The following is a 230723-nucleotide window of genomic DNA, read 5'->3' as shown; positions in this document are numbered from 1 at the left end:
GAATTTAAAGGACTATAACATAGTAAATTTTTATCAAAATAGCTCGGGCCATTTTTTAGAAAATCCATTTTTCCGTTATTTTATGGGAAAATAACATAATTTTCAATAACTTTTGAACCGTAATTTTTACAGAAATGGGATTTGTACCATTTTGTTCAGAATATAAAGAACTATAACATACTAAATTTTTATCAAAATACTTCGGGCCATTTTTGAGAAAATTCGATTTTTCCGGTTTTTATGGGGTTTTATGGGAAAATCCCCATTAAAAATCAAAATTTCTAAAAAATGAAAAAACTACCAAAATGGTAAGAACCATAACATACTATGTTAAATCAAAGCCGAATTTATTTCGATAATCCTATTTTTCGTTATTTCATGGGGTTTTTATGTGAAAATAACATAATTTACAATAACTTTTGAACCGTAATTTTTACAGAAATGGGATTTGTACCATTTTGTTCAGAATTTAAAGGGCTACAACATACTTAATTTTTATCAAAATAGTTCGGGCCATTTTTGAGAAAATTCGATTTTTTCCGGTTTTTTATTGAAAAATCCCCATTAAAATTCAAAATTTCAAAAAAATAAAAAAACACCTGGAGATACAATGGATTAGAACCTACATACCAAATTTCATCGAAATCGTATTTACTTAATATTCTAATCGATTTAAAAAGGTTTTGAAATATAAGCTACACTACATTATAATTGGCATTACTCTACATCTCAGGAAAGAAAACATTCAATTCTCTATCAGCTGTGCTGTCTCGCTGTCTGATTTCGATTTGGATTTGTTTTGTTTGTTCAGTTCAGTTTGTTCAGTAATTAGTAGTTGTCAAAAATAGTCATACCAAACAACGAAACCATAACCATTATGTCTTTTACAGTATTGTATTTTTGAATGTTTGTTTGTGAAATGTATATGGAGACGTTAGGGCTACGTAAAAATGTTGTAATCTTAGTGAACTGAAAATTTTGAATAAACTTGCACAACTGTTGTTCTTAGTCAAGCTGTAATCTATCAACTATGATGCAAGCAAACAGCTACAAGTTGGCTTGTCTTGGTTATGCAAGATGCAATTTCTTGGGGGGAATTAAAAGTGGCATTTCTGCCTACCAGAACAATAACATCAAAAAGTATGATTCTCTTCTTGCAAGTTTCAAGACCATTTCGTTTTGCCAAAGCTGTTTCAAGAATAATATATTTCCTTCATTGTTGCAACATTATTTCAAAAACTCACCTAGATACAAGGTAAAGGTATTTAGTGTAGGTATATCATTTAATGTTTAAAGTATGGTACGGTTTAGAAATGGGAAGTTCGGATCACCTTACTTATCTAGATCAGTCGGTCTCAATCGCTGTCATGACCCTTTTGAAGTGACCGTTCAACTGACCAGGTACACCAAAGCCTGTTGTTTCATTTTGTTCGTTAGATGACCTACCAGGTTAGTTTGGATTATTCTGACAGATTCCGTTATTGAGCTGTTTAATAAATTAACTTAGTTATGAAAATTATAAAAAATACATTTCAAACTACCAAAAATACACAGTTTATTGTTATGTCTACTAACTAAATAAAAACCTTTCTTTAAACCTTGATATACGACTCTACCGGTTAAATCGATTATCGATTAGGCCTACCCACCGTTTATGAATTTTAGCGATATTATATAATTTGGCTGTTGTATTTAATTTAAAATTGCGGAGACTATGAATATGGCTGCAACGTAGGATGCCCGTTATGTTGTGGACTGAGGTTTAAACGTTAACAGAACTAAGTTACGCCATTGGGTCTTTTAAGTCCGTCTGATCCGGGCGACTCGTTTACTTGGATCATTCATTTAGCAGCAATCCTAGGTAATGTACTCATTAAATCTAATAGGGCTTATGTAGTTTTTGGGGAATAAGTAGGCTATATCTTGTTTATGAAAATTACAGATTGATTGAAATTCCCTCAGTCTGCAGAATTGCTGCGGCAGGCGTATTTAAACCTCTACACAATGGCCATGATAAAAATTGGGCATTTCCATGTTTTAAGGGTAAAAGTAAAAAAAAAATGTTTAATTTCAAAACTCCAAAACTCTTGTTCCTATTAGGCCTAGCTGGTTTTACTGCTTCGCAAACTCATTCAAGTTTATTCCACCCCATACCTTCAAGTGAAATTTCATCAAAATCGAACCAAAATCACTCAAGTTATCTTGTTCACGGACAAGTGTACATCTATATACAGTAATTTTTTTAACGGGGATATCTAAATGAAAAAGTAAATCGGTCCGGGGTCTAGGTCTAACCGTGCCACCTACGGTAATAGTTAGGCTACTGCCCCTTATGGAAATTGACTAAAAATGAGAGCTCTTTACCCACTCTTGGTACTACCATCAAACCAGAAGTCGCCTTGAACGTGGCTTTTTTTTCTTCTCATCAAAAATTAAAACTTTACACCAAAAAGCTAACATATGCAGGTATTAAAGGACAAAAGAGGAAACAAGAATTGTTAGTTTAAAGCGGAAACTGAAAAATATATAATAAGTAGACCAGTTTACTTCTTAGAAGATTTATTTTACTTGCTGCCACATGTCAACAACAAAAAGATAATCAGCTCTTGCTCATTTAGAATAGTCTTCTGTTCAAAATTACAAAATAGGCCTAAATCCTAGTTTGTGTTATTTAATACTTTACTGTTCTGTATCATGTTTCTTAGATACTGTCTTAGATGCCTTCATGACACCATTGTATAAAGATTTTACAATTATTGATTGACTTAATATTTCAGTCAGCAGCTGAGAAGAACTTTAAAAAGGAGTATCTAGCAGCTGTTGGAGTACTCCAGCGATCTGGATTGATGAAACAGTTTGATAAGCCTTGCTTTAACTGTCCCCGCGGACTGCACACATCAGCAAGTAGATCACAGAATAAACCACCGAATAGTGATGGAAAAAAACCCGATGACGATGACAATAAAAAGTTATCTTCATTATTTGCAAAGGCATTATTATGGATGCTTAGCGGCTACATGTTCTTAGCACTTTTATCACTTGTATTCCCATCAAGTAATCAACCCGAGGTAAAGATTTACTAATGTTTAAATAGCCTAAGTAAAATATTACAATCTGCAAGATGTGATTTAGAAAGTAAAGTATATTACCGTACTTGCGAGTTACATTCCCATGAGGCTATCCCGATTTTTAGTTGAGTTTATGTTTTTTAATTTCACTCATTCATTTTCACTTGTCAGCCCAAGTGATAATCAACGAATAAAAATTATATATTTCCTTAGCTATTTATTAAATTTAATATATTTGTTATGACCACACACACTTAGATGGACTGAATGTCAACACACACACAAAATAGTCCTAGAATGGAAAGAGATGTTTTGTGGATCTATGTTACTAAGACCAGCTGTTTCTTTTCCAGGATCACTTATTACAACTCGATGACTAAGCTTATTTCAATATTCAGGGTCATCAAATGACACAGATTGACACTATTGTAATTCTTAACGAATTAACAATAAAGAATATTGTATTGTATTGTATGACACCATTTTTCACAATTGAAAAAACAAAATTTGTCAAAGTAAGGTTGACGTTCTTGATAATGCCACATGTTTGTCCTGGATTATCTTATTTAAATTGGTTATTTTCTTTATCTGTTCTTGTAGCAAATAATCAGATATGTATCCTGGAACGAGTTTGTTCATCACATGTTGGGTAAAGGAGAAGTAGAACAAATCATAGTACGGCCTGACATTGACATGGTTACGATTATATTGTGTGATGGAGCCGTCATCAAAGGAAGAAAAGTAAGTAGGCCTAATGATCAGTGAACCATTTATCCTAATATGTAAGTAAACTCAGTAAGAAAACTTCACTATTTTGAAAAAAATATACCTTAGGATTCATATAATTTTGTTCATGAAAATGTGTCAATACATAAAAATTTCCATTCATTCACATAAATTGTAGGTATGCATTTTAGCGAATTTCCCTATAGGGAAGTAGCTATTACCGTAGGTCTCATGGTAAGACTTAGGCCCGGGACCGATTTCCTTTTTCATTTTGGTGTCCCCAGAGGCCAAAAACACAATTCGTTCAAATTGTTATATGTAGGTACCTATTAACATACTCATTATTAACATAATATGGATTAACCATACTCATACCTATTTTGGACCACTTCACCTCCCACAAAAAAAAAACCAATTAGGCCTATTCCAGTGATTCTTTTTTGCAACTATTTTATTTGCAAATGACTATTTTTGTGGGGTTTTAATACTCATACCTAGTTTGGACCACTTCACCTCCCACAAAAAAAAAATCCAATAATTCCAGTGATTCTTTTTTATAAAATCCCACTAAAATAGTCATTTGCAAATAAAATAGTAAATACCCCCAAATAGTAAATATTGTTTAACAAGCTAAGTATGGATTAACCATACTCCCTCAGTAGATTCGTCATCCTTTTGGATCAGCTGAAGACAATTTTATTGTTAGTTCCATCCGCTGCTGCTAGGATTGTGTATTTCTTTGCAATTTGGTGCACAGCTAGGCTGAGAAACTGCGATATATCATCTATCGGTTTAAATTTTGATATAAAAGGCGATTATAATTTGGTTTGATTTATCCCTTCTAAATTTTTAGCTGATGTAGCCATTGAATTGAGTTATGCTCTTTTATGTTTTTATCGGTGTTTAACCCTAGGACTGCCCTGACCTGATTTATTCTAAAATGCTCGGTGCCCTGGCAATTTTGCACAGGTTTTTTTTTAACAGTTCGCAGTGCTTAAGTACTGTTGATAACCTAGTCATATTTATACTTGTTTTGTTCAGAAAAGAAAGGTGATTTAGGCCCGAACTGGATTTTAAAAAAATGATCGAAAAATCCTTAGATCTGGAGGCATCTAAAGTAAATTCAAGAAGTATTTCCATCAAAAACCAGAATGATTGTTCAAATGAAGTCAATTACATTTCCAAATCAAACAAAATTCAAATAGAAGATTCAACAAATTCAAAGATTCAAGATTCAATTCCTTCAAATACATGCAAATTAAAAGGTTTAGGAATAGAAGACTTGTGCCTCCGATGTGGCAGGAACAATCACATAGCTTCAACGTTTCGTACAAATTATAATGACCTCAAATGTTTAAGTCCTGTAACCGTAAAGGTCATGTACAAAAGGTGTGAATAAAGACTCTTCTTAAAAAAAAAAAAAAATACCTAGAAATCAAACCTAGTTAAATGTATCCGTGTTACACATCCAACCTTCTTGATTAATTTTATCAATTAAAAAAGTCGGATTTCTTGACATAAATACATCGGAAAGTCAATCCATTACTCAAAAGTATTTCATTAACATCTTGTTAGAAGGGAAAACTCAAAAATTCAAAGTTGATTCTTGAGCTGGACTAACATTAAGTTACTCCCTGAAAAATATTTTCAAGAACTCCATTTGAAAGTTTTTGTAGGCCTATATACCACTTGAAAATTCCATATTCGGCAAAACATATGTAGTGGGTTATAAAACACTATATTTAAACTGCAAGACGAGGTATGTGATAGTTTAGTTTTACAATATGCATTAAAATCATGCATAAATATTAATGTTAATAAGTACTTATGAACAGTCCTTATTGTTTAATTTGTACATTTTTTATTAGAATAGTAGCCAACATCACAGATACTGACAAGAAGTTATTCTTGCAGATTGACCACAGGACATTTCACATGAACATTGTTGACATGAAGAAGTTTGAAGAGAAGCTGCGAGAGGCAGAAGAGCGACTGGGAGTGGGCCAAGAGGGGAGAGTGCCTGTGATCTACGAGAGAGGAACCGACACGGCTGGCAAACTGCTGGTATCACTCATCCTGGCAGCCATCTTGTTATCAGTCCTCAACAGATCTCGCGCGATGAAAGGCGGTCCTATGTCCTTAGATTATTTTGTAAGTATATTTTGGGCTTTTGATTCTACGTTATGTTTTTATTTACAAAAAAAAAATTATTTTTGATCCTGGTAGACAAGAGACAATTTTCTTAGTTTAACGTTCATAAAGAACAGTACATACAATAAGCGCTAGTCTAGATATAAACTTCCGCCGGTCGTGTCATTGTATCTAGTCATGCTTGTTTTTAATGTTTCGATGTTTTGTGATTATGTGTGAACTGTGACGACCTTCTCAAGAAGCGACAATGTCCTTGAAAAGCCTGATGATGGCTCCAGTGTTGAGCCGAAACTAGTTGCTACCGCAACCATTTGGATAACAAAAAATACAGGTATTAAAACCACTTATATTAAAACAAATCACTTTTGTTTCAGTCGCAGTTGGGAAGAGCCAAATTCACGCTAGTGGATCCTATCGCTGGTCAAGGCAAAGGTGTTCGTTTTGCTGATGTGGCAGGCTTAAGTGAAGCGAAGATTGAGGTGATGGAGTTCGTAGATTACCTAAAAAGACCTGAGTTTTACAGGAATCTAGGAGCAAAGGTAAGCTTTGTGTCCATTCAAATAAAGATATTAATAATTGATAGTCCATAAAAATGATGTATAGGCCTACATCAATCAAGCATTATAATCAAAATAAAATAACTTTATTTGAGAAATCTATATTTATAAAAGAGGAAGTTTGTATATATATATTTGAAAGTTATAAGCTCGGACACCTGTGGACCGATTGCCACGAAACGTGGTACATACGTGTAGAATTTCATGGAATAGGTTTATACACCATCAATTTCGTGATCCGTCCAATTGGCTCCGCCCCAGTGGCTCTGGAGTTTATCCATGTTAACCTTATGAGTACTTATATTTAAATGGAATTAAAGAATCTTAACAGCTTTTTCAACTAAACAATTTGATTCTGTAATGTTCAATAGCATTAAAAAGTTAATAGGTTTACCAACAGGTTATAGCACTATTATTTTTTTTTTATTTATGACAATCCAGCTAATTTGTACCAAGTAGAAAATAAAAGCTGTGATAAGATGGATTTTTTACAGTTATGTTTATGTAGCCAGTTAATACTAATAGTAAATTAATAAAAGTCTACCTACATACAGCAGATCTAGGGAACATAATAATTGTTCTATTTAGCGTTCTCAAGCTGCTTGGAACCAAAATTGTCTCATCCGCATTTTGATCCCGTTGCAAGGCAAGGGTATAGCGGCTAGCATTTTATATAAAAATAAAAACATGAAATTTATAATGAATTATTTTAATTGAATAATTACAAGTCTGTACTCGATTGTTTAGTATTTATTTACTTAACCTCAATGCTATTGATAAACTTCTTATTTCAAAAAAATACATAGGGAAACTATCATAGACAGAAAACAACAACTTCATTTGGTTATGTTGAAATAATTTTCTTGCACATGGTTCTAATTACTTTCTGACAGGTTTTCCAGGTTTAAATGAAATAATTGTTAGCTCACATTTCTTTTAGTTGAAAGTTAAGATTTATTTATTCCTAATTAATTAGAAAAAACTGAATAAAGCTGAATTTTTTTTTAGCCAACAAACTTATAAGGTTTCAGAACACCAATAAAACCTATTAACCAATACATCAATAAATCCTTGTCCAAAAAAATTCAGATAAACAAAAATGTTACTAGCCCAGTTCTTGATAGCTCTAAAAACTGGGTGCTAAGTGTACCAGGTGAGAGGGGGAATACTAATCAAAATAATAAAATACACTGTACGAACAAACCTCTAGAAATGGAGTGTGGAAAGTGAAATTTAATTAGATTATAAATTATCTTTATACCACGCTGACACACCAGGGTGCGTATTTTAAGGTGAAGATGAGTGATGAATGAGTGTTGAATAAATTAAATGACAACTTTGTTACTAAAATCAGCTGGTCAGCCCAACAGCTTCAAATTAAAGGACAGCTGGGTCCAGTTTCTAAGAGTGAGAACTATAAAAAAATCGTCAATGCAAACAAATCGTGCGTTCAGCTCAATGCGGTTGTTGGATTGCTAGGTAAGGTCGGATAATTTTTAAACAGACCTCGTATACAGGGTGTTTCCAAATTGTCTGGACATATTTTGTGGACCTTGGTCTAAGACAGACATAAAACACCGTATAGGTTTGGGTCTAAAATGCCTAGATTTCTGTCTGTTGGTCTGTTTTTGATAAAAAAAAAATTATTTTATATCTTGGGCATCTATCAAGATGGAAATTTCAAAATTGAATAAATGTGTAGTATAGAAGGTAAACAAATCTTAAAAAATGCCGTTCCAATATCTCAAGCCTTTTTTACAAGTTTTTTTTTTACAATCGTGATGGAAAATGTCCGCATTAAGCCTTTGAACAACATTAACTTACCATCACCAACAATGAACTTCAAACAAAGAATCTCAAGCCGTTTCAATATGGAGGTGATTTAAAATCTTTATTTCATGAAAACCGTAAATATTAAGAAAATTATTTTTAGGCTATAATCAAAAAGATAGAGAATTTAAACCTAAATCGGCTCAACCAAGCAACCAGTTTTTCCCCAAATTCTTACATTCTGTATAATAGTAAAATTAGTAAATAATGAACCTAACTTGAGTAAGAGCAGTATGGTAGTCCTATTAAATTGTGTAACCGAATGTAGAAAAAAAAACTCATAACCCAGTTGTTTGTAAGTAGATTTTAACAAGCAAGGTCTCATTTGATTTGGTTTTAAGTTCTCTATCTTTTTGATCCTAAAAAAACTGTCTTAATTTTTACGGTTTTCATGAAATTTGGTATTAAAGGTTTTAAATCGCCGCCATATTGAAATGGCTTGAGATATTAGAATTTCATTTGTGAGGCTCTTTTTACCGTTTAAACTACACATTTATACAAATTTTTAAATTTCTATCTTGAAAAATGCGCAAGATATAAAATAATTTAAAAAAATCACAAACACACTAACAGACAGAAATCTAGGCATTTTAGACACATACTTATAAGGCGTTTTATGTTTATCTTAGCCCAAAGAACAAGTCCACATAATATGTCCAGACAATTTTGAAACACCCTGTATGTTATGAAAAAATTTGACTAAAAAACCCAGAAGGCAGTTAGTAGACCACTACTGTATTGGACTGCTAGAGTAGGAGACACGTGTGAGTGGAACATCTGGAGGCAAAGTGTCTGTTGCAGATTACCATGTAAGGTACCTTGAGTCATATCTGTGTGTGTAATTACAGTGGAACCTTGATAAGAAGACCCTCGATAACTAGCCGCCCTTGATAACAATTGTCATTTTTCAAATCCCCTTAAAATTATTTTACCCTTAATCACATGTTATTACATACCTCAATAAGAAGTCAACCTTGATAACAAGTCTTATTTTACAATCACCATGAGAGTCTTGTTATCAAGGTTCTACTGTAGTATCAATTGCATCGGAGTTTTATGTTTGAACCAAGTAACTAAATTATAGAACATTTGGCATTCCAGGTACCAAGGGGAGCGTTGCTGCTAGGTCCCCCCGGCTGTGGAAAGACGTTGCTCGCAAAGGCTGTGGCTACTGAGTCCAATGTTCCCTTTCTCTCCATGAACGGCTCGGAGTTCATAGAAATGATTGGTGGATTGGGAGCAGCCAGAGTCAGGTGATAGATTGTTCCTGTTGAAATATTCTCCAGTAAGGAATACCTAGGTCTTTCTGCCACAAAGACCACACTTTTTTAATATTTATAATCCTTTTATGAAATAAATACCTTTGTATATCTCCAGATATAACCATAAGCAAGCAATCTATAGTAGAATTAATAATAATTTTGTGTTCCTTGTAGCAGTAATAAACTTAAGTACTTATTTAGTTAGCGCCACTCATCCTACACTCATCTCCATTCATACTTGGCTTTAAATACCTACCTACCTATGGTCACCATTTCAGTTTAAAGTATTATAAAGTATTGCTCAATTTCTTACTGACTGTATTTCTAAGTGTAAATAATTTACTTTGTAAATGTTCTGCAAGAGGGTTGCTTTTTACTGTGAATGTTGGACATATAAAATTGGTAAATGTTTTAAACCCCTAAAATAAACTGAGAGATAAAAAAAAATCTGATCAACCCCTTCCTTTTAAGTATTAACATAACATCTGTATCACTTTGTTGCAGGGATTTGTTCAAAGAGGGACGGAAGCGGTCGCCATGTATCATCTACATAGACGAGATAGATGCTATTGGCCGCAGACGTAGTGGTGGAGGACAGTGGGATGGGGGTACAGGGGAAGGGGAGCAGACCCTCAACCAGCTGTTGGTGGAGATGGATGGAATGGCGTCCAAGGAGGGTGTTATCGTACTGGCCAGCACTAACAGAGCAGATGTGCTGGACAAGGTAATACGATAGAGACTTTTCGTTACCATTGGCGCAATCCATTAAAAAAGCAGATATGAACACATAACTAAAGTAACTAATGAGATTGACTTTTGAACACTAGACTAGACATCCCATCTATAGGGACCAGCTGGAGTACATTTTAAATTGAAAGAGAACGTAGTTGTATAACTCGATCACAGAGTTAGCTACAGTTTCTAATTCTTTTTTCTAGGCTATATTATTTTTGTTATGGGGATTAGAAACATAATTCAATATAATATAATTAAGCTACTACACTATACTAATACTATACTAATGTACCTAATATATTAAGCTAATTAAAATTGATGCAATTGTTTGTAGTGGATTGAATAAATGAAAAGCACTACTGCTCTAAAAAACTTGAGTTTATTGAATTGTTAAAATATGAAAGCTAAACAAACATGAATTAGTGGTATAACTTTGTTGAATTTGTTGAGTGTACTTTGATGAATGTGAATGAATAAATAAAAATTAACCGCCTGGACAATGCATTGCTGTGTGCTGTAGCACAAATACTCGACTGTCCTGGATGGTAGAGAGTTGGGACTAGGCAAAAGAGTGGCTTTTTAGACCCCCCCCTCCCCCCCCCACTTGTCAATCAAAGTGGTGGTAAAGACAAAAATTTGAAACCCTATTGTCGCCGAAACAATAATTATATGTAGTGATAAATTATATAATAATATTATTGCAGGCCTTACTGCGTCCTGGCAGGTTTGATCGTCACATTCTGATTGATCTGCCGACACTGGAAGAACGCAGACAAATATTTGAAACTCATCTGAAAGGAATAACTTTGGAACACAAGCCCAGCAAGTATTCACACAGGATGGCGTATCTTACTCCTGGCTTCAGTGGTAAACTATAAATACTGACAAATAACAATTAAAAGTATACGAGGTGTTAGCCCGTCCTACGTACGGGAGTAGTCAGTTAAAACTGTGTAGGCCTATAATTCAGAACAGCTAGTTTACACGTATAAAGACAAATTTTATTGCAGCCTACAGTAGAAAGAGTAATTATCAATTGAGAAGTGTATAGGCCTAGTCAACGATACCACCTTCCATAGCATACCTGCCTCTTCCATAATTATTATCAGCAAAATACAATTACTATACACAATTTCCAGTAGGTCTGAATAGAAACGACCTAAAATAAAACGATAATATCCAATAAAATTCACAGTACACATAATTTAACTTTGGTGTCCTAACATCAAAACTAATCGTCACACCTATCCTTTATATCAATTTCACTGCATTAATTGCTAAATAAATAAGTGTAAACAAAGAAAAGTAAAAACAACAACAGTTTGTTTTGAAACAGCTGTTTGGTTCAAATAACATTCATTTGAAAAAAAGAACTGGTCACATGTAGCAGGAATATAAAAAGTAAACACGCTAGTAAAGCTAATGACGTAATAGTCAATGTTTATTATCCATACCGTTATCAGTTCTATCCTTGATAATTACCCACCCTCATTGAATAAACGTACATCGTAATTTCCCATATTAGTTAATTTAAACTACAATATATTCATAGTTGAAATAAAAGTGATATTTTCACGTTTGGGGGCGCTGATATAGGCACCCCCAAACGAAACGTAACCACAACTGAACACGATTTCATAAAAGGATGGTTTGTCTAATTGCAGTATCCTAGGTCAATGTTGACGTTGTGTTCAATCTGTCATCCATCTGTTTATCTTTGTATAAAACCATGCTGAGGTTGTGGTGGTAATTTAAAATCGTGATTCCTGATTATTCTTGATCTTCTTTTTATGACATAAATATTTCCGGGCCTAATCCAAACAAAGTTAAAGCAGACAAACACAAACATTAATTGTAAACATAAAGCTACCATTAAGAATTAATACATGCAAACACTGTTATTTTTTCAATCTTTCCTTGAAAATTGGAGCAGTAATATAATTTGCATTTATCCTTTTTTATTAAGACTCGTGTACAGAGCCTCGATTTGTACTGTGGTTTAATTAATTTTGGTTAAAACTGTGGTTTAAACTGTGGTCTAATTATCTCTACTAATCTTACTTATTTCCTATAATCAATGACAAAATAAGAGTAAATAAAATAACCTCATAGTTCCATAGTTTATATTTAACCAGCTGATAGTTAAAACAAATTATATTACTCTAAAACAAATCGAAGATTACAAAGATTGCTTTAAAAAAATAATTTGAACATCATAGTATTTTACTATGTATAATTTAATTAATCTGTCATCCTCTTACAGAAGAATTGAACGTATCAATGATTTGCATTACACATAGTATTATAAATAAGTCAACCCTAAGTATGTCTTTACATTTTTATCCAAATGCTGAATTTGTGACACAAAAGCTGAATGTTTACAGCTGTTATGTTAAGCAAATTATTTTATGCCAAAAGCTAGTTTAGAATCTTAGCGTCGGCTGCTAGACTTTTTAAAAATTAAAACTTAATTTCTTAAAATCTGGAACCATAAACTAAATTTATGGCTTCGACATTCCCTAGTTCTCAAAATTATCTTTCTTTCAACACAAAAATCATGAAAATCCGTCGAGTGGTTGATTCAGAATCGTGAAATAAAAAAACACAGTTTCGTTTTAATATTATAGATTTTAAGGGGAACCATAGACAATAGACAATAGACAAATAATCTTTATTTACACATTCATTAAGAAATAGTAGTAGCGTCAATTTACAATTTTTTCTAAATGTTTGGTTGAGGTGTTGTTTAGTCAAAGACCTGTTGATGGTATTCTTCTAAGGAATAGAAAGGTCGATTAATGAGCCATTGATGCAAAGCTGGTTTGAGGGCATCTTCTGACTTGCTTCTTAGATCTGGAGGTAGCCTGTTGTAGATTTTCATTCCTGCGTATGAAGGTTTCTTTTCAAACTGTGCCGTGCGATGTTGTGGAAGGTTGTACTGCATGGTGTTTCTCAGGTTGTGTTGGTGCATTTCGCCACGCCTTGTAGGGTTATTTCTTACTGCAAATAACACAACTTCCTGGATGTAGAGTGCTACAAGGGTAAGTACTTTGAGTGACCTGAATGCTTCCCTGCAGCTGTCGAGTCTGTGGAGTCCTGCAGTTATTCTGACTGCCTTTTTTTGTTTTCTGAGAACTCTTTGCATGTTAGTGGCAGAGGTTCCACCCCATGCTACAAGTCCATATCTCATATGCGACTCGAAAAGTGCAAAGTATGCTACTTTTGTTGTCATGTCATCTGTTGCATTTTTTATATGTTTAAGAGCATAGATGGTTGAACTTAATTTTTTACATATATTGTCCACATGAGGGGTCCAGGTTAAATTCTTGTCGAGTGTGATGCCCAAAAACTTAGCTTCATCTTCCACTTCTACATCTGGGAGTCGTGGCACTTCTTGAGATTTACGGCCAAAAGCTATTTGAGTTGTTTTAGACGTGTTTACTGCGAGATCATTGTTATAGCAGTATTGGTAGGCCATACTGAGTGACACATAGGATTTTACTTCTAGATTTTCAGCTAGTGGTTCATTAAACACTAAGGTTGTGTCATCAGCATACATAAGAGTAAGGCAGGCGTCTCCTATTTGTTGCGGCAAATCGTTGGTAAAAAGAATAAACAGTACCGGACCCATAACTGAACCTTGGGGAACTCCTCGATTTATTGGTTGAAAATTTGATCTTGTTTTTCTTATTAGGCTGTTATCTCTGTGCCTTAGTTCTACAAACTGACTCCTGTCTGTAAGGTAGCTTTGAAACCATTCTCTTACTATCCCTGATACCCCCAGGGAATCCAGCTTTTTAATGATTAGCTGGTGGTCAAGGCAGTCAAATGCCTTACTGAAATCAAGAAAGATTCCTGTTGTTAGATTTCCTTCATCTAGGCTGTCAATCAGGGACTCAACCATCTGAATTATTGCTGTTGTTGTGGATTTCCCTTTTGTAAATCCATGTTGAAGGTTGTTTAGTAGGTTGTGATTTGTGCAGTGGTCTAAAAGTCTTTTTAAAACAACTTTTTCGTATATTTTGGAGAAGGTGGAAACGAGGGAAATTGGTCTGTAGTTGCTTGCTTCTAATGTGCTACCTTTTTTAAATTTCGGGTATACTTTAGTTATTTTAAGTAGTGAAGGAAAGATGCCTTGTTTTAGGGACTTATTTATCAAATCAGCCAATGGTAGTGCTAGTTCATTGCAGCAATGCTTAAGTATTTTTGACGAGATTTCATCAATTCCAGACGAGTTTTTTGCTTTAAGTTTGTTTATAATCATTTTAACTTCCTTCTCGTCTGTGCTTTGAAAGGAGGAAAACAGTGGACCTGTTTGAGTTACGTCAGGAGTTTGAGCTGTGGTCTTTAGGTGTTTTTGTTTCTCTACTGTTTTTTCTCCTACTTGTGTAAAAAATGTATTCAAATGCTCTGCAACATGGGTCACATTACTTATGAGTTGGCCATCTACTTGAAGGGTTATTTCATTTAGGGATGTTTCCTTTTTGGACCACACTGTGTTTATTGTTTCCCAGATAGCTTTAGATTTATTTTCAGCTTTCATCAACTGGTCAGAGTTAACCTTTTTCCGCATCATTTTCAAGTACAGGTCATAGTTCTTTTTTTTTCAATAGAAACCCTTCTGTCATCTGGATTTCCCGTCACCTCAAACTTTCTTAGAGCTTTAAGAAATTCGGCTTTAAGTCTCACTGCTTCTGGGTCCATGGAGAATTTTAGTTTATGTTTTCTTTGTATTTTTATCTTCTTTTGGGGGCAGGCTGCATCCATAGCTACTCTCACTATGTTACTAAAAGTTTTAAAAGCTTCTTCGGCATTGTTTATTGAGGTAACACTAAGCCAGTTTTCTTGACTGAGAAGATACTTGAGGTCTTGCAGGTTTTTATTTTTTAGACAGCGTCCAATTTGGGCAGGATAACTTGAGTTGATGTGTGAGTTGAAGTTTACAGTACAGAGTTGAGCAGTATGATCCGAAAGTCCTGCATTGATGATTTCTGGAGTGAGTTGGTTTGTGTCCATATTTGTACATATCCAGTCAATGGAGGTTTGTGTTAGATTTGTTATTCTCGTAGGTGGAAGCTGTAGTCTCTGGATGTTGTGCATAGCAAGAGTTTCATTTAAGATAATGTGTTTCCTGTTTGGGTTACACAAATCAACGTTAATATCTCCCATGATGATAAGAGGGGAATTTTCAATTTTTGTTTCCTCAATTAGTTCTGTAAAGGTGTTTAATGATTCCTCAAGGTCTCCGTTTGGGGGTCTGAAGGTTCCCAGTACAAACAGATTTGAGTTCTTGAATTTTATTTTTATAAGAGCTGCTTCAAATAACAGTTCTTTACAGTACTTGGAAACATCTATGGCTACTGTGCTGCTATCAAGGCTTTCTTTTACAAGAATGCAAACACCTCCTTTTCTGTGTTCTATTCTACTATAGTGAGCCTTGAGGCAGAATCCAGTAGCTATGACGGTGCTACTTATTGTCTCAGGTTTCAGTCCATGTTCTGTCAGAATTACTATGTCAGGTTTGGTTTCTTCTAAAAGGTGCTGTAGTCTATTTATTTTATTTGAGACTTCCTGTGTATTTTGGTGCAGCAGGATGAGTTTGGAGTTTACATCCTGACTCGATTGTCTAAAAAACAGTCAGGTTGCGTTTCTCTTGTCTCTGCTGATTTTTGCAGTTTTCTTAAAGTAAAATCAGGCTGCGTTGGAATAATCTGAGAAGGTGAGGAAAAAACAAAGTTATTATCCTGTAGCGATGCAGCCTCCCTTTTTACTAAATATCCATAATGCTTCTTCATATGTTCTGAATAAAATCCTATATTTTTTACAAAGAAATCATTGTAATCCTCGTCTTTGCTCTTTGGCTTAGCATTTAGGGGTGGAAGTTTATTTTTATTTTTAGTCTCTTTCAGGCTTTCTTGAGCTTTTACTGTTTGTGACACTTGTGACAGTTTTTGTGGCGGGGTTTGGCTGGTTCCCCCTGTTGATACTTGTTCCGTTGAGGTCTCAGATGACAGTTTTTTCGTAGGAGTTTGTCTGACTCTCCCTGTTGCAGTTTCTGTTGGCAGTTTTTTAGTAGGAGTTTGTCTGACTCTCCCTGTTGTAGTCTCGGTTGGCAGTTTTTTAGTAGGAGTTTGTCTGACTCTCCCTGTTGTAGTCTCGGTTGGCAGTTTTTAGTAGGAGTTTGTCTCACTCTCCCTGTTGTAGTCTCGGTTGGCAGTTTTTTAGTAGGAGTTTGTCTGACTCTCCCTGTTGTAGTCTCGGTTGGCAGTTTTTTAGTAGGAGTTTGTCTGACTCTCCCGGTTGTTGTTTCAGTTTGCAGTTTTTTCGTTGGAGTTTGTCTGGCTCTCCACGTTGTGTTTTTGAAGGTTTTGCTGGTTATTTCTCGGCAGTCAGTAGCAAGTTTGTGATTTGTTTGTTCTAGGTATTTAGCATTTTGCAGGGATACGCTGAATATGTTAGTTCTGTTATGATTTCTTTGAGCCCTTTTATTTTTTAATGAACTTGGTGTTGGAATGGAAGGATTTGTATGAGTTGTCGGAGAAATGGTGTTAGAAATCTCTTTGTTCATCTGCATTTTCAGGGTGTTAATGACGTGTTCCATTTGATTTTGTTTCATTTTAATTTGAGCAAGTTCAGCTAAGAGGAAAGGACTGTGACCAGCTATACATTGATGGGTCTGGGCTACAGCAGGCTTTGTACTAACCAGATTTTCCTCTTTTTCATCCAGCTTAACTTCATTGTGTTTTTGTGTCAGATCTTTTATGTTCTGTTTAAGTTGTTGAGTTTCTTGTTCATATTTTTTTAATGTGTCTTCTTTTTCCTTGTCCAATTCTTCAAAGGTGTGTTCTAAGTCTCTGCGAAGCATCTTCTCATTGTCGAGCTGTTTTTCAAGATTATTGATGGTTTCCACTAACGAGTTGTTTTTCATTAACAATCTTTCATTTTGGTCTAATAGTGTGTCTATTTTTTCTTCCCAAGCTGCTGCTTCATTTCCATTTTTTATTTTTGTTACTTGAAAAGACAGTTTGGCATTTTCGAGACTCAGCTTGTGTACATCCTCTCTAAGTTTATTGTTTTCTTCAAGGAGAGCATTTCCAACCTCCGCTGCTAGGTTAAGAGAACTTTCCAAATCATTCTCTTCTGTATCAAAATTCTGTACAATGTTTTGAAAATCGTCCATGGTAAGATTTAAATTGTTTAACATAGGTTCGGGCTTGTTAATTGAGGTATGACTTTGAGTGATGCAGCTAAGCAAGGTGTCGTCTGAGGTTTGACTTTCAGAGCAATGCTTATCATCAGTTTTGCTTGATTTCCTTGCAAAAGCGATTTCTGCTTCTTTTAAAGCTGCATTAAAATATTTATTTTTGAAATTGTCTTGTTTAGGTTTACCATATATTGCTTTGTTTTCTGAGTAAAGACATACATCACTTTCCTTTATTTTAGCTGTTTTATTATCTCCAAAAAAAGAAACAGTATACTGTGGTTGTCTATCATTTTTCTTTGGAACAGTCTCCTTTATTTCTGCAGGCCAGAAACAGTAGCCTTTTATCTTTGCAAAAACTAAATCACCTGCTCAATCACCATAACAGCTGATAAAAGAATACAATATTGATCTTGGACATAGTGATTTGATATCCCTTTTAGTCCTCAAGGCACTATCTTTGACTATTAGACATTCCAATCCCATGTTAAAGTTGTCGCCAAGTTTTTAGTCAAATTTGTCTTAGTTGATGTGAGCCACCTACAGATTGCGATGATCTTAATTACTGATTTCTGTCAAATACACTATGGTTTTTACCAAGTAAAACTGATAGAACGACTTATTATGAGCTAAGCAACTGTTATGAACCATCAACTATCTCAGTAACAACAAATAAGGTAGAAAATAGAATTTTAGACCCTAGAGCATTCTGTGACTGGCTCACACAACTATATTCTTTTTTAGTAAAACATTGGCGAAAGCTGATCCATATAGATGGGATTTCTTCGCACTATGTTACTTGTATTTCAGATTTAGAGAATTCAGTAGCTTTTTGGTGGATCATTGGGCTTTTGAAAAATGGTACTAACTTAGTCAGTAACCAAGCTAAAAAGACATCTCACTCAATTCTTTGTGTTCAATGAATTCATTATTCAGCTCAAAATTGTAACACATACCTATCACGTCTTCATAAAGTAAAAGTGGTTAGTCAAAATGGAATTGATAAAAAAATAAACATTCTTTTAAGAGTCATAACGTGATTCTAAAACATATATATATATATTTTTTGTCCTAGGACGCTAGGCACAAGCCCGGAATTGTTTTTCACATTACTTCAGGCTAGACCTAGGGGTTGCGGCATTATCACATGGATAAAATCCATTGGTGATTTGGCAGGATTTGAACCTGGGACCTCTGGGACCGAAGTTGCACGCTCTAACCACTAGACTAGCTCGCTCCCCTAAAACATATATTACAAAGCTCTTATGGAAAATTGTCACTAACTCAAAAGCTACGCAATTTAAAGTATTTTACAGAAGTATTTTCATTATAGGTGCAGACATTGCTAACGTGTGCAATGAAGCAGCACTCCATGCAGCTAGGTCCAAACAGAAGTCTGTTACTGGAGCAGACCTTGAGTACGCAGTGGAGAGAGTGGTGGGGGGCACAGAGAAACGCAGCCATGCAATGACACCAGCTGAGAAAAAGTTTGTTATTCCATATTTTGTTTAAGTAAAGTATAAGATAGGCATACTATTTACTTTTATCATATCATCATATTTTATTATATACTAGGATTGCTTTCGTAGCAGTGAAAGCCAGTTAAGCTGAGCGATTACGTTTCATGGTTTCTAATAAAGCAATAAATTAAAACAATGTTTTTAGAAATAATACAACAACAGTTTTTGAGAAGTTAAATTAATGAAATAGTTGTATTATATCTATAAACATTGTTTTAATTTATTTCATCCAAGGTAGCCTATGCTTTACGTGGCCTATTCTAGGGTTAAGAACCAAAACAGCTTGAAAGTGGTTTTACCGCCAACAAATGCTACTGAAACCCGCAATGAAGTATGATGAGAATTTTTAAACAATCATTCTAATGTACTACTCCAATGCCGTCATTCAACAACCCGATTGTTCGAATAGAAGTTGAAATGTCAAACATTATGTTGATTAAAATGCAGGTATTTAAGAGCTGTGTTAAAATGTTTTTATTTTAGCTAATTAACTTATAAAATAAAATTTTTATTCAATCCGAGCAAAGCTTGGTCTCCTGGTACAGCCACTTGACTGCAAGTGATATTAAAGACAATGAGTTTTATATTTCTGATTTTTCTGGTCACATTAAAACTATTTCCAACATGGTAGTTTCTGATTTGTCTTGGCTTTTTTACTTAGGAATCTCATCTCTGAAGATAAGGCCGGCTAAACTTCTATTCAACGACATTCCGGCTTTGATGCAGAGTGCCATTTTCACAGCAACTTTACTTCAGCACAGTTGATGCAACAAGTGAGCAGTAAGTCCGTCAACTGTGTGGAAGTTAAGTCACCCTGAAGATGGCACTTATTTGAAATTATCTTCACCGAAACACCACGAACCTACAACTAACTAGTTGTCTTTTATATTTAGTGTACATTTTTAAGCTATCAGAATGGGTTGAAATTAGTTTGAGTTTAACATTGTCAATAAATAAATAATGTCAAGTATATAATGTTATTGCTGCAGAGTTGTTGCCTACCATGAGTCGGGTCATGCTGTGGTTGGCTGGATGTTGCCCACTACTGATGCATTGTTGAAAGTCACCATCGTGCCTCGCACCAACATGGCTCTAGGGTTTGCCCAGTACACGCCCAAGGACCAGAAACTCTTCTCTAAGGAAGAGGTAAGGGTATGATTTTGAGCTATGGAATTGTAAGCGAGTCTTATTACCCCAAAACTATACCAAAAACCAATACCTTAAACCAGATATGATTGGTTGGTTGATTTACCATTCTGACCCAGTCAGTCAGTCATTTCGTACAGTAGAACCTCTGGTGTTATCAAAATTAGTCCTAATACAAAACAACATACCTGTATGTTCACATTCAGCTTCAAATACTTACCCAAGTTTGTGTCACTTTTTCATGATAGTTGGTTGTTGATATGGGGAAAGTAGTTTGCATGCCACTGTATCATATTCATAAATCAATATTTTGGTCTTTGTACAAATAAAAAATAAAAACATTAACATAAAATAATTTTACGAAACAATTATAATTTGTTGTTGTTAATGATCTATTTGACGTGACCATAAGTTGTGAAAACAACGATGACTTGTGATGTCAACAGTGTTGTTTGAAGACAAGATGGATTAAATAATCAGAGAAACTCGTATTGAGCGCATTATTAGACCTTGACCTTGACATTAAATTCTCGTAAAAATTCATTAACTAAAAAATGACTGAATATTGTGAACAGGTCTTAAAAATATGAAGCCTAATAAAAGAAAAAAATACATTTTTCAGACGACAGAAAACCCAATTTTTATTCAATTCATTAGGGTTGCTGTGTCAGTCACTAATTTATGTTTTCAACTTTTGTAGATTTTCGAACGAATGTGTATGGCCTTAGGAGGCAGGGTAGCAGAGTCGCTAACCTTCAACAAGATCACAACTGGAGCTCAGAATGATCTTCAAAAAGTTAGCCAGATGGCATACGCCATGGTGAGTTAATCTCTACACTTATGATTGATTATTGTTTGGAACAAGTTTTATAAAGCTTTTTTAAGAATGTTTTAAACAAAGAGATAAATAAGATGGTGATGTTACATAAGCTGAGCTAAGCAAATTTCTGTAATCTATAAGCTTAAATTAGTTTTGAAGCTATATATTTATGAGTATAGTTTTTAAGTCCATTACATAAAGCCAAAACTAACTTTGTTTTGCATTTTTAATGTGACCAATAAAAGTTTTTTTTATTGTGGGTTTAAAGCTACTGGTACTAAGTGTTTTGTGTCAACAGCGAGAACGGTATTTTCTCACATTTTTTGTAATAGTTCAATCTCTGGTCTTGTTACTATCTAACGGTAACCTCTGTCTTGTTGGATTGTCAATCATGAAAAATTATATTTGGATTCTGCTCAGGATTGAACCAGCAATCTTTGTACTTCAGTACGATAACTACTCTCGCATATCCCGAAAATTGAAAAAAGTGTGCTGCAAACATAATTAGACTTTCCTGGTAGAAACTCTATCTAAGAGTGTTAAGAAGATAACTGGTTATTCATACAAGATCTTCATAAAACATCTATAATCACACTCAAGCTCATATATTTGAAGTTAAATTCTTTGAATATGACCAGGCAATCTTCCAATGAAGCTTTTAAATTCCACTTAATTAGCTGACATGAATCAAAAGATGGATTAAGTCACTATTGGTATAATTTTGTTCTATAAACCTTCATACTCATTTTTGATCAATATCTGCCTGAACATGTTTTTAAACCAACTAATGAAACTGTTGTTTTTAGGTGAGACAGTACGGCATGAGCAACACGACAGGACTTGTGTCATTTGATGATGATAAGGGAAGCATTAAACCATACAGCAAAAGGATGGCTGCCATGTTTGATGACGAGGCGAGGAAAATTGTTGCCAAAGCTTACAAACATACAGAAACAGTTCTCAAGGAGAATAAGGACAAACTGGAGTTGGTATGTGGATTTTTTCCTAATTCAAAGTAAATATTGAGGAATCTTTTTAGAAGTTGGTGGTGGTTGTAGGGGGTTATTTTAAGATCATACAATAAGTGTGTTATAACAATTAATAATTGAACTTAGAACACAAATAATTTGTTGGCTTGACGTTAAAAATTTGATCATAGCAATATAATTAGTTAGAATTTGTTTCTATGATCTAATATTAAATCAACTGATTTAAAGTTAAACTAGTGTCCCTGTTGCTCGAATCCGAGCAATTGCTAAGTACTACAGGCGTTATTTTAAAACGAATTTCAACCAAGTCAGCAAATGATTGTAGCAAACTGTTAAATTAGCAAACTTATTGACTGTTTAACATACTCATCTTCTCACTCTTGATTTCTGACAACAGCTGGAGTTTTATAACAATTTTTGTTTCCAATGTTAATCTTATGGAGAAATACGAAACTTTAAAGGGCTCCAGGGCCTCACTCTCTCATTATTTCCCTAAAAAGAAAGTTTCCTGCACAACTTCACGTTACGCTCTTTCCAATGACACCAAAAACATGACAATCGGTTCAGTAGTTTCGAAGGAGTAATTGTCACAAAAAATCTGCTTGCGTATTAAATAAGTACTAGTGTCCCTGTTGCTCGAATTCGAGCAATTGCTAAGTATTACAGGCGTTTATTAAAATGAATTTCAACCAAGTTAGCAAGTTTGTAGCAAACTGTTAAATTAGCAAACTTTATTGACTGTTTACAATTAACACATGCTCTTCTTACTTTTGATTTCTGACAACAGCTGGAGTTTCATAACAATTTTTGTTTCCAATGTTAATCTTATGGAGAAATACGAAACTTTAAAGGGCTCCATGGCCTCACTCTCTCATTATTTCCCTAAAAAGAAAGTTTCCTGCACAACTTCACGTTACGCTCTTTCCAATGACACCAAAAACATGACAATCGGTTCAGTAGTTTCGGAGGAGTAATTGTCACAAAAAATCTGCTTGCCTATTAAATAAGTATAGATATATAATAGCATCTAAGCAACACAAGTAAAAACTAATAGAACACTAAGTGTAAAATGAATAAAGAGCTTACAAGCTCCATTTCAAGGATTAATAGGCTAGTAGTGATGTGTAAAAAAAAAAAAATTCCGCTGTTGCACTAATTTATATTGGAGAGTACTGTATAGGCAATGTTTACATTTACACATTTGTTATCATACCAAAACGGCACACGGAAGATTTCTCAGGTGCCGTTTGACGTCACTAACTGCTGACGTTACTTTGAGGGAACGCCAATACCGCAACGATACAGTTTCGAGCCATCGGCCTCAGTGGTGTAGTGGATAGCATGGCGGGCTGGTAATCCGAATGTACCGGGTTCGATTCCGGCTGCTAGCACTAACTTTTTGTGAACAATTTTTTTCATATCAGCAAGTTTGGTTGGTTTGGTTAGGTTATGACAGTTTAATTTTATAATTAAAAAATTGAATTTTAGGCATTTATAATTTTATTTTATGAACAAAACTATTTTTTAGGTTAGTAAACCTTCATTAGATTTTTCCATTATCAGCACGTTTGGTTAGTTTGGTTAGGTTATGACAGTTTAATTTAATAATAGAAAATAAAATTGTCTGTTTCTTCAGACCCAGCAGTTAGTGACGTCAAACGGCACCTGAGAAATCTTCCGTGTGCCCCACCGGTTATTATACTGTCATTACCATGGCAATAGAAATGCCAATGTACGTTTTGTTTACACACACCAACGCCGCCGCAGACTTGTCAAATCTTGAAACCAAAATCTTTAAATTTTATGTTTTTTGTTACACTAGCCTATTAATCCTTGAAATGGAGCTTGTTAGCTCTTTATGCATCAGAAATGTATACCTAACATTATAGACAAATCATAAGCAATAGGTGTAAAAGACCACTATATGTCTCACACAACTAAGCCCTTAAATGACGTGTTATAGCTGGCAGAGACGCTGTTGAAGAAGGAGACTTTGAACTACCCAGAGGTAGAAGAGCTGATAGGTGCACCGCCGCACGGGGTCAAGAACCTGATGGACCCTGCTGACTACGAGGCCTCCATACAACACGCTGCAGGCAGCAACCCTGCACCTCAGGAGCCACCTCAGACATCTGCACAGTAGCTAGACTAGTGGCTTTGTAAATTAGTGTAATTTCTTGTTAATAAACTAATTGCTATTTTACTTCCGTTTTCATTGAAGGAGCCATAGAATACGTACTTGTATACTGTAGAGCATTGGCTATCACAAAGTGGGGGGGGGGGGATTATAAAATGATGTGCTTGAATGAGCGATTTAAAGCTATTTTAAGACATACAAAATTAAAATGACCGAGCTTAATGTGTACAAGCTTCCCAGTGTAATTCAAGGTTCAATAAATGTTTTAAAAATATACATGCAATCCCACAATGTGAAGCTTTTGGTTTATTGGGACTCGTGGAATTTAATTAACATGTGGCAAAAATACAACACATTTAGTTGACTCTCGCATCAAGGTTTTCCCTATTCCCCAAGCATTATTGATTTGCGAAAATACCCTTTCAACTGGTGCCGATGTGCTTGGCAAACAGAAAATGTATTCCAAAATGAGACCAAAAATTTGAACCACAACTTATTTTATCGAAGAAGTGTTTGAGAACTTGCATCAAACACGACTGCATTATATCTGCCCAGTAAGCAGCATTTAACCTACACAAAATGAAAATACACTACCCAACTAAAGTTGCCCGTCGCCGTCACTCATTGCCACTGATCATGAAGATTTGGCCTCCAGAATTGGTTCTCAGTGTTCTCATGTTGGTTTGTTATATTTTTAAATATGATATCAGGTCCTATGGTTAATAAGAAAATATGAATACTATTTGAATATTGAAAGCTTTCAAATTGGCTACGGTAATAATTGAGTTGCATTACTGTAATTACAAATTCCTACATTTAACTCAGATAAATTATTCAACTACCTTTCAAGCTTTGACTATTGATACAACATCTTTATTCTTGTATTATCATCTTGATACTCTTCTTTATCGAATAGTTGATGCTTTCAAGTTTTCAATCATCTGGGTCTAGGTTAAAATGAATGACAACATTAAATGTGGAAGAATGAAATGAGAAGAAGAATGCGGCTGAACGCCAGCATCGAACACAGCCATATATGCCTGTAAGCGTCTGACGTCTGCCGATCTTCCCTACTTTTCACAATGTACAAAAAAAAAGTCAGACTAAAACGATCCAGAGTTTTATGTTAGGAGTTTGTATTCATTCCTACCATTCGCCACAAGTTTAGCCTAAGATTGCAATGAATTTGGTTAACAATTTGCAATACAAATTATTGAAGTTCCAATTTAATAGATAATAGTTTAAATTATTTGTAAATTAAGGTTTTGGGACCGCTCTTGGCCGTGGGTTCAAATCTTGCAAATCACCAATGAATTTGACCTAAGTAAAAAATCTGCAATCATCTAGGCCTTGAAATAATGTGTAAAATGACTCCAGGCTAGAGCCTAATGTCCTGGGATGTGAAACAAAACAAAAAAGTAATATTTTTATTTTTACAATTTTTTTTATAATTTGTGATAATGGCTTTAAAACAGAAGTTAGTTATTTAAATGGAAGTGTGGGAAGATTTGGCAACAGAGGAACAATATTTATTAGTCATACGATTTTTAACGTGTTGAAAATAGTTTAGTGTTAACCGTTCTTGCTGCTACGATAATCAGGACTAATGTACAACTCAACATTTTTATTTTTGTAGTTCATAACATAACCAAATATAAAAAAAAAATCTTCCATAATAATTTGATAATCACCGTTACCAATTTCATGAAAGATAGAACAATGACGTCATGAAAAAGTTCAGTTAGTGAGCTCCGAATTATTTATCTACAGTAATATAAGGATTTCTTCTTGAAGATATAGATATTTTTCTGAATCTGTTTGTTTCAATAATATAGCAAACTAGTCGTATTATGATTTTCCTATAATATGGGAACTGAATTTCCTGAACTGAATTTTATGTTTTGCTTCTGTATTATTATTTATTTGACCTTTCTGTGGATGGTTGTTTGGGAAATCGAGACTCAGACAGAAATAAATAATTCAAATGTAAAATATACTCTCATCAAGGAAGGTTAAGAACTATACACAAAAAAACTAATAATTCTTATATGGAAATATATTTATAAAATAATTACAACTAGATTACATAACAACACAAAATTAATATCTTAATTAACAACTTCCATAAAAATATTAATTGTTTTACAACTATACAAATGAATCAGATGGCAATCTACCAGCGAGAAATATGTTTTAGTTTCATCAGCAACTAAACTAACATTTTGTGCTTGTTGAAAAAAAAAAAAACTGTTTTTGGTGGAGGGATTAGGTCTTGATAAATAAATGTAAAATACATATTACTGGCAATATTAAGGAAATCATTATGTTACTTTTCAAATAAAATAAATGAGGTCATGCTTTTCTGCAATTATGTCTCATTGCAGACGAGACACAATGGACTAGGTTTTAAGGATTATTGGTTAGATAACATGCTTATCAGAATGGAATACGAGTCCACCCTGGTACTAGAATAACAACAAAATTACCATGTAGCCGACATACAGATTAGATTATGTCAGTGTCACTGGCAGCATTTCCAACCCATGAAAGTATGAGTTCCTGGTTTAAAATTGACAGTATAATATTATATTGTGTATAGTGTAAAGTTTTGGTTTTTCTAGTGCCAGGGTAACTGTTCCCCAATCAAATAAGTCTGATACCAAAAAATTATTGTTTTTTTTTTAAGTTTTGTTAAGTTTTTCCAACGTTAATATGTAATAATGACCACTTAACTTTCATTCAATTTTTATCGTTATAGAAGAGAGAATATTAATACTAGGCCTACTTTAAAATTTTCATCGAGCAATTTCAAATTCAATAATTTTAATTTAGCAATAAAAAAAATTATGCTCTCAATAAAAACTGATTGGTTTAGTTATTGAATGCCAGTTAAGAATGATTCGTCTCTTGCAAGACGAATGGGCGAAAGTACATAGCATGTTTATATACTTGCACCCCTTTGTTTTGCAAGTGTCAAATTATTACCTCATGGCTTAGAGTAAAATTACAATCAAAATTTAAAGACGTATACTCCAATTTTAAAGCGATTATCAACAAGCACAACTATTAAATTTTTAATAAACACAAATCAACAAAACAACACCAAACAATAATAGGAACAAATCAGATTAACGAGTAAGAATTGCTTATTAAATTAATATAGATACATGAATATTAACACAAACCAAATAAAACTAAATACCAAACTATGTTTTTCCTGAAACTTGGCAGTACTGTCTTGTATAAAAGAGGTCAAAAAGGGCCAAAGTGGACACCATGAGGTCAAATCTGAGGTAACAGGTCACTACTGGAATTGTTACAGCACAACATTGCAAAGCTTATGACATTTTCCTGCCTCAAATCAGGAAAACTTGAGATTCAATATTCCTAAATTCTGACACCAATATGTGGATTTAGTTACAATGTAAAGTAGTTTATGATAAGCATTCATGTGAAGGATGGCTTAGTTGTATTTCTACAGAGGGAATAATTACCATTGTAAAGGAAGTTTTCTGCTTTCTATCATAATTTTTATTTTGCAACTTTTTTAGCCTTGAAATTTTTCAGCCCAAATGGGCATCTGCCTGCATTTCAAGCAAGAAAAGCAGTGACGAAACAAGCTGGTACAGTAGGCTACACCGGGACACGGACCAATGACATTGCTGCATTGGTTTCACAGCCCATCGCCACTGACTCAACAACTTGTACAAGTTTTGTAAAAATAAGATCTGAAAGATATTCTATTTGTGTATTACCTTACTGTTAGTAGATTCCCTAAGAAATAACTGGAAAATGTCACAAACTTTATGCAAATGTTTGATGGCTACATAAAAAAGGATGGGAATATGTGCATCTTATTTACAAAAGATTCCAAACTTGTATTACAAGCAAACTAGTATGTACATCTTTAACCTTGGTACTCAATCATTGAGCAAAAGTATATTGGTACAGGCCGAATTCAACTGATTAAACCAAAATATCTGACTACACTACATATATATGCATAAAAGACAAATCATTTATTTGTACATAACTACTCATACAACAGCCAGCTGCATACATCGAAAGCTCATTTTCTGCTGCGCTGAGGATCTCTTAACCTTTTTCTAGACCTCCTACATAAAATAGATATATATCTAAGAGTTTATAATAGTAAAATATAAGATTTAAAAATATAGTAATATTATTACTAAAATAATCACCTTAAGTACAAAATACAACACCAGAGAGGAAAAATCTTACTTAAATAAACCTAAGTTCAACTCAAAAGTTCTTTTTGTTATTGTTAATCTTAAGACAAGGTGATTAAATAACAGTTAAATTGTAAAATAAAATTAAATTACAAATTTAAAACTTACAGGGTCTTCTGTATAACAAGGTACTGGCGATAAAACAAAAAAAATTGTTCCTGAACAAATTTTCTTAGGGCTAACATTAATGAGTATTTTTAGAGTCCACCAAGTTTTCTACCTTATTACTCCTTCTTACTGACTTAATATGATCTGGTAAAGCCTTCATAAGGTGCTAACAACAGAAAGAAAACAAGCTTATCACGAATCTGGATTTTTACAAAACATTCACAGCAATCATTATGAAAAGGCTATAGTATGAATTTTGTGAATACATTTCCATTGGCAAACAGTTAACGTCTAAGGCACAATCTTTGCTTACTTCACTCCAAAAGTAGAAATTTAATCTCGTCTCACTTTATCAATAATCCCCTCTTTTAAAGTTTTTCTAAACTAAACTATGTAATCCCTCTATGTATATAGGCATACCACATTCTAGTCAATATAGAACGATTCCAACTTAAAGTATGATAACAATTTTACTTTTCTTTAACTGTTATATTATTACCAGCAAAGTTCTTGGCTAGTGGTGGATAAATCCAACAATCTCTAATCTTTATTTTGATTTAGCATCTCAAACCACATTTTTTTTTAATCTATGACAATGAATAGAACTATACATTCCCTTACCATGTTAAAGTGGTTGCCTGTTTTAGAATGAAAATGAACTTAGTTAATTGAGCCATCAACAGAGTGCAATGATGTAAACGATAGACTGTAAAAATTAAATATCCCCAATATTTACTTTATTTTTAATCAAAACCTAAAACTAAATTGATTTTCTCTATCGTTAATACCAGAATCAGTCAACCTCACTGAACCAGACTTTGATTGATAAATTATCACGAAACTTACCGTTACTTTTTGTTTTAACACATTTCGCACCTTACTGGAATGAATTGAATTTTAAATATAACAGTATAGTATGGTTTTTAGTAGCTGAGTGTGAAACAGTTTTTAACACTAAATGCCACAATCTGTTCTGTTATCTTTACTCGTATTAGACATTTCAGCTTTGGAATTTAACCTTTTTTCCAAGCAACAACACAAGTATTATCAGACAAATAATATCAGGAAAATATCCTAAAGATAGAAAATGTATTTATACTTTTACCAAGCTGTAAATGGATTTGTAAACGCTTGTCAAAAAATTGCATTAAGTCAATATTTGTTTTGTAAAAGTCAACCCAAATGCGCCACATCAATGCGAGTGAAAAATCAAATTTAATCTTAGTTTATGTATTATGATAATCATAATTTTATGCACCTACACTAACTTTTTCCACAAAACTTAAACTTTTTTAGATTAAAGCCACAGTAACAAGAGGCCGCAACAGCTAGTTTAACATAAAACATACCTAAGCTGCATAACGTTTCATATAAGTTAATATTCCACAACAAATTTAGAGGGGATTTTCACTTCTTTCATAACAAAGCCCAAACTTAAGGCTTACAATTAATCACACTTTGTCATTTTACATAAACACTCAACACAAACATTTCTAAGTTTTTCTACTGTCAAAATAAAATTTTCTTGTAAACCATGAAAGTATTCAACATAAACTCTTTAGACAGAAAAGCTCAAAAGAAAAGTTTTCCCATGTACAGAAACTTTTTAAGTTTACGAATCAAACTCTTAAAAAGACAATTTATATCAATTTTAAAACAAATATTAATAGCTAGTAACATAAAATTAAAGCTATCTGAACGTATTGAAATGTAACAAATAAATACATTGAAAATTATTAATATCTGAATAGTTTAACATATCCATAAGAATTGAACAGATTTCAAAACACTTTCCAAACATAGTTTACCGTCTAATTTTTTCATTAATATCGACGACATTTAAATCAACATTACATAGAGAAAATACATCAGATAAAACTTACCACAATTTTAAGAAAAACAAAGAAAACAAATAACCAGAATTACCAGTTTAGACTTCTGCAAGTTAACCCTTAGAATACTAGGAAACACGTCAGAATATTTCAAAATCGATCTCAACAGTCAATAATGTGATGTATCATAACTTACTGTTAATACTAGAAACTACTATATTATAAAAGTTTAAAAATAATCACATGTATAAATTAAGAAAATCTAACCGTGTCTATTGCTTGTTTCGTTGCACCAAAGTAAATATCGTCTGTAACTAAGAAGTGGCTCTAAACAAAACTAGTCTGTTGACTGTACAGCTGCGGTATTTACATCTTGAGGTCCTCAGAGGCACCGAGGTTCGCCAGAGTTTTCTTTATCCTGAGTGCCGTGAGTCGTGCGGCCGCGTTGTGGTACCAACACTCCTTCATCACTTTGGACATCACCACCAACGCCTGCAATCACCAGTCACCACACACTATTCAGCCAGAGTTAAGTACAATATGTTTATACTAATAAATCACTATTCAGCTAAAATAACAGGCAATATTATTGTATGAATGTAACAGAAGTACGTTTGAATGTAATCTAACACCTTCGCATTCTTGTAAGCATAAATGATGAATTATTGATGGTCACTGTTAAAATAAAGTAAATAACTACTTTATTAGCACTTAACGTGTTGATATTCTTATTATGAATGTAATAAAATAAAATACATCTTCCAAACCCATTTCAATATATCCAAACTTGTACTGTAAACATTTTCGAGATGGTAAATGATGCTACGATGGCGACTGATTGTGGCTAGTCAAACAGGTCATCATCAGGCCCAAACAGAAACTGAGAGAATCTAAATTACAACATTGCTTACATACTATTGATTGCCAAAACAAATTCTGACAATTCCTGACAAGAGTTGATAAGTTAATTAATTTGACTTTTCCTTAAATTTTTCTCTTGAAATATACAATTTGACCCAAGTATTCGTTACATTTTCTTTTTTACATAACTTGAGGATTTCACAGTTTTAGCATTTTTTCAATCTCCAGTGGCCACTATATTATGATTGTATTCTGTTTATTTCTTTTTAACGCGTTTTTATTAGGGCCTAGCTCACTTTTTGGTTTGAACTACATTAGAACCTCAATAGTTCCACACTTTGTGGAGGGGGTCGAACTATCGAAATTTCGAACTATAGGCAGTAAATGGAGTTTAATATACAGGAAAGTAAAAACACAAGTTTTATATAGAAATCACCCAAATGTATTAAATACTAAAAAGCTTGACAATTTCACTGTTCATCAATTAAAAGTCTCAAGTCAACAATAAATTACAAATATCGGCCGACCAACATTTAATTCACTTGTTACTTTGTTCACACTTTCTCCCATATCAATTTGTTTTAGTGCGTCTAATTTCATGTCCATCGAAACAAAACACCTTTTCTGTTTTTTAACAGTGCAATTAAACTAAAAACTACGTCTTTTCAAAGAATTTAAACTAAAAACGTTCACAAAATAATTGAGTGCCCAATCACCGGCTGCAACTCAAGCAAACTGATTTCACAACGTGGGTGGTGGAGAGGAAGGGAGGGGGAGTCCCGCATAAACAATAGAACTGAAAAGAACTGGTCCCGGTCATTGACCGGCGTACGTGTCAAAACAAAATATCGATCGCTTTAAACGGGTAGCCTCAGCCAGAAGCATCTCAGAGGGCTGGTCAGGAACCGATGAGAACCTATTGCTATATGAGAACCTATATAAGGAGTAGGGGGCATGATGTCACTCTCTTCTCTTGAGGGAACACCACTACCGTAACGATGCAAAGTGAAGCCATCGGTGTTTGTGGGTTAGCGTACTCGACTGATATCCATGAGGTATCCAGATCGAATCCCACCGGTGACATTAACTTTTTGTCAAAGATTTTGCTTAGACTGCAATTACTTCTTAACTGTACATTTTTTGTTAGAATTTGAAGCATTTATAATTTTATTTTATGAATAGAACTATTTTTTTACTTACAGGGTGTCTAGTTTATTTCCATTATAAAATTCAAGACTAATTCCACACTTTTCAAGACTAATTCCAGATTTTTCAAGACTAGTTTTTTCCACAATTAGTGGGTGTTGATACCAAAATGTATCGATTCTTGATTCTTGATACCGATACCAATTTTTAAAGCTTTACCAAATTTTCTAAATAATACTACACCAACTCTTTGTCTTTGTCATAAAGTAGTGTTATGATAATGTGGTGTTTTCAAGTAAAGAAATAATGCAGCAATAAAAAATTCTAACTAGCAAATTTGTTTTTTTTATCATGAAATCTTCCGCGTACCGTGCGTTTAGACATCATCATTGACTGCAGAGGTTACAGAAACGTGATCGTCGTCGTCCGCAACCACGGCAAAATCATGAACATTTCGGATTACATGAATCGTTACAGAAACTTCATAGTCATCTCCCACAGTCACGGAAACGTCATCGTCATCTCCCGCAGTCACGGAAACGTCATCGTCATCTCCCGCGGTCACGGAAACGTCATCGTCATCTTCCGCGGTCACGGAAACGTCATCGTCGTCTCCCGCGGTTACGGAAACTTCATAGTCATCTCCCACGGTCACGGAAACGTCATCGTCATCTCCCACGGTCACGGAAACGTCATCGTCATCTCCCGCGGTCACGGAAACGCCATCGTCATCTTTCGCGGTCACGGAAACGTCATCGTCATCTCCCGCGGTCACGGAAACGTTATCGTCGTCGTCCGCGATCACGGCAAAATCATGAACATTTCCCGCGGCCGTGTAGATATCATCGTCATCTCCCGCGGTCACGGAAACGTCATCGTCGTCGTCCGGGATCGCGGCAAAATCATGAACATTTCCCGCGGCTGTTTAGACATCACCGTCATCCCCCGTGGTCACGGAAACGTTATCGTCGACGTCCGCGATCACGGCAAAATCATGAACATTTCCCGCGGCTGTGTAGACATCATTGTCGTCTCCTGCGGTCACGGAAACTTCATCGTCATCTCCCGCGGTCACGGAAACGTCATCGTCGTCGTCCGCGATCGCGACGAAATCATGAACTTTTCCCGCGGCCGAGCAGATATCGTTGTCGTCTCCCGCGGTCACGGAAAGGTCATCGTCGTCTCCCATGGTTTTGGAAACGTCATCGTCGTCTCCCGTGGTTTCGGAAACGTCATCGTCGTCGTCCACTATCGTGGCAAAATCGTGAACATTTCCCGAGGCCGTGAGGACAATCATCATTGGCTTTCGCGGTTACGTAAACGGAAGACGACGATCGCGGCAAAATCGTAAAATTCCCGACTTTGAAATCAAATTTAAGACTAAATCCCGACTTTTCAAGACCATTTTGAAATTCAATACTTATTCCCGACTTTCCCGACTACTAGACACCCTGTATTAGTAAACCTTCATTTGATTTTTATCTTGTAGCCTATCTTTATAATATCATCAGCAAATGTGGTTTGTTGGGCGAGGTTATGACAGTTTCATTTTATAATAAAAAATTATAAAAATAATTTTATAATTATAAAGTTTATTTTATAATTAAAAAAATAGTTTTATAATTAAACTAAATCGAGGTTAGGGGCTCTCCCACAATCCCCCACTTCTTCGCAGAAGAGGTTTTCATCAGTTCCTGACCAGCGCCCTGAGAAGCTAGTACCTCAGCCCGTGTTGAACTACACCAAGTATCGAACTATCAAAGGTTTACTTTATTTACTATGTAGTTTTGTAATTTTATCATTAACATTTTCACAATACATGTGAAAATTGTACATAAATTAATGGAAGTTTTAATTGAACATTGTATAGGTCCCTTTACATTGTTGGATGCAGGAGCAAGTACCTGACCAATCCTAACCTCGTTCCAAGATAACCTCTTTCAGTTACATTAGGCTACTTGTTACTCACCGGACATGCTTGCCAGCGGTTTGGGATGGACGGCCGCTGACGATCCACACAGACGACTCTACGCATCTCGTCAATCGTGGGATCGGATGGAACAGCGTCAAAAAATGGCAACTGGTACTCATCGTAGATTCCTCCCACATTACACCTCCTTGCTACCTCCCACAAGATGAGGCCTAGAGCGTACACGTCCGCCCTTTTGAACGAATCAAAGTGGCTCATGTTCAATGAATCTTCTAGAACCTGAAACAAATTATGACGTTAAGTTTAAAATTGAAATAACACAACTTGAAAGACATCTTATTTGTCAGATATTTCATTCTTCATGATCTGGTAGAACCTGTTAGGGTTTTAACATTTTACCAAAACTTTACCAGTTATACCGAAACTTTAACTTTTGTCAATTCTGCTTTTATAGCCCATAATACCAATCAAAAGGAATACAATAGGGGAAGCCGGGTAGTAAGAGACAAAATGGGTAGTATGAGAACCACTAATGTGTATCTCTAAATTTAATAGGAGTAAAAGAATAAAAAAAATCAGGCAATTAGTGGTCCAAAAGGTGAATCTGATAATTAATTGAGGTGCTCTATGATTTTTGAAATTTGTGCGAAAAAAAAATCTCTTTTTACCTCCTGACTTCTATTACTTCTATTACTCCAAAATGGATAATAAGCTGTAATTTTCTTATTTGAAAGTATTCTGAAGTTTGTGGGGTATCAAGAGAAACCTCAAAAAAATTTAGACAAGGTTAAAAGGGGAAAATATTAAAAAAATACAATTTTTTAAACAAGTTAGTAAAAAAGGGATATAAAGCTACGCGCCCACTAGAGCGGCACGGCACGGACGGACAGGACAACTGCACATCAGCAGTTTAGGACAGTTTGCGAGCTAAAACTGTAAGTCTAACTTCGACTGAAACTGTGAGACTAGTGGAGGACGGCGGAAGTCCCATGCCACCCACCCGGTTGTTGCGCAGCGTCCGGTCGGTACGGCACCTCGGAGTTCTGTCTCTCAGACTTTTTAACAAACAGCGGAAGCTGCCCTACGTCCGTTGCCAGCCGTCCCACTGTAGTGGGCGCCCTCATATTACATTCAATGTTATTTACTTTTTTAAATTGCCGTACCGGCCACCCATTTGTGTCGTGCCGCCATTGTGTGTGTGTAGCTTAAAAATGTCAAACTTACACGCAAAATCACACAAAAAATGAGGATTTCTTGAATGGGAAGTAAGCCAGAGCATCCAAATATCAGTTTATTTCATATTAAGAAGAAACAAAGTAGACTAACAAAAAAATATAGCAGCTTAACTTACTTTTTTTTCAATAGTTTATATTGAAACAAAAACGGACACTTTGTTACTTGAAGTTCAACTCAGGTGTAATTTTTGCTCACATTATAATAGTGTTTTAATGTTTCTTTGTTGCATATCCACTCCACCAACACTGCATCTCTTGATAGTTTATAGAAATATTATTAGTGGTGTGCAATGCTTCGAAAATGCATACAAATTTTAATTCCATTTGATTCGATGCCTCAAATTGCAATTCGATTCAGCATGCATCAATATCCCGATACATCAATTACGTCACGATGCATCGATTACGTCCCGATGCATATATTAAACTAATTTAGGCCTCTAAAATGAGTTTTAGATAAGGATGTGTTGATTATCGATACCACCTTATTAATAATAGTGGGCTGAAAAAATCAATAATTTTTTTTGAGTTGTATTATATTTTAAAAGTTGCTAAATATTAAGACTGAAACAGGGTAAAAAAAAATAAATATATCGGTCGTTGTCTTCCGGCTGCGCATGTGGCCTAGAGTTTGAACAAAAAATGAAAAACTCATATTTTTACAGAAATTTTTTAATTTCTAATATGTAATATGTGACGTAATTTTCCTGAAGACGAACATGGGGAATTACGCCACCTGTAGGATAAACGAAGTCCCAGGAATCGCACGAGTCGGGTTGCAGGGATTTTCACAGGAGTCAATAGTGATTAGGATAGCCTCAAATTTGATAGCCTCGGTTATCGGAGCTCGCGACGAACGTAGCGGGTTACCAGACACCACGGTTATAATCACCACTCTAGTCAGGGGAGTTTGTGGGGAATCGATGATATTGACTTGACTCTGTGGGCAATAACTACTTAACAATCTACTAGCTTCTTAACTAGACAACTAGTAAACTAAGTAGTTACCACGCTTACCTACGGAGTTAAGGTACAAGAGTTAACCCGAAACAGACAAAGGTTAGCTTAAGATAGGCCTAGCTGAGCCTAATTCCCACAGTCTGAATTACAAAAAAAATAAAAACGAAAAAATAAAACTGCTCCCTGAGCTAAAAACAAAAACAAAAACTAAAACTTCAACCTACTCACGTGGGCAAATTAAGCAAACTTCTGCAATATTAATCAAGCAGAAACCTGTCTGCTGGGGCAAACTTCGGGACGTTAAGGGAACTTTAAAATATTTACCTTCTTAAAAGAAAGTCCTCAAATAAATTTCAAGGCGTAATCGAAACAGTAAGTCACCAGCTACAATGCTTTACTAATTGGTTGGTTAAAATGTTGTAGTTTCGGCAAAGTTTTGCTGAAACAAAACTGACGGAGAAGTATTCGAAAACCTAAGTTGTTTAAGTTTATTACACAACTTACCAAACAAAGCAATAATATCCTAAAACGATTTTACGCGCACACGATGCACCCCAAACTTTAGATTTCAACTTCCATACTTTCAGAGTTTGCGAAACGTATTTTTGAAACGACGAAAACGAACTTCAAAAAGAGTTCACTTCGAATTTCAGCCGGGACAAATCACAGTGAACACTTCACCTACGTCACAAATCGAGAAAAGGTTAAATCACTCGCTGATTGGTCAACGAGTAACAGAAACAGAAAAAAACTGGCAGGCGCATGACAGCTTCAAAAAGCTCTATATCCGTGTAACTACTTAGAAGGTGGCTGTCAGCCACCTTTTTTCTCCCGTAGCCTGTCCAAACATCATCAAACAAACAAACAACCAAACAGACACCAACGTCGATTGCGGTCTTGGAATTTGAGGTTAGGTATGATGTCAGTTTAGTGTCGCGACTAGGCTTCTCCAACAGCTTACATCTAGCGGTTTAAGTTTTGTGGTTTAACCGTTAATTTACCCCCCTACACATTTGGCCCGTTACAAATAGTTGAAAATGTCATCTTCAAGACACTAAGGAATTGATATTTCAATAATATTATTGTATGTGAAGATCTTCTGGCTGTAAATATAGCCAAAAATAAAGTAAAACATCATTTTGTACTAGACTTATTTGAAATATAATTAACGATAAAAAAATGTAATACCGAAAATCTGCTTGTACACATTCATATAGTAACCTATCAAAAACAATGAACGATTTCAGAATTGATCTTCCGGTCGCGCATAGTAATACAAAATAACTTGAGCGCGGTACTACCGGGTCAGTGAACCAGGCAACGTCATGTGATTCCGAAGTTGAAGTTTCCAAAATTTAACATCAGGATGGTGATGATAATGTATCCCTGTGCTCAACAACTGAAATTGACAATTGCAGTGACAGCAACTAAGATTTTTTACCTAAACTTAAAAAAAAGTCCTCTGGTATGTAAATGAGGATTAGACAATAGACAATATTCTTTATTCATCTAAGTACATAGTACAATTAAATAGTGTCAACAATAAATTGTTATTCTAATGATACATTAATATTGATTTATTTAAGAGGGAGGTTAAGAAAGTCATCCAGCGACCGCTACATACGGTGGGCGGGGCTTCACACTAAACACTCACAGTTCATTCAACATTCACAGTAGAGTTGAGTTTTTGTGGTAGTGACGTGTGTCTCTTGTCTGCTCTTCAAAGCTCACACTTCAAAGGGTATTTAAACTACAATGCTGACTTTGCCATGCACTCAGCATAGCAACGCTGGTGGCGCTGCCTACGATTGACAGGCAAAGCTCTCTCAAAACACTTAATGCTTTTTACCACGCGGTTGGCATTCTGGGTTATAGTAGTATGTTTTCTGTGCTTTTAATGAGAAAAAATCAGCTGAGTAGAACAAATATTTAAAATAAAATAAAAACATATGACATGAGTTCATCTGCCTATTCTGTTTACCCTACCATTATAAACACTAATGGTGGGGTAATAAGAGAACTGTTAATAATTATTTTTAAACAAATTAACATGGCTGATTCTTTGTAATCACTGAATCAGATGAAAAACATGTGAATTAATTTTCAAAACAACTCTTTACTTGTAAAAATTATGTAGGGATTTGAGAGGCTTGCCAAACTTAAACTACTAAATCAGACGTAAGCTTTTTTACCTTATATGGTGATGACTAAACATCTATATTTAATATCTTTCAAACTACCAAACTATTATACTACTAGTATACTACTATAATATACTACTATTATAGTATTATATTATACTAAACTAAAATATTTTTTATTACTCTTAATTTTTTTATAATCTTGTTGTCTTACTATCCCATTCTCTTATTGCCATTCTCTTACAGCTCCCCCTACTAATTATTTAAATTACCTCTAGATATTGTACTTCTAAACAATGACTTAAACTTGTTAATTGAAAAATACAAACTATACCACACAGTTGTCAGCCATTACACAGATTATCTGTATACTATTATAAAGAAGAGGTGGTGTCTGTGTGTGTGTGTGTGTGTGTGTGTTTGTATGAGCTAATCTCAAAAACTACTGAACCTATTGGGCTCAAATTGCACACACATGAAGCTACAGTTCCGAGGATACATATAGAACTATTCCCGCATCAATATTGTCCTAGGGCTATGCCCCGTTGGCTTTCAAAAATCGGAGGTGAGAGATTTCAAAGTAAATTTTGATTGATGGTATCCATGACAACAAAGAACAAACCTACAAAGTTTAAAAATGTAAACAAACAGTACTGTCAAATTAATTTTGATTTCACAATTCCATACAGCTGGTTCAAACATTCATTTAAATACTGCATGAATATTTGAACAGAGAGGGTAAGGATCATATTTAAAATAATGATGTCACTATCCTGAATGTAAACATTATTTAACATTACTTAAATGGAGCTGTTAAACCATATGTTAATGTCATTTCATTGTAATAGGATTCTTTCAGTAACATAATTTGTTTATTTTTATAATCTATTATCATTGACAGCTATTATACTGAGTCTGTTATAATATTTGTAATATTTTACAGTGAATATTTCATTGAAAAAGAAATAGGCCTAATTCATGGATAAAGGAAATAATTAAGATTCTACAATAATTGCTGTATCAACCTAGGCCCTTATCCTGAGTTGTATGAGAATTATGTTTTAGATTTATTTTTGTTTAAACAGTAATTTAATATCCCTGCTGCAGCCAACCTATAGACTAGCGAATTTCCATTTGCCTGATTGTCATTTCCCTAAAATATGTTAGAAAACTACACTATTGACAGAGGTTTGAAACTATTGTGATAGCTATTCGTTTACAGTCCAAACCATTAAACAGGTTCTTTTATTATACCTTGAAATATATCATTGGTTTTGTGGTAGCTTAATTAAGTATTCACAGTATGAGTTAACAAACAAGTAGGCTACTAGACCTATTACTATTATCAAGTTAAGTAGGCCAATACAGATCAATTTTGTTTCTAAAATAAATGGTAGGGAGTGAAACCATTTGGCATTTTCAAAGACCCAGCATTAACTCTTTTGCATACCACTGACCCCATTGCAAGGCACGGGTATAGCTGCTAGCGAATACGAATAGCGGTGCTGGTTGCAGTAGCGCCAGTCAAATTTTTAAGTGACTGACGCTACTAATTGGGACCGACGGCATTGATTTTTTTAGTTTCTTAACTTAGATCATGTACATCATGTTTAGATCATGTACTACCACAAAGTCTTCTTTCTACATCAATTGCAATTCCATAATACCCCCGCCGCAGCACACCTGCAGCCTATTTTCAACTAAATCTAATTCAATAAAATTAGGTTTAACGAGTATCTAGCTACAGGGAGGGATACGAAGGGTGATTTTAGGAAAATACTATTAGCTTAGTATAGAATAAATAAATTTGCCAAATTTGATAAAAATATATCCAAAAGGAATTAAAGAATTTTGCCAGCTGTTTCAACTGCACAAGTTAGCTCTATGATATTAAATAGCTTTAACAGGATTTAAGGTTTACCTACAGGGTGCAGCACTATTATTTTTTTGCATTTATGACAACAGCTAATTTGAACCAACTAGCCACAAAAATCTGTGGTACACAATGAGACCTTTACTTTTTTCTATGGTTCAAGGGCAGTGGTAGAACAAAAGAACCAAACTCTCTTAAACCATGTCCTCACCCATAACTGCAATAAGCATTTTATACTTATATGCCAACCCCGTACGAAGGACGGGTACTCTGCTAGTCAATCTATAAATAGTAATTATTATGCAACCATTATGCAAAAAAACTATTAAAATACTATACCAATCAACAGAAGAGAGAAACAGCAACAACCAGATATAAACGGGGAACTATTTGCTATTTACCTCAGGAGCCATGTAACGTTTGGTTCCGACTCTGTTGTTCAAAGGAATGTCGACAGTATCGGTCGTCACATCATGACGAACGGCCAACCCAAGATCTCCAATAGCACAAGTGCCATTCAGTTTGACAAGAATATTCTTCGACTTCAAATCTCGATGTGCTATGGCTGGTTTTCCTGCAAAACCATATGTTTTAATATGAAAAATATCACCTGGTTGTAGCAAACCTGCAGATTAAGCGATCTTCCACTTTGATCCAACGTATAAAATGTCCGACAACAATAATTTATAACAAATTTGAAAATTAGGAATCTACCAAACTGACTGTAAAGACTGTCCTAAATTTTATACTGAACAAACAGGGAAATGAACTTCTTGTCACTTTAAAGAACAGATTCAAGCAATAAAATGAAACAATTAAAACAGTCAAAAATCAATTTATGACTGACCAAACATATTCAATTCAATGATTTATTTTCACATCAACGTTTACAATTAAACCAGCATAAATAACTGTTTATGTTAAAACATGGAGCAGAAAAATTATAATTTAAAAAACCACATAAGAAGAGAGTTTATTTCTTCTCACCCTGCGTCCCCACAATATCCATGTGTAGATGAGCCAGGCCAGTGGCTATGGACAGAGCCATACGTATCATGCCTGGCACATCCACGGTGCTTCTGTTCAGGTAGTCAAACAAAGAACCGTTCTCGTGGTAATCCGTTATCAGCCACAGCTGAGTCCATGTCCCATTATCTAAAATGAAATTTTTGCCATTTAAACAATGAATTTTTCCAAATGATTAACTTACAATAAGCATCCTTTTTGAATTTGAAATGATCCAACAAGTCAACCTTTTACTAAAAATGGTGCATAATAAATTAGGTTATTAACACAACATTCTAACATGAAACAAAAATGTATACACATTTTAGTTATTTGATCACTTTTAATGGGCTATATTTGGGCTACATTTACTAGTATTTCAAAAAGTAAGTTTATTTTATACAAAAAAAGATTCTGATACGATGAAATAAGAACTCTAAAACTCTTGTGTGGAATTAATTGTAACCACAAAAATTTATATTCACGAAATAAAGGTTTTCCTGACAATAGTTTAACATTCAGGTACATGTCGAGCAGTTCCCTTACAAAAAACATTAAAAATGACAATGGCGTGAAATGACACAGACACAAAATTAAGCTAGTATAGTATATTTTACCTTTATTGTCAGCAGCAATAAAACCGAGTATGTTGTCATGTCTCAGCATGACTGTCTGGTAGATCTCAGCCTCACGGAACCAAGATCGTTCCTCGCGTGAAGAGAATATTTTCACTGCAACATTCTCTCCTCGCCATCTTCCTCTCCAAACCTCCCCGAACCTGCCCTTCCCAATGGTCTCAACCAGTTGAATCTGACGAGCAATGCTGCGTTGCACCAGCAATGGTAGACCTGAGAGTATTAATCAAATGCTATTCAATTCAAACATACTCCATTCAGGGATATTGGGGGTTATTTGTATGGTTCACCACATCAGACAAACCCCAAACCATTTCATTATCCAACCAAGTAAGCAGGCAAACATACTAATACACAGTCTCGCTAAATTTGAACCAATTCGGACCGAACCCTGTTTGGATGACCAAATTGTTGACTAGCCGGAAGTGCATTAAAATTGTATCAACCAATTCAAACAATGAATATTTTATGTAAAATTTACACACGTTTTGAGGTCATCAAAATTCACCAACCATTCCGATTATCTCGGTTAACTGGTACATTGCTTTGTGTTTTGTCCCAAACAAAAGGATTATAGGCTACCAATAACTGATGGCGACCATACGAATGTAGGTATTTTAAGCCAAGTATGAATGGAGCGATTACAAGTGCAGATACAAAACATAAACTAATATGTATAGTTAATGTTGTTCAAAGGTTTATTGCAGACATTTTCCATCACGATTGTAAAAAACAATACAAAACGTTTCAACCACAACGCTATTGTTTGTTTGTTGTGTTGTTTGTTTGTTGTTGCGGTTATTGATTGTGTCCGCAATAAACCTTTGAACAACATTAACTCACCATCACCAACAGTGAACTTCAAACAAAGATTGTATAGTTAACTGTTAAGCCTATACATTGACAACGCTGTTAATAAATTCCTAGCCACCATCAAACCTGAAGACTATAAGCTTGTATTCCAAACCTACCTTGGTTGAAGATGTGGTCAGTGATGGTAACAAATTTGTGGGTATAGTGTAGTTTTCTGTTTGTGCCAGAGTGAAGTCTTTCCCAGTAAGCTACTATCACAAAAAAATTCCTTAAATAAATAATTTTGTTTAAACCACACCCTATCTTTACACCCAAAACCCAGCCTACCTGAGCCAGAGCCGCTGGTGGTCATCTCTATCATGTCCCGCAGAGACACGGCGCCCAGTATCGGCTGGTCCGGGCCGTCAGCGTCAGGCGGGTATGGGTAGGTGTCACGCTGCTGCCGATGTTGAGACCACAGGCTCAATCCCAGCATCACAATCAGACACAGCATACAAATGGGGCCGGCAATCATCACGGCCAGCTCCCATGTCCCGTACGACCCTCCGGACATGCTCCAGTCTCGCTCTGTGCAACACTCATTGTAAACAACACGGAATAACAGTTGACACGTGAGTAAAACTTTTATACTGAACAAAATTTAAAAAAATAGGCTATTGAAAAAAACTGTTGGTACCATAAATTGTTCTACTTAACTTGCAATACCGGTAGCCTATATCATAGGCTTAATTCTTTTACAGAAAAAATAATGTGTGCAAAGCGTGAAAACCCTAACTAATGATTAATATGAAGTTAGCAACAATAAATCACCAAATGTTGTTTGTGTAATGTTGCTGTTTTTGACTACCATAAAAAACCATTGTATACTTCTTTGTATCTTAATCCCTTTTATTAGGGTAAAAAAAAACATTTTATTAGTACCGGTAATAAAGAGTTTGTTATTCTTAAAACAATAGTAAATTTAATAGGTCTAAATTAAATTTTATGGATTGGCATTTACACATAAGTGTTATTTATTAGAAACAGTATGAGTATATGAAATAAAATATATTGCAGAAATGTGCCTGTTAAAGTAATCACCATGAAATTCAGTTAAGTTCAAGTTTTTTGTAACTTGTAAGACATATTAACATCTACAAAATAAAAAAATGGAAATAGAAGATCCATCAATATATACATCATATACACTGTTATGAACATATGACGTGAATTGTCACCATATCAACCTGTTATGTTTATTATTCAATGATGTTTACTTTCTGTTCTGACTTAATACAATACAGTTTACTTTTATTTCAACACTCTGTCTTTGTACTATTCAAATATTCCTCTCGAGTCATCTCATACACTATACAGGAATATATATTTGTTATGCGCCGAATAGATTTTGAAACATTGGTTAAAGTATTTCATTGTAAGCACATCGTCTTTCTGATAAGCATTTAAAAATTGTTACACATAATTTAATAGTTAACGGGTCACATTTATGACCTTTAATTACCAAATGGCCACAATATCTTTTTTCAAAAATCTATGCAACTTATTTGATTTGTTTTACAACCTCAAATTAAGCACTTACCGTGAGGTATTTTCTGATGTTTGTTAATCTCAAACCAAAAATTGTTAGTATCTACAAGAAGCAGAATAGGAAAAGGTTTCTAGTTTCTAAAATATTGGCAAGTGTATTAGAAAATCAAAATCTATATAGGCTATTATAAACGTACAGGACTACAGTTGGTTCTAATGTAATTCTGTAAACAGATAGGCGAATGATCCACTGAGCTATTTATTTTCCTAGTTGGGATATGTTTTAATTTGTAAAAAAAAAATTACTTCAGCTTTTTATTTAACTTAAATATAACACAACTAAACCATGAATTTGAATTTATAAAATGTTTTAAGTTTTGAAATAGATATTGAGAATATTCCGAAATTACGGTCTTTTAAAAGAAAATTTGTATCACTACAAATTGAGACTATAAAACTGACGTACTAAGCTAAAAAACGTAGGCCTATGTGTATTGAACATGAAATATGTCTAATAAAAAATATGAGAAAATGACCCTAATGACTAATTTATCAAAAATTATTTTAACTAACCAAAACAAGGAAGAGTAAATAGAGCTCAAAGGAAAACAAGCTGAATGTTCCTCTTTGTTTAGCTAAGAACACTTTACAGCTTGGATAGTAAAACAGTTATTAGAGGCCAAGTTAGTGTTTGCAGTAATTAGTAGATATAAAGATACATATTCAATGTGATCTGCTTTAAACGTAGATTATATTGATTTTACTAGCCTGAAGTAATAAACCATTGAACCTCTCTAAGGTTACAAAAGAGTAAACATTAATTAGACAGACTGAGAAGTTGCATTGCAAGCGCAACAATATAAAAGCTTGATTGCGATATTTAATAACCTTAACCACATTTTAGTGACATTTAGTCAGCTACGACTACACCACCTACCTTGGTGTCTCCGAACATGAAGTGCCGGCTTCAGTTCTTTGTTACACATGTCAGTGTCTTTGCAACACTGAATGACAAACGAGTCGTTATTTTCGTTACTGTAATGACAGAAGAAAGGGTTCTCGGGAGGGTAGATTAGCGATCGTTCCAGGCACCTAGGAGAGCACACACACACACTCAAATTAGGTTAGGTTAGACTACTCACACCCGTTACCTGGCCGGGGGCTTAGCGAAGGACGCACCCCAGAGTTGCAATAGTCGTGCAGACAGCAATCTAACATCACCCTGTCCGACGTTTTCCCGCGATAGTTGCAGAGTTTGTGATACTCCGGCGGGAAAAATTGTTTCTTGTCCAGGCAACCTCGCCTTAGGGCATATCTAACATTCATATTCTATCCCACTTACAAACAGCATCAGACAACAGAAAAACAAAAAAGAAACACAAAACTTTATCACTTCCAACTATTGATTTTGTATCACATGCTTATAATGTAAATTTGCTTTTAAAGAAATCTGTGCATTAACTTAAACTATTGATCTGCAATCACAGGAAGCAATACATAAGAATCATTTTGTGTCCTATTAAATCTAACCACCAATAATAAATTAATTACAGTAAAAGATAAATAACTTTTTAATTAAGAATGAATATTAGCTTATTACTTACTCTAACCAAACAACTGTTTGTCATTTCTTGGTGAATGGAATATTTAATATTTTGACTATTCGAGATTGTCTGTTTATTGTATGAGGGCCTAACAATGATGAAATTTAGACAATGTAATATGTATATCCTTTCACAAAAATGAAACTACAGTGCAACTTGGTTATTATTACGGCCTTGGCCAAAACGCCAACACGGATATAACGTCATTCAAGCCTAAGTCCCGCCAAACTTAAAGTGTAAGCATTGGTAAAATCTCGGATTTATCGTCAAAATAATTTAAACCTCGTATATTACGTCAACAAAATTCCGCTCTTAGCAACAAAGTAACCTTGTGTAAATGGCTTAAATGGGCGATATTTGCAATGTAGTGCATCACAGACGTATTCATTAGTCACGCACCAGTCTATTTTTGGATAATGCCTTGAGCACTTCCCTGTGCAGTCGTCATCGCATCTACCCGCCCCTTCCAACACTGCCACTGTCCCGTTCTGCGGCATCATCCCCCCTCACCACACCACAAGGTCATTGCCCGCTGCATCAACCTGTCCCCCACACCCAACACAGCCATTGTCCCGAATCCATCTCGCACGTAGACAGCTTAGCAGGTGGTTACAGTACCGTTGTCTCTAGGTCAGTGTCACTACATGTCTGGTTTTGCGTCAACAAATAAAAATCTTTGTTCGTGCGTATGGACAGTTTTTGTTTTTAGTTTTAAACAGTGCCGACATTCTTAAACTTAAATTAGGTGTCCGGCAATCATGGCGGGTGTTAAACAAAAGGTTTTGCCGATATAAGAAAAAGCGTGTGGTATAAGAGCGTGTGAAGACGGGCGTAAGATAGCAGACGTATTTCAGGAGTTATAGTTGGACAATTCCACTTTTGGATTAATTTTGAAGGATAAGGACAGAATTTTGAAGGCATTTCAAGAAGATGGGGAGAATGTGAAAAGAATCAGAGGATGTGATCGTAGTGATATTGATGCAGCTCTTCTAAAATGGTTCAAACAATGCAGCAGTTCAAACATCCCCGTGAGTGGTCCACTTTTGAAAGAAAAATCATCGGAGTTTGGACAGATGTTTGGAGTAGATTCTGTTTGCTCAAACGGACGGATTGACCGGTTCAAAGCTAGGCACTCAATTTAATTTGCTAAAATTTGTGATGAGGCTAAATCTGTCGATCCAAGAGTCACTAGTGACTGGTTATCTGAAATATGGCCAGTAGTGCGGCAAAACTACAGAGATGAGGACATTTTCAACGGAGATGAGACAGGACTTCTCTACAAATTGATGCCAGACAAAACCCTCCAGTTTAAAAATGAAAAATGTGTCGGTGGAAAATTGTCAAAACAAAGAGTGACCGCTTATGTTTGTGCGAATATGACTGGTTCAGAAAAAAGGAAACTTTTAGTTTTCGGGATAAGTGCACGACCTAGATGTTTCAAAAATGTAAAAAAAGCTGCCTGTAACTTACACAGCAAACAAGAAAGCATGGATGACCTCTGCCATATTCGAAGAAGAATTAAGGAAGTGGGACGGGGAGCTGTCAAGCATTTTACAGCCGATGGACCAAGGCGTAATCCAAAAATTTAAGTCTCAAAAGCAGCTTAAAAAAAAATATATAATCTGCATGGACACTGCACAACCAGCGAATATAAATTTTGCAGACAACGCTTGGAGGGATGCGACGCCAAGGACAATCTCAAAATGCTTCAGGGAAGCAGGGCTTTCAAGCTGCTGATCCTGAGGACGAAGAAGAAGATGAGTTGCCAATCTCAGAATGGATCAAGCAATTCCAGACTAACCAACTTGATTTTGGGCAAGATCTTGATGGTTATGCATCAGTCGACGACAACGTTGAAACATTCCAAATACTTAGTGACGCAGAAATTGTCAATGAGGTACAAAATTTACAAACATAAGAAAACGCAGAAGAAGACAAAGATGAAGGCGAGGAAGAAGATGGCGACTGTCCGACTACGCAAGAGGCTTTCTAAGCAGCTGACACACTTCGTCGTTTCTTCCGCTTCACGGATGCTTCTGCTACTACACTTGAAACTACCCAGCACCTCCACAAAATGACGGAGAAAATCTACTTGTAAAAATCATTTGTAAGCTTGTATTTTAACTAACCATTTCATATTATGCTTCATTATTCATTTTATTTTATGTAGGCTAGGCCTACTGTACTGTAAAGTATTTCTTGATAAAAAAACCATAACGTTAGCTACTTCATTTTGGCAGTGTATAACTTTTGTACGTTAAATCTAAACAGCCCAACACTTTACTGTAATTTATAAATTCAGTTGTATTTACACCAATAATGCCATTAAAGTATGTTTTTATAAAAAAAACAAACAGAGATTATTATTTCTCCCACGTTATTTAATAATAAGCTTTATGACCCTTTTATAGTGTCACTCTGATATAGCGTCAAAAATTGGGTCTCTTAAATGACGTTAACCCAGTTGCACTGTACCTCTGATGGAAATATTTTTTCACTGATGTATTTAGCCTGGACAACCTGCATATAACTATTTCATTGCTCGACAAAATGTCTTAGTGGATATAAGTTAAATACAGTAGAGCGTCAAAAATCCTGACTAATTGGGACCGTATGTAGTTAAGATTGCCAATTTCTTCACATTTTCAAACATAACCTGGAAATGACAAATAATTAGGCCTACAGTTCTAGGATACAGTGAATGAAATAAAAACAATGGTTTTTGTACATAGGTATTTTTGGTACCTACATTACTGTAATTCGTTTCTTTATAAAATAGGTAACTTAGAGTTTATACACTGGAAATGAACAAAACACTGACTGGCTCGGCAAGTTTACTCATTTCCCCGGCGGGCGCCGACTATTTGGCTCGTGAAATTTTAAAACAGCTGTTGTCACTGTTCTAATTCAATATTTTAAAACCCTCAGGAGCAGTTGGGATTTTTGACGTTCGGGTTTTTGACGCTCTACTGTAGCTTTATATGGATATTTTGGATCGCTTTAAAATCAATTAGGCCGTTTATTCACACACAAATATAGACGTACCTGAAGGCATGCTGAATGACTCCAGTTTCCTTGGCGAGTGAGGTCGAAGTGAAGCAGTAACCGTCCGTCTCACATGTGTGATTGGTCTCAGCCCCACAAATATCACAATGACACAAGAGTGCTAAAACCAATATTAGTGTCAGTTAAGAGAAAAAGGGCTGAAAAAGAGCTATGAGCAGTAGGCTAAACAAGGTTTCTACACTGTCTCCGCATTTTCAATTTTTTCAGGTTAAGCCTAAATTAGATTTTGTTTTGGTAGAAACACAAGGGATTTTGGTTTTTTAACACAACACAAGTCAAACTACAAGATATTCTTTAAATTAAGGTTGAAGGAATATCAAACGACTTTTTGGTGGCTATGTTACTAAAGTGAGATGATAACAACAGGTACCTACCATACAAACAGATTACAAAAGTTTTTTTTTTTACTCAATCAAATTGTAACGGTAAAATTTTGATAGGGGTCATCTTTCTCTATTACTAATCCACGAACGGCTCGAGTGCGTCGGTTAGCCTACATTAAGATGACATCAATGGCGGGTGGTGGTATTAGACATGTCACAGTTCTAGTTCGGGACTTGGCCGCTGCTACCATAAGGATTACATTGAAACTTTGAGGGCCCGTGGGGCGGATTCCTAAGAGATTTGTTTGACGCCATATAGATGTTGGCACTCACCGATATGGTCTTTATCACCATGCAAAATTTGAAAACGATTGCTTCAGCCGTCTAGGAGGAGTTTGCGTATTACAAAATGCATAAGAGTCAACGTATAAGAGCTTCGCTCGCTCCGTTTAATAAATAAATTTTAAAAATCATGAGCAACCGCACTCGCACGTAGCCTATACGTCACGCTAATAGATGGATTAAAGATAGCTAAGATAAAGAGATAAAATGGGAAGAATCACTAGTAGCAGCGTAAAAATCTTATTTTGACTGACAGCAATAAAACAATATAAGATACTGTAAAACAATAAACCATCTGCTTATGTAATAGCGTGTGTATGAAAAACATCTATATATATAATACGTTTTTTGTTAACGCAACTCCTTCCTTATTTATGGACCGATTTAAACTTTAAAGGTGTCAAAAGATTCGTTTTAATATGTAGTTTTGCAATAAGGTTTTAAATTTTTTTAATTCCTACTCTTAAGGGCGTGAGACCCTCTCAAAGGTCGGGTTTTCTCCATAAGAAATACGGTTAATTAAAATCAAATTTAAAAACAAAAAACAGCTGTTTATATAAAAGAAACTCGGAGTAAATATTAATGTTTGTAATATTGAGTAGGCTAAGACCAAGTTAAACAGTTAATCAGTTTTGTTGGAAGAACAGAAAATACCTCAAGTTCAAAGAAGAAATATTGAAAACGGGAGGAGGAAACAATTAATAATAAGATATCTTATGGTTATGAGAAGAGTAGAAAAAGAGAGGTCTGGTCTAACAGATACCCATCCAGATACACATTCACTTGGTGGGATGAATAATATTTGCCAGTTCTGCTATGCAACTTACTTTGGACATGAAAAAATATACGAAGCACATTCATAGTGTTGTCACGATGGTAAAGTAAACTTGTGTAATGTCAGATCAAATGAATGCATGCGAGAAATAAAAAAGAGACCAATAAAAACTTACGTCTTATCAAATCTATTCCTAATAAATTAAAAGAAGATAGGGTGAAGTGGGGTAAGTGTAACCACGTTTTGGCATAGTTCAGCTTTGACCTCAAATTGCCATATTGTTATACAGGATACAGTTCTGAAATTTTTTATGCATAAACTTTGACTAATGGGCTTTAAAACAATATGCATTGTTATTAAAAAATAAAATCTTTTTTGGTAAAAAAAATGACTAAAAATTTTGCGTTTTGTGGTTACACTTGCCCCAGGGTTCGGGGCAAGTGTAACCCCTGCCTGTTAAAAACATATAAAGCATTGAAAAATAGACATGGGGCAAGTGGCCAGATTCCAAATCTTTTGCTGATTCCAAGACTTTTTGACTTATTAAAATATCTTAATTTTTACTCAAGTTACGAACTTTTTCGTGAACCTCTTCTCGCGTTTTGTGAAAAACGCAAAACATGCAAAACGGAAAGATTACTGTTAAAACATAAAAAACACAACATTAATTGGTACTTACATGGTTTTTAATGTTGTTTAACATGTACGTAGAATAAATCTCACAGTAATATTGTTTTTTTATTTACAATTGGGCAAGAAAATCCTAAATTACAAAACGGGGTAAGTTTAACGTAAAAGTTATATAATCCCTTAAGCAGTTCACTCACAAACAATTATGTTTTTCTTCAAACCAACTTAACTCAGTAACAATATGTGTAAAATGTTACCATCTTCTAAATTCCTAATTTTATATTTACAACAAAGTTTTTTTTTCTTTATACTGAATATTATATGAGTTACACCCTGGTTACACTTGCCCCGAATCCAAAAAGCCACTTGCCCCGACTGCGAAATTTCAGGGGTAAGTGTAACCACGCTTGTAAAATCTAAACAATAGGAAATAGCACAGATCTGAAATTATATGCAGATTCTACATGCAAAAATTAGTTTGTAAACCAAAAACTGTCAAATTTACATTAAAAATGTGAGTGTGAAAAATTGTCAAAGTTTGAGGTCGGCACTTGCCGATGGAGTGGAAATGTAAGCCTTTTTTGAACATTCTAAAACTATTACTTGCACATATTTTATATGCATTCTTAAGGCTAAATATAACAAAGGAAGGTCCAAATAACAAGATATGATAGTATTTAGGTCCAAAATTATCTTATTAGTTGAGTGATAAGCCGTGGTTACACTAGCCCCCCGGTTACTCTTACCCCACTTCACCCTAGGTAATTCAATGATCACAAAAGCGGATAAAAGTAATGCTGTTGTAATAATAAACATAAATGATTATTATGAAATAAAACATGTTAAGGTTACAAACCCTCAGGCCCCCGTCTTAAGAGGATTACCAAAGATTCATAAACCTAATGTACCAATAAGGCCCCTTGTCAATTTTAGGTCATCCCCTGCATACAAGATCTCGCAAAAACTAGATAAAATAATCAGGATAGAAATAGTTCTTGAAAATGACTATAGCATAAAAAACACTGTAGACGTCCTAGTTAACAAATTAACAAACATTGAATTAAAAGGGTCATACATGCTTGCATCATTCGATGTCGTTAATTTATACACCAACGTGCCTGTTAGAGAAACAATCCACATCCTAGAAACTAACTTAAATAAAAGTTCTTCTTTGTCGACAGTTGCTAAAAGGGAACTAATCAAATTAACAGAATGCATTTTAAATCAAAATTACTTCACATTCAATGGTCAATTTTACAAACAGAACGAAGGACTAACCATGGGCTGCCCTCTGTCGAGTATTTTATCAGAATTGTTTATGAACCACATAGAGAACAAATGTTTATGGTCAGATTTGAACCGACATAGAGGAAAAATCATACATTACAGCCGTTATGTTGACGATACATTAGTGTTGTTCAATGGAAACCAGAGGCAGATCAACTTACTAGCCAACTATTTGAACGCCGTCCACCGTAACATAACCTTCACACTAGAAACTGAGAACACTTTTTTACTTCCTTCACCTAGTGATGTAAAATACCCGGGTATTTAAAACTCAGGGTAAATACCCTGGGTATTTACCCGGGTAAATACCCAAAATCCATAAATACCCGGGTATTTTGGGTATTTATGAAATCGATTGAAATTAATATAAATTCACCCCTAAATATGTTATTGTTATCATTGCATGAAAAATTAGGATGGTCTATAACACCTTTTACAGTAACTTGAAGCTTTGCTAGTACCTATTATTTAATGATTTAGCACTTTTTTTAAAATAAAACATAAAGTTTTTAAATAAGAATGGGGTTTCGTTTTTTATCAAGACAACACCTCATCAGAGAAATAGTGAACCTAAACCTACTTCTACTGTTATAAAATTATGATAGTTAAAACATTTTATCGTATAAATGGCTTGGAAGGCTAGACAGACCTAAGGCAGAATGAAGTAATTAAACTTTTCTGTGTTACCGCTTAGTTGGAAAAAATAATATATTTGGATAAATCTACTAAAAAAATGTATCTCCTGTTTTTTGGTCTAACTTAAGAGTTTTGAAAGATTGTTTGTGCTATAGATTTAAATGTTTTGTATCACAAGTTTATGAAATTAGTTTTTTTTTTTATTTTGATACCATTGATTCCAACAAAAGATCTAGAACAAAAATATTATTAAATCCTGCAATCCTACAGATTGAATTTTAATTATTTTCTTAAGTTGTTTACACGCCTAGGCCACTACTAGGTTAAATTTTCATGTATTTATAAATAATAATTAGGCTATTACTTTGCAAATTATTTTTCTTCACTTTCAATAAAATAAATTCATCTATCCATCATAGAAATTAAAAAATCATAAGTAGTCAGGACCAGTGCAACCATGCGGCCAGGGTATTTAAATGCCGATTATGCTTTATGCTCAGACCTGGGTATTTATGGCGATTGTACCCAGAAGTAAAATGCTAGTAGTGACCATATGAAATTTTGTTTAACACATTTTATCATCATTTTACTATCCTTACAGGGTGATAATTGCAAAAAAACATCTTAATCTTCTCTAACTTTAATAAAAATTATAAATACCCAGTTTTTGGGTATTTACCCGGGCCTGGGGTAAATTCCCGGGTAAATACCCAATTTATATTTACCTACCCACTGGGTATTTACCCGGCCCACATCACTACCTTCACCTCTTCCTACGTTGCACGGACCTTTTTCCCTCCCTTCCCATAACATTTTAAGATTGCAGAGATACCTTAATCTAATTGTCATAAACAGTTCCCACACTCAAGACTGCTCACCTTTACTACTTCCTTTACGGTACCACTTCCTACGCCTCGGACCTGTTTTCTTCCCTTCCTATAGCATTTTAGAATTGCAGATACCTCAATCTAATCGTCATAAACAGTTCCGACACTCAAGACTGCTCACCTTTACTACTTCCTCCACCACTTCCTATGTCGCGGACCTGTTTCCCTCCCTTCCCATATTATTTTAGGATTGCAGATACCTTAATCTAATCGTCATAAACAGTTCCCACACTCCGGTCTACTCGCCTTACTACTTGCTTCACCACTTTCTATGGCGCGGACCTGTTTCCCTTCCTTCCCTTTGCATTTTAAGATTGCAGATACCTTAATCTAATTGTCATTAACAGTTCCCACACTCCGGCCTGCTCGCCTTTACTACTTCATTTATCACTTCCTACGTCACAGACTCGTTTCCCTCCCTTCCCGTAGCATTTTATGATTGCAAATACCTAAATCTAATCGTCATAAACAGATCCCAAACTCTGGATAGCTCGCCTTTAGCACTTCCTTCACCACTTCCTACGTCGCGGACTTGTTTTCTTCCCTTCCCATAGCATTTTAGGATTGCAGATGATTGTCACAAATAAGTACCATGACAAACAAACATTGAACTTGTATTTAGATAAATTAAATTAATTATTTAAACCATCTGTTTCAAATTAAAAGCAAACTGATGAGTCAAGGTTTATCCACAAATCTAGGGAATTAAAACACATTGTTTTACCATTGACTGAAGATAAAAAGTAAACAGAACACAAGCACATTACATATATAGGGTATGTATATATAAATTCAAACATATTAATATTTAAAAACACCACATAAAAAAACAAATAGGAAGGCACGCGGTTGACGATGGCGAATAATTTAACGCCTTCAATCTGAGAGACACAATAGTTCATACTGTTGGGTCAAACAAACTCACACGATTGTATAGTTTTGGATCAAACGACCCAATCGAATGATCCAAAGTGAAACATACAGTCTATTTCATAAGTTTACACCACAATGTAAAATTGTACTTCTGGTTATGACTGTACTTTTGGACCAAGCGGTCAGCTTTATAACTGGTGGATCAAACGATTTTGGATCGAACAAACGGCTTTTAAACTAGCGGATCAAACGATTTTGTCCGGATCGAACGAACGGCTTTTTAACTGGTTGACCAAACGATTTTGGATCAAACGATCGGCAATAAAAATGGTAGATCAAACGATCATTTGAAGATGGTCCACTTTCTCAAATGACTTTTTGGTCGCGGAGACTTACTGTAGACACCACACCTATATTACCATATACCAACCCTGAAAAACTCGCTTAAACATCGTGACAGGACAGTTTACTATACTAGACACCTAACCAAGATTACTAGACACCACCCCCAGATTAGGCCAACGGTTAGGTTAATCTAGGTAATGGTGTCTAGTAATGGTAATGGTGTCGGGTACACTTCCGTATCTGTTGTCAAAAACAACCGAATAAAAAATTATACAATATTGATTCTAGCCTATTTCATTCTATAGCCTATAGGCTATCGTTTGGAACCTAACTAACCAAACGATATATCGAATGAAACAATCGGTACCTATATCGATCGATATTTTCATTCGGTTGTTTTTGACAACAGGTACGGAAGTCTACCCATGGTGTCTAGTAATCTTGGTGAGGTGTAGCCTATAGTATAGGAAACTGCCCTGTCACGTTCAGGCGTGGTGTCTAGTAATGTACAGTAGGCGTGGTGTCTACATAAGCCTCTGCGACTAAACAGTCATTTAGGAAAGTTGTAGTGTTGATGTCTAAGTTAGGAACAGTTTAAACACGTCTTATAGAAAGTTTTAGGCAAGTTGGCGAAAGTGAATATTTACCTAGGCTAAGAAGTGGAGTAGGCCTAAAAATTAATTGATTAAATGTGTAGGTAGGAATAATAGCCTAACTTCTGGGCATATAGGCTAGGCCTAGGCTGGAACCTTAACCCTTTTTTTAAAAGTAACTTAGGTACCCTATAAGTAAAGCAATTTTGGGTTAGACCTTTCTCAATCAAGATTCATTAATTGAGGTGTGGGTAACTTAACCCTCCGAGTGTCCCTAGTTTTGGCCTTAATGTCTGCCTATTTTTTGTGCATTTGCAAGGTTTTATTAAAACGGATCTGAGAAGCTTGAAAACAATGTTAATTATATTGTTCTATATACCATTTTGTTTGGAAAATCATGGGCTTCAATATTATACATAAAACATAAGGAACATTTGTTTCAAAAAAAATTTTTAGGTAAAAAAAATATATTTTGAAAAATTTTCAAAAAAAATTAAGTTCACGCTCAATGAAATTGTATAAATTATAGGCCTATAAATATTTGAAAATAGCCACTTTGTTCTAAATTTTATGAGGATTACAAATATATAATAATATAAGGAAGTAGATTTGCAAATAAATAAGTTATGGGCAAAAAACAGATTTCAGTACATACTTAGCGTTTAGCTAAGAATGCATCTAGCCTAACCATAGCTAGGAATCTGGCTGATAATTTACATCAATATCACTACCTAGCCTACTTCTTCAGGATCATCAACCAGCCCTTCAAAATCACTTGAATCTTCTCATAATGCACCACGTATATCACTACTTTTGATTTTTAACACTAAAACAATGATAAACGTAATAAAACACATCAGTCATCGGTGCGAGGTTAACCAAGCTGTTTACAAATACGCACGTCAGCTGTCTGCTACAATTATGATCGGCTCGAGAAAAAAAACCGCTTAGAGACAGACCTCCGGAGAAAGCTTAGAATCTGACAAATAAAACGATACCTAACTCGATCCAGTTCAATCCGGTTTTGTCAGTCATAGAGCATCAACACAAAACACTACACAATGTGTGTTATGTGTCGACAAATAACACTCGGAGGGTTAAGTTGGATTCGTCCTAAAGAAGCTTACCATTGCAGATGGGTGTAATTAATAGGCCTGCGGGTCAGCAGTTTACCCTCATTCCAACTTCAACGTTGTGTAAGAAAATGAGCTATTCTCATTACTAACAACTTAGGTGTGGGTGCACCAAGTAGGCCTAGGCTAGGCCTACTTGAGTGTTAAGTTACATTTATTTAGGCTACTAAAGGTTAGTGGCATGTTGGTGGTAGAACTGTTGTTAATCTAGTGAGTAGGCCCTACAAGGTGTCATTCTCTTGCAATAAAATCTAAAGTGATTCCAAGTTAACATTATGTAAACTAAGGCCTACCTTCCACTGCTGATTGAGGATAAAATGCTAGACCTAAACACAACTTGAACACAATAAATAGAAGGGAAGACATTATGTTAGTAAACCGGCTACTAAGTAGCTATTAAAACATATCGTAAAAAAAATTTCACACTACATTCTTTGGGTGTTTAACTTAAAATATACACGCCGTTTGTGTAAAATACTTTATGAATGTTTAGTAAATGAGGTACGGCACTGTCTCACTATCTCGTTTTTCGTCTTCGCCATCATCACATCACATCACGGACGATCACACCTATCCTATCATCACATCTCACTCACTTCACTACTCAGTACTCACTCACTCGACGACGACGACTCGACTCAATCTTTCTTTTCTGATGTAAATCAATTTTCATTCTACTCCACAATCATAGTGTGAGATCCACGGCCGCCTTTAACTACAGGCCGCGCCCTGGTAGAATTGGCAACGTCGCAAGTGGTGTTGTTTAGTGACAGAAGTCCCATAAGATAACATGGCAGACAGGTGACATCAGCTCATTAATTCGCACTTTATTGATTTAAATTTATGAACATAAATTTATTAAAATATTTAAAATAAAACATACAGAATTGAAAACCAAAACAATGTATGAATTGAAAATCTATATCTGTAAATTTAACAGTACATTTTAATATCCCTAAAAAAGGCAGGTCTATTATTAAGGAATGGTACTCTCCGGAACTTGCTAATGCGATCCCTTTACGACGCTCCTGCTTCATGATCACTACAAAGCTGCCATAGATATGGATAGGAAAGACAATTTTTCTCCCTATACTGTAGGGCAAAAAGAGATTACAGTGCTAGTGTAAAAGAAGCCAAAAAACTAAGTATTGTCATAGATAAAATATAAATGTTGAACAAATCAGAAAGTCCCATAACACGTGCAAAGCAGCCTGGGAAATAGTAAATGAACGCCGTAAGCCAAGCCCAGGGCCTAAGATACAGGCATCGCCTGATGAACTGAACAACTATTTTGTTCAGATGGCAGAGAGTTTAATTGCCGATGATGTGGTATCGCATGACATTCTGGTTGCTAAGCTAATATAAGCAAGTATGGAATCAGTGGGATATGGTACTGAAAACACTGGTGGGCTACCTTGAAACCCGGAAGCAAATTGTATTACTTATAGTGGGGCCTCCTCTGAGTTGGTGTACTGCTACACGGAGTGCTACAAGGATCGGTCCTTGGCCCATTACTTTTCACAGTGATGATCAATGACTTATCGCTAAACGGTCACACACTACTGTTTGCAGATGATACCACTCTACTATCTCGAGGGCGAGATCTGCCAGAACTCAAAGCGGAGTCCGAACAACTGCTGATAAGGGCCAAGGAATGGTTTATCTCTAACAAATTGAAGATAAATGAGGACAAGACGCAATCGCTGATATGCACACTCAAAACTAGAAAGGAGGAAGATGAACCTGTAAAGCTGCTTAGTTTTTGGATTGGCTCCTAAGTGCAGCTGGAGTTACCATATTGAAAAGTCTGCGTTAAGCTCTCCAGAGTCTTGTACCTATTAAGAAAACTTAGGTCAATCATAACGCAGCCTTACCTAAAGATTGTGTATCATGCTCTCTTCCACAGCCACATAACGTATGGACTGGTATTGTCGGGACACGCTCCTTCAGCCCATACGATGTACTGCTGCTCCAAAAAATGCACTCAGAATTATAACATGCTGAACTCGGATTATACTGATCATTGCCGGCCTATTTTCAAAGATCAGCAGATACTTACCATCTACAGTCAATACGTTTATGACATATACTCATCCTCCTAAAAGAACGTGAAGGAGAATATTTTAAAAGGGAACATCAGCCAGCACAGCTACAACACAAGAAGAGCACAAGACCTGGATGCCACGCTTTGAGTCGTATCCTAAAATGTTTCCCGCTCTGCAATAAAGGTTTTCAATACTCTGCCAGTTCGAGTGCGTAAATTGGAACTACCGAAATTTAAAAAGTTTGTTCATGGAGCCCTAGTGGATAGGCCATTAGGAGAACTCATTGAGGAGCCTAACCTATTTGTCACGTTCCTAAAAAAATATTGTGAATAAGGCCCTAGGTTAGATTGAGCTGTGTGTGAATTTGTTAGATTACAGTTTTGGTAGGTCTAGGTTTGTTTGAGTGAGGTGTGGAGTGGGCCCATCCTTGAGTTAGTTGGGCTTTTCAATTTTTCATTTGAGTTTAGGTCTAAGTTATTGCCTAAATAAGTCAAATAACTTATCCATTTATAATAGTAGGCCTTCGAATTAATTATCAGTAATCAATTAATGATTAAAATAATCTTCAAGAAAACAAACATTTTGGTGTAAAAATACTCTCTAACATCTACATTATTCAGAAATCAATTTTGCTATTTTAATTTTTCCCTTTTCGTAGGTTACAATGTCCAAGTTGAATTTATTATTTAAATCATCCAAATACATACTTCAAATTGGTAAAGCTGCTAACTACTGTAACCATATCTCAATTCAATGAATGAATAATAGTTACAGCGGAAAGCTGGGAGAAGCTAATACCATTCAGAAGTAACAGTCACCTCGAAAAGTACTCGAGGTAACGAAGAGCAAGAGCTTTCTGCGCATGGGCAAAAGAGGTGCCCGTGCGTACAGAACGTCGAGTAACGAAAACAGGTTATTTCACAAATTTATTGCATTGCATCTTTTTTCCAAAACTTAACTCAGAAAATAATTTAGCAATTTTTAACCTAAATATAAAACTCAATATCTATAAAATTTTTGTAATTATAAAGAGTTAATCAAAACTAAATCTTGGAAATAAAAAATATATTAGCTTGTTTCTTTAATAAAAAAAACTGATTTCAAAATAGGGGAAAATGGTTGTATTTAGTTAGTTAGCATGCAAAATCCCTATTATGGTGACGTCAGTCTGTGAGTGAAAATTAAAAAACGTACGTTTTCAAGAAAAGCACTTTGCAAATTTTTTTCCCCCCTTTTCAAAACTTTTATTATTTTTTTATTTCATTAACATTTTAAGTTTCATAAAATGTCCATGGTAACGCAATATCTTTGGTAGTTTCTTTTTAAAAGAGCGTCTTTAGTGGAAAAACACAAAATCCTGTCACGACCATAACGGACGTTTAAATGAATATTAAAAATAGTTAATATTATTTTTGTAACTATGTTTTGCTATAAACTAATTTACTTTTATGACCATTATACAATAAAAAGGTCACTGAGCTTTTGGTATATTTGGTCTTTCTAGAAAAAAATAAAAAACTCAAAAAATTGAAAAAAAGCCAATAACATTTTTTTAAGTTTGTATAACTCCGAAAAAACTTACCTGAGACCAAAAAAATCGTTATCTTTGTATAGAGGTGTGCTTCTTTTGTGTATAAAACATTGAAATATGACGATATTTTAATTTTTGAAATTTTTATGATAGAAATCATAAACGTGATGGTCAGGGACAAGCGGTACGGTCGTGAATTGTCTGGGATAATCTAAATCTTTCTAAACAATCCTTCAATTATCCTGTTAGTTATAATAAAAATACGTGTTTCAATTGAACTAAACTGTTCAATTTACAATTATATTTAAGTTATTGTCACGACCAAACACACTATAATCCATAAGGCTGGATTGGTCGTGGAAAAACCCGCGATGGTCGTGAAACTTTGGTCGTGAAATTACGTGTTATTTGGCTCTGTTCTGGCGGTAGCCCTGCGCCTCATGTTCGAGGATACAAAGTGGACTTATAGGTTAATCTAGCAATTAAAATATCTTATAAACAAAAATTAACACCATGTCTACTTCATCGAATGACTACGTACGGTCATGGACACACCAAAATTACAAAAAACACAACCTTTCCTTTATTAATCTTGTAATTCCTCCTTTCAACTCGAAACAACCGGCACTACAATCCTGACGTACACCCCGAACTAGTCTCTAAAACCAACTAACTCCATCGACGCCAGGCTTGCCACTGTCGTGCTCCAAAGTTGAATTTTTTTCCCAAATGGTCGTGATGCCAAATCGAGGGACAGACTTATTTTGTCATGGTAGTCAGTTTGTAATGACAATAAAATTATAATATGCTCCTTTTTTGTAAGTTTAATAACCATTGATGACATAAAAATATGGCTTTATATATTTCGGCATGAATAATTAGTCTAAAAACAGCGTGAAAGTTGGAAAATGTACCCTAGGGACACGTCATGGTCGTGAATTTCGAGACTTTAAAAATACGAAAAAAATACCTAGAACCTATTTAAAACCAAATAAATGTGTGTAACATGTTGCCCCCGTCCCAAAAAATATTAAAACACAGAATAATAAAGTACAAATCCAGTATATACAAAGTAATAGGCCAGGGACATGAAAACGTACGTTTTTAAAATTTCACTCCTATAAGACCGTATATTATTTAATGTTCCTAAAATTAGTAGTACAGTATATTAATGTCAAACAATGAAAAACAGTTTTCTAAACCGTAATCAATGATAGTAATGTATTACAATGTACACTGTATTTTGACGTTCGGGGGAAATACATTTGCCATAACGCATATGGTGACGTCTGTGTACCAGACCGAAAATTGCAAATATTCAAAACGTTGGTGTACCAGGCCGCTCACACTTTCGGTGACATCGGTGCAGGGGACTGTTGAAAGGTTCTGCGCACTACCACCTCAAAATTCCACCCCAGCAGCTGAAGCTGAAGGCACACTGAAGGGACTGGAGTGTAATACATAACTCGAGCGGCAGCAAACACAATTTTACGGGGAACTGGTAAACTAAGGCTGAACTTTGCATTGGTTAATGTAAAAAAGGTACCTCTTGTCGGGACAGTAAAATTGGTTCTGATATTTTGTTCTCCTTAAACTTAACTTCGTTGTAGTTCTCTAAATTTCCTCCAGAATGCAGAATTCATTTTTTGGATTAAAATCTGTTTACAAAGTGAATGTTAAAAATGTGACCTCTTGTGGTTCGCTCATTATGGTCAACGAACATTGACCGACAAGAGCTTTTCTCAGGCCCTGGAGAGGCTAACAAAATTATTTATTTCGACCTTTTACAACTTCAAATCAACATTTTAATCGATACTGGCCTGTTGCACGTTGAATGAGGTACTGTATAACAATCAATAAAAAACTGAACTTCGATATTTTTGACCATAATCACTTAAATCAGCCAAACTGAAGATGTTGCATCCTGACAAGAGCTCCCTTTTTGCTTTCCACATCAAGCCACTAAGAGGTTAGCCATCAAAATAATGGTGAATTTCATTATAACCTAACTTTTCACTCATATTGATGTCTGGTTTAAAAATTGCTAATATTTTTTTATCATGATCATGCAAGAACATGATGTTTCGATGTTTGCTAGTTTTGTTCTTATTTTGTTTCTTTGCCATTTTGTTCAGATCAATCAGAATCATTCTTGATGCGGGGCAATTTTTCATGCATTAATTATTAACTGTAGTTTCAAGAGTTAAATATGTCTGGAAAATTAAGTAAATGTAATCAGACAAGTTGAAATTCTCTTAGTCTGCAGGTTTGCTGCGGTGGGGGTGTTACCATTATTTTCCTTTATTTTTAATTGGTTAATGGCCTTAAACAATTACCAAAAATTTTACCGTATCACTTCAATAATATAATGGACAATAACATAATATACTTTCTGTTGATTAAATAAATATAGGATGGAGAGGACACAGCTAACTCACCTGATGAAAGGTTGCAGACGAGTCAAAGAACACATAAAATCACACACATAATATACTTAATATTTTGCCTCTTAGGGGCTTCTTCAGAAGTAGGCCTAGATGGTAGTTACAAAACAACCATTTATTTAATCCAAGCTAAATTTTTTTCCCTAAAAACATAACCTTTCTGTTGATTAAAAAATAGATTATTTTAGAGAAGCTTAGCTGTTCTGAGTTATATTCATTTTTAATCCACTACTTGATTCCCGTCCAACACCTAGTATTTACTGATAAAGGGAACAAGGTATGTAAACACAAGGTATGTGATCAACATGTATATATATTTTTTTTTCTAAATAAATATGTCATGTACATTATTTCATCACTGGCAAATAATCATCAACTAGCAAATTTAACGAAAATAAAATATTTATACAAAAATAATCTACAAAACACCTAAAGTACAACACCATCTAAACACCTGTTTACTACATAACAGAAGACCATGTTATTGGGCCAAATGACTTAGTTTGACAGTTTATCTACCATATTAATAGGCTCAGAAATACCTAAAATTTAAATTTACAAACACTAATGTATCAGTATTTTATATAAAAAAAAAACAAAAAAAAAACAGTTGGCCTACAAATAATCAACCAGTGATAAGAATCTCGTTTCAAAGCTGTAATGTACTATGATTTTACAGCATTATTAATTAGGCTACCAACGGTAGTAAACATATTATTTGCATACTCCAGTCATGCATAATTCTTAAGAAAGTTTTCAATGGACTGTAAATAAGCCATTCCCATCTTTCAAGAAATCGTCTTTTGTTTCCAGATTCCCTATAAAACAAAAATCATAAGGCATTTAATTATTGTTAATCCAAAAATAAAATAACTTTAATATTTTACCTGGATAATGTTGCATAACATTACATCGTTACCAATAAAAATTTCAAGTTTTGAACCAACTTCTAGTAAACAGACGAAGATTAGATGAGATTATAGTATTGAATGTATAAAAAATATAAAATTCAAGAAAATCCAATGCCATAATACTAAATATAGAACATTTCAAGAAAAGCTCAGAAGGAATGTATACAATTTCCAGGAACCCACCGAAGTAAAGCACCGTGAAACACCGTTGAAACAATTACAAATTTTGGTTCAAATACCGTTAATCAAACACCAAAGACAAATTTAATAAAACCTATTCTCCACATTTTAAGTTAGAGAGGGCAGTGATATTTTCCATTAGCAGCTCTGTTTTACCAGTTTTGTTTGATGAAGTTGATGAGGCCGTTAGTGGAAGGGTCGTGAGAATTGACAGTATCTTTGTTTTGTAGCTCGGGCTCGATGGCTTTGGCTAACTGTTTTCCCAGCTCCACCCTGGAAGATAAAACAATTAATTGTAGGCAGCACAGGTAAAAACTTGCCATACAAGTATTGTTTAAGATTGTTTACAGTGATGGTAACATTTTCAAACATAGGTACTGGTAGCCACCAAATTATCAATGACAGAACAGTATATGATTCTCAAGCAGACAATATAAAAATATAGTAAAGTTCTACAAACTTAGCACCCAATAACCTGACAGTCCCTTTCCTGGCAAACTTGTAAAGCATTTTTTGTAATTTCAACAAAACAAATATGCTGGTATTGTTTACAATCATGGCGAACTGTTTAATATACACATAATACACATAAACAGAAAAATAGGTTTACACCGAATATTTCTTCTGCTATCTGGACTTAGCGCTACTTGCAGACATTGAGGGCTGGAATTGTAAGTCAGATATAGCCTAGATGATGGCCAAAGCGCTAGCTAGAATCCAAACCGTCAGTCTGCAATATAAGCTTTAATTTATCAACAAAAGCAAGTCATAGTTTTTTTTAACAAGTTTAATGTTATGATGGTAAAAATGTAGTACATACATTATCTAAGAAAATGAGAACATTTTCTAATTAAGAGAACATTTTCTCAAACTGAACAGCACTGTTCACCCTATGTTGACCGAGTTATAGATGAGTGAACCAAGTGAATGAATCAATGTATCGTGTTTAGCGAAGTCAGAGATTAGTTGTCCGTTTGTGAGTGTGTCACTGTGTTAGGAACATAAAAACTCAAGAACCGTTGCACTAATAGTGTTCAAATTTTGCACACAGGAATAATCTAATAACGAATTACTGACCGACTGAACATTATTCAAATTCCTTATCATAAATAATAACATAACCTCAATTATTATTATTTAATGTTTTAAATACTTTATGATGACCTCCTAGGAGCGACAACACTACTTAACACATTCACTGCGGCTAGGTCCCTGGTGACTCATGGCGTGCCGTGGTGAAAGGCGGCTGCGCCATCAGGGACACAGCGCGAAATGTATTTTTTGCCCAGTCAATGTGGCTCAAGCTCTCGTCAAAGACGGTTGGTACGAGTTAGTATTGTGTATCTAATACCAGTCTATAATTGTGGTGTAGGTTGGTAGTAAATTTCCTCGTAAAATCCCCATCTGGCAAGCATGGAAATCAACTTGTGGTTCCGTCTTTCTCCCTCCAATTGGCAATACAATGGGACAGGCTACCAAGCAGTATTGATATCTGTGGGTGTTTAAGGGAACTACGTCGACTCTCTTCTAATCGCATCACATCACCGTACATTATTTGCTATTCGTCAGACCATAATATTTGAAAGCCAATCTCCCGGTAATTGGGTTCGTTCGACACTGCGCCGCACCGGGACTATACCTGCCATTGATGGGCCTTAGCGAATGTGTTAAGGCTTGACAATGACACCTCGAGTGTCAAAACCGCTCTCCATCCAGACGACAGAGGATTACAGTGGTAACAATAAGGTAACCTCTAGAATATATTTTTATTTGTTATAAATAATATAAATTATATTTTAGAATGGCGTTGTTAAAAATAAATAAAAATTGAAAAATACCTTATACATTCCTCACTACAAAACCAATCCACATCAAAACCAATCTCCCTCATGGTCACGGCCACCTTTAACTCTAGGCCGCACCCTTTGAAGTGGCAATTTGGCAAGTAGTGTTGTTACAGCGGTTTTTCCCCATATAGGGAATAGGCGAATAAGCTATTACCGTAGGTCTCATGGTAATACCTAGACCCGGGACCGATTTACTTTTTTGTTTTGAGATCCCCAGAGGCCAAAAACACCCTCCGTTCAAATTTATATTAATATATGTGTCTGTTAGGATGATAACTTTATACCTACTGAAGCGTTGTTGTATGCCTAACGGTTGCGGAGATAATTAAAAAAACTTTAAACTAAAAAGTCACATATTATTCTTATGGAGAATAAATAAACTGTTGTAGTTTGCTTGTTTATCGATATATTTTGATCAATGTTAGCGATTTTGTTTATGTCAAACTAAGCTATCAACATTTCCATAAAAACACATCTCAATACCTTCCCTGTAGCTGTAGCAGCAAACCTAGGTACTCAATAAAATTAATGTTATTTAAATAGGAAATAAATCTGACAATTTTCCGGGAATATTTTAATAGAAATCCAGCCAGGTACAAAGAAATTCGCTTAGTCTGCAGGTTTGCTGCGGCGAGGGTATTTGTGTATGTTTTAAGAATACGAAAGCTTGCATATTATAAAAAAAATTTCAAAAAAAATTAAGATTGAACTACAAAACTTAATATTTACTTACTGGGCATTAAAATCATTTTAACACATTATTCAGTGATAAGCTATCCCCCTCAGGAGAATGGCCTGCTAAGAGTCAGAAGAAAATCTTAAATGTAAGCATAGATACAAATTAAATAATACGTACAAGAAATTAAATGCCATTTATATTCTAGTAGAATACAATGCCACAAATTTGAACTCAAATGGACAACCGAGTCAAAAATGGCACCTGTTCAAAGATTCATTGAATTTACAATGCTATTATGCACTACCTCCTCGAGGCGCCCACTAGAAGTCGGAAGAAAATCATTATGTACGTAAGCATAGGTCGATATTTTACATCAAATTAAAGGTCATTATAAGTAGATTACAATGCTGCAAATTTGAGCTCAAAAGAACAACTGAGTAAAAAAGGCAGCCGTTCAAAGATTCAAAATGGCAGATTCAATAAATCTTTTAACGGACGCCATTTTTGACTTGGTTGACCAATTGAGTTAAAATTGGCAGCATTGCATTCTATTAGAAAAGGCTTTTGATTTAATGTACATATCAACATATGCTTACTTAAGATTTTCTTCTGACTCCTAGCGTGTCACTATATAATGTTTTAAAATGATTGTAATGCCCAGTAACTTTTTACCAAGTTTTGTAGCTCTATCTTGATTATTTTTAAATACGTCCCTCAACTTTTTTCTCACCCTGTATTTAAAATCAAAAATAAACTACACACAAATGTTTTTGTACAAAATTCTAATTAAATATTTTACCAACAGAGGTTGCGGTTTTTAAGTATTTTAAAATGAAACTAAATCACCAATTAATACACACAACAGAGGTAAAACGTCATGTGCTTTTATAAGTTTTATACTACACTTACCCCCATTGGTCAAATGAGTTGATGTCCCAGATCACTCCCTGAGTGAAGATTTTGTGTTCGTAAAGTACTGAAATAAGCATGAAATCAATTGTTAACATCTTGATGTAGATCAAAGCATGTTAATAATTTTATCATTGAACTTGTGTCCTAAAAATGGTGTCCTTTGTTGAAGCTTTTGTTGAGTGATACAAGAAGTACATTTTGGAATTGTTAAATTTAATGAATGGTAATTAGCTATCTCATTTAGCAGACCTTTTAAAAAAGTGTATGAATCAACTTAGAAATACCTTAGATTCATGGCACATCAATGGCTCTTAACAGACCACAATAAAGATGTTCAGAATTCGTCAATTATTTTATTTAACCGTGGATTATTTGAAGAGATTGATCCTTTTGTATACAGATGTAGATTTTTGGATGACAGAAATTAAAACAATATAAACTATTGTTGTAGATCTCTTGGAATGGACATAACCTTTAAATTAGGCTACTGCCATTGATTAACCGAAAAATAAGTTATCCAAAATGGCTTTGCCACTTAATCGGGGTTTTACTGTAATAAAATAAGACAATCTTGCTTCATAATAATTGCAAGATTTATAACACATTACAAAGCTTAATCTCAAATACAGACGTATAGATTTGCCATCAAGCATCAGCATATATTTATCTATAATCATAATCCCACTTGGCTTATACGTAATCGAAATTTGCTCCCCATGTATTTCTTATGGGAGTTAAATTTGATTTAACTTCAAAGATTTCACATCAAGCATCGGCTTAATTAACCTACTGTATTACTCTACCAAAAAACATAATTTTATTCATTTTCAAATTCTTACGTCAATTTAAGATGTATTTCACCAGTTTTAATTATATAATCCAATATATTTTGGTCTATGAACCTTCAGTGAAATACCGGATTTCATCTAAGCTATTAGTTATTTAAATCAGACGAGTTTCAAGCAAACGCAAGGTGAACAACCAACATAAAAATGATTTTTTATAAGGTTTTTCTATGATTAAAAATCAATAGCTCCAGTATTGTTCATGTTTTTAATATTTTTTTACTCAAAATCAGTCAAGATACTGTATTAATCAATCAAAAATCATAAATTTGATTATTTATTGGATATTATATTTATTTTAATGCTGCAGAGCAGCATGGGTCCTCTAGTGAAATGTTTCATAGTTTTTGTGGTAGAGCAAAACTTATTTCATAAAGACATTTTTCAAAGAACAAAAAGAACCGAAGTTACATAGTATATACAAAACCTAATCACTATATTTGGGAGCAGAAAACATAAACTTACCAATGAGTGCACCTAAAGTGAATGGTGTGACTTTCTTTAATACAATTGAATTGCTCGGCCGATTTCCTTCAAACACCTTATGGGGAAGAATCTTTTCAATGTCACTCTCAGGCATACCAGACTTTTCAAGTTCTGCCCTTGCCTCTGCTGAAGACTTTCCCAGGGCTAAAGCTTCAGTCTGGGCTAAAAAGTTTGCAAGAAGGATCTGAAAAAGAAAGAATAAGGAAATTGCGCTATAAGAATGGTTAGGGCCTATTTTACAATCTCTAAGCCTCATAATGTTCAAGACCAGGGCCGGAACAAGGGGGGGCAGAGGGGGCGGTTGCCCCGGGCGGCAGGGTTGAGGGGTGGCAAATTTCTGGTTGCAGAAAATTTGTTTAATACAGTTTGTAAAAGTTTTTAATGAGCCGAACGTCATAAGGAACGTCAATTAAGTAATTTCAAAACTGCATAACGTAATAAACAAACAATAATTTTACAATAGAAATCAATATAAATTGAAACGGAGTAGAAAACACTGAGAGCCCTAATAGCATAGTTTGTTGTAGTTGCCCTAATAGCACAGCAAAGTTTGTTTACAATTTCAGCTGATCGCCATCCCAGTCAAGGCGCCATGCCGCCCTGCCTCACTGCCGTCATAGACTAAGCAACACAAGTAGACTCCTCATCCCATTGTAAATTTTGAAGCTTGCTTTTTGCGTCTAGTTCATGTACGTCCACACTGATCGCTAGTGTAGACAACATTTTGTTTCTATTATTTTAGGGTTATTTTCATGATTTGTGCTTTACTATTTGGTTGTATAACTAGGAGACCAGTTATTGTTTATGATTACATCGTTTTATTTGGTTAAACCAGGTTTTAAATTACTACAATAACAAGAAACAAATTGTAAACAAAACATAACCTCTATAGTTGGACGTACAGAACTAACAATAAAATTGACTTCAGCTGTTCCATTAGGATGACTAATCTACTAAGGGAGTATGTTTTATCTATGCTGCCGTGCCCCCCCCCCCCTCCCACTCTACATGGGAACGCACCGCTCCCCTTCCACACCACTCGCTATCAGCGCACAGGTTCACGCTTCAAAAGTTCACGTTGTGACTTGTACTGTTTATATCAAAACTACTGCGTCTTTTGTTGCGTTGCGTAGTGCAACTACAGTCCAACCTCAGCATAACGAATCTGAAGGGACCGAACTGAATATTCGTTATATCAAGGATTTCGTTAAAACGAGGTTCGTTATATAGAGGTTAGGTTTGCAGGAATTTCGCTAAGTCGAGGTTCAGAACCAGCGTCGATCAATATAGGTCGGGACTTGACCTCATTAAAATACAGTACAATTAAAGTAGCATGGGCTACAATACTTTACAGTACAGTGTTTACATTGTACAGTAGAACCTAAATTATCCGGCATAATAAAGGGGAGGGATCTTGAATATTGCGCAATCATGACAATGGCATTGACCTTGGTACAGGTTAAAAACTGTAAGTTTAAAATCACAGCTTGTTCTAATCCTCCTAAAACCTAGCCAATCACTGTATTGCGTAGTCATAAATTATGTAAAGAACAAAACAAAACAGTAGAAAGTTTTGTAAGCTACTGCTCGCGATAGGCCGGTGTAGGCTACTTACAGTACAGTACTGATTTATCACAACAGAGGAATGTCAATAATAATCATTAACTATAGCATTGGTGTTGCTAATGCTAGTTGAAACAAATCGTATTGAAAACAATAAATTATTAGATAAGTCATTATAAAAGTGTATAATCATAGCCAACTTAAGGATAGTAAAAATATTCGTAAAAGGAATGTTAAAATAGCGATGTTGTTATTCTTTCTCTTTGGTTTTGTTTTTATATTCTGTCTTAGGTTTTTCTTTATCAAAAAATTGTACAATTCACCATAGTTATCCCATATCGCCCAATCACAGCTTACTACACATTACATCGTCATCAGTCCTCAGTGAATGAAATCAGTTCTCAGTTGCAACATAGTGCGCGCAGAGACAGCAGACAAAGATGTAAAACGGAGCAGGAGCAGACGAATGTTAGCGCAAGCGATGACGTGACCTTTCCATTTCATTTGATAAAGAAACAGATTTCCCCAAAACAATAATTGGGTGGGGGATTTTGTAATATATTGGAATCAGCTGATAATTTGGTTTTATGTTTATTATGAAAATGTAAACAAATAATGTTATATTTTGTTCTATGATTAAATGAGTTTAAGTTAGTTCTTGATTTTATTTCACTGGCGACGATGAGTAAAAAACGAACCCAAAGATGTGAAGATATTGGTTGGAACAATAAAGAAGAGGTGCGAAAGAGAATGGAAAAGTTTTCAATAGAACCCTATGATGAAAAATTGAACTGGGAGGATTATGAAGCTCACTTCCAATTGATGTGCAAGGTAAAGGGATTGGGTGATGACAGTGATGAAACTGAGGAGGCCAGAAGGGATCTTCTTCTAGCATATGTTGGACCTGTACCCCTCAAAAAGGTATCTAATTTCGTTTTACCTAGGCAAATTTATGACATACCAATGACTGAACTGCTTGATACATTTCGGTGTGTTTATAAACCTAGTAAAACAATCTTTGCAGCGAGACTAGACTTTGAAAAATGTGTGAGAGGAAATGATGAGAGTTTTTCAAATTTCGTCTTACGTTTAAAAGAGTTAGCCTCCTACTGTAAATACGACAGGTATTTTGAGGAAAGAGTAAGGGATAGATTTGCTGGTGGCGTTAACTTTCCACAGTTTGAAGTTGAAATCAGGCAAAGGTGGCCAGAAGGCATAAATAAAGATGGTTCACGTTTAACTTTAAATGAGTTGGTAGATTTAGCTGAAGCGATGGATAGAGCTAAGCGGGAAATGAATATTTTAGATGAAGCTATGCCTGTAATTAACAAGGTACATAGCTATGATAAGAAAAATAGATATTCGGCAAAAGAAACCTACAGCCATTCTACAGAAGATTGTAATCAGTGTGGACTAGTACACAGTGGAGAATTTTGTCCAGCTCAAAAGTCTAAGTGTTTTTCATGTGGAAGGCAAGGTCATTTCTCACGACAATGTGGAACCAAAAAGACAAAACAATGTCACTTCTGTGGGAAAATGGGTCATTTTCCGCGACATTGTCGTTCAAAAAAGGCCTATTTGAACCAAATCAACGACACAGACATAAAATCTGAGGAAGAAGAGGTACAGTTAGGAATTTCTGAACTTAAACCTAATAGGAAGATCCCAAGAGCACAAATTAATGTTACCCTAAATGAAGTACCAACAACCATGGAGTTTGATTCAGGAGCTAGAGCATCGATGATTGATGCACCCCTGTGGAAACAAATAGGATCACCAAATTTGAGGGCATGTAAAACAAAATTTGTCGCTTATGGAAACAATACCCTGGATGTTTTAGGAGAGTGTGAAGTTAATGTTAAAGTTGATGGACAGATTAGGAAACTTAAGGCTGCTGTGGTAAATGGAAACGAATCTCCTTTGTTTGGATTACCATGGATGCTTGCCTTCAACATGAAATTACCACCTAGTGTTACGATTCGTAAGTTGGATAACACCAATAAAGATGAAAATGCTTCTACAGTAACCGAAGAGGAAATTAACCAAATTATTTCTGAGTTTAGTGATGTATTTAAGAAAGAATTGGGAACCATTAAAGGATATCAGGCGAAGATACATGTTAAGAGTGACTCAGAGCCTAGGTGTTTTCCTGCTCGCAGAGTGCCTTTTCCACTAAGAAGTAGAGTTGAGCAAGAACTAAACAGACTGGTAAGTGACGGTGTTATAGAAAAGGTAGACCCTTCCAAAACTCCTATCGAATGGGCAACACCAACAGTAAATGTTGAGAAGGAAAATGGCACAATTAGAATATGTGGAGATTTTCGGGTAACCTTAAACCCAAACATTGTTACCCATGCAACACTTTTGCCAACTTTTGAGGAACTGACGAATAAAGTATCTCGAGGGAAGCAATATTCAGTTGTTGACTTGAGAGATGCATATCTCCAAATGGAAGTATCAGAGGAAGACAGAAAATATCTGGTAATATCCACGCACGTTGGATACTATAGATACAAGAGACTACCATTTGGTATAACCTCCAGCCCAGGTATCTTTCAGGAATACATGGAGAAGCTCCTTGAAGGCATACCACAAGTGGGGGTACTTCTAGATGATGTAATCATTACGGGCCGAAACAAAGAAGAACACCTCATGAACTTAAAGGAAGTATTAAAACGAATGAGTAACGCAGGGCTAAAAGCGAAGAAAGAAAAATGTAGATTCATGCAGAATTCAGTCACCTATCTTGGACACATTATCGATGAACAGGGTATCCATCCAACAAAAGAGAAGATCGAAGCAATACAAAAGGCACCTAAACCTACAAATGTCAAACAGCTTAGGTCTTTTTTAGGATCCATAAACTATTATGAAAGGTTTATCCCTAGGTTGCATGCGCTGTGCTCAAGGTTACATCGACTTACTAGCAACAGATCAAAATGGATCTGGACAGAGAAAGAAGATGAAGTATTTACAAAGGTCAAAATGATTCTTTCGGAAGAAGACACAGTTGTTCCATATGATGAATCTAAACCTCTAGTGTTGGTGTGTGATGCGTCCGAAGACGGTCTTGGGAGTGTCTTAATGCACAAGTGTGAAGATGGTCTGGAAAAACCAATCGCGTATGCTAGCAGAACTCTTTCAGATGCTGAGAAAAGATACTCGAATATTGATCGAGAAGCACTTGCAATTTTATTTGCTGTAAGAAAGTTTCACCAATATGTATATGGACGAAGCTTCACACTTGTCACCGATCATAAACCCCTTCAAAGAATATTTGGAGAAAACCGGAATCTTCCAAAGGTAATGAACAATAGGTTAGTGAGATGGGCCCTAGAACTGAATCAGTACAATTTTCAAATCAAGTACAGGAAAGGAGATGAAAACGTTTGTGCTGATGCACTATCCCGTCTTCCCATGAGAATCAGAGAAGAATCTACCGATGTAAGAGACATAAAGTTTTTAAACATGGATAAAGTTGAGACATTGGTGTCCTATAAGGAACTCAAACATAACAGCAGTTTGGACAAGGAGATAAAATTAGTACAAAGTTATGTGCTAAATTCATGGCCAGAGAAGGTACCAGATAACATTAAAACATTTAAACAAAGGAAAGAAGAATTATCAGTTGAAGATGGTGTTTTGATGTGGTTTGGTAGAGTTGTTGTGCCAACAAATATGAGAAAAAAAATCTTGAGAATTTTGCACTGTGGCCATCCTGGAATTTCAGCTATGAGATCAATTACCAGATACTATGTATGGTGGCCTAACATTGACAAAGACGTTGAAATGCATGTTAAGACTTGTGAAGCATGTCAAGAAAACAGAGGAAACATTGAAGAAGTCCCGGTCTATCCATGGAACATTCCTGAAAAAGTGTGGGAAAGAGTTCATTTGGATTTAGCTGGACCAGTTGATGGAGTAATGTGGTTAGTAGGGATTGACGCGCTATCTAAGTGGGCAGAAGTTGAATGTTTAAGAACAACGACTTCAACTGCCATAATTCAAAGATTAAGATCGTGGATGAGCAGGTATGGGATACCATCACAAGTAGTAACTGACAACGGGCCACAGTTTGTCTCTACTGAAATGGAAGCATTTTTCAAGAGACATTCAATTCGACATATAAGAACTACTCCTTATCATCCTAGAAGTAATGGCTTAGTCGAACGTCTAATAGGGACTTTGAAAAGGCGTTACAGAACAACAAAACAAGAAATTAATGATTCTTCATTGGCATTGCAAAATGTGTTGTTCAGTTACAGAAATGCCCCACAAAAAACAACAGGACGAGCCCCTGCAGAGTTGTTTCTAGGTCGAAGAATGCCAACTATGTTGGACAACATGAAACCAAACCTTAGACAACAATTAGATCTGAAAATTTGGAAGGAACAACAAAACCCAACTCAAAAGAAAACCTTAAGAGCATTCAGTGAAGGGGAAGAAGTATGGATGAAAAAAGAGAATAACCCTGGTTGGATAGCAGGAACAATAGTCAAACGCAATGGCTTATACTCTTATGAAGTCATGTGTGGTGGAGTGATAAAAAGAAAACATTCGGATCAACTGCGAAGAAGAGAAGGTGCGGTAGACGATGAGGAGGGAAAAGTGTAATATATTGGAATCAGCTGATAATTTGGTTTTATGTTTATTATGAAAATGTAAACAAATAATGTTATATTTTGTTCTATGATTAAATGAGTTTAAGTTAGTTCTTGATTTTATTTCAGATTTGTTATATCGAGGGAAAGACGTAGACAATTCGTTATGCAGAGGTTAAATTCGCAATGTAGAGGTTCTGACAATGATAAATTTGTTATATTGAGGTGTCTTATTTTAGCCGAAATCACGAAAAATTCATTAAATCAAGGTTGTTGTTATGGTTTGTTCGTTATGTAGAGGTAAAATATACATTGTGTCTTATGGAGAGTTCTAGGGGATTAAACAAAATTCGTTATATCAAGGAATTCGTTATATCTACCTATTCCACTTTATCTATTCCATTTTTGTTTAATTTGTGAGGGATTTTTGTTGTGGGTGAAGGGGGGGGGGAGGGGCGGCAAATTTTAGTTTGCCCCCACTCAAAATTTATCTAGATCCGGCCCTGTTCAAGACCATCGAGGTAAATTGTTAAATATGGCTAAAAATGAATTAAGAAGTCTTTAATGACCATGTATTATAATGCCCAATAAGCAATAAATTGAATAAGACGCAAGTGAATCAAATAGTCTTAAAATGGCTAATTAAACATTTTAGGAAAGTCCAAAGACAATTTAGAGTGTCGAGTGTCACATGATGTACAAAGAACAGTCGTGGCGGACATCGCACAGTATAGAGACAACAGTATTGTGTTTGAAGGGATGTGATTACGATGTTATAGTAGTGGTATTCACCTTGTGATGTATCCCTCCGTCAGTGGGGTTGAGAGAGTTGGCGGGAGCTATGAAGTCACAGGGGATGAGTCGGGTGCCTTGATGAATCAGCTGATAGAATGCATGCTGTCCGTTTGTGCCTGGCTCTCCCCATACAATGGGACCTGTCGAGTACTTCACCTTCTCTCCACTCCTTGTTACATATCTTGGAAAAGACAAATATTATACAAATTACTTTCTTGTAAAAATTATTATTAAATAAGTATTATGTGTACCATTCAACTTACTATAGTCATCAAGTATTTACTAATGTATTATATTACTATAAAAAATGCATGTTTTCAACCGTGTTTCTTAAAACATCTTTTTTTTTACACACTTACTACCGAGCGACTCGAGACTCTACATATAGAGCAGTGTGACGGCTGTTACTGAACTTGTTAACACACTCACTACCGAAAAACTCAAGATTCTACATACAGAGGAGTGTGACAGCCGGTACTGAACCTGTTAACAAATATCATCCCTAAAATATCCAAGATTTCCTTTCTGTACACAAGAAGAACACGGCTGTCTCAAAAATGGAATTGTAAACTGCCTTTTTACGTTTTTTTTTTTTAATTTGTCTTTTATGATACTGATTATCGGTACTCACTTTCCATTTGACTCCATATCACCCTGCTGGAAGTAAGCAGCAAACCTGTGTAGATACTGATCATAGGGCAGCAGTGCATGAGTTTCAGCACCATAGAAGTTGTGGTACCAAATTCCCAGGAGAGCAAGTATTACAGGGGCCTGAAAATATGAATAGCAGTTGCTACTTGTACCATTAGAGTAATAAAGAACATGCAACACATTTAAAAATATAATCAGTAAACATAAATCATAACATTGTAAAAATATGTTCCTGCACCAATTGTTTGAAAGGTTTTTTTTACTTACTAAGTCAAGCTTTTGAATTGTCTTTCATAGCCAATTAATGACTGCATAACCACAGATTGTAAATTAAGATGACAAAACATTAAAATTAAATCTATAATATTAAATTTTAACCTTGCATTTTGCTGTTATTTTTTTAACTTGCTTGTTCAGTAAGGCCTACGTAGGCAACTTGAAATAACTTAACTTAGAAACTAATGCTGTTTATACAAAACAATATGCTTTTAATGCACTGCTATGAAAAGCACAATTACAATAATCACTAATATAAATTCTATGAGTGTTTTTTTTTTTTCATGATTGATACATATGTTTTGACTTACATTCTTATTCAAGGGGGCAGTGAGGAAATGCTGATCCATGTGGTGTGCTCCATCCAACAGTTTCTCAAAGTTTTCAAAGCCTATATTGAGAGAGATGGAGAGGCCGATGGCTGACCACAGAGAGTAGCGGCCGCCCACCCAGTCCCAGAACCCGAACATGTTATTCTCATCGATACCAAACTCAGTCACCTTAGCCTTGTTGGTGGACAAAGCTACAAAGTGTTTGGCTACTGCTTTTTTCTGTAAAACAATGTCATGTCAATAATTGTGTATGGAAAAGCAAAGAGAGATTCATAAGTTGAGTTTAAGAAACGGACCATATGTATTTATTGATTCAATTATTATTAGGCCTACCTTTCAACTAATAAAATACAAGTAACAAAAAAAAATGTTTTTTGTTCTTTGACTCGTCTGCAACCTTTCATCAGGTGAGTTAGCTGTGTCCTCTCCATCCTATATATTTATTTAAGTAACAAAAAAAAAATAACTTTGAAAAATAACAAAGAAATAATTTCAAGTTTCTCGAATAGTTTTCTACCGATAGAAAAAATAAAAATAAAAATGTAACATTCTATTAGTTACATGAGTTTAACACAAATTTTTTTTTAAGTGTTAGTTAATTTCTAACAGATTACTAACGTCGTTAGCGGCCTTTAAGAACCAGCTCTTGGCAGTGTTGGCATTAGTGATGGTCTCCTGGGTGGTGAAAGTCTTGCTGGCGATAATGAAGAGAGTAGTCTCGGGCTTCAGTTTCTTGAGCGTCTCGACAATATGGGTTCCGTCAATGTTGGAGACAAAGTGAACCCTTGGTCCATCTGCATAGTGCTTCAATGCCTCAGTCACCATCAGAGGCCCCTGTCAGTGACAGAAAATTAGGCTAAAAGAAACGTCAGTACAATGAACTACACTTTTTGGTCATATACTGCAGCATTTTAATATTAACTACTCAACTAAAACAAAAAACAAATATACATACTATAATACACTATCTGGGCAATATGAAATCCCAAGTTCATACTGAAATATTATTACATTTAAACACGTCTAAATACCAATAAATATCGGGATACTTATTTCAGTACAATAAACAGGGATGAATTTAAATAAAATAATTATACATTTTTAAATGAACTTTTACTTTTTTTTAACCTTTCGTTTAAGTTTTAAGAGTGAAATATATACAGTTCTCCAGCATGAAGTTTTTGCTCTAGCAATAAAAAAAACTATTTTAGCTCTTTAACTTATAAATATAAGAAAACTGTAATTTTTCTGCAGTGACAAAATTTTCTACCTCCACAATCATCTGTTTGTAAACTTACTATCTATGTTAACACCTTAATTTTAAGTCCCACTGCTTGAGAGTCACTTTATGTTATTGTTAATGTTGAGTAAACATTACTCTGTCGTAGGGTTAAGTGCTTAGAAAGTGCTATTTCTTTGTTTTTCTTCAACTTTAGCCTGAGATCCTAATTGTTATAATTATCTGTTTAAATAATTGAAATGTTCATAATGTATTCATCTAACAATTGTTGGCTGAGTAAAGTAAAATAAACTCAAACCAAAACTTTTATATATTTAAAATTTTTAACTGATACCGCCACTAAGAAATGAAATGAAATGAATAAGTGCTTTATTCAACGATAAGGTAATATGTAGGCCTACATCCAAAAACATAACACTTTGAAACTATGGTTGACACAACTTATACCTTTTAAAATGAATATGAGTCTTCACACAAAAAGAAATTAACATTTTTCTATACAATAAATAAAATAATAATAAAACACAATAGACAACAAAACATAATACAGAATTAGGAAATCAGGTAAAAGTATAACGCCACTAAGAATAGCAACAAGTTGTGTAATTCAATGTATCATTGAATAAAAGTTTCAAAGAAAATGCAACATTATTCGAGTATTAAATTTATTTGTAATTAATTGGGATTGAGACGGTTTGAAAAAAAAATAAGTTTACAGAGGGCCATTCTAAAAAATACAACACAGTTATGGTTTACTTTAGTACTAAATTAGTCATTAAAACTGTAATATACTGAAGTCATGATTACCAAGTCAGAACCACCAATTCCAATGTTGACCACATCTTCAATGGACCTTCCACTGTATCCTTTCCATTTTCCTGATCTCACCTAAAATTGAAATGTTAATAAATAAGGTAAGAATATTTAACATTATAACTGCATTATATCATTTAATAATGTGTATTTCAATGCCATTGTAATTTTTTATGTTCTTGGGATCGGTATAAACCCTGGGCTTGTTACCATGTCAAATACTTTACTTTACATTACACTACTATCTGATATTAATTTTTGTCTATAGCACGATTCATAACTTAGAAATGGTACCAGGATTTGTAATAGCTTGAGATCAACCAAGCTACAAGATTTCTAGCTAAACACTAGAACTAGCTTGTCTTCACAAAAGTGAATTTGTAATGCCATGGAAAGTATCCAATTTAAATAAAAAATAGTAAAACCTCTCTACCCCAGGATACACCAATCTGTCATGGGGAATTCACTCTCTTAAGTTTATAAAAAAAAATGTATTTAGCATTCGGATTGCTGTTTCATAGGTAAAATGTTTCAAAGACCTGCTCAAGGACAGCTAAAACAATCACAATAGGAACGGAAAATTGTCACAATTAGGACTGATACCTATAATTGTCCTTTAGACTCCATTTTAGCAGCCACTTATACCTTCCGCAAAGATTCGTGGCGGCTGAAGGATTAGGACGGTCGGGTGGTGTCCCAGCCCCTAAATTAGCCCTCACTCGGCTGCTCTGGGGTTTGACAATGAGTCACCCACTGGGCTCAATGCATAGTTGGTAAAATGTTTGTATATCACCATAATGTGTATTAAATAACATCATTCTTGTAACCTGCATCAAATAACAAGAATATAGAGCCCAAACACGAAATAATTGTGATGATATGAAGCATACCAAGACACGAAAACTGTCTATTATTTTAAAACCAAAAGTATACTTAATATCGTCGCAATTATTTCTTGTTTGGGCTCAATGTTCTTGCTATTTGACGCAGGTTACAAAACTGGCGTTATTTAATACACTTTATGGTGATATACAAAAATTCTTCCAACTATGCATTGAGCCTAGTGGGTGACTCATGGTCAAAACCCAGAGTAGTCAAGCGAGGGCTAATTTAGGGGCTGGGACACCACCCGATCGTCCTAATCCCTCAGCCGCCACGAATCTTTGCGGAAGGTATAGGGAATAAGCTATTACCATAGTACTCATGGTAAGACCTGGACCCGAGTCCGATTTATTTTTTCGTTTTGAGGTCCCTAGAGGCCAAAAACACCAACCAAATATATATATAATATTTCAAATATGTCTATTAGCACGATAACTCAAGCAAAAATGATTTAATTTTGATGAAATTTTGTATAAACAAGTAAACCTAAATTTATTCAAACAAGTTCGCGAACCAGTATGATCGGACCATAGGAACGGGGTTTTATGGGGTAAAAATTGGTTTTTCTCATTTACAACCCTAAAAAACATCAAATTTATCAATTTCTATCCAAACCATTTTGTAGAGCTTAAAAAAAACAAATAATTTAGTATATTGAACCGTTATCATGCGCCTAATGGTTACGGAGAAAATTCCAAAAAAAATTTAATTTAAAATTCCCATGTTTTTCTTATGGAGAATAAGTAAACTGTTCTTGTTTGCTTGTTTATGAGTATATTTTTTATCACATTTGGAAAATGCTTTTATTTCATAGACGGAAAGTAAATATACGTCTTATAACACTTAAAACTAGGGATGAACGAGATTGGATTTTTAGTTCGAGACGAGACGAGATTTTTTATTTCTCATAAAATTTCGAGACGAGATCGAGACGGGATTTCCCTTCTCATTCACAATGGGAAATGCACGTTCGACATTTTTTTACCTGATTTTGTAACATTGTTAGATGACTGTTTAAATACAAAAATGCAAAACTATGTTACATAATAATAATAGTCAAGAATATTTAATTTTTTTTATTAAAAAACATCAGCATAAAAAAATTTATATTAACTACGCCTAACTTATTAAAAATGCTTGCGATTAGGAAATATGGTGATATGAGTTAGGATAGAGTTAAACTTATCCTAAAATAAAATAAATCATAAAATAAAAACAATATTAATTTGTATTTTGTATTTGTATTTTGTAATTTGTACACTGCTTACACTTTTTTTTTTTTTTAATTCTCGTCTTGAAAAAAATCTTGATCAAAAAGAAATCTCGTCTCGTATAACGAGATTCAAAATTTCCCGAAATTTCGAGACTTGACAATCCCTACTTAAAACATATATTTACGCTTATACTGTTACTCACAAGACGGTAAATATACAAAAGATGGTAAGTGGTTACCACTTACCATCTTTTGTATATTTATATATTTTGTGAGTAACAGTATAAGCGTAAATATATGTTTTAAATGTTATAAGACGTATCTTTATTTACTTTCTGTAAATTTAATAACACGTACAATGCTGATCAAGAAGTTATTTATTTCATACTAAACTATTAACATTGTACAAAAAAACTTGTACCCTCCCTGTTGCAGCAAACCTAGAGTACTCGTCAAACTAATGCTATTTAAATAGGGAATAAATGTGATATTTTTAAGGAGACATCTTATTGTAAATCCAATTAGGCAAATGGAAATTCGCTTAGTCTGCAGGTTTTCTGCGGCGGGGGTGAAATGAAATGAAATGAAATACATTTATTTATCCCAATATATACAGAAAAATACAGATAAATAAAAACAGAGAGCAAGATAACTATAGTAGTACAACTATAATTGTTAATGAATCTGCCATACTTATGGGATAGGCCTACATGGGCAGGTGCCTGTGCGTAGGCCTGGTTGTTATCAGTCTGCGAAATTTTAAGGGCAAAAACTGAATATGAGAGATTTTTTTTTCTTAATTATTTTAAATAAAACTGAAATGCGGTTGAGAATGTCAGCGACGACAACCAATAAAAAAAAAAAACAGTTCAATAAAAAAAGACATTTGGAGGGTGGGGGGGGGGAGGTCGAAGGGTCAAGGATTTTTAGTCAGAGTCAAGTATGGTTTGGTCTAATCAAAGTCTCGGCCTCTTCTTTGGTAATGGAGTGCAGTAAAACAAGAATATGACTCTTGAATTTCTGTAATGAGGGTAAACTAAAAACATGTTGAATATCATATTTTTGAATTAAATTTCGACAGAGGATCTGAGAAACATAAAAGCAGTTGGTAGTTAGAACTGATTTATGTAGCTGAGGAACAGATATTCTAACATTGTGGGAGTATCTTGTGAAGTGCTGATGTGTGACTGCTGTAAGAATCGTGTATTCTATTTGTTAAAGTCCTGACGAGAAAGTGGCTACAACACTAACCTCTTGACTGAATTGCTTCATATGCTGCAACACTGCATTCACATCAGGCATCACATCTTTGCCATCCACCAGGATACTCTTGTTCTTGTCCCGGTTCCTCAGAGCTATGTGAAGCACTGCTCGCTTTTCTGTGAAGTTGATTTTGTCCCCACGGAACATCGCATCTCGTGCTTCTTTCACCTTGCGAGCGTTTGCCTGTAATGTTTGGTACATATTAAACTTTTAGATCATGCATAAACATTTTTAATATAAAATAATCTTTGTCAAAATATGTATCAGTCTAAAAAAAATCAAAGTACCCCGGCTGCAGCAAACCTTCAGTATAAAGAATTTAGATATTGATTGGATTTTAAATCAAATGCTTCCGTAAAAAGGACAGACTTATTCCCTATTTAAATAGCATTAAGTTTACTGCTACTGGAAAGTGTGTTTTTTGGTAAATGTTATAGCTTCCAACCTGCAGCCTTGTATGAAATGGACTACATAAATTTGACAAATTTGAGCAACATACTGTATATCCATATACAAGCAAACCACAACAGTTTACTTTTTCTGCATAAGAATGACAAGGAAATTTGTATTTAATACTTTAAGCCCTAGGCTATTTATTTATCTCTCTGTTAATATATTTTTTGTTGGTTATGTTCTTTTATGTCTATTATCTTACGTATTTCAACACGATATGTCCATATTTAACTTAAATAATACCCGGCAGCAGCAAACTGGCAGACTAAGCGAATTTCCATTTACCTGATTTTCAATCAAATTTATTTAAATAACAGGTTTAACAAGTAACCTAGGTTTGCTGCCACAGGAAGGGTAATAAAGTGTGTTGTTTATTTTAGTAAAATGTTAATAGCTTAGTATAAAATAAAATAAATATGCCAAGTTTGATCAGAATTTATATATATAATACGTGGAGCAGTTTTTTGTTAACGCAACTCCTCCCTTATTTGTGGACCAATTTCAACGTTTAAGGTGTCAAAAGATTCGTCTCAAATTGTAGTTTTGCAATAAGGTTTTAAAATTTAAAAATCCCTAAATACTAAAAATATACTGTTGGAATTTTTACAAATTAGGCCTATTGAAAGGTATCTAAATTCAAATACTGTACTAGTAATCTTGACGCTGTTTGAAGCTGTTTAAATATTTTAATAATTAATTACTTGATAGCTAGGTCCTAATACCTTACTATTAGTTATCCAATACTACTTAACTAACGCTAACATAATCCTGCATTAGTTGTTAGACCGTTCCTCTATATCCATTATTACTTTACTAACGCTAACGTATCCCCGTTAGTTCTAAGCCTGTTCCTATACATCCGTGGCTAGTTATTGTGTAGGCCTAATCTAACATCCTAAGTTCAGGTAGACGAGTCTTTCATCCATTAATAGCGTTACTATTAGTATTACCTAAGTAGAAGCCAAACGCATATTTGACAGGGTTTCTGGTTCCTATTAACCCTTCTGCTAACACCAGCCATGTTGTTGGTTGTTATATATTGCCTATCCTTATTTTGTGATTTATACTATGCTTATTAATGCTTGCTGAGTCGTCTATGCCTAGTTAGTAGTTATATGTAGGTATTAAATTCGTTATAAAGCATGTCCTATTTGATATTTCAGTTGTGTTTAACTATTCAGAAAGCTATTCTAAAATATAATCGAGTTGAATAATATTTCAGTCTTACACGGGTTTGATTTGAATTAAACTTTTTACAAATCAATCAAATAAACTCATTTAACATTCCTTAGCTCCTTGATGCCAACACCTTTTTGTTGGATTGTCAACTCTGTCCTATCTCTCCATTTATTCAGGCCCTTAGCCTAAGAAACTAAATTGAACCTAAATTTAAACTTTTGGCCTACAATTAATAACTTTGAGATCACACTCAGAATAGTCGATAAGGATGAGTGTTTTAAGAACCTAAGAATATTAAAGTGTCTCCTGTGAGAACCTTATCTCTTAGACTCTGAATCAACTATTCTATTATTTTGTTTTCTTATTAAAAGGCATTGGAGCAAAATTTAACTTTAAAGTCTAAAGTAAAGGATTTGTAAAGCTTAAAGAAAACTTGACAGTTATCCTTGTTTACTTAACATAACTAGTTTTCTCCCTCTAAAGAATTTGATCTCGAACTTCAAAATTAGACTTGACCCCTGGAAATCTTACTTAAAGATAAAACCCACGCAACCAGATTGACTATCCTGGTCCTCAACCTAAATATCCTAACCTACTACCCGACAATAGGTTACAAAATCCATTTATAAATAAGCAAACTACAACAGTTTACTTCTCCATAAGAATAACAAAGGAATTTTAAATGTTTGGAATTTTCTCTGTAATCAATAACCGTTAAAAACACTTCAATAGGCCCATATTAAATTATCTGTTTTTTTAAGCTCTTAAAATGGTTTGAAGAGAAATGGGGTAATTTTTAGGTTTTGGGGTAAAAAATGAGACAAGCTAATTATTTTGACCCCATAAAACCCCGTGTCCATGGTTCAATCATGTTGTTTCGCAAACTCATCAAAGTTTTTTTTATCTTGACCTACATCTTCAAGCCAAATTTCATCAAAATTGGACAAAAATTACTCAAGTTATTGCGTTTAATGACATCAAAAAAATCTTTGGCCTCTAGGGACAACAAAATGAAAAGGTACATCAATCCCGGGTCTAGGTCTTACCGTGCCACCTACGGTACTAGCTACTTCGCTATAGGAAAATTCGCTAAAAGTAAAAAAACGAAAATATGTGTTCTCCTATTTTAAAACGTTTTTATTAGCTCACTTTCTTGTCCGGTACAAATTTTGCAATCAATTTTATACTAAGTTCCCGATGAGCTAGAGACTTGAAACTTGAAACAGAGCACTCAAATGGATGACAATGTAATATTATATCATTTAATTTTCATACTTCCCTTGGGCTACGCCCCATGGCCTTGTTTTTATTAGCTCGCTAGTCGCTTTCCTACAAATTTTGATATCAATTTCAAACGAAGTTCCCAATTAGCTAGAGACTTGAAATTTGAAACATAGCTCACAAATGGATGAAAATGCAATATTATATCATTTAATTTTCATATTTCCCTTGGGCTACGCCCCATGGGCTTCCAGATTTTCTATGTTTACATTTGAAAGAATGTAAATATAACAATTAATTTAAGTCAGCTGTAAATACTTAAATTTGACAGTTCGAAGAGCAGAGGTTAAGAGGTACAGATTATGCGGTGGGACACACGGGAGGGACGATGACTAACATAATGTCAGCGTTCGCCGCTAGAACCGCTAAGTTGAAAAATTTAAATTAAGTTAATTTTATAATTTTTAGTTATAAATTTAACTTTTTAATTATAAAATTAAACTGTCATAACCTAACCTAACCAACCAAACTTGCTGATGATATAAAAATATATAAGATAAAAATGAAATGAATGTTTAATTATAATTTTTAATTATAAAATCAATTTTAAAATTTTGTATTATAAAATTAAACTGTCATAACCTAACCTAACCAACCAAACTTGCTGATAATATAAAAAACAGATATAAGATAAAAATCAAATAAAGCAAAATCTTTGACAAAAAGTTAATGTCCTCGACGGATTTCGAACTCGAAACCTCCTGAACACTAGTCCGATGCGCTACCAACTACGCCACGAACGCCGCTGGAATCACATCGTCTCGTTACGGTAATCGTGTTGCCTCAAGAGAAGACATTAGCCACTAGAGATATGACGTCACCACACCTTTAGTCATCGTCCCTCCCGTATGCCCATTCCCAGATTATGCCCCCAAGAGATTCTTTATAAAAACAAACATTTCAAAATAAAGATAAACAATCTGATTGCTGATATAAAGGTGTTTGTTAATATTGTCATTTGTTATTTATTTAGTATTCTATAAAGTAAACAATTATAGTTAGTAGGTTATTATAGTTAGTAGGTAGGCCATAAATTCAATCTAATACATAATTATATGAAAAGAAACTAAAAAAAAACCTTAGATTTCCCACATGCCTCTGTCTTAACCTGATATAGATGCTTGAAATAGATTTAACACCCACACACATTAAAAACTAAAAAGTAGAAAATAATTTATAAATAAAAAACTTTTTTAAAACAAAAGGTTTTTTAAAGCACAAAAAAGTAGAAAATAATTTATAAATATGTAGAGTATAAATACTTGAAGGATTTAAAACGAAAAATGTTGGGTGCATGCAATTGATAATAATACATTAGTTCAATAGATGAAGGTAATTGTAAATTATCTATTGCATGCACCCACGTTTTTAGTTTTAAATCCTACAAGTATTTATACTCTACATATTTATAAATTATTTTCTACTTTTTAGTGTGTTAAAAAACGTTTTGTTTTAAAAACGTTTTTTATTTATAAATTATTTTTTAGTATATTAGTCCTATTAGTATGTTCATCTATACTTATGTAAAAAAAAACAAAGCAAGTGTTGTGTAAAATCCCTATTAAACTCGATTTTAGAGATATTTTTTTTTTTATCCAATCGAGCAGACGAAAATTAGCTTAGTATGCAGGTTTGCTGCAGCAGAGGGAATACTATATTTGTATGAAATGTTTAAGTAGGCAACTGCAGCATGGTAGAACATTTTCTTCACATTTATCTTTTTAAACATTAAATTACTCACTAAATAACCTTTATTTTTATTTTATGGATACAAGGGTTTAACAAAATCCCCCACATTCAAATACATCCAAGACCACAAAATATGATATAAAAATAGTTCAATGGTTATTAAATATAAAGAGTTGATAAAATTATTGTAAAAAAATAGTGTATGGCATTATGAAAAATATCTATGCAAGATACTTTATTTATTTAGATAAATTGAAATAGGCCTATTTGTTGTCTGTAGTTAAAAAATTCAAATTATCTTTTAAAGAAAAACCTCATATATTATAAGTTAAAATTTAACAATGAGTTTTAGTTACTAAGATGTTTGGAGTAAGAATCATTAATACTTATCAGTAATAGCCTTTCCGAGGACAGATTATGCAATTAACAGATAAGTTAGTTTCTTCATTCTAATTGCCTGACCTCAACTGAAAGTGTTTCTTGGCTTGCCTGTTAGCAAATATAAAAACATAATTAGCTTGTTTATAATAAAAATAAATTACTTATGACCATATCTGAAAATTGAGGAATTTTTGTCATAGGTCATATTTATGAAACTGTTATTGAAGAGGTTTTCTTCTAATTGATTTACTATTCATATCAATGGATAGGGCCTACACCATTTAAAGAATATTGCAAAAAAATATGTTTAGAGACACAAGAACAGAGTGAAATCAATATATTAATTTGAAACTGTTTTTCTTTGTCACAGCTAATTTGAGAGAACGGCTGGGCGTAGAAACCCGTAAGAGGTGTCTAAAGAAAGGTTTTGGTCTGTAGATGAGCCATCAAAAGAGAATTTAAATAAATTCCCTTCGGACTCTGCTCCAGTGGCATTTAAAATTCCGTTCCCATGTAATTCTTATAGAGGAAAAACTGAGTTTTTGTTACAGCTAATTTGAGAGAACAGCTGGTTATAGAAACTTGGGGTATCTAAAGAAAGGTCTTGGTCTATAGATGAGCCATCAATTGATGTACACATCTAGCTAGGTTGAACAACACATCTAAACCTCACTACATACTAAACATCTGGAAAACAGTGCCATCTCATCTCATCTCATTTGCATAATTTGTTGCCAACAAAGCCAGACTTGGTTATGGATATTGTTCCGCAAATGTTCAAGATTTGTGGCCAAATTCGTTTGACAGCAACCTCACGGCACAATTTCACAAAAATACGCCAGAAGTTAATCAATTAGCAAATAAGTACATGATGATTAAATACATTGGTTGATGTGGCAAAAAGAAAGAAACAAAATTGTTTAGACCCCATCGAAGTAAGAATGTTACTGCTTTCTGGAGAATCAGATATTTTTTTAAATAAAAAAAAAACAGATTTACTATGCCTCCCGTTTAAAGTTTGGTATTTTTATTACCAAAGATGGTGATTCACTTATACAACCAAAATACAATCTGAATGATTTTCCTAAAGCAGATGGAACCAGTTATTTTAGTACAGTCCAACCTCAGTATAACAAATCTGAAGGGACCGAACTGAATATTCGTTATATCAAGGATTTTGTTAAAACGAGGTTCGTTATATAGAGGTTAGGTTTGCAGGAATTTCGCTAAGTCGAGGTTCAGAACCAGCGTCGGTCAATATAGGTCGGGATATGACCTCATTAAAATACAATTAAAGTAGCATAGGCTACGCTACAATACTTTACAGTACAGTGTTTACATTGTACAGTAGAACTTAAATTATCCGGCAAAATAAAGGGGAGGGATCTTGATTATTGCGCAATCATGACAATGGCATTGACCTTGGTACAAGTTAAAAACTGTAAGTTTAAAATCACAACTTGTTCTAACCCTCCTAAAACCTAGCCAAACACTGTATTGCGTAGTCATAAACCATGTAAAGAACAAAACAAAACGGTAGAAAGTTTTCTAAGCTACTGCTCGTGATAGGCCGGTAGGCTACTCACAGTACAGTACTGATTTATCACAACGGAGAAATGGCAATAATAATCATTAACTATAGCATTGGTGTTGCTAATTGAAACAAATCGAATTGAAAACAATAAATTATTAGATAAGTCATTATAAAAGTGTATAATCATAGCCAACTTAAGGATAATAAAAACACTCGTAAAAGGAATGTTAAGATAACGATGTTGCTATTCTTTCTCTTTGGTTTTGTTTTTATATTCTTTCTTAGTTTTCTCTTTATCCAAAAATTGTAAAATTCACCATAGTTATCCCATATCGCCCAATCACAGCTTACTAAACATTACGTCGTCATCAGTCCTCATTGAATGAAATCAGTTCTCAGTTGCAACATAGCGTGCGCAGCGACAGCAGACAAAGATGTAAAACGGAGCAGACGAATGTTAGCGCAAGCGATGACGTGACCTTTCCATTTCATTTGATAAAGAAACAGATTTTCCCAAAACAATAATTGGGTGGGGGATTTGTTATATCGAGGGAAAGACGTAGACAATTCGTTATGCAGAGGTTAAATTCGCAATGTAGAGGTTCTGACAATGATAAATTCGTTATATTGAGGTGTATTATTTTAGCCGAAATCACAAAAAATTCGTTAAATCAAGGTCGTTGTTATGGTTTGTTCGTTATGTAGAGGTAAAATATACATTGTGTCTTATGGAGAGTTCTGGGGGATTTAAAAAAAATCGTTATATCAAGGAATTCGTTATATCGAGGTTCGTTATATCAAGGTTAGACTGTAATATTGACTCTTTCCGTCAGATGACAGACCAATTATATGAACTCCTTTCTCCATAGTGAAAGGGGCTTTAACATGAACAAAAGTCATGAACAAGAAGCAATTGTAAGACTCCTGAAGAGCCTTTTGGGCAACCTAAAGCCGATGAAAGGACAGAAAATATTGAATTCAACGAATTCATTAACAATGTTTTTTAAGGTACCAATTATCAATTATCAATCATTGAGATGGGGACGCCACCTAGGTGCGTATTTTAACCCAAATATGAGTGAAGGATGAGTGTAGAATGGTGTGTGATGACCTGTGTAGCTTTGTTACTAGGACTAAGATCAGTGGTTATTAGTCAGGATCATTTATTTAAAGCCCAATGATCAGGAACAACTGGGTCCAGTTTTGAACCATCATAAAGCTACTGACTTTTCTCAGGATCGAACCGGCAACCTTTTGATTACTAGGCGAGCACTATAACCACTCAGCTACACAGCCAGTTGACACAATCGTCTTACTCATAATTATGTTTATCCTCCCTTCATTTAACTAAGATTTTAATAACTTCACTCTATCCATCGCAGTTAGCTGAATTTATGTAAAACCTCAGGATTAACCGTCGATTTTGACGGGATTCATCTGGTAGTAATTAAAATAAATAATGTCAATTGCATTGCAAATAACAACAGCAGTACACAAGCATAGATCAAAAACAATATTGCAAAAAAATAATAACAAGACATCAACTTAACCCATTGGCGCCAACTTACGAGCGTTAGGCGGACTTACGAGTGCCGCTTGTGTCACCGCTACGTAGCGCCACTAGTTATTTTATTATTATATTTTCCCCACTTTTGGTTTATTCTTCTTTTTATAATGTTTATAAATATCTTGCTTCTTGTTTTGCGTATTAACTGATTTATTTTGCGAATAGGGAACACGGTTGTGTAGCCATGGAAACCAGATATCTCCCAAAATCAGCTGCGGTAAGGTAAAACAAACATTTTTTAATGTTATTATAACAACTTGTCATTTTTCTTTGTAGGGAATCAATTGAACTTACAATAATCAAGTTTACTTTAAAAAAAAGTGTTAACTTTTTCATTTTTTATTATTTTATTTTTTTTTATTTTAGGCCATACACTTTGATTACCGTTATCCAATTATCACTTTTTTAGTAGATAATTTCAGTGTGCACAAAGTGGTGAAACAATTATTAATTTATTACCTAAGGGTTTCTTTCTCTGTAACAATTAGAGTAAAAGTCTACAAATTGGGTAAAATTAATTGCCGTCAGAGGGTGCTGCAAGCAGCGCATTAATTCCTTCCCCAATGGGTTAATATAGGCCCCACAACAAATTCCTTAGCACACAGTATGTAGTAGGTAGGGAAATGATACTCATCAAAATACAAACTAAAAGTTTAACCATGATGCTTTACACTGTGGATAAAAAAAACATTGCAAGTGAAAATCCAGTTTGCTTAGCCGTATACTAACATTGCTTACATTTTATTTGGATATTTATCAGAAGAAGATCAAGCCAAAAGTATACATAGGTAAGTAACAATATCTTACAATGATTAACAAAGTAAAATTGTATTGATTTTTATTTATTTTAATATAAGACTTTAAAGTTGGTTTAATTATTTAAATTAAATCAGGCCAAAAATGTTCATTTTGTAATTTTGGTAGGCATACATATTTTAAGTTATTTTTCAGGTTGTGGTAGAAGGCCTAATATCCCACAAGAGATCATTAAAATAGTGATAAAGTTATCAAAACCTTAGTCCAGGTATATCAGACCTTGCTAAAAAAGGTCTCCCCCGAGAAAATTAAGGGGGCATGCAACATGATAAATTTATTTATTTGACTATTGGTTACTAGCTATTAGCATACAAACAATGAATAAAAAATGTCTCACCAATTCCAAAAGTTGATTGAAGACTTCATCATTGATTCGGTTCTTAGAATAATCAATCAAAATATCCCCGTCCCCTGTATTAAGTTTCAAACTGAAATGTAAAAAATAACGAAACAGTTAATCTATGAATAGTTATGAAGTTGACATAAAATGTATATATGCCCTAACGTAAAGTTTGTACAATTTTGCTAGAACATCCTCAGAGGAAAAATTGTTTAGCACATTTTGGTTGTTAAAACATAACCAGGAACAATAGTTTGTAAGGAACTATACTATAATTAAAATCGTTCCAAATGTCACTGACAAACAAATAAATGTATAATAAATCAGTGAGGGGTTAGTCCATAAAGTATACATTTACTGCATATACAACAACAGAGGCCTCTTGTAATGTCTCCTTCCAAATTGGTTTCGGGATTTTGTTCCAGATGGAACAGCAGTTTTGTTTTTGGGTTTAGCAGTTTATGAACAAGGAGATCATGGAGATTTAGGTCTGTTTGAAGAGTGGTTCAGAGCCACAGGCACGTCCCGACACTGCAGACCCAGGCAAACTCCAACCAATCTCAAAAACTTCCTTTGAGTGGTCTAGAAAGTTGACTTGTCAGCCAATGTGTTAATGATACAGTGGCGGTTTCAAAGGGGGAGAAGCTGAAGGAGCTCAAAAAAATCCCCCTCTTGGACACTTGAAAAAAAGTCACCAAACGGCTTTAAACATACCAAATTTTGTGGGGGAGGACCCCTAAACTCCCCTTTTTTTCTTAAGGTAGCCCCCCCTGGCATGGGCCTAAAACATGGACACTGGATGAGATCAAACTGGGCAACCATATTCTAGTAGGTGAACAAGAGAGCAGTAGTATACAATGTCCTAAGTGCCAAAGTGCTGCTCAGTCCCCAGGCTGATCGTAAAGGAAGTCCAAAAGCTTGTTGATGTAATTTTTAGTTGTCTAATTACTTACTTACTTTCCGTGTCCGGAAATCAGACTTCGCTTTTCCAAAAATTAGCTACCGAACTGACGTAAATTGACGCAAATCACCTTAAGCCGAACCCTGCTAAGACCCAAGTTTGTGCCTCTCACCTAAACAATAGAGAAGCAGGCCGTGAGTTGAATGAGAGGTGGCGGGGAGACCGTCTTCAGCATTGTTCTACACCCAAATATCTTGGTGTCATACTGGACCTCACACTGACATTTAAGGCGCATTGTATTGCGACAAGGGGTTAAGTCTCAGCGAGGAATAATATCATCAGGAAGCTCACCAGCAGATGCTGGGGTGCTAACCCTAATGTCCTCAGAACCTCAGCTTTAGCGCTCAGTGTGCCGGCTGCGGAGTACGCTGCACCAGTATGGAATGCATCGTCACATGCAAAAAAGGTTGACATTGCAGTCAATGACATGGCTCGGATTGTAACTGGGTGATTGAAACCAACCCCAGTACTTACACAAACTCTATCCTATCATAGGGATCGCCCCTCCATCAATCCGACGTGATGTCGCTGCCGACACAGAAAGGACTAAGCAAGAGACAGACCCTTGTCACCTATTACACGGCCACCAAACTGCAGAGTGACGGCTTCGGTTCAGAAAGAGCTTTTTATCACGGACACAAGTCTTGGATGGATCACTCTCAAGCAATCGGGTGGCAAGGTGGGAGGCCACGTTGACTAAACTAACCCTCTCATACCAGCCAGGGAGGAACTGACTCCTGGTGGAGGCCTGCATTACACGGTGTGGAAGACCCTAAATCGAATCAGGGTCGAGGTACCAAAAGGTACGACAAACATGCAGAAATGAGGTCTCTTACCAGACGAAGAAAGCATCTTGTGTGCGTGTGGTGCTGTTCAAGATCCTGGCCATCTGCTGATCTGTCCACGCCTAGACCAGTCTTGCACATTAGATGATCTTTTACAAGCGAATGACAAAGCCATTTCGGTACAGAAGCTAATTTTTGGAAAAGCAAAGTCTGATTTCCGGACACGGAAAGTAAGTAAGTGGACAACTAAAAATTACATCATATCCTATTGTAGATACAGTAAAGGTATTTAGGACCCAGACCCCAGCTTAAACGTCCTAAAATCACTTTTAAACTATTCTACGACATCAACTACAACTTTATTAAAGAATTTTTTGGCGCCGAAACCTCCGTTTATTATTAATTACAGTAGAACCTTGATAACAAGACTCTCATGGGGATTATAAAATAAGACTTGTTATCAAGGTTGTCTTCTTATTGAGGTTTGCAATAACATGTGATTAGGGGTAAAATAAATTCTGGGGGGTTTAAAAATGACACTTGTTATCAAGGGTGACTTGTTATCGAGGGTCTTCTTATCGAGGTTCCACTGTAAATATATAAACAATAATCCCAACTCACTAGGGGGCCGGTGGGAATTCGGGGTTTTTGGTGGGGGAGATAAAACGTGGTTAATTATGGGGAGAAAAGGGTAATTTGACGGGTAAAAGGGTAATTTATAGGTAATTACTCAGCAAGAATGGGAAATTAGTCTGTATAAATGGGTATCCTTTGCTGCCGACGCCGACGAGCAGAGGCGGCAGAGACAGGAAGACCATCAAAATTGTATTGTACCATAAATAAAAACAATAACAAAGTAAAAATAAAGTTGTTTGTTTATTTTATCCTCAAATCAAATCAAATCAAAATTTCTTTTATTCCGTATAAAATAATTGTTTTTACAAATAATGTATTACAATAGAAGTAAAACTAAATACCTTAAGTTATAGTATACGAAATTAAACCCACATGGGAAAACCCGTCCGTGGGAGTGAGTCGTTTTATATTGCAGCCTAATAAGAAAGAAAAAGAAACTTTGATAGTTATTAAAAAACAAAACAAAAAACTTCTAATTACTGGCATGATTACAAAGCGCTAGCGGAATTTTGGCTAATCGCATAGGAACATAGATAATGATGTCAGATTGACTCGTTGACTTCCCCCTACCATTAACCACCCAAAACGTCCCCCTCCCCCCACACACACACACTCACTAAGACACACTCACGCGCGCACACACAATCACACGCTGTACCAGCTGTCAGCTATTATCTGTATATGGAAACTAATAATCTATTAGCTCCATCCCTACCAATGAGATTGAGCCAGTGAACAATGTTTTTTTTGTACGTTGTAATTGAGTGTCTGTCGAAGTCTCGTAAGTCTAGTGGAAGGATAGAGTAAATGATGTGTGCAACGTAGTGGCAATTAGTTGTAGAAAATGTCTTTGTAAGTCTGGGTAAGCGTATGCCTTGGCCCAGTGCATGTCGAGTATTATGGTCATGTTGTGGACGAACAAAGAGTGACTCGTGGTGTTTGAAAGTAAACATCGAAACTGTTCTGATGAATAGTTGCATTAAATCAAGTACATTCATTTCAGTGAACAGAGCATCCGACGAGTATTGCCTAACCTTGCCAAGTGCCGCTTTTATAATTGCCTTTTGTGTTACAACGAGAGGTTGCAGAATGTTGCTGTAAGCACCACCCCAGGCAATTATCCCCCCCTCAAGCAGCGACTTTACATAAGCAAAATATGCATTTTTAATTTCACCCATTTCAAGAAAATGGTGCAGTTGGCGAAAAGCAAAAATTAGTTTTCTTAACTTTTTGTTTAAATATGACACGTGATCTGCCCATGACAATTTAGAATCAAACACAACTCCAAGATATTTATAATTTTGAACTCGATTTATTACCGGGCAGGTACAACTATTTCTGATTTCATGACCACAAGAATGAATTTTTATTTCGTTGTGAAGTGTGTCACCTCGAGCTCTTAAGGAGATTGGAATAAATTTTGTTTTAGTTACATTGAGCGTTAACACATTCTGATCAAACCATTTTTTAATTTTTGACACGCATCTTTCGGCATTGGCAAAAGCTGAGTCCCAAGTTTCGCCTTGGAATAATAATAAGGTGTCGTCAGCAAAAAGGTAAAACTCACCTTTAATATTTAATTTCACAAGATTGTTAATGTAAATTAAGAATTGGAAAGGCCCTAACGTGCTACCTTGGACCACCCCAAAATCTACATTACCAAGATTTCCATTGATTCCATTAATATTAACAAACTGCTTTCTATAATCAAAATAAGATCGGAACCATTGCAGAGCTACATCTTTAACACCTATCAGTTCTAATTTTTTTTAAAGGAGCGATCTATCTACTGAGTCGAAAGCTTTGGCCAAGTCAAAAAATACCAGAATAACACGCCTGCCTCTACTGATGGCCAAATTTATATCTTTATTAACCTCGAACAATACATCTGTGATATGTTTTTTGATTTTCTAAAACCAAACTGGTGGTGTGTTAAAATATCGTGCTGGTTAAGGTAATGAAAAACTTGATCTTTGATAATTTTTTCTAAAATCTTAGTGAACACACTTAGCAAAGAAATTGGCCTAAAATTTGAGATATTGGTGACGTCCCCAGAATTGAAGAGGGGAATAACCTTGGCAATTTTGTAGGCGTTTGGAGAAAATGCCACTTTGGATACTCTTGTTAGTTATATGTAGCAGTGGTTGTCTAAGTGTCTCCCAGTTGTCTTTGAGTAGTTCAGCTGATACACAATCATACCCTGGAGCTGAGCCTATATATTTCATACAAAAATGGCTTTAAAAATATTTAAACAGGTCAATAAAAAGTAGTGTAACATCTATCACCTGTGTGAATAGATCCTTAAGTTACCTCTAAAAACGTGAAGTTAAGTTTTCAGTCTTCTTTTGTTTGAATATTGATAGGCCTAGTTTTATTTATTCAAGTTCATTAAAAGCGTACACCGATCTTAAGTGAATTTTCACATTCAAAACATCAATAAAACATATAAACAGATCATAACCTATTTCCATGTTTGTTTACATTGAAAATAAAAATATTTTAGAAACGATATATTGAACCGAATCATCGACATTTCTGCAGACATATGTTACGAATACATAGAGAAAACATACTCCTCAAGGAGTATGGAATTAATAAGTTAATTAAATAAACATAGCATATCTATGGAATTAACCAATAATACAAAGTTGTACTCGTATATCGTGTTTACAGTAGTTCATGTTGGTGACACTGGGTGCGCTGGTGTCTACAAAATCTGATTTATTACTAGGGATATTTATTTGTTAGGTAGGCTATTTAGTTTCATGGTTTGTAGTTTACTATTTGGTTGTATATCTGGGTACCGGTAACGAGTTCTCTTATAAAACTGATTTAAGAAATCATACAGCAAGTTTGATTGGTTTGGTTAGCTTAGAACAGTTTCATTTCATAATGAACTATTATTTTTTCCTCTGGAAATCAAGTTTGGTTGGTTAAGAACAGTTTAATTTCATAATCAATAATTATTTTTTCCTCGTGAAATCAAACAGCAAGTTTGGTTGGTTTAGAACAATTTCATTTCATAATGAACCATTATTTTTTCCTCGTGAAATCATACAGCAAGTTTGGTTGGTTTGGTTAGTTTAGAGCAATTTAATTTCATAATCAACAATTATTTTTTTTCTCAACAAGTTAGTGTTCATAAGATCTACATGTTGAAATCTTAACTGCAGTACTTTGCTATTGAAAAAGGGATTTTACGAGAAATACAGAGGGAATTCAGGTTAAATTGAGGGAATTCTAGGGGTAATTGTGGTACGGTGACCTGTCACTGCAACTGCATTTCTATTGTTTGTGGTTTGTGGTGAAACAAATCAATACCTAGATGATGTAATTGTGCAATTTCTGATTGGCAGATGATTTCTTTCGTGTAGTAATCTGATTGGCTGGTGGTTTCGTTGTTAGTTGTTTGTTTAGAACTGTCTCCATGACTCCATGTTGTTAGTTCAAAGTGATGTAGGTAGTGACAAAGGAGGACGTAGGTAGCTCAAATTTGTGATTAATTTTAATTCTGATTGTGTCAGAAAATCGCGAAGAAATATCGAATACAGAATGTTCGGACATTATGTATGTAGAAAACGGGGTTATTCCTGGTGAAATATGTGGATACCTATCAATAGCCTGTGTATTTGTTGGACAAAGTGATTTTAATTTTCATTGTAGGCTAGTTGCTGTTAGGCCTACTGGTTGGCTATCGGCCAACCAAAGACATGGTGCTCTCTGTGCGTGCCGGTTTTGGTTAGCTTTGGGTGAGACAGCAGTAAATTATATGTCAAGTGCATATTCCTTGTACATTTTTCACATCGATGTAGTGAATCCAACATTCTTGAAGTGTGGAATTGTGTAAAATTGGTGTATATTGAGGTTTTGGAGGAACTGTGTTGTTAGGGTCGGTTTGAATAAATTCCAGTCAATAAGTTATTTGAGACTGGAATTGCTTTCCCCCCCCAACTCCAAAACTTCATTTTATACACTTTTTACACAACTTCACACTTCAGAAAGTGTTTTTAGGCTGTGGGTCCTAAATTTTTACCACAGTAAATAATTACCGAATCTTTGACTATTAATACATAGAATCTTAAGTTAGCATACTAGGCCAACCTAAATAAATTCCAATCAGATTCTGAGATGGTTGGGGGAAAAAAGTCCTGAAGAGGTTAAGTTTACTTATAACAAATAATGTGACAAGGTCGGACATAAAACATATGGACATGGTCTTCAAAAATTGGGTTATGTATGTAGACCAGGCCCTAGGCCTTAGTATTCCTACAAAGTCAAGTAAAGGTCACTAATGTTTACATCATCTGAAACATTACTCACCTGAAGGTTTCAAATCTTTTAGGATCGTCTTTTAGCAATTTTTGAATGTTGAGTTTATCTCCACTTCTGTTATAAGTTTCTTGCAACTTCTTCCAGGACGGTTCATCGGTCAACTTAGGCCTCCCTTCCATTTCTCTAACAAATTCTTGCTCTTGCTGCTTTGAATTGACAGCACCAACAGCCTCCTCCTCAAGCTCAAGCTGATTGTTGGAATTGGAGGGGTTTGATTGTGGTAGGGGTACGCTTTCTCTACCAGTACCAGTATCACCGTTCTCACCATTACCAACAGCATTTGTACCCAGGCAGACAACGGCAATATAGAAAATTACCAACGCTAATGACATTTTAATACATATAACAAGAAGTGACTAAAGATGATGTACTGGCGTTTACAAGTAAATGAACTAGAGAAAATGAATATCGGTAACCAAAAGCCTGATGCAGAACAGAACATTGCAATTATCTTAATTATATAATATAATTAAGATAATTGCAAACATATGCACAATCGATCAAAATCACCTGCTATGACACTAGCACGTAAAATGATATTTAGTGATAAAACTTGATATTTGATCGCTGTACATTTGCTATTGATACGCATCTATCAATATTGGTTATTCACTTCGGCCGAAAAATTTAGCGAGTTTCTTGTAGGAAAGATGATTGTGTCACTCTACGCATTTCACCACCTTGTGTGGCATTTGCAGGGGGCCTTCCTTGTTTGTTTTATATGTTAACCCTATACTGCATAATTTTTTCAAATGAGTTAAAAAAATTATTTTTGTAATCCCCATAGGGCAGTTATAACAGGAAAAATAGTCAAAAAAATGTATCTTCAATATTATTCATTATTTTTACATTTTTTTTAATTGGCTCATTTAAGGCGCTTTATGCACTGGCGGTAAAAATGTCTAATTTATTGTTGGTCCAAATATGGCACATGATGCATTTAAATTATCAATGACTAAAAAATCTAGATACAAGGAAATCTGGAAAAATAACACAGATTTGAATTTTTCTTTTATTGAAAACCAAGTAATAACCTAACCTATGGTAAACTTTGCATTATAAATGGCAAAAAGCAAAAAAAATCATGTTTACTCTAATTTGACAACAATACAGTTTTGTAAAAAAGCGCATTGATACTTCTCTAAAACAATGAGTTTCGTCCCTTGTCACATTTACTGGTTATGGAACTTGTAGAAGCAGTTTTTGTCTTTATTGAGGCACAAGGTAAGGTTACACTTGGAACAATTCACATAACTTCTGCTCTCACAGTCAGGTAACTTGCATCTTAGTCTGTTGTTGTTCCAGATTGGCCAATGCCCTGTTTGGTCTTTTCTCACTTCTTTGGGTGGAAGAGCAGAAACATGAGGCTTCTTAGACTTGGTTAGGAGAGCGACATCTAGCTCTGTGCTTGGTCTTCCTCGCTTTGGAGTAATATTTGACCCTAATCTGCACATTGTAATAGCGACAGATTCTCTAAATTCTGCAAGAGGCATTATATTGATATCACCCCTGTCCCTACAGACTCTTTGATATAACAACCAGCTATTGCACATTGTTACATCCAACAAATGGTAGAAAAGTCTAAGGTACCATTTTCTAGTTTTCATTCTAATTTTGTACCTTCCAATAATAGAGTTAATTTTGTCCACTCCTCCCATGTGTTGGTTGTAGGATTTTACAACTTGAGGGCAGTTTACCTTCTGGATGACTTTTTTCTTCTTGCAAAACCTGTCAACTTGCTCTTGTTTACCAATACCTACAAAGGAGGACAGTCAAGTTACAGACTTGTTGTCTTTCCAGACAACACAAGACACTTCAACCTCATCTACTTGAACACAATTTTCAGCTGAGAAACCCCGTTCTTTTTCTTTTAGTTCCGTTTCCGATGGGAGTTTGTTTCCTGGTATTCTGTCCCTTCTGACTGTTCCCAATGCATGTATATTCTTCTTCGCTAGATGCACAATAAGTGGCAGAGAGGTATAAAAATTGTCAAAATATATTTGATGATTTTGTGGTGAAACACATCGAGTTAGACGTACTACCACATTGGCACATGACCCAAGATCAGGCTCACCTGGAAGTCTAAGGGTTTCGTTGTTTTCTTGACCAGTATATATTTCAAAATCATAAGCAAAGCCACTAACTCCACTCAAAACGTAAATCTTGTACCCCCATTTGTGGGTTTTTTTCGGTAGGTACTGCCTAAGATAGTTCTTTGCCTTGGTTGCACACATTTGCTCATCAACACATAGCTTTTGTTCCAGTGCAACCGATTTGAATTTCGATCTCAACTCCTCCACAACAGGTCTCAATTTATAAAGACGATCGTGTCCTGGCTGACCTCTTGGAATAGCTTTGTGATTATCACTGAAGTGAAGTATACTCCTTATGAACTCGAATTTGTTGACTCCCATTGTTTCTATTATAGTTTGGTTTCCAATACTATCTTTCCAGTAGTTACGAACATTCGGTAACCTAACAATTGACATCATTATTAATATTCCTAAAATCTTTTGAAGTTCTAGCAAAGTCACACTCTTATTGGTGTTTGGATCTTGTTGTACTAAATATAAGTTTGATTCTTGCGTAATATTTCTCATAAGAGTATCATTGAAGAAGTATTTAAAAAAAGCATAAGGGGTATCTAGTGTCATGATGTCTTCCGACAACTTTTCATTTTCCTTGTCAAAAGGAATTTTCTTACTTAAGATGCTAGCATGCACCCAAGGTATCTTAGGCTTGTCCTTTTTATTCTTAGTCTTTTGTTTTCCTTTTTTCTTGCTCTTGGTTTTTCCTGTTTTTTTCGCTCTTACTTGTTTTGTCTTTTTTCCAACTGTTTTATATTTTTTTCCTCCAGTTTTACATTTAGATTGTTTTTTTGAAACACCAGAAGTACTAGGCTGAGGGCTTCTTTCAGGTGGCTGAGGGCTTTCAGGTAGTTGTAAGTGTTCAGTTGGCAATGTGCTACTAGACGGTAATACTTCTTCAGGTTCTTCATCACTTGATGATTCTAAAGCCGATGGGTCGGGTCTTGAAAAAAACAGGAAGACAAGGTCCCTTTTTACGACATTCACCATCCTCGTCACTGCTGAGAATGAAATCTGGGTCAGCGTCCACATCATCCAGGTCTATACTGCAATCGGAGAGGGGAATCAATGCCTCTATCTGAGAGTCGGTCAAAATTTCATCCATAATCTGAAAAGAAACATATAAATTAGCTTATGTGTAATAAAACATCTTTAGTAGGCCTATTACTATTTATGAAAAGTTGTCTTTAAAAATTAGCACCGGTAGCCTTAAATTCATAGTGGAACATATATGGCTCAATAAAAAAAAAAATGAAATGAAAAACTTAAATGCACAGTGGTACATATATGGTCCAATCAAAAAAATTATAAGTTACACACTAACTGCATGGTGTTCCATATGTGGACCATTTAAAAATTGGTAATTATCTCCTAGGTAACTAATAAATTTGTAGGTTTAAACATAGTAAAATGTAACTACATACCTTAGGGAACATGAATCAAACATTGGTTTCCATCAGGAATCGATAATCACTCTATTATCAATCTTCAAAACAAGGAAAATTGTGAAACAGTTGTTGGTTATGCCGCCATTTGCAATTTGGGATGAAGAAATACTGTGCTGCAGTCTAGTGGGCATTTTTGAAGGTTATACCAGCTGTTGGATGTACCAGATCAGGGGCCCTATTTTTGAAATGGTTGACTGTTGAGTTGAGTGTCGAGTCATTCTATTTCCAATCGTTTCGTATTTTTGAAACGATTGACGGTGGACTTATACAACCAAAACTACTCAACACCTACCGAGCTGTTGAGTGGCCGGTTGACTGCACTTTCTTCTTCCTCTTTCGGCAAAAATTGCTCTGATTTGAGTCGACGCCATGTTGAAAATGTATTTGTTTACCAATTGTGATTAGAGGTTACGTATTTGTTGACATAGCGCCCTATACTTTAATTTGCTTGTTTTTATGTAGAATCATTTTATTTATAAATTTCCTTCAATAAACTAGGCTATATTTATATTTTTACATTATATTTACATTTGTTTAGGTAACTTAAGCTTATTATTAGTTGTCTACAAAACAACGACTAGGCCCTAGTGCTATGGATTTCTTTCCTCACATTGGATTGAACTACGTATTAGGAGGGGACATTGGCGATGTTGAAATTGAAAATAGAGTGCCAGTTGTTTTTAACAACAGAATTTCGCCATGGGAAGTTCAAGACCGTAAATTTGTCAAAATATTTCGACTATCAAAACCTCTAGCCCGGGAACTGATAACAACCCTCGAACCTCACTTGCTATACCAACTGATATAAGGGTAAGTGAATTCAGTTAGACTATTATTAAACTTAACACTTATGAGTTCTTTAATCAGCCTGATGTTCATGTTGGGCTTTCCCATTTTTTATCTCCTTAGGGCCTAGGTTGTGGTGTTCGGTCACACCCGAAATATTTTCCAGTTGTCATCGAAATGTAAAATTGAAAGTAAATGGTCATTGTGAACTCGTAGGTTTGTAAAGCTGGGTTTTCCTAGGCGCGGAGAAAGGAACCCAGAGAGCGGAAAAGAGATTAACATGGTGTTCTGCTCCGCTTCTAGGAAAACAGGGCTGCACTTAACTTTAGGTCCTACATTCATTCGAATGAAAATATCGAAATATATATAGGTAACCTTACCTAACCAACCAAACAATATATCGAATGAAACACTCAAATAATTGATATTTTCATTCAAATTAGGCCTAGTGTAGGACCTAAAGTAAAGTGCAGCCGAAAACAGTAACATTAAATTACCTAAAGACAAGTGGAGTCAGCTCTTCGGATTCGTCTCTCCGCTCTCCACTTCCGCGCCTAAGAAAACCCCGCTTAACATGCTTTCCAATCATGAACATTATTCAGTCCTTCAGTTAAGTTAGATTGGAGATTCACAAATGCAGAAACTGGCACCAGTGTCCAGTAAAGTCCCCTTACTGGTAATACAATATGGTTGTGCACCTAAATAGGCCCTAGGCCTATTGTGTGGCGTTGAATTCATTATCCACTGGCAGGCTATGTGTTAACTTATACATTTTAGGTTGTGGTATGAGCTTCATAACTGATCCTCCTAGCTAATGTGTTTTGTTTATACGGAACTATTAACTTAGATTCTAACCATCACATCAAAAACAATTACGATGTCTAAATTGTCATTGTAGGTTAAGAACAGAGGAGAAAAGGAGCAAACTTAACATAACCTAGATGATCAGTTTTGAAACTCATAGGCCTACCAAGTAACAAAGAATAAAAGTTTTCGTCTTTAACATTTATAAACAACTTAATATGTTAGCTATAGCCCAAGCTTGTATGGTTGAAGTCTTAACTATAAGAAACTAGAATTAAACAGAACAACTTTAACTTAAGTTTGTTTATTAGTAACTTATGCCTATTATTAAATTAAACAAAATCCAATAAGATAAAAGGTATTACGATTGAATCAAAATAAGGCACTTTGGTATTATACGGCGGCCACCTTTAAACAGTGCGCTGCAGCGGTTATGTTAGGTTGGATTAGGCTATCATAAATATTTATGTAAACTCCTCGTTTTGTTATGAATCGAACGATACCAGATGAGTCATACTTTCTGTTTATGATAACCACCAAACCTAACATACCCGTCACAGCATGCTGTCTTAGGGTGGCCTTCTTACCAAAAGTACCCTAAATATCAAGAAGAGGCTGCACTTTATTATCTGTCCTACACTCATTTGAACGAATATATCAAATAATCTATAGGATATCAATATTTTTCATTCAAATGAGTGTAGTACAACTAAAATGCAGCACAAGAAGAATAAATCATTTCTTGATCTAGATTCAATATTACCTACCGGATATACTGTAGTCCTATTGTGTTACTACCAATAAACCCATATGCTTCCTCAGGTCTTAACGGCACTACAGTTCATGGCATCTGGGAGCTACCAGGAGAGTGTTGGCGCCAACAGGTACCTTGGCCTGTCTCAATCAAGTGTAAGCAAATGTCTCCACTCGGTTTGTGATGCCATTGAGCCTATCTTGGGAAATTACATAAAATTCCCCACTAATGCTCAAGATGTTGAAGCTGTCAAGCTAGGGTTTGTAATGGTTTTATTAATTTTTCCAATTTATACTTGAAGGGTGGGTGTATTTTAATCAATTAGTAATAGCCTACTTTCCATGATCCCTCATTAAAATGTAATGGTACTTTTGTATTATACGGAGGCCACTTATTTTATAGCCCGCTGCGACAGTTAGGTTAGTATGGGTTATCATAAATATGTTTGTAGGACTTTCTTTGTTTTAAGACTTGAACGATACCAGAAGATTCATAAGAAGTTTTTGATAACCCAACCCAACCTAACCGCCGCAGTGGACTGTAAAATAAGTGGCCTCCGTATAATATAGAAGTGGCCTACCAATTTAATTTCTTTTTCATAATGAAGGAAATAATGCGCTGATTAAAAAATATTAACTAATTCATTTTACGCAGAAAGTTTCAAAAACCCCCGAAAAATAAAAAATTAATGATTTTGTAGGCCTATTGCAATATTAATGTTGTATTTACACCAAACCAAAATATGGAAATCTATTTGTTGTGGTATATGACTTGATGTATGACCTAGTTATGTCCAAAATAGTGTAGGAAAGCTGCAATATATTTTTTTAAAGTGGTAATGTGGGTAAACAAATTAAAGTAACTGGTAAGTAATACCTGAATATAAAACACTTCGGGGTTAAAATGTCACATTGTGTACAAGTAAATGAGTAGCCTATAGCAAACTTTTGTGATCAACAATCTTATATTCTTAAGTACCGGTATAGAATAGGGTATAAATCTAATCTTAGAAAACTGACAGTTTTATACAGTCTCACTAATAATTATCTCACAAAATCCTTATATATAATACGTGAAGGCGATTTCTAAGAAACACTACCTACTCCTCCGTTAATAATGGACGGATTTTCACAAATGATGTGTCAAAATGAAGTATTTTTTGTGTAGACACCCCCTTTCATCAATTTCTGCGATAAAGGTCTTCGGGCTTTGCCCCACAGGCCATCAAAATCCCAATGTATTTCTTATGAAGAAAAGATTATGTTTACTTAAACAGACGAATAATGTGTATTAATTACAGCTGTTCATAGTACACATGATACACACAAGGGCTTTCATTTTCAGTTAAGATAACTGGAGTGGAGTGATTGATTAGGCTACATTATCTTTGAGTTGACTCTTTTAAGTAATCAAAAATTATTATGACTGTTAATCGTTTTTGAAATAACACTTGTAATAATTTGCAATTGCTCGAATTCGAGCAACGTTTGCACTAGTATTATCAGTTTATGGAAATCAATATGATTAATTGGAAAATTTATGTAATTTAACGTCACTATCTTAACTGTTTTCAGATTCTGGGAAAAATTTGGGTTTCCAGGCACCGTTGGAGCAATAGATTGCACTCATGTTGCCATTGTTTCTCCCCCAAAACAGGACGCCAACTATCCTGAACATATATTTGTTAACAGGAAAAATTACCACTCGATAAATACCCAGATTGTAAGTAAAAACATTTTAATGAATTTTCCTATAGGGAAGTAGCTATTACCGTATATGGCCCGGTAAGACTTAGGCCCGGGACCGATTTACTTTTTCATGTTGATGTTCCCAGAGGCTAAAAACACCATTCGCTCAAATTTTTATATATGTACACATTTATTTTTAACTTGATTCTCAGTTTAAAATTGTTCACGTTTATAATACACAGTGGAATATTAAATATATTTTATCCTCACTTGTTGTGTTAGGCTTTATCATTTAACTAACTGTGGTTAAGGAAATTCTGCAAAACTAGACCTAATTTCTTCACTATTTTAATACCTGATGTACTTTTTGTAAATGCACTCTTTTTAAAGATACCCTCTCTTTGTTGGTTTAAGTGGGTGAAAGGTGAGGGTAGTGAACTTTAGGAAAATTCCGCACTGTTAATGTAATAGACCATTCAATACATAAAATAAGCCTATTATCCCAAATACCAATTATAGCTTGGTCCAGTTTCCTTCATCTTGCAAATCTCATGATTATGTTGTACTAGGAACCATCGGGTTTTAAAAGAGCCAGCACTCTACTACGGCTCTATTCACTATTCAGACAGTTGTTACAACAAAGTAATTGTGTTTCACTTTTGTTTAGTTAGGAACTTGAATAGGCCTAAATAAGTTTATATTTAAAATTTCTTAAATTTTATCACATTCTAATTCTAAAAAATCTCAATAATAGCACATTTACAATTATTATCAATTAAACAAACTAAGTTATCAAATACCTTACGGCAACGCAAAATTAAATAGAACAAAAAGGTTACCCAGAATGTAACTGTAAATGTTATAAATATACTGTACAGCAGCCTAAACCACAGATTTAATTAAAATATTACCCAAATTTAGTTATTGAAAATTAGGGCTGTACCATACTGAGGCAGAAAACAGCGTAACAAATTTGTGTACAACCTTAGGGGGTGAGGGTATTGAAATTTACATTACAAAATTTGAAAAAAAAAACAATATAATTTTACTGACTCTTATTTACTGTCAATTAAGGTTTCAGACGCAGAAAGGAGGATCCTCTCCATATGGCCGAGATTTCCTGGGAGCACGCACGACTCCTTCATCTGGAGGAATAGTGGCTTAAGAGGCCACCTCCAAAATCTTTACCATAGAGATCAAAGTACTTGGCTCATAGGTATACAAATCAAATATTTTTCTTACTTTAGCCCTACATTAACACGTTCAGTGCGGCATAGCTTCAAACAGGCTCGCTCCAATGGCGGCGAGGCCCGCGCGAGCCTTGGCGCACAACTGAATCGGTGAACACAATTGGCATTCAAATATTTCATTCTGACGAATAAAAAAAGAGCAACGGTGATTGTGCTGCGTTACTCCGAGAGTGGACATAGTTTACTGAAACATCCAAAGGTAGCAGCACTGCCTAGATCCATAGCCAGTGTCTTTGTAATGTGGCTCAAAGAGAGAAAATTGACGGAACCGGAACAAAAGCATTTAAAAATAGGTTTTTACCTTCGTCTACAGCTCAAACTGTTGTAACTTGAGTTATGGACGTTTCGGCATTATAATTCCATCGTCAGACGTGGAACATTCAACTTAAGTAGTCGTCTTAGTCAAAACACATAACACGAACATTTCACAACTAACGATTATACAACGAATAACAGGCCTGTCGCACACTTGTTACTGGTTTACATTGCCGCGATCTTAACTGGATGTCTGTTATTCGTTGTATTTTCGTTAATTGTAAAATGTTGTTCGTGTTTTGACTATGACGACGCTACTTAAGCTGAATGTTCCACGTCTAACGCTGGCATTATAATGCCGAAACGTCCGTAACTCAAGTTACAACAGTTGGAGCTGTAGACGAAGGTAAATAAATACCTATTTTTATTAAATACTATCACAGCTTAGGGATTAAAAATGGATTTTTAAATCAAAGAATTGTCAGAAGGGATTTTACAGCAAATTTTAGTACCAACCTACACCAGAAAAAAGCTTCCATTCTAAGCTACAGGCTAGCAACGATTATAACGTTCCCCGGCAATGGCTGAGTTTACATCAAAGCAAGGTTATTGACATTGGGGAAGGAGGACATTTCCCACCCCGCGCCATCGTTGCCGGTACCGCAGGGCGTAATAGTGTATTATTAAATGTATTGTTTATATTGTTGTTAGATAAGTGCTATGGAAATTGATTTTATTTATAAATCTACAGACTAGTTTAAGTCAGCATGAACCTTGCAGTACTCCGAGATCAATATTCACTGGACAAGAAGGCAAGAGGTAAATTGTTTATCTGCCTGATAGCGGATCATCCTGCCATAACTATTGTGTAATTGTTACAGAATTTTTTTATTATATATGTTATTTAATATGTTTCAGGAAAGTCAACGAAATGTTAGAAATTAAAATTTTGAGCTGTACGTTCCCACAACCAATAACTATTTAATCTACCCCTGATGTTAAGTCCACCCTAACAATCTATTCCTAGCATCAGAATAGAAGCATCACCTGTCTTCCTCACTCTTTTCCTTCCCTCTCTCACCCTATCCTTCTCCTTCTTTGGTTTCAGGAGACAGCGGATATGGGTTGGAGCCCTCTCTGATAAAACCGTTTGAACATACAGAAGAAGGTACACCAGAGTTCCGGTTCAATCAGAGGCACCGGCAAGCGAGGGCCATTGTTGAGTGTTCCATTGGCCTTCTGAAGAATAGATTTCGCTGCCTGCTGAGGGATAGGACGCTCCACTACTATCCACCAACGGCCGCCAAGATCATCAATTGCTGTGCAGCTTTGCACAATTTGTGCCTCAGGGACAATGTTCCACTACTCTTAAATGTAGATGAACGCCTAGTTAATGATGAAGACGTACCAGTGGTTGCCCAAGGCAACAATGCCAATTACAGAAGGGCGTTGATTGTAAGGGACAGAATTGTCAGAAATTATTTCAACTAAATGTCTCTTCCATTTCTTTCTTTGTTATTATTCTATACTTAAATTGTATGCTCTTCTTTCAATTTTTTTTCTTTAGTTATTGTAAAACATCATATTTTTTTCAATTTGAGATTGTTTTGTGTAAGAATTCGTGAGAGGTGAAAGAAATTTTTAAATATAAAAGTTTATGAAAATTAAATTTCTCTAAAATGTATTGTAATATTAATTGTATTTCACGGGCGATGAAAAATGTAACTTATGAATTTTCATAAAATTTAAATTAACAAACAGACTGAGTAAAACACATTTAGAAATGTTTTGTACAAATTGCAATTTTAACCTGATAAACATCAATCACTTCAAAATCCTTCATCGAGTATGACGTTTAAATAACCATCAATCATAGTAAATTCACATAGATGAAAATTTCATAGGAAGTATAAATCAGTTTTTCACATTCTTTCACCCATACATTTTATTTACACTTAATTTAACGTAAAATCTAATAACATTCATAAATAAAGAAACAACAAACTCAACAAAAAAGTACTTAATGCTAACTTTAAAAAATACAAACATTTTAAAACAAACAGTGATAGTGTCCAGAAAATTCAATTGCATTAAATTTAGGGATGGACGAGATTGGATTTTTAGTTCGAGACGAGATCGAGACGGGATTTCCCTTCTCATACACAACGGGAAATGCACGTTCAAAATTTTTACCTGATTTTGTAACATTGTTAGATGACTGTTTAAATACAAAAATAATGATAATAGGCAAGAATATTTACAATCTTTTATTAAAAAACATCAGCATAACATTTTTTTTATTAAACTTAACGCTTAACTTATTAAAAATGCCTACGATTAGGAAACTGATATCAGTTAGGATAGAGTTCAACTTATCCTAAAATAAAATAAATCATAAAATAAAAGCAATATTAGTTTTTATAAAATAGTTACTTGTTTTGACTTTTTATAGTAATAAAACATTCCTCACACTGCTTACACTTAACAAAACTTCTCAAATGTTATTAAAGTAATATTCACTTAATATATCTATACTATTATATAAAAATCTAATGGTGTCTGTATGTGTATTACTAATAGGTGCAAAAACTACTGAACCAACTGGGCTTAAATTATACAAAAATATAGCTACCATACCAAGGACCATTATAGGACTATTCACATTTCAAAACTGACCGTAGGCTTTACCCCTTTGGCTTTAAAAGTTCTGAGGTGAACATTTTAAAAGCAAATATTGATTGGTCTCCATGGCTGTGATGAGAACACTAACAATGTTTGTTTACACTTGCTTTGACATTGAAATGTAAACAAGAAGAACTGCTAAACTGCATATTTCACAATTTAAGACAGCTGATACAAAGAAATTAAATATAATATTTTCCATAACTATGAGGTAGGTTTATTTTCATCTAACCTTTTATCATGGATTATTTACTCTGAAACTATGTCAATGATTATAGAAAAAAATTCTATAACCGTTGCTGTATCAACTCCGGTTCTGCTTTGGATTTTTTAAAGCGTCTAAGTAATGAAAATAATGTTATTGATATGTTTTCATGGAAACAGTATTAAAATTACAAAGTATAGATGTTTTATATGAATTCGGAGGCTACTTTAAATAAATTCTAACTGCTTTACATGTGTTAGATTAACATAACTTGCACATCACATTGTTTTTAGCGAATTTCCCTATAGGGAAGTAGCTATTACCGTAGGTGGCACGGTAAGACTTAGGCCCGGGACCGACTTACTTTTTCATTTTGATGTCCCCAGAGGCCAAAAACACCATTCGTTCAAAATTATATATATGTATATATATATTAATAAATGAAATAAATAATTAAACATTTAGTACCCTTTAAGTTATTAATTTATTGAATAAACTTACATGTTTCTGGCTCTTAGGCCATGATCACAGTTATGAACAAATAGTAAATAAATATAAATGTAAATAATAAATAAGTATCTTTATATAATATAAATAAATATAGATATAGTTTCTTTAAAATTTCAAAAAAACTGTATTGATATAGCACAGCAATATTTCTAAAGTTTATAACAGCTGACTTAGTTTCGCTAATGATTTATTGTGAGTGAAGAAACTGAAGATCGACGGATTTGTGATCCTACTAATATTATAAATGAGAAAGTTTGGATGTATGGATGTATGTTTGTGACAAGTGAACGCGAAAAATACTGGTCGGATTGGGCTGAAATTTGGCATGATGATAGCTCACATTCCCGATTAACATATAGGCATATTCTTATTTCAAAAATCCTTTCGGGCTCCGCCCCAGTGGCTCTGGAGTTTCCCATGTTAACCTTATGAGAAATGGAATATTTGAATCTTAACAGCTGTTTCAACTAAACAAGTTGGTTCTGTTCTATGATGTTCAATAGCATTAAAGTTACAAGGATTACCAACAGGGTGCAGCACTATTATTTCTTTTACATTTTTGACAACAGCTAATTTGCAACCAAAAGGTGAGTGAGCGTAGCGAACGAACTATAACCTGGAGGCGAGTTAGCGTAGCGAACGAGCTAACCTGAAGGTAAGTGAGCGCAGCGAACGAGCTCCAACCTAAAGGTGAGTGAGCGTAGCGAACGAGCTCCAACCTAAAGGTGAGTGAGCGTAGCGAACAAACTTTAACCAGGACGTGATTGAGCCATGCGAACGAGATAATCTTGAAAATTAAGAAGTTAATCGGGGCAAAGCCCGCGGGTTACAGCTAGTTTAATATAAAGAAGAGTGAAATTTAAAAAAAAAATTCATTTAAATTTAATCATTAGTATTTTTGCAACTTCAAAATTAAAATTTAAAATGTCAATAATAAATATAAGGTAAATCTCATATCAGCCAACCCAAGATTTAAAATTAATCAAAACCAAAATGGTGCTATCCACTACTAACCAGATTTAAAAGTCATATAACTTAAACGTTTCTATTAAGGCTATAACAGTTGAATTTTGTTTCTAAAAGCGTTGGCGGATGTGTTATATGCAAGAGATAAAGATTAAAATGTGTCTATTTTGTGTCCTTTTCCCGTTGCAAAGCACGGGTACAACAGTTAGTTTATTATTAAAATAATTAAAGTAATATTTACATTTAAAGAATTAATTAAATAAGAACGCCTTCGCAAAGGAAATGCAACTACAACACGCTCCTGTATTGCGGGTATTGCATTGACTTTCTGCAGGCGTTTTTAATTTTTTTTTTTTTTTTTTAATTCTCGTCTCGATAAAAATCTCGGCCAAAAAGAAATCTCGTCTCGTGTAAAGAGATTTAAAATTTCCCGAAATTTCTAGACTTGACCAAGATAACACGCTACTTGTTAATTAAGATATTATCCTAATTCCTAAGTATTCCTAATTAAATTGTAGCTTTGTTGTATGTGTCGAAGCAGTCTGCCAATCTCCCAATTTGATTGGCGATATTGTTGAGGGCAGAAGCAACGCTTGGTATGTGATTAAGGGCAGAAGCAATGCTCTGCATTGCTTCCGCCTTTTTCTTAGAATTTTCCACCCACTCTCCCACAACCTTCCTCTTTGAGTTTAGATGAGAATCTGAAAAATGAAATAAAAAATACTTAAGTGTCACTTTGAAACTACTTCTTTGTGTTCTATGAACAACAAAACATAATGTTTAAAAAAATATAAACTTTCATCAGCAAAAATAGCAAGAGATTTGGGTATGAGAAAAAATTAAAATCATCCGACTACAAAAAGGTTTTGAACCTGATTGTACCTATGTATGGATGTATTTTTGTGTGGTATGACTTGACTGGTCCTGTTCACGTATGATTTTTATAGCGAATGATCTGAAAACATAAAGAGGGCACACCAAATTTTAAATCAGACAACAATTGCAATTGCTATTTATTGTAACAACACACATTTATAAGATTTTTTATTACCCAAGGTGTGCAATGAATAAAATTATGAACTTATATCATGGTATCCCACTTAAATTTTACCATTTTGATTTTACTTTAGCCGACTTTTACTACTGAAAATAACTTAAAAGTAAAAGAGCTAAAGTAATTTTTTGTAAGATACTTGAAAAACAAAATACAGCTCAGAGAACTTAATGAGATACATCATTAAAATGTCCACACTAGCGCTATGGGCTGGTATTAACTGAAGAGGTGGGTCATTGAGTTATAAAAGATTTACCTCCATCCCTAAGATTAGGTCTTTTTGGCGGGGGAGGGAGGGGGTCATCTTCATAGTCACTCTCTGCATACTGTGGTGCATCTATCTGAAAAGACATTTTTCCATCAAAATTTTGCAAATTTTTGTGCAAAGAGTTTCTCAAGTAAATACAAACAACAACCAAAAAAATTTTGAATAGATTTCATCCAATTCAACAGAAAATGATCAAGAATCAAATCTATTAGACGAGTTAATTATCAAGATAAAAAATTAACTTAAGAAATAGACTGATGGGCTATTTTATTTATTTTTTGTCACATGTAACCTGTTTGTAATCTGTATATTGTTTCATATTTTCATGTAATTGAGTGCTATTGTTACTGATAAATATTAAATACTTTAAATTTTATCAGCTAATTCTTCAAGTTTGCATGTAGTTTTCCTAATGTTTGTATTGTATTAATAAATTGTTTGTTAATTGTCATTTGTTTTAATACAGTTAAAGTATATCAGTTATACAATATTTTACATTACGAATTTATATTATTTATTTTAAGAAGATTTTTCTGTAACGTTTCTTTTTCATTCAAGCTAACTGGACTAATTTTTACGACTGAGATTTCGTTTGAAAGCTTATGATTTAGCACATGGCATAGGGGTAATTTAAACAATTAAGTCCTCTCAACTCCTACCCTATGATTTATTTCTGTAGGACCCTGTCAAATGCTTTCTTTTCAACTGTTTTAAAGTGAATTGCAACAAAACAGCTCCACCATTAGACACATTTTTAATCAGATAAAAAAATAGTCTACAACTGAAAACAGGAGAAAAAACACTTATGAAAATAATATAAAATTGTGCAAAGGTCCTCTAATTTTCATTTATACCAGCTATGCAACTAGCTCAGATTTATTATCTTTTATTTGTTTCAGCTCTAAATAAACTATTAAACAATTTTAAATTTATAAAACAATTCCTTAAAAAAAAAATCACCTTCCTTAGAATAGAATAAGTTACAGCTAAGAAATCATTGGCTTGAAAATACTTTTCACAACTTTAATGAATTCCTTTATAAAAATAACAGTTTTAAAAGAATTTTAAAATTTTTTAAACTTTTATTTGTATTACCCTATTTCATATAAAATAAAAAACTAATTCTCGGGCATGTGTTGTCGATATTGTAATAAATAAATTAAATAGGTAGGGTGTTATGTTTTATGTCTTTTTTAAATACTCAAGAAAAATGTAAAATGAACAAACCTTTGATCATAGGACTTTATTTGGTAAGTTTTATTTTTGCTCTCCTAAGAGCAATTCTTTAGAGACAAAAAGAGTTAACAATATTTATTTATATTCCTTACCCCTATTTCCATTATCCCTCTGATTCCTTCCACAGCAGTTTTACCAAGAAGTGAAAGCACCCTCTCGGTCGCTGGCATCGAGGCTGCAGGCTCTTTGCTAGTCACAGGCATAGCTGTTTGATCTTCATCGTCTTCGGAGGATGATGAAACTGGCCCTCCACCAGTTTTCAAACTATTCTTTCTCATGTTGGCTGCCTTTTTCTTGCTGGCTACTTTTAGATCAGTCCATGTCTGTAAATAATTAACAGGCATCAAACAAGACATATCCAAAATAGTTTAAGTACAGCTTTTAAGAAATTGGCGGGTATTGATCTTGCTAATTAGATTTTCATCATTATTAATAGTATTGAAAGAAAAACTCATAATGAATACTGATCAGGTAAGTTATATTCAAAGTCTAAATGAGTAACTTTCTCTCTGTCAACAGTTGGTTTTGTTGTTAACATTAAAAATTACAAACCTAAAACTAGATGGACTTGGTAGGTACTAAAAGATTTTCTAAGAGAATGTCACATTTTGAGAAAATTCCATTGGACACACAAGAATTCATAGCAGATAATTTATTTTACTTTTAGTCCAGTTACTGCCCTAAAATTAAACACCCCTATCACAGCTAACCTGCAAACAATTTCCATTTACCTGGCTGGATTTTTACTAAAATATTTTCTCAAAATTGTCAGATTGATTTCCAATCCAATCAAGAACTTAAAACATTAGTTTTATTTAGTACTGTACTTAGGTCTGCTTCTACAGGGAAGATATTGAGATGTGGTTTTTTATTGCATTGTTGATAGCTGGTATAGGCTAAATTAAACAAAATAATCACAACAGTTTATTTATTTTCCATAAGAATAACATGGAAATTTTAAATTTGGTTTTTAAGTGACCTATCTCTGAGGAATAGTTGGGCTACTACAATGCAATTTAAAAAATTATTTATTTTTTAAACTCTGCAAAAATGATATGGAGAGAAATTATAAAATTTTTGGTTTTAAGGGTGAAAATGAATTTTTTTACTCCTTAAAACCCCCATAAACTTTGTTCCCATGATCCGATTATGGTGGTTTGCAAACTCGTTTGAATAAAAATAAGTTTATACCAAATTTTATCAAAATCGAATCATTTTTGCTTTAACGGACACATAAGTTAAGTTACTGTATTTGAATTTGAACAAAGAGTGTTTTTGGCCCCTGGGGACCTCAAAATGAGAAAGTAAATTGGTCCCGGATCTAGGTCTTCATGAGACCTGCGGTGATAGGTTATCCTCCATAAGTTATGGGAAATTTGCTAAAAAAAGTAAATTATCGAATATTCACTCAGTAAGTTAAATAACACATTTATAAATTAAAAACAAAATAACTTCTTGTTCGGCATTGTACGTGTTATTACATTTTTGGAAAGTAAATTAAAGAACTAAACATATCTTATAACATTAAAAACATATATTTACGCGTACTATTCACAAGATATAAAAGATGTTAAGTTGAGTCGTGATTGATTTCTATTGGACACTCCAATCATCAGGTCCCAATAGGCGAATGGCATGGTTTTATGTTATTCTAAATTTCCTCCTTTTTTTAATGAAACAAGTAAGTTTAAGTTAAAAATGACTAGATTCAACAGTAGTTGGGAAAGTACCCAGTTGTTTAGGCCCTGCGAATAGTAAAAAACAACTCTGCAGGATTGCCAGGGCGCCGAGCAATTTGGCGTAAATGGGTGCAGGGCAGCCCTAGAGGGTTAATAACTCTGATATGAAAGTTATGTAGGCATAGGGGCCTACCTCTTAAAAATAAGTTTCTGTTAGGAAACACCAAAGTCCATAACCTAGGCCTAACTCATATTCCCCTCACAAACAAATAGGCCTATAACGTATTAACTTAAACTGAGAACGCAAGGTTTCTGGTAGATTTTACTTGTTATAGCCTAAATAATAAATAACTTAAAATGGCACTGTTAAAACAACCTTTAGAAGTTATGAATGGCTTGAGCTTGCCATAGCCTTATTATTAAAACTAGGCATACAATTAAAATTAATGACTGTTAAATAACCTATAACTTAGATAAGCTTTGAATAACTTAGCGTAGCTTAGGCCTTTCATAGCCTATTTTAAAAACTTGGCCTATTCTTAGCCCTTCTTAATAATTAACATAATGGTACTGTTATACCAGTCAAACAGAGGATTTAGGCTGAATAGATTTTGGGCCTTTAAGAACCTATTTTTAGTTGCCATACCCTAAGTTAAGTAGGCCTAAGTTATAACTTAGTGTTTTCTTATACCAAAAGGTTGAACATTAATAACTTAGTAGTAAAATAATTATATGATTTATCTATGGTTATATCTTCTCCTATTATTAGGTTACTTACCCTTTTCCACTGTTTGACTGTTTTGAATGCTCCTCCAAGGCTATTTAGCTTAATGGTGGCCTCTTCCCACTTTTTGTTGGAGACCTCCCTTGTGTAATATGCATCTAGTTGGTTCGTCGCCAACTTCGGATTTTGTTCTAAAAATGCTATAAGGAAATCCCTCTGTCTCTCGGACATTTTCCCACTTTGCGGTTGTTGATACGACATAGTAGTGATTGTGTCGACGATTGATGCTAGCAATGCCGAAACTAAACTTCAAAATCGTTTTGAGCGGTTAGAGGAAACGGAACAGTGTAGAGTTGCCTACTGCACTGTGATTGGTTCAAAATGACGTCATCTGAATTTCGTGCGGTCGTATGCTCTACATTTCCAAAACGAGTCACTCAACTAGTGATTCCCAACTCGCTTCCCAACTGTTGGGTTTCAAAAATACCAAATCCAGTTGTTGGTCGAGTTGAGTGTTGACGATAGACTCAACAGTCAACCATTTCAAAAATAGGGCCCATGGTTTGCCATGCATTAAAGATTGACAAACAATTTTTTAACCAAAAAATATAATAAAGAAATGGTTGGATCATAAATGATCCACGATGCAGTACAGGGTTAAATAATTTAATGATTACATATAATTTAATGTTATGCTAATTGTACTTGAATTTGTGACAGATGATTATTATTATTGTAGTTTATGTTTGTGGTTGTTATGTTGTGAATCATTCTAAAAAGTCAATTAGGCTATACCACCATACAAATTATACAGGCAAATCTCAAATCGTACAAATTACTTATTTTAATGAAATCTATGTGCATTTGAATTATGTATAACATACTTTATACATATAGTTTTACTTTAAAAAAATCAATAATTTTGGGTTTGTAGGTACAGTATGACAGATTTAAAGAACCATTGTTCACTTTTTTGTTCTCTGCCAATTGAGAAGCACAGAATAGTGCCAAACTTATTGCATAATCTGGTTAAATTAACCAAGAAATATGGTCTTAAATTTAATAAGATTTAAAATCATGGACAATAAGACAATAATCTTACTAATATTATAAATCTGAAAGTGTGTGAGTGTGTTTGTGTGTGTGTTGCTCAATCACGCATAAACTACTGGACGGATTGGGCTGAAATTTGGCATGATGATAGCTCACATTCCCGATTCACATTAAAGCATATTCTTATCTCAAAAACCCTTTCGGGCTCCGCCCCAGTGGCTCTGTAGTTCCCCATGTTAATCTTATGATTTTTCATATCCTTATATATAATACGTGAAGGCGATTTCTACGAAACACTACTCCTCCGTTAATAATGGACGGATTTTCACAAACGACGTGTCAAAATAAAGTATTTTTTGTGTAGACGCCCCGTTTCACCAATTCCTGTAATAAAAATCCTCGGGCTTTGCCCCACAGGCCATCAAAGTTGGAGTTTCTCCCTTAAGATTAACATGGGGGAATAATCTAAATATTTAATTGGAAACTTAGTCCCCACTAATGTGAGAGAACGGCTGGGCGTAGAAACTTGGAGAGGTGTCCAAAGAAAGGTCTTGGTCTGTAGATGAGTTATCAAAAGAAAAACGAAGCAAAATCCCTTAGGACTCTGCCCCAGAAGCCTTTAAAGATCCATCCACAGAGCTGTTTACATTTTGGCCATGTGAATAATACTTTTTAATGAAACAGCTGTTCAATTTTAAATTGTATTTCAAACATCACATATTTATTGGGAGTTACCGGTACTGAATTCTACCAAATAAGTATTTGCAATGTTGTTTTCTGATTTCAAAATTTATTTTCTTCTTTATCATGTCATGTTTTGCAATATAACGTTACATTACGGAATCAGTGGAAAATGATTTTATCACAGCAGTTCTTAAACTATTTGTTATTGAACTATCTTATATCTATTAAATTCCATGTTAATGGCCCCTGGATTACTATAAATGACTATAATTGAGCGGAGCGAGCGAAGCGAGCGTAGCTCTTTGGGATCAACTTCAATGCAACAAATAGAGAGACATCACTCAATAACGGCTGAACGCATTTCAGCCAAACTTAACAAAATTACTTAGACTAATAGTGAGATGGTTTTCAAACAAGCAAATTTCAATTAGATAATACTAATGCAATTTAAAACGAACTTAAAATTTCCAATTTTTAACATTAGGCTTATGGGACTAAAGTAGCCATATGACAGTTTTTTGTTTACAAGAAAAATGTAAACAAGAGAATCATAAGGTATTTCTTAACTTTCTAGACTTTTCTTTTAAACGTTTTCAAACCATTCCTATGATTTTAATAAACAAGAAAATGCCGTTAAAACATTTTTTCAAGGCGCGGAATTCACTGAAAATTGAGAAAATATACGGAACTACTTTCTCAATGCGCGGAGCATAAACAAGAAGCGGAGGGATACGGACCGCGGTGACTACTTTCTTGGGAACCTATTTGTGTTGCCAGCTGATTAGAATTTAGAAACAGCCAATGTTAGAAATCAGAATCTAATAAGCGATATATCGAACCGCATCGAAATCGATATTTAATCCGATAATACCTCACAGGTTATATTATGTTGAATTACATCGACGGTGCAGTAAGTTATTACACTTATTAATAAAACGCAGATTGAACACTGATCTAATTTCGGCATGTGGGGAAGGTAGGTCGGGGTTTATGAGTATTCGTGGTTTATGAGTATCAGTGTTTTGAAGTAAGGTTAGATTAGGAAGGTAAAGTGTAGGTTATAGGTAGGTGATCGGGTTGTTTATTTGTGTTGAACCATGTAATTTTTATCTTTTGGAATAGTTGGTTAAACGGGGAAACGATTACAAAAATGCTTGCATTATGGTATTAACAAGCCATCTATGGTATTCTAGCATTGTCTTTATATAAAGTCAATGATTCTAGAAAATTACTACATAAAAACCAAATGAAAAGAACATTTGTATTTGGACCTTTGACCATAGCAAAACTAACATGTAATTTATGAAATGTGAAAAGTTGTATATCATTAAATACAATTCTGTAATATTAATAATTGTTCGGCAAATCCTCATTTTAGTGGCTCTGCTGAAAATGGAATCTGCGTTTTGTGAAACAGTAATTTGGTAACAATTCAGTAATTTCAAATGTTGACAACAGTAGCCTATCCTATATAAATACTGTTATTTGATTGCCAAGCCACGGACTATACATACGTCCGAGTTATTATAATTTTAATCAATAAAACCATAAAACCAACATTAGTACATCTATTGACTTTTTTACATTTAGTTACTTATACAAATATCAAACCACGTTTGTTCCGCTCAACTGGCTTTCACCTCTCTGAAAGCAACCCTAGTATTGTGGTATAATTACCTCGTCAAGTAATCCAAATGATGTGTTAGGCTAAAAACCTACATGTTTCGCCGTTAATACGGTATCGTCAGGGTACAAACACAGTAAGACATTGCTGTCACACGCATACAATAAATAAATAACACGAAACGAATTACGAACATAACATTTAGATAGGCCTATCACGAGACGCGGACGGTCCCGGCGCAGGTAGTAGACTGCAGCGTCAGACTCCTTGCTCATTGTTGTCCACGTTATCAGCAGGACAAAGGCCAGGTGGTCGGTTACTTTGGTTTATTAAAACATTGAAGATGGAGTGTGAACGAAACTGTAGTTTTTCATTGAGGATATGTCCACTTGCGGTGTTGTCATTGTATAATTTGTATATTTCAAATTCCTCAAGCGTGTTTAATTTACTACCTTTTCTACATACATGTAGCACCTCTAGACCGTCAGCAATCCCACTCATATTATGGTTTAGGTCAATCAAATGTTGGGCGAACGCTGAATTCTGTTTGATTGAACGTGGTTTGGGCCTGTGTTCATTGTAACGAGTAACGAACCCACGACCTGTTTGACCTATATATTGGCTTGGACAATCTTGGCATTTAATTTTATAAACACCTGTCATTTCAATTTTCTCTCTTGTTTTTTCAGTCTGTGACAGGGTATTGCGAGTACGATTTGTGGTTTTGAATGTTAATTCTATTCCCTGCCTACGAAGCTCTTTGGATAGGCAATTTTGTAATGTGTGGGAAAATTCAACACAAACGTACTTCTTACGCTCGTCCAATTGTTTGACCTTCCCTTTGTGGTGTTTGGTTATAAGTTTGTCTACAAGCCTGCTGTTGTAGCCGTTAGATGTTTCTATATGTTTAATAATATTGTATTCTTTGTTGTAATTTGTGGGACTTAGAGGGACCGTTAGGAGTCTATGTACCATTGAGTTGAATGCTGCAATTTTTTGTGAGTGTGGGTGGTATGAGGTTGCATGAATGGTCTGGACTGAAAACGTGGGTTTCCTGTAGATTGTATAATCAAAATTATTGTTAATTTTAGTTACAGTTAAATCCAAAAAATTAATTGCGTTGTTCTCTTCCGTTTCCAAGGTGAACTTTAGCCTGGGAGCTATGTTGTTGAGATAATTTAATTGTAGATCTAATTGCCTTTTATTGCCATCAAACAAAACAATGGTGTCATCGACATATCTATTGTATAGGACTATTTTTGAATGATATTTGTTTTTGTTTGATAAAATGTATTCATTTTCGATATGATTTAAATATATGTCAGATAGGATACCAGACAGTGGGGATCCCATGGCTAGACCATCGGTTTGAGAATAAAATTTTCCATTAAATACAAAATAATTTTGTTTCAAGATCTCTTTTAGTAGGTCAATTACCTCAGTTATTGCTTCTGGTAACATATAGTTGATTTGTTGGTTAGGTTTGTTTGTATTAAGTCTATGGTTTTTTCTACGGGTACATTCGTGTACAAGTTCACTATATCAAAAGAGGCAAGCAAGTGGTGGTTTTGTACGTGCCAACCCTTAGTTTTTTCAAATCACTCAACTAGTGATTCCCAACTCACTTCTCAACTGTTGGATTTCAAAAATACCAAATCCTGTTGTTGGTTGAGTTGTGTGTTGACGATTGACTCAACTGACAACCATTTCAAAAATAGGGCCCCATGGAAAAATTACTCTAATATGCTGTAATTAATATATCACATTTTGAAAACTCAGAAAGTTGGCGGAGGAGAAAGATTCGTGAAGAAATCCTTCTGTACACACAGTGTGAATATGGGTATGAAAGCGCAGGTTTTTGTCAAGCACAAATCCCAAGAACTTGACATGTCTTGAGCTCAACATCATTCAAAAGGAAATTGCTGATTTAGAGTTTTACACTCCCTGTAGCAGCAAACCTACTACATAATCCTATACTCTAAAACGAGCAATGTCTGCTTGTATGTATGCTTGCTTGCAAAAAGATCCCGAAAACGGCTCCGACGATTTTCTTCAAATAATCTGGTAAATAGTTTATTTTTGGCCTAAAAACGAGCTTCATGCAGTTAGAACTCCCAACAAAAATCTAATTACGTAGAAAAACGAAACTGAAAGTTACATTTTTTTAACATTAGTCTTATGAGTTGTTAAGTAACCATGTTGGTTGAATTAAATAACAAGGAAAAAGAAAACAAAAGACTTAGAAGTTGTAGCCGTAGCACGTGTTCATAATAAGCCAACTACCCACAATATACTAGCAAATTACAAATACAGTACAAAAGGGAAAGCATCACTTGCTACTATTGAGCAAAGATTATACTGAAGACTACTCGATACATTGTAGGCCTAGTAAAGGCAAGCAGTACGAAGTGTGGGATCTGTTTATGACAATTAGATTAAGGTATTTGCAATCAAAAAATGCTATGGGAAGGGAGGAAAACAGGTCCGTGACATAGGAAGTGATAAAGGAAGTAGTAAAAGCGAGCAGTCTGTAGTGTGGGAACTGATAATGACGATTAGATTATGGTATTTGCAATCCTAAAATGCTATGGGAAGGGAGGAAAACAGGTCCGCGACGTAGGAAGTGGTGAAGGAAGTAGTCAAGGCGAGCTGTCTGGAGTGTGGGAACTGTTTATGACGATTAGATAAGGATATTGGCAATACTAAAATGCTATGGGAAGGGAGGAAAACAGGTCCGTGACGTGGGAAGTGGTGAAGGAAGTAGTCAAGGCGAGTAGTGCGGAGTGTGGGAACTGTTAATGAAGATTAGATTATGGTATTTGCAATCCTAAAATGCTATGGGAAGGTAGGAAAACAGGTCCACGACGTAGGAAGTGGTGAAGGAAGTAGTCAAGGTGAGCTGTCTGGAGTGTGGGAACTGTTTATGACGATTAGATAAGGATATTGGCAATACTAAAATGCTATGGGAAGGGTCGAGGAAAACAGGTCCGCGACGTGGGAAGTGGCGAAGGAAGTAGTCAAGGCGAGCTGTCTGGAGTGTGGGAACTGTTTATGACGATTAGATATGGATATTGGAAATACTAAAATCCTATGGGAAGGGAGGAAAACAGGTCCGAGACGTAGGAAGTGGTGAAGGAAGTAGTCAAGGTGAGTAGTCCGGAGTGTGGGAACTGTTTATGACGATTAGATAAGGATATTGGCAATACTAAAATGCTACAGGAAGGGAGGAAAACAGGTCCGCGACGTGGGAAGTGGTGAAGGAAGTAGTCAAGGCGAGTAGTCCGGAGTGTGGGAACTCTTTTTGACGATTAGATTAAGGTATTTCCAATCCTAAAATGCTATGGGAAGGGAGAAAAACAGGCTCGCAACGTAGGATGTGGTGAAGGAAGTAGTCAAGCCGAGCTGTCTAGAGTGTGGGAACTGTTTATGACGATTAGATTAAGGTATCTGCAATTTTTAAATGCAATGGGAAGGGAGGAATACAGGTCCGCTTCGTAGGAAGTGGTGAAGGAAGTAGTAAGGCTAGCAGTGCTGAGCGTGGGAACTGTCTGTGGCAATTACATTAATGTGTCTGCAATCAAAACATGCAATGGGAAGGGAGGGAAACAGGTCCACGACGTTGGAGTGCTGAAGGAAGTAGTAAAGGCGAGCAGTGTGGAGTTTGGGAATGGATTTATGTATCTGCAATACTAAGACTGCTTTCAGAGCAAACTAATGATTTCCCCGAGCAAAGCTCGGTCCCCAGGTACTGTTAATTAAATTGAATCAATAAATTCATAAAATCAATTCAGGCAAATGGAAATTTGCTTAGTCGGCAGGTTTGCTGTGTTGGGGGTACGTTAGTTATCTATGCTCATAACAATTAATAATTGAAAGATTGAATTGTAAATATTTATTTTCTATGCGTATGCAAGGACGTCGGACGAGGTAAGATTCGTAAATATGTAGGCTGACAAAAATGTGTTGTGGTGACATCTATAATCTTTTATGTTGAATAAACCCAATACATTAATTTATTATTTTTGAACGAACAAGACTTTGAAGAACGCAAACATGACACAAATTACAGTACGTTTTATTCGTAAATTAATTAGTCCATAGGCCAGGATTTTGTACCAAGTTTTTTTGTAAATATTTCAAAGCCAAACTAATTTAAGCAACCCAACCAACCAAAAACCAAAAACCATCCTTCCTAACTCACCTCGCCGCACTGACTGATATTTAGTGATATTGAATAGACGCCATTTTCAATTCTGTTGGTTGGTTAGTTGTTAAAATTCTACCAGTGAATACAATTCGAATTTTACGGCTGATTGTTGTTGATTACTAATGCATTTTTAGCAGTGTGTTGTGTTATTAAACTTTTATGGATCCCATTCTGGGCTGGTTTCAGCCAGAACAAGAAGGACCTGCCAAAGATCTTTGGTCCAGAATTTGGGACGCCCATACAGGGCTAGATAATTTAAAAATAGGGAGTGGGAACGAAGTTAGTAGAGGTCAGGATTTAATTACATTTGATAATGTAGGAAGTAATGATTGTGGAGTGAAACGTGCGCAGACAAACAATTTGAATAACAATAATTCTGTCTCAGTCAACAGGGCAAGCACTTACGCCATGAATAAGAATCGAGCTACCTTGATAGGAGTTCATGGTGGTAACCCTTGGCGGACGCCCAACCGTGTCTACGACTGCAGAGGGATCATCGGGTAATTTATATTTACGTCATTTTTACTACTATTTAGTTTCAGATGGTAACTTACTCTCAAGATTTAAGTTTAATTAAGGAACATTTGGATCCGGATATAGGCCCTAGCTTACAATAGGCCTAGGCCTACTTAGTAGGCCTAAATCTGTTGGAAGCCTAAGTTAGGCTTTGGCCTATGACTAGTAGGCCTAGTCCTACGCTTATTCATAATAGGCCTACTGCATCTGAGAATCCTAATTATTGTGTCACCCTGCTTAGATTAGACCCTCTTTTGGGATGCTTAGGGTAGGTAGGCTAAGTTATTGTTTTGGAAGCCGGGGTAATAAGAGACATGAGGGGTAATAAGAGACAAAAAAATAATTATAAGTTGTTGTACCTAGGTACTAAAAAACGGAAAATTCTAATAACATAGGTACCTATTCAATAATATTAACCTTCATTTTTTATGTCCTATTGAATTTTTGGCTTACCCCACTGTCTCTTATTATCCCGTCGGGGTATTAACCCTCCGAGTGTTATGTGTCGAAAAATCGACACATAGGCTACCGGTAACACACTTTGTGTAGGTAGTGTTTTGTGTAGATTTTTCGACTCAAACACTGTTTACGTCGAAGGCTCTATGACTGACAAAATCGGATTGAACTGGATCGAGTTAGGTAGGCTATCGTTTTATTTGGCAGATTCCAAGCTTTCTCCCGAGGTCTGTCTCTAAGCGCTTTTTTTTCTCGAGCCGATCATAATTGTAGCAGCAGACAGCTGACGTGGGTATTTGTAAACAGCTTGGATGTGTTTTATTACGTTTAAATTATCATTGTTTTAGTGTTAAAAATCAAAAGTAGTGATATACGTGGTGCATTATAAGAAGATTTAAGTGATTTTGAAGGGCTGGTTCCTGAAGAAGTAGCCTAGGTAGTGATATTGATATAAATTATCAGCCAGATTCCTAGCTATGGTTAGGCTATGCATTCTTAGCTAAACGCTATCATAGATAAATCATACTCCCTTAGTAGATTTGTCATCCTTATGGAACAGCTGAAGCCAATTTTATTGTTTGTTCTGTACGTCCAAAAGTTCGTACAGTTCTGAAGGTACTACAAAGTTCAAGATTTCTTAAATGATACTGAAATATAATCTAGTGGTTCTAGTCATTAAGTATTAGTTTTGTTGTTTTATATTATCTACTTTTATATGTTTATCACATTCAAACACTTACGGGAATTATTTGTTTGTGTCAAAATCATATATTATTGTTCATATATTTATTCTCTGTTAATTTTTTTGTTGCCATTTTGTTACCCGTAGATTTACAAATTTTATATACCTTGTTATGTTTGAATATGTTCATGTTGTATTGTAGCACTAAATTTAAGACTGTGATCAACATCTTAGGAACCAATTTATGTTTTAGAATAATTAAGGACTGAGAATCAATTTTTAAGAGATCAAGACGAAGCACCTGTACATGTGATTTTCACAAATTTGTATGTTATGTGCAAATAAATTATCATTATCATTATCATTATCATTATCATTATCATTATCCAACTGTAGAGGTTATGTTTTGTTGATGGTGTCAATCCGTTTTTTGTTAATATCACGATCTCAGTTTTGCTCAAAGCAAGCGAGAGACCGTGGTCTTTCATCCATGCGTTAATCCCTACGCATAACTCGGTTCAGCTTTAGCTGAGCCAGCTCAACGCTACGTGCAGCTATCAAAACTGCAACGTCGTCCGCGTACCCAACCAAAACTGCAACGTCGTCCGCGTACCCAACCAAAACAGTTTCCTCAGGAATTTCAGACCTCAGGAGGCTGTTATACGCGACATTCCAGAGGTCCGGGCCGAGTATGGAACCTTGGGCAGCACCAGAAGTGACACTCATCGTCCGTGGGCCCTCTGTAGTGTCATACTAGAGGAGGCGGAACCGGAGAGAATACTCTATGATACGCATGAGGTATGCCGGGACGTGGAAGGTGTTCTCCAGAGCATCCAGCATATCGCATCACCTCGCCGAATTAAATGCGTTTCGCACATCGAGAGTGACGAGCAGCACAACCCTTCGAGAGTAGTGGTTAAATTCCTCAGCTCTCATCACGGCTTGCTTCACCTCTTCAACAGCGTCAACCTTAGATCGCCCCATCCTGAATCCATAGGTCCCCTCCAGCGACCACGGCTGAATTCAGTCGGGAACGTATCAACTTCTCGAGGACTTTTCCAGCCGTATCCAACATACTCAGAGGTCTGTAAGAGGATGGCAGGTCTGGGTCTCCCTTCCCCTTCCCAACAAGCACAAGCCCAGCTGTTTTCCAGCACGAGGGGAAAACTCCTTCGACTAGGCAGGCGTTGTACATGCACATAAGGATCAAGGGGTTAATAGTCAAAACCTTTTTGAGAACTTTGCCGGGTACCCCATCGGGTCCAGGAGCCTTATTTTTCTTCAGGGATAGGACGGCCGCCTCCACCTCTCCAAGACTGAAAAGTGGTACGTCATCCACCCTTCCGAAATCCCGCAGTGGGCGCAACGTGTGAGCCGGGAAAAGGGACTCGACTATCCTCTCTATAGTGGCCCCATCCATGACGGAAGGTGGAGAGCGGGTGCCAAGTTTCTTGGTTACCAGTTTGTAACCCAAGCCCCACGGATTGGAATCGATATCGTCCCTTAATGTCTCCCAGCAACTGCGTTTACTCCGGTTGATGGCTCGACAAAGAGACCTCCTAGCCACTCTGTAAGCATCCGACTTACGACGTCTGTCTACAGGTTCTCTGGCCCTGGTAGCAAGTCTTCTGGCTCTCAATGCTGACCGACGCAATTCCGCAATCTCGGCAGTCCACCAGTACACAGGTCGCTTATTGCACCAGGATCTCTTGCGAGGCATAGACTCATCGCAAGCGGAGACGATTAGTCCCATCATGGATGTAACAAGACATTTTTACTAAAACCAATCACCCACCTAGTTAATTCTTCTTTGATATCCGGTATATTTCCTGATAAGCTAAAAATTACAAAATTAAAACCACTTAACACGTTCAGTGCGGAATACCTTCAAACAGGCGCTCGATAATGGCGGCGAGGCCCGGGCGAAGCCCCGCAGCGCAACTGAATTGGTGAACGCAATTATTGGCATTAAAATATTTCAGTCTGACGAATAAAAAAAGAGCAGCGGTGATTGTGCTGGGTTAGCCCGAGAGTGGACGTAGTTCACTGAAACACCCAAAGGTAGCAGCACTGCCTGGATTCGTAGCCAGTGTCTTTGTAAAGTGGCTCGAAAAGAGAAAATTGCCGGAACCGGGACAAAAGTATTGCTAGACGGGATTTTACGGGAAATTTTAGTACCAACCTACACCAGACTAAAGCTACATAATCTAAGCTACAGGCTGGCAACGATTATAACGTTCCCCGGCAATGGCTGAGCTCACACTAAACTAACGTGGAGAGAGTGGCATGACGTCAGCTTTAGCTGATGTCCGCCACCAGTGCTAGTGTCGGACATCATCTATTGATGATGCCCGCACTCAACGTGTTAAAAAAAGGGGGACAGGCAAATGGTGTCAAATTACCGACCGATAGCTTTGTTACCCTCTATATCTAAGATTTATGAAAAAGTAATTTATAATCAATTGGTAACATTTTTTGAAAATAACAATCTGTTTGACAACTTTCAACACGGGTTTCGCAGAGGTAAATCAGTTATAACTGCTGCCACTGATTTTATAGAATCGGTCATTGATAGTCTGGATGGTAAATTTAAGGTAGCGGGTTTGTTCTTAGACCTGCAAAAAGCATTTGATTCAATATCCCATGATTTATTAATTTCAAGGCTTAGTACCTTGGGTATAGAGGGGACTGCTTTAAATTTGCTTAAATCTTATCTCTCTCACAGAAAACAGTTTGTTGAAATTATCTATCATAACCGTAAAAACTATAAAATTCCATATCAATCTTATACCACTGACTTAAAATATGGGGTTCCACAGGGATCCATTCTGGGGCCTCTTTTATGCATTATTTATTTAAGAGATTTTCCGCAACTTAGCAATTTAAGTAAACTCTGCTTGTATGCTGATGATACCAATTTGAAAATCATAGCCTCAACAAATGAAGAATTAGAAAGCAAGGCAAAATCAGACATATGCGTTTTAAATGATTTTTTTAACTCCCAAAATCTAAATCTCAATGTGGATAAAACAAGTATCATAAATTTTCAAACTCGAACTACCAGAAATCAACGTCGACCGATTATTAAATTTAATAATAAAACCATTGAAGTTAAGGATAGTACTAAATTTTTAGGATTAGTAATAGATAAAAGACTCAATTGGAACTGTCATGTTGAAAAAGTACTTTCAAAAGTTTCTTCTGGATTATATGCCTTAACTAGATTAAAAAACTATTGCGAAATAGAAACTTTGAAGTTGGTTTACTTTTCATACATACATTCAGTGATTTCATTTGGGATTTCCCTTTATGGCTCAACCAATAAGAGAAACTTAAAATCTATATTAAGAATGCAAAAAAAAGCTATAAGAATAATTTACAACCTTCCACCTAGAACTTCTGTTAAGAGAATGTTTAAAACAGAAAATATAATGACAGTTTTCGGTATGTATGTTTTTGAAACAGTGGTATCTGTTAAAAACAGATTTCATGAAATAGAGCTGGTTGGAAGGGAACATGATTATCTTACAAGAAATCAAGGCAAGTTAGCATTAAGTCCTCATAAATTGCGCCTTTTCGAAAAAAAACCCAAATACGCCGGAACAAAATTCTATAATAAACTTCCAAAGGACATACAAGCAGAAGTAAATATAAAAAAATTTAAAAATAAACTTAAGAAATTTCTCATTAGCAGGGCTATTTATTCATTTGATGAACTGTAATTGACTTTTCTTTCCCTAATAATCAAAGTATGTTTTAACTGTTAGTTTTATGTTCTTTTACAATTTTTCCCATTTACTATAAGCATGTATGTTTTATTATAACTTATAAGAAATGTGACACTATTCATGTATATATTTCTAATGTACTTGATGAATAAAGATAATTTGAATTGAATTGAACTAACACCTCTGCATGAGCCACGCTAGTTGCGGAGGGAACCACCGGTGTTCCTCGTAAGATGGCTTCATTGAATTTTGCCACGTCCAATTTTTTAATATTTCATCGAACGGGCACTTGACGAAACGCAGCTTCTTGTCTCTGATGACCATCCAGGACATCAAAAATAATGTACTGGTGGTCACTGCCCGTGTAATCCTCCAGAACTCTCCAGGCTCTGATCCTTGGCAAAAGGGACTCAGATGCAAGGGTTGTGTCTGGGATCGTTCCCCGCATCCCAGGGCGCCGGAGAGTTGGCGTGTTTCCCTCGTTGACGACAACGAGTCCCGCTCTGGCAGCAAAGTCCAGAATGTACTTGCCCCGGGAATTGGTGAGGGTCATTCCCCACTCGACAGCCCTAGCATTAAAATCCCCACCCACGACGACGTGTCAACCCCTGCAACACAACAGGGGCACTCCCAGGCACTCCCAGTGAGTTCGTCGGTCACCCTTTTAGTCGCCTCTCACGACAAGCCTGAGAAGGCTGCGGTGCTATTCTAACCCGGTACCGCACGGGATTATATTTCAAATATAACACATGTTCGAATATAAATAAACTGCATGCTTATGAATGTTTTTTTCTGTACAGTATTCAATCTATATGAATTAAAAATCGTGTTAAGATGCCAATGAAACAATTACACATTAAGAAAACCCATTAACCACGGTAAATTGGATATTTTACAAGTATTTTTACAACATAAACACGTTCACGTAAATAATTTGGAAAATAAACTACATGCTTGTTTTCCAACACTTGTTAATATTATAAAAATGTTTTTTTGTACCGTTCTTGACTCCAGTTATTATCTCTCAGTCTATGAATGTTGCATAGTAGCAACTCGCAGAGACGCTCGGAACTAGGATGACTCATCGCTCTCCCCACCACTTATACGGGCTACGCCGATTTTCAGGTGGATTCACTTCACTCGCCCGAAGCCCTCTGTATTTCTAACCTGTGCTCTCTGAGACATAGGCTACGCACAAAAATACAGAACTTAATTAGGGAATTTGCTACGTTTTAAGCATAACAAAGTACATATAAAATTAGTATTTGAAATCTTTGTTAATGTCATCAAACTTTATCATAACAGTTTATATTTGCCTGGACCGAAGATGACCCGAAATGCTGTAGAAATGACTGCTTACTATATGAAATGAAGTACTATAGACAATTTAGATTGGCAATTTATAGTAAAAATTACCAAAATAGGCCACGAACTATTGATACATAAACAACTTAAAGCGTTTAAACAATTCGTGATGGTTTGCTGAATAAATGTTTTTAAATGTGCTATCGTTTTCTTAGCAAAAACTAACATTTTGGAATCCAGACAGAAAAAGCAAAACTTATACCGTCAAAACATGAATTAAATTGAATACGCCTGTAATAAATAAGGTGCAACACCAAATAAATATGTATAGTTAATGGTAGGAACAGAAAGTGACACATTGGAAAAGCGAGTTTAGCATCATCCGTAAACCTCTGTTACAATCACCCACAGTTAATATGCTATCCACTGGACATTTTATCCTTGCAGATTATTACCAAGTATTACTCTCATATTGACCTCAAGTATACAAAATGTTCTTTTGTAATTTGTTGCAATAAATTCTTGATTCTTGATTCCACCACACTTTACACAACCGCCATTGAAGAGCCGTCAATGAGTGGAAACCTCGTTTCTAAGCTATTGGCGACGATCATTATTATTTAAGTTTCCCAGCCGTATACAACACTGATTCAAGGTCTTCTTTCTGGTTATCAAAACTCAAGAACAATTTTTTACACAAAGAATCTCTTGTTCCTGATCTGGATGATGTCTAGTTATTTAATTTCATTTACGGTTACACTATTACACTATATTATTGCACTTTGCAATTAATAAATCTGTTATGTAAGAAACACGTTTTTAATCTCATTTGGTTGCGATTTGCTTTCAAAACGTGATCGAAAATGGTTGCACGGTATTTGTAAACATATCAGTGATAGCTAGAAAAAATAATCTTCATCCGAACAGCTGTTCGTTATTTTATAGATGATTTTGTTATAAAAACTAAACGAAAACTTGACAAAAATCGCACAAAACTGCATTTTTGAACATCCGTAATTTTATTTACAAAGTACAGTAGTGAGGCCATATTTTAAAAGACTAAAGACACTCTCGCCAATCCAGTGAATACATTAAAATGAATTGGATCTTGATAGGTACTCTCGTTTTCCTGGAGAAAATAGCATAACATGCCATTTTGAATGTTACAGACAGACAGAAAGACAGACAGACGGACAGAAATAGAGATAAGACTCATTTCTGCTTCTTTAATGTATAAAACGTAAAAATAACTTAAAAATATATAATTCTGAGTATATTGACGTGTTAAATTTTGTGTTAATTGATGTGTTAATTTTGTCTGTACTTGAGTATATTTTATTTTAGACTCCGCAAAAAAGAACTAACTTTTAATTTTTTCCACAGACTCCATCAAGAAATAGAAGAGTTTTATCAATACATGACCCCAACTGAAGAGGAACACCAAATGCGCCTCGGTGTTGTGAAAAAAATTAAAGATATAATTCATCAGCTTTGGCCGAAAGCAGTAGTAGAAGTCTTTGGTAGTTTTGCTACCGGCCTTTATCTACCTACAAGGTAAGTCACATTTTTGTGCTAATGAGATAGGCTATGCTGTTTACTGAACAGTTGGCCTATTCAAAGGTGTTGGCCCCCAAATCTTAGAACTAACTTCCAGCAAGTTAATTAGTGTTCAAGATCCTTTAACAATGTTATTAATTAGTGATGGGCGGATCCAAGAAAATGTCGGTACCGGATCCAGATACACACTGTCATAAGGGCGGGTTAAAAAAAACGTAATTAACAGAATGCCAATTTAAATCATACTGTTTAAAATTAAATTGGTAATGTATAAAGGTTTATATATCTTATATATAGAGTAATCTCCAGTTGAGTCCATAATACCTCATTTTTTGGGGACACTAAAAGTTTTCAAAATAATAAAATGAAACTTTGTGCTAAGTTTGCACGACTACCAAAAGGGTATCTGTGTATATTTTACTATAGTTCGGTCTTGAGTATGCTATATCGTGGTTTTTTCACGCAGCATCCAATTTATTTATACCTGGATCACCTCTTGTTGATCTCTTCTTTAAATTCATTCCAGGTCCACAGTACTGATAGGTGGGTATATGAAGTTCTACAGGTAAAATACCCTTTGTCTGTGTACAAGAAGACTATACTGTGTTCTAACTTAGAAAAATTTTTTATGGGGAGTCTTGACTTTTTATTCACCCTGTATGTACACAGATTATCTTCTTGTACACAGACACAGGGTATTTTATAGTGATGGACAAGACCGCAAACTTCGAGATTTTTAGCGAATTTCCCTATAGGGAAGTAGCTATTACCGTAGGTGGCACGGTAAGACCTAGACCCGGGACCGATTTACTTTTTCATTTTGATGTCCCCAGAGGCCAAAAACACCATTCGTTCAAATTTTTATATATGTATATATATATAGACATATATATATATATTTATATATATATATATATATATACGTCCGTGAACGCGATAACTTGAGTAATTTTTGTCCGATTTTGATGAAATTTGGTTTAAAGGTGTAAAGCGGGATAAACTTGAATGAGTTCGCGAACCAGCACGATCGGACCATGGAAACGGGGCTTTACGGGGGGTTTTATGGGGTAAAAATTGGTTTTTCTCACTTTTGACCCTCAAAATACAAAATTTCCCGATTTCTCTTTAGACCTTTTTAAAGAGCTTAAAAAAACAAATAATTTAGTATATAAAAGTATTTTTGTTCGATTATTAGTAACGGAGAAAATTAATAAAATTGTAAATTTTAAATTCCCATGTTATTCTTATGGAGAATATTGTCAAATGTTGTAGTTTGCTTGTTTATGGATATATTTTGATCAAACTTGGCAAATTTATTTATTTTGTACTAAGCTATCAATATTTTCCTCAAAAACACACATTATTAGTTTCCTTGTAGCAGCAAACCTAGGTACTCGTTAAACCTAATGTTATTAAAATATATTTAACTGAAAATCAATTCAGACAAATGGAAATTCGCTTAGTCGGCAGGTTTGCTGCGGCGGGGGTATTTTTATCTCAAAGCATCGGGCGGGATTAAAATACTAATGGGATATTTTCGAGACGAGATTATAGGCCGTTAGCTAATCATCCAGGTACAAAACTAAAAACTAGAGGTGTGCAGATATCCGGAAAGATTCGGAAAGATACATGCCCTTGCCATATTAGTTATTTGCTTCAAGAGACAAACACTGAGACATGGCCTTGCCATATAAGTTTTTTTGCATCAAGAGACAAACACTGAGACATGGCCTTGCCATATAAGCTATTTGCATCAAAAAAACAAACACTGAGACATGGCCTTGCCATATAAGTTATTTGCATCAAGAGACAAACACTGAGACATGGCAAGATATAAATACGAAGGCATGGCCTAGCCATATAAATTGTTTGCATTAACATACAAGTACGAAGACATGACCTAGCCATATAAATTGTTTGCACCAAGATATAAGGTATACACTGAGACATTGCCTTGCCATATAAGGTATTTGCATCAAGAGACAAACACTGAGACATGGCAAGATATAAATACGAAGGCATGGCCTAGCCATATAAATTGTTTGCATTAACATACAAATACGAAGACATGGCCTTGCCATATAAATTGTTTGCATCAAGATATAAATACGAAGGCATGGCCTAGCCATATAAACTGTTTGCATTAACATACAAATACGAAGACATGGCCTAGCCATATAAATTGTTTGTGCCAAGATGTAAGGCATACACTGAGACATTGGCTTGCCACATAAGTTATTGCAACATCAAGAGACAAACACTGAGACATGGCATTGCCATATAAGTTATTTGCATCAAGAGAAAAACACTGAGACATGGCTTTGCCATTGCCATACAAGTTATTTGCATAAAAAGACAAACACTGAGACATGGCCTTACAATATAAATTGACATTGCCTAACCGTATGAATTGTTTGCATCAACATATAAATAGGAAGACAACTGGCCTAGCCATATAAATTGTTTGCATCAAAATATAAAGTATACACTGAGACATTGCCTTGCCATATACGTTATTTGCATCAAAAGACAAACACTGTGACATGCCCTTGCCTTATAAGTTATTTGCATCAAGAGACAAACACTGAAATATGGCTTTGCCATATAAATTGTTAGCACCAAGATGTAAGGCATACACTTGAGACATTGCCTTGCCATATAAGTTATTTGCATCAAGAGACAAACACTGAGACATGGCCTTGCCATATAAGTTATTTGCATCAAGAGACAAACACTGAGACATGGCCTTGCCATATCAGTTATTTGCATCAAGAGACAAACACCGAGACATGGCCTTGCCTTATAAATTCTTTGACATTAATTTTTGTGTTACAGCTTTGTGTTAGTAAAGAAATCGGGAAAAAATCGGTCTTGTACATGGATACAGACAGCTTTGTGTTAGAATAAAATTGGAAAAAATCGGATCCATCAAAACCGGATCCAGCCCAAGATCCGGAATTTTTCGGATCCGATCGATCATTCCGATTATTAATAAATAGACTAGAGAAAGTTTTATTTAAGCTTGATTCAATCAAATACGTAACAATTATTAAAAGGATTGACGGGATTCTATTTCCAATTCAGGACAACTGTATTATTATTCCCCTCCTGATATTAGGGATGAAAGGGAGTTGGGATTTTTCTTTCCCAGCAACAAGGACCTTTTCCTCAAGTTTGGTTTATAAATCTTGTAAATAGGTAACAAATGAGTAGGCTAACCAAATATTTTTTTAGTTTTCATTGCCAGGGGTTTTGTAATCATTAAAAACCAATGATCATGGTACAATCACTATTCATCCTATCTCCAGTGTTTGAGACATCATAAAACCCGTCATTACGGCATAATCGTGAACATCTATTGCAATTGCAGAGACAAATCGATCTTTTCCTGCAATAGCGGTGAAATCAGGATGTTTCCTCTGATTGCGAAGACTATTGAGGAGTTGAAACGATTCCGCCCCTAGAAGATCCCAAATTATATATAGGCCTATTCCATTCCCATGATAAAGTTGTGACGCAGAATTCTAGGGGGGGGAATAAACTGGTATTCACCAAAATCAGGCTAGGCCTACCCCTAGAACCAGATACACTCAAATTTCTTCCCTGGAGTGCTCAGAAGGAGCCGAGAAAAATCCAGGGGTCGATACAAACTTGTGACGGCTTTGACTGTTCAATTTATTTAAATTTAATCGAAGGCTCAGAGCTCTAGAAGCGAAATCCTGCAGACGCTCAGTAGGAGCTATATCAATCCCCTACCTTATACCTTATGTTATTGGTCCTCACCTTCGCTTAAGTGTTTTGGATAATTTTGCCAAAAACAACTGTTGATGGACTCTGTAGGACCGACGAGTATTCAATCTTACTTATAGCCAATGTGATGTGATTACTTGTATAAACAACAAATTAATTAACAGTTGCGCGTAGCATTATTTGGATAAATCGTAATTTTGGACCTAATGGGTTTAAATCAAACCAAACGATAACCACCGCTAGTCACTGGCAGGCAGGAACTGGCGGGTCTAGACTCAAGTCGGCAAAATCTAAGCTATTAAATTTAGATCTGTCTAATCGAATTCTGAAACGAAATTGAATTAAAATAAAAAGTAAAACGTAGAAATGGTCTAACTATTAGAATAGCTGTGACCCTATGTAATATCGGCGATCGGCGTATGGAATACGATGAACATACTGTAGGGTGTAACATAACGACCTTGTTAACTAGTTAAAAGCGTGCGAACGAATAATTCTGTCTTCCTGTAAATCCTTAATACCAGTCCGGTCGAGGCTTGCGCGTTCAAGCGGCGAACTTAAGTACTACTAGACAACAGCTGATCGAATATTCAACTGTTGAGCTGGCCTAGATTCGTCTGTCGTCTGTCAACAAACAAACACCAGTTTGGGGTTATGTCGTTGTCGGCGTCAAATACTTTTAGAATCGGTCGGTTTAACTTTATTTGGTGAAATGGAGTGCTAATATTGATGAATACGTCGTTTGAGGGTGTGTATGTGCTTTTCTGTGATTAAAAATAGGCCCATAGCCAAAGCTATGGCCAATAGTGATGATCAATACCAGAAATTTTGAATCTCAAAACCGAAACCGAAACTTAAAAAAATTGAATCCCGAATCTCAAATCCCAAAACCTAAACGCGAAACTTTTTTACTTAGCTGGTTACAAAGGTCAAGGTTACAAAAAATACACATTATCATAAAATGTTAAGTATGCAATCAAAACTGAAAGAGATTGACTCCTGACCATGACATAACGTAAATATGTGAATGTGACTGATAATCTTAAAACCCAACACAACATAATTTTTCATAAGCAACCAACAAAAATATTAATTAAACTTCTAACACCAACATAAACATGAATATTAAATTAATTAGTACATTTAGTGGTCAATATTTCTTTGGAGTGAGTGAGTCAGTCAGTCAGTCAGTCAGTCAGTCAGTCAGTGAGGGCTTTGCCTTTTATATATATAGATTGATGTGAAACTGAATTGTACCAGTTATAGTATTTAAGATACCTTTTGAAGTTCAGAATCAAATTTACTTGTTTCATTACTGTTAATGGTCATGTTTGCTCTGTTAGTACCAGCTTGTTTGTAAACAGTTATAAAAACAATAACAATGGCCCAAAAAAATGTCAGCAGTTTCAAAAATAAAACTGCCAAAATCTTCAATTTCGAAACTTATGAATCTCGAAACTTGGTTATCAAATCTCAAAACCGAAGTTTTTCCTAAGTTTTGATGGTTTTGAGATTTGAGATTCAGTTTTGACACATCACTAATGGCCAACACATAGGCCTCAGAGGAGTAGGCTATTGTGGATGAAAACTGGTAAGTTATGATGTTTGTTGATTAGCAGTGTGTATTTACCCCTTAAAATTTGGTACCTCACAAATTTGTCGCCAGGTTTACAATGAAAGTAAATGTAAATTGATCAAGTCATTGATAAAATAAATTGCTTTCAGTTTTTAGTCATATAAACTATAGTAACCTAGTATAAAAACCTCGGAGCGGAAATAGTCTAAATGCCTAATTTTGAAATTACCACATTGTGAATGGTTCATTAAACTTTGTGTGGCCTACTTTCCATTTGCATAGAAGATTTGCTACAGCTTACAGCGCTCTAGCACTTAGTAATAAGATGTCTACTCTGGTATCCTTAAAGTTATTGGCGTTGCCGTCAGAGTTCTATTTATTTTATCCTGTAAAAACATGCTGCGGTGTTTTTAAAATTGCAAATTGACTAGTGCCACAAATTAATTTTAACTGTTGTAATTTTGTCTAACCTATTTTTAAGCTTGATGCTATATTCAATTTTCAGTGATATTGACCTTGTTGTGATCGGTTCTTGGACCCAGCTGCCTCTTCATACACTGGAGAACGCTTTACTGGACTCGAAAATAAGCAAAACAGGCCAAGTCAGAGTCCTTGACAAGGCATCTGTAAGTATATAAATGTATAATAATCTATTTCAGGAAATATATTGAAAATACCAAAAGTTTTATCAGTTCCTTATAGGCTACCTGTATACCTCTCTGGTACCCTTCTCGAGTCTTAGTGCAAACAGAGACCTGTAGTTGGGTGGACACATCACATTCTTTACTTTTAAGTTTACCAGTGGTGTTTTAAAATTGTACTTATTTTTTACAATTTGTGATACTGGTTTGAAAACAAAGCTTTAGAGTTGAATAATTATCGATTTATTTTTAAATTTAAAACGGCTTTATTAGAGTCTCATATAAGGTCAAAACATTTAATCAATTATAGCCCCTGGACTCAAGTTAAACAAGGTAATCTAGTTATAACTCATTCTACACTCATCTCCATTCATACTTGGCTTAAAATACCTACTTTGTATGGTCGCCATTTCAATGAAAAGTATTAAAGAACCTATAGTCTATTCCTTTTCAAATAATGTTTAAACTATTCACCACAGGACTTTCCTTTAACATTTTATACTCTGTGATTTTTAACTGAAAGCGGCTGGAGCTCGGCCCTACCTGCGAGAGACCCGACTCACACACGCACACTCACTATCACCCTAATTGCCTAAAAGCCCCGATCCCCTTCACTACCTAGAAATATAAAATATGTTGTATGATACCTCAAAATCGCAAATCATTTTAAGTTAGATATACAGTAAAATGCTTAGTGTTAGTAAATTTGTTGTTTAATTCCATGAAAAATTAGTCCAAACAATTATTATGAAAAGAAATAGTAGAAACAAATTATCCAAAATCTGTTTTGAGTAGTGGAGCATATTCCACTTTCCTCTAATACGACATGTAATCTGCAGGTTCCTATTATCAAGCTGACGGACCAGGTGTGTGATGTCAAGGTGGACATTAGTTTTAACATGAATAATGGTGTTAAGTCTGCTCAGCTGATAAAGGAGTACCGCAACAGATACCCAGTCCTGGCCAAGCTGGTGCTAGTGCTAAAACAGTTCCTCTTGCAGCGTAACCTCAACGAGGTCTTCACTGGTGGCATCTCCTCATACAGTCTAATACTGATGACTATCAGTTTCTTACAGGTACAATAAACATCATTATTTCTTAAGTGTGTATTTTTACGGTAATGAAAATCCTTACCTCTTTTGAAGGGAACAGACCCAACGCTGGTCTTGGACTAAACATAAACCTTTTGTTGGATTAATTTGTAGCCCAATATCAAATAGCATTTGGGACAAGAATTGATGCTGCGATCGCACAAGACGACGATCACATTTTAGTGACTGTGGGAGACGATGATGTAATATATGCCAATGCTTGATGGCAAATCTGTACGTGCATACCTTAAATTCGAGACCTCAATCATGAAAATTGGTCGGTAGAAGAGCCAAACGAACTTGGCAAAGAAAAGCCAAATTTAACTCCCATAAGAAATACGTGGGGAGCAAATTTTGTTTACGTATACACCGAGTGGGATTATAGATACATTTATGCCGATGCTTAATGGCAAATCTGTACGTGCATACCTTCAATTTGAGACCTCAATCATGAAAATCGGTCGGGTAGAAGAGCCAAACGAACTCAGCAAAGAAAAACCAAATTTAACTCCCATAAGAAATAACTGGGGAGCAAATTTCGTTTACGCATATGCCGAGAGGGATTATAGATACATTTATGCCGATGCTTGATAGCAAATCTGTGCATGCATACCTTCAATTCCAGACTTCAATCATGAAAATCGGTCAGGTAGAAGAGCCTAACGAACTCGGAAAAGAAAAACCAAATTTTTTAAATATATAAGATATAATAACCTTACTAAAGTGTAGGCCTACAATAGACTCCCTCTCCAGAGGATTTATGCCAAGTAACAAATTTGTGCAAAGTATGAAAACTTCTCTTGGCAACACCAAACAATAATAGAATATTCTTTATGTGTGAAACACATGTAGCTAATTTGTTGTTTACAATGGTCTAAACTAAAAAAAGCATTTTCATGAGTACAAGGTATTGAGTTGTATATTTTTGGCAGTCCGAACCAAACTGATCTGAATGAGCTAGAGTCTTGCTGTATAAAATGTACAAGGTGACAGCTACAACTTGTATAGAAAATCTGTTGTAAGTTTTCGCTGCCTACTAACTTTTTTTAGCAAATTTCCCATAAAGGGAATAAGCTATTACCGTAGGTCTCATGTTAAGACCTGGAGGTGGGACTGATTTAATTTTTTGTTTTGAGATCCCCAGAGGCCAAAAACAACCATATGTTCAAATTCATAAATGTAGGCCTATATGTGTGTGTCAGTTAAGACAATAACTCGAGCAAAAGTGATCTAATTTGATGAAATTTGGTACAAACAAGTAAAGTAAACATACATTTATTCAAACTAGTTGTTTGCGAACCAGCATGATCGGACCTTGGGACCGGGGGTTAATGGGGTACTGTATACAGTAAAAATAATGCAGTAAAAATAGGGTTTTCCATTTTTTACCCTAAAAGTTTAAAATTTTGTAATTAATTTCTAAAACATTTTGTAGAGCTTGAAAATTAATAATTTTGTTTATTGAAGCGTTGTTATGCGCTTAATGGTTAAGGAGAAAATTCCCATGTTATTCTTGTGGGGAATAAGTAAACTATTGTAGTTTGCTTGTTTATGGATATATTTTGACCAAATAAGGCAAATTGATTTATTTCACTCTATTCTTTTGACATTTGATTGAAAAGCACCTTTCCCCTACCTATTAGGAGCAAACCTTATTTAGTAAATTGAAACATAATTAACAAAACTGAATTTATTGAACTCACAAATCAGACTAGACTGAAAAGTAAACAAAACATAATAATATAAACAGTCATCTGACAGATGTTATAAATAAAACATATGGACTTATTTCTTGATACATAACACTCCTCCCCCCGTTAAGTAGTCCTTCAGATATGCCGGTGGTCGACGGATACGAACAGGTCGAGGACTCATGCTCATTGAAGTGTTTTGGGAGTTTGATCTAAAGACACAAGTCCGAACAGGTTGTGGACTCGTGCTCATGCTAGTGGAGTCTTGAATTAAACCAGAAACGTTGAAAACAGCATCTTCTTAAAGAGGGTTAATTGAACCTTCTATACCACTAAAGGAATTGCGAGATTGTTGCATCACTGATGGTCGCATTGGTTGTACGTCTGGTGTTATCATCATAATAGGATTGTGAACCATTGATGGTGGTTGCACTGGAGTAATATGATGTGCTTCTGGTGTTCTCATTTGAATAGGATTCTGGAGTAGTGGGTGGAACGGTGGGTTTACTGGAGATTCTCAGGATTATCCAAGTGTGAGTTAGTAGATGCTTTTGATGTTTCTGAGCGAGGTCTCAATTGGTCGATATGACGTCGTATTTCAATGCCTTCTTTTGTTATCAAATGGTAGCTCAGCGGCCCGGTTATTCTAGTGACTAACAGGAATCCACTTTGGTCCTCGCTGATTATAGTTTCTTGCAAATACGGAGTCATTTTCTTTAAATTTCCTCTGAGGTGACTGTTGGTAATCGTGAAGTGCTTTATCCAAGATTTTCTCTTCTTTGTCACTTGAAGAATAATCTAGTTGAACTCTGTCTAAGATGGTTCTAATACGCCTTCCGAACAGCAGTTCACTCGGTGACATATTAGTAGAACAATTTGGCGTTATATGATATGATATTAGGAACTGAGCCAATCTTTTTTGCCAATCTTGAAGTATTCGTCGCAAAGAATTTTTTGTCGTTTGGACCATCCTTTCTGCCTGACCATTCGATGACGGATGGTATGGTACAACCACGACGTGACGGATGCCATTGCTTTCATTAAACGATGGAAATTCTAGTGAAGTGAAAGCCGACCCGTTATCAGATACTATTGTGTCTGGAACACCATGTGTTGCGAAAAAGCTTCTGAGGACCTTTATAGTTGATCTTGAATCTGTAGAAGGCACCTAAACTACTTCTAACCATTTGCTGAAAGAATCGACAACAATCAAAAACAACTTGTTTTGGAAGGGCCCAGCGAAATCTATGTGGAGACGAGACCAGGGTTGTTTCGTTTTCTCCCAGGGAAGAACTGTTGCTCTTGGAGGGTTGTGACGACTTTGTTGACATGCTTGACAAGAATTCACTATGTTTTCTATGTCTTGATCAAGTTTTGGCCACCAGAAATAGCTTCGAGCCAACGCCTTTGTTCGAACAATGCCCTCATGTCCCATGTGTAGAACCTTCAGAGCTTGTTGCCTGAGAGTGGATGGAATGATCACCCTAGTTCCCCAAAGTAAACATTGTTTGTATTGAGAAATTGAATTTTGACGAGAAATGAAAGGTTGAGATCTGAGTTATGAGTTGGCCAACCACGTTGAGTCCATAATAGTACTTTAGATAGAAGTGGATCTTTTCTGTTTCTTTTGCTATTATATTAGCGGTGATTGGTTTAACCTCATCGGATTCAATGTATAGCACGTCATTCAAGACTTCATTTATCTCTTGATCAACAACATTGGAGGAACATGGAAGACGACTCAAACCATCAGCATTCGGAATAGAAATCCCCGGTTTGTATACAAGATCAAAGTCATATCCATTTAAAAGGATACTCCAGCGAATCATTCGAGGTGACAGTGTGTTTGGTGTTTGTTTATCCACAGTGAAAAGACCCAGAAGTGGCTTATGATCTGTTCTAATTTCAAAATGCCTCTCATATAAGTAATTGTGGAATTTTTTAACCCCTCTAATGATGGAAAGTGCTTCCCTATCTACTTGAGCATATCTTCGTTCTGACTGACTCATTGTCCTGGAATAAAACGCAATTGGAACTTCCTTTTCCCCTCGAACCTGACTAAGCACATAACCAATACCATAAGGAGATGCATCACAAGTTAGTATAAGATGGCTGGAGGGATTGTAATGAGCCAGTATACTATCGGAAGAAAGGAGCTTCTTTGAAGCATTGAAAGCAAGTTTATGTTTTTCCTCCCACCGCCATTTAACATTTTTGTCCAATAAGCGATGTAAAGGTTCTGCAACATTGGCTTTGTTGGGTAAAAAACAGTGATAGAAATTAAGTAAACCTAAAAATGCCTGCAGTTGTTCCTTGTTAGTCGGCTCAGGAGCATCTTGAATGGATTTGACTTTGTCCGGGTTAGGACGAATTCCGTCAGAGCTCACAATAAATCCCAAGAAGTCAACTGATGTAGATAACAAAGAACACTTTTCGCTTTGGAGTGTAATCCCTGCATCTCTAAAACGAGTGAATACTTGTCTTAATGTGGTAATCAATTCATGTATTGTTCCTGCTTTAACCAAAATATCATCAAAGTAAGGGATTACATTGTCCAAGCCCGAAACCAAACCCTCAATAAAATGTTGAAATATAGATGGAGCTGAGCTAATACCGAATTGTAGTCTTTTTGGTTTAAAAGCACCCTTGTGTGTAATTAGTGTCTGGGCTAGTGCCGACTTCTCGTCAACAACCAGTTGTTGATAAGCTTGGGCTAAATCTAACTTAGCAAAATATTTCCCTTGGTTTAATTTTGCTAAGAGCTGAGAGATTGGTGGAATAGGGTACAGATGATCTTGGATAGCTTTGTTTAACGTTGCCTTATAATCACCGCAAATTCGTATTTTACTATTGCTTTTTACGGAAACAACAATTGGTGTGGCCCAATCCAATACCTGAACAGGTTCTAACACTCCCTGATTAACTAACTTATTCAGCTCTTCTTCTACTGAGGCCTGCAATGCATAAGGTAAAGGGCGCGCTCTTAAGTGAATTGGGTTATAATTCTGGTCAATTTTCAGTTCGATTGGAGGTCCTTTATAGCACGCTAAGAATTTGAAAATACATCGGAAAATTCACTTTTCAGATGTTGAACATCCAGCTGGGCTTTACTAAGAACTTCAGATTCATGACAGTTGATTGAAAGTACTCCGTTTACTTCAATTTTAAGACTTTTTAGCCAATTACGCCCGAATAAACTATTTCTATTACCTTCAGTTATGACTAACGGAAGGAAACCATTGAACTTACCGTATTTCACATAAACATTTAGTCTGACCTAAAACACTTACAGGTTTACCACTGTAATCCTTGAGTTTCCAAGGAGAAGGTTGCAGTTTACAGTTTTTATGAGAAATTAAATTCCATAGTTCTCCTCCTATGATAGAAACACCTGCACCAGTATCAACTTCCATTAGAACTTTGTGATTATTTATGTTGACAGTTAGTTGTAGCCTATACAGTTCCGGTACTTTAGTGCAGTTAACTTCCTGGACGTATTCAGTTGTTTCGTTATTTGATTGAGGTGGAAACGTTTCTTCTTGTTCACAATTGGTTTCCTCTGACAAAACTTCATGAGCCCGCTGTCCCTTTGATCCGTGTTTTTGGCTAAAATATTCTTTGGGGCGTGGTTTCCCTCCTTTACAAACTCGTGCTAGATGCCCAATTTTCTTACAAATATTACAAGTAGTCTGAAGATGGGGACAATCCCTTCTAAAATGTCTTAGTCCACAACCAAGACAAACATTAGGTGTAACAGAGTGAGCTGGATTGTTGTAAAATGCAACAAATTTCCTGTTTGAATGGTCAATTTTATGTGCATTAGCAAAACTTGAGCTACTGAAAGAAAGTTCCTTACTTTGAGTTTGAAATAATTCATTTGACTTAGCTGCAATAACAACATCCTGAAGTTTTATAGTAGGTTCTTTCAAAATTTTATCCCTTAACTCATCACTTCTAGATCCAATCAAAATTTGCATAATTAATTCCCTATCCAAGTCTTTGAATTCACAGTTCACAGCTAATGTTCTTAGTTGAGAATAGAAAGAGTTAAACGACTCTGATTCTGCTTGATGACACTTCCTAAAATTGAATATTTCAAAAAGGACATTTTTGGTAGGAGCGAAATAGTCAGTTAATAGTTTTATAACATTTTTGTACGTTATTTCATTAGGTTGTGGTAAACTGTCAAAAATGTAAGCCACATCCTCATTAGCTAGATTAAGTAGTAGTGCAGTTTTCCTTACATCATTGGTAATGTCTGCAGCTAAAGCATACCTCTCAAATTGCTTAATCCACGTACCCCAACGCTGTGCGACACTTGCAGGATTCGTATGGGGGTCAAAACGATCAGGCTTATTGAGATCCATTACCTATCCAATTATCCTCGTCGCCAGTTTAGTAAATTGAAACATAATTAACAAAACTGAATTTATTGAACTCACAAATCAGACTAAACTAAAAAGTAAACAAAACATTCGATAAACTAATATTATTCAGATGGGAAATAAATATGTCATTTTAAAGGAGATATTTTAGTGAAAATATAATCATCAGGCAAATGTAACCGCTTAGTCTGCAGGTTTGCTACAGCGAGAATATTTTATTGTTAATAGTTAGCCTACCTTTGGTGTTTTGTAGTTTAACCCTTAGAGTGCCAGGCGAGAAATAAAAGTAACGCTCAAAAAATGCCGATGATTTTTCCCGAAAGTCGCGCTAAAAATGCCGAGCGCGATCTGGCGATTTTTAGGTTAAAATTTCGTAAAAATAGAATTTTCGATATTTCGACCAACGAAAATCGATGTATCGCATCTAGTAACTTTCGACTCAATGTTAATATATGGGTTAAAAGAATCCGAGTATCTATTCGGTTGTTATGACAACTGTTCGATCATTACGAAACGTCCGGTCAGCCGGACGTTGGCACTTTGGCCCGTTCTAAAAACGTCCGGTCGGCCGGACGTCGGCACTTTTGGCTCGTTTTAAAAACGTCCGGTTCCCCGGACGTTGGCACTCAAAGGGTTAAAAGAGAACAACCAACTTGCTGATAGTGTACTAATGTTCTTAATTATTTAGTATAATCATACTAAACAACCTATATGAAATAACAAATATTATAACATTTACCTTTAGGATACTCAACACTTTTTTATTAGCAATTCATGCTATTTTATAGCAACATTCCTAAAGCTCCAGATTTATATTGTAGTTTAATGTTCAGTTTAAGATAGTTTTGATTATCTTAGTTTAGTAGCCTATTTGCTGTTTTTTTTCTAGTTACATCCGCGACAAGGAACTGAATCATATGGAGCCAATCTGGGAGTCCTGCTGATAGAGTTCTTTGAACTTTATGGCCGAAAATTCAATTACATGAATACAGCCATTAGAGTGAAAGACGGAGGAACCTATATTGCCAAAGAAGAGGTAATTTGTATGCTTTTCCCCTTGTAATTTTTTAATGCTTCATATCTTTGGTTAACAATCAACTACCAATTAGTCATTTTAAAAACTTTGTAGTTGAGCTGCTGCTTTTTTAGATATTGTGGTTGGGAAACTGATTATTAGTTAGCTGTGGAGTGACACCCATGTCGCACCCATTTTTCATTCTTTATGGTAATGTCGGCTCAACAATGAATCTTTCTAGTTACACTATTACAACACAAAAATACACCATTTCAAAACGCCCTTCAATGTTCCCTGTTATCAAGGATCTGTGATATTTTTGAGTATAGCAAATAATAGGGGTCTGCGGTACAGAAAATTTAAGGTCGGTACGGTTCGGTACGGTACAATATTTTGTACCTCGGTTCTCGGTACAAAATCGGTACGGTACGCGGCTACCCGTATTTTTGCGGTTTTCTGCTCAGAACTGTATTTAGACCATTATTTTTAACTTTAATACATTGACATTACTATGAAAATTGATAGTATCCTACTTTCCTGGTATTCTAACAACAATTACTGTACCACACATTATTAAAACAAAACCTTTTACTACTACGAGGATTGTGTCAAGAAAAATCACAGTTAAGATAAAGGCTTTACCTATTTTACTCTGAGATACTTTGAATAGCCATGATAAAAGTGGTTTTAAAAATAGGGTAAGAGTTTTTAGGAATAAACATGTTTGAAAATTTATTGGCAAGATAATTTCACACAACTGGTAAATTATTTCCAACCAACACAATGTCTAGTTGTTTTTTAGATTTTTAAAAACATATAAAAGCATTCAGTACTAAGACAGTGTAGCTGCCAGCTGTTCACAGCAGACAACAATGAACAACTGGAGGATATGATGAAGTAATGGCAAAGAGCATCTTTTTTTATCAGCTCCAAAACTAGTTTATAAGATCGGGTCGGATTCGATACGGATATCCGAACCGGGCCCAAATTCGATATCCGACACTATCCGTTATATATCCGACTTTTTCGGATAGGCAATATATTTTGACGTTTTGGACAGAAAACTTAATCTCCATAGCCACCATTAGGTTCCCAGGACAAAATTACAGCAATACGTTTCCAACGACCTAACACCAAACGGCAAAGAAGCCGTATGATGCAATACTGATAACTAGTTTAGTCGTTATCGGCTGTTTTGCTTTACGATTAGATTCGTCTGGAACGAACAGACATAAAGCAGAAAAGAACTACCATGGTCAAATGAAAGTCAACTCGTGCTTGTCTCGCTCCTGATACTAGGGGCGCTGCGTAATAGTTTTTTTTACAGCACTGTTTCAAAGTAGAAAAATCTAGCCTACTACTGTGATGTTACGTAAACAATAGATTTAATGTTTCCCGAAAAAAGTCAGAATAGAAACAATAGAAAGGCAAACAATAGAAGGGTGGGAGGGGTTGGGCAATGACCTCGAAAGGAACGCGGGTAGTGAGTCAAGTAGGACCGGAGGGGGAAGGGGTGGGTAAGACCTTGAAGCTTTAAATAGACTTGCACTACTTCCCTAAACCTAAAGGACTGGCCGGCGAGTGGTATTCCAATCACAGGACAAGATACGTTGTTTTTTGGGTATTCATTGCCCGGTTTGACTTTGGATTGTCTTACTGTGTAGAAACTTTGAATAATAAAAGATAAAGTTAGAACTAACCACGATTATTTAGCATTGATTGTGTACATATTAAATGATTAAACTATAGGGACCATGGATATATACAAACTTTTGTCAACATCAAAATACAATATTGCACAATCGTGATATTTTAGGTCATTGACTCAATTATGCATCTGGTATTGCTGTTTCAGAAGAGAAGCACGTTGATAAATTATAAATTGATATTCCCGTAGTTAAAAAGAATTATTTTATAAACCTATAAAACAAAATCATAAAATCTTACATAAAGATAACAATAACGGAAATTGTAAAAAGGGTATAAAGATAACAACGTCATTCTTTCTCTTTGTTCTTCTATTTCTTGGGTTTCCCTTCATACGCATTCAACAAGTTGCCATGGTTACTAATCACCCATGTCGTTATCACCGAGTGCAGCCGAGCGGCACTAATGAGGGTCGGACCTTCTTGGGGGTGAACAATAGACGGCTTATCAGACCCTCCCCTCCCCCGTGGTCTGGAGAAAGCTTGTAAACAAACTATTGCACAAGCGCAATGAATACACAAACTATATAGTTTGTGTATTCATTGACAAGCGTGACTTGACATTGGGCTGACAGTAGGCGTAGGCTTGAATAACGAAAAAAAAATTATGCAAACAACAACTATCAACAACAACTATGCTTGTGGTTTCGTTAATAGAAAGATAAAATATCTATAACAAATATTTTAAGTTATAAAATAAGATTGTACATTAGTTACAAGTTTAATATGTAGCCATAAACAGTTTTATGGCAGTAGGCAATGGCCAGCGGCAAATTTAATATTCACGAAAATACTGACTGAGTTCAGGGTTGCCACCAGCCATGAAAACCTTGAAAAGCGTGAATTATGCGTGAAATTAGGTGACCATGAAAAAGTGCGTGAATTATGCGTGAATTTCGTCATTGGACCATGAATTCTCAAAATCATTATTAATAATTCAGCCAAAACCCCTAAATGTGCTGAATCAAATACTCCGTATTAAAACCATTCTCGAAATGAACACCGAGATAAAACGTCAAAGTGGGAGTGTCGAGATAAAAAGTTTTGTTGCCATGCCACGAACAGAAACGATTGCGTAGTTTATTCAAGGTCAAATACGATCGTAACCGAAGTCAGCCGAGTAGTCTAGAGATGGGAATTATCGTTGTTTTCCGGCAACGGTTATAACGATAACGCAGCTGCCCAATAACGTGTTGCGGCAACCTGTTATTTCAATAACGATTGCCAACTCGTTGCCGCTATAAACCGTTGTCTTGTACGCCGGTCGCCGGTCGGTGTTGCGGCGTTCAGTTATCGTTGTCGGTTGATCAGTTCGGAGTTCAGTTTTCAGTTGTAGTCGGGAGTCGGGCGTTGCCGCGTTGTCCAGACAGGATGCGTTATTCTAGTTCGTTTCAGAAGTTATCGTTGCTCTGGTAGCGTTGCGGCAACGGCACTAATGGCAATGCATGTTTCCGTTGTCCGCGCGGCTTTCCTGCAACATTGTGTAGATAGATACGTTATTATAATAACAGGGAGTTCTCCGCAACGTGTTGCCGCGATAACGTTGCCGTGGCCGCAACACTGTTATTCATCCTGTTATGTTATAACGCCCATCTCTACCGAGTACCGATCTACCGATAAAATCGATGCTTTCGGAGCTAAAACATCGATCACATCGATGTTTATTCCGAGTTTCTCGTCTGTTCTCTGCACTGTAACAGCCAATTAACCTAAAACCAATACAATTCAGTTACGGAAAACATCAATATTTCATTACTTTTGTTGGCCTAAAAGACCGATGTAACAAACCAAATCATCGGTTCGTTAATCTACCATCGATGTAAACAAACAACTTCGAACATCGATAGAAAAGACATCGATGTTTCGAAAACATCGACAATCGGAATTGATGCTCGCTCTCACTCATTCTCTACAGCCCCGTTCACACGGGGCGAGTTTACAAGCTACACGCCGGCTTTTTTACACGCAGCTAGTAAAATAGCTCAGTGTGAACGACGTACTCGCTCAAAAGCTGCTTGTAAAAAAGCTCTGGAAAAAGTTGACGGTGCCGCTACTTTACACGCCAACTCGCCAGCTTTTGCGCGAGTAGGCGTGTAAAGTAGCCCAGTGTGAACACAGTTGCTTGTGCTTGTGCGCTTGTTACTCAAAGATGTTGTAGGATTTGGTTCAAGCCAGCTACTGAGCGAGTGGAAAAAGCATCGTGTGAACGACTACAAGCGCACTCGCCGGCGTCTTTCTACACGTAGCTGCGAGTTGGCGAGTTTACAAGCTCCGTGTGAACGAATGAACGAATACAAGCACACTCGCCAACTCGCCGGCTTCTTACACGCTGGCGTGTAGCTTGTAAACTCGCCCCGTGTGAACGGGCCTTACTCTCTCCTCTAGTGTTCGTGTGGAAGGAAATACAGAGTAACCATAACCTAAAAGTTTTAAACTGATCTGAAACTTGTCAAACTTTTGAAGTGGTGGTGGACACTGGACAGTAAGATCACTTTTTGCACTCGTGATTCCGTTTTGTGCTTCTTATAATTGATTACCCAACACTCAGTGGAACAAGTGTTCAGATTAAATATTTTTTATTACTGATATATCATACTTCCGATACTTTACAACGTTAAAATAAGAAGTACCTTCACCTTGCCTTGCCATAAAGGTCAAAATGGCTTACGCCGGCTGGAACCGTCTTCTGTGTTTGTTTGGTCAAATATGTCGTAATTTCAAACTACTGTCAGTGTTGAATAAATGTGTTACGTTACAACGGGAGTTTAAGTTTATTTATTTAGGCCTAAGTTGCAAGAAGTCAATGTTGTGCTGAAAAATGGTGATTTCGTTCTGAGGAAGGTAAATGTAAATGTTTTGTTGGAAGCATAACTAGGTGTTTTCAGTCAATAATGAGACTAATGAGATATTCATGAATGACTGATGAGATATATAATACTAACTAATGAGATGTAAATTTAATTAAATAATTGTTTTAACTGTGATTTAAACCTGTGTAGGCAAATAATAATATATAAACTGATCCAGTCGGAAGAAACATCCTCCTAACTAAGTTTATTTTAACCTTTTCTGTAGGGGAATGTAATTAATTATTTTTTTATTAGGCCTACTTAATGTAAGTTAGCCTATGTCTAAACTTACATACATTCCATAACTTTTGTTTCGTTCTTAGCTTTAACTAAATATTTATTTACATAATCTTACCTTTTTAGAGTGTTTTTATCAGTCAGTCGGTAACCTTTAATCTTCTTAATAAATAAAAGTTGGTTCAGGCCTAACTTAGCCTAGATTCAGCTTTGGATTACAATGTAGGCTAGCCTACTGTGTTACAGTATAAAGTAATAGATTGCATGCGCGTTTTAGTAGGCCTAGATATGGTCCATTACTACGGTAACTTAACCGTTTTTTGGATCATGTTCTTAACATTTGTTTTTATTATGCCTATTATCTTAATTAAATACGTTATGCCTATTATCTTAATTTGATGTTTAGACAGTAAAGTTCTAGGCCATTGCTGGATTAACTAAGTTAAACCTTTTATGTTTGGATGTAATGTTTTTTAGGTTAGGCCTAGACCTAACTACCAATCCGACTTATTTTTTATTTATTATTTCTTCTAACATTTGAATTTATCATTAGGCCTATGATGTTGTTAAATCAGATGTTTAATTTTTTTTAATAATTACATCGTATTATCACACACAAGATTTTTATTAATATCCTTTTTCATCTGTGATTTTACTTTTTTTAGACTGGATAAATTTTATTAAATTCTTATTTTTCACTGTAAAATAAACGCATGAAATGTGTTTTATTTGATAGTAGCACACAAAACTATATATTGTCGATAAATTAATGTACAATTCTGAACTAGGCAACACTCTTTTATGGTGAAATTGTGCGAGCATATACCCCATGAATTTTTCAAAACTACCAATGAAAACCTTGAATTATGCATGAATTTTTTTATCTCACTTTGGTGGCAACCCTGGAGTTCAAGATAACATTTAACAGTCATCATAAAACTATTATATTTATGATAAAATAGAATTGGGGAAAGTCGTGAAGAAATAAAAGTGATAAAACTCAACAGTTCTTGGAAGTACTTGAATACAACAATTATTGTCGTGATAAAATGTTAATGGACTTGGGACTGCTAATGGGGTTTTTATTGCATCATCACCCTAGTAATAAATTATGAAGATCGTAAACATACATCTGATAAGACTTTTATGTGCTTGGAACCAACTGTCGTTAACTACGATAGTAACTGAAAGTAATTTATTATTATAATAGGCTGTACCGAACCGAATTTGAACCGAATTTGTACCGTGTAAAATGCTGTACCGAACCGATGACGGTAATTAAGCTTGTACCGTACCGTACCGACTTTTTCGGTGCACCGCAGACCCCTAGCAAATAACATTGATATTAGGCAATTTTTTTTTAGAACTGTGTTTATTTTTTACTTGTCATTGAAATTTTCCCGGATCCTTTTATCACCTTACTTGAACAATGTAATTTTGTATTTTAGGTCCAAAAAGACATGATTGATGGACACCGCCCATCAATGTTGTGTATAGAAGACCCCCTCACTCCTGGCAATGACATCGGCCGTGGATCATATGGAGCTTTGCAGGTTAAGAACGCTTTTGAGTATGCTTACCTCGCTCTTCAAACAGCTGTAAATCCTTCAAATCCTACGGCGGGTGATGCAAACGTAACAAGGTGAGTTGCTAGATGTGATATCATTGTCACATTGTTTGTCAATATCATTTTTAGAAAGCCTAAATATAGTACAGGACAGATAGCGATTAACCTAGAACAAATTAGTTCAAAGGTAAACTCTTCTGGAATATGTTTGGGACACACTCCTTAACATTTCCTGAGAATTCCCAAAAAATCCCACTTCAGCAAAATCCGCCATCTTGGAAAATGGCGGCAAAACAAATCAAACTTGCAAGGTTTTACGGAAAATGTTATAACTACAGATTTATTCGACTTATAATAGTCGCATGAAGCTCAAACTTATCTAAAGAAAGTTTACTTCAAGAAAATAACACATTTATTGGTATTTCATAGTTTTAATATATAATAATTGTAGCTCAAATACGATTTTTGTAATTTTAAATGTCTCTAGTTCATTCTTTTTCTGATTTTACGCCGTTAATACATAAATTAGGTAAATATACCACCCAGTTAGTTAAATGTAGAGCTTTAAATTTCAAACAATATGCATATGACTTTTGTGATATTAAGCCAACAATCACGCCAATAATAAGAGTTTGAATGCACCAGTATGCACAGCGCGTAGTGCCGTGGCGGCTCGGCACCTCGGCCGACCTACAACAATCATCCGCTAAACACTGCCGAATTCGCAGTCAAATATGTGGAAAACGTTGTATGATGTGTAATTTTATACAACAATGCATTTTATTATAAACGAAAATATTTGATCACATTCACTAAATACTTCTTATGTGATCAATGCTAAGTTTATTGGTTTTTGATCTGCAGGAACCAATTAATGATCAATTATGGTTTTCAAAAGACTTGATGCTAGTGATGGCAATCATACCTTATTACTTGGAATTTTGCAGACATTTATCATTACTTTGTTTTACTAACAAGTTATGGCAAATGTCCGCAAAAATACCACTATAATAATTAATAAAGGGATAATAAGATATTTAATATTTACCTGTAACTTTTGTTATGATATATTTTTGACAAAGAATTTAGATTTTATTTACACATTTACAATTGAACAGGGTAATTTTAATAGTCTTAATTGCCCCAAAGTCCTGCAATAATAACGGTACTAATCCATTCGGCTGAGAATCAATGTTCTTTACATACAAATGTTGTTGAATTTTGGATGAATTAAAGCAAGATTCCAGTTTGGGTTGTTATAAAATGCAGTAGCCAAAATACTTAATGTTATAAATCAGACAATGGTATATACTAAATTAATTTATTTGATCTTAAATTAATATTCTTTCGTAAGTAATACAAAATTTTCCCTAATTGACAACATGCCAGTTTGTTTGTTTTGATTTAACCTCAAAAATTGACATGTGAACATTCATACCTTAACCGATTCTAGATAACAAATCCAACTGTAGGCCTACGTATTTTTGATCGAGTTTTCGACAACTGGACAACCTCTAGTGTACAATGATTCAAAGTATCTTCTCATTTTTTATTTAATTTTCAAAACTTGTCTTGCTTTTACAAATAATGTTAATCACTTGGCTTCATGTTGCTTATTAGTTATTTTTCAGTAACCTGTAACAATAACGTTACCTATCCACTATGCTGAGAATATATCATTTTCTTTACTTTTAATTGCATGTCTTGATGCATGAGGGAACCAAGCGACGTAGTTGAGAAATTAAGAGTCAAAGTTTAACGTGGGTCCTAAATTATTTAAAATTTAACAATTGTCCTTTGATTTTTAATAAGTGTAAAAAATCACGAATAAAAAATTCAAATATGAATAACAATTTTAAATGTGCATAAGTTTAATTTTAATAACAATTATTAGACACATTAAGCAATATTTACTAATGAAAATAAACGTATAATTTTATTACAGCTATAAAGGATATTTATGACAAACATTAAAACATAGATCGAAACCGGAATAATAAAGTAGAAAGACAATTTAAAATACTAAACTTTATTGATTACATAAATGATATTTATTCTGTGTGTAGTTTAATCAAGGCAGTTGTCGTATTAATACATCTATTAAAAAAAACATATCATATAACCAATCCCACTGTCATTTTTCATTCATATTCCGGTTAGAATACACAGCCAGTGATGCGTCCTAGTCTTATCTGATGAAATTAATCTATGTCGTATTCTTTTTAAACGCATTATTGTATAAAATTCACATTATTCACCATAAAGTAATTATTGTATCAGATATCAAAAGATTTAACATGACTAGGGCCTATTCTTGTATTTATACAAATAACGTAAATTTATGTTAAATTCAGATTTAAATTTTTTAATACATTTTTTTATTAATCCAAAATAAAAATATAAGATTAAAGTACTGTAAAGAGCATTTATTCTTAGCCTAGTGTATTGGTATCGTTATTATTGCAGGATTTTAGGGCAGTTTTTAACGGCAAGACACAATGAAAATTTTTAACAATGAAAAGATAAAACAAAATTACCCTGTTCAATTAAAATATCTTATTATAGGTTAATTAATTATTATAGTAGGAATTTTGCGGACATTTGCCATAGCCAATTATTACAAACCAAGTAATGATAAATGTCTGCAAAATTCCAAGTAATAAGGTATGATTGCCATCACTAGCATCAAGTCTTTTGAAAACCATAATTGATCATTAATTGTATTTAGTGTATCATTAATTGTATATAGAAGTATTTAGTGAATGTGGTCAAATATTTTCGTTCATTAAAAATGCATTGTTGTATAAAATTACACATCATACAACGTTTTCCACATATTTGACTGCGAATTCGGCAGTGGATAGCGGATGATTGTTGTAGGTCGGCCGCGGTGCCGAGCCGCCACGGCACTACACGCTGTGCATACTGGTGCATTCAAACTCTTATTATTGGCGTGATTGTTGGCTTAATATCACAAAAGTCATATGCATATTGTTTGAAATTTAAAGCTCTACATTTAACTAACTGGGTGGTATATTTACCTAATTTATGTATTAACGGCGTAAAATCAGAAAAAGAATGAACTAGAGACATTTAAAATTACAAAAATCGTATTTGAGCTACAATTATTATATATTAAAACTATGAAATACCAATAAATGTGTTATTTTCTTGAAGTAAACTTTCTTTAGAGTAGTTTGAGCTTCATGCGACTATTATAAGTCGAATAAATCTGTAGTTATAACATTTTCCGTAAAACCTTGCAAGTTTGATTTGTTTTGCCACCATTTTCCAAGATGGCGGATTTTGCTGAAGTGGGATTTTTTGGGAATTCTCAGGAAATGTTAAGGAGTGTGTCCCAAACACATTCCGAGTTTACCTTTGAACTAATTTGTTCTAGGTTAGGGCCTTTTTTTGCATAACTGTCCTGTTAAAATCTCACCTTATATATTTGGAGACTGATATTTTCTATCGTCACTAGTGTATTATTCAAAGAAATATCCTAACATTAAGGCCACACTTATTTGCTGACAACACAGCACAATCTAACATTAATTTGAACTTTCTCAAGCCTTTTTAAATTAGTACTTAAGCTAAAAGTTTCAAACACTATTACCAGCATTATGTTTTACATAATCATTACATAATCCTATTACATCCTATTACATAATCATTTTTAAAAACAAACCCTATAAATTTAGGACAAATTATCTAAATTTAATTTATAACCCAGCAGTAGAAATACAATAGAGTCGATTATCCAAAACAGTTGGGGATAGTCCGTTTAAACCAATGTACTGATAAAAATTGTACAGTTAAAGAGGTGTCATATCCGTCGAGTGTAGTCTGGTTAAACCGATGTACAAGATGTCCGGATAAGAGGGAGTCTATTGTAATAGCAACTGCAAGAGTATTTTAACCAAATTTAATGAACAAGGTTTGGAGAGAAAGGGCTAATTGCCTGAGAATAGGTGTGAGAAAGGATGGGATAAGCAGGCTTACCTTAAGAAATGTAGGCATCCCACTTCATTCACTACAGAACACAGAAGAAACACAAACAAAATAAACACTGGATATTTCGAGGCCACTGGCCTCTTTCTCAACATGGAGAGTCACATTTTAGTCTTTCACTGGTAAGGAAGCAGTGTGTTATATGAAAGTACTTAAGATAAGTGATGACAACTCAGAACTAGTATGTGAAACTGTTCTTTTCGAAATAAAACTGAAAAAGGAAATAGTCCAGGTCATGGGAGTCTACAGGCCTCCAAGGGACAATTTGGAACAAGCGCTAGATATCCTAGCAAGCCAGCTGGAATATGCTCTCCGCACAAAGAAGAAAACTGTCATCATGGGCGACATAAATGTAAACAACCTTGGTGAACATGCAAACAACACAGATAACATCCAAGTTGAAGATCTTCTATCCTCTTTTGACATTGTTAGACTAAATCTGCCGCCTACTAGAATTACACATGAAACTAAAACCTCAATAGACTGGATCTGTACAAACATAGACCCAAAACATATCCAGACATCCATTATCCTGTCTGGACTCTCAGACCACACTGCCCAAATTGCCACTCTCCAACTACCATCAGAAAAAATCACAAAGTCAATTAAGGAGAAAAGAAGAACTCTCAACAAAAACACCATAAATCTATTTAAAACCAGGCTCCATGAACAATCCGGGGATTGTGTCTACCACATAGAAGATGTCGATGAATCTTATAACAACTTTCACAGGGCTATCCAAGGAATACTAAATGAGACCTGTCCAGTAAAAATGACATGGAGAAAACAACACAATCAAAAAAACTGCTGTGATGCTGAATGCTCTAGACTAAAAAATCTATATATAAATGCCCTGGAAAAAGAAAAATGCACAGGTCTACCTGAAGATAAAGCAGAAACCGCAGCAAGAAAAAGGGATTATGACCTAAGACTAAAGACTTTGAGGAAAACTCAAACATCCGACTATATAAGCAATGCCGACAACAAGTCCAAGGCACTCTGGCAGGTTATAAATAATGAGAGAAAATCAAGTACCAGTATAGCAAATGAGTGGGAACTCCTAGTAGATGGGGAGACATTACAGGACCCAATCAAAATAGCAAACCACCTCAACAGTTTTTTTGCTACAGCCGCGGAAAGGACACTTCAGGCAAACAACACCAACACACACACCAGAACCCCCGAAATTCCTCCTTTAACAGCTAACAAACTAACTTTTCAGCTTGCAACACGTAACGAAGTACTAAAAGCAATAGACTCACTTAAACCAAAAACTTCATCTGGCACTGATGAAATATCAGCCAAACTGGTCAAAACATGCAAAAATGAACTGATTAACCCACTAACAGCACTCATAAATAAGTCTCTCAAACAAGGGGTCTTCCCAACACAGCTGAAAACTGCCAAGGTATACCCTAAATATAAAAGTGGACCAAACACAGATGCTAAAAGTTACAGACCAATTTTACTTATACCGACCACATTTCTCTGAAATCTTTGAAAAAATCGTCCTTAACAGACTAATATCCCATCTAGACCAAAACCTGCTGCTCACCAGCCAGCAACATGGCTGCCTTAAAGGAAGATCCACTTCCACTGCGTTAATATAGCTCACCGAGCACATAATGAACAACTAGAAGACGGCTCCTCAGTCACAAGTCTGTTTCTGGACTTTAGCAAGGCCTTTGACTGCCTTAACCACAAGACACTTCTTAGAAAATTGGGAGCTCTGGGTATTGAGGGAAAGTCTAAACAATGGTTCCACAGCTATCTTAATGGCAGACAGCAACTAGTTGAGATACAGTATCTAGAAAAAAACACTCGCCATAAAATACATTCCAAAACTGACCCTATACGGAGAGGAGTACCACAGGGATCAGTTCTCGGACCAGTCCTGTTCCTCCTCCTCACAAATGACCTACCAGACCAGCTACAAGAATACTGCCAAACCACAATGTATGCAGATGACACTGTCATCACACTAACTGACAAATCAACGGAAACTTTAAACCGAAACATCAATATAACCTTCAACATGACTAAACTATATTGTACAGTAAACGAATTGGCTCTAAATGAAAAGAAAACCGTTCAGCTGAACTACTCTACTAAAAATAAAGACTTTAAACGTATTAATCCCTGGGATAGAAGCACAAAATAGTACCAAATATCTCGGCATTATCATGGATTCAAAACTGACATGGAAACAGCACATTGACCAACTCTGCAAGAAGCTACGATCTGGCATTCATGTCATCAGGCAAATGAAGCAGGTTGGTGGTCTGGACACCGCAAAAACAGCCTACCATGCCCTGGTCGAGTCACACCTCAGGTATGGTCTGGTGGTCTGGGGAAGTACATCCAACAACTACCTAAAAAGAGTCCTTATCCAACAAAAAAGAGCTATAAGATGACTAGCAGGCCTTCAATATCAAGAAAACAGTCATGATGCATTTAAGGAACTAAAAATCCTCACACTGACATCACTTTACATCCGTGAGGCAATTCTCCATGCCATCTCCACAAATCAAACAAGAAACAGAGACATTCACCATCACAATACACGGAACGCCTCAAGCTTTGCAATACCACCTCACCATCTAAGTCTCTTTGGGGCCCTGTATTTCAACAACCTACCAGAACAACTTAGAAATGAACCAACTCACCGTTTCAAGAACCAATTAACAACATGGCTGCAAGAAAGGCCATTCTACTCAGAAAAAGAATTCCTTGACAACCAGCTTTAACAACATATTAAATCAACAAATTTTAATTATTATTCTGACGCATGTACTTTTCTCAACGAAGATATAAATAAAGATCATTGTCTATTGTCTCGAAATATCCAGTGTTCATTTTGTTTGTGTCTAATTTAATGAACAAGATTGATATAACAAAATATGCCTGGAATAATTCAACCCAAAGCTATCAAACGGATAATATCTACTTAAGCATAAACATACTTCCATCCTCCAAACAAATTAAATGCTATGGCAAAAGGGTGCCTGAACAGATTATGTTGATATTGGAATTTAATAAAACAGTTGCTGACACATGAGGATTGGCACGGGACCTGGAGTTTTATAACCGATTTCTTGTTTATTTAAAGTAATTATGTTTGAGGCTGTAGAGTAGGCCTACCCAAAAGGATAAGACAACTGAACTGACCAGTTGTTTAATTCGGCAAGTGGGGATTTTAGGTGGAATAAATCACACCATTGTTGTCATGTGCAGTTAAGACAGACTAGCTCTGAGCTAAGCTCATAGGGTTATTACCTACGACTGTTTTTTAAAGTAGCCGTTTCAGTACATTTCTTAGAATTGAAAAGTATCTCATAACATCATTGTTTACTTTCATAACAGCATAGTTTTACCATAGACAATAGAGTAAATATAGACTGTCAAAGAAAGGTTTTGCGATCTGCCGCTAGAGCGTTATCGCTGTTCGATATCGGTTATCGGTATTCTATTCGGTTTCATCGTCGACTACTCGCCAGCTGTTACCAGCACTACCACTCTTGCAAATGAAATGCTTACTATATCGCTATTATCGTCTTCTACAATCGCGTCAAAATCATGAACATCCTCCGCGGCTGTGTAGACATCATCATTGAATGCCGTGGTACCGAAACGTCATCGTCGTCCACGATTGCGGCAAAATCGTGAACATCTTCAGCTGCCGTGTAGACATTATCGTCTTGCGCGATTGTAGAAAATACGTGATCATTTTTCCCGCGGTCACGAAAACGTCGTCTAGCACGGTCGCGGTGTACGAATATCTCCCGCGGTTGTGTAGACATCATCATTGTCTTGCGCCGTCAAGGAAACGCGATCGTTGTCTAGCGTGATTGAGGTAAAATCATGAAATTTCCCGACTTTAATAACAAAATAAACACTAAATCCAAACTTTTCAAGTCAAGACCATTTTGAAATTAAATACTAATAGCCTACCTGACTTTCCCGTTTTCCCCGACTACCAGACACCCTGGTTAATTAGATTTTGACCTTGCAAATATAAAACAAAACCTTCCAATAAACCACTTCCTAGAATTATGGATTAATAAAGACAAACTTTGAATCACTGTAATGAAACTACAAAAGTTTAACAAATATATGTTAAAAACATACAATAAATGATGGCATTTAAATTAATTATTCCTTATAGTCCAATCATATAAGGAATTTCCCGGGAAAAAATTCCCGAAGTTTTTTTCTCAGTGGTTTCTTATGTATTTTTTGGCGCTGAATCCGATTTTAAACTTTGCCACCTCGCCAGAGGTGAGCTAACTTCACAAATCGCAAAAAACTAATAAAATACTGTACTTGTTTTACTTTTTTGCATATAACTCACAAACGGAGTATTTTTTTGCAATAACTGTCATTTACTAAAGTAAAGTGCACTAAATTCCCTACAATATACATATTACAACTTTATTTCTACGATGTTCCAAACTGACGCTAGAGCGCGCTCAAAATTCATCATTTTCTTTTACCTATTGAAAAACATAGGAAACACCATTATAAATCCTTGGATTAGACACCCAGCAAACTATTTTATGAATATTGATTATTTTATAATTATATGGTATCATTAGGTCACATTTAGAGGTAAAAAAATGTAAGTGAAGTTTATAGTCGGTAACCATAGCAATAAATAAATAACAAAACAATTTTCAGTTTATAGGACCCATGCTGCTCCACAGCGTTAAAATAATTATAATATCCGAGGGATAATCCAAGTTATGATTTTGATTGAACAAAACAGTATATTAATCGCTTAAGTAAAAGCAGATATTTCACTGAAAGTTCTTAGACCAAAATATATAGGATTGTATAATTATAATTGGTATAATACATCTTAAAATTGATGTTAGAATTCGAAAATAATCAAATTATGTTTTTTAGTCAAGTAATTCAGTTAGTAGGTAAAAATGCCGATTCTTGGTGTTAAATATTTGCGTGCATAGCATCAATCTGTGACCTAAATCATTAAAATCGGTCAGGTAGAAGAGCCAAACGAACTCGGAAAAAAGAAACCAAATTTATCTCCCATAAGAAATACATGTAGAGCAAATTTCGTTTACGTATAACCTGAGTGGGATTATAGATAAATACATGCCGATGCTTGATGGCAAATCTGTGCGTGCATACCTTCAATTTGAGCTCTCAATCATGTTAATCGGTCGGGTAGAAGAGCCAAACGTAGTCGGAAAAGAAAAACATTTTTTTATATATAAGATACCTTTGAAAATTATTATTATAAATCAATGTGTCAATTATAAATATAGTTTATATGCTGGGACTGCAGTATAGATACAATTTTCCCCATATATGTACATTATATAGATAGTATCTTTATAAAATGTACACACTATATACAGAAAATAGACAGAGATGTTGACTGAAATGCTATAGACGAGCTTCTATTTATTAAATTAACATGTACAACTATAACTTTTATTTTCCTATTTCTCCTCACTTGTCGGCTTTATTTTATTGACTGGCTAGGGGTCCTCGGATGTGGGCTGAGCTTTGAGATGGATGTTCTATAGAAGGGCCTGGGATGTCGTCCTCATCCAAGGGAACATCTTCTACTTCATCACCTACGATGGTTGGTTCGGAGTTGGAGGAGTTCCCCTCACATTTCCCACATATTTTTGAGCAAAAAAGCCCTACTCGTCAGCAGCCGCAGTGACCTTCTTGCATGAGCATGCTACCAATTTCAAGAGAGCATATGGGGCTGGGCTCCGTAAGGTAGTAATAGGAACACATGAGTTTGCAGTCTTTCTCCAACCCCAATCCTCGGGTGACAACTTCTTTCTTGAACATGGGAAAATACCCTCTGGGAGTGTTGTTCAGCTGCAGCTTCAGTTAATAGAAGAGATAATATATTACCATTCATCTTATAAGCTGATGTAATACAACTCTTGAATCGCAGCTTATTCAGCTTGTTAGTGATATGGTTACCACCATACAAGGCCACTAAGAGTCTCTCCCCTGCCTCGGTAATTTCGTTAATGTTGAATTGGGATTAGAAAACCGGCAAAGATAGGTATAGAAGTCGTTATATCTTATAACTGTCTTATGACTCGGCGTCCGCTCTATTCCAACAAGGTAAAGGCACTAAAGACATTCAAGAAAATAAAGATGGCAAGTGAGGTGAAAATAGGAAAATAAAAGCTATAGTTGTACATGTTAATTTAAAAAATAGAATCTCGTCTACAGCATTTCAGTCAACATCCCAGTCTATTTTCTGTATATGTATATTATGTCCATTTATAATGATACTATCTATATAATGTATAATATATATGGGGAAAATGGTATCTATTCTGCAGCCCCAGCATATTAAACTATATTTTTAATCGACCCTATGATTTATAATAATAATTTTCAAATGTATTTAAATTGAAAATTGTTAAGTTTTTTTTTAAACTATGGTTACCGTCTATAAACTTCACTTACATTTTTTTTACCACTAAATGTGACCTAATTATACCATATAATTATAAAATAATTAATATTCATGAAATAGAGTTTGTTGGGTGTCTAATCCAAGGATTTATAATGGTGTTTCCTATGTTTTTCAATAGGTAAAAGAAAATGATTAATTTTGAGCGTGCTCTAGCGTCAGTTTGGAACATCGTAGAAATAAAGTTATTATATGTATATTGTAGGGAATTTAGTGCACTTTAATTTAGTAAATTACAGTTATTGCAAAAAAATACTCCGTTTGTGAGTTATACGCAAAAAAGTAAAACAAGTACAGTATTTTATTAGTTTTTTGCGATTTCTGAAGTTAGCTCACCTCTGGCGAGGTGGCAAAGTTTAAAATCGGATTCAGCGCCAAAAAATACATAAGAAACCACTGAGAAAAAAACTTCGGGAATTTTTTCCTGAAAACACAATCTTTTTTCCTCATATGCTTGGACTATTAATATTAAATAAGTCAGTAAACTCCAATTCCGAGGAATTCCTCCAAAGTTGGCAACACTACTCCCAACTACCAAGTTGTTATGGAAACGGTCGCTAGCGCTTGATGCTGCAGCGGTGTGCGCCGTAACTACGCATTACCCCTAGCGGTTGGCGCCGGAATATACGCTAACCGCAGCACAGCTGACAGTCTATATTTATTTCTTTTTGTCTATGGTTTTACTCATAACAACACGGGTAACGGACCAATGAGGTTCAAGGATTAAGAGAGGAGAAGCAAAATTGTAATGATTCAAAATTCAACTAATCAGCTGTTCAGGCCAATTTAATTGTTAATTGGTGCAATTAGTATTTGATACAATGTTTCGTTGCATCACTGACAGTGGCAATTAGAGGTTATAAACAAAAACATAACCTCTCTTATAAGTTATGAGTAGTGATTTTAGTAATTAAAACACCGTCGGAGGTAAAGTAGTGTACGCAACTCGCGTAAATAGTGTTAACGACACTCGTAGAAGTTTTGAAGGCACTCGCCAAGGCTCGCACCTTAAATTTTCTACTCACGTCGTTAACACTATCTTTACGCAATTGTTGTGTAAACTACTATAACTTTGTGAGAATCATTGAATTTAACGGTACTCGACCTGACAGCCTATAAATCTGAATTATTTTGAATTTACTCCTGCTTTGCCTTCCTCCAAAATTTTATTAGCCTTAATAATTATATTTAGGCCCCATAATATATTAATAAACCCCAAATTGTTCAGACACTGAATTTGATTTGGAATGATAAACTTTGTTGGCAAATGTTATAATACAATGCAATGATCAGAAATTAAATTTAAAACTCTAGTTACTTAATCTTGAGATTAACAGAATACGACAGATAATTTATTTGCTGATAAATGTCTAATATATTTACACAGAGTGGCTAATACAAAGCCAGCCTTTTGCAACACATTTTACATCAATGCAACATATATTAAATATTAATTAAACTCAGCAAAATGTCTCAACAATAGTGCATAACTATTGAACTAATAACTAATATAAATTAATGAAATTACTTACATTTTGGGTTGACCCCAATAAACTTATTTTTAATAATAATGTAGTCGGTGGCAAGTTTACACGTCCGTACTAAGTTTTGCCGACAAATTTTTTTTTTCGTCCGGATCAAGCAATTGTCACGTTCCCTTGGTCGGGTTCTGCGGTTTTAAAATTAGACAAAATTGAATTTCAAATAATACAATCAATTATTTAGAACTTGTTTTGCGAGAATTGTACTTTCTAAAAGATACAGGCCTGCAAAGTTAAGGCTAGGATTATACTAGAACGCTGGCGTCCGAGAGGCCAGCGTCCGGGACCCTAGCGGGGCATTAAATCAAATATGGGCGATTATACTATGGATGCTAGCGTCGGATGCTAAAAAAAGCCACCGAAAGCTCGAAGTTATTACCGTAGGTGGCATGGTAAGACCTAGGCCCGGGACCGATTTACTTTTTCATTTTGATGTCCCCAGAGGCCAAAAACACCATCCGTTCGTATAGATTTAAATATTAAATATATATATGTCTGTAAACGCGATAACTGGAGTAACTTTTGTTCTATTTTGAAGAAATTTGGTTTTAAGGTGAAGGGTGGGATAAATTTGAATGAGTTCGCGAACCAGCATGAACATACCTTGGGAACGGGGTTTTATGTGCTAAAAAAAGGGGGTTTGTAATTTTTGAACCATAAAACTAAAAAAATCATAATTTCTCTCTAGACAATTTTAATGAGCTTAAAAACAAATAACTTAGTATATTTGAGTGTTTTTGTACTGTTATTAGTTATGGAGAAAATTAAAAAAAGAGTATATATTAAAAATTGCCATGTTATTCTTATAGAAAACTAGCTACCCGGCGAACTTCGTATCGCCTAAGTTATAGGTTTCCCCTAAGACAGACCGATGGAAAGAAAGTACCGTTACGTTTAATTTTCAAGATGATCTCGTTCGCATCGCTCAATCACGTCCTGGTTGAAGTTCGTTCGCTACGCTCACTCACCTTTGGGTTGGAGCTCGTTCCCTACGCTCACTCACCTTTAGGTTGGAGCTCGTTCGCTGCGCTCACTTGCCTTCAGGTTAGCTCGTTCGCTACGCTAACTCGCCTCCAGGTTGAAGTTCGTTCGCTACGCTCACTCACCTTTGGGTTGGAGCTCGTTCGCTACGCTCACTCACCTTTAGGTTGGAGCTCGTTTGCTGCGCTCACTTGCCTTCAGGTTAGCTCGTTCGCTACGCTAACTCGCCTCCAGGTTGAAGTTCGTTCGCTACGCTCACTCACCTTTTGGTTGCAAATTAGCTGTTGTCATAAATGTAAAAGAAATAATAGTGCTGCACCCTGTTGGTAATTCTTGTAACTTTAATGCTATTGAACATCATAGAACAGAACCAACTTGTTTAATTGAAACAGCTGTTAAGATTCATTAATTCCATTTCTCATAAGGTTAACATGGGAAACTCCAGAGCCACTGGGGCGGAGCCCTTTTAAGAATTTCGAAACGGGAAATAGTTTACGTCCGATTCGCATACCTACAGAATTTACACACCAAATTTCATAACGATCGGTGAAGTCGTTCCGGAGGAGTTTGCAGACAAACACTGTGACACAAGAATTTTATATATTAGATTTTGTTAAGTGTTGGAATTTGCTTGTGTATGGATAGATTTTTATTAAACTTAACCAATTTGTTCTACACTAACCTAATGATACAGTATTTTACTAAAAAAAACACACTTTATTAGCCCCCTTAAAGCATCAAACCTTGGTACTCGTTAAACCTAATGTTATTTAAATAGATATAAACAAAAAGTGACTAAACATTGAAATAAAATGGCATTCCGAGAGGCTAGCATCCCAACACAAATCACGTCTTTTTTCGGCTCGAGGTGGGACGCTAGCCTCTTGGATGCCAGCATCCCGGACGCCAGCGTCCTAGTATAATCCTAGCCTAAGATTCTAATTTTGATAAGCGATCAAAACGCAACAAACTTTTAATAATTTGCTGATCCAACTGGTATGTGTTTATTTAACCAATCTCGACCACCAACTAGCTGACTTTATCCTGACCATCTTGTTGCCCCTTCCACTCAGATTTTTAACGGTCAAGGCTGTGATTGGCTGGTTTGAATTTGCTCATTGTTTGCAGGAAACTGGAGGTTTTTATTTGAATTTTAAATCGGTACACTTCATTTAATCAATGCCCTACAGTAATAGAAGTACAAAGACATATTAGTAGGGTTGATAAGTATACACGCTCCGATAACGACACATGTAGTTATGATTCACTATCTGCCAGTAACACCACCCATCCACAATAATTTTTTTAATTGGCCAAATTTGTGTGTAATGTTTGTGTGTCATTGTTTTTGGGTTTGTACTTACGTTTTTGACAACTTCACAACACCAACCTGGTGTTGCCTGATGAAAAACAAGATCACCTGACAGTACAACATGTATTTGAAATATTTTATTTGAAGTGATATCAACAAGTTTTGGGATGTTTCAGCATTTTGGCCAGAGTTGTCATGGTGACTGATGAAGTGATCAACTACAGAAGGTGGATCAAAGAGAAATACCCAGTGATCAAATCCAACAACCGTATAACTATGAGCATATCCAGTGGTAGCAGTGAGGGATCTGTTTCTTCTTTTGCTTCTAGTGACTCAGTGAGTGATTTCTAATCTCGAAACCCAAACTAGAACTTGAGTAATAAAACTTTGAAACTTATATGGGTCACACAACCTGGGTTTGTTCTTGGGGTTAAAAATCAAACATCAAAAGTGGGGATGGGCCGATTGAAGAATCACTGATACTCGATACCGATTCTGAAAAGTGAGATTAATTTAGATGCTAAACTCAACTGACATTGAAGGTTGTAGAGTGGCACATCATAGTTTATTTGGAATACTCTGAAGTCAGCTAATATAAATAATTCCAAGTTCATTATCTCACATTCGTAATAGTTTTATAATCCAAAATAGCTTGCCTTTGCATTTCATGAGTGCCATTGCATTTCACAATGAATGACGTGTTGTGTTCAATTGACTGAGACTGACAACAGTGACAACTAGTATAACAGAACAACAGAACTCTAGTTGCCACCATGTTGTCAGATCGAGGGCAATGTTGCCAGATGGTACAAGCATTGAATATAAATATAATACACATAAAGTGTGTATAGTCATTGGTACCAGTATAACTCGCGTTTTCTAACTCGTGATGGGTTTATGTACATTTCATTAAGAGCTTAAGAGCTTGATAAGTATCGCCCACCCCATATTGGGCAGGTTCTAATTCAGGGCTTTATGGTGACTATTGGAGATGCCGTTTAGCGATGTATTTTATCGTTATATGTTGTTTCTCTCTGACTGAACTGAAACAGCTGTCGTGAGTTTGCAAAAGGGAAATTTATGGTTTAACCTATGTTTATGTTTTGGTTTGTTCTTTTGTTGTTTGTTTGCTGTGCGTGCGTCATGAGTTGTTCAAAATAGATTATGATCCCCATGAACTACATGACTTTAATGTGACTTAAATTACTTTTTTCTTTAAGTAATTTAAGTGATATTGATGATGACAATATTGAAGATGACTTTGAGAGTTTATAACTCAAGCAATATGGAACAGTCATCGTAGGCCTAGATGTACAAATTCGTATACAAACAAAAACAGTTAACATTTTAGGCCTACCTAAACCGGTGATTGTTGTCTCAATTTAATTTAATAAAATATGCTAAAATGCATGTCTTCTTGAAGCCTATCTTATTTTCCTCATAGGCTAACCTAATCTATGTAACCTTAATCAATAGCAATGTAAGTTGTATTATTGTGTAAAGGTTAAATAAAAAAAATAACATGCTCCTTTATTTATAGAGATAGCGAGAAGCACACATAAGTTGTATGTGTTATTAAATTAATTTTTATCATATATCGGTATCGAGTGCGGAATTGAGAATCAAAACTTAAAATTTTAGAATCGGAATTGGTATTGGAATCGACCAATTCAGGAATCGGCCCATCATTAATCAAAATTTTAATTATAATATGATTTCTATGTTTTTTATCCTTACAGAAATTTAGCATGTTTTAAATTACTCTCAGGATTATCAAATTATTATAAATATAATTTATAAATAATATATATTAATAATATTATATTTATAAATATAATATAAATTATTCAGATCTATCTCAGGTTCAAATATAGAAAAGTTAGTTTATCTATATAGTTTGAGAGATATAAAATATTAAGCAAAATTAACTAGTTGGGTCTTGATTAATGAATAATACCCAATTATTTGGAGGAGGGAAAGGAAAAGGAGATGAATGAAGTGTATGTAAAAGATGTCACTAGTATATAGAAGACCGATGATAGAAGAGTTGCGGCCTTTGCATTTTGAAAAGATACACAGGTGTTTATATTTAAAAAAATGGTAGTGAAAGAAACAATGTTGGCATTTTAGTGTTCAAACTTGCCAATCAAATCTTGAAGCAAAATTGTCAAAATTTTCAGTGGTGTTGACTCATTTGTAGTATACATCATGAAGTATTATTGATTTCGGCTGTTGAAATGGAAATTAAAGTTTAAACGTTTCTTGTGGTATTTCTTGTCTCCATTATTGATACTGTACTTGCATATCTCATATTCAAATCCAGTCTGCTACTTTTGCACACTATGTGGAATATTTCTTACTGGTCATCACCATTAATCAGGTTTCATATTGAATTCCCAAAGAGTCTACCTACCATTGTAGTTGTAAATTTTCTCGGAATGTAAACATTTCTAATACAATTTATACGCAAGTAACTTATTATCTCTTTTGCTAGAAGTTTAGTTGGAGCAACATTTTGAGTTGTATGCTTATTTTACAGGACTCAGAATGTGGTGATGCAAAACAGAAAATGGTCAACTACCAGGTGACCAACTCATGGAGACAACAACCTCGAAACACGTCTCCTCAATTGGGTAAGTAGGCCAAGCTTGCTAATCTCTTTCATATAATTGCAAATATCAAGTTGGTTCAACTAACATGGAATGTGCTAGCTGTCTCTGTTTTTTCTAATGTTAAGTAAACAAAATTCAACTTACTTTGACAGACACAAAACTCATAACAACAATCACAACTGATTTTGTTTTGCCCCTTTTAAAACAAACCATATTTTGGTATAGATAAGGAAATCGTAAATAGAAATGTGGCACTGTTAAATTATCTTGACTGAAAATTTTCCCTAACTGGGGCCGTTTCCAACAATTGGATTCAATTGTTTTTATACTCGTTTACTCCTCTTTCAACTTTTGTAAAATACGTCACTTAAAGGGGAAATTAGGAACCCTGCTAAAACCATCGACATAACATTGGTCAAAAGTTGTAAGTTTGAATGAAGGAAATTACAATAATGGTACTGTGATATCATTGTTGTCACTAAATGCTCTACGTCACCCTGACATCTTACACTATATGGGAATCAGGAAGTTAATAAGAACTACGATTGACTGTAAAATTGCTAACGACCAAATGGACAGAGTTACTCAAGTTGGGAGCTGGCTATAACTGAGGTCTCAAGGTGACGGTTAGCATGGACTCATGGGTTGGGGGTATGGCTTGACCCGATCGACCAATAGCATTCATTCATTTATTCAAATATTCAACTGGTAGTGGAAATACAAACGGTTACAGTTCAACGTCTTGTGTTTGTTAATAATTTGTTGTCGTTGTTCTCAGAGTTTGTTAATAATTTATGTATTTAGCAATTTAGTTATCGGTCTATATTTTTAGAATTTGTCTTTCATTGATAAAAAGTAAAAATTTGTTTAGGTCACAACCGGAATCAACATCATCAACACCACCATCACCACAACCACCACCACCACAACTTCCCTCCGCAGCGGCGCAACCAAGTGCCACCGCCACCACAGCCACCCACCACCCCGACCACTCCAGCCCATCAACCTTTGCCTCAGTCAAAGACCAACAATAACAGTAAACATTTTACGAATCAAAATGGGTTCCATCGGACATTTAGTAACAACCGTAAACGGACCCTTAGCAAACAGAGGCTCAAAAACGAAATCATCAGCCAACAACGGTAATCTTAGATTTTGTAGTGGTTTAGACGTTTTTATTTAAATCCACAAGTTTTACAGACTTCCCTGCGTTTAGAAGATGCCAATGAATATATTTTTGGTGCCATAACGTATTTAGTTACTTTACTTAATATAGGTAGTTTGTAGATCTGGTCACTCCTGATTTCTTACAGCATTTAACTGACCGTGTTCTTTTGATAATGGTGAATTTATTGTAGGTGGGAAACTAAAAACTTTGCAGCTATTGGTTATGCATTCCGTCTCTGAATCCCCGGGTAGTGAACATATCAGTCATAATATCTGGTTATACTTGTGTAAATGGTTTTATTCATCTGTTCCCAGTTGTTTGTATATTGATGTTATTATTTTTGGAAAATCTCACAAATATGAAACCATATTAGCGCCTTGCAGAAGTCAGTGCCTTTCGATTTGGTTGTCATACCACTATTATTGTGAAAGTGTGCTAATCTAAATAAGTTTGAAATCAGAAAGAAGTGTGTATTCCCCATACATTTTTATCCTTGTTAATTGAGAACAAAACTTTACTGTCTTTCAATTCTTGTTTTAAATTTGATTGCAATTTTAATGTGTCTGTTCTTTTCCCTTTTCCATCTGATATTTGAACCTGAATAACACGTTTGTCTGCATTGTTTAGGTATAGTTAAACCTTTTTATTGCAGGTAAAACTACTTATGTACAATAAATAGCAATATGGCGATATATGGATAGTTATATTGTTGAAACAATAATCTATTTTAAACACTATATTTTTGCAAAGTAATTATTAAAATAACCATGTTGCTGTTATAATTTTTGACCCAAAAACTAATAGTTTTTTTTTAAGTTTTGAAACTTGACACCGTAGGGTACTTAAACTTGCAGTAGTTCTAAGCAAAAAAGTAGGGTAGACCTACATGAGATTTAATCTAGAAACAACGCCTCTTTTCTATGTGCACTTAAGTTTTGTTGATTCCAAGAGTAAAATATATTTTTTTTTATACAAAAACATGTTATGCTTTGTATTAATTCAAATTTATTTCAAGCTTAGGCCTATAACTTGACATATAGCCTAGTCAATAAAACCAACTTTTTAGAATCATGGAGGACACAAACCATTCTTTTCCGATAAAACCTTTGTGTATCAAAGAAAAGTTCTTTCCCACAGTACTATTTTATATATTTGATATTGCATCTTTTGAGTAATATGATAGGTTACCTTAAATTTTCAAATTTAAATATCTTGTTACATTTTCAAAAAGTATAATTTTATTAATAGGCCTACAAAAAAAGTTATGTGTTAAGTTAAAAATTAGAATCTTTGCATTGATATACTTTACTTTTACTAACACGTGATATGAACTGTGTCTGAAACATAAATTTTTCATCATGCCAAATTCACCATACACAAAAGTGGAGACAGACAAAAAAAAGCAAAAAATAAGTTTTAAAGATGTGTTGATTAAACTTGGAATCTTTGTTAGCAAAGTTTTTTTTATAATGATAATGACTTGTACATATAGCTTAACTAACTACTTATAGTGTGCGAGATAAATAGTTTTATAATGAGAAGTTTATCATGATACTCTTTAAGAGCATACTTCTAGTTACAAACTACTGGAATTTAATTTTTAATACATTTCTTTGGGTAATAATGAACGGTATGTTTAAAGAAATTCTAAATATATAATTTGTTAAACATTTTACTAATTAATTTATGTGTGAATTATTTTGTACAATTTTGAAAGTGGTAAAACAATAACAGGTAGTGAAAATGTTATGTAAGCAAAGTAACTTCAGTTAAGCTCCCCACCAGAAATTTTATCAATATAGTTTTAAGGAATTTTTTTTTTTTCAAAATACAAAAAATGAAGACTTCTCTTCCATTCCAAAATATAAATTAATTATTGTATTGTTCTTAAATGATTTACTTATACTTTTGAGGCTTATCAATGTTTGTAATGTATTTTATGTCTACTAAATATCCAGTAAAATAATAGTTTTCTTGTTTATAAGCTTTTAGTTAATTTAAAATAAAAGCAAAACAATCTGTATTGAGAAAAAACAATACCAATGTCTGTTTGAATTTATTCTATCTGAATCTAACCAGGTTGTTTTTATTACTAACCTATGTCTATATCATTCTTGTTGAAGACAACCCATTACTAAGATAGTCAATGATGTAGTTAACGTTAGTATGTTTGCTATTAGTTATATTTTAAGTACCAATAACTTTGTTAATGTTAAAGTAAGATATGTAATTAAGTCATAAGTGTACATTATTCTGCTTTAAATAATCCTCAGTATCTTAAAAGGAAAAAAAAAAACGTTAAAATAAACCTTCAAACTATTTTCAGTATCCACACTCTTTAAATAGTGATGGGAATCAGTAGGATTTTATTTGAAATTTTATACAACAATTGCGTTTTAAATCCAGCTAGTCAAGATTAAACGGTATGCTATTTATAAATAATTAGTCTAGATTCAGGAATATTTTTGTTTGACTTAATTATCCTCTGATTAACTTTTAGAAAGATTATAGATTTAACTAATTTCAATATTGACAAATAGAAATTTCATGTTGAAAATACTCGCTGTAATGCTGAGTCGAATTAAATAAATCAACCAAAATTCCTAACCTTGTTTTATCGTAGAGTTTTGTGTAATACGTTTACTCCTTGCTTAGGGGAATCAATTTTTAGTGTAAAATTTCTATTGGTGGGACTTAAAAACAAAAATCACATTGTGTGAAGAGATACTTTACTGGTGTATGGGATTTATAAACTAACTGCTAAGCTTAGTTCCTGGTTCATATGTTACCCCAGGCCGTACAGATTGTGATATACCCATACCATACCAAAGTTATTTAATTTTATAGTTAAGTAAGTGTTATGTGGTAAGAGAAAACATTAAATCCCTCGGCAGCAACTGATGAAATCATCAACAGTTACAGAAAATTTTCTTGCCTTTGACAAAAAATAAATAAATAAAAATACAATTTTTGATAGTGCCATTTTCTATGGACTAATGAACACATCTAAATAGAAACCAATTGAAAAATGATGTGCAAAAAATATATCTGGAATGGCAGCCTAAGATGGAAATGTTAACAGTTCTTAAATTTTTCACACAAGTCACAATTATAACAACCCAAATGTTGTACTGTATCTCGGGAAGAGTAGCCTATACATTAGTTGCAGCTTGCTTATGGATGCAATCTCTGTTAGTTATTTATGTCGGATGTTTGTAATATGTTTGGTTTAATAGTTAAGTTATTCTGATTTCAGATATTTTCCACACTTACCCTATCCAAGAGTTCCTCCGTTTATTTTGGCAGGACCTGTTACATTCAAGCCGATTCCTTCCAATAACCATTTTTTTAACGACTTCTTGGTCACTGCTTGGTGACTAACATAAATTTATTTGTTTCTTTTTATTCTACACTATCTCTTACACAATATTTTTATTCTTCACAATATTCACAAACATTAAATTGTGATATGAACTCATAGACTTTGGCAATAAACTTGCAATTTTCAACGCCAAGTGAAAATGTTCCAAAATAGATGTTAAAAATGTAACTAGTCATATTTTGAGAATTTATGTACAAATTATTGTATTGTAATTAGAATTTCTTGTGTACAAATTATTTTGTTATTTTCTTTGTTCCGGAGTAGGGAATAGTTTCATTTTTATACCTACATTTTTGTTTTTTAAACTGGTTAAGTCAAAATTTTTACTATAAGTGTATTATGACTTTCAGACAAATGTATACTTATACATTCTCTTATATATTATACTGAAAATACAACATTTTTGTATCACTGGTCCATTGGTCTGTTTATCTGTATTTGTGGTATTGATGCTTATAGTAAATTCAGTATAAACAAAAATTTAAAGACTTCAAATTAAGTTTTTTGTTTGGTGTTGAAATAAATCTGACCGCGTCTGAGTAGGCACACAAATCAATATTACTGTACTTAAAACCTTTTAAGTTGCATTTATTCAATTCATCTGGAAGAAAATAACTTGTAAATAAATGTAAATATGTGTTATAGTTTGTAAATACTAATTTATTTTAATAATTCCTTTTAATTTGTTTTTGCTCATTTTCAACCGCAAAAGGAATTATGTAAAAATTCATGTTATTGGGGTATTTATGAAACTATTATTTAAATACCTTTTGATTTTGTCTCATCCTCATGGTATTGTACAATAATGGATTTTACTTTTATATATCTATGTAAAATACGGCTTTATTACTCTATTATTACAATGAATTTCACACGGTATTTCATATTGTCAATAATCTTAACTATTTTGTAAAATTGGTTTCTTCTTGTAAATAACTGTTATTTATAATATTAAAAAAAGGTAAAAAATGAAAAACTCAACAAAAAAATACAACAACCTTTGTAAATAAAGCTGATGTGCAGTTTATTGCTTACCTTTATGCGTATAGAATTTTGTGTTGAACTTGAAGCACAACAGAAGAAAAAATGAAAAAGGCAAACCCAATGCCGAAACCTTGTTGATCAGAAATGGTTGGATTGGGTGGAAGATCACAAAAAATGCAATAACTTTCAAACCGTAATTTTTACAGCAATAGGGCTTGTGTAATTTTTGTTTAGTTAAAAAAGAAAACATACACACAATTTGAATCAAAATTGGCCAAGTCTTTTTTTGAAGATCCGATTTTCCGTGAATTAATAGGTTTTTAAAAGGGATAATCACAAACGTTGCAATAACTTTTGAACTGTAATTTTTGCAGCAATAAGGGTTATACCATTTTGTTCAGAGTCAAAGAGTAGGTATAACATGTTAATTTTTAATCAAAATCGTTGGGGCATATTCTGAGAAAATTGTATTTGTCCATTATTTTATGGGGTTTTATGGAAAATCACCATTCAAAATCCAAATGAAAAAACACCTGGAGAGACCATGGATTTGTACCTAACCAACATGCCAAATTTCATCAAAATCGTACTCGGACCACAGGTGTGGTTTGTAGCTCTGTACACAGACACACAGAAATCACTTGGAAAACCACATTTTTGGGATCAGGGGGACCCAAAACAGATCTACCCAACGAAAACTCAAACTCGAAAATCTTTAGATAAACAATTCTTTCACCATATTAACTTGTAGGGGGAGAAAGTAAAATTTACGTCAAAACGTTTGAGGTATTTACCTAAATTGCCCCTTAATACACTTCTGAGTTTGATCTTTCTTAAATAAGTGAAACATTTTCAAATGAGCCCCAAAAATATTACTAGGCCTAACTTTAAAATTCAACCTGGAGGTGAGTGAGCGTAGCGAACGAACTCCAACCAGGACGTGATTGAGCCATGCGAACGAGCTCATCTTGAAAATGAACGAGCATTTGACATAAAACCACATTAGGACAGGACGACTTCTGTCGGGCCAGCTAGTAGCCTATAAAAAAGCTTAATTAAATTGTCACACTCAAGCCTATAAGCTTTTTTATAGGCTACTAGCTGGCCCGACAGAAGTCGTCCTGTCCTAATGTGGTTTTATGTCGTCACAGTATGTCCATTTCTTCCAATGAATCAAATAACCCAGGCATAATTATTTATGAGAGCCAATATACTCTTGAGGGACATCACAGGCTCGTTGTTCATGTTGTAAAATTCACAAAATGATTGTCATAGTATAAATTAAGTAGCCTATGGTATCATAATAAAAATAAACAAACCTAAACAACCATCAATAGGTCGGCAATAAGATTATTTGAGAATGAGTTCATAATGAACGGTAATAGCCCAGTCAACCTGTGTCGTAACACACCGCTAAAGGAAAAAATAAGAAAAAAGCTGAATTTTTGTCCATTGACTACTACCATTTAGACAAGTGTTCAACCAAAAGTCCCCGCCCCTACCCCCCTTGCTTCCCCTCCTGTGCCCCCCTAAACATTTTGTAAATCATGTTTTTCTCGATTGTTAAACAATATATTGAATTGAAATTAGTTTTTCCTACAGTTACCTAACAATGTACATGTTCTCTCACTGATTAGAGAAAGCATCAGTGAGACAATGTTAACATTGTCTCACTGTAATTACTTTGTCTCACTCCAGATTTTCAACGTGAATGCACGAAATAGTGAGCGCGTAACATGCAGGCAACGTCGTATGCGCACGAAATACGTTGGCAGCACTGGCTGTAAATCAGCTGGTCAGCTGTTGTACTGTTGTATTTGTCACTTCACATTAAATGTTATATTAAAAGTTCACTTCTGTGTAAAAATAGGTTATGTTTCTTCACCAATTTATTTGTTTTATGGTAACTGTAGGAAAAGTATAATGTGCAACTCGAGTTCAAAGTACAATTGCCTCACTAGAGAAACCATTCCTCACCAGGCCCGTTTTTGATCCTGTCAGCGCCCTAGGCACAACTAACAGTAGCGCCCCTTTGCAATATATATAACAGGGTGTCCACCAACCAGGAAATCCGGGAATCATGCGGGAGTTTTTTGAACCGGGAATTATGTCTGAATTTTGTATTTCTACCTAGAGTTTTCAATTTATCGTGATCGCACATGACAACATCAGTGATGTTTCCGTGACCGCGGGAGACGATAATATGTCTACACACGGCCGCGAGGGATGATCAGAATATTACCACGATCACGGAAGACAATGATAATGTCCACACGACCGCGGGAAACAGCAAGAATTTTGCCGCGATTGCAGAAGACGATGATGATCTCCACACAACTGCGGCACATGATTAACATTTTGCCGAAATCGCGGGAGATGATTTCCATGTATTCACGACCACGGGAGACTGTTACAATGTCTACAGGACCGCGGGAGATACAATAATGATTTTTACACGGCCGTGAGGGATGATCAGAATTATGCCACGATCGCGCAAGACGATGATAATGTCCACATGACCGTGGGAAAAATTTTGCCTCATTCGTGGAAGACAATGATTACCATTTTTCCGCAATCGCGGGAGACGATTACAATGTCTTCACGACTACGGGAGACGATTACGATGTCTTCACGACTACGGCATACGATTACGATGTCTACAGGACCGCGGGAGATACGATAATGATTTATACACGGCCGTGAGGGATGATCAGATATTGCCGCGATCACGGAAAACGATGATAATGGCCAAACGGTCGCGGGAAAAGGTCGGAACTTTGCCTAATTTGCGGAAGAAGATGATGATCCCCACAAGACCGAGGGAGATAATTACCATTTTTCCACAATCGCGGGAGGCGATTACTTTGTCCACAAGACCGCAGGGGACGATATAATGATGTCTTCACGGCCGCGAAGGGTGGTCAGAATTTGACCGCGATCGCGCAAGACGAGGATATTGTCCTCACGACTGTGGGAAGAAGATCAGAATTTTCCCTCATTCACGGTAGACGATGATAATTTCCTCACGACCGCTGGATATGCTTATGTATTGCCTCGATCATGGAAGACGATAATTATGTCCAAACGACCCGACCACGGAAAATAGTAAGAATCTTGCCGCAAACGCGGGAGACTATTACGATGTATACACGGCCGCGAGGGATTATCAGAAGTTTACCGTGATCGCATGCAAACACCAATTTTTTTTATTTACCAAATTGTTGGCGCCCCCCAAAAAAACCAATTGCCTCGCGCCCTAGGCACGTGCCTACCGTGCCTATTCGGTAAATCGGCCCTGTTCCTCACACGCCTACGGCTCGTGAGTAAGGATTTCTCTCGAGTGAGTCAATTGCTCACTTTTCTCACTAGTTGCACAAATAACTATTATTGTCTTTGTTATAACATTTCCTTCAATCCTGTTTAGTTAACTTTTGTTGTAGCTGTTACCGTTTGTTCGTTATTTGTATAAAAATGTAAAGATTTATATTTTTTTATATAAGTCAAAATGAGTAGTCGATGGGCAAAAAATCAGTTTTTAGTAATTTTTTTCCTCCTAAAAACACAGGTTGACTAGACTATAAAAACAAACTCATACTTCAGATAAAATTTAATAAGCCAACCATAATCCTTTGACAGCCATTGGCAGGGAGTTGTTCTTATTGTCAAACATGATAGGATTTAGAATGTGGAAATCCACATAAAGGTATTTACTATATATATTTTATAGCCATTATAAAATGATTAATTTATCAAGATAAAATGTCAAATGGGGATTTTGATTGCATAATTACCCCAGTAATAATTTAATGAGGTCATAAACACTATCTGAATATTTTTTAATGTGTTTCTAACCAACCACTGGCTTGAATCCCCCCCAAAATCATAAAATCCCCCCAAAAAAATTTGCCTCCTGTGGGCACCCCTGCTATAGTCCAGTAAATGAATGCAATAAAACACCCTTTTTCACAACTAAATGGTGGAAAGCTGGATTTTTTATATGTGATAGAACCACATGAGAGGTGTATTTTCCCAAAAGTCCCCACTTCACCCCTTGAGCTTTCCCCCCACCCCCCTCCAAACCTATAAATTGCAGTGTTTTACTTAATTGATCATAAGTCGAGTACTTTGTAAGCTATCAAGCTGAAATTCGTTTTGTTTTATTTCTTATTAGTTTTCCTTCAACGTATATATATAATATTTTTATAAAACCAAAACTTAGGGAGATATAAAATTTAAACTTCCTTAAAGTCTTTGTTTCAGAGCACAAAATTTTTATTTCCTCTATATATTTTTTTAAATAGAAATAATACGCAAATATGGTTCAAACAAATGTTTTAGTACGTCTTTCAAGGTTTACAAACGTATTACCGGTTAGTCATCTAGGTGAACTGGTGAAGAGCTGGGCGTCGGCAAAGTGAGTGCATGCACGCTAGTTGAACACCTTTGCGCTGCGTCGTCGCATCTAGCCCAGTCAATAAACGCATACACTGCCTTTTTTTCGTAGCTAAATAATGGAAAGCTGGATTTGTTATATGTGAAATAACCACTTAAGACGCATATTTTTGAAAAATCTATTTTCCACCTTGAGCTTCCCCCCACCAAACTTGGAAATTGCAGACGTTAACTTTATTGGATGTAGTTCATATTATACACATGCTATCGTATTGAAATTTTATTTGTAATATTTATAAGTACCTGCATGGGGACTGAGCTTTGCTCGGGAAAAATCATTATTTTACTCTGAAAGCAGTCTTAGTATTACAGATACATAAATCCATTCCCAAACTCCACACTGCTCGCCTTTACTACTTCCTTCACCATTCCCTACGTCGTGGACCTGTTTCTCTCCCCTCCCATGGCACTTTAGGATTGTAGATGTAGATACCTGAATCTAATCATTATTAACAGTTCCCACACTCCGGACAACTCACCTTGCTGACCACTTCCTTCACCACTTCCTACGTAGGACCTGTTTTCCTCCCTTCCCATAGCATTTCAGGATTGCAGACACCTTAATCCAATCATCATAAACAGTACCACACTCCAGACTACTCGCCTTTACTACTTCCTTCACCACTTCCTACGTCGCAAACCTGTTTCCCTCCCTTCCCATTGCATTTAAAGATTGCAGATACCTTAATCTAATCGTCATAAACAGTTCCCACACTCCGGACTACTCGCATTGACTACTTCCTTCACCACTTCCTACGTCGTGGACCTGTCTCCCTCCCTTCCCATAGCATTTTATCTAATCGATGTGAGTCGGTGGCTCAGTCGGTAGCGTCGCGGACTTCGGGCCCAAAGCAGTAGTGTCGTGGGTTCGGAACCTGGTCACTGCCACTAACTTTTATCAGTACAGTTCACCTTTGTACTGTACCGGCTCACCCCTTGCTTTGCTGGATACGTTCCACGCACAGATCTGTAGTCTATGTGGACGGGCAAATGCAAGGTTAAAAGAGGCCGCCAACCTCTTTAAAAAAAAAAAAAAAAAAAAAAAATTTTAGGATTGCAGATACTCTAATTTTATCGTCATAAACAGTCCCCACACTACGGACTGCTCGCCTTTACTACTTCCTTCATCACTTCCTACGTCACGGACCTGTTTTTCTCTCTTCCCATAGCATTTTATGATTGCCTTTACTACTTCCTTCACCACTTTCTACGTCGCGGACCTGTTTCCTTCCCTTCCCATAGCATTTTAGGATTCCAGTTCCCTTCCCATAGCATTTTAGGATTCCAGATACCTTTATCTAATCGTCATAAACAGATCCCACACTTCGCACTGCTAGCCTTTACTAGGCTTACAATGTATCGAGTAATCTTCAGTATAATCTTTGATCAATAGTAACAAGTGATGTTTTTCCTTTTGTACTGTATTTTGTAATTTGCTAGTATACAACTTTAAGCCTTTTGTTTACTTTTTCCTTGTTATTTAATTCAACCAACATGGTTACTTAGCAACCCATAAGACTAATGTTAAAAAAATGTGATTTTCAGTTTAATTTTTCTACGTAAATTAGATTTTTGTTGGCAGTTCTAACTGCAGTAAACTCGTTTTTAGACCAGAAATAAACTATTTACAACATTTGAAGAAAATCGTCGGAGCCGTTTTCGAGATATTTTTTGCAAGCAAGAAAGCATACATACATACAAGCAAACATTGCTCATATTAGATTATAGGAGTACCTGGGGACCGAGCTTTGCTCGGGGGAAAATATTAGTTTACTCTGAAAAGTATTGCAGATACATTAATCAACTCCCAATCTCCACACTGCTCACCTTCACTACTTACTTCACCACTCCCTAAGTCGTGGACTTGTTTGCCCTTCTTCCCTATACCATTTTAGAATTGCAGATACATAAATGCCACAGACAGTTCCCACACTCTGAACTGCTAGCATTACTACTTCCTTCACCACTTCCTATGTCGCGGACCTGTTTCTCTCCCTTCCAACGGCATTTTAGGATTGCAAATACCCTAATCTAATCGTCATTAACAGTTCCAAAACTTCGGGCTGATTGCCTTTACTACTTCCTTCACCACTTCCTACGTCGCAGACCTGTTTCCCTCCATTCCCATAGCATTTTAGGATTGTAGATACCTTAATCTAATCGTAATAAACAGTTCCCACACTCCAGACTGCTCGCCTTTACTACTTCCTTCACCACTTCCTACGTCGCGGACCTGATTCCCTCCCTTCCCATAGCATTTTAGGATTGTAGATAACTTGATCTAATCGTTATTAACAGTTCCCACACTCCGGACTGCTCATCTTTACTACTTCCATCGCCACTTCCTACGTCGTGAACCTGTTTCCCTCCCTTCCCATAGCATTTTAGGATTGCAGATTCCTTAATCTAATCGTCACAAACAGTTTTTACACTTCAGACCGCTCGCCTTTACTACTTCCTTCACCACTTCCTACGTCGTGAACCTCTTCCTATCCCTTCCCATACGATTTTAGGATTGCAGATTCCTTAATCTAATCGTCATAAACAGTTTTCACACTACAGACTGCTCGCCTTTACTACTTCCTTCACCACTTCCTACGTCGCGGACCTGTTTCCCTCCATTCCCATTGCATTTAAGGATTGTAGATTCCTTAATCTAATCGTCATTAACAGTTTTCACACTCCAGACTGCTCGTCCTTTACTACTTCCTTCACCACTTCCTACGTCGTGGACCTCTTCCCTTCCCTTCCAATAGCATTTTAGGATTGCAGATTCCTTAATCTAATCGTCATAAACAGTTCCAACACTCCGGACAGCTCGCCTTGACTACCTACCTTTACCACTTCCTACGTCGCGGACCTGTTTCCCTCCATTCCCATAGCATTTTAGGATTGTAGATAACTTGATCTAATCGTTATTAACAATTCCCACGCTCCGGACTGCTTACCTTTACTACATCCTTCACCACTTCCTATGTCGCAGACCTCTTTCCATCCCTTCCCATAGAATTTTAGGATTGTAGATTCCTTAATCTAATCGTCATAAACAGTTTCCACACTCCAGACTGCTCGCCTTTACTACTCCCTTCACCACTTCCTACGTCGCAGACCTGATTCCCTCCATTCCCATAGCATTTTAGGATTGTAGATACCTTAATCTAATCGTTATTAACAGTTCCCACACTCCAGACTGCTCATCTTTATTACTTCCATCACCACTTCCTACTTCGTAAACCTGTTTCCCTCCCTTCCCATAGCATTTTAGGATTGCAGATTCCTTAATCTAATCGTCATAAACAGTTTTTACACTCCAGACCGCTCGCCTTTACTACTTCCTTCACCACTTCCTACGTCGTGGACCTCTTCCTATCCCTTCCCATAGGATTTTAGGATTGCAGATTCCTTAATCTAATCGTCATAAACCGTTTTCACACTCCAGACAGCTCGCCTTGACTACTACCTTTACCACTTCCTACGTTGCGGACCTGTTTCCCTCCATTCCCATAGCATTTTAAGATTGTAGATTCCTTAATCTAATCGTCATAAACAGTTTCCACACTCCAGACTGCTCGCCTTTACTACTTCCTTCACCACTTCCTACGTCGCGGACCTGATTCTTTCCCTTCCCATAGCATTTTAGGATTGTAGATTCCTTAATTTAATCGTCATAAACAGTTCCCACACTCCATACTGCTCACCCTTACTACTCCCTTCACCACTCCCTATGTCGTAGACCTATTTGCCCTCCTTCCCTATACTATTTTAGAATTGCAGATACATAAATGCCACAGACGGTTCCCACACTCTGCACTGCTAGCCTTACAACTTCCTTCCCCATTTTCTACATCATGGACCTGTTTTCCTCCCTTCCTATTAGATTTTAGGATTGTAGATTCCTTAATTTAATCGTCATAAACAGTTCCCACACTCCAGACTGCTCGCCTTTACTACTTCCTTCACCACTTCCTATGTCGTGGACCTGTTTTCCTCCCTTTCCATAGCATTTAAGGATTGCAGATACCGTAATCTAATTGTCATAAACAGATCCCACGCTCCACACTGCTGCCCTTGACTATAGAATCGAGTAATCTTCAGTATAATCTTTGCTCAATAGTAACTGATGTTTTTTTTCTTTTGTACTGTATTTTGTTTTGCTAGTATACTGTGGATAGACAAATTACAAGTCTTTTGTTTACTTTTTCCTTTGTTATTTAATTCAGCCAACATGGTTACCTAGCAACTCATAAGACTAATGTTAAAAAAATGTGATTTTCAGTTTCATTTTTCTACATAACTAGCTGTGTACCCGTTCTACGCACGGGGATCTTATAATATTCAGTTGAAACCTTCTTATATAACGAACAGCAGTTGGTTTGCATATTTTAAGATATGCTGGCCAAACTATTATACATAGCTTCATTTTATGTTGTTTTTTGTTGTTCCGGATCGGTATGACAATCAATAAAAGGTTAAATTACCTCTGTGTCTGCCGGTCGATCCTATAACGGTAGGCTTACTTTTATTTTTACTATCTGATCTCGTTTGCATGGCTCAATCACGTCCTGGTTGAAGTTCGTTCGCTACGCTCACTCACCTGTATGTTGGAGCTCGTTCGCTGCGCTCACTTTCCTTCAGGTTAGCTCGTTCGCTACGCTCACTTGCCTTCAGGTTAGCTCGTTCGCTACGCTCACTCGCCTCCAGGTTGCAAATTAGCTGTTGTCATAAATGTAAAAGAAATAATAGTGCTAGTGCTGCACCCTGTTGGTAATCCTTGTAACTTTAATGCTATTGAACATCACAGAACAGAACCAACTTGTTTAATTGAAACAGCTGTTAAGATTCAATAATTTCATTTCTCATAAGGTTAACATGGGCTTCCAGAAATTCCACGTCAAAAATCGACAAAAACTTGATTTTCAAGGGTTTACTGTTAAATATCTAACTGTCTCATATTCGATGAAATACGTCTAAAACCATCTCATATATGTATAGTATTTGGAAAATAAGTTTCAGGCGGGACAGTGCTATAGTTATTGAGGAGTAGTTGTAATAAAGTGCGTATTTTAGCGTTACCAAGAGAATGACAGATAGACAGACAGACAGACAGACAGACAGACAGACAGAAATTGAGATAAGGTTTGATTCGGTTTCTCTGACCTATGAAATGTAAAAATAACCAAAAAGTTCATTATTCTAAGCAATGTACAGACAAAACTCTAATTTTATTTATATAGATTAGATTTTTGTTGGCAGTTCTAATTGCAGTAAACTCATTTTTAGGCCAGAAATAAACTATATACAACATTTGAAGAAAATCGTTGGAGCCGTTTTCGAGATCTTGGTGCAAGCATACATACAAGCAAACTTTGCTCGTATTAGAGTATAGGATATTTTGCAAGCAAGCAAGCATACATACATACAAGCAATCATTGCTCATATTAGATTATAGGATTAGTTTATCTACATCTTTTGTACAAAAGGCATTTTTCTAAAAATTATTTTCAAAGAGATATAACATTTTAACTTTGATAATGCTTATGTTTTAGAGTAAACAATTTTGTTTTACCCATTATATACTTTTTCCAAATAAAATACGCAAAATGTTTCAAAAAGAAAATTTTAGTATGTTTCTTAAGGCTTATAAATATATATTTGGTTAGTCATCCAAACAAACTGATGAGGTGTGGGCGTCGGTAAAGACAACACGTGCAGGCTTCTTATGCAGCCCTTTTTAACTTAGCCCTATAGTTAAAACCCATAAAGACGGAATGCCTATCAGGCCTGTCATCAACTGCATCCCAGCTCCATCTTACGATACCTAGCAAATATGATTAAATCCAAACTTGATATGACATCTGATAACACCTGTCAAAATTCCAAAGAATTTATAGATTCCTTAAAATCAAACAAACACGACCCAAACAGTATCTTACTATCAATTGATGTTGATAACATGTACGTAAACATACCTCCCAACGAAGCTATAGATGCATTAGTTACAAAGCTACAATTGCCTGAACAGTTCTCTGGAAGTGAAATACAAGACATTAAAACAATGGTCGAAGAAATAACCAAGCAGAATTCTTTGAATGGAACATTGTTTTGAGGAACACGAACACGAATATGTGTTCGTGTTCCTCAGTAAGCCTACAAATGTCGTCCGGTCGGGTATTATCTAAACGAGCGTACTCTACGAAAACACGTGTAAATAAAAATAGCATGCTAAAATGTTCTGTGTTTGTGTATATATGTGGTTATATAGTCGACAATCATCTCTCGATGTGAAAATTTTACATACAAAAATGCTGCTGAAGATGAGCCGTATTATTATAGGCTCGAAACATGTACAGCATAATCAACTACAATTGACACCTACTGGCATACATGATACGTAAGTAGATTATTATCTATAATAACATCCTTTAAAAGTTCTGATTATGTTAAATTATTTTAGAAACCTATTTTCAAGGTAAAATGATTAGACAATTTAAGTAAAATTCAAGGATAAACTATTTTATTTTGTAAAATATGAGTCATAACAATACACCTTATAAGTATTCCAGAAACCACGTACCATTCATCACTAACACTGCAATTCAACTTGAAGAAGAACTTTACCAATATTTTTTCTGGAAGCTAAAGTTTTTATTGCAGCAGAAGCCTGTAAAAAATTCAGGATAAGTTAGAGTACCATCACAATTCAAATTTATGAAAGCCCTCTGGCTGGTTGGAGACACAAGTTTGAAGGTTGTTTTTGTGGAGGTGATTTATTTATTGTAATTTAACAAACCTAAGCGCTATAAAAAATGTTTGTAAACTTTTGCTTAACTCTCTGGTAATATAACAAGCGGAAAAAGCACATATTGTTAAATAAATATATCCTAAAAAACCAGAACACTAAGATGTCACCAACATAAAACAGGCTCCAGATTTTACAGTAGACTGAGTTATTATGTATAATTTATGGGAATATAATCAGAAAATAATCCTTGTTTTTATAGATAAAGAAAAGGCATATGACCATAGACAAAAAGAATTAAATATAGACCGTCAGCTGTGCTGCGGTTACCACCGCTTGGAGCGCCATGTATTTACAGCGTACACGCTATGTAAACTACAGTGGTGTGCGCCGGAACCTATAGTAACCATGGTAACCACAGCACGGCTGACAGTCTATATTTAATTCTTTTTGTCTATGATATGACTCAGTGAAGAGGAATCCCATTTGGGATAGCTAAAGAGGTTAAGGACTGGAAGAAAAGTACATTGAGTGGATTAAGGAATTGTATAGGATTCACAAATGTCGTGTCAGGACAACTGCACGGTATACAAGTTGGTTTGATATTAAAAGGAACTGAAACAGGGGTCCATTTTGTCACCGGTCATGTTAAATGTGGTTATGGGAATAATGTGAAGAGAAGTAAAAAATGCTGGAAGAAATACGGGAACTATGATGTTTGCAGATTTACATAATGCTATGGGGAAGAGATGAATGGAATTACAAAGACAACTGGATATATGGACAGAGGTTATGAGAGAGAGAATTACAAATAAGTAAGTAAAGGAGTGAAGTAAAGGTGATTGGAAGAGATGGAGAGTTGGAACAACCTTTAAAAGAAGAGGGGAGACCGCTTAAGTTGGTTAAAAATGTTCATATTTCGGCACGGTGTTATCAAACGATGGGACAATGGCACAAGAGGTAACAACTGGGGAAAGGCGCAGGATTTTATCAAAGTGTTAGATATCTAGTCTGGGATAAAGACTCCAAAATTTACCGTATCTATGGAGCAGAAGTTTGGAATATAACAGAGAGGGAATGGAGTACTGTTCAGGTGGGGGAAATTTTAAAGAGGTATTAAAGGGAAAACAAGATTGGAAGAATTAAGAATGAAGATTTGAGAAGAGGAATAGTTGATAAAAGTTTGAGAGAAAGAGTAGAGAAATCAATACTGAGATGATTCGGCCACTTAAGAAGAATGGAATTGATAAAATCCCACCAAAAATTAGCGAGCTTCTCATGGACGGAAGAAGACCAAGAGGAGGACCTAGAAGAAGGTGGATTGACGAGGTGTTGTGAGATGTGGAAGCAAGAGGAGTGCAGGGCAGTATATGGAGGAAGAGGAATTGTGGAGGGACAGAAGAAGATGGAGAGGCCTAGTGAACACCCAGACCGAGAGATATCCGGAACAGGAGAGGATATGATTGTATGTATGTACCTAAAACATGAACTTTAAAGTTAAATAATTACCTGGAAAAATGGATGTACAGCATAGATCTTAGGCTTGATTTTGCCTTCTTGGCACAGTTTAAAAATGTGTCGCATAGCATCATTGACTAAAGATGGAGCTTCCTGCAATAAGGTTCCCATGTGCAGACCACATACTGCCTTGTTGCCTGCCACCAACTCTTGCATGGGCACTACACTAGAGCTCAGGGCAAACAGGGCCTCTGTGACCTTAGCCTCATTGTCCTGTATAACACTGTTGGCTCCTGAAACATAACATATCTGATAGTATCTATCAGATAACATAGGCCCCTAGGCTCCACAAGTGGTGCGGAATGGCGGTTGGATAGAATAGACCTCCCTCCCACCCAATGCAAGACAGTCTGGGAAAGTAAATTAGGTGCAAAATGGTTTTTAAAGGATGTTGCGCTAATATTCAGTTTTGTCTGACCTAAAAAATTTATTTTTCAAGATTCGTCTTCAGCGATTGCAGTAATATACACAATTATCTACCACAATCGAGATAACATTCAAAATCATCTCCTGTGATATTGAAAAGAGATCTCACTGCATGAAAATCTTAAAAGAGAACAAACAGAGTTAATGAGTTGACACTTGGCTATAAGCTATTGACGATTATTCAAAATCTTGGTTCCATATTCACATACCGTTTCCTGACGATAATAATTCACGTGTGATTTGTTTTCCGGCTAGACATCTATAGTTATAGTATTTTATAACACATACATCTGTTTGGAGCTCATATTGGTATGTTTGAGTTCAATTTATATGATAAAAAGGTATGTAACGTTTTCTACAACAGATTTGAAGATTTGTATTATTTGTACTGCATTCTCATGCGATTGTGAATGGGTAAAGTTTTAAAGTGTTGGTTTGAAGTTTAAATTCAAACTGAAACATAGACAAAACAACCTTATAATAAAAAATAAAGATAAATAAATAATAATAATAATAATAGATAATAAATAATAATAATAATATATAATAAATAATAATAATAAATAATAAATTTTAATTTTAAAAGAAATACTGTATATAATAAATTAAATGACAACTATTTATTTATTACACATTAGGCCTTCTATTTTAACTGTTATAATAACTTAAATACTACCAAACCAACAACATCAACAACATTATAGTGAGATAACTAACATACATCTACACTTTTCTCAGGTAGCTACTAAACATTTAAACAAATAAAAACCCATGCTACAATTTTCCAAGCCTAAACTACAATTGCAAAATAAGTTTATTATAAGAAGAATGAGGCACTAAAACTGACCAGCTACTCAATCAGTAGCTCACCAAATCTTCCTTAGCTTGTTCAAAGCTTAAGTAACATTCCTTTGCATGGTAACACATGGACCAAAAATGTAATTGCTGAAAATAAAGAGAGAACAAAAAGAAAACAAATCATTACTCATAATTTATTATGTAACAACAATTAACTGATGACACCTTTTATCATGAATAAACCATACTTCCTTAGTAGAATTCTCATCCATCATGGATCAGCAGAAGATATTTATATTGTTAGTCCCATCCGGTGCCACTAGGATCGTCTTTTTGTTGGTGTCCTCCTGATTGCGAACAGTCCTGATTGCGAACAGTCCAGACTGCGAACATGTTTGGGTCTACGAGGTGGAGGGGGTCGTCCGTGGGGTGGGGAGGATTCCTGATTGCGAACACATTTTGAGTGGTCGGAGTTTTTAACCCTTTCATAAAAACCCTTGACAGAATGATTTAGCCTAAATCACAACTTAAGACTGGTAATATACATAATGGAGAGGATGAATGTTCTTGAAGACACATGTATTTATGAGACGTAGTATAATTTTACGTAAAGCCGCTTGTATATTAACAGACAGATTCTTTCAGACTGACAAATCCGTTTTGATAATATTTAAAGTGGCTTTTTATTTAAAATTAATTATAACATGTTTGACTTGAACAAGCAGCTACAATAACTAAACAATCTCAGAGTAAAAGAAATAAAACAATCGTAAAGTACCTGGGGACCGAGCTTTGCTCGGGGAAATTCATTCCCACCACTCTGCGATGACAGCCTTTAATACTTCCTTCACCATTTCCTACGTCATGGACCTGTTTCCTTCCCTTCTCATAGCATTCAAGTATTACAGATACATTAATCTAACTGCCACAAACGGTTCCCACACTCCGCACTGCAAGCATTTACTACTTCTTTCACCATCTCCTATGTCGTGGACATGTTTCCATCCCTTCTCATAGCATTTCAGTATTTCAATTTCAGATACATATATCTAACTGTTACAAACGGTTTCTAGTTCCCACACTCCACACTGCTCACCTTTACTACTTCCTTCACCACTTCCTACGCCGTGGACCTGTTTCCTTCCCTTCCCATAGCATTTCAGGATTGCAGATACCTTAATCTGATCGTCATTAACAACAGTTCCCACATTCCGGACTGCTCGCCTTTACTACTTCCTTCGCTACTTCCTACGTCGCTGACCTGTTTCTCTCCCTTCCCATAGCATTTTAAGATTGTAGATACCTTAATCTTATCATCATAAACAGATCCCACACTCCGGACTACTCGCCTTTACTACTTCCTTCGCCCCTTCCTACGTCACGGACCTGTTTCCCTCCCTTCCCATAGCATTTTAGGATTGTAGATACCTTAATCTAATCGCCATAAACAGTTCCCACACTCCGGACTGCTCGTCTTTACTACTACCTTCACCACTTCCTACGTCACGGACCTGCTTCCCTCCCTTCCCATAGAATTTTAGGATCACAAATACCTTAATCTAATGGTCATAAACAGATCGCACACTCCAGACTGTTTGCCTTTACTACTTCTTTCTCCACTTCCTACGTCACGGACCTGTTTCCTTATCTTCCCATAGCATTTTAGGATTGCAAATACCTTTTCCATCCTTATGGAACAGCTTTAAGCCACTTTTATTGTTAGTTCTGTCCGGTTTTCTGTAGATGTTGTGTTTTTGCAAGAAACAAATTGCAAACAAAGCACGACATCTACAGAAAACCGGACAGAACTAACAATAAAATTGGCTTAAGCTGTTCCATAAGGATGGGTAATTTTTCATAACAGATCCCACACTCCGCACTCTGCTATCCTTTACCATAGATAAAACATATTCCCTATGCCTTTACGACAATCTCAGAGTAATAAAACAAAACTAGGCCTACAATGTATCGAGTAAGGTTCAGTATAATCTTTGCTCAATAGGAACAAGTGATATCTTTCCTTTTGTACTGTCAATGTAATTTCTAGTATACTGTGGGTAGATGCCTTTATGAACACATGTTACAACTTACAAGTCGTTTGTTTACTTTTTCCTTGTTATTCAATTCAACCAACATGGTTACTTAGCAACCCATAAGACTAATGTTAAAATGTGACTTTCAGTTTCATTTTTCCACGTAATTAGATTTTTGTTGGCAGTTCTAACTGCAGTAAAGTCGATTTTAGGCCAAAAATAAACTATTTACAATTTTTGAAGAAAATCGTCGGAGCCGTTTTCGAGATCTTTCTGCAAGCAAGCAAGCATACATACAAGCAAACATTGCTCGTATTAGAGTATAGGATAATACTAGAGTTTAACATAATTAGCCGAAATAACATGCATTTGCCAATATCGCATTCCAAACTCAATCATTACGTAAAAAACATCGTCAACGAGTCATTTAAATAGCAACTAAAACAAATACAATACTTACATACATCTTACATCCGAAATAACATGTATATGCATTACACAATACACATTACAACTACAACATCAATCAAACACATTCCCAACTCAATCATTAGCTAAAAACATTAAAAAAACAAGCAATTAAAACTCACGTTCAACAACCGCGACTAAACCATCTTTACAGATACCAAAATATTTGTTCGCAGTCTGGACGACTCATGTTCAGGTAGTCCACAGCATTTTTGAGGTGTTCGCAGTCTGGACGATTTTACCCTTGTTCGCAATCTGGACTGTTCGCAATTAGGACACAACCTTTTTGTTTACAATTTGTTTCTTGTTATTTCAGTTATTTTAAACTTTGTTTAACCAAATAAAACAATCATAAACAATCGCTTATTCCCTAGTTATATAACCAAACAATAATGTTCAAATGTCCAAACCATTGAATTAACCTTCAAATGATAGAAAAAAGTTTTGTCAACACCAGTACTTAGTGTCACCAACATGAACTAGACTTGAAAAACGAGCTTAAACTTGTACAATGGGATGGGAAGTCTACTTGTGTTGGTTAGTCTATATTTTATTCAGTGCTTGATTTGTAGGGGAACACGGCAGAACAGAGTTCCGCTACCTCTCTTTCAGAAAGATATTGGCATAAATAGTTACTATCAATCACATTAAATAGGTTACACTTCCAGCACCTCATTTTTATTTATCGATTACTGCATACAACATACATGTATAGATAGATTGTGCAAAATAGAGTGACAAGCGGAAGGCGTACACACAAGAACCCCTCATCATCAATCATCTCATCAATAAATTGCTGTTGGATTAATTTGATGTAGTAACATCTAGTCAAGTGAATCTCATTGTTATTGGGAGCCCTCCATGATCCCTCCCACACAATCTATGCTAAGGCCGCGGCTCCACTTGCCGTAGATTGCCGCGCTGCAAATTGTAGCTGGTCAGTTGAAGAAATGGGAAGGCAGCGATCAAACGAAGGTGGCTCCACTAGCGACAGTCTGCAGCGCGCTACATTTTACGGCGCACCGTAGAATGTAGCGTCGCGCGGAAATGGAACTCGGACCATCTTAGCGCTACATTTTGCAGCCAACAGGCGGCTCCACTAGCTGTAGATTGTAGTGCCGTGCCAAGTCAGTGTACGTACAGCCGACCGGCATACAGGCACAAGACACACGCTACAATCAGTATAGATTTTTTAGTGTCCTTAGTTTTTGATTTTTGTGGATTGATTTGTAATTAATGGAGCCTGAACTGGACTGTGAAATTATTATATTAGGAATTATTAAATTATTATATCGGGAGTGTGGGAATCTTGTTTTATAAAGGTTGTCCAGGGGTTTCCTACTTTATATTATAAAGTAATACAGTAGTGATTGGAGAAACAAATACGTGAAAGCATTCAATTTGTTTTTACATGCAGCAGTCATAAAATTGTTATGATTATTAAACCTATAATGAAAAGCTCCTAATGGCTGTTTTTAGATAATTATTAATAGGTACAACAAAAACTCACAAAACTTATTGATATTCAGCGTACATTGGTTACTTAGAAATATTACTTCTGAGGGTAAATTAGTGCAATAAAATTTAAATGGAAATAGAATAGAAATAGAGATAAAATGACCATTTAAAGTAGAGTAATTCGACACATCGAGGATTGTTGCAGCGAGGGTTCACTGTATAAAATTAATGAGTTAAAATTCAGTAAAATTACCTTAATGTCACTGAAAGCCTTTCCTCTACTCCAATTGCTTCTCTTAGAGTGATATCCTTAGTCTTCAAACGTGTTGATACTGCTTCTATTCAGTAATCAAAAGCGTTTGGGACATTCGATAATATTAAAAAAATACTTGTCTGAATATTTTAGTAGTTTAGTATGCAATGTGTGGAACATCCCTTCGGACTTTCTGTTGCTTAATATTGGATGGATCCACCGTTTTTGCTGCTGTGATTGGCGTCGTCTTGATAAAATTACACTGACAACAACACTATGAATGTTAATTTGCGGCATGATCCAGGGCCAAGTTTACCTCGGTGCTACACTAAACTGCTAGTGGAGCCACGGTGCATGTGAGAGGACGCTGCAGATTGTAGTTCGTACTCTGCTGCTAGTGGAGCCACAGTGCATGTGAGGACGCTGCAGATTGTAGTTTGTACTCTGCTGCTAGTGGAGCCACCAACTGTAGCGTGTAGCGCGCTACAATTTGCAGTGCGACAATTTACAACAAGTGGAGCCGCAGCCTAAGAATGATGTTAGAAAAAGTTGGAAGGTAGAGATCAATAATTTTCAGAAAGGTCTTTAACACACTGGAAAAAAAAACATCAAATGCTGTACAATAACCCCAATCATCTAACACAAACTGAAATTTCATGTTGTATCAACATGAGGTATGGTAGACAAAATTAAACTTGACAAGTGTAAAACTGAACTGATGTTAATCGGAACTAGTAATAGATAATGGTTTACAACGACAAAATGTAAATATTCCAAATTCATTGTCATTGTATCAGTCCCAGAGGCAAAATGAAGATATTGTGTGTTTAAAAAGAACTACAGTAAAACCTCATTAAAGGTCGATTCACACACATCAGTTGAGCACGTCACAGTAAAAAAATGTATTCTTTTATGGCTTTTCTTTTGTGCTATCTACACTCATCAGGGCACAGTTCTGACGCAGGTTCCTCAGTTGCTCTCCCGACGTCTATCAGTCAATTTCAGATTTATTCCCACAGGATATTTTGGGATTGTTCGGACTCCTGACGGACAAGTAATTAATGGGTTTTAAATTATTAATTAAAGTTGTGTTTATATTTTAAGCACTGTTTGTAAGAATTATTATCTAGATGGACACTGAAAAATTGAACTAAGATAAAGCCAGCTAGACGTGCGTCCTGTCAGCTGTTGACTGTCGAGTTAGTGAGGTTTTCCTGTAATATTTTTTCTATTGGATATGAGTTGTCAGAGGCCAAATCAACTAACCTGTCAAGATTATACGCCCTAGAGGTTTGAGCAGAGCCATGCTCCGTTTGGTACTCACACCTCCGACATTGTCAATGATGATGTCAAACTCCGGTTTGATCAGGCGTGAAGAGAAGTTCTCGTGGGTGAGCGCAACCAAGACTCCGTTCTTGATGATCTCGTCATGTTTGCTCTCAGAGGCTATGCCGTACACTTTGACATCAAATGCGGCTAAATTAGCCAGCTGAGTGGCTGCCCAGCCTACTCCACCTAAAACAATAAAGATTCCGGGGAAAAAGGTGACAGGTTCCAATATACAGTAAAAGCCCGCTGATCCGACGTCCGATGGTGTGTCACTTTCAATAATCCAGCATCGGTCTAGAGTCTGAAAGTGTTTTTATATGCTGCTTATGCTTATGTGCTTAAGTGCAATTGGCGTATAGTTATGAAATTAATTTAATGAATTTAATTTAAAATTATCGGTGGACATTTGAATTTAAAGACACCGATTTATTTTTTCACTGGTTATGCTGAATTTAATATTAAAAAAAGTAGTACAAAGACAGAAACAATGTTAACAGTATGTAATACAAAATTTATTTAATTGAATTGAGAAAAAAGTTACAAATAAGATAACAACGGACTGTATAAATGAATGAATTCAGGACACTGTACTCGTCCTTGCCGCATGAGTTTTGTTAAAACACTGATTGTTACATTATGTAAAAGGCATGTTATTTGATGTGAGACACATATTAATGAACATTTTAAAGTATTATAAATATGATCCAACATGAGTAATACCATTTAAACATTTTGATGGTATCCGTTTTGTCCCTCTGAACTTGGGATTCTCTGCTGCCTACATGCTGCTCAAAGAATTCTAAGTGAACACCACAAAACCTTTCCATCTCTTCGGTAATGTGAATGTGTGTATTTGTAACCATCTAAAGGATATGCTGTCAGAAATGTTATACATTCTAATTCTAAATCTACCCTCAATTTATGTACTTCTCATCATGAGGAATCGCTCTATTGTTTGGTCTATAAAAGTGCCAGGGTGCCATACCATGGTTTATCGGAACGACAGACTGTGAAGGCGTCTCCACAAGTGAAATTGACACTTTATGTCACGTCAATGTTTGTAAAAAAATAAAAGGAGAACAATATAATTAGCTGTTCATGTTAATTCTGTGTACGATAATGTTTTCTTATCCAACATACAGGTTAACCAACTATACAGTATAAAAAGAAATGTCTAACTATGGCACATTATGTTCAACACAATTGTTCTTTCGTTCTTGATTAATTAGGGTGTTTTTGGTGAAAGTAATTATTTGAGAGTGATTTTTTGAAGCTAGAATTAAGTTAAATACAAAATAGGCATTAAAATAAGTGAAAGAAGGGAAGTTGAGTGGAAAAACTTTTAATAATAAATGTGAAAATATGGCAAAAAGTTTTTTTTACAAAAGTGTGAAATTTTTGTCTGTTTGGAGCGCGCTCCAATTATTTATTGTCTTTGCTTCTATTTGTTCTGAAATAGATTTTGTTATTTTTTATTGTACACTAATTGGGACACCAAGTTAAAGTCTTTAAACTTAATTTACATTCATAGTCTACCTTCAATAAACGCATACTTTCAATAATAAATGTAAAAATCTGGCAAAAAACAGGTTTTACAAAAATGTGATATTTCTGTAATTTGGAGCGGGCTCTAACGGGATAACTGTGCGTTTGATAACGGACAATATGTATGTATTTTTTGAAATTGTACGAAATTTCATGATCTTTCATTTTCATAAATTAGTAAAATTTAGTAGAATGCATGGTTTCGGAGTTATAAGCAAGAAACTGAAAAAAGTGCGAAGATTTTCATATTTTTTTACGTCTAACTCAAAACGCACAAGGAATTTTTGTTGGATCTCTTCAGATTTGGATTCAGCGCCCCAAAAAACATAGATTAATGAAAAAAAAATTGTCGCAGTTTTTGTTCCGTTCAACTATCGTTTGACTGGACTATTTATGATAACAGCTAATTTGAACCAACTAGAAACAAAAAGCTGTGATATATAATGAGAACTTTACTTTTTTCTATTGTTTAGGTGCAGTGGTAGAACATTCTATTGTAGATGTTTTATATACTATAGCATACCGTAAATTAAAAGAACCAAATTTTCTTAAACCGTGTCCTCTATTCCATTCCAAACGGAAAGCACGTATATACTGCAATAAGAATTTTATACTCATACGCCAACCCCGCATGAAGAACGGGTACTTTGATAATATTATAAATGTGAAAGTTTGTGTGTTTGTTTGTCTGAAGTTCAATCACACATTTAACTACTGGTCGGATTAGGCTTATATTTGGCATGCTGATAGCTCACATTCCCGATTAACATATAGGCATTTTCTTATTTAGAAAATCCTTTCAGGCTCCGGCCCAGTGGCTCTGGAGTTTCCCATGTTAACCATGTGGTTATTCACATTTAAAAGGAATTATAAAAATTTGTCAGCTGATTCAAATAACAAGTTGGTTCTATTATATTCAACTAGCCGTACCCGCGGGCTTTGCCCCGTTTAACTTCATAAGTATTCGCATGGCTCAATCACGTCCTGGTTGAAGTTTGTTCGCTACGCACACTCACCTTTAGGTTGGAGCTCGTTCGCTACGCTCACTTGCCTTCAGGTTAGCTCGTTCGCTACGCTAACTCGCCTCCAGGTTGAAGTTCGTTCGCTACGCTCACTCACCTTTTGGTTGCAAATTAGCTGTTGTCATAAATTTAAAAAATAATAATGCTGCACCCTGTTGGTAATCCTTGTAACTTTAATGCTATTGAACATTATAGAACAGTACCAACTTGTTTAATCCTACTAATATTATAAATGAGAAAGTTTGGATGTATGGATGTATGGATGTATGTTTGTGACAAGTGAACGCGAAAAATACTGGTCGGATTGGGCTGAAATTTCGCATTATGATAGCTCACATTCCCAATTAACATATAGGCATATTATTATTTCAAAAATCCTTTCGGGCTCCGCCCCAGTGGCTCTGGAGTTTCCCATGTTAACCTTATGAGAAATGGAATTATTGAATCTTAACAGCTGTTTCAATTAAACAAGTTGGTTCTGTTCTATGATGTTCAATAGCATTAAAGTTACAAGGATTACCAACAGGGTGCAGCAATATTATTTCTTTTACATTTATGACAACAGCTAATTTGCAACCAAAAGGTGAGTGAGCGTAGCGAACGAACTTCAACCTAAAGGTGAGTGAGCGTAGCGAACAAACTTCAACCAGGACGTGATTGAGCCATGCGAACGAGATAATCTTGAAAATTAAGAAGTTAAACGGGGCAAAGCCCGCGGGTTACAGATAGTTGAAACATATGTTAAGATTCATTAATTCCTTTTAAATATGAAAAATCATAAGGTTAACATGGGAAACTCCATAGCCACTGGGGCGGAGCCCGAAAGCCCGACCAGAATAAAAACTACTTAGTTTTCCTATTTAAAGCCCAAAGAATTGTTCTACCGAATTTCAGCCTCCTAGGTAAATGGGAAGTGGGAGAATTAGTGATGAGTGAGTGAGTGAGTCAGTGAGGGCTTTGCCTTTTTTATATTTAGATAGCACATTTAACTATTAATAAAACAACTAGACATTCCATCCCCATGTTAAAGTTGTAGCCAGGTTTTCAATAAAATTTGCCTTAGTTGATGTGAGCCACCAACAGATTGCGCTGATCTAAATTACTGATTTCTGCAGATTACACTATGGTTTTTACCAAGTCAAACTGATGGAATGACTTATTATGAGCTATAGCAACTGTTGTGACCCAGCAACTATGTCAGTAACAAAATAATTTATAAATAAAAAAGTTTTTTAAACAAAACGTTTTTAAACGCACTAAAAAGTAGAAAATAATTTATAAATACGTGGAGAGTATAAATAATACTTGTAAGATTTAAAATTAAAAACGTGGGGTGCATGCAATAGATAATTTACAATTACCTTCACTTGTTGAACTAATGTATCAATTGCATGCACCCCACGTTTTTCATTTTAAATCTTACAAGTATTATTTATACTCTCCACGTATTTATAAATTATTTTCTACTTTTTAGTGCGTTTAAAAACGTTTTGTTTTAAAAAATTTTTTATTTATAAATTATTTTGTACTTTTTAGTTTTTAATGTGTGTGGATGTTAAATCTATTTCAAGCATCTATATCAGATTAAGACAGAGGCATTTGGGAAATCTAAGGTTTATTTGAGTTTCTTTTCGTGTAATTATGTATTAGATTGAATGTGTGGCCTACCTACTAACCATAAATATATCAATCTATTTAATCTATTGTTTACTTTATAGAATACTAAATAAAAAACAAATGCATTTATTAACAAATACCTTTATATCTGCAATCAGATTGTTTATGTATATTTTTTTAATGTTTGTCTGTATAAAGAATCTCTTGGGAGCATAAGCTGTACCTCTTAACCTCTGCTCTTCGAACTGTCAAATTTAAGTATTTACAGCTGACTTAAATTAATTGATATATTTACATTCTTTCAAAATGTAAACATGGAAAATTTGGGAGCCTAAGGGGCGTAGCCCAAGGGAAATATGAAAATTAAATGATATAATATTGCGTTGTCATCCATTTGTGAGTTATGTTTCAAATTTCAAGTCTCTAGCTCATTGGGAACATCGTTTAAAATTGATATCAAAATTTGTAGGAGAGCGACTAGCGAGCTAATAAAAACAAGCCCATGGGGCGTAGCCCAAGGGAAATATGAAAATTAAATTATATAATATTGCATTGTGTAACGAGTTATTTTTACTAGGGGGGTAAATATTTGCTATTTGGGCCGCGTGTCTGTTGAGGTAAGCAAGCGGCGGCGGCGAACCTGGCTAGCTCTGTTTGACCCGGCTTATCAGTTCGGATAAGCTTGGGTATCCTGGGACTACTGGATAGCCGAGAAGGACATTCTAGTGGTGGATCCCGTGCAGTGAGGAAGTTAGTGGGGGTGCCTTGTGGAGACGACTGGTGTACTGGTGTACGTTGATGGTGACATCGGAGTACAGTGATACGAGTGACAGTGAGTGTCGGTGTTAGTTGGGTGTTGTGACCCACTTGTGGTGAGTGGACGACTTTTATTATATTTTGTTTTAAGAGTTGATAGTTGACACTAAACACATTCATCTCTGATTTGGTTGTGAGAGTTAGAGTTGTAACCGTGCTGGTTAAAGCCTGATGGTAGTTGGTATTTACAGGTGTCAGGGATAATATTAAAGTATATTCCTGACGGTTCTGGGCAGGTGCTAAAGCGCAAATAATATATTTTATTGAATGTAGTAGATATTATTTTGCGTTGTACCAAGAGTTAGTTACATTACTAATAACTCTGAGGCCCGACAAACCTAGGCTGCACGATTTAGCGTGCGTAGTTGGAAGCACGTGGCCAGTAGGCTAGTAGCTAATATTATTAGCCTATTAATAGAAGCCCAGCTAAGTAACATAAAGTTGGTAGTAGCAGTAGCAGTAGTAGGGTTGTTATTGTTTATTCATTTGATTATTTTAATTTAACCTGAACAGCTTGTTTGGTAATTCAACACACTTCATTGTTTCATCTGGTGTTCCGCAGGGTTCTAATTTAGGTCCTCTACTTTTCACAATTTTTATTAATGACATTGTTGAATGTATTCATCATAGTAAAGTTCTTCTATATGCTGATGATTTAAAAGTCTTCAAAGAAATAAACACTGTTAATGACTGTATACTTCTTCAGGAAGACCTAGATCGTTTAGTAGGCTGGAGTAATAAGGGCTTAAAATTTCATCCAGATAAATGTGCTGTCGTGAGGTACACAGGACGTACGCAGAATATCATTAATTTTCGCTACTCAATGAATGGTGCTGTCCTTCAATCTCTTTATAAAACCAAAGATCTTGGAATTACAATTGATGACAAGTTTTCGTATGCAGACCATATTGCTGAATCCTGTAAGATGGCTTTTCGTAACTTGGGTTTTATATTCAGATCTGGGAATTTCCTGAAAGGCATATATGGACTCAAGCTACTATATTTCTCCCTGGTTAGGTCTAGACTTGAATTCGGTTCAATAGTGTGGTATCCACATCATGCTTATCTCATTGAGATGATAGAACAAATCCAAATAAAATTCCTACGGTATCTATTTTTCAAAAGATTCGGCTATTTCACATATGACATATCATATCCTATATTACTGGATCTGTTCGAAATGAAGAGCTTAAAGAGTCGACGGGATGTACTAATGCTGACGTTTCTCCACAAATTGGTCAATGGAAAAGTTGATGATAGCGAGATCTTATCGCTGTTATCTTTCCTCGTGCCTCGTCCCTCGTCCAGAGTCCGTGTTTTGTTCGCTCCTACATTTGCCCGGACTTGCCTGGGTGCCCAGTCTCCTGCCAATGTCTTAATGAGGCTTTATAATACATTACCCCAGGGTATTGATTTATTCAACTCGACCCTAGCCTCTTACAGAAATCAATTGAATGATAATTTATTTGAAAAATAATTTCATAGTACCATGGCTATTGTCTCAATTTAATTTGTTGTGTTTCAATTTAATTTAAGTTGCTCATTTTCTGTTGTTGTTGTACTGTTGTTTATGTAAAGTGTTAATTATTTAATATTGTGTTGTTGCCTACATGATTAAGAAAAGACATTTTGACACGTGTTCACACAAAGTATGTACTGTATTATGAGTATTTGTACTATGCTGCAATGTAATTGGACGTAAGTCTGTATTGTAGCATTTAAATAAATAAATAAATAACACGTTATCTTGGTAGCTTGGATAGCGGAGCACCGGCTATCAGATAATATATTTATCTAGTGTTTGGAATGTATTTAATATTTATTTACCTGCTACTAAGTAGCGCAATAATTTAATAGTAGTGCAATTGACATCTAGTTTTGCTTGTTTAGCTTGGTATTTATTGAGACCAGCTGCTAGAGGTGTAGTCACTCTGCCGATAGTGCACTTGTATTATTATATGGTATTATTATTGAGTGAACTGTTTGATTCTTAGCTTGGGCATTAGAGTGGTGTATTGTAGTTTAGTGGCCTAGTAGACCCCGCCTGGTGATAACTCGCGTTGTGGTTTTTATTGGCAAGTCGTTGTGTAACTCACTGTGTTTTAGGCACTCTGGGCTTAACTATTGGATAGTTAAAATAGTTTTTAGGACGAAGCCCAAATTGCGTAGTCAGCAACGACACCCTAGGAGAGTGGAGAATCGACGTAGGCCTGGTAGTGATTATTGCACGTTTGTTTTGGTGACTTGTTTTTGACTTGTTCACAGTGCCCGTGTATGAGCCAGTCCTATACCGGTTAGACCCGGCTTTTGGCCTAGTGGTTTCCCTGACCTTGTCCCAGACCCTGGAACTTTACCCAGCCATTGTAGGCTGAGCTATCCTCGGCAAACGGTTGCGACTGCACTTACTTGTAATATTTTTCCAGCCGTTGTAGGCAGCGTCGCAATTGTCATCCATTTGTGACCTATGTTTCAAGTTTCAAGTCTCTAGCTCATCGGGAAGTATCAAAATTTGCAAGAAAACGAGTTAACAAAAACAAACCGATGGGGCGTAGCCCAAGGGAAATATGAAAATTAAATTATATAATATTGCATTGTCATCCATTTGTGAGCTATGTTTCAAGTTTCAAGTCTCTAGCTCATCGGGAACTTAGTATAAAATTGATTGCAAAATTTGTACCGGACAAGAAAGTGAGCTAATAAAAACGTTTTAAAATAAGGTACAAAATAGAGTTTTAGACACTAGCACAATCTGTAACTGGCTCACACAACCACATTCTTTTTTTAGCAAAAAATTGGCAACAGCTGATCCATATAGATAGGATGTCTTCAGCACTAAAAAGTTATAACTTGGCTAACCAACAGGGTGCAGCACTATTATTTTTAGCGAATTTCCCATATAGGAAATAAGCTATTACCGTAGTACTCATGGTAAGACCTGGACGCGGGAGCGATTTTTTTTTTCGTTTCGAGGTCCCTAGAGGCCAAAAACACCATCCGTTCAACGTATATATATATGTGTGTCCGTTAGCACGATAACTCTAGCAAAAATGATCCGATTTTGATGAAATTCGGTACAAACGTGTAAACCTACGTTTATTCGAACGAGTTCGCAATCCAGCATGATCGGACCATGGAAACGGGGGTTTACGGGGGGTTTTATGGGGTAAAAATAGGTTTTTCGCATTTTTGACCCAAAAAACATAAAATTTAGCAACTTCTTTCCAAACCATTTTGTAGAGCTTAAAAAACCAATAATTTAGTACATTGAAGCGTTATTATTTGCCTAATGGTTACGGAGAAAATTCCAAAAAATTGTAAATTTAAAATTCCCATGTTATTCTTATGGAGAATAAGTAAACTGTTGTAGTTTGCTTGTTTATGAACATATTTTGATCAAATTTGAAAAATGTTTTTATTTCTTACTAACTATTAACATAAAAAAAAAACAGTTTTACCTCCCTGATGCAGCAAACCTAAGTACTTGTTAAACTAATTCTATTTAAATCGGGAATAAATGTTATATTTTTAAGTAGACATTTCAGTGTAAATCAAATGGAAATTCGCTTAGTCTGCAGGTTTGCTGCGGCGGGGGTATTTTGCAATTATGATAACAGCTAATAAATTGAAGTAAGCAGCATCAAAAAGCTGTGATACACAATCATAACTGTCAAAGTAGGATTGTTTACTGAAATGTTTATGTTTTTAATTTAGGCTAATAAATAATTTGTGATATTGTGCGAATGTTTGGTATTTTACTTTTTTCTATTGTTTAGGTGCAGTGGTAGAACAGTATGGCTATGGTAGATGTGTTATACTATAGCATACGGTACCGTAAATATAAAGAACCAAATTTTCTCAAACCTTATCCATTAAATACGCGCACAAGTATAACTGCAATACGTATAAGCATTTTATACTTATATGCCAACCCCGTACAAAGAACGGGTACTCTGCTGGTTTATTTATATATTAAGTTATATTTTAATAAGCAAAGTACAGTATTCAATACAATGAAAACGTACCAGCAGCTGAATGGATCAGCACACTATTTCCTGGTCGCAAGTTGCCCAATTCACAGAGTGCAAAGTAGGCAGTCAAATAGTTGGCTGGAAGGGCACAAGCCATGCCCGTGCTAATCTCTTCGGGTATGAGGAAACATTGCGAACTAGGAACAATAACAGTGTCCTGGAAACAACCAGACTCGGGCATGTAGCAAACCACACGGTCTCCAACCTGGGGAAATACAGAAAATAATTATTGTCATAGGGTTTGGTCATGAATCACAAAAAAGACATTGAGTTAAACAAATTAAGACATACTTATATTGTAAATAACCGTTTTAAACTTGCCGTTAGATTTAAAAGTTTAATGGCCAAGTGGCCCAATTTGTCTCCTTTATCAAGATACAGCACTGTGGATCTCCGGTCTGTGTCAGACCAGGTGCAACTTATGACAGTGCTTGGTGGTCCATCCTCAATTAACAGAGAACAGCTTGGATTGAAAATAGCGAATAGGTGGATTTTAGTATCACCTCCTCAAACACATTTTGATACTGTTTACTGTTACTTTTTGTACGCGTCCACCAAAAATTGAGGAATGAAAATTAGAATTTTTTTATTTAAAGATGGATATGGAAAAACATTATATAAATAAGCATACATCTCCATGAATAATATCTGGGGATGAAACAATTAATGTTAGGCCTAAGCTATTAAGAAAATAAACAACGAAACTCCTGTACAGAAACTAAACTTTACTTATCAGCAATAAGACACTTGAGTTATAACATTTATTCAAGGTTTGTAAAATGGGCTAGTCAATGGGAGAACAAACTCATTGTAACAAAAATTCATAATTCGCTCCATTTGAGTGTTACTATTACACGAACATTCTTTATTGTTGATCACGTGAGAAACTACTTTTCTTTTCAAAGTGTTGTTATCATGGATACGTTCATCACTGCTTTTCACCAAATGATTTATAGGACTTGTGATAACATGACAACAGCATGTTTTTTCATGATTAGTTTGATCATGTGTATTCCATGAAGAACTGTCCTTGTTTGCAGTTGCGTTTAAACATTTTGACTTCTTGGACAAAGGACCATGGCTGTTAACACCGGCCAAGCCATTTGCAAGACCAGTTTGTTTTTTACTAAATTTACTTCCACGCCTTTTATAATATTTCTTACGTAGTATTGGCCTATTCTTCATTTCACAACAGTCCCTTTTAATTGGTATTTTTATATTCGATGAGACTTCATGTACACCGTTGAATCTCACCCGTTTTAAAACAGGTTTGGCCTTCACATAGTATCTGTTTCCTTTTTTTATCAACTTCTTTTGTCGTAATGCAGCTTTTAATGCATTTCTGACCTGAATATTTACAATGCTGCTAAAACGCTTGATGAGATTGTTACTTATATCAGCAACTGAACTTCCAGCAGGATTGTTGATCTCTTCAACAGTTTTAATTACATTTTGTATGTAATATTGGGACATTAAGTTTCTCTTTGCCATGTAGATAAACTAAAAATTTGAGTTGAGAAGCAATTTGTAAACACAGTGATGAAATGTTTGTCAAGTTGTGGTTCCCTAGAAACAAAAGTACCAGACTAAATTACTGCCCTCCAAAATAGGAGCATAATAGATTACACCATTGTTACCAGAGGATAAATACCATGGTTAAGAAATGGTCTGATGATCATGGATTAAAACTCAATCCCAATAAGTGCTCAGTTTTGCATATCAGTAATTCTTCTTTGCAGGGCAAATTGAATTCTAATAGGAGTAGTATTAAAAATTCTTTGGATGACACACCTTTATCACTTTGTTCCTCATTAAGGATCCTGGGTGTCTATCTAGACGATTCTCTTAAATTTTCTGAGCAGGTGAGTCGTATATGTCGGGTTGCTGTTGGGAAGCTGAGACAGTTGCACAAGTTGAGTTCTGTACTGCTGTCTTCAGCTTAACTTCAAATAGTGCAAGCAGTGATTTATCCATCCATTCATTATTGCCTCCCTACATTTTCTGGTTGTTTAACAAATGACAGAATCAGAATTCAGACAAGACCTCAGAATAATGCTCTAAGGCTTGTATATAATTTGAAGAAATTTGACCACATCAGTGAACTTAGATCGAAAGCAAATACACTGTCCATTACGCTAGGAGTGGCGAGACACAAGTCGTACTCAACTCACTTTTACTCACTTCACTCAACTTGCCAAGAAGCACAGCTGGAAGTTTGACTACTAAGAATAATATGCTAATATGGAAACTAAATAAATCAAAATATTAGGATAAACAGATAATATCGGAAGAATGATCAGTTGCAGCGTAAAAATGTTATGTTGACTGACAGCAATAAAACAATTTAAGGTACAAACAACAACAAACCATCTGCTTATGTACTAAGGTGTGTACAAAAAACTTAATTTGGGATTATATAAAAAATAATCACCACACTTAAAACCAAATACGAAGATAAAGTAATAGGCCCTAAACATAAGTAATCTTAATAATGGTGTGTTTATATTCTTAGGCCTTCAATATTATTAAGAAAACAACACTTCAATTACCGATTGCCATATTTTAAGTTTACCACATCAATTGCATTGTTTGCGTTTAAAAGCAAAAGTAAAACTCAAAATGACTTATACTAGTACTGTTATTAATTAACATTTAACTTATGTAGGCCTGATAACATTTTCAGAAGGTAAATCTAAATACATCTAATACACTTAATACATATATTTACACTAGGTTCACCTATTGAGTTTCATCATAATTAAATTGTCCAATTGAAATAGATCACAGCTTTTACCATTTTTTCATATACCGCATATTTTTATCGTCCTATAAGTAAACAGTAATTGGGCGTATTTTAATTCATTATCCGTAAGTAAACCTCCTCAAATTGAAAAAAAAACATAGGTTTTGCAATCCCGTTAATCCCGGGATTAAAAGATGCCAATCCCGGGATTTCTAGGTATCAAAAACTGACCGGTATTCCGTCAAATAAAACATTTTCTAACAGTACAATTCCATATGAACTATCCAAAACAAAACAAAAATATATAAAAAATAAAAAATTAACCTATGATTATTTGTATGTTTTATTTTAACAAAAAATAATTCATTCTTTAGTGATAAGTCGTCAAATTTGGTTATGATAATAAACAGAAATATTGAATAATAGTAGAGAAACATTATGCGTTAAAATTATTATCTTTTAAAAAATACAATTAAATAAATAAAGAATAGGCCTATTTACTAAAAAAATACAGTTTTCAAGATTTATCAAATCGCAGATAAGACGATGGCTTACAACAAAAATATAGCCCAGAATTTACACACCAAATTATGCCGTTATGATTAAAAATTACGTCTTTAATTAATTATGACGGTTTTTTAGCAAAAATTAGGCAATTAATAACATATAGCATGTAACTAGATTAAAAATTAAACATCTTCTAAAAAATACAAGGAAATAAATTAAAACAAAACAATATTTACACAAAAATAGGCCTTCACTTTACAAAAGTTATCAAATTGCAGATAAGACGATTGCTTGATTACAACAACATTATAGCCCAGAATTTACACACGAAATTATGCCGTTATGATTTAAAATATCATTTTTAATTGAATGATGGTGTTTTAGCAAAAATTAGGCAGTGAATGACGTATAACATGTAACTAGATTAGAAAATAGTAATGTGTAATAATAATGTGTGTGGTAATGTGGTGATGTGGTAATGTGTGGGCTTGATGTGTGATAAATGGTTGTCACAGCAGCTACTTGCTGGGGGTACACTTCCAAATCACTGTTGCCAGAATCATCATCGTCATCACTGTCACTTGATTCGCCATCGCTGTCATCTGGACACAGGTTGATGATGAAGTCCTGCACATTAGCGTCATTCAACCCTTCACTTTACCAGTCGTCATTGATGGATTTTTCTCGTGCTGGACGTACTTGCTCCATTGCACTGAAGTCACTTTACCAACCGCTTCCATAAATAGGGTTTGATCATCAGCTAGCTTGAATGTTTTGTTGTTATCCCTGACATAACCTTTAAGGTATGCCCAAACCATCTCAATGGGGTTGTAGTGGCAGTGATACGGTGGCAGTCTGATTACAGTGTGCCCCAGCTCAGCTGCTTTAGTGCCGATCACATATTTCGGCTGAGTTGGCTTGTGTCATTTCACCACTTCATACAGCTCCCACTTCCGCAGATCAGCACTGTGAACAATTGCCTTTTCTTGGAGCCACTTTATCATTTCCTATTTCGTGGAGCTCGAAGTAGGGGCCTTATCAATGATTCGAGAATGGTAAGGGGCATTATCCATCACGATAATACTTCCCCGATGGATGGCTGGTAGTAGTAGGTACCCCGAAAAACCAACCTTCGAAAACCTCGCTGTTCATCTCCTCGTGGTAGTTGCACATCTTTTTAGGCTCAAAGATAAGTGGAGTTTTCATGTAAAACAGGTCTTTGATCTGATGTACGCTGGCTAGTAAAGACGTTATTTATTTATTTTATTTGTTTACACTAGTCCAACTACTGTACTAATGTAAGTCACAGTACAGACAGGGTGGGATTGAATTTTCCACCTAATTTTGTCTGTAATACAAGACATTAATAGCAAATCAAATCTACTTCCAAGAGTATTTAACACATATCGTAGGTATTTAAGCTTGATGTGAGGAAAATTCTTTTATCAATGTTAACAGAGTCAAAATATTTGTTTTGGGAAATAAATGTTCAGTTAAATAAGAGACAGTGTTTTGGATGTGTTACTAGATTCCATATACAGGGCAAAAACTTACTTAACGGAAGATTAGATCACCACAGCAGATTACTTGAGGCACAGTTAAGTGGAAGCTTTTTGAACCCTCTGGGATCCAGCTGGCATGATTAGCTCTTTCTAGAATATTGCTTTATAGTGTTTGTATATCTATATATTGTACTTTGGGAGAGACCTCACAAGTATGTACTTAATTATTGATAAAGATATTTGGTTTTTGATACAGTGACCGAACCTCTTCAGATAAACTTATTTTCACTCTTAGGACACATTAGTGTCAGTCAAAAAGCCCCTCAGTCTCGTTATACGATGCAGTTATCTTCCTAAGACTAAGACATTAATTCTGATCATAGATGTATAGGCCCTACTTAGATACATAGTTATGTAAATTACTCAGTCTACTTAGCCTTGGACTTACATCTATGTGATTGACGCAAGTTCCAATCTCTAAAACTTTTCCGGCACACTCGAGCCCCATCACATACGGGACTGCAGTCTGCAAAAGCCTTCCTTGGACGTGATAAACATCAGCAAAGTTGACACCACAGAAACTCACAGCTACTCTCACTTGTAACGGACCACATCTTGAAGGCAGCGGCCACTCCATTACCTAAACATTATACAAATCATTAGAGAAACAGTTAGGCTTTTAGTTATTATCTGCAACACATTGAAAAGCTTGAGAGCTTTTTTACAGGTCATATACTTTTTGCACAAAACAAACCATTCTACCCAGCTGTATAACAAGACACAGTTCATTTAATTGGGTTAGTATGTGCCAAATTATTTATTTATTTCATACAACAAAAACATAATAAACCAAATACATTTCATACAAAGCTTGAAAAGCCTCAGTAGGCTTGTCCGCAGCCATAGATAGAGTCCAGTTCAAATTCCATTCACAAAAATTCCAGTCAGTTTCTTATCTGGTACAAGCTATTCTCCCAATCTGTTGTATTAAGTAGAAAAGTTTTCACATTTCATTACCATTTCTTTCATTGTTTTAACAATACTGTTCAATGAAATGGCGACCATACAAAGTAGGTATTTTACGCCAAGTATGAATGGAGATGAGTGTAGGATGAGTGAGGATCTTGTAGTCTTGTTAGTAGTCCAGTAAATAGAGACAAAAATAGGGGGGTTAACTTACAAACGGTCCGGTAAGTCTAAATTTTTTATATGTTGTCTAGGATGGTAAGTAGGTGTTAAAACCGCAAAATGCACAATTCTACCCCCTCCGCGCCCGCCGCCATATTGAAAAATCTAAAAAATCGGTACTTTCTAGAGATTTTCGCCTACATCTCCGTTTTGGTGCGTTTTAGCGAATAATATGTAACTGCAATGTTGTAGACAATTAAATTTCCTATAAGATAAGTATAACAATTTGGTTCTAAGACTTATGGATACGAAAATATTTAAATTATTTTACAATAAAACGTAAATCTTTTTTTTTATTTGGCCAAATCTCTTTCTTTAGATCGCTGTAATTCTAGTAATGAAATATTCTAGGATAACAAGTATCCCAATCACATGTATAATTAATTACCTACAAAATGCTTCTATTCTTTAGGCCAACCGTTTGACGTGGGGCTGAAAAACAAACAAAACAATAAAAGAAACAAATAACAAATAAAAGAATGGGTCTATTTTTCGCTTTTGGGACCTAAAAATTTACAAATTAACTTTCAGTTTTCGGTTTAATTTTCAGTTAATTAAACCATACTTACTGTACTTATTACATGTAACAGTGCAATGCCTCAAAAAGCCAGCGAGAGGAAAACATCCAGAGGCAATCTACTCCGCTTCCTCCTACAAGTACAACTCCAAAGGCTGTATCTTGCTTCTGCACGCAATTTCGGGCTGTGACACCACTTCAAACATTTTTGTTTTTGGAAAGAATAAATTCTGTGAAATTTTTACAAAAGACCATCATTGCTGGAGCAGTCTGCGATATTTCAGGACCCTGCTGCCAGTCCCCAAGAAATTTCAGCAGCAGGAGAGAAAATCGTGATATCTTTGTATGGTGACAGTGGAGAACAGTCGTTTAACTCTCTTCGCTATAAAAAATGAAGACCAGTGCCACTAAACTCAACCTGGCTAAACTACCTCCAACTACTGACGCAGCACATTTCCACTTCCTGAGAACATATCATCAGGCCATGCAGTGGATGGGGATTTCCAAGGACCCTATCGAGTGGGACTGGTGTAGAAAAGATGGAAGACTGGAACCCATCAGACGCTGCTCCCCCAAACCTCCAAAAACACCATCTCATGCAGATGCACAACAGGCTTTATGGGGGCGTATGGCTGTAGAAAGGCAGGCCTTGTTCCGCCCTTTGCAAAGTTTGTGGTAGCCAAGAATGTCACAACAGGAATGAAGCCACCTTCAACGAGGAAGACGACGCCGATCTAGTAACTCATATACTTGAGGAGGACAATGAAGACTCAGTCTTATTTCACTCATCCCCTACTAAACGAGCAAAGCTCCAGTAATATATGTTCTAATATGTTAGTTATTTAGTTGATTTTAACTCTATTAGCAATTAGTTTACTTATTTATCAAACGTTTGTTATTACAGTATTTGATCTTATTTTGTTTAAAGAAATGAATCTTTAAAAATTTACTTGCTGTGTTGGTGGGTTGTTTTAAATTTAACACTTCCTCTCACCAGTGTATATTTGTAAGGGAGGAATATAGTACCTGCATCATGAGCAATGCACTGTTACATGTAGTAAGTACAGTAAGTATGGTTTCATTAACTGAAAATTAAACCGAAAACTGAAACTTCAAGTGAAGAATCATACAGGGTGGCTGAAAAGTAACTTACACTCCCTTCCTTTAACTTTTTAACCATTTCAGATATTTGAAATCGGTTTGCAGCAACCTTCATAGTATAGATATGAGATGCTACAATAACGATGGTTAGTTTTGAAAATATTGCCCTTAGGGGTAATGGTCTGATTTTTATCAAGACCTGTAAAATGATACCAAAGTCGACTATAGCCTGAAAGTTCTCATTTTAAAAGTATTAGCTAACCCCTACCATCACCCCTAAGAGAAAAAATTTCAAAATAAACCATCATTAGCCTATTAATTGTAGCCCCTCATATTTAAGAAGGTTGCCTCAAACCGATTTCAAATATATCTCAAATGGTTAAAAAGTTAAAGGGAGATGCAAGTTACTTTTCAGCCACTCTGTATACATAATTATTTTTTCCAAAATAAATGGATGATGTGTAACTATTTTATACAACAGATAAAACTAAATTTTACTCTTCCAAGGTTTCACTGATGAAAAGCACTGGCACAACAGCTAGTCCTTAACTAAAAAAAAAAAATGCAAGAGACATTAACACTTAAAAAGAAATTCAACCAAAAACACAATAAATTATTGGCTACCATAAACACTGCTTAACACGTTGGGTGCTGATGACGGGAATTCCCGCAATTGCTTAACATTAAAATAAATGCAACTTTTATGTTCAAACATGTCGACAGCACAAATAGTGTTAAACAATAAACTCCCCCAAAGCCAATTAGAAGAAAACGCAATAAACTGTAAATACCAAATATGTTTAAAAACTTACCTTGATGTTATCAAAGGAGCCGTGCTCTGTCAACACGATGGAGCGAACTTTGACTTCGGTTCCCGAATCAGGCTCAGTGCTAGTCTTCCTCAATAGTTCCATCTGGGGATGGAAAAAACAGATCAGTGAGTAATTTGAGTAGCATGTCACTGTGTAGTAAAGCTGATGTATTGTAATTAGTTTTTTCTTAACACCATTTCGTATGATGATTTACAAACATTTGAAACCATTTTTAACCGACTTCCCCACTACCAACAAAAGGAGGAGGTTCTCAATTTGTTTGTGGCAATGTTTTTTTTTCTATGTATGTTCACCAATTTCTCTGTGATTCTTTTATTGATCAGTGTGGTTCCACCACCAAAATAACTAGGGGAGTTTCTATTTGGTACCATATGCAGCATTATGTTTAAATGTAATATTTGTTTTGTTAGAAATGCTGAAAACCTCAAATATTCAATATTTGTTTTTGATTATATTTGTGCAGAGAAGTCAATAAATAATAATAATAATATTCCCTACAGCTGTTAGTTGAAACCATTTAAATGAAGCTACAGACAGTTCTTCATTAAACAGTTGCTTAATATTGATTAATAGACTATTTCTTGCCATGGAGCCTGAATAAATTACTTCGCAAAAAGACATTATAGTTTTAGTCACTATAAGAAAGGTATTCAACGTTTGACCTAATTAGTGAATAATTCAGTTTTGAGTATTGAATTTTCTGACTTAAAAATTTCAGTCTCCTAGGTAAATGGGAAGTAGGAGAATTAGTGATGAGTGAGCTAATCAGTCAGTGAGGGCTTTGCATTTTATAGGTATAGATAATCCTGGCTAAGAAACAGATAATCTTAGTCAGCAAAAAGGCTGTCATCTCATTCATTCAAAACTTATTGTTCAATTATCTTTGTTTTAAAACACACACTCTGGTGTGTCAGCATTGGCAAAATCTAATCATACTGTATCTAATCTTGTGCTCACCTATTAGGTTAATCAGCAGGTAGGATTGATCATGAGAAAAGTCAGTGACTAGGTGGTTTAAAACTGGGTCTTTAGTCATTAACAAAGATATCATCATACCTATTCAATACTCACAGTTCTCTCAACTTCGCATTAAATTCGTCCCCCTAGTTTGTTGGTGTTGTACTGTACAATTCTAATCTAATCTAACAAATTATTGTATTATGAGTGCAACCCTGCTACCGTATTTCATAAACAAAATAACATACCGTAGTCAACAACAAATAATCATCACTATTTCAGAATAAACAATGACATTTGCTGTTGACGAGCACTCCAGAATAATATCATGTTTTACAATGTTAATGGTTCTATGTTAATAATTTATTTTTTATAAATATTAATCTGCATACATTAGGCACCAGTAGGGCCTACCTAAATTACACTTGTAAAACCTTTCCTTTTCAAAATATAGCAAATAATTATCATTGGATTTACATTTTTTATGCTTGAAAAATATCTAGCCTAAGCTGCTTGTCTGAGTAAGCCTTCTTACACACCAGTGGGGTGCGGGTCCAGTTTGTATTGCTGTTTAGACTAACTTATCATATGATGGGAGCTTTCACACTAGTATAGTTTTGCCCGGACAAACCTAAAGCTCTGTCTGGACAAACCTCAACTTCTAATACACGCCCGGATCAGATGGTTAGTTTATTAAACATTTACTCTTATGTAACTTACCGTAACCTGCGATTTCACACTATGCATTCCGGGCTGGTTTTGCCTAGAATCAGTAGTTTTGTCAGTGGCTAAATGCAGTAGGTTCTCCAATTAATTTTTTGTTTGTTTGTATTAAACGCATATTGATCGGACAGGTTCGGGTATGCACCACACTCATGTGAAAGAAGGCTAAGGTGTCCAAACCAGGTGAACCTAACCTGAACTATTAAACTTATTAAGTTACTGCATTGAGTGTTATACAGTCACTAGTGTTATATAGTCTATGGTTACTGCCCAACAATTTACTAGGTCTAGAATGTTGTTGAATAGGCCTAAACCTTGACCTACATATTTTTTACTTTAGCTTTTATATTTATTTACCGAATGTACATAGCCTACTGTATTAGAACCCATAGCATTTTTTTAAATCTTGGAGGAAGAACTGTCTAGACCCATTTTAAACACCTTACAGTTAACTTGCGTTCTTGCAGAAGAAAACAAGCTGTTGGCGGCCCTGATGTCTGGCAGCCCAAAGCCCCTAAAGGTAAATTCTGTTGGATTTTTTTCAAAATAACAAGTGTTTCATAGGCCTAGGTAAAATTTAACTGTCACACTTTTTTATTAAATGCGCTTTAAAGTTTTTTTTTTCTCTTAATTTTTCTCTTTTCACAAAAAGTAAAAAAAAGGTCTCAAATAAATTTTGGGTGCAGTTTTATCTTAACTGGGCTACCCAGCCTACCCTACTATCGAATGAAAATATCCATTAAGTAAGCGAGTAACTTACATTGATTATCTTACTTAATGTAATTGACTTAAGTTTGGTTAACTTAGTGTTAATTTGATATAGCCTAGCCTATGTGTTTTTTCGGCTGCACTTTAGTTTACTGTACCCGGCACTTAGACTTCTGCCTAGGGCCTAGGCCTGGTAAGCTATTAGTAGGCTAAAATATAAGACAAACCTTGTTATTTTAAACAACATATTACAGCCTAAGTATATTAAAGAGCCAAATAAAGAGGTTACCTTTTTGTTATAGCCTTCGTAATCTGATATTAGGTCAGGTAAGCCTATGAATAATTTGAAATACGAAAATGAAGAGCGAGCCTTTTTCTGCAAACTCAACTTGTAGTGCGATTCTCAACTTTCTATTCAATATAATCCAACGGTGGACCCAAAACCATGAAAACGAAACGAAAACTTTAGATTGGAATCTTCCACTCAACGGTTTAGGCATTTGCCACCTTTGCTTTAATTTATGGAAGCTGCTTAGAAAAGCTAAAGAATAGAAAAGCTGGCTCGGCTCGGTTTGTTTTGACTTTTAAATTCAGGTACAGGTTTGTCTGTACTCTGTTGTCTGCTGTTCTCGCTTCTTCTTGTTTTCACAATGTCTTTTAAAGTCAGAATCTTTATCAGTTAATGCTACCATGTAGCTCTAACTCCATCCAGTCATTGAATATAGAAATTGTCTTAATATGTTCAGTAATATGTATTATGTATAAATTTTCTAAGAAGGTTGTGTTGGAAGTGTGGAGACACTGAATGCACATCGACGTCAACGTTTTATTTTATATGCTGTATCTTATTTCATCCTATCACTCTTTCCATATATAAATTCCAAAAAGTAACCATGAACTTTTGAGAAAAGTACAAGTCACATCCCCATAAACCATATACTTAAAATGTTCGTCATGTCATGATGAGAAACCTTGCGCAAAACTATACATTATTTTATAAATTGCCATTTAAGGTCGTAATAACTTTGTAAAGGGAACTTTCCGTATACCGGTACCTAATGTTAAAAATACCTCAAACTGTACTTATAGTTATTCTTTCAATTTATTACCTTATTAAAATCAGGTGTGATTATTTGTTGTATTACTGTATTCTGTTTTGTTTATTTCAGCTTAACTTAACTTCTATCTTTTGACTATCAATACAAACGGGGTGAAACCCGACCCGACGTCATTCCGCCCGTGGGTAACAGCTAGTTGGGTTTAACAGATAAAATAATATCATGACCAGACACATTTAATCATTTAGGCTACAAAAATAGTTTTATTACAAACCATAAACATATAATCACTTAAATTATATCAACTGTGTAATGTGTTTAATTAATTACTTGCAGATCATGACATTTAGATTATTTGCAGTACCGTGACTTGAGTGAGTAATAACATTTCGTTTTAATACTAAAGCACTTACACATAGATAACTGTACACTTATATAAACTGAAAGCTCATATTTTTTGGAAGTTTTGAATTTATAATGGGAAGTAATAATGAAATGCTACGGAATAGTCTAAAAGGCTACCTGTAGGCTACTGGGAGGGAGTAGATGCCATACCCCCACGCCTCGCAGATCAAACTATGGATGTTTCAAGCGAGCCCATTTGCCCATTTCTACCTGCCTACCTGCCAGATTTCTGGATCAGTTTGGATGTTAAAGAACTACCCTCCGACCGCGGATCAGTTTGGACACACGTCGTGCACATTAATGACACGTCAAACGGTTTCCAATCGTGAATATCCAAAATCCACTGACGTGGCGACGAGGTATGAAGAATTGCAGTGCGTTAATGTTCTTCTAAACGCCGAACAGCGATTCGTCGACACTCCTGCTCAAGATGATCGGTCTGTTGTTCATATTATTCTCTCCTTTTATTCTTCGATGTGTGACTTGGGCCGATGTTTTGAGGCATTTGGTGAGATGTATGAGCTGTTTGGAACTGGCTAGGTTGTAGACGAGGAGGTGAAATTTGTTTCCTGAGGATCGATTGTAGCTTCTCTCCCTTTCGGATGATTTATATTCGCTTCGGATTCGGAGGTCTTCCGCGTTTCATTCTTAATCTTGTAAATCAACCAATAAACCATTTAACAGTAATATGTATGTAAACCAAACTGAATATAACCAATAAACCAAAGATTACACATTCTTTGATATAACTATTCTTATAAAAATTTGTCAAACTAACCAATGCTTAATTTTTGTAATCTGTGCTCTGTGGTTTCTATTAAAATATTGATACCTTAATATTTTTTATATAATATTTTTTCTTAATTTTTTATATAGGCTATGTCTATAATATATATAGATTTATATATTATACTAGCTGTGCAGTTGGATTTTTTTAGCTAGAAGCAGTTAAGGTGTGGTGGAATATCTTTGAACATGAACCTATTAGTATGAAATGTTCGTATGAAATGTTAGTTCACAGATAGTCTTGTTTGTTTTGATTTAACCTCAAAATTTGACACATATGAACACATGATCGCACTACAGCAAAATAGGTTCATCTTCAAAGATATTCCACCACACCTTAACTGCTTCTAGCTAAAAAAATCCAACTGTACCCGTTCTACGTACGGGTTGAATAACATATACAGTAGGTACAAACATAGATAAAACATACTGTTACGTCAAGTATAAATTTAAGCATTTAACTATAAATTTAAGCATTTAATTATAAATTTAAGCATTTAATTAGCACTAATAATAAAAAAAGAGTTATAACTAACACAATAGTAAGTAGATGGTGTTTTAAAAAGAAATACTAAATGTAAATAATGACAGTTAAACTATTAAACATAAGGATGATAATATAATTTTTTTCACAAAGATTACAATAAAACATTTAAATGAGAAGTGGTTTAAGATATGGTAAGTATTTGGAAGATCTTCCCCTTCACACCAAAGGTGCACCCAAGGCTTCTTTCATTGACAAAGAGGATGTGTGTGGTTATTCTGAGTGCCTCCTCATACACTACGTTTGCAGTTTGGCCGCCCGGAGCATGAATGAAAAGGCTTTTGCTGGATCTCACTCTGGAACACGCAACTTACAACTGCCCGTGAGAGAAACATGCTGATCCGCTCAGTTCCACCCCGGCTGTGGACAACGTCTGGTCTTGTGATTTATTAATTGTCATGGTGAAGCAAACTATGACGGGGAAACTGTAGTCGCTTGAACTCAAACGGGTAGTTGCTAGGAATTGATGGAATTATTGGGATAAATACCAATTCCCCAGCACCACAACCCATGAGAATCTTGACTGCTTCAATGATCGGTTGCTGATACTTAGTCGAGAAACTCTGCCGGGTAGTTTAATTGTCTTCTCTCAGGACGGTGTTCACTGATTTTGCACGTACGTTCTTTAACGTGGAAGAGAGCCATCACCTAAATGTTGCTCGTTTTAGGTGTCAGAATTGCACAATCACAGAGCCAGGTACTATCCATATTAAGTAGTTCATGAACTTCTGGAAAGACACTGGTTATCAGCTTTTCTTGTGATCTGACAACGACAACACCAACACCAAGTGAAGGAGGTGCGGTTTATTACCCTTTTTATATTTTCTAATGTTCCGTCTCCATCCTTCATTAGAATCTCTAGGAATTCCTCAGCTCCACGTCGATCAATGCAAACAACAATCATATTTAATATGAGTGAGAGGCGTTCTATGGTTGGCCACAAAGTGGATAGCTTTAGAGATGCATGGATCTCGTCGGCCCTCCTATCCGCACCACAATAGGCAGAGTATCTCTAAAGTGACCAGAAAACATCACAGTTACTCCCCCATGGTGGTTGGGCTGTTTCTACTATCTTTAAATTTCCCGTCCAATGCTTCAATGGCGACTTTGTAAACCATGGTGCATTTGTCCCATATAATTAGGGAGAAATCTTGAAGCACTCAAGTCATTGGGGAGTTCCTTGAAATAGAGGATACTAGATGTATCTGTTGGAAATATCGTCTAAAATAACAAGTCGTCTTGTGGATCAAAAATTAAGTTAATTTAATAGTAAAACTGATAGAATGAAAAACTTAGATTTGTGTATACATCTTACTTCATCAAAATATAACAAACAACTAAACTCTGTTGCCAAGGAAACATCATATGTTCTTTTCTAACATAACTATTATGGACATTATAATATGAATAAATTACATCTTTAACACACCCCCGTAATGTCCATAATACATTTTAGAAAAATAAGTTTTAGTTAAGAGGTCACCATCCCAATGAAAGTTTTCATTTTAACATGTTTCAATGATGATAAGCCCTTTGTTAAAATATCAGCGGTTTGTTCTTCTGTTGGAATGTGTCTGACAGTGATCTGTTTCCCAGAGACCAACTGTCGAACATAATGGTATCTCGTCTCAATATGTTTAGAGCGATCGTGGAACATTGGATTGTTCATAAGTTTAATCACACTTTGATTGTCCACATGTAGTATAGGAATAGACTTTTCTTCAATTGCGCCAATCTCTTTCACAAGACGAAGGGATTTACAGGTCTCGCTAGCGGCAACATATTCTGCTTCCATTGAAGATGGGGAAACACACCGTTGAAGCTTACTCTTCCAAATAGTCTCATCAAGATTGCCATTCAAAAATGCTGTTTTAACATCAAACTGTTTGATAGCAAGATTGTACTGAACTGAATAGCCTAACATAGTTCGCATCGTCTTAAACAGGCTGAAAGTGTCACCATAATCAATACCAGGACGCTGAGTAAATCCTTTTGCGACCAAACGCGCCTTGTAACGAATGATCTTGTTCTCAGAATTTGTTTTCAGTGCAAATACCCAGCAATTATCGATGACTTTTCTTCCTTTTGGTTGATCAACCAAATCATAAGTTTTATTTTTTATTAATGAATTTATTTCTTCATCCATAGCGGATTTCCAATCGACGACATGCTCAGATCTAATTGCTTCATCATAATTTTCCGGTACTTCGTTTGTAAGTATTGCAGAAGCTAAAAGCTCATTTTTATCTCTGTCACTGACACACATGACAGAATCATCTCTATATCTCATAGGTATTTTTATTCCATCACGTTTTCTCAGGTTATAAGTCTCCTCTTGTAATATATCACCTGGAATAGCGTTATCATCACTAGGACACAACATGTCTTGATCATCAGTATCATTGGTTCCTGGATACACAATATCTTGCTCATCTTCATGGAATATATTGTCCTGATTACTGTCAACAAGCTGATTTCTGGTCTCATCATTTAGAATTGATTGCCTACTGTCAAGGGGATCATGCTCGATATCATTGCTACTCTCTTCAATGTTAAAGTAGTGTTTATCATCGTTATTGTTTATTTTCTTCAAAATAAAACATGATTCTTTTGGTGGAATGACCTTAACAACCATATTATACAATTGATTAGCTGTATTAAATATAGCCAAAGCAATGATTGTTCCATTTTGAGAAAACACCCATGACTTACCATTGTTTTTCACAGTCTGGTGAATGCCTTTTTCACCTGCTTTCCTCACAGAGAATAAGTTACAAGCAACATCAGGACAGTACCAAACATCATCGAAATACCTGTAAGTCCACTGTTTACCATCAAAAACCATAACGTCTATTTTTCCTGACCCCAAGGCCTGAATATGAACACCTTGGCGAGCACTGTCCATCTTTTTAGGAGTATCAAATGGTTTGTAAGTGGCGAACCAGTCCCTGCGGTTTGTCACATGGTGAGAAGCACCACTGTCAACAAGCCAGTTGTCACATTCACTGAAAAATGACTTATCAATTAGGCCTACCTCTAGATTTGATCGAGTCATCATTGCAGCATTTTGTATCTCACGGGTACATTCATTTGATTTATGTCCTTTTGTGTGACACTTAAAACAAATTACACCTGTTCGACAGTTTTTAGATAGATGACCATTTTTGCCACATGAAAAACATTTTATCGCTCCTAATTTTTGCAAGTCTCCCTTTTTGGCATTTTTGGCTCCCATATATTTTGGCTGTTTAGAACTTACTTTTATTTTGGAAACCATGGCTACTGCTACATCCATCTCGTCTCTGTCCTTTAGACGTAATTCAAAGTTGAGACATTTCTTCTGTAGAATGTCCCATGTCTTCACCTCCCTTGGTGAGTCGTACCAAGTCACATATATGTGATCATATTCCTTTGGTAGAGTTTGAAGGAGTCGAGCACACAAATCGTCTTCATTAATAGGCTTACCGTATATTGTTAATTGGTTTTGGATTTCGTCAAACTTTTCCAGATGACCATTCATTCCAAGGGTAGGTTCCCAAGAAATGTTATGGAACTTATTTCTCAATATGTCAATATTTTCAGTTGACTTGACATCATAAATGTGGACAAGTTTCTCCCACATCTCTTTTCCTGTAGAGCAATTGCTTACTCTAAGTAGAGGATTCGTCTCAAGGGATAAAACAATATATTTTCTGGCTTTTGCATCATTTTTTGACCAATTTACCAATTTTTCGTCATAATTTGGTGTACCTGCTGTTGGTTTTCCAAATTCTCCACTAACAATTCCATAAACTCCTTCACATTCTAAGATTACCTTCATGACTATTTTCCATGTTGTGAAATTCTCAGTCCCTCTTAATTTTTCAATCTGTTTTTCATTAATCATCATTCACTATTCTATTAACTTCTTCTCAATTAATTTAACCACTCTGTTCTGCTACCATGTTGGAAATATCGTCTAAAATAACAAGTCGTCTTGTGGATCAAAAATTAAGTTAATAATAGTAAAACTGATAGAATGAAAAACTTAGATTTGTGTATACATCTTACTTCATCAAAATATAACAAACAACTAAACTCTGTTGCCAAGGAAACATCATATGTTCTTTTCTAACATAACTATTATGGACATTATAATATGAATAAATTACATCTTTAACAGTATCAAATAGCATCAATATGAATTCATAAGTATTAAAATTACAATACCAACAAAATGTTTCACATTTCTCTTAAAAACATTAGTCATGACTCTTTTCTTATGGTTTTTTATAAATGTACATTCAATAGTATGGAACATAAATTAAAACTGTGACTACTTATAATTAATTTAACATAAACATAGCCCGAATGTTAAAGTACAACAACAGTTTCATCAATGTTTATAGTATACAAAAATAATCAGAAACAGCCGAAACTTGATTTCATAATATTATTAAATAACACGTCACCCGTTCTATATAGTCAATGGCATTATTTGAACTTGATTTAGCTTTAAATAGTTTTGTGCTAATTCTCTTCAAAATGTCAAATACCAAAGTATATATTTTTTTAGAAATAACCCAAACACCATTTACTGCCTTTACTCAGAATAGCAACTTCCTTAGGACGTAAATCGTGGGATAAAATGTAAAATTGTATATATAGTATGATTTTAAAACACGTAAAATATTATCACAGATTAAGATTTCCACAGTTTTGTGTGTTGATGTGAAATATTCCAGGAACAGCTGATATTATTTAATTTACAATAGATCATTTGACTTGTATGGTAAAAAAAAAATAAAACAAAATGAGTCGAATAGCACACAAAACTGGGTTTTTGAGTGTTCGTTATTTTCGCGTTTCAAGTAATTCAAAACCTTCTCATGCATGGAGAGAATACATCGAAACAGTATCATCATAGTCGTTTTTGTCATTTTCCCGGAGAAAAGAGTGTAAAATGCCATCTTGAGTGTTACAGACAGCCAGAAATTAAGGTAACACGCGTTTCGGCTTTCCTATCGTATGAAATGAAAAAAATTACCAAAACATTTATGATTCTACGCAATGTATTCGTTTTTAAATAACTCCTGTAATACTTTGCAATTGCTCGATTTCGAACAACATGTACACTAGTATCAGTATAAATAAACCTGTAACGTGGTTGTACAGAATATTTAATGCATATTTAATTTTTAAACCAGTTGTGTGGAGTTGGGATGAGTTAATGGGCTTTGACAGTTCTGCTTGTTTACATTTGGGTGGCATAGCAAAATGGAAACACTGTGAGTGTTCATCAGGCAGGCATGGAGACCAATCAATATTTACTTTTAAAATCCGTACCTCAGAACTTTTAAAGCCAAAGGGGCAAACCGGTTTGCTTCGAAGTGTGAATCTATTACCATCCTTGGTATAGTAGGTATATTTTTGTAAAATTTAAGCCCAGTCAGTTCAGTAGTTTTTACATACAGTATTTAGTAACACACATACAAACAGACGCCATTAGATTTTTATATAATAGTATAGACCTAGCACTTTAGGACTTGAAATTGTAAATTTTGAACATGTAAAACAAAACGGCCTCCATATTGAATTTTACTCTAATAATTGCCATAGTTTATTAAAAAACTAATTTTCACAAATTTACTTTTGCCGATTAACATTATAAGCTCTTAGAGGACCTTGTTTGGGGCAACATAATTAATTCAGCTCCTTTTTAGCGAATTTCCCATATAGGGAATAAGCTATTACCGTAGGTCTCATGGTAAGACCTAGACCCGGGACCGATTTACTTTTTCGTTTTGAGGTCCCCAGAGGCCAAAAACACCATCCGTTCAAATTCATATATATATATATATATATATATATATATATATACTAGCTGACCCGGCGAACTTCGCATCGCCTAAGTTATAGGTTTCCCCTAAGAGAGACCGATGGAAAGAAAGTACCATTACGTTTAATTTTCAAGATGATCTCGTTCGCATCGCTCAATCACGTCCTGGTTGAAGTTCGTTCGCTACGCTCACTCACCTTTGGGTTGGAGCTCGTTCGCTATGCTCACTCACCTTTAGGTTGGAGCTCGTTCGCTGCGCTCACTTGCCTTCAGGTTGTAAAAGAAATAATAGTGCTGCACCCTGTTGGTAATCCTTGTAACTTTAATGCTATTGAACATCATAGAACAGAACCAACTTGTTTAATTGAAACAGCTGTTAAGATTCATTAATTCCATTTCTCATAAGGTTAACATGGGAAACTCCAGAGCCACTGGGGTGGAGCCCTTTTAAGAATTTCGAAACGGGAAATAGTTTACGTCCGATTCGCATACCTACAGAATTTACACACCAAATTTCATAACGATCGGTGAAGTCGGTCCGGAGGAGTTTGCAGACAAACACTGTGACACGAGAATTTTATATATTAGATATATATATATATTTATATATGTGTCCGTTAGCGCGATAACTCGAGCAAAATTGATCCGATTTTGATGAAATTTGGTACAAACGTGTAAACCTACATTTATTCGAACGAGTTCGCGAACCAGCATAATCGGACCATGGGATCAGGGGTTTATGGGGGGTTTTATGGGGTAAAAATGGGGTTTTATCATTTTTGACCCTAAAAACTTTAAATTTCTAAATTTCTCTCTAGACCATTTTGAAGAGCTTAAAAAACAAATAATTTAGTATATTGAAGTTTTTTTGAACGTTCATTGACTACGGAGAAAATTAAAAAATTGTAAATTTAAAATTCCCATGTTATTCTAATGGAGAATAAATAAACTGTTCTAATTTGCTTGTTTATGGATATATCTTAATCAAATTTGGCAATTTGGCTTATTTCATACTAAGCTATCAATATTTCAATTGAAAAAACACACCTCAACATCTTCCCCGTAGCAGCAAACCTAACTACTCACTAAAATTAATGTTATTTAAATAGGAAATAAATCTGAAAATTTATAGGGAATATTTTAGTAGAAATCAAGCCGGGTAAATGGGAATTCGCTTAGTATGCAGGTTTGCTGCGACGGGGGTATTTTTTTAAATAGAATGTATGTTTTAGAGGTTTTGTACAGTTTGAAAGGAGGAAGGAAGCGAAGTAATGTGAGAGCAGGTATTTTGTCACAAAAAGTAGGTCTAATAATTATTAGTGTGAACTAGTTGATTAAAAAATATTAAGTAGGTTGAGTGGGTTTTTGTTTGTTTTATAAAATCATGGATTATAGATTAACTACAGGTATGACCCTACCATCCTACTACTATCATAGACTAACCGGAGTATGTTTTATCTATGCTACTATGGTTAAAGTTACAGAACTAGTAAATCAGTAAATGGTCAATAATTCAACTGGGGGACATAAAATTTGACGTTCTCCAATCATCTTATTTCAGCCAGTTTTCGAATTTCCATTTAATCTTGAGACCATTAGTTTATTCAACACAGTTGTACACTCTTCTTGTTTATACACACAGTTGTGCAGTTTATACACTTTTATACTAATCTTTGAGATATTGCGAAAATATTGAATCGATTAAATGGGTTACATTGAGGCTATCAAGTATTCTCAATTTTTCCTTGACTCACCATACTCACACAATACATTCACTACATTATTATCCCTATATTTTCAAGTTTCAAAATCGCCACGCAGCGCTATGAGATGGGAGATCCGATCGGCGAGCTTACCTACATAAAGTTGTGAGAGCCCAGTCGTGAGATGCGCGGTCTGGGATTAAGCGATCGCAGGTACTAGATAACAGGATATCAATAAGGTCGGGGTGGGCGGGGCCCATTAGATGGGCGGCGCCACCCACTGCCAGCGTAGTGTAATTAACTGAGAGCCGCCGCTCTAAATCATCAAATGACAAACTTGCACTCTATCGAGATCTGAACTGTTGGTCCGAGAGCCGTACCAGCAACACGTGGTAGCTCTCGGGAATTTGAAACTCTGTGCCAAATGTTGTATCAGCTGTTTATAAATATATTATATGTTATTCGCAACCATATGTCATAGTGAACACAAAATGCACAAACAGAAGTTTTAAAATAAACAATTTCGAAGGAAGTACTGTAATGTGAAAATGAAAAAAAAGAATGAAGGGACAAAATTTGACGTTTCATCTTAACCTAGCACAAAACGGAAGCCATTTCAAGTTTTCATAAAATTATTATATTTTTACAGACATTGTGAGAAAACAAAATCAAATCAAATCCCAAACTACACAAACTAACAATTAAAACACGTAACATGTAAATATGTATTATGCAGCGAGTGCTATTACATCTGGGATATAAATTTTACCTTAATCCAATAGAGATTACATGCCTTTTAGTTGACCAAGGGACCCTGATGGGTCGTATGTGTAGCTGTCCAAAGTTCGCAACTCAACTCAAGTCGTATGTCTACAATAGCTCAGCCGAGTGGTTGTAATGCTCAACAATCAACATACCGCCGTGTCAGTTCAGTATAATTTGAGGGTCGAGCTTTTACTAAAGCTTACCTAGGCTACGTAAAAAATCTAATCATGCCATCATCACTGTAAACAATATACAATCACTTAGCATCCATAATCAGCTTAAGTACCCACCTAGACGTGCATCGTTGTAATAAAATGCAATTAAGTGGTGGTTTTTTTGTAAAACTGTTCTTGATCTAGTACATCTATACTTATAAAAGGCAAAGCCCTCACTGACACACTCACTCACTCATCACTAATTCTCCCACTTCCCATTTACCCAGGAGGCTGAAATTCGGTACACCGATTCTTTGGGCATTTAATAGGAAAACTAAGTAGTTTTTATTCTGATCGGGCTTTCGGGCTCCGCCCCAGTGGCTCTGAAGTTTCCCATGTTAACCTTATGATTTTTCATATTTAAAAGGAATTAACACGTTCGCTACTGCAATAGTACGAAATTTTCCATTCACATGGACCAGCGACGCACATATGCGACGGCCGGTTTCCACCCATAGACTGCCGTCGCATATATGCGACGGCTAGTCACATTAAAATAGACTGCCGACGCATATTTGCGTCGGGGTTCTAATGTTATTAAAATGCTTATATCTTTGTAGTGGTCTATTTGAAGGCACTGAATTCCCTGCAGTGGTCTACAGAGATGTCTGACGCACAACTGCGTCGCTTGGTCTGTGGATATGATGATTGGTGACGTCATATAACAGTTGGAAAAACTGGCTTTTACTTTTCTGCATCACTGTATGTATGTATGCAGTACGTATGCTGCATTATCCTATGTAGCTTTTATATTTGTTCAGTTATAAACTGTTCTTGAATAATCTGTTTATTTTTTTACTTACTTTCACCTTAAAACACAAAAAAATGAACTGTCGCATATATGCGACGCTTAGTCTATTTCAAGAAAACTATGATAATTTTCACTATTGTCTTCGCTGTAGACCGGGCGTCGCAAATATGCGACATTACTAAAGGTTATAAAAAATACAAAAAACAAGAATAATTTATATACAAACACGATTGTAGCGTATTACAATGTAAATGATCACTGTTTTACAGGTTTTCGCCCGTGGTCTGTGTGTACTGTTATCCAAGTGACAGCCGGTCTGTATGTAAGATTCAAATGTATACCTCGGTCTGTGGCAATGATCGCGGCGTCGCATATATGCGACGCTCAGTAGCGAACGTGTTAAATAAATAGTAAATTCTTACCTTAGCAATCCTTATTATGGTTGTCCGATATTAATTTCGAACCCGTAGGTTCATCTTCAGTCGGTTTAGGTAGACCAAATGTTTATTCTAAAATCCACCCAATGGGTTTCGTAGAAATGTCACCGACTGAAGATGAACCTACGGGTTCGAAATTAATATCGGACAACCATAATAAGGATTGCTAAGGTAAGAATTTACTATTTATTTGATTACTAGCTGTTGTACCCGTGCTTTGCAACGGGAAGAGGACACAAAATATAAACATTTTAATCTTTACATCTGTTGCATATAATAGTTACACATTCCCCAACGCTTTTAGAAACAAACTTAAGCTTTTATGGCCTTAATAGAAACGTTTAAGTTATGACTTTTAAATCTGGTAAGTAGTGGATACCACCATTTATTCTCCCTTAATAATATATCTTTTTATTTATTATTGACATTTTATATTTCAATTTTAGGACTAAAAATTAATAGCAAATACAGTATATGTTTCATTGCATCTCTGATTCTACTCTACAAAAATATTAAAAAACATCTTAAACCAGTTTTTTTAATCAGTTCCATCGTCCATTGCCTTTATATTTTCACACTTACCATTAAGTAAACATAGTAACAGATATTATTTCATTAATTTTAGAAACAAAAGAACACTGCGTACTGCTTAGTTTTATGATATTTTCCTTAGTTTAATTTAATCAGTGGTGTGGCAAAACACAAATAATAAATGTATCAAATAAAGTTAATGTGAACTGAAAACTATGTTAAGATAAAATAAGAGTATTTTGTATTACCATTTTATAATTAAATATAGTTACACATATACAACAGATTTTAGAAAACAAAAATCAACGACGTACAATTTAGTTATTGATGATAGTCTTTAGTTAAATTAAAGCATAGATTTAGCAAAACACAATAACTTAATTTACCTAAATATACATATAAAAAACAATGTGATGTGCAAGTTATGTAAAGTTAATCTAACACGCATTTATTTAAAGTAGCCTCCAAATTCATATAAAACATCTATACATTGTAATTTTCATACTGTTTCCATGAAATCATATTAATAACATTATTTTATATAACTTAGACGCTTTAAAAAATCCAAAGCAGAGCCGGAGTCGATACAGCAACGGTTATAGAATCTTTTTTTCTATAATCATTGACATAGTTTTAGAATAAATAATCCATGATAAAAGGTTAGATTAAAATAAACCTACCTCATAGTTATGGAAAATATTATATTTAATTTCTTCTGTATCAGCTGTCTGAAATTGTGAAATATGCAGTTTAGCAGTTCTTCTTGTTTACATTTAAATGTCAAAGCAAATGTAAACAAACATTATTAGTGTTCTCATCGCAGCCATGGAGACCAATCAATATTTACTTTTAAAATCTTCACCTCACAACTTTTAAAGCCAAAGGGCAAAGCTTACGATCAGTATTGAAATGTGAATAGTCCTATAATGGTCCTTGGTATGCTAACTATATTTTTGTAAAATTTTACCCCAGTTTGTTCAGTAGTTTTTGCACCTATTAGTAACACACATACAGACAGACACCATTGGATTTTTATATAATAGTATAGATATAGATATAAGCAATCCAGAGGCTGAAATGATAGATAAAAGGAATTAATGAATCTTAACAGCTGTTTCAATTAAACAAGTTGGTTCTGTTCTATAATGTTCAATAGCATTAAGGTTACAAGGATTACCAACAGGGTGCAGCATTATTATTTTTTTTAAATTTATGACAACAGATAATTTGCAATCAAAAGGTGAGTGAGCGTAGCGAACGAACTTCAACCTGGAGGCGAGTTAGCGTATCGAACGAGCTAACCTGAAGGCAAGTGAGCGCAGCGAACGAGCTCCTAACCTAAAGGTGAGTGAGCGTAGCGAACGAACTTCAACCAGGACGTGATTGAGCCATGCGAACGAGCTCATCTTGAAAATTAAGAAGTTAAACGGGGCAAAGCCCGCGGGTACAACTAGTAGGTTATAGAAAAACGGTCTGACCTTAAAGTTAACGTTTAGCCATGGTATTGACATGTACCAATTTCTATTGCAGATTTAATTTGACGATTGAGTCAAATTGCGCAAAATGTTAATGCAAGAATGTAACTAAACATTCATCTTAGAATTTTTTATGAAAAGAAAGTAAGATTTCATTGAAGGCTATGCCAACTGAACATTATTATTGTGATAACAGATAAATGACTGAATAAGAATGATCTAATTAATTTATATTCGGAGGGTTTGTAAAATGCCCCCGATGCGACAAACCTTCAGACTAAGAGAATTTCGAATCGTCTGATTAAATTTTTACTTACATATTTCCATAACAAGTCATATTATTTTATTCCCCAATTTAAAAACATTACAATCAACGATTACTTAGGTTTGCTGGAAGGTAAAAGGTTTGCTTTTCGAGAAAGGTAAAACGTGTTTTTTACCAATTAATAGTATTGGATGAAATAAATACATTTTCAAATTTGATCAAAATCCATCCGTTAATCTTATTAAGAGTAGATATGTTTGTTTGCATGCTACTCTACATTCTTTGTTTAAACATTTTTTTTTAATAGTGCACTGGAATATATCTTAAAACTTTAAGGAAATATCTTAATGAAAAGCCAGTCAGGCATAGACATTCGCTTAGTCTGCAGGTTTGCTGTAGCGAGGGTATTATAACAATGTATTACATTTTTACATGTACAGTACAAACCTATATAAGAACTTGTTTCAAGGTTATAAAATACCCTTTTTTATTGAATTGCCTTCTCGCATTTATGCAACTATGCTTTAAACAACTGAAATTGTAACTTGTATAACATATACATTTTTAAGTAGGAGTTACCATAGTACAGAGGTAGTAGAGTAGAGAAATCTTCATGTGCACTAACATATTATTCATAATACAGTCGGTATTGCACGCACTTTTTAAAGTTTGCTATGTTATTATAACCTAAATTATCAACGTAATTAATATTTCGCATAATATTAAATTTAACATTACAATCAAATTCAAAATTATGATATTTTAGGGAGTTGGTACAAAGATTTACAATCGTTAAAGGCATGCTAGCATGATGATAGTTTTTTTAGTAAATCAATTTTTTTATTGTACATACTAGCTGTCCTTGGTCATTGGACTAAATAAATGGTCCTGACTAAACTGGTCTTAACAAATAAACAAAGCTACACATATCGTATCACTTCATCCTACACACACCCTTAATTCATATTCAGTTAAAAATAAATAAATAAATAAAAATGCCTTTATTTTCCAGCGTCTCTCAGTACAAAAAACTGTTTTTACAGAGTAACTCAGGTCAATATAACCATAGACTAACCAACACAAGTAGACTTAACA

General features: G+C 35.3%; 7 protein-coding genes across 9 annotated transcripts; 2 read left to right on the top strand and 5 right to left on the bottom strand.

The window, feature by feature from the left end:
- The first annotated feature begins 836 nt into the window (after nt 1-836).
- Nucleotides 837-24208, top strand: LOC128996043 (paraplegin-like). Its single transcript, XM_054421173.1, has 13 exons — nt 837-1255; nt 2778-3068; nt 3669-3809; nt 5709-5945; nt 6320-6484; nt 9434-9585; nt 10099-10318; nt 11034-11196; nt 18864-19017; nt 20040-20196; nt 20897-21016; nt 21823-22005; nt 23969-24208. The coding sequence occupies exons 1-13, from the start codon at nt 1031-1033 to the stop codon at nt 24146-24148; spliced, it is 2388 nt and encodes a 795-aa protein (XP_054277148.1). The 5' UTR covers nt 837-1030; the 3' UTR covers nt 24149-24208.
- A 1975-nt stretch (nt 24209-26183) lies between these two features.
- LOC128996046 (TGF-beta receptor type-1-like) lies at nt 26184-57514 on the bottom strand. 2 transcript variants are annotated; one of them, XM_054421180.1, is made up of 9 exons: nt 57246-57514; nt 49108-49228; nt 45610-45761; nt 43259-43498; nt 42101-42331; nt 41466-41633; nt 40880-41052; nt 34309-34548; nt 26184-30824 (listed from the first exon to the last, which is right to left on the bottom strand). In XM_054421180.1, the coding sequence occupies exons 1-9, from the start codon at nt 57316-57318 to the stop codon at nt 30699-30701; spliced, it is 1524 nt and encodes a 507-aa protein (XP_054277155.1). In that variant the 5' UTR covers nt 57319-57514; the 3' UTR covers nt 26184-30698. The 2 variants fall into 2 exon arrangements, with proteins under 2 accessions (XP_054277155.1, XP_054277154.1); XM_054421179.1 differs by lacking the exon at nt 45610-45761 and adding an exon at nt 45396-45550.
- Nucleotides 57515-63273: 5759 nt separating this feature from the next.
- Nucleotides 63274-98762, bottom strand: LOC128996044 (glucose-6-phosphate isomerase-like). 2 transcript variants are annotated; one of them, XM_054421174.1, is made up of 12 exons: nt 98404-98762; nt 91699-91789; nt 82450-82644; nt 79098-79178; nt 77669-77884; nt 77030-77269; nt 76423-76562; nt 75789-75972; nt 68812-69016; nt 67499-67565; nt 64220-64336; nt 63274-63790 (listed from the first exon to the last, which is right to left on the bottom strand). In XM_054421174.1, exons 1-12 carry the CDS (start codon nt 98745-98747, stop codon nt 63661-63663), a joined length of 2010 nt encoding a protein of 669 aa, XP_054277149.1. In that variant the 5' UTR covers nt 98748-98762; the 3' UTR covers nt 63274-63660. The 2 variants fall into 2 exon arrangements, with proteins under 2 accessions (XP_054277149.1, XP_054277150.1); XM_054421175.1 differs by having other exon boundaries at nt 63274-64336.
- Nucleotides 98763-99467: 705 nt separating this feature from the next.
- On the bottom strand, nt 99468-102034 carry LOC128996047 (piggyBac transposable element-derived protein 3-like). The gene is made up of 2 exons (XM_054421181.1): nt 101927-102034; nt 99468-101610 (listed from the first exon to the last, which is right to left on the bottom strand). Exon 2 carries the CDS (start codon nt 101535-101537, stop codon nt 100188-100190), a length of 1350 nt encoding a protein of 449 aa, XP_054277156.1. The 5' UTR covers nt 101538-101610; nt 101927-102034; the 3' UTR covers nt 99468-100187.
- A 10323-nt stretch (nt 102035-112357) lies between these two features.
- LOC128995587 (uncharacterized) lies at nt 112358-117072 on the bottom strand. The gene is made up of 4 exons (XM_054420604.1): nt 116866-117072; nt 114501-114731; nt 113161-113245; nt 112358-112551 (listed from the first exon to the last, which is right to left on the bottom strand). The coding sequence occupies exons 1-4, from the start codon at nt 117070-117072 to the stop codon at nt 112358-112360; spliced, it is 717 nt and encodes a 238-aa protein (XP_054276579.1).
- A 7184-nt stretch (nt 117073-124256) lies between these two features.
- Nucleotides 124257-175596, top strand: LOC128996051 (non-canonical poly(A) RNA polymerase protein Trf4-1-like). Its single transcript, XM_054421188.1, has 10 exons — nt 124257-124879; nt 132450-132620; nt 138455-138575; nt 139430-139666; nt 146647-146793; nt 153013-153206; nt 167625-167784; nt 169988-170081; nt 170932-171202; nt 174485-175596. Exons 1-10 carry the CDS (start codon nt 124539-124541, stop codon nt 174603-174605), a joined length of 1857 nt encoding a protein of 618 aa, XP_054277163.1. The 5' UTR covers nt 124257-124538; the 3' UTR covers nt 174606-175596.
- Nucleotides 175597-186564: 10968 nt separating this feature from the next.
- On the bottom strand, nt 186565-215359 carry LOC128996049 (synaptic vesicle membrane protein VAT-1 homolog). Its single transcript, XM_054421184.1, has 7 exons — nt 215165-215359; nt 212467-212568; nt 209297-209488; nt 204091-204301; nt 195006-195254; nt 188295-188536; nt 186565-186707 (listed from the first exon to the last, which is right to left on the bottom strand). Exons 2-7 carry the CDS (start codon nt 212566-212568, stop codon nt 186630-186632), a joined length of 1074 nt encoding a protein of 357 aa, XP_054277159.1. The 5' UTR covers nt 215165-215359; the 3' UTR covers nt 186565-186629.
- Nucleotides 215360-230723: the final 15364 nt, after the last annotated feature.

The sequence above is a fragment of the Macrosteles quadrilineatus genome, unplaced genomic scaffold, assembly GCF_028750875.1.
Source record: "Macrosteles quadrilineatus isolate MER2022 unplaced genomic scaffold, UCM_ALF_1.0 Scaffold_5__1_contigs__length_97177068, whole genome shotgun sequence".
NCBI lineage: Eukaryota > Metazoa > Arthropoda > Insecta > Hemiptera > Cicadellidae > Macrosteles > Macrosteles quadrilineatus.
The sequence above is the reverse complement of the archived record's forward strand: the minus strand, read 5'-3'. Positions and strand labels throughout refer to the sequence as shown.

Excerpts from the sequence above, each read along its gene's own strand:
- LOC128996044 (XM_054421174.1), bottom strand. The coding sequence starts at position 98,747 with ATGTCATTAGCGTTGGTAATTTTCTATATTGCCGTTGTCTGCCTGGGT. Across the intron at positions 82,645-91,698 it reads TCAATCAACTTTTGGAATTG|GCAAACGCTCGCAAGGTGAA; the intron begins GTGAGACATTTT and ends CAAACATTACAG. Across the intron at positions 75,973-76,422 it reads GATATGGAGTCAAATGGAAA|ATATGTAACAAGGAGTGGAG; the intron begins GTGAGTACCGAT and ends GTCTTTTCCAAG.
- LOC128996047 (XM_054421181.1), bottom strand. The coding sequence starts at position 101,537 with ATGATGTGGACGCTGACCCAGATTTCATTCTCAGCAGTGACGAGGATG.
- LOC128996046 (XM_054421179.1), bottom strand. The coding sequence starts at position 57,318 with ATGTCTTCCCTTCTATTTATTGTGTTCAAGTTGTGTTTAGGTCTAGCA. Across the intron at positions 42,332-43,258 it reads CACCAGCGGCTCTGGCTCAG|GTCTACCATTGCTGGTGCAA; the intron begins GTAGGCTGGGTT and ends TAATACTCTCAG. Across the intron at positions 30,825-34,308 it reads ACCGCTGGCAAGCATGTCCG|GCGTTGGTGGTGATGTCCAA; the intron begins GTGAGTAACAAG and ends TGGTGATTGCAG.
- LOC128996043 (XM_054421173.1), top strand. The coding sequence starts at position 1,031 with ATGATGCAAGCAAACAGCTACAAGTTGGCTTGTCTTGGTTATGCAAGA. Across the intron at positions 11,197-18,863 it reads TCTTACTCCTGGCTTCAGTG|GTGCAGACATTGCTAACGTG; the intron begins GTAAACTATAAA and ends TTTTCATTATAG. Across the intron at positions 20,197-20,896 it reads AACTCTTCTCTAAGGAAGAG|ATTTTCGAACGAATGTGTAT; the intron begins GTAAGGGTATGA and ends CAACTTTTGTAG.
- LOC128996049 (XM_054421184.1), bottom strand. The coding sequence starts at position 212,568 with ATGGAACTATTGAGGAAGACTAGCACTGAGCCTGATTCGGGAACCGAA. Across the intron at positions 204,302-209,296 it reads CTTGCGTCAATCACATAGAT|GTTGGAGACCGTGTGGTTTG; the intron begins GTAAGTCCAAGG and ends GTATTTCCCCAG. Across the intron at positions 186,708-188,294 it reads CTGTACATCCATTTTTCCAG|GCTTCTGCTGCAATAAAAAC; the intron begins GTAATTATTTAA and ends AATTTTTTACAG.
- LOC128996051 (XM_054421188.1), top strand. The coding sequence starts at position 124,539 with ATGGATCCCATTCTGGGCTGGTTTCAGCCAGAACAAGAAGGACCTGCC. Across the intron at positions 132,621-138,454 it reads GGCCTTTATCTACCTACAAG|TGATATTGACCTTGTTGTGA; the intron begins GTAAGTCACATT and ends TTCAATTTTCAG. Across the intron at positions 138,576-139,429 it reads GAGTCCTTGACAAGGCATCT|GTTCCTATTATCAAGCTGAC; the intron begins GTAAGTATATAA and ends TGTAATCTGCAG.
- LOC128995587 (XM_054420604.1), bottom strand. The coding sequence starts at position 117,072 with ATGTCGTATCAACAACCGCAAAGTGGGAAAATGTCCGAGAGACAGAGG. Across the intron at positions 113,246-114,500 it reads GAGGGATAATGGAAATAGGG|ATAGATGCACCACAGTATGC; the intron begins GTAAGGAATATA and ends ATGTCTTTTCAG. Across the intron at positions 112,552-113,160 it reads ACCTAATCTTAGGGATGGAG|ATTCTCATCTAAACTCAAAG; the intron begins GTAAATCTTTTA and ends TTCATTTTTCAG.